The sequence below is a fragment of the Symphalangus syndactylus genome, chromosome 17 (genome assembly GCF_028878055.3).
Source record: "Symphalangus syndactylus isolate Jambi chromosome 17, NHGRI_mSymSyn1-v2.1_pri, whole genome shotgun sequence".
In the NCBI taxonomy this organism is placed as follows: Eukaryota; Metazoa; Chordata; class Mammalia; order Primates; family Hylobatidae; genus Symphalangus; species Symphalangus syndactylus.
The window spans coordinates 85,844,653-86,116,957 of record NC_072439.2 but is presented as its reverse complement, the minus strand read 5'-3'; the positions used below and the strand labels follow the sequence as shown (position 1 = coordinate 86,116,957).

The window sequence follows — 272,305 nt, the reverse complement described above, 5'->3', positions numbered from 1 at the left end:
TTAAAGAAAAATTCCAAAATTAAACACAGAATTACCATATGATCCAGCAATTCCACTTCTAAATATCTATCCAAAGAATTGAAAGCAGGGACTCAAATAGATACTTTTACACTAATGTTCAAAGCAGCATTATTCACAATAGCCAAAAGGCAGAAACAACCCAAATGTTCCTCGACAGATGAATCGAGAAACAAAATGTGGATTATACCGTCAGCCCTCTCTGTATCCACGATTTCCCACCCAGCGATGCAAGCAACCACAAATCAAAAATATTTGAAGACAGCCAGGTGCGGTGGCCCACACCTGTAATCCCAGAACCTTGGGAGGCCATGGTGGGCAGATGAGTTGAAGTCAGGAGTTCAAGACCAGCCTGGCCAACATAGTGAAACCCTGTCTCTACTAAAACTACAAAAATTATCCAGGCGTAGTGGCACATGCCTGTAATCCCAGCTACTCAGGAGGCTGAGACGGGAGAATAGCTTGAACCTGGGAGGCAGAGGCTGCAGTGAGCTGAGATTGCGCCATTGCACTCCAGCCTTGGCGACAGAGTGAGACTCCATCTCAAAAAAAATAAAAATAAAAATAAGTATATATTTTTGAAGACAAAATAAAATGAAAAAGTAACAATATAACAATAAATAAATAATGATACAACATAATAATTTACATAGTTTTACAATATATTAGATATTATAAGTAATCTAGAGAGGATTTAAAGTATATGGAGGATATGTGTAGGTTATATGCAAATACTGCGCCATTTTATATCAGAGACTTGAACATCCTTGGATTTTGACATGTACGGGTATCCTGGAACAAATCCCTCATGGATACTAAGGAATGACTGTACATATAATGGAATATTATTTAGCCTTAAAAAGGAATGAGATTCTGATGCATACTACTACATGAATGAACCTTGAAAATATTATGCTAAGTGAAATGAACTCAACACAAATGACAAATATTGTATGATTCTACTTATATAAGATGTCTAGGATAGAGAATAAGCAAATGTGTAGAGACAGAAAGTAGAATCAAGGTTATAGAGGTTACCAGGGGCTGGAGGAGGTGGGGTGAGAAGTTACTGTTTAATGGGTACAGAGTTTCTGTTCGAATCTCGGCTCACTGCAACCTCTGCCTCCCTGGTTCAAGCAATTCTCTGCCTCAGCCTCCCAAGTAGCTGGGATTACAGGCGCCCGCCACCACACCCAGCTAATTTTCATATTTTTAGTAGAGACGGAGTTTCACCATCTTGGCCATGCTAGTCTTAAACTCCTGACCTCATGATCCACCCGCCTCGGCCTCCCAAAGTGCTGGGATTACAGGCGTGGGCCACCGTGCCCAGCCTTAAAATGTAAATTTTATGTTATATATATTTTACTACGAAAGAGATATTTCACTTAATCTATATCTTGAAAAATATTAAAGGAGACCTATAAACACAGCCCAGAATGTTAGAATCTCTTTGCTCTCATTCCACTCCCCTCACCCACACATGCCTCTGAAGACTTCTCCTCCACACCTACCCACCCCCTCCAGCCCTACAGCCCTCGCCCCTGTACCCCACCTCTCTTCTCTCACTCTTAATCAGGTAAATTGACAGCCTCATTCCCAGCAAGAAAGAATATTTCCTCTTTCGGGTGGGAAAGGAGGGAAGAGCAGAAGATTCCCTTTGACAGGCTGCCAAAGGTAGAAAGGCTGTGGTCATGCCCACAGTAATAGTTATTGTCGCATCACATAATAGAAGCCGGAGCACTGAGTCCCCTCCACCTTTTCAGGGGCATGGGGAGCATTTCACCCCTCCCTAATGGTTCTCACACCTATTGTCAGATTCAATTACAGTGACGGCATTCAGTGCCAACTATACGCCAAGCAGGTACAGACTTTTTCTATGGTCCTTGTGACAATCATGCAGGTAACCATCATTAAGACCATGTTGCAGCAAACTGAGGCTCAGGCATGGCAAATGACTTGCCAAAGTCACACAGCTAACAAGTGTCATTCTCGGTTCATACCACTCTACTAAACTGCTGCCAGTTCAAGGCTTGCCGTATTTCCGGGAAGTCGTCACAAAACTGAGGTGATGGTGGTCAAGAACCAAGTCACTAGCAAAGCACACTTCCCTGCCTCCCTTCTTCTCACAATGTCTACAGAGCCCACATCTACTCAGCTGAGTCTTCTTGGCAACCAAAATGAATACACACATTGCAAACTATTAAGGTAACAACAGGTACGTGGAGAGAGGACGTCCAGCCTTGTAGCAACTTTGAACTGATCCTCAGGGGAGACCCCTCCTCCCTGAGAGTCGCATCTAAGACTCCTTCTGGCTGTTGCCACCTCTTGGAAAATGAACAGGGAGCTGGAGCTGGGAGCTGCTCCCAGCTGCAGTTCATTTGGGGTGTCCAAACTCACTTCTCACCAAGGCGCAGTCGTGAAGTATCTGCTTTGCCATCAGCTGGATGGGGCTCAGGCTGTGGAGTTTTAGTGTCACCCCAGCCACTGGGTCTTCATCCAGATGTGCAAAGAGAACAGCCACCTGGCATCATTTCTCTTTTCTTTTTTTCTTTTTCTCTCTTTTTTTTTTTTTTGAGAAGGAGTCTCGCCCTGTCACCCCAGAGTGCAGTGGTGCCATCTCAGCTCACTGCAACCTCTGCCTCCCGGTTTCAAGCTATTCTCCTGCCTCAACCTCCCAAGTAGCTGGGATTACAGGCACCCTCCACCACACCCCACTAATTTTTGTATTTTCAGTAGAGATGGGGTCTCGCCATGTTGGCCAGGCTGGTCTCGAACTCCTGACCTCAAGTGATCCGCCCACCTCAGCCTCCCGAAGTGCTGGGATTATAGGACTGAGCCACTGTGCCTGGCCTAGCATCGTTTCTCTTAAAATTCTGACAATCTATGGCAAAACTTATATGTGCGGTAATAGAGCCAAGCAAGGAAAAGAGATATAAAACTATAAACACAAGGCAAACTCAACAAAACACACAGAAAGAAGAAAACTCCAAAAAAAACTCTGTATTCTCCACAAAGAATTTTTCCTAGTTTTTTTTTTGATTTTTTTAACCAAATTTTTTTACTTCAAGGAAACATTTTTATAATTAAAAAGTATGATTCACTAAAACTACCACCTGAAATTTTGAAATAAATCATGGCATCATAAGGTTCAGGATAAAAAGGCTAGGGAAAAAATCAAAGGTAAATGAAGCTCATTCTGAATTGCACTTCTCATTTTATTAAATAATTAAATTGTCTTCAGTTTATACTTTTCTATTTTCTGAAACTTTTCCAATGGAGAATTGTTACATCTATAATCAGTCAAAAATAAAGCGCTATAATTTTTTATTTTAGCTACGTCAGGAAGTCTCCTTACCACCTATTTGTGGAGGAGGGGAGGGGAAAAAAAAAAACCTTCTTTTGAAGGTCTTCCCTGGTGCCATTTCCAGTGGTACCTCGGCTGGAACCTATGAGAAAAAAAAGTTCCTTCATAATGATGTCAGCCTTGCTTTAAAAAAAAAAAAAAGTCTCTAAAACTCATGAAAAACACAGTTGATGTGAATCATATGTCTGAGTGGCAGAGTTCCCACTAAGCTGGGTGAGCACACAGATGTGCAGGACAGAAATTCCTCCCCACACAGTGACTCTTCCTCTGTGGAGCTGTTGAAGGTAAACAGCCCAGCCGCTGTAAATGTTCCTGCTGGCTGTGAAGTCCCCATGCCCCTACCTCCTCACCCTTCAGTTATCCATCCCTTTCTCTAACCCTCCCTCTTATCAAAAACCAATGCCCTCCCCCTACCCCCCTGCGCCCCGCCCCGGCACGGTGGCTCATGCCTGTGATCCTAGCACTTTGGGAGGCCAAGGCGGGTGGATTGCCTGAGCTCAGGAGTTTGAGACCAGCCTCGGCAAGACGGTGAAACTTCATCTCTACTAAAATAGAGAAAAGTAGCCAGGCATGACGGCAGGTGCCTGTAGTCCCAGCTACTTGGGAGGCTGAGGCAGAATTGCTTGAACCCCAGAGGCAGAGGTTGCAGTGAGCCAAGATCACACCACTGCACTCCAGCCTGGGTGACGGAGTAAGACTCCGTCTCCAAAAAAAAAAAAAAAGCAATGGGGGCCAGGCACGGTGGCTCACGCCTGTGATCCCAGCACTTTGGGAGGCTAAGGCGGGTGGATCACCTGAGGTCAGGAGTTCGAGACCAGCCTGGCCAACATGGCAAAACCCTGTCTCTGCTTAAAAAATACAAAAATTAGCTGGGCGTGGTGGCACGCACCTGTAATCCCAGCTACTCGGGAGGCAGAGGCAGGAGAATTGCTTGAACCCGGGAGGCCAGGGTAGCAGTGAGCCAAGATCGTGCCACCGCACTCCAGCCTAGGTGACAGAGCCAGACTCTGTCTCAAAAAAAAGAAAAAAAAAGCAATGGGATCTGACAATAATCATTCACATTTGTTGACTGATAGATTATACTTAAACAGATGACCTAATATCTTAACCAGTCATTAGCATTTTAAAACTCTCATCTTCTAGTTTGAGAAGAAAAAACTTCTACTGAAGGAATTTGAGGCATCAGCCAGCAGGTGCAGTGATGTTTTTGCCAAAGGGATGGGTGGTGGGGTCCTGAAAGTATTATAAATCTGGTTTAGACGTCCTCAGACTTGGGTTGGGGGGTGTCAGAAGGAAGGGTGCTGGGCCTCTCCCCAAGTGAGCCCCTACTCCCTTGGGAGGAAAAACGGGCTGGGCTGGTTCCAGCTGCTGGAGCTACTGGGGGAGAATGAGGCATCTTTTGTCCTCCAGTATCTGAAGCCTCCCCTTCCAAGATGGTCCATTGGGTATCTCCCCTCACCACCACTTTTCCTTTGTTCCCCTTCTTCTTTTTTTTTTTTTGAGACGGAGTCTTGCTCTGTTGCCCAGGCTGGAGTGCAGTGGCGTGATCTTGGCTCACTGCAACCTCTGCCTCCCAGGTTCAAGCGATTCTTGTGCCTCAGCCTCCCTAGTAGCTGGGACTACAGGTGCATGCCACCATGCCTGGCTAATTTTTGTATTTTTAGTAGAGACAGGGTTTCACCATATTGGCCAGGTTGGTCTTGAACTCCTGACCTCGTGATCCACCTGCTTCACCCTCCCAAAGTGCTGGGATTACAGGCATGAGCCACCGTGCCCAGCTGTTCCCCTTCTTTCACATTCACCCCTTGTCTCAGAGCTTCCAGGAGCTTCTTTGTGTTTTCTGGCCTAGTGCTTCTTTAGGTGGCATTCAGTGAGATTTTCACATTCCAGCCTCCCTTGTCTGCCAACCTGGAAACCAATTTATGCTTCATGTGGCATTTTGGCCTCTCACATTTCCGACCACAAGATATGTGCTTAAATTGCAACTCTTCTTGAGTGGAGATTTTAGGATAGGGTCCCTTCCTAGCCCTGAGATCCCCCTTCCTTCTTCCCCTTTTCCAGACTGGCAAATGCCTGGGTGGGTTGCATCTTGTAAGCAAACTTGTGCAAGCATAACTGACCCATGAATGGATGTGACCTCATTGTACCAGGTAGTAGCTATTGCTTTAACGCTCACTCTGGTCATATTTCGTCTTCACATAGCATATCATTTAAATGTTAGATGAAACACTATGTCCTTTGAGATTTAAATATAATTGAATCAAGACTTTATCCTCTATTTTTGTAGAGATCCAGTTCTCACCCCAATATCCCAAGGGACTCATTTTCTCAGGGTCCTCTCCTACTGTGATATTTACCGACCTATTGATTTCACATGAATCTCACCATTATGGCAGGTCTCTTCCCTTCATTTCTCCTGACAAGGAACTTAGTCACGTTCATGAATTTTTAAAAAGTATTATATATCCCCATGGCTTTATTTCCATGTCACGTCACTGGGGCAGTCTCTGACTACCCCTTTCAGAATTGCAACCAGAAAAAAACAAAGACAAAAATAAATAAATAAATAATATATATATATATATATTTTTTTTTTTTTTTGAGACGGAGTCTCACTCTGCCACTCAGGCTGGAGTTCAGTGCTGTGATCTCTGCTCACTGCAACCTCCACCTCCCGGGTTCAAGCAGTTCTCCTGCCTCACCCTCTTAAGCAGCTAGGATCACAGGCGTGCACCACCATACCCTGCTAATTTTTGTATTTTTAGTACAGATGGGGTTTCACCATGTTGGCCAGGCTGGTCTCGAACTCCTGACCTCAAGTGATCCGCCTGCCTCGGCCTCCCAAAGTGCTGGGATTACAGGCATGAGCCACCAAGCCCGACTGAAAAGAGAATTTTAAAAAACAAAAATAAAACAAACAAAATACAAACAAAACAAAATTGCAATCAGATCCTCTCCCTCTGGAATTCCCAGTTCTCCTTCTGCTCTATTTTTTCCATAGCACTATCTTCTTCTGGCACACTATATAACTGACTTGTTTATTATATTTATTGACTATCTTCCCCCACTAGACTATAAACTCCACATGGGCGGGGCTTTTTGTTGGTTTAATCCACTGCCAAACCCCCAGCACTTAAGACAGTACCTGACAGGCCGGGCGCAGTGGCTAACGCTTGTAATCCCGACACTTTGGGAGGCCGAGGCGGTTGGATCACCTGAGGTCGGGAGTTCAAGACCAGCCTGACCAACATGGAGAAACCCCATCTCTACTAAAAATACAAAATTAGCCGGGCATGGTGGCGCATTGCCTGTAATCCCAGCTACTTAGGAGGCTGAGGCAGGAGAATCACTTGTACCCGGGAGGCGGAGGTCGCGGTGAGCTGAGATTACGCCACCCCAGCCTGGGAAACGAGCGAAACTCCATCTCAAAAAAAAAAAAAAAGACAGTACCTGACAAAAGAAGATGCTCAATAAATATTAGTTGAGTGAATACACTTACATGAAGCTTTGTAGTATGGCAGATTTTGCTAAAAATGTCAGGTGATGGGCTGTCCACAGCCTTGTTACTCGTAATGTGTTCCTGCACCAACAGCAGCAGCATTAGCTGGCAGCTTGTCGGCAAGGCAGCATCCCAGGCCTCACCCCAGACCTTCTGATCAGCATCTGCATTTCAACAAGACTCCCAGGTGATTCACATGCGCATGAATGCTTGAAAAGCACTGGTCTAGGCCATGTGCAGTGGCTCACGCCTGAAATCCCAGCATTTTTAGGAGGCTGAGGTAGGAGGATCACTTGAGGCTAAGAATTCAAGACCAGCCTGGGCAACATAGTGAGACTCCCCATCTCTATTTCAAAAATAAAAATAATACAAAGAAAAAGAAAAACACTGGTTTATATCACAACAATGCAAACAACTTAAACTTGGATCTTAGACATCCCCGTTCTTAAAAGGTTTTTTTCTTATATGTAAGAAATTGGTAACATTGCACTCCAGCCTGGGCAACAAGAGTGAAACTCTGTCTCAAAAAAAAAAAAAAAAAGAAAGAATATGTCTCCACTGCTACCCCTACAGAAGGCAGAAAAGACCACAAAAGGTTTGAGTTTTAAAGGACAAATTCTTGGTTTTGGTTTTTTTTTTTCCATTCTTTTTTTTCTCCCTAAAGGACAAGTCCTTTCCTTTTTTTATGTTAGTGTTGGGGAGAATGTCCCTGGCTTCCCTCCCTCTTCCCCACCTTCCCTCAGAGTGGGGGCTGGTCACGGACCCAGGCCACCATGTTAAAAGCTGCCGGGCCACCAGGAAGACCGGCAGCACAAGCCAGCCTTGCCTATGATCTCCAGGGTGTTCTTACCGTAAGTGTGGAAGGTCACAGCCATGGCCACCTGCTCCAGTCTCACAGGCCTCTTTGCCAGGCAGGCTCATGAGACCCGCCAGCTGCTGGGCTGGAAGCACATGTACTTGACCGAGTTGTCTTCCCAGGACCTCGACAGCAGCCCTTCTGCCCCTGCATGGAGAAGTATCCAGTTCGATGCCTGTCAGGCAGCAACCCTTGCACTGGCATCGGCTGCCTCTATCTGTGCCCCCTGCTTGTCCCACTGCACAAATGAGAGAGTGAGGAGTCTGTGTCTCCACAGTAGGCCTGGCACCTCAGTGGAGCACGACGAACTTCAAAAACGGAGGCTCCAAAAGAGGCTGAACCAGCCCAGCCAAGGTAGGTGGACAAGAAAAAACTGTGAATGGCCGGGCGCGGTGGCTCACGCTTGTAATCCCAGCACTTTGGGAGGCCGAGGCGGGCGGATCACGAGGTCAGGAGATCGAGACCACGGTGAAACCCCGTCTCTACTAAAAATACAAAAAAAAATTAGCCGGGCGTGGTGGCGGGCGCCTGTAGTCCCAGCTACTCGGAGAGGCTGAGGCAGGAGAATGGTGTGAACCCGGGAGGTGGAGCTTGCAGTGAGCCGAGACTGTGCCACTGCGCTCCAGCCTGGGCGACAGAGCAAGACTCTGTCTCAAAAAAAAAAAAAAAAAAAAAAACTGTGAATGACTCCTCCCGAGAAATGGCTGGGGCCCTGGCCAATCTCTGCTGTTCACGTGAGGAGAGGACACCCTCCAGGCCTGCTCAACACCTATCAGCTGAGAAGCATGGATTCCCCTGGGAGAGCTCTAGCCAATTTGCAGAAAATTTGCCCGATTCTCTAAGCTAGGGAAGATTTTTTTCAAACTTTTTGTTTTTGTACCTCCCTGGCCATTTTCAACGCAAAAGGTCAGATTTCCCTTAAATGCACTCCATAGCTTTCCTTATTTGTGCAGAAAGAAGTGCACTCCTGCTCCTGAAGCTATCGCACAAATACCCTATGCTGGGACATCACAGCCACTTCACAGGTGAGGATCAAGGCGCTGCAGAAGGCACTGTAGGGGTAGAACCTGGCGTGGGAGTGGGAGCAGGGCCAAAGCTGGGTAATGAACTTTTCACTGACTAAAACTTAGAAAAATACTGAGTGATTTTTTTTTTTTTTTTTTTTTTTGAGATGGAGTCTTGCTCTGTCCCCCAGGCTGCAATGGCGCGATCTCGGCTCACTGCAACTTCTGCCTCCAGTGTTCAAATGATTCTCCTATCCCAGCCTCCTAAGTAGCTGGGATTACAGGCGCAAACCACCATGCCCGGCTAATTTTTGTATGTTTAGTAGAGATGGGGTTTCACCATGATGGCCAGGCTGGTGTCAAACTCCTGACCTCAGGTGATCCACCTGCCTCAGCCCTTCAAAGTGCTAGGATTACAGGTGTGAGCCACTGCACCCAGCCATCAGTAATTTTTTTTTAAGAGTGGTTGGCTATCCAGGAGTTGGAATAACAGGTGGATTTTTCTTTCCTTCTCACATATTTGTATATTACCATAATTGTTAACAATGATTTACTTTTATGAAGAGCAAAAATAATTCTGGCAGCTCCCTTTGTACATGAAAACATATCAAAGCCAAACAATGTTGTAAGCTCCATTCTCAGAGCAGCACAGTCATTCCACAATCTCTAATAAGTCCTCCCCTTTTGTCATCCCTAACAATGTATTTCCAGCATTCCATAATACCCTCTATGCAGGCATTCCATACACACAGGCTTTTCTCGTCACACATCATATATGACTACCTAATATTTGACAGGTGAAACTGTGTCTCTTTCAGCATGCCCAGAGAAATCTTTCTTTGCCTTAATTTTATTACATGATGAGACCTCTCCTTTCTGCCACTTTTGTTGTGTCAGAAGTGTTGCCAAAAAAAAGGGTCCTCATCCAGACCGCAAGAGAGGGTTATTGGATCTTGCACACAAAGGAACTCAAGGCAAGTCGCAGAGTGCGGTGAGAAGAGATGGTTTATTGCAAGCTACTGTTTCAGCCTAGAGTGTCTTCAGAAAGCAAGAGGAGGAATGCCTCTTCTAAGGTTTTGTTTTTTTGTTTTTTTTTTTGTTTTTTGTTTTTTGGTTTTTTTTTTGACGAAGTTTTGCTCTTGTCGCCCAGGCTGGAGGGCAATGGCCGCAGTCTCAGCTCACTACAACCTCCGCCTCTTGAGTTCAAGCGATTCTCCTGCCTCAGCCTCCCAAATAGCTGGGATTATAGGCGTGTGCCACCATGCTGGGCTAATTTTTGTATTTTTAGTAGAGACGGGGTTTCACCATGTCGGCCAGGCTGGTCTCAAACTACTTACTTCAAGTGATCCACCCGCTTCGGCCTCCCAAAGTGCTGGGATTACAGGGGTGAGCCACCACACCTGGCCTAAGGTTTTCTTATATAGGTTTCTTATCCATGTAAAAGCTAAGTTATGTCTACATGTGGGGACTGACAGCATGACATTTATTATGTTGCTGATTTAAAGAAAACTATCCTTGGCATTTTAGTGTGTAAGTACATCAAAGCTTGACTATAACCATCATAAAAGCATACGTTGTTATGTGATATGGGGACATCAGGACATTCTGCTGTCATAGGTGTTTGTCTTTGCAGGCATTGTGAAGTTGCTTCCTGAGCTGTAGACATGACCATGGGTCATGACTGGCAAGGAATGTAACTGCTAGTTTTGTTGGTTTTTTGTTTGTTTGTTTGTTTGTTTGTTTGTTTGTTTGTTTTGAGACAGAGTCTTGCTCTTGTTGCCCAGGCTTGAGTGCAATGGCGTGATCTCAGCTCACTGCAACCTCTGCTTCCTGGGTTCAAGTGATTCTCCTGCCTCAGCTTCCCAAGTAGCTGGGATTATAGGCGCCTGCCACCATGCCTGGCTAATTTTTTGTATTTTTAGTAGAGACAGGGTTTCACCATGTTGGCCAGGCTCCAGGCTGGTCTAGAACTCCTGACCTCAGGTGATCCATCTGTCTCTGCCTCCCAAAGTGCTGGGATTACAGGCGTGAGCCACCATGCCCGGCCTACCTGCTAGTTTTAAGATGGAGTTGACTTTTTTTTTATTTTTATTTTTGTTGAGACAGAGTTTTGCTCTTGTTGCCCAGCCTGGAGTGCAATGGAACAATCTTGGCTCACTGCAACCTCTGTCTCCCAGGTTCCAGCGATTCTCCTGCCTCAGCCTCCCGAGTAGCTGGGATTATAGGCACCCGCCATCACACCTGGCTGATTTTTTGTATTTTTAGTAGAGATGGGGTTTCATCATGTTGGCAGGCTGGTCTTGAACTCCTGACCTCAGGTGATCCACCTGCCTCAGCCCTCCCACACCCAGGAGGTCCCTGGAACCCCCATCTGTCCCTCTGCCCTGTGGCAATTTCACACATCCATGGCCAAGATTTTAAAACTATTGTTCTTAAGTCACTGCACAGACCCTGCTCTGGTGACATGGACAAAAGTGAACTGACAGCTGCCAGCAGTACCACCATGCCATAGCTCCAAACTGTTCGCTGTTCATCACCTACCTTAGCACAATCTGGATTTGGTATATTAAAAGTGGGCAGAGTGTCACTAGGGAATGCCTAAGAGGTAGTCACACAAGGAGAAATTGGCAAAGTGGATTACTGCACATGAAGGAGTTTTCTCTTCAAAAAATGTTGTATCAGAACCACCCCATTTCCTCAGCCAAGCAGGTATGTATTTCCTTCTGTCTGTTTCTGCTGGAGAAGCTCGGTGGTCGAGTCAAACCCTCTGCAATGTGAAAGGCCTGACTGACCCCAGGGTGAGAGATCAAATTTTAAATACTACGGGTAACTGATTTGAGACACTGAAATACTAAACCCAGGAAAATGGGCCTCTGCTTGGATTTTGCTGCTGTTGTTGTAGGGTTTTTGGTTTGGTTTGGTTTTTTGGAAAGGGAAAGGCCTCTCTGACTGATGTGCAGTTGCCTGAAGGGGAATGGATGGGGCATTGAATGGGCATTGAATGGATGGGAAAAATGAACGATGTTCTTGAGGTCTCTGAACATCAGGGCTTCCAACAAGTCTGAAATGAAGTTCCTCACACACTGAACAGGGTTGGCCCTTCTGAGTCACCATACCACTTCCCTGGGGCTCATCCAGGGCCTGGAGACTGGCCAGCTTTGGTTGGAACACAGGCTAGGATGGGAAAGGTGTTTCAAGGGTTTTTGCCTAAAGAGGACAGGGCTCTGCCTGGACCCATCACCTGCTCATTGGTTCACTCAGCTGACGTGCACTGAGGTCTGCTCTGAATCCCTCCTGGTGCCTGTGGTTCCAGCTCTGTGGAGCCCACCGAGCCATCCTAGAGTGACCCACCTGCCTTTATCCTTCCCCTAGTCTTGTAAGCATCAGTAACAAACTCGGGTTAAATCCAAGGATCAAAATTTCCCTTTCCAACCCTTCTTCCCACCAAAGTTTCTCACCAAGGAGGACAACACTGTCAGCGCACCATTTCTGGGCCAAACCTCCATCATACCACAACTGGTGCCTCACTCCCACACTCAACCTCGTGCTGAATACTGCTGCTTTTTCATCCCTATCTGGCCCTCACGATCCTCCTATTAACAGCCAGGGCTCTGGCCCAAGTGGTTATCCCCATCCTCATCATCCCTGAATCCTCAGTCCAGCCCCTCCTCTCCCCTAAGCATTCAGCAGGGTATCAGCTGCCAAATGCAACTGAAGCCCATGACCACTCTCCTCCCTGCAGTTCTCCCTGCCTTCATTCCAAACCAGCCCCACAAATCCCACCTCAGGGAGAGTGCCTTTTGCAGCAAATACATGCCAGGCCCTGAGCTGTGTAATGCACGTGTTCTGATTGAATCCTGTGAGGGGGATATCATGTGTTTTTTTTTTTTTTTTTTTTTTTTTTTGAGACGGAGTCTTGCTCTGTCACCCAGGCTGGAGTGCAGGGGCGCTATCTTGGCTCACTGCAAGCTCCGCCTCCCGGGTTCACGCCATTCTCCTGCCTCAGCCTCTCCGAGTAGCTGGGACTACAGGCGCCCGCCACCACGCCCGGCTAATTTTTTGTATTTTTAGTAGAGACGGGGTTTCACCGTGGTCTCGATCTCCTGACCTCGTGATCCGCCCGCCTCGGCCTCCCAAAGTGCTGGGATTACAAGCGTGAGCCACCGCGCCCGGCCTCATGTGTTTTATAAAAGGGAAACAGGGGTTCGTGAAAGTTAAATAACTCAGCTAGTTAACAGCAGAACTGGAACTCGATGCTTCCATGGGCTAAGACAATAACTTCTTAACCACACACAGCATGCCTAACACTCTATAAGGAAGCTATGATTTCCCTTTCCCCTGCCCTACCAGATCACAAAATCCCAGATTCATTTGACTCCACATTGTTTATATGAAAGATGGATCTGCAGCTACATACATTTGTTAGATTTCTGTTCTGATACCCTCATTTCCTAGAGCTTGTCAAAATGCCTGGGTCTTGATGGTAGGAATGAGGGAGGGGAGAGAGAAGAGGGTAACAGGGCAGGAGGGTCTTGTCTTATTCTCTACATGATTTGGTCTCAAGGTAAGCGCAGCCAAAAGCTGGACCAGAGCTGATTCCAATCCACTCTGACCCCAGTTTGCCCCAGAACTGGTCCAGAATACGAGTTTCCAGGAAAAAACCAGGAAAGTGTTTGCCTCGTTTTAGACAAAGAAGGTAGAGGCTGGGCTAGGTGTGGTGGCTCATGCCTGTAATCCCAACACTTTGGGAGGCCAAGGCAGGAGGATCGCTTGAGGCCAGGAGTTCAAGACCAGCCTGGGCAACATAACAAGACCCCATTGCTGTGAAGGAAGGAGAAGGGAAGGGAAGGGAGAGGGAAGGGATAGGGAAGGGAAGGGGAGGGGACGGAAGGGGAGGGGATGGAAGGGGAGGGGAGGGGAGGGGAGGGAAGGGGAGGGAAGGGGAGGGAAGGGGAGGGGAGGGAAGGAGGGAGAGAGGGGCTGGTGACACCTTTGATTCTCTCTCTGGAGCAACTTCAAACATGAAGTCAGCAAACATGCCAGCGATGTGGGAAACTAAACTTGAGTCAAAATCCTGCTTCTACTTCCCTAAATTCTTGAGTCTCTAGACCATCTCAAGGACCATCCCCAGCCCCTCTGCAGAACCCAGGCATGCCCGCCAACTGCCACGCTATCCTCTGCCTCTCCAGAGTCTCTTTCAGCTCCCCAAGGGTCAGAGCTCCTCTCTCTCACCTCCTACTCTCTGCCCCTTCTCCACCAGGCCCCACTCAGGTTCCTGGCCGCAAAGAGCCAACCTCATGCCCAAAGACTGAAAAAGAAATGTTTTAATAAATACAAAACTCTCCAATAATGACTCTGCTCAGCTCAGGGGCAGCAGGAGTGGAGTGTCGGGGGCCCTTGGTGCTGAGTGAGGATAAATTAAAAATCCCAACAAGCCAGTGACATTATGTACAGAAGGAAAGGAGTGGGGCTTCCAGGACAGAGGCCGAGGGTGGCAGGGCAGGATTTGGAGTGGCTGTGACCTCGGTCTGGCCCAGCTGCCTCTCCCCCTTGTGGAGCTGTGGTTCCCAGAGGTAGTGGGGGTGGGAGCAGAGGCAGGACAGAGGAGCAAAGGCACTGGGCTTCCCACAGGAGAATGCGAGAAGGTCCTCGATGCCACCCCTTCCCCAGCACAGGCCCCATCCTCTTGGTCATGTGGCCCTCTGGCTGCTCCCTAAGAGCCTTCGGCTTCTTTCTCCAGCTCTGGATCAGTTCTGGTCTCTGGGGCTGCTGGAGACAGAAGGGAGGGAATGCTGGAGGAGGGGAGAGGGAGTGGAGAGGCACAGAGAGGCATGGAAGGCAGGGCAAAGCATCCCTGCCTTGGTCCCAGAAAGGTCAGCATTTTCTAAACAGGTCAGTGCACACAGCTGGGTGACCTTCATCTCGTTGCTTAATTCCTCTGAGCTTCAGAAATCTCATTTGTAAAGAAAAGGTCATAAATAACAATTCCACCAGGTTGCTGTGAGGGTGGATTGGAATGGCACTTGTGAGGCAGGCTGCACTGTTCCTGTACACAGTGAATGCTCCCTTCCCTGATCAGGAGTCCCACGGGCAGGTCACCCTCCACTCACAGCTGCTCACCCTGGACTCCCTCACTTACGCCGCTGGTGGGCCATGCAGCGGGAACAGCATCGACTCTCCTTCCCCGAGCCGCAGGACAGTGGCAGTGAACAGTCATCCCGCTCACAGTGAGGCACCCCTGCCTGGTACAAGACAGAGCAGACACTGAGTGTCCCCCAGAGGCACTGGGACACAGTGGCCTTCAGCGTCTTCAGGGACCTCCCTGGGAAGGTCTCTCTACTCCAGACCAGGCCCTCAGTACCCACCTCACACAAGCCTCTGCTCCCCACTTACCCCACATCGGCAGGTGATACAGCTCATCTCTCCAAAAGGGGGCACTGAGGGGTGCCAGCTCTGACTCTCTGGGAACCACTGCCCAGCAAAACGGCAGCCCCGGGGCCCATCAGCCTGCATGGGGTCCCCCAGCTGGGGGTGGGCCCCCGACCCCACTGTTGAGAGGGAAAGAGAAAGGGTCAGCCCAGGAAGACCAACGAAGTTTTATGAGTATTCTCTTTGAATACCCAGCACCTAGCAGTTTCTGGCACTTAGTAGGTGATAAATTTGGATGGGTGGGTGGGCAGATGAATGGATGGATGAAGGGATGGATGGATGGATAGATGGATGGATGGATGGATGGATGGATGGATGGATGGATGGATGCATCAAGGGGTGGGTGGATGGATGCATCAATGGGTGGATGGTTGTATGGGTGGATAGATGGATGGATGGATGGATGGATGGATGGATGGATGGATGGATGGATGGATGCATGCGTCAATGGGTGGATGGATGGATGGATGGGTGGATGGATGGATGGATGGATGCATGCGTCAATGGGTGGATGGATGGATGGATGGATGGATGGAGCAGGAACCAGAACCCATCATACCCCACTAGTATATCACATTCTTTCCACTGCATTTAGAGACCTGGCTCTAGGCTAGGCACAGAGCAGTGCTCAGTATAATGCTCAATTAACTTCCCCTCACCCAGGACAAAGCCTGCCTCAACCCAAAGGTGAGGCCTCAGTGCCCAGCCACCTCTCTCACCTGGACACTGTTTGCAGCAGTCAGTGGGGTTGACACGGACAGGCTGGGCACAGGCCAGCCGGGGACACTGTACCTTCTCACAGTGCACCTCTCCAGTGCCCCCCTGTAGGGATCCATTGAGCAAGGAGTGTCAGGCAGGGGGCACATAAGCCTCCTGCCCACTCCCTCTCCTATTCCACACCTCAAATGCAGTCTCTCTGTGGCCTTTTACTCAGAGGCCCAGACTTGCTTTATAGACCTAAACTCAGCTCCTCATCGGAACCCTGCAAGGTAGGTGCCATCATATCTGCTTACAGGAGAGGAAAGTGAGGCTCAGGGACAGAAGGTGCCTAGGGTCATTGGCACCAGTTAGCTGGCAGAGCCAGAATCCACACCCAGGTCAGCCCTGTTCCTTTTCCCACAGGAAGCAGACTCTCAGAGCACAAGGGCCTTTTCTCATATCGTTTTGATCCTTGAGCCCTCCTCACCAAGGACGGGCCTTCCTCACCTGGCAGCCCCTCCCCATCTCTGCAGACCCCGCTGGGTTATGGCACCAGAGAAGATTGGGTGGCCATACCTTGCAGGTGCAGACAGCACACTTAATTAAGCCAAAGGGGGGCACAACGGGGTGCCACCGCGTACCCGCTGCCCGCCAGCTCCGGTCACCATCAAAATAGCAGCCTGGTGGGGAACAGGGCCCAGCAGCCATTAGTATGAGCTCATCAGCTGGGCCCACAACCAAGGCTTGAGCCTCAGGCCACCCCCACACGAGCCTAAGCCAAGGGCCCACTTGGGGGCCAGTAACACTAATGAGTCCTGTCAGGCATCGCTTGGAATCTGTGCCCCTCAGGCCACCCCCTATATATTCTTCCCTTCTTATCCCCCTCCTGCTTCAACCTAATGGCTCCTCTGGGGCCTCCCACCCTGAACACACCCTTCCAGCTCACCCTCTCCTGGGTCCCGGCTCCTCAGCAGCCCTGGCAGGTCTCTGACATCTTGTTTCTCTGTGGAGCCAAAGAAATGGTGAAAGCAAAGGGTGACCGTCCTCCTTCCCTCCCCAGAGGACCTGTCCGCACCGCGCCGACTCCTCCCTCCACTCCCCTGCAGAGAACTCACCAGGGCAAACAGGGCAGCACTGGTCGGGAGCCTGCACCGGGTGTGGGCAGCTGGGCGGTGGGCACACCACCGGGTCACAGATCACCGTTCGTCTCTGCAGAGAGCAGCAGAGGCATTGACGGGAATGGCCAGGCCCCTTGCTCCAGATCCCAGGACCCAGTGTGCCCTTCCAAGACCTCCTACCTGGCAGGTGCAGAGGGAGCAGAGAGGGTCGTAGTTGGGCGCCCAGCGAGCCCCGTGGGGGCGCTGCTGCCCCTCGAAGAAGCATGTATTGGGGTCTCGGGGCCGTCCAGGACCACCAGGTTTGGCGGGTGCTAGGGCCGGGAGACCAGGCACCACAGGCGGCGCAGCAGAGGCTGTATCTGGAGTCCCTGGCGCCCGCACCCCCTCGGCCCCGGCCGCCTCCAGGCGCAGTCCGCCCACCTCACATTGGTTGGCGATGTGCACCTGGGAGGAGAGGCCAATTGAGGCTGCGCTGGGGCTCCCCCTCGCGTCTTTACCAGCAGCAGCTGGCCAGCCAGCAGGAGACACCTGGGCCCCCTGAGCGCTGCAGTGGCCCAGGAGGATGCCATTCACTCCACAATCATCTCAGCTGCCAGGGATAGGGTGCTGGGCTGCCAGCCTCCTCATGTAGCTCATTCTCCCCACCAGCCGGGGGGTGTGATACGACCACCCCCAGGACTTGGAGACAGCAAGTGACTAGTGCAAGGGCACACAGTGCGCCTCCAACTCTGCACCCTCCCCACTGCCCCCACTGCCCAGACTCCCCACCTACCTGCCCTCGGAGCTCCCCTCTGGGGCTACCCTTGGTGGTGATCAGTAGGGAGGCCATGCCTTTTGCCAGGTGCCGCAGCAGCTCCGGCTCCAGGTCCTTCACCACACCCTGGGCCTGCACGTAGACAGCATAATGGATAGGAATACGACACTTTAGGGCTGAGCCTACTGTCCCCACAGTAGGCTTCTTCACAGATGAAGAAACTGAGAGCCAGGGAGGTTAACTAAAGTCTTCATGGTAGCAAAGCCCATTGGCAATAGTGTGGAGCTTGGAAGCCAGGTCTCTCTGATTCCAAGTCCATAAGAACTCACCCCACTTGAAGGGCTTAGTCCATCCCACCTACCCCCCTGAGGTCCAGGATATTACATACTATCCAAGACCCCCCACCAAAAAAAGACATAGAAAGGAGAATGAATAATAAAAAGCCGAGTCAAGCCCATGCCAGCTCTTTTTTTTTTTTTTTTTTTGAGACGGATTTTTGATCTTGTCGCCCAGGCTGGAGTGCAATGGCACGATCTCGGCTCACTGCAACCTCTGCCTCCCGGGTTCAAGGGATTCTCCTGCCTCAGCCTCCAGAGTAGCTGGGATTATAGGCACCTGCCACCACGCCCGGCTAATTTTGTATTTTTAGTAGAGATGGGGTTTCTCCATGTTGGTCAGGCTAGTCTCGAGCTTCCTACCTCAGGTGATCCACCCGCCTGGCCTCCCAAAGTGCTGGGATTACAGGTGTGAGCCACTGCACCTGGCCTACAAATCACTGTTTAATTTATTTTATTTATGCCAGCTCTTCTATACCAGGCTGCCTGCTCTCTGCTTTCCCCACCACAGGCCCACACAGCCCTTCAAGCTAAAAAACAGAAATGTTCCAAGCTGCCGCCTACCATCACATCCTTACCTCTGAGCCATAGAATCCCTTCAGCAGCCGCCGAGGCCCTGGCGTGCCAGGAGGCCCCAGGAGGTGGGCAGTGACAGTGCCTTGTTCTGAGCCACCAAGCCCAGCCAGCAGCACTTCATAGTGCAGGTGACAGTGGGTATCCAGGGACAGCCAGGCGTGCCCTGCTGCTTGGCTCTTCACAGGGGGTAGCACCAAGGCTCCTGCTAGGGGCACGGGCAGTGCTGGGTCCAGACAGAGGAGAGATGACAGGTGAGAAGGTGGCCTAGGGCAAGCCCTCAAACCCCGCATTCCCCAGCTCCCCAGCGCACATTCCAGGAGCTGAAAGGCACTGTCCACAGGTCCAGGGCCTGGAGAGCAGCAAGTTTTAGACCCTTGCACCTCGGCAACGGGAAGAGTCTGCCAACAGGGCCACCCTATATGTCCCCACCTTCAGATGGCAACAGGAGCTTAGGCACAAAGAAAGACACACCAGGCTCTGGCTGTCTGCCACCAGCCCTCAAATGTTCTAGGAAACCAAAGGGCAGACAGACCCCTAAGGACACTCACTGTCATGGCGCGCGCTATGCCCACTGTAGGGCAGGGCAGCCACGTGCCCCCGAAGCTCTCCGTCTGGGAAGTCCTTGGTGCCCACGTTCAGGAAGAGCTCATTCTGCAGCAGCATATGAGCCCCTCGGGCACCCAGCCCAGGGCAGATACCCACGGCCTGGGGGCAGGGGAGGATAGGCCTTCTCAGCTCTCACACGAGCCCAAGGTTCTGAAGCCTTGGGCCATTTTGTGCCCCAACTCCACCCACACACACTTCCACACACCTGAAACACAGGATAAGGACCTGGCAGGCCCAGTTTCAAGGCCCTGCCCTGCCGCTTCCTAGCTATGTAACAACCGTGAAGAGTAACTTAACTTCTCCAAGCCTTCACTTCCTCATCTATAAAATGGATACTGTGAAAGCCAAAAAATATGTAAGGCCACCAGTGCAGCACTTAGCACATGGAAAGGCCCTGTAAGTAGCAACCATTGCCATTACATTTACTACTATGCAGCCTGTGGCACTGTTCTCCAGGTCCAATGCTCCCATTTGACTGTGAGCTTGCTAAGCACAGGGGCCACATCTGATTTGCTTTGTACCCTAGTCCCTAGTCTGGGGCTCACTAAAAATGTCAAATCAGGCCAGGCGTGGTGGCTAACGCCTGTAATCCCAGCACTTTGGGAGGCCGAGGTGGGCGGACCATGAGGTCAAGAGATCGAGACCATCCTGGCCAACATGGTGAAACTCTGTCTCTACTAAAAATACAGAAATTAGCTGGGTGTGGTGGTGTGCCCCTGTGGTCCCACCTACTCAGGAGGCTGAGGCAGGAGAATCGCTTGAACCCAGGAGGCAGAGGCTGCAGTGAGCCGAGATCATACCACTGCACTCCAGCCTGGCGACAGAGCAAGACTCCATTTCAAAAAAAAAAAAAAAAAGAAAGAAAAAAAGTCAAATGAATAAATGAATGAGTGGGAGAACCCATGAGTGAGTGGATGATAATGAACATCCCTGCTCATCCAACCTGGCTTCCCACAGCCCATGCATTGGACCCTGGGATCCAGCTCCACCTGGAGCCCTCACCGTGTGTCCTCCTGGCTGGAGTCCAGCCATGTGGCACAGGACAGTGCGCTGATCCCTCCGCTGAGGCTTGGTCTCCAGTGTCATGGCTACCACCTCACTGCTTGTCCCTACCACTTGCACCTGATGGGCAGGGATGGAGGAGGGCAAAGTGGAGAGGCAGTAAAGGCCTGGGGCCTGCTGCCCACCCCACCCCTCCCCCACCTTCTGCAGCCCCTGGCTCTTACCTGATAGATCAGGGAGCCATTTCCTAGCAGCGTGAGGCTGGCCGAGCCGGCAGCACCCGTCTGGACTGGGATCAGGGCATCAGCCCCACAAAGGACACTTTGCAGGACTACGGGGGGGCAAGACACGTGAGGCTAAGTTTACTCCATGGCTGCTTACACCCCCAGTCCTCAGGATCTCTCCCATACCCACCCTTGCCCCTTCCCTGGCACGTGTCTGTGCCTCTCAGTTGTGCATGCCCAGGGCACCAGCCCCCCCCACCCCGCCTCACCGTCGCAGCTCTTCCTGGCAGCAATGTGTCCACTGATGCGCAGCCCTGGCCTGCCTGCCCTCTCCAGGGCCATCTGCAGCTCCCCCAGCACCAGCCAGTCCATCTCCTGGACTGTCAGGTTGGGCAGCACCTCAGCAAAGCCTGGTTCCTGGGAACAGAGCAGGGTGTGATGGGCAACAGCAAGAGGCCAAGACAGGTGGCAGCAAGAGCCAGATCCCCACTCACCTGGGCTGAGACATTGGCCTGAAGTTCTCGCAGTAGCTGCCCCTGGTGTAGAATCTGGAGCCTCAAGGGAACCTGGGTTAGTCCTGCAAGGCCGCACATGTGGGCCTTTCTGAGACAGGTGCTCTCCCTAACCTTCTCACATGTTTTGCCCCCATCCCACTTACCCCCACTCCTGGGTTCCAGCAGCCCTCGGAAGAGCAGCAAAAAATGCAAGGAGTCCTCTGTGTCACTGAGAGTGAGCAGGGTGATGCCCCCTATGCCCTGCTGTGGGGGGCCTTCTAGAGTCAGGATGGCACTGAAGGTCTCTGGGGAAGGGATGATGATGACAGCCCGTCAGAAACCGCCCCCCTCCCCTTTCCTGGGGGATAGAGAAGACTCAGAACTTCACGCCCCGGGGGCTCTTTGCTGCCTACCTGCAGCCAGGGCCCGGTGCCGGATGAGAGGCCCCCAGACCTCCCCTGAAGGGTGAGTGAGTGTCACAAGTGCCACATGCAGCTGTTCTGCCCTAAGGAGCCGCAGAGACAACCGAGGCACTGCCCGCCACACCCCACAGACCTGGAGCAGAGAGACAAGAAGGCCCTATGCTCAGACACTGTGCAGGCTAGGCCAATTAGGAGGCCCAGGCAGGCCTGATGAAAAAGGAACATGGAAAGGAACCTCCAGGGTGCCCTAGGAAGCTTAAGAAAGAACGCTGGAGCCAGATGCTTGGGTTCCAGTCCTGGCTGCACCACTTACTAGCTGTGTGACCTTGAACAAATCACATTATCCTACTGAGCCTCAGTTCCCCCTTCTGTAAAATGGGCATCATAATGTCAGCGCCTTCCTCCCACTGGGCTGTGGTGAGGACCACAGGAGGCAATGCAGAGCATGCTCTCGGCACAGTGCCCAGACTGAACAAGTGCTCATAAATGGCATCATCTCACCAGGCCATCTTGGGTGGGGGCTGCAGGGTGCTCAAACAGGACACTGCCATTGGAGTCTGAGAAGCGGACCCTGGTAGGGCGGTCCAGCCTGAGAATGAGAGGTCGGGTGAGGCCGGACTGAGCCAAAAGCAGCCCCTCCCAGCTCTCCCAGTTTCCCTCCCGGGCCGGCAGCTGACCCCTCCTTGCTCCTTCCCCTTTCTCACCGCCTGTAGGAGATGGAGAAGCGGAGGCTAGAGCGCAGCAGCGACACTCGGGCTCGTGCCACCGCCTGCGACCTCGGCCCTGTCAGCAGCGCCACGAAGTCTGGGACAGGAGGAAGATGGCCTGAGCACTGTCAAACGCCGCTTTGGTGGCCCAGCCTCAACCACAACCCCGCTGTTCGCCGGCCCCCTACCCGTGTGGCCGTCACCACGGGCCCGCTCCTCAGCGCCTGGCTCCCCGCGGTCGCTATAACTGCGATGCTCCGGGTCCCGCGGATACTCGAAGGACAGGCCGCTCGGCTGCCGCTCCGAACTGCTGCGCTCTGCGGGGAGGTGGGGTAAGAACACAGGTTTCAGCTGGCCATGGGAAGATCCAGTCCGACGCCCCATCCAAGTGGCCCGGGACCTAGTATCGTGGCCCTGCCTCCCTCCCTGCAGGGCGGAGCAAGCCTTACCCTGGGGGCAGGACTGGCAGCAGTGTCCTGGCAGCTGCCGCGGCTGCCCACAGGCCAGGGTTGGGCACTCTGGTTTGATGTTCTTGCAGCTGACCCTGCCAGGGACCCTGGTACGGCGACCCCACTGAGGCTGCTCCCGGAAAAAGCGGGAAACCCAAGTGAGTGCAAGATGCCAACTGATGAGACCCCCCCCAGGCAAGGATGTCCCGCAGAGTCAGCCAGCTCTGCCACTTACAGGCTGCGTGACCCTAGACAAGCTACTTCATCTCTCTGGGCCTCAAGGTCCCTGTCTGGAAAATGGGGATAATAATACTCTCTATCTAGCAAGGCTGCCATGAGAGTTAGATGAGCAAGGAACGAAACGGAGTTGGCACAGAGCCTTACACAGAGTGGGCGATCAGTAACAGCACCTAAGACTTGAAGGGGCTGATTCCCCTTCCTCCACCAGAAAAATATCCCCAACATCTGCCGACTGGGCTCCTTCTCAGCAGCTCCGAGTCCACTCCGATGCCCGCGCGACCCGGCGCTCCCCACCCGCCAGGGCCCGGGCCGGCGGCGGGGTGCACTCACCGCCTCGCAGGCGCACAGCACGCAGCGCATCACCCCGAAGGGCTCCCCCAGGTCCGGGTGCCACGTCTCGTCCAAGGCATAGACCTTCCCGCCGAAGGAGCAGCCTGCGGGAACGGGCTTGGCTGGAGGCCGCTGCCCAGCTCGCGCCGTGTGCCGCCCCGGGGGCTGCCCGCGGGTCCCGGGTCCCGGGCACCGCGCCCTTCAGCCCCCGCCCACCCTCCGGGCCGCCCGCCGCGCCGAGCCACCTGCGCCCCGCGCCCCCTCCGGGCTGGCGCGGACTCGCCCCGAGCCCGACTCCCCGCCCGAGCCTCCCCGGGGCGCCCACCTACCTGCCGCTCCCCGAACGGGCAGCGGCTCCTTCTCGGAACGGATGGGCAGCGCGGGGGGCTCGGGGCCGGCGCCGCGGGCCGGCCAGGAGCCGAGCAGCAGCAGCCCGAGGAGCAGCAGCGGGGCCGGCGGGGCCGGGAGGCTCGGCATGACGCGAACGGGACAGCTGGGGAGGCGGGAGGGAGGAGGGCGCGGGAGCGGGCGGAGGGAGGGAGGCGGGAGTGCGGAGGGCGGAGGGCCGGGCCGGGGGCGGTGCGGCGGGAGGGGGCCGGGGCCGGGGCCGGGGCAGTGCCGCAAGGGGCTCGTCGGGCGGCCGCAGAGTCGGCGCCGGGCCGGGCGGGGCGGGAGGAGCGGCCGGGAGGAGCGCGGGCGGGCGGGCGCTGACCCGGGCCGTACGCGGCTCTACTGCCCCGGGCGCCGGCTCCGGCCCGTTTTATGCCCCGCGCCCGACGCCCCGGCCGGGGGCCTCCTCCTCAGCAAACGGGGCGGCGGCGGCAGCTCGGCGAGGGGCCGGGCTGAGCCCGGGGGGTCCGGCCCAGCAGCAGCGGCCCGGATCGCGGGTGGGGGAGGGGAGGGAGGGGCTGGGACCGGGCAGGGGAGGAGAGAGGGGCGGGAGGGGAAGGGGGAGCGGGGGAGGGGAGGGGGAGGGGAGGGACCAGGGGGCGCGAAGAGGGGGAGGAGAGGCGGGCCCGGAGCCCCCCGCTGCTGGCGGCCACAGGGCGGCTGGACCAGGAGGTCAGTGTCCAGCCCAGGACGGGAGCCACAGGCTAGGGAGGGGCAGAGGCTAGGCCTGAGGCCTGGACCGCTCAGTGAGCGAGGACCCGGTTCCGCTTCAAGGATGAATACTTGTCTTTAAAGATGACAACCTACAGGAAAGGCCCATTAGCCGATCTCCCCCTGCCTGGGCCCACATCGCCCCCCAAACCCTCACCACCCTCTCTCACTGCCTAGCCTGCCTCCCAACCTCCTCTCTGAGGTCGCTCCTCATTCTTGTGTTACCCAGGACAGGGACCTAGCCAGAAACCGGCAGCATTCCCCCTTCTGTGGAGTAACAGTATCTCCCTCTCATTGTAACTTATCCTCAGGTCCATTCGACAGTCCCCTCTTGCTTTCTCACCCCCTTCCTTCACCCAAGGGACCCTCTGCCTCTCCAGCCCACTCCCAGCCTCCTTTCTCTTGGTTCCGTGGTCATGCCTGCCTCCCTGTCTCTGCCTCCCACACACACCCACTATCCTCCCAGCTATCCCAGCACCCTCCTTCCTAATCTTGGGAGACATCTCGTCTGGCTGGACGGGAAAATTCCAGGATCTAGGCCACACTTCTCAGCAGACATGCCCATCCTTGGGGAGGAGGAACAGGAGAGAGCCTGAGGAAGTTCTGGGGGACAGGGGGGATGATGGGATCAAGGTCAGGCCAGGAAGCCCCTGAGGACAGAGACTGTGGGGAGACTGGGACTGGGAAGAAAGCAAAGGAGCTAGAGCCAGGGCCAAAGGAAAAGGGGGGCCAGCAGGGAGGTATTTGCGGGGGAGGTCCAGCAGCTGTCTTTCCTAAGACAGGGACACATGGGCCTGGTTATTCCTCTTGTCACATGTGGAACGGTAGGAGATGGAAGAGGGAGACAGAACAAGCAAAGGAGGGCCCTGGGCACAGAGATCTGTGTGTGTAGCCGTCCAAGCCCCTGGACCCTATTAGACAAGCACCTAAGCTCAGGCTTAACCCAGTGCACGCGTGCGCACATACATGTGCCCCGCACCTGACAGTCCTCTCAACCCATCCAAACCCTTTCCCCATAACACCAACCCATAACAGGAGAGTTCTCTCATGTGGGCAATATCCGTATTCCCACGTGGAAAGGGGGAATGACAAGACAGGACTCTCTAGGGGGTTATAGAAAGAAAAGCAGGAAAGCAAGCGTCCTGTTGGATTTCAGCAGCAGGTGTGATGTCCAGGGAAAAGAAATTTGGATAGCCAGGAGGTGAAAACCCCACCAATCTTAAACAAGACCTCTGTGCTTCTTCCCCAGCGACACAAATGTCCTGCCAGATTCCTCCTGGAAAAAAACTTCTGCTCCTGTCCCCCTCCAGGTCCCAGGTTGCCCATGTCCAGGAAAAGATGGATCCCCCTATCCAAATCTTCTCCGTGGTGTGTGTGGGTGGAGGAGTGGACCCTGGTCCAGGCAGGAGCTCCAGGGAAGAGAAGGCGTCACTTCCGGGGGCCTTCACCAGTGTCTGGTGGCTCCCTTCTCTGATTGGGCAGAAGTGGCCCAGGCAGGCGTATGACCTGCTGCTGTGGAGGGGCTGTGCCCCACTGCCACATGTCTTCCTACCCATCTGCTCCCCAGAGGGCTGCCTGCTGTGCACTTGGGTCCTGGAGCCCTTCTCCACCCGGTGAGTGGCCAGCAGGGTGTGGGGTTATGTGAGGGTAGAAAGGACAGCAAAGAGAAATGGGCTCCCAGCTGGGGGAGGGGCAGGCAAACTGGAACCTACAGGCACTGACCTTTGTCGAGAAGAGTGTAGCCTTCCCAGAATGGGAGGAGCAGGGCAGAGCAGAGGTAGGGGGTGGGGTGCTGGTTTCTGAGGGACTGATCACTTACTTGGTGGAATACAGCACAGCCCTGGCTGGCCCTAAGGAAAGGGGACATGAGCCCAGGGACAAAATAAGAGAGGGAGCTGCACTTAGGGCTTAGCAAACACAGTAGTAAGATGGACACAGCCCCAATCCCCATTCTTAGCTGGTCATTCCTTGTTAGCTTAAGGTTCTGAATCTGGCGCTGGGGAAGCTGGGCCAGGCAAGCCAGGGCGCAAGGAGAGGGTAATGGGAGGAGGGCCCACTCATGTTGACAGACCTACAGGAAATCCCAATATTGAATCAGGTGCAAGCCTCTTTGCACAACTTGTGAAAGGAGGAGGAAGCCATGTGGGGGGTCCTGTGAAGGAACCGGAAGGGGTTCTGCCAAGGGGGCAGGGAGGCAGGAGTGAGCTATGAGACAGATATGTTAGTGGGCGCCTAAGACAAGGTAAGCCCCTAAGGTGGGCATCACCCAGCAGGTGCCCATTCCTGGGCAGCTGGTCTCAGGAAGGAAGTCCCAGGACTGTTAGCCCATCTCTTGGCCTCAGATAATGGAGTATTTCAGAACTTGGAGTCCAAAGAAAAGCTCCAGAGGTTTTATGTGTGGGGGTAAATAGGGAAAGAATAGAGGTTAATTTCTCCCATACCTCCTTTTAATTCTGACCTCCAGTGGTCCCAGTTACAGCTTTGTGCAGTTCCCCTCCCCAGCCCCACTCCCCACCACAGAAGTTACCCATCAACATATTATGCCTGTTTGCCAGTTCCTCACCCAGGCCCTGCATCCCATTTTCTCCAGGCTGAAGCCACAATACTTTCCTTCTCTATCCCCATCCCAGATTTTCTCTGACCTAACAACCAAGGTTGCTCAGAATTTAAGGCTAATTAAGGTATGTGTGTATACATATCATGTCCTGCTGTTCTCTGCAGGGGTAGGTGGCACCAAATCCATGTCAGATTCACTGAGGAGTCTTGACAAAAAGGAGACACCATATGCTTTCTTTTTTTTCTTTCTTTCTTTCTTTTTTTTTTTTTTTTTTTTTTGAGACGGAGTTTCACTCTTATTGCCCAGGCTGGAGTGCAATGGCGCGATCTCAGCTTACCACAACCTCCACCTCCCAGGTACAAGCGATTCTCCTGTCTCAGCCTCCCAAGTAGCTTGGATTAGAGGCATGCACCACCACGCCCTGCTAGTTTTTTTGTATTTAGGAGAGACGGGGTTTCACCATGTTAGTCAGGCTGGTGGCGAACTCCTGACCTCAGGTGATCCACCCACCTTGGACTCCCAAAGTGCTGGGATTACAGGCGTGAGCCACTGCACCCAGCACACCATATGCTTTCATCACAAGAAAATGTGAGAGAAGTCAGGGCTTTGGCAGTTCCAGGCTGGTCAGCATCTCAAGCCTTCCCCAGCATCTGTTCACCCTGCCAGGCAGTCTCTTCCTAGAAACTTGGTTAAATGTTCACTCTTCTTGCTACTTTCAGGATAGATTCCTCATCCTTGGCCCGCCTTTGCCCCACCCTACTCTGCCCAGAAGTGCAAGATCCCAAGCCGCCTCCATGGCCCCAGGAAGGATTCAGGGGAGAGGCCCCAAACAGGGAGCCACGCCAGCCAGACACCCCGGCCAGAATGGAGCTGACTGGTGAGAACACACTTGAGGGGCTAGGGCCATATGGAAACATGACAGAAGGGGAGAGAGAAAGGAGACATGCTGCAGGGGGCAGGAAGCTGGGGGAACCCATTCTCCCAAAAATAAGGGGTCTGAGGGGTGGATTCCCTGGATTTCGGGTCTGGGTCCTGAATGGGAATTCCTGGAATACCAGCTGACAAAGATTTCCTCCTCATCTTTCAACCTCACCTCTCCTCATCTAAGAATTGCTCCTCGTGGTCATGCTTCTCCTAACTGCGAGACTAACTCTGTCCAGCCCGGCTCCTCCTGCTTGTGACCTCCGAGTCCTCAGTAAACTGCTTCGTGACTCCCATGTCCTTCACAGCAGACTGGTGAGAACTCCCAACATTATCCCCTTTATCCGCGTTAACTGGTAAGACACCCATACTCCCAAGAAGACACCATCACTTCCTCTAACTCCTTGACCCAATGACTATTCTTCCCATATTGTCACCACCTACTGATCACACTCCCTGACAAGGATTATTCTTCGCAATACAGCCCTCATTTAAAAGCTCTCGTCTAGAGGTAGTACTCATGGAGGACTAGCATGCTTATTAGGCTACCATAGCCCTCTCTATTTCAGCTCCCTTCTCCCCCCACCAATCTTTTTCAACAGAGCCAGTGCCCAGAGGTTAACCCTTTGCCCACACCTGTCCTGCTGCCTGCTGTGGACTTTAGCTTGGGAGAATGGAAAACCCAGATGGTAAGAAAGCCGTCCCTAACCTTGGCTTCCCTAAGTCCTGTCTTCAGTTTCCCGCTGCTTCCCATGGATTCTCCAACATTCTTGAGCTTTTTAAAAATATCTCACCTTCAGCTTGGCCACCCTAACCCAATCTACGTTCACCTATGATGATAGCCTGTGGATAAGATGATGGCTTGCAGGTCCAATATGTGAATAGATTTGAAGCTGAACACCATGAAAAGCTGGAGAGAAATCGCTCATGGCCATGCCTTTGACCTATTCCTGCTCAATCTTCTTAAATTGGCATGAAGAAGTAAGACTCATATGTCATCCACAGATGACACAAAGCTGGGAAGTACCACTAAAATAACAAAAGACTGAACCAAGATTCAAATCACTGAAAGACTAGGTCAAAAACAAGGTGAAATAACAGAGATATAAATTTCTACATGTGGGCCAGGGGCTCACGCCTGTAATCCCAGCACTTTGGGAGGCCGAAGCAGGCAGATCACCTGAGGGCAGGAGTTTGAGAGCAACCTGGCCAACATGGTGAAACCCTGTCTCTACTAAAAATACAAAATTAGCTGGGCATGGTAGTGCATGCCTGTAATCCCAGCTACTCAGAAGGCTGAGGCAGGAGAATCGCTTGAACCCAGGAGGTGGAGATTGTAGTGAGCCGAGATCATGCCAACACACTCCAGCCTGGGTGACAAGAGCAAAACTCTGTCTCAAAAAGAAAAGAAAAATTCTACATTTGTAAATTAATGAGTAAAGTCCTATTCCAGCTTTCAGGCCACAATGCCCTGCTTCCATCCTTTAAGCCTCTGGCCCTAGCACTTCCTATGAAAAGGATCTGAGAGAATTAAATTGCCCCCAAACTTACCATGTAACATTACTGAAGCAGCTATTCTTAAAGCTAGTAATCCTTGTCTGTTTGATGTTTAGCATCCCCATTGTGGAAATGCTCGTACAGAACTCTATTCCAAGTGGACTACACTTAAATATACTGGCCTGAACACCGGACATTCCCCTGAAGACATATGCTAATTTATTAAGAGGGACCATATTAAACTAACGTGTCTAGAAAGCAGCAGCCTGAACGGAAAGAGACTAGAAGCATGTTTTATGAGCAATAGTTTAAAATCTATCCTCAAGAACCCCAGCATCCCTTCTTCCCTCAGGACTGAGTCAGGGAAGAAGGGCAGTTCCTATGGGTCCCTTCTAGTCCTTTCTTTTCATCCTTATGATCATTATGATAGAGTCTCATATCTACATTTAGTTTATTTATTATTATTTATTATTTGAGACGGAGTCTCACTTTATCCCCCAGACTGGAGTGCAGTGGCATGATCTCAACTCACTGCAACCTCAGCCTCCCAGATTCAAGCAATTCTCCTTCCTCAGTCGCCCAAGTAGCTGGGATTACAGGTGCCCACCACCATGCCCAGCTAATTTTTGTATTTTTGGTAGAGATGGGGTTTCACCATGTTGGCCATGTGCTAGGAACTCCTGACCTCAGGTGATCCAACTGCCTCAGCCTCCCAAAGTGCTGGGATTACAGGCGTGAGCCACTGCACCCAGGCTTCATTCAGTTTAAAAATCAAATGATCCTAAGGTTTTGCAGCAGAAAGAGTAAATTTGCAGCACTCGAACCAAGAGGTAAAAGCTATAACAGGGCAGATTTCAGCAAGGTAAGAAAAAAAGGAGCTCTTCTCACCGAAACCAAGTGTAAGACCAGGCTGGACTAGCGGACACTGGAGTTTTTGAAGCAGAGGCTGATGACCAGCTGTCGGGAGACTGTGAAGGAATTCCTGCCCTGGGTGGGACCTTGGTCCTGTCCAGTTCTCAGCCTGTATGATTCACTCTGCTGGCTACTCCTACAGGCTCCCCACCCGCTATTAGTGTGCCCTTTGAGGCAGTGCGCTTCTCTCTTCCATCTCTTTCTCAGGAGGAGACCAAGGCACAGGACATTCTGGGAGCAGTGACCCTTCTGCTGGAGGGAGTGATGGCAGCACGGGGACAACTGGGACCCACTTGCCTCTCATCCCTCCTGGGGCAGCTTTCTGGACAGGTCCGTCTCCTCCTTGGGGCCCTGCAGAGCCTCCTTGGAACCCAGGTAAGTCCCCAGTCAAGGGATCTGTAGAAACTGTTCTTTTCTGACTCAGTCCCCCTAGAAGACCTGAGGGAAGACGGGGTCTTCCAGGGAGCTCAAGGGCAGGAGAGTTGATCTACTAAGCGTGCTCCCTCCCAGCCACAATGCCTGGGTGCCGGTATCCTGTCTTTCCTACTTAGACAAGGGAGGCCTGAGATCTGGCCCTGGTGTTTGGCCTCAGGACCATCCTCTGCCTTCAGCTTCCTCCACAGGGCAGGACCACAGCTCACAAGGACCCCAATGCCATCTTCCTGAGCTTCCAACACCTGCTCCGAGGAAAGGTGCGTTTCCTGATGCTTGTAGGAGGGTCCACCCTCTGCGTCAGGCGGGCCCCACCCACCACAGCTGTCCCCAGCAGAACCTCTCTAGTCCTCACACTGAACAAGCTCCCAAACAGGACTTCTGGATTGTTGGAGACAAACTTCACTGCCTCAGCCAGAACTACTGGCTCTGGGCTTCTGAAGCGGCAGCAGGGATTCAGAGCCAAGATTCCTGGTCTGCTGAACCAAACCTCCAGGTCCCCGGACCAAATCCCCGGATACCTGAACAGGATACACGAACTCTTGAATGGAACTCGTGGACTCTTTCCTGGACCCTCACACAGGACCTTAGGAGCCCCGGATATTTCCCCAGGAACATCAGACACAGGCTCCCTGCCACCCAACCTCCAGCCTGGATATTCTCCTTCCCCAACCCATCCCCCTACTGGACAGTATACGCTCTTCCCCCTTCCACCCACCTTGCCCACCCCTGTGGTCCAGCTCCACCCCCTGCTTCCTGACCCTTCTGCTCCAACGCCCACCCCTACCAGCCCTCTTCTAAACACATCCTACACCCACTCCCAGAATCTGTCTCAGGAAGGGTAAGGTTCTCAGACACTGCCGACATCAGCATTGTCTCATGTACAGCTCCCTTCCCTGCAGGGAGCCCCTGGGAGACAACTGGACAAGATTTCCTACTTTCTCCTGAAACCCAAAGCCCTGGTAAAAGGGATATGCACGACTGAAAAGGGAATCATTTTTCACTGTACATTATAAACCTTCAGAAGCTATTTTTTTAAGCTATCGGCAATACTCATCAGAGCAGCTAGCTCTTTGGTCTATTTTCTGCAGAAATTTGCAACTCATTGATTCTCTGTATGCTCTTTTTCTATGATAATTCTGCAAAGGCCTGGGCTGGCCTGGCATTTGAACAGAGGGAGAGACTAACCTTGCGTCAGAAAACAGAGAAAGGGTAATTTCCTTTGCTTCAAATTCAAGGCCTTCCAACGCCCCCATCCCCTTTACTATCATTCTCAGTGGGACTCTGATCCCATATTCTTAACAGATCTTTACTCGTGAGAAATGAATAAGCTGTCTCTCAGAAACGCTGTCCCTATACAATAGACAAAACTGAGACTGTATAAGGAATAAATGAGAGCGCCCAAAAGCTCCCTAAAAAGCAAGGGAAAGATGTTCTTCGAGGGTGGCAATAGATCCCCCCACCCTGCCACCTCCAACAAAAAAGCTAACAGGAAGCCTTGGAGAGCCTCACACCCCAGGTAAGGCTGTGTAGACAGTTCAGTAAAGACAGAACCTGGATGTGGCAGCTGAGCAAACAGCTAGAGCTTTGGCAGCTCAGCAGGAGGCTTTGCCAGGCATGGACGCCTGCCTCCCTCCTGTGGAGGTCAGGGGGAAGTGCAGGAAGTGGCATGAGTCAGGCTCCTTGAGCTCACACAGCAGGAGAACAAGTACAAGTCAAGTACAAGTTGAAGGCTCATTTCCCAGTTCCCACAAATGCATCTAAAAAGCAGCTCTGTGTGACCACCATAAACTCTGCTAGAGGATCTCTAAAAAGGTGTCAGGCTTATGGGGCTTTGCAAATAAGTGCTGCCTTGGTGCTCAGGAAAAGGAGGTTTATGTTACACAAAAACACAAATTCCACTGCAAAAGTCAACCTGCTACCTCCAGAGGTTCCTGTAGGAAAACTAGTGGAAGCTTTTTCCTCTCCCCCATCCCTGAGGAAGGAAAGGCTACCACGGAGGTAGAGGAGCCAGGAACCCAGAAACCTAAACACTGCCACAAATACCCCAGGGTCACCAAAGGCATTCCAAAGCAGCAGAATGAAAGGCAATGTGCTAGGAACCTCGTACACTTTACTTTTCGTAACATTCACACAACTCTGTAAGGTAGGTATTATCTTTTCTGTTTTAGAGATGAGGAAACTGAGGCTCAGAGAAGCCAGGTGAGTTATCAGTGGTTACACGCCCTGTGGGCAGGAGAAGAAACACCCTAGTCTGACCTCACTCTAGGGTCCATACTCTCCCCAGTGTAGTACACTGTCCTATATGTCATTTAATGATTCTATTTACTGGGAAAGACATACAAGTCCTTAAGGAGTAACAATTAGAGTTTTGATGCCAGGCACGGTGGCTCACGCCTGTAATCCCAGCACTTTGGGAGGCCAAGGCAGGCGGATCACGAGGTCAGGAGATCAAGACCATCCTGGCTAACACGGTGAAACCCCGCCTCTACTAAAAATATGAAAAATTAGCCAAGTGTGGTGGCACGCGCCTGTAGTCTTGAACCCTAGAGACGGAGGTTGCAGTGAGCCAAGATCGCGCCACTGCACTCCAGCCTGGGCAACAGAGTGAGACTCCATCTCAAAAAAAAAAAAAAAAAAAAAGCTCTGAGTAGAAAACCAAAGTTCTTGGTGGAGGTGACCAATTTAGACATCTCCCCATGTCCCTCTCTCCCTTCACAGACAGAATAGTTTTCCTAGAGAAGGAATCAACAAATGCACAAAGCTCAAAAATGTTGTCCAAATCTCAAATGCTGTCAGTTTCTGCATGGAAGAGAAGTAGTTCATTCATACTACGAATTCCAGCATGCAGTCAAGGGAATGTTAAGTGGAAACTACCTTACTGACATACTGAGCTAGGTTAAATTTAATAATCAAATGAAACACTTTATAGCACATGAAAGTGCCAGCACCTAGGACACGATACACCAATGGGACCAGAGAATGATGGGTTCCCAGCACAGACAGATGAGAGACAAGAATGGCAAAACTGCAGGGCCAAGTATGGTGGCTCACACCTGTAATCCCAGCACTTTGGGAGGAGGCCGAGGCAGGCGGATCACCTGAGGTTGGGAGTTCGAGACCAGCCTGACCAACGTGGAGAAACTCCATCTCTACTAAAAAATACAAAATTAGCTGGGCATGGTGGCGCATCACCTGAGGTTGGGAGTTTCAGACTGGCCTGACCAACATGGAGAAACCTCGTCTCTACTAAAAATACAAAATTAGCTGGGCGTGGTGGCACATGCCTGTAATCCCAGCTACTCAGGAGGCTGGGGCAGGAGAATCGCTTGAACCCGGGAGGCAGAGGTTGTGGTGAGCCAAGATCGCGCCATTGCACTCCAGCCTGGGCAACAAGAGTGAAACTCCATCTCAAAAAAAAAAAAAAAAAAAAAAAAAAATAGAATGGCAAAACTGCAAATGTCACCAGAAACTTCCAGGCATCTGGTATTGGCATGTGACTTACTCCACTTGTGGGCAAATGCAAATAACTCATGGGCTTCTCCAGTGTGACCTGCCCTATTACAAATCTAACCCATTCCCAAATCAGTCTGGTTGGTCCCATCCCTTCTTCCCACTAGCACAAAAAAACAATTACAACCAGAACACTCCTATTCCTATTCAACGCTCTACCAGTTCTCTTTCTTCTGCTACCCCAAGACCGCCAGGACAGTCTATGATAACCTACACACTATTACTTGTAATTCGTTTGTCTCACTCTCATTTGTCATTCTCCAACCCCACAAAAAAACCCACCCCATGGAAAAGTTCTAGGATTTCATAAAAATTCATCCCAACTCCCTCCCCCTACTCTACCCATGGTAAGGTAAAAGAAACACCTCTTCCTCCTCCCTGCTGAGGCCATTCATTTTCAACCCATTTCCCTAAATACTATTTCTAACACCTCACATGAAGACCTGAAAATGATGGGGAAGGAAATACCCCAGGTATCCCAGCAGGGGACCAGCTCCTAGGCAAAACCAGATCAAACAGACAACTGTTTAATGCACAGAGAATCTTTCTGGATTGTTACCCTAAACTTCCTAGGGGAAAACAGAACCCCTATGCTTTCCTACAGACCTCTAATGCGAGGCTGAAAAGCCAGCTCACGTGCTGGAGCCCTTATCATTAGCCATTTCCTTAATGTTTTTTCTTCCCCCACTCGTAAGTTAGTGAGTGCAGTCAGGCCGCTACATTGTCCTGGCACTGGCCCTGGCTCTGGCCTGCCAACTTCATTGGTATTGCTGCCCTGTCCACTTACACTTACCCTCCCTCCCAGGTCACCACTGGAATGTAGAGCAGAGAGCCAGCTCCTCCAGCTGCTTCCAGAACCACCAAGTCCTCTCGTCGTACTCTCTTCATAGTCATCTCCTATGCCTGTAGCTAAAAGCCTCTACCCAAAGCTTCCATAAAAATAATGAACATTTCTAGACTATGCAAGTGACTCTCATTCAAGTCAGCGTGAACTGACTTCCTAAGAGACTGAAAGTGTTGGAAGGACACGAGCAGGGCTCTTTGCCAATTCAAAATTCTGCGCCAAATGGGTGGTATCTTCTGGGCCTGGGGTACCCTCAGGAGCCAAAAGCATAACTCTCTCCCAGACCGAAAACCGCACTGGAGGGTAAATGTTGAGAACAGTCAGCCAGGAGACTGAGGCAACCCTGAACCCAGATACCAAAAGGCTGGGATAGATTCTACAGTGACAAGTGATCAGCTGGCCGTGGGCCAGAAACAATCCACCACAGACAAACTGGAAAAAAAGACTTTACAGTAAGTGGACTTTTCACAAAAAGGGGAGAGGCAGTCTGAAAAAGTAAGGTTTAATTTAAAAATCATATACATAAAGCTTCTGATTCATTTTCAGCTCTCCCACTGTGTCTTTCACAGGCGAGTCAGTTTCCCATTGAGTGCAGGCCAGTTAAAGATGCCGCCACAGTGGACAGTGAGCCAGCCCCTCCTCAACAGGTGAGCAAGAGCGGCTGCCACTCAGGCTTGAACAATGCCCATGACCTGAGTGACTTGGCAGTGAGGCTGGCTTCAGGCGAGGTTCAGAAGGCTAGCTTCTTCATCAGGAGATAAACTCTGGAGTCCACCTCGAATCCATGCAGGTTGTTGGCATCCCCCTGCAGCCTCATGAGCAGGCCCCCATAGGAGACGTAGGCAGAGCTGAAACAGAAGGCCCCATCCAGTGAGTCTGGAGCACTGCCACTCAGCAGCTCTCCATCTCAGCCTAAGAAAGAGAAGAGGCATCTTCCTACTGTTGTGTCACTAGGAACCAAAATTCTGACAAAGATCAACGCACAGATATGTGCAAGGCACTGTTCTTTATATTATCGAGGGTGGAAAACACCTAGATGCCCCAAATCAGGGGAATGTTCAGATAAATCAAGACATATCCACTTACTGAAATGTTACGCAACTATTAAAACATTTAAGAAAAGCTTTACACTGGCCGGGCGTGGTGGCTCACACCTGTAATCCCAGCACTTTAGGAGGCTGAGACGGGCAGATCACGAGGTCATGAGATCAAGACCATCCTGGCTAACACAGTGAAACCCCATCTCTACTAAAAATACAAAAAAAAAAATTAGCCAGACATCGTGGTGGGTGCCTGTAGTCCCAGCTACTCAGGAGGCTGAGGCAGGAGAATGGCGTGAACCTGGGAGGCGGAGCTTGCAGTGAGCCGAGATCGCGCCACTGCACTCCAGGCTGGGCAACACAGCAAGACTCCATCTCAAAAAAAAAAAAAAAAAAGAAAAGAAAAGCTTTACACTAACATGGGAAAACATGTTTTACATAATGTTAAGCAAAAAGAGCAGAAGAAAACATAATAAACACCACAGTCTCGAAGAAAAAAATAGAACACCAGGATATGCAAAAAAAGGTCTATGTAAAAGGTTCTCTCTGTATATGGAATTACAGGTGACGTTTTTTTCATTCTTCACATTACTCTTCTGCATTTCAAATTGCTTACAAAAAGCACATATTGTTTTAATAAGATTTTAAAGAAAAGAAAAAATAGCTAGGCAGGAAAACCAAGGAACTAGGGATTGGGTTACAGAGTAGCAAAACATACACACACACACACACACACAAAGCCTTTTACAGAGTAGCAAAACACACACACACACACACAAAGCCTAACAGTCTAATCACTTAATGCTGCATTTGTTCCTGGGGAAGCAAGTCTCCTTTGCACTTTACACAGTGAGATAACCAGTTTCTCATGTAGACCACTGGGCCAGGAGGGCCTGACAAAGGGCAGTCTACATTTCAGACTGGAAACTGCTCCCAGAACTATTTCTTTCTAGTTCCCACCTCGGTCTGAGGTGCCTGAGGAGAGGGACCCAACAGAGGAAGCAGGAGCATAGCTCAAAGTCTCAGAACATGGAGGGGGAAAAGAATCCTCACAAGATTATGTAACTTACAGGCGTGTTGCTGCTTCAGTAGAAGTTTCGTCTCCCTCAATCCTGTACACTTTTCCATACATTACATACTCAAACTGGTCAGCCCTATGGAGCAATAGCAGCAAAGTTATTCTTAACAGCAATTAACAATATAAAAGATCCCATTTAAAAATGGTTACTGGTCAGCCGGGCGCGGTGGCTCAAGCCTGTAGCCCCAGCACTTTGGGAGGCTGAGGCGGGCGGATCACGAGGTCAGGAGATCGAGACCATCCTGGCTAACATGGTGAAACCCCGTCTCTACTAAAAATACAAAAAAATTAGCCGGGCATGGTAGTGGGCACCTCTAGTTCCAGCTACTCGGGAGGCTGAGGCAGGAGAATGGCGTGAACCCGGGAGGTGGAGCTTGCAGTGAGCCGAGATGGCGCCACTGCACTCCAGCCTGGGCGACAGAGCAAGACTCCGTCTCAAAAAGAAAAAAAAATGGTTACTGGTAACTAAATGCCAGCATTATAACAACAGGCACATTACAAACATGATGTCATTTAGTCCTCACAGCAACCCTGTGAGCTAAGCATGACCATCTCTATTTTATTGATGAGGAAACAGGCTGAAGGAGATTAAGGTTACTCAACAAATAAGTGGTAGAGCTGAGAAATGAACTCAAGTGGGGTGCCAAAGTCTTTCCATCACACCAAGCTCCCTCCCAAGACACAAGACCCACATGGCCTAGGTCACTCAGCAGTTACCTCCTCAGCCTTCAAAAGGCTGCAACTCACAAGCATGTAATCACTGTTATAGATAAATACCTGGTTGTTTGAATTTTTTTCTTCTTTTTGGAGACAGGGTCTTGCTTTGTCACCCAGGCTGGAGTGCAGTGGTGCAATCATGGCTCACTGCAGCCTCAACCTCCCTGGCTCAGGCAATCCTCCCACCTCAGCCTCCCAGATAGCTGGAACTACAGGCGTATGACACCATGCCCAGCCTTTTTTTTTTTTTTTCTCTTCTTTTTTTGTAGCAGTGAGGTTTCGCTATGTTGCTCAGGCTGGTCTTGAACTCCTGGACTCAAGCAATCCTCCTGCCTCGGCCTCCCAAAGTGCTTGGGTTACAGGTGTGAGTCACGGTGCCTGACCTGTTTGAATTCTTAAGTGCAGAAATTTCCTTAAGGTTACTCAGATTCTGCTGATCATCATTTATTCCAAGAATTAAAGAAGAGTCTTTCTATATCACTTATCTACTTAGTCCTCAAGGCATATTTCAGGTATTACCTTCTCCACTCCCTCACCTGGAAGGCCTATCATCAGTGGGGTTGTATTCACCATCATCCAGGGTACCATCTTCATACAAGGTACTAGCTATGACCAACCGGAACTTGTCACCTGAAAATAACAGCAATATCAGAGAGTGAAGAATAGTGGAAGCAGCAAAAAGCCTCTTATTATTGTCTGTATTCAATACTTACCCAAGTCTACAGGGTAAATTTGAATGTTTACATCTAAGATTAGATCCATCTTGAAAGATTCACTCTCACAATGCAGTCGAGACACTGGGGAGAAGCAGGAAAAGAGTGACAGAAGTATTGCCAAGGCAGATCCTACAGTGTGGGATTGTATGCAACAGAATACTCAATCTAACCCAGTCTACATCCACTGGTCTCTCATCTGCTATCATAGAAATTCAGGCTCAATCAGAACCAGATATGCAAGAAGGAAAAGGGGAGAAAAACTGTGGCAAGCGAACGTAATCCCCAGAAAACAACCAAAGATACTCTAGCAGCAAAGCCTGCCTGGATGACTGAGAACCTGACTCTGGGCAAGTTATTCAATCATCCAAAGGTTTTCTCTTTCTATGCTAGCCACTGTGCTGAGGGGAGTTACCAAGATGTATAAGAACTGGTATCCATCTTGAAAAACATCTTAGTCTCCAGGCAAAGAAAGAGACATCAAAGAGAAAATTATTGATAGATGACAAAAAAATGAGGTGTAGGCCGGTGCAGTGGCTCATGCCTGTAATCCCAACATTTTGGGAGGCCGAGGCAGGTGGATCACTTGAGATCACGAGTTTGAAACCAGCCTGGCCAACATGGTGAAACCCCGTCTCTACTAAAAATACAAAATTAGCCAGACATGATGGCGCATGTCTGTAATCCCAGCTACTTGGGAGGCTGAGGTAGAGAATCGCTTGAACCCGGGAGACGGAGGTTGTGGTGAGCTAAGATCGTGCCACTACACTCCAGCCTGGGCGACAGAGCAAGGCTGAGTCTCAAAAAAAAAAAAAAAAAAAAAAAGGTATATACCAAGCAGCTAACTCTAACTCAAAGAAGACTTCACAAAGCGCTAAAGATTCTGAGGACAATACAAGAATATAGGCTCTGAAGTCAGATTACTCGCTGTGAAGCCTTGGGTGGTTTACTCAACCTCTCAGAGAAAAATGGGAAAGGCACCACCCACCTCATGAGGGCTGTCATTTTTTTGAGACGGAGTCTCGCTCTGTCGCCCAGGCTGGAGTGCAGTGGCGCGATCTTGGCTCACTGCAACCTCCGCCTCCCAGGTTCAGGCAATTCTCCTGCCTTAGCCTCCCAAGTAGCTGGGATTACAGGCGCCCGCCACCACGCCCGGCTAATTTTTTTTTTTTTTTTTTTTGAGACAGAGTCTCACTCTGTTGCCCAGGCTGGAGTGCAGTGGCGTGATCTTGGCTCACTGCAACCTACGCCTCCCGGGTTCAAGCAATTCTCCTGCCTCAGCCTCCCGAGTAGCTGGGATTACAGGCATGCGCCAACAGGCCTGGCTAATTTTTGTATTTTTATTAGAGACGGGGTTTCACCATGTTGGTCAGGCTGGTCCTGAACTCCTGACCTCGTGATCCGTCCACCTCGGCTTCCCAAAGTGCTGGATTACAGGCGTGAGCCACCACGCCCGGCTCGCCCGGCTAATTTTTGTATTTTTGGTACAGACTGGGTTTCACCATGTTGGCCAGGCTGGTCTCACAAGACAGTGTCTAGTACAGAGCAGGTAGCGATTATAAAGGTACCCAGGAGTTTGCCAGCACCATGACAAAAGGCCACCCAGGCACCGGGCACGGCATGCGTGAAGCCAGAGAGCGCTCGGGAGTCTCCATTTTCTCATCCATAAAATGTTTACTGAGGGAGGTCCCTACATCAGGACCTGCTGGTAGGGGTAGGCCACAAGAGCTGGGTGGACACGGGGCCCAGGGGCATGTCCGCGAGGTTAGCCTCTTCCTCCAAACCGCCCCTACATACCTTACTTACCTCGGTCAAACTTCTTGCCCTCCGGGTCAATATCCTTCACATCGAAAATATCCTCAAACAGGATGCCCGCCATCGCGAGGGGGCCACGAGAGCAGCAGAAGGGGTTAGCGCGCGACCACAGCTGGGAGTACGCGCACCCCCTAGCGTGGACAAGACCAGAAAACCAAAAGCAGCTCCTGAAAGCGCGGCGGCTAGACAAGAGTGGCGCATGCGCACAAACAAGCGGTAACACGACCACTTCCGCCACAGCCTCCCGCTCGGGGCTACTTAACTTCCGTCCCGAAAGATTGTTTCCGAGAGGTTTCGGCATTGAGGGCGGGTCTCATGTCCAGGTGGCTCTGCCCAGGGCGGGGAAACAATAGGTCCAACCTCCCGCGGCTGTAGAGCGGGTTCTCGCGCTCCGCTGGGGCTCTACTGCGCCCTCTTCACAGGCCGGGTTCCGAAGACTGGAATGCGTGGGGGCCTAACCCAGGCAGGGACCTTGATCCTTGGCCCAGAGAAGCCGGGCCCTAGCCCTACCCCGCCGGTCTGCGTGCCCGCCGAGGGCACAGTCCGCGCCGAGGGCAGGTGGAGCAGAACCCCGCCCCAGAGGTGCCCAGCCCCTCCAGCCGGCACCGAGGACCCCGGGGCCGGCCTGGGCCGGCTCGGCCCTGCTGGACGTAACCCGAGCCGGATCCGTCCAGTTTGGGAATTTGCCATGATGTCGCTATGGAGAAGAGGAAAGCCTGCATTGTCCCCTCCCCTCGTACTGCACCCTCCCACCACTGCCCTCTTCCCCCCAGGCCCTGCCCTCTTCCCCCACACAACCCCCTCAGCCGGGCTCCCGCCACCCCCCTCCCCCTGGGCATTACCCCTCCAGCTCAGTGCTGCGTGTTCCCCCTCCACTGCCTTCTGCTGGACATGGATCCCTTCCGTGCCCCTTAAGCCTGGCACTGCCCTGTCCCTTGGATACCAGCTCTTCCCTCACACTGGCCCTTCCTCCTGGGTGCTGGCTTCTATCACAAGGCCCCCCCTTCCTGGGCACTGCCCCCGCCCCCGAGCCCCGCCTCTGCCTCCCAAATGCCCCTTCCTCCTGGTGCTGGCTGTCCTGCACACTTGTGCGTTTCCTGGGCGCTGCCCTCGCTCCCCTCATACTATCTCTACGCTGCCCATCCACTTTGCGCGCGCTCCGCCCTCTGTTCTATCCTTCCCCAGCCCCTGATAGAGAACCCAGAACACCAGCAGGCCGTTCCCCCAAAGCGGAGGGATGGAAGCAACGACTTGGGTTCCTCTTTGGGCCCAGCCAGGGAGAAGCGACCCACGCCCGCGTCCCAGGAGTGGACTTCCTGGCACCTGGAGCTCCCTTCCCTCCGGCCTATCCCTTCCGGTGCCCTCCCCAACCTCCACTCCCGCACACCCCGCAGGCCCGGTTGCTCCAAGTGCACCTACCCAGGGGAGCCCGGAGAAAAGGAAGGATGAGGAAGACGGCCCCAACCCTCTCTGAATCCTTCCAGCTTTGCTTTTCACCCCTGACGGGGCAGAGGGGCCTTCCCAGGCCTGTCTGGGCCGCTCGTCCCTTCGGAGGGGCAGAGGGGAGGCGGCTCCTAACGGGCTGACCCGGAGGAGTCCGATGTAGACATCTCCGCAGCCCCCCGCCCCAACCCCTACGGAGCTCAGGCGTCTGCAGCCCCTGGGCTGGGGACAGGGCACGGGGAACCTGAGCACGGGGAACCGCGAACCCGGGCCGGCCCCTCCACGTGCCAGTAGACCCGCCCCTCCCGGGCGCCCCTCTCCGACCCGGGCCTCCGCAGGGAGCCGGCGCGGGCTTGCGCCTTCCCAGCGCCGCTTGCCGCCTCTCGGGAGGCCCCGCGCGGACCCCAGCTTGGCTGGGCCGTCCCCTCCGGATGGGCTGGCGGGCGGAGCAGCGCAGAGGGCACCGCCCTCTGCCCGCCCGCCGAGGAGGGGACGCGAGCGGGAGGCTGCGCCAGCGGCGCCCGCCGGGGGCCCGCCGCACTCTGCTCTCGGCCTCCCGGGCTGAGAGGACGGGACGGCTGCCGGCGCGGACTTTGCGGGCCGGGAGCCGAGTTCAGGACAGAGCCGGAACCGCCCAGCGAGGCGAGAGGGCAGTGCGCGGAGATGGCGGCCGCGGCGGCGGAGGAAGGGATGGAACCACGGGCGCTGCAGTACGAGCAGACCCTGGTAAGTGAAGCTGAGCTGAGCCCGAGGAGTGCGCTCCGGGACCGCTGCTCCAGGTTACCCTGGGAAGCGCGAGGACCAGAGGCCTACCCTAATCCTGTTCTAGCCTTTTGAGCTGGGGAAACTGAGGCTTGGAAGTCTGAGGCTGCAGGGCCGAAGGTATGGAAAACTGCATGCTGGTTTCTGGCTGAGGCTGAGGGCCTGCAGAGGACAAGGACACCAGGTACTTGTCTCAGGTGTCCTTCCCCTCACCTCACAACATGCACGTTTTCTTTGCACCTCCCCTTCACCACCTGGGCCCAAGTCTCAGCACCCCACTGCCCCTTCCGCGGCACCATTCACACCATTGAACTTTCTCTACGCCACTATTCTCCACCACCCAAGACATTCTCTGTGTCCCTGCCATGTGCATGGCACCATGCTAAGCATAGAATCGAGTGTGTAGAAAGATGGTCAGCCCCAGACCCTACCTCTGGGGGCTCCACACCCAGCGTTGGCTCCAGGAGCCCCTCAGTTGACTCTGGAAAAAGGTGGCTTGTCACTCTGGGGGACAGGAGCTTTAGGGAGGGTGGATGAAGCAGGAATGGGTGTGGGAATTTGGACCTTTGTCCATGCTGATGCGGGGTATCCAGCCCCCACCCACCCCAGGATGCGTCCCCTGACCTCATTAGAAGCAGGGGTCCTGGGCTCTGAGCTGACTTATCGCCCCCATTGTTACTTGGTGTTTGAGAAGCCACGTGACCCTCTCATGTCACTGGGGTGGAAGACCCAAGCCCTAGGGAAAGGAAGGGGCCCGTGGTTCCTTTTTACCAGCTTGGGCTGGAATTTGCCCAGGAAGGTGGCAGGGAGGGAACGTCTTGGAGAGGAGAGGCTATAACTAAGTCTGGGAGGTGCCCAGTTAGGAGAAAGTAGCTGGATGAATCAGGATGTCAGGGAGAGATGGGAGTAGAGCAAGGGTAAGGGACCAACCCTTGGGATGGGGTAGGAGACACTTGTCAATCTGCCCAGACCAGGATAGGAGCATGGTCAAGGAAGCCAGGCACCTGGCCTCTTAAATGGTGCCTCTTAACACCAGCCACCCCTCCTCTGTCCCTTCCAGCTGTCTCTGGAATGAGCTCTCAGGGTCGAGCTCTGTCCCAGGCACTCTGTGCTCCAGCCTGCTCCCGCCCCGCTTCCCCATCCCATCCCTTTGTCTTTCTCTCCCACTCTCACCTCCCTCCTCCTACACCGTGCTTGCCTCTTAATATTCTCCGTTCCCTTCCTCTCTCATCCCCTTCTTTCTCTTCTCCGTCCCTTCGCCTTGCCTCTCTTTTCTCTTTTCCTTTCTCCTCTCTAGTTCCCTCTCTTCTCTTTGCTTTCCCCTTCCTCACTATCTCTCACCCTCTCTCTGTCTCTATCTTTCTCTCCCTCCCTCCCCCTCATCCCAGCCCCAACAGGAGCCCTTTGTGTCCCGAAGCTCTGCGGGTGGCAGCCGGAATCTACTCCTCCCCGCCCCCCAACACATGCCCAGCTTGGCAGGTCTAGCCATGGTTCAGGCGACTCTCCCCATCACCCCAGCATCCACAGTCACAGCCCAGCCATCCTCGGCCTCCGCTGTCCCCCAACCCACCACTGGGCTCAGTGCAGCTCCAAGCCCTCTCCACCCACCCTAAGTGAGAGGCTTTCCACTCCCAGCTGGGCTGGCAGGCTGGTGGGGGTGGCAGTGGAGAATGGGGACAAGGGGATTAGGGTGGGTGGGAGGGGTGCAGCTGAGTTGGTCACAGGCCAGAGGCCCAGCAGGAACGTGATAAGGATTGGGGCTGCGCCTGCTCCTGGGCCCAACTCAGCTGCCCAGAGCTCCATGAGGCTCTTATTGTTGTCCATGTGCCCTTGATCATCCCTTACTCCCTGGCCTCCCCGCCTCCCACTTTTAGACTGTGCCACAGGTTTTTCCATCTTTTGCTCTTGGGCTTCCCTCTCACTCCTCCTCAGTGCCCCAGCCCCAAGCCTGTGAGAAGAGGACCGATCATTCTGCCACCCCCAGAGCTGTGTCCCTGTACCTTGGCTGTCCCCATCACTCTGGCCAGGACAGCCCCCACAGTCTGCAATGTGCATTGTTCCCACACCTCGGGCCAGAGTGGGAACTGTGCGTTCAAGAGGGATATCCAGTGTGGGGGCTGGGAGAAGGGGAGGGGAGGTTCTAAGAACCCTCCCTGCGTTCCCACTCAGCCCATGACCTCGAATGCCCCCATCCCCTCTGTTGCTCTAGATGTATGGCCGGTACACTCAGGACCTTGGGGCCTTTGCCAAAGAGGAAGCTGCTCGGATTCGCCTGGGAGGGCCTGAACCCTGGAAAGGTCCCCCTTCCCCTCGGGCTGCCCCAGAGCTCTTGGAATATGGACGGAGCCATTGCGCCCGATGCCGCGGTGAGAACTGGGATGGGGGCAGGGGACCTGGCTGTGCTGTGCTGAGGGAAGCAGAGGCCATTAGAGCTGCTGATGGGGGAGAGGGGGCAGTTGAGGGGGCAGTAAAAGGGGTAGGAGCACTTTGGTGCCAGCCTCCCCTTCTTCCCTTCCCTGCACCCAGTCTGTTCTGTCCGCTGCCACAAGTTCCTAGTATCCAGGGTTGGTGAAGATTGGATCTTCCTGGTCCTGCTGGGGCTCCTCATGGCATTGGTCAGCTGGGTCATGGACTATGCCATTGCTGCCTGTCTGCAAGGTGAGGGCGACAGCTGGCAGGGGGAGGACTGGGAATAAACCTCCTGCGTCCATGCCACACTCGTCTAGACATGGAGGAAGGCGTCTTGGCTTCTTGGCCACTGACCACTTTCCCCAGCCAGTCTGACTGCCCAGATTCAGGCATCATCTCGGCCACTCCCATAGGGCACAGCTTCTTGTATCCCCTCTCCAAGTGACCCTCTTGCCTAGATTGCGCTTTGTCCCAGTGAATACCCTCAGGGACCCTTTCCTTCCCCCATGCCCTGACTCTGTGTGGTACTCTCTGGGACAGCCTGTCATATCAGCGTGGTCCACTGGCCAGGCAGGCAGTGGGTGTGTGCACTGGGGGTCCAGCAGGTCCTCTTCCCACAGCCCAGCAGTGGATGTCCCGGGGCTTGAACACCAGCATCTTGCTCCAGTACCTGGCCTGGGTCACCTACCCTGTTGTCCTCATCACTTTCTCAGCCGGATTCACACAGATCCTGGCCCCTCAGGCTGTCGGTATGTTAGAAGAGAAGGGGAGGGCAGAGGCGGGACCCCTGAAATGGGCGCATCAAATGCCTCTCCTGAGACTGTTCCCTCTCCAGGCTCTGGCATCCCTGAGATGAAGACCATCTTGCGGGGAGTGGTGCTGAAAGAATACCTCACCCTCAAGACCTTTATAGCTAAGGTCATTGGGCTGACCTGCGCCCTGGGCAGCGGGATGCCGCTTGGCAAAGAGGTAACTGCAGGTTGGGGAATGAAGGAGTCCCTCCTGGTGGAAGAGGAGGCCAGGCCAAGGTCAGGGCGGGCCCCCTCCCGACTCACCGCCTGCCCCACCCCGCAGGGCCCTTTTGTGCATATCGCAAGCATGTGTGCCGCCCTTCTCAGCAAGTTCCTCTCCCTCTTTGGGGGTATCTATGAGGTAAGGGGAACCTGGGGGAAGGGGGGCAGAGGCTGCTGAGCCCACAGCTGACCCCCTCTTGCCACCACTCTCGCCAGAATGAATCCCGGAACACAGAGATGCTGGCTGCCGCCTGTGCTGTGGGGGTGGGCTGCTGCTTCGCAGCACCTATTGGAGGTAGGCAGGGCTCCTAGGTCAGTTCAGCCCACAACCCTGCCCTTGGCCTCTCCTCCTTGGTCCCTCTTATCTGGGTCTGAGGCCTTAGGCCAGGCCCAGGCCTCAAGTGCTGGTCTCCCTCCCCCTCACAGGCGTCCTCTTCAGCATCGAGGTCACCTCCACCTTCTTTGCAGTACGGAACTACTGGCGGGGCTTCTTCGCTGCCACCTTCAGTGCCTTCATCTTCCGGGTCTTGGCAGTCTGGAACCGGGATGAAGGTGGGAGCACCCAGGGGATGAGGGCAGCCCGAGATGGTGCCAGGTAGGGGGCCCACGAGGCTAGGCCTGCCTCCCTCTGCTGTACTTCCCTTTAGAGACTATTACGGCCCTCTTCAAAACCCGATTCCGGCTCGACTTCCCCTTTGACCTGCAGGAGCTGCCAGCCTTTGCTGTCATTGGGTGAGGAGCTGAGGGGGCTGGGGGCGTTGGAGAGGAGGGGGGTTTCTAGAAGACTCCTTTTCACTCAGGTGCCTCTTCCCTCTCCAGTATTGCTAGTGGCTTCGGTGGAGCCCTCTTTGTCTACCTGAACCGGAAGATTGTCCAGGTGATGCGGAAGCAGAAAACCATCAATCGCTTCCTCATGAGGAAGTGAGTGGCTCTCGGCTCCTCTCCAGGCTGCTTTGAGTTGTATAAGGGCCACAGTAGGTCAGGGGACAGTGATGGGGAGAGAATGGCCCAGTCAAAACAGGCACTCCACTTAGAAATCAGCCAGCGGTGTTTTCCAGGCTGACTGAGCATTTTTATGTTCATGTGAATTACCTGAAAATTGGCAATTTTAAGTTTATAGTCAGTGGCAGAGGACACTTGGGAATCAAAGACTAAGGCCTCCTTAGGTCCTCTGGCCTGGCCCATATAGGAATGCTCCCTGGAGAGTGTTTGAGCCTCAGTTTCCCCCCATGACCCATGGGGATGAATGAGATTTCTTTTTTTTTTTTTTTTTTGGGACGGAGTTTCACTCTTGTTGCCCAGGCTGGAGTGCAATGGTGCGACCTCGGCTCACCGCAACCTCCACCTCCTGGGTTCAAGCGATTCTCCTGCCTCAGCCTCCCAAGTAGCTGGGATTACAGGCATGCGCCACCACGCCCGGCTAATTTTGTATTTTTTAGTAGAGACAGTTTCGCCATGTTGATCAGGCTGGTCTCGAACTCCCGACCTCAGGTCCGCCCACCTCGGCCTCCCAAAGTGCTGGGATTACAGGTGTGAGCCACTGTGCCTGGCCAAGATTTTCTTTTTATCTCCAGAACATAGCTCTCTCAGTGTGATCCTGAGGATTGGGAGTGGGGAGGCCTGAGACATGACTTCCCTTGGGACTGACATCCTTCAGAGAGAGGGCAGCCAGCTGAACCTGCTCCCTACGCACCTCTGGTCAACTTCACAAGTGACCCCAGCTTCCCCCAACATTGACCTTTGCTCTAAGTCACCGCAGAGAGACAAACAGAGGCAGAAACTTCTCCACCCCATCACACAATATGCCCTCCAGATGGGCTTCTGAGGGTGGAGGGTGGAATAACAACTCGGAGAGCCCCAAGGGAGGGCTTGGAGGATGGACTTTCTGCTGCTGCTACCCACCTACACAGTCAGGGGCTGACAGAAAGGTCTTTGGGTCAGACCCCTGCTCTTAGAATAACCCCAGTCCACCATCACTCTTGGGGCTATCGTATCATAAACAGCAAAGGAGACCTTCTGTCAGGACTGAGTGTTTTCATGAAAGAGCCAAGGCTCTGCTCTGACCTCAGCCCTGAGATATGCAAGGGCACCCAGCCCTTGGCCACCCACGACTGATGTGAAACCTACGACTCTAGACGCCTGCTCTTCCCGGCTCTGGTGACCCTGCTCATCTCCACGCTGACCTTCCCCCCTGGCTTTGGACAGTTCATGGCTGGACAGGTAACCACAGGCAGAACAGGAGTTTTGTGCTTTCCCTTGGAAGGCATTCCTCCAAAGCCAACAGCCCCAGCGTGACCGTGGGACCCCTTGTTCCCCATGGGATCCCATGGCCTCTTCCCTTCATCCTGTCGGTTTCCCAGCCTGAGGCACCCTGTTCACTCTAGCTCTCACAGAAAGAGACGCTGGTCACCCTATTTGACAATCGGACGTGGGTCCGCCAGGGCCTGGTGGAGGAGCTAGAACCACACAGCACCTCACAGGCCTGGAACCCACCACGTGCCAACGTCTTCCTCACCCTGGTCATCTTCATTCTCATGAAGGTGGGCTCCTCACGTGTACACTGCTAACCTTTACATAGCTTGCCCTTCTAAGCACCTGCCACGCAGTGCTCACTCATCGAAGCCTCTCCACAGTGCCGTGGGAAAGGCACTATTATCATCCCCGTTTGAAAGATGGGGAGTCAAAACACAACGAGGTGAAGTAGCTGGCCCAAAGTCACACAGCTAGAGGGCAGAGCAATGATCTGAACCCAAGCCATCTGCTTCCAGAGTCCTTCCCCTTGCCGTCACCTGGGAGGCCTGGGGGTTCCAGGGTAGCTGGGAGGGTTACGGGGTAGCTGGGAGGGTTACAGGGTAGCTGGGAGGGTTACACCCACCTGATCAGCGAGGTAGACTTCTCCTGGGTGGCGCTGTGGGCTGCCTGGGGCCAGGTGGAGCCTCTTCGCCTTTGAACCATCCCCTGCCTGCAGTTCTGGATGTCTGCACTGGCCACCACCATCCCAGTTCCCTGTGGGGCCTTCATGCCTGTCTTTGTCATTGGTGAGTTTTCAGCTACCTGCTCTCCCAGCCTGCACCTTCCCCAGCCTCTGGCCGCGCCCCCAGCCAACCCTCTGCCCAAGAGCGGGTTTTTGGTCCAGCCCTAGCCCAAACCCTGACCCCACAGGGCTGTGCCCTGCACTGAATGACCCGTTGGCCCCTCCCTCACCCTCTGACCCTCTCTCTTCCTAGTGCCCCCTGCCCTCCCCCTCCACTGCCTCTTTCTCTTCCCACCCCCCTCCCTGAAGGAGCAGCATTTGGGCGTCTGGTGGGAGAAAGCATGGCCGCCTGGTTCCCAGATGGAATTCATACGGACAGCAGCACCTACCGGATTGTGCCTGGGGGCTATGCTGTGGTCGGTGAGTGCCTCAGGTCCCATCGGCCTTGGAAGACCCCCCCACCCATGCCCCGGCCGCAGGGTCTGAGACTCTGGTGCCCCCTGCTGGCAGAAACCAGTCTTCCCTCAGATGCACAGGTCCAATCCCAGGACTGTATTGGGCAGCCCTGAGGGACCCACTCAGGACCTGCCCTGGTTGCGGAGGGTCTTCTGGGGCCTGGGCACCCTGAGGAGACTGAGTGTGACTGTCCCCAGGGGCAGCTGCGTTGGCAGGAGCGGTGACACACACAGTGTCCACGGCTGTGATCGTGTTCGAGCTCACAGGCCAGATTGCCCACATCCTGCCTGTCATGATCGCCGTCATCCTGGCCAACGCTGTCGCCCAGAGTCTACAGCCCTCCCTCTATGACAGCATCATCCGAATCAAGAAACTGCCCTACCTGCCTGAACTCGGCTGGGGCCGCCACCAGTACGGAGGGCTGGGTGCCAAAGGGGCTGTGGGCGAAGGGCAGAGGGCATCCTAGATCCCCCTACACCCACCTCCAGCAAGGTCGTGGAGCCTATGAAGCTGGGAGATGAGCCACCTTTGTCCACACTCCGGAGGGGCTGTAGCTGGCCCCTGCTGTTCAGAAAGAAGGGTGGGAGCACCCCTTGGTCCTTAGCCCCCGTCCCCATGGATGGGCTCTGGAACCCTCCTTGTGGCCCTGGGATGGCAATGCTCTGGGCATCTCTCCCCATGCTGACCACAAACCAAGCGCCTCTCTCGGCCCCCAGGCAGTACCGGGTGCGTGTGGAGGACATCATGGTGCGGGATGTTCCCCATGTGGCCCTCAGCTGCACCTTCCGGGACCTGCGGTTGGCACTGCACAGGACCAAGGGCCGAATGCTGGCCCTAGTGGAGTCCCCTGGTGAGGCCAGGAGGGGTCCCAGGTGCTAGGGGCATCTCCCAGGGTCGAAGCTTCGGGAAGGGGCAGGGAGCTCAGGACCGGTCTCCTTGGTTCCAAAGGGAAAGGACCAGCACTTGCCATGTGGGGGCTTCCCTCTGGTGTGTGGCCTGCGTGCAAGGCCCCACTCTGAGTGTGAGAGAAGGACGGGGCTGGAGGGCTCGCTGTCAGCTCCTGAGTTCTTCCACCTGTTCTATCCAGAGTCCATGATTCTGCTGGGCTCCATCGAGCGTTCACAGGTGGTGGCATTGCTGGGGGCCCAGCTGAGCCCAGCCCGCCGGCGGCAGCACATGCAGGAGCGCAGAGCCACCCAGACCTCTCCACTCTCTGATCAGGAGGGTCCCCCTAGCCCTGAGGCTTCTGTCTGCTTCCAGGTGAGGGGAAAAGCCACAAACACTTCCTAAATGTCATTGTGTAGACTGATTGGGAGGGTGGTCTGGGGCCGTGGCCTCACCAGCCCCTTCCTGCCTATGCAGGTGAACACAGAAGACTCAGCCTTCCCGGCAGCCCGGGGGGAGACCCACAAGCCCCTAAAGCCTGCACTCAAGAGGGGGCCCAGTGTCACCAGGAACCTCGGAGAGAGTCCCACAGGTAAGCCCATCTCTCCTGTGTCCACAGAGCCTCAGCCAAGCTACTGAGATCCATTAGAGTCCCTGCTCAGCCCTGTTGCTGGGGTACATCCCAGCTGGAAGAGGCTGCCCACGTGGGCCAGGGCTGGAACTAGGATACCTCTCCCCGTGTCTTCCTTACCTTTCCTGGTCCTCTCCCCCAGAGATGACATTGCCCCCTGGGGCCTTATGTTTGGGAACACAGGGAGCGCAGAGTCGGCAGGCATTGCCCTCCGGAGCCTCTTCTGTGGCAGTCCACCCCCTGAGGCTGCTTCGGAGGTGAGTGGCTGGAGCCTGTCCTCCTAGCTTGCTTTTCCCCCAGCTCCCTCTGCAATGCTGAGACCACGTCATTAACCCTGCAGTGCCTGCCTCTATTCTCTTTGCCCTTCGGCCCTCCCTGCTGTCAGCCTGCCTCTATTCTCCCTGCCCTTCGGCCCTCCCTGCTGTCAGCTCGGGTCCTGCGGTGTACCCTTTCCCCTGGGCTCCACCACTTCCCCTCACCTCCCCCTCCCTATAACCTCAACTCCTCATCTTTCTGGTTTGGCTCTAACAAAATTGAAGAAGTTGGAATCCTGTGAGAAGCGCAAGCTGAAGCGGGTCCGAATCTCCCTGGCAGTAAGTATGCCTGCCTGCTCTTCTAGCAGCTCGGGGGCACCGGGCAGGGAGGGCAGGGTCTAGGCTGGATAAACTCCAGAGCCCCTAGCTGCCAGCCTCCCTCCCTCTCTACTAGAGTGACGCCGACCTGGAAGGCGAGATGAGCCCTGAAGAGGTAAGGTGCCACTGGACTCTGGACCTTGTTTCTTCCTGGGTGTGTTCAGTCATCATGTTGGCTGCTGTCCCCATGGGAGGGACCACGGGGTTGGAAAAAGGGCAGGCCAGCTTTCAGGGAGGTGAGGTCAGCTACAGGCACCTTCTCCCTAAACCTCATAGTCTCTTCCCCTCAGATTCTGGAGTGGGAGGAGCAGCAACTAGATGAACCTGTCAACTTCAGTGACTGCAAAATTGATCCTGCTCCCTTCCAGCTGGTGGAGCGGACCTCTTTGCACAAGGTAGGGCCAGCAGCCTGGCCCAGGGCTGGTCTGGGCTCTCAGGACACAATGGGGATCTTGGTTCCCCTACAAGTTTGGACTCGGGCCAGTGGGGAAGGAGGGAGGAGAAGGGAGTTGGGTCAGTGCTGAGATGTTTTTTAGACATATTGCTTGGATGATGGGAGGTGGGAGCAGCCTCCCCCTGCTCTGTGGTGGAGCCAGGCATCGTTTTTCCTCTGCTCAGCCTTGCCCTCGAGGGAACTCTTGACCAACGAAGCAACAAAGACAGGGATTGAGCTGGGTGGAAGCCAGAAGGCCAGGCCAGGGTCAGAGCTAGGCAGGAGGCCACCCAACCCAACAAGGTTGATACGCCCATGTGGAAAAAAATGGGTGAGAAACAGGCAGGATAAGAAAATCCAATAAACAAGCTAACAAACATCCAAGTAGGGGTGGGGAGACTGCAGAGAAGAGATAAACAAAGATGAGAAACACCCAGTGGGGGTCTTGGAATGCCAGACCCCAGAAAGTCTGCCTTAATGTGGGCCGAAGGAAAACTGGTAGGGACGCAGGAAGATGGCTCAGCAGAACTGCAAAGCAGCCTGCAGAAATGGGGCGAGGAACTGAGTAGACTGCCTGGTGGTGGGTGAGGCAGACACCAGAGGAGGCCAGGAGCCCTCTGCTTCCAGGACTCCTAAGGAGGGCAGCCTGCATTGGTAAAATGGCTCCTGGGACCAGCAGAAGCCAAGGGGTGTTTTAGCTAAATTTTTGACAGGCATAATGTACAAGCCTTGAAGCGTTGGGGGGTTTGGGGGAGGGGATAAGCAGCAGGTAGATGTGCCCAAAACCTGCAGCTTAGGCATTTAGCTTACACACAAGCTTTGCCTAAGAGCCAGTATAGCATGGACAAGCGGAGACTGAGGCAGGAAGCGTAGGGGACAAAAGAGAAACAAAAAGGCAAAAGATAATAAAGGAACTTAGAAGTCCTTGGATGAGTGGCAAACTGCAGTGCAGTTCCCAGAAAAAAGGTAATAGGCCTGAGAGGGTTTTTATCTAAAGCCCTTCTTCCCAAAACCTCTGAGGCTTTTCCACAATGATCTTACGCCTCAGACATCCATGATGATGATCATGCTGACATTTTTCGAGTGCTTGCTATGTGCCAGACACTGTGCTAAGCTCTTCAAGTGTTTAATCATCACAAGCACACTATTAGATATTGCGATCTTCCAGTTTTTATAGATGAGAAAACTGAGATTCAGAGAGGTTGAGCAAGTTGCACAAGGACACACAGCTAATTGGTAGCAGAACTGGTGCAGTGGCTTACACCTGTAATCCCAGCACTTTGGGAGGCTGTGGCAGGTGGATCACTTGAGGTCAGCAGTTCGAGACCAGCCTGGCCAACATGGTGAAACTCCATCTTTACTAAAAATACAAAAAATTAGCCAGGCATGGTGGCAGGCACCTGTAATCCCAGCTACTTGGGAGGCTGAGGCAGGAGAATTGCTTGAACATGGGAGGTGGAGGTTGCAGTGAGCTGAGATCACGACACTGCACTCCAGCATGGGTGACAAAAGCGAAACTCCATCTCAAAAAAATAATAATAAGTAGCAGAACTGGGCCTGGAATCTAGGATGGTCTGACTCAAAAGCCTGTGGCCTTAACCATATTAATACACAGGGAAACTGAGGCAGGCAGCAAGGAGGTCACGTGCCTGAGTCAGCACAGCAGAGTCAGGCCCAGAGCCCAGATTTCCTGGCCCTGCTCCCAGGATTCTTTCAGAAGGCCATGTTGTCCCTCTCCGTGTCAGTTCACTGTTCCCAGGCCCAAGAAGTATGGGCCCTCCAATGGGTTCCGTGATGTCTAATTAAATTAAATGAAAAAGAACAAAGTAGATATTTGTTACAAACTTAAAAATCAGAAGAAGAGAAGAAGTCTTTGAGGAACCAACTAACAAAAGTACAAAGAACTGGAAGTGATAAGAACATAAAAGATTAGAATTCAAAATGTCCTTACAGGCCTGAGGAATCAATAGGTAGTCGCCCAATTAAGTTCAGGAGGGGAACATTCAGATAAGAGAGAGAGAACACTGGAGACTACTTAGAAACCCGTGCAACTGGAGATCACTGTGCCAGCTAATAAGTAATGCATTCAGAGGCCACCACGGAGAAGCAATGGTAAAGGCCAGAGTGGCGGCCAAGGCTAGGGCCAGACTAGCTGAACCGAAATCCTTACTCTGCCACATGCTGGCTTGCTGTGTACCTTGGTAAGTTTCTTAGCCTCTCTGTGCTTCACTTTCCCGATCTGTAAAATGGGGATCACACCTCACTGGGTTTTCTAAGAATTAAAGGACTTGAAACATGTGAAGCACTTACAATAGGGCCTAGCACACAGTAAATACTCAATATATGTTAGGAATTACTGTTACTACTCCTACTACTTATACTGAGAGATGAATTTTAAAAGATAGCATATGCTGGGCATGGTGGTGTGCACCTGTAGTCCCAGCTACTCAGGAGGCTGAGGTGGGAGGGCTGACTGCATGAGCCCAGGAGTTCAAGTCCAACCTGGGCAACATAGCGAGACTGTCTTCTAACAAAAAAATTTTATTTATTTATTTATTTTTAGACGGAGTCTCACTCTGTCACCAGGCTGGAGTGCAATGGTGCGATCTTGGCTCACTGCAACCTCCACCTCCCAGGTTCAAGTGATTCTCCTGCCTCAGCCTCCTGAGTAGCCAGGATTACAGGAGCATGCCACCACGTCTAACTAATTTTTTATATTTTTAGTAGAGACAGGGTTTTACCATGTTGGCCAGGCATGAGCCACTGCACCCAGCCCAAAAAAATTTTTTAACTAAAAAAATTGTTTAAAAAAATACTGTAATGAGAGAAGAGCTGAAGTGTAGAAGAAATGAATGTTTTCAGAAAACGAAGAGTGATTATGTGAAGCTGCAGGCTGGAAGCTGGAGTGCACAGTAGAGTGTGAGGCTATAAAGACAGGCTGGGGTTGGCTTGGGAAGGGTCTCATGGGCCTTCTAGGGAGTCTGGGCTGTACTCGAGTTTGACAAAGTGCATAGGTTAAGCAGGGCCAGACTGGAGGGAAAGGAGGCAGAAAGGAGAAGAACCCATCAGGCTGTTGCAGCCCCAGTCTTGGTGAGGATGGTGAGGCTAGAGTCAGTGATGGCCAGGATGTTCAGGAAGTGGATTGGTAAGGCTTGGTGACTGTCAGGGGCAAGTGGTTTGCAAACCTGAAAGGCATATCGCCTGCCAGAAGCTCACCTGATTAGGATTGTGGAGAAAAAGAAAATTCAAGGGAACTATTTAATAGGCTCCTTGGGAGAAGATGAGAGGGGTTATTTGACCATAAGAAGACAAGGCTAAGGGATTATTAACACAGGAAGCCTTATAATAAAAATGTTTCCCTCTGAAGTCAGACAAGGAAATTAAAGCTAACTTGTAGCACGTAGGACTCAAGTTAGATAGGAGGAGGAATCACTAACCACATGACAACTGTGTTATAGGTATTGAAGGAACACAGAAGAATTTTTTTTGTTTTTTTTTTTTTTTTTTTGAGACGGGGTCTCACTCTGTCACCCAGGCTGGAGTGCAGTGGCACGATCATGGCTCACTATAGCCTCTGCCTCCTGGGCTCAGGTGATCCTCACAACTCAGCCCCCCAAGTAGCTGGGACTACAGGCGTGCACCACCATGTCTGGCTTTTTGTAGAGACAGGGTTTCGTATATTGCAGGCTAGTCTCAAACTCCTGGGCTCAAGCATTCTACCCACCTTGGCCTCAGAGTGCTAGGATTATAGGCATGAGCCATCGCGCCCAGAAGAGCTTATTCTAAAATTGAACTTCTTGCCTCTCTAAGTACTGTCATGCCATGGGTGGAGAAATTTAGGAAAGTTCTGGAAATCCCTCCCTAAAGAATTTCAAATGTGTAAGAACATTTAAAAAGTGCTAAGGCAATTTAAGTGAGTTCTGAGTAATTGGTACACAAGAAGCTGCTAATACTGCTCATCTTGATTCAAACATTAAGCCAAGAGGCTTACAAGTAAACTCAGAACAGTGAGATAAATGATAGGCCAAAAATTCCAGGAACTGCTGAGTCAGGAGAGCGTTTTTCAAGACATCTGGCCCCAAGAAAATCTACTTAAAGCATAAGGAGAACTGGCTGACAATTTCTGAACCCCTGGTGATTATATTTGAAAGCTTAGGGGAGAGCTCAAAGCAAGAAAAACATGGGAAGATGGGGGTGACCGTTGTCCTCCTGGACTGCAAGCTGCATCTCAACAGAACTTGGGATGCTGCTTGGACCCTAGAAAAGGCAGACTGTATGAGAGGCATAGCATGCTTCAGGCCAGACTGGAATGCCAGAGCAGGGGAGAGAGACTCCAAACCTGGCCAGCCAGATAGGAGGGCAACTGAGAAGCAGTGGAACGAGAGGCATAGGATTCAGGGCCCAGGTGCCCTTACGGTCGGTGTGGGCTCTCCCTTCTCGGTATATCTGCAACTAAACAGGACTGGGGTTGTGTCCCTCTCTAGTGTGATGAAAAGTGACTGGGGCTGCACAGCCACTCCTGATGACCCGCCTGGAACAAGTCACTTCACTGTTGAGCCCCATGCTGCTTCTCCTAATGCTTAGTTGTCAGGACAGTACTGGAATTAAATGATAATGTAAGACCTAGCACGGAGCCTGGCCAATCACTAGATTTCACGTGTGAACAGTTGTTCTGTCCCGCGTCCCCCTTTCTAACATGGGACTAAGAATTATTCCCCCATCCTATTTCTCCGTCAATGTAAACAATATAAGGATTTTGAGTATCAAGTTCCTGAGGCCTGGACACAGAAACATTCTCATTATTATTACTATTGTTATTATTTTCCCTCCAGCAGTCCTGTCTCCTTCCCTCCCAATCTGTGGCACCCCTTCTATTCCACACCAACCTTGTCCTGGGCCCCTGTGGCCTGTCATTTAGAGCTGCCCCTCGTCCATCAAGTCCAATCTCTTTTCTCCCCACACTGCAGACTCACACTATCTTCTCACTGCTGGGAGTGGACCATGCTTATGTCACCAGTATTGGCCGACTCATTGGAATCGTTACTCTAAAGGAGGTGAGATGATGGTGGCCTCCAAAGCTGCTCCACTTCCAAAAAGTCATGGAAACTTATGTCCAGCTCACCTGGGGAGGAAGGCGGGGAGGAGTCTGACATCTGGGTCCAGACATCTATTCCTCTCACCTTTCCAGCTCCGGAAGGCCATCGAGGGCTCTGTCACAGCACAGGGTGTGAAAGTCCGGCCGCCCCTTGCCAGCTTCCGAGACAGTGCCACCAGCAGCAGTGACACGGAGACCACTGAGGTGCATGCACTCTGGGGGCCCCACTCCCGTCATGGCCTCCCCCGGGAGGGCAGCCCTTCCGACAGCGACGACAAATGCCAATGAGCCCCTCGTGGGTGGCCTAGGATGGTGCTAGCCATGCCCGTCAGCCCAGAATGTGCATCTTTCATTCCTTCTGCCTTGGGAAAGCAGGAGGCAGCTACAGCCAGAGGCTGCACCCCAGCCCCCTCCAGGCCTGGGGTGCCAGCTTCTCCCAGTTCAACCTACCTGGAATCTGACCTACTGCCCACCTGCAGCAAGTTTTCCAGGGGCAGGAAGATCGGCCCTGCCCTGGCAGGATGGGTTGGGGTCACTTGACGCCTGCTCCCCCTTTGAGGGGAAAGGGGTGGAACTAAGATGGGTTTATAACTGGAACCTCCAATGACCAGATGTATATAGAGATTTACAAAGATTTTTATATTAATTTAATAAAACAAATTCTTAAATAGAACAAAATAAACACCTAATGAGCCACTTATATATAGAATGCTTGTGCCCGTTGGCTCTCATTCTTACCTTGGGCCCTCTTACCTGCCAAAGCCTACGAGGCCCTTAATTCTAAAGCCACCCACCCTTCCCACAACCATAAAAACCTAGAGTCCAGTGACCTTGGAATGCAGGATCTGCCAGAGGCCTCCACTGCGTGGTCATTAACACCCTGGCTGGGGCGGGGCCCTGTACTATAGCCTTGGCCTTTCATTCAGACAGAAAGGCTCTACCTTCTTTCCTTCCCAAGGAGAGACACTTCCTCATGACTGTCACTCACTGGCACAATTCCTGCCTCTCAGCAGGCATCAGCTGACAACTCCTGGCCACCCCTGTGGCCCTCTTGTGGCCCTCTCTAGAAGAACATGAAGTCCCAGCTCTGTGGCAACCAGAGCCATCCTTTCTTCCACCTCCCGCTCAGAGAGCTCTGCGTGAATGGGCAGCCCGGCTGGCTGTGAGGCGCCAGCACACTGCCCGCACATCCTAGGAGGGGTTGGGAAAGGGCCCAGGCCCCATTAGGGGGCCAGGAAAAGGGTGGAGGGTACATGCTTTCATCATTCCAAAGCCTCCCAGGGAAGATCCGACTGAAAAAACAGACCAAAAACCTTCTGTCTTTAGGAAAAAAGAGGAAGATTTAGAGACGATGGAGAGGTGAATGAAGCACAGCATGAGCCCAGCTGGGCAGGGGGCCTTGGGGGACGGCTCAACCCATAGGCTCCAGCCCATAGGCTCCGGGAGGGCAGGAGCCAGCCCCTCCAGGTGGGGGTGATTCTATCAAGCACTGCACACGGACTCGGAAGTGAGAAGAAAAGCAGAGAAGAGAGAGGCATGGGGACGGTGGGGGGGTTGCTGGCTTGGCCCCCTCCCACCCCACCCTCACACAGCCCAGTCACAACCCCCTTAGTGGTTCACATCATCCGAGGAGGAAATGTGTGTGTGGCATTTTAAGAACATGAACATCACTGTCTGCCACAGCTGTAGCCATGCCCCAGAGGCCCCGGGCAACCCCCGGCAAGCCCCGGGAGTGGGGGCAGGACATGCGCCCCCAGCCCAGCCCCTGCCTCCTCTCCAAACACTTTCATGCAAAACACACAATGGAGAAGCGAGCGCTCCCAGGAGCCCTCTAGGCTGTGGAGCTCTGCTGGGAGCCTTGAGCCCGCACTTGGGCACAGAGACTCTGCCCCTGGCAGCAGCCAGGGGATGCATGCCAGCACCAGGCATGATGTGGGTCACTGTTCCTCTGGCTCTGCCTCATCCTCCTCTAAGGATACCACCCCAGAAGAGGCCAGGTCAGAGGCTTGCCGCTGCCGTTCCCAGCTGCCCACTAGTGGTGGGCAGAGCGGCTGGCAGTCCTTGCAGGCGGCTGGCTCCTCCTCAGCGGGGGAAAGGCAGGACTCTGTGAGGGGCGAGTTGTAGAGCGAGTCCTGGGCCTCCAGTGGGCCCAGGTTGCGGAAGGCACTTTCCCGGCTGGGGGGCAGTTTGGCGAGAAGCAGCTCATCACCCAGCAGCTGGGAGGCCAGCCGGGCCGGGGAGCCCAACAACCCGTCCTCCAGGCTGCACAGACTAGAGCACAGGGTGTCTGGGGACACGGTCTGCGAGCAGTCGCTCTCAGGCTCCACAGAGCCCTGGCGCACAGGCCGGGAGAACCGGTGGCCGGTGAACAGGTCCTGGAGGTGCGGCCCCAGGGGCAGCTGCCCAGCCATGTCTGTGAGGAGAAGAGAAAAGAAGACAGTCCTGCTGGCTCCATTTCAATTGGCCAACCTGGAAGCCACATTCGCCCCACTCCACCCCTGGCATAGCTCTGGGGGTGGTGGATAGGTGCTGGGTAACCTTGAACCAGTCACAACTTTTTGAGACCTCAGTTTCCTTAATGGTGAGTTGGAGATTCTAACAATACAAGAACAAGAGTCTCGCACACAGTCGGGCACGGTGGCTCACGCCTGTAATCCCAGCACTTTGGGAGGCTGAGGCAGGCGGATCACCTGAGGTCGGGAGTTCGAGACCAGCCTGACCAACATGGAGAAACCCCGTCTCTACTAAAAACACAAAATTAGCTGGGCGTGATGGCACATGCCTATAATCCCAGCTACTCGGGAGGCTGAGGCAGGAGAATCACTTGAACCTGGGAGGAGGAGGTTGTGGTCAGCTGAGATCGTGCCATTGCACTCCAGCCTGGGCAACAAGAGTGAAACTCCGTCTCAAAAAAAAAAAATAAATAAAAAATGTCTGGCACACAGTAAACAAGCAATAAATGCAGGGTCACCGCATAGGGCCATATAGGTTGCTCATCGCACAACAGGGCCTGTCTAAGGCAGTGAGAAATAGCAAAATCTAACCCATACCCTGCTCACCAAGCAGCATGCCCTGGCCTGCCAGAGAAAGGCTGTGCCTGCCAGAGAAAGGGGTGCCTTTTTCTAATTTGCACAAAGATTCCACACAGGCTAGTAGCAGCCTTGGATAAATGTTAGTTATTATCATTACTCCAGGGGTCAAAGTAGGCCTGGAACTCAATCAAATAAAAATGCCTGTGGTTTAAGGTTCCATCTTGGCGTCAGACAACCAAATCAGCCCTCCAGACCACAGCAGCAGTCTCCAACCTGCTCTCATGTATTGCCTGCCTTGGAGAACTTGTTAATTCACTGGAGGGGTAGGGGATGGTAGAGGTAATCTTCAAAGGCAAAGAGGTTGTGGGGAATGGTGGCCTGTGAGACTTGAGCCCAGAAGCTATAGAGAAAGTCAGCCATGTGGTCTAGGGAATGAAAGATGAAAGGAGGGCCGAGCACAGCTGCAGAGCCCTGCAGGGTCCCCTCTGCAAGCACTGGCCCAGAGAAAGGCCCACAGGCTGGAATGCAAGGATGCTGAGTTGGAGCCAGCATGGCCCCGTGGGTGTTCCAGGCCCAGCATGCCTTCCTGTTGACCTGGGCTGCAGCCCTGCGAGGTGCTGGGCTGTGCACTGCAGCTCATCTGCCCTGCCACAGCCAGCCAGAAGGCTGCCTCGGAGAGGAAGAGGCAAAGGCACTGCAGACCCTCCCAGAGATGTGGCTGCACAGAAGGTGTCCTTGAGGTCTTTCGGCCTTTATTTATTTTTTTTTTTTTTTTGAGGACTGCAAGGCACAACTGTGCAGACAGGCAGAGAAGCAGCACCTGTGGGAAAGGAACGACTCCATTTCTGTCTGTTCATTTCCCACCCATGAGTGTGGACAGCCTTCCTGTCCCTGGAGTGTCCAGGCCTGCCTGGACTGAGTCTGTCCCTCTCCCCTCCCCTTCCAAAGGCTGAGAGTGTTCTGGATGTGGCTCTGAAAGAATCCCAAGGTCTATCAGGTGGGTCCACCACAGCACTAGCCCAGTATGTCCCTCACCTGTGTCCATTCCCCCAGCAAAGTCCTCATCATAGGAGTCATCAGTGGAGTCCTCGCCATCCACCGAAGACCATGCTCGGAGCTTGGCTTCCGCGATGGCAAACTGCTCAGCCACTCCTGTCGCAGGGACAGAATGCATAAGCAGAGAAGGTGAGCTAAGTCTAGGGCTCGGCTTGGAGATAGGAGAGAGGAGAAATGGTATGGAAAGACTCCAACCCCCACGTCAGACCCGAGGAGATAAGAAAGCAGCCCTGGCCGGGTGCGGTGGCTGACGCCTGTAATCCCAGCACTTTGGGAGGCCGAGGTGGGTGGATTACTAGGTCGGGAGTTCAAGACCAGCCTGGCCTAGACGGTGAAACCCCATCTCTACTAAAACTACAAAAATTAGCCAGGCACGGTGGCAGGCAACTGTAATCCCAGCTACTCGGGAGGCTGACGCAAGAGAATCGCTTGAACTGGGGTGGCAGAGGTTGCAGTGAGCTGAGATTGCGTCACTGCTCTCCAGCCTCGGCGACAGAGTGAGACTCTGTCTCAAAAAAAATAAAATAAAATAAAGAAAGAAAGCAGCCCTGTGCCAAAAGTGTAGCTTATCCCCTTTCTGCCATCCACCTGCTGCAAAGCGAGCCTCTTGTTCGCCCTCGCTGAGGTCTGAATAGGAGGAAAAGGCTGATTCCAGGGCAGCAGGTGAGTCACTCGGCTTGCTCCAGCCCTTCCACTCAATGAGGTGAGCCACTCGGCCCTGGGCCATGGCAGTAGGCTTGGTCACGTGGTCCTTCACCACCTGGGAAATACCTGGAGATAGGGGAGGGTGGAGAAGCCTGGTAAGGACCAGGCCAGGGAGCACAGGAGCAGGAAGGTGGAAGGGTGGAAGTAGTTAGGATCCATGTGAACCTTTGGGTGGGAGAAGGGGCTGAGATTCACCTGAGCAAGGGAAGAAAAGGGAGACCCCAGCATGTACTCACAGGAAACAGTTCCAAAGGGACTGTGCAAAAGGGAGGAGAAAGGACAAAGTGGCCAGAAACATGGGAGGGGCTGCATACCATGCAGGGAGGACCTGGCCAGCGCAGCAATCTCCTGGATAGTTAGGGCTCGCCGAGACTTGGGCAGCATCGCGACTGTGTCTCCAACATTCACCTTGGGTAACACCATTAGAAAGTCAGTGCCCCTCTGACAGCAATGACCTTCCTTCCCCCTAACATGCCCATACCCCAGCGAAGGCATGAGGAGGAGACAGGAGCTAGGAAGGAACAGCACATATGTCCCCGTGGCTACAGGGAAATGTAAGATGATAAGAAGCTAGGACAGGTGAATTATGTCCTCCCAGAAAGCAATGGAGATTCAGACAGGCCCTAAGAAGCAAAACTTCAGCTAATCCTCCACTTTCCCAGCACCCAGAGGAGATGGAGGCAGGGCAGGACATGAAGAACCACGAGTGGGACCTCTGAGGTCCCACTCCTGTAATCCCAGCACTTTGGGAGGCCAAGGGGCCAAGGTGGGTAGATCACCTGAGGGTCAGGAGTTTGAGACCAGCCAGGCCAACATGGTGAAACCCCATCTCCACTAAAAATAATTTTAAAAATGGGCAGGGCATGGTGGTGGGCGCCTGTAGTCCCAGCTACTCAGGAGGCTGAGGCAGGAGAATTGCTTGAACCCAGGAGGCGGAGATTGCAGTGAGCCAAGATTGTGCCACTGCACTCCAGCCTGGGCGACAGAAAAAGACTCTGTCTCAAAAGAGGAGGAAGGAAGAAGAGTGTGGCATCCAGGACTTCAAAATTCCCTTCCCCTCTGCCCCTTGCTCCTCCTCTTGGTCTTCCCATCCACATTCCGGCAAACTCGGCAAGATGGAAACCAAACCCCCACACCTTCTCCCCACGTCTGGCCCTGCTTCCTGACCTCTTTCCTTTGCATCACCCACCACTGACCCATCTAGCCTGGCTCCAAACCTCAGCATTACCATCAACTCTCCCCTGGCTTTGCTTGCCCATATCTGTTGATAAGACCTAATGATTCCACCTGCAAACTCCCTGCTCCTACCCTGTCCTTTCTACTGCTACTGCCATTGCCCTTTCTCAAGCCCTCAATGCCTCCTGCCCAGGTCGGCAGAAGTGGTGTTTCCCCAGCCTCCTCCAATCCCATGCTATTTTCTCAGGCCAAAGTGTAGTGAGTATAGTGCTCCCCATCTCTTCTGGACTATTCTGATGGCTGGCTGGCTCTTTCTCATTCTTCCAGTTTGGGCTGAAATACCACCTCGTCAGAGGAGCTTTCCTGGCCCCCCTCTTGGTAGTCTGTCCTCCCTCTGTAGTCTCTAACAAATCACTCTCCATCGATGTACCCCATTTGTGGCCCTTAGTTGTAGTGAGTAATAATGGTCTCTTTTGCATTTCCTGTTTCTTGTTGGTCACCCTCACTGGTCTTTGGCTCTTGGGGAATTCAGTCTGTTTTGGTCACTGTAGTGCCCAATGTTTAGCATAGCACCTAATACAGAATAATTTCTTTAAAATGCATAGGCTGGCCGGGCATCGGTGGCTCACGCCTGTAATCCCAGCACTTTGGGAGGCCGAGGTGAGCGGATCACGAGGTCAGGAGTTCAAGACCAGCCTGGCCAACATGGTGAAACCCCGTCTCTACTAAAAATACAAAAATTAGCTGGGCATTGTGGCGCATTCCTGTAATCCCAGCTACTCAGGAGGCTGAGGCAAGAAAATTGCTTGAAGCAGGACCCGGGAGGCGGAGGTTGCAGTGAGCCGAGATCACGCCACTGCACTCCAGCTTGGGCTACAGTGCAAGACTCAAAAAAAAGAAAAAAAGAAGCATAGGCTGGGCCAGGCGTGGTGGCTCACTCCTGTAATCCCAGCACTTTGGGAGGCCAAGGGGCCAAGGTGGGTAGATCACCTGAGGTCAGGAGTTTGAGACCAGCCAGGCCAACATGGTGAAACCCCATCTCCACTAAAAATAATTTTAAAAATGGGCAGGGCATGGTGGCGGGCGCCTGTAGTCCCAGCTACTCAGGAGGCTGAGGCAGGAGAATTGCTTGAACCCAGGAGGCGGAGATTGCAGTGAGCCAAGATTGTGCCACTGCACTCCAGCCTGGGCGGCAGAAAAAGACTCTGTCTCAAAAACAAGCAAACAAAAATGCAAAGGCTGGATGAATGAGGTAAGATATAATGTAAACTGTTTCCCTGGAGTGCAGCCGGTGGCAACACGTCTGTAAAATCTTGTCTAGCCTACACTACTGTCCAGTGAGGTTAGTGCAGGCATCATACCCAGGCCCTGAAGGATCCCACTCTGTGACGCCCCCGCCTCCTTCCAAGCCTCCTTTGAATCCACCGCTGATCTCCTCTGCCCAATAAAACCCCCCTTCTCAGGCCGGGTTCAGTGGCTCACGCCTGTAATCCCAGCACTTTGGGAGGCCGAAGCAGGTGGATCACCTGAGGTCAGGAGTTGGAGACCAGCCTGGCCGACATGGTGAAACCCCGCCTCTACCAAAAATACAAAATCAGCCGGGCGTGGCAGTGCATGCCTGTAATCCCAGCTACTCTGGAGGCTGAGGCAGGATAATCACTTGAACCCGGGAGGCAGAGGCTGCGGTGAGCCGAGATCACACCATTGCATTCCAGCCTGGGCAACAAGAGCAAAACTCCATCTCAAAAAAATAAATAAATAAATAAAAATAAATAACAAAAAACAAAAACCCTTCTCCACCAATCCCTGTCAGCAAGCAGCCCATCTGCCTCCAGGAAAACGAACTCAGCTTTCCTCTGGGCCAAGAATGCCACCCTTACGTGAAAAAATGCTTGCCATCACTTAAGGCCCATCTCCGTGTCACTTGCAAATAATGCTTTCAGCCGACAGCCTCTTCTTTTCTCTGACACACCCCGCCCCCATCATTGCCCTTGTCTGTCTCCTGAGGGAGCTCAGGATGGCAAGGCCTAAGTTTGATGCACCTCAGTTCCTAACTCCACCCTGTACCTGGCTCAGGGCTCCCTGACAAGCCCCAGCAAATGTTTCCCTCACTTAATGAAGTTGGAGGCACGCATCCCTCCCCGGAATTGCCCAGCTCTCTTCGATCACGCTCCCGTCCCTCACAAGGGCGGCCAACACTGCCCCTTGACCTGAGGCCCACCCTCGATCCCTCCCCTTGGCTACCTGGCTGACAGGGCCCCCAGGGTGGCACCGGTAGCCTCCAGCCAGGCCTAGGGCGGGGAGCACCTGCTGGGTGTTTCTTAGCTTGCTCTCCCGCCCTCGCCTCGCTCCCCTCAGCCGCCGCCATCCGTGCCCGGCGCTCCGCGCAGCTGCGGCCCAGGCCCAGGGAAAAGGTGTATGTCTCCCTGGCAACCCATCACCACGCAACAGGGTCTCCCGGGATACGGCCCGGGATGCGCTGACGTCAGCACGGAAGGCGCGAGCTCTCCGCCTGCTGGCACAGCGCCGAGCAGAGCAGACCGGCACGGGGGCGGCCTCCCGGCCCGCCGCCGGATAGCGCCTCCGCTCGCCGGAAAAGGGAGCCAGAAGCTGCCTGGCCAAGCGTGGGTGGGGGCTGCAGATCCCCTTTATATGGATGCCATCCTCCTTCCCCCCACCACCAGGGGCCCAGCACCTCTGGCAAGTCCTGGCTGTCCACCGAGGAAGGGCGGGAGGACCTGCTCCAGCCTCGGAGGGTTCGAGCAGATCCCAAAGAGGATAGAGAGAGACCCCGAGGAAGTTCGATCCACTCCACAGCCCACGCGGGGTCCGAGGACACTGAGAGGAAGGGGAAAGGCTGTTCAGCTGTGCCCCTACTTCTGCAGAGATCCCCATTTTCATCCAGTATTGCCGTATCATTTATCGGCCCCTCCCCCACCTTCCAGAAGACCAGCGCCCACTGAGTGCTCTCCTCAACTCTAAAAGCCCCCATCCCACACATCACTGACCCTCGGGCCCCTGGGGCCATTCTGTGGCAGCCCAATGGCCACCTTCCTGCTCTGGATACATTTTGCCTCAAAATCCTAGGGTGAAACCAAACAATGATAAATTCTGCTCTCCTTCCCGTTTCCCAGCCTACCCATTCCTCTTGAGAAAGCACACTGAGCTCTTCCGCCATCACTGTTCCCCCCACCACTGCCACCCTGGACCCTTTGCAGGAGTGTCGCCTTCCTTCTCTCTTCCCGCTGCCTTCTTTCCTCTCGCCAGCCTCAGCTGGTCCACAGCTCTTTACTCTTCTTTTCTGAAGAACTCATGATATTTTTTCTGATTTTCACCCCTGTCCCCTGAAGCCGTTTCCTGATGCCCTGTCTGGCCCCAGCCTGGTTCTCCCTGTTTCAGCCTGGTTCTTAATATCTAAGTCAGAGTAATTTTCCTTTTCCACCTAAGCACCCTACTGCTCAGCTTCCCGTCATCTCCCAGATCACATCCATGATCCCTGGTCTCACCTCTGCGACTTGTCTGACAAGTCCATCGTCCTCCAGGCCCTTCACGCTGCCACAGAAACATTTTGCCCAGCACAGAAATCATAGGCATGCTGGCTGTGTTGATGCAGAGAACCAAAAGCCCAGAACCGCTCCAGGCTCAGCTCCCAGTTCTATTCCTGTTTTGGCTCCGGATGCTGAGCCAGTCCCCTCCCCATTTGGAACCTGTGCCTAGTCACATAAGGAGAACATTCCTGCCTCATGGCTCTGAGGAGGTGGGAACACCAGGGCTCAGCCAAGCTCTCTGGGGCTCGGGGAGCTGAGGCCCATTCCCTAGACAGTGCCAACAGGCAATGTACATCACAACTGACCTTTAGCTGGAGCAGCCGTCTCTGTCCCTGAGCCTCAGCCAGCTGTTGGTCCCCAGAAATGCTACCAACCAGAAGGAAAACAGGAGGTTACAGGCCATCCCTGGCCCCCAACTGGTACCTAACCAGGGCTCTCGAGGCCAGTCCTGAGGTCAGCCAAATTCACCCCTGACTAGAGGAGGTGATGACTTCCTGAACTCCAAGCCTTGGCAGGGCCAGAGAGATCAGAGCAGTCAGCTGCTCCTCAGCTTCAAAAGCCACGAGGTTAACTTAGGACTACAAATCCCAGAATTCCTCAAGGGAAGTACAAATCTCAGCCAGTCTTAGCTCCAAAGAACATCAAGTACCAACCACACCAAGGCCTGTGTGACTGACCACCTGCCCTGAAGGTCCAGGACCCATCCCAAACCCAGTCCTGCCTCGCCTTATGCATGGAGAAGTCCACCACACTGGAGTAAAGGAAGCTGGCCGACCTCTGATGCACAGGACTACGGCCAGGCCCGGTGTGCATGGCCACCCACGGAAACCGAGGCCCAGGCAGGGGTCAGCATTGTGGGAAGGAAGCCCTGATGGCCTGCCTCTGGGTTCCTCTTTCCCTCCACAGAATAGGGTGATTTGTTTTTGCTGAGTGGGGGCAGGACATTAAAACAACTGTAATAGGTGAGAGATGATTCAGTGTTCACAGGTGCCCCAAACGGGACCTCAGTCCCCCTTCGCCAACTGACTCTGAAGAGGGGAGTCAATGTCCGACAAAAATTCTGTGGTAGGGTGCTTAGCCAGGGCCGAAAGGCTACCTCTTTAAGAAGATGGGGACACGGCTGGGAGAAGCAGGTTCCCAGCACAGGGCCACTCCCAGGACGGTGAAGGCAGAGGTGTAGGCGGAGGGGAGTGAGTGTGTGGGCGCGCAAGGCCAGTCGCCGCGGGCTGGAGTGGTGGGGGCATCGGGCTGCCCAGCCCCTCCCGGGGCTGTGCGTCTCCAGCCACCCTGAGCAGTGGGCACACGGCAGCCGGCGGCGAGACCATGCGTCTGCCCTGCAAAACCCCAAGGCAGGCAGGCCGTGGGAGCGAACCGGAGTCGGTCTGGCCCCTTCCCTGCTCATTCCCGCTCCCTCCTGTTGCCTGGCCCGCCTCCCGGTGCAGGCTCCTCCCTCTCCCGACACCGGCCCCCTCCTCAAGGCCCCCACCCACCCGCCAACCGCGCACCGCGCACCGGCGGCCGCAGCCCGACTCCCCAACCCGTACCCGGCCTCCGCCTCTTACCCTGACCCGCCGGGCTCCGAGAGCCGATATAGCCCATGGCCGGGCACCCAGGCACGCTAGCCTGCGCTCGGGGCGCGGGCCATCGCCTTGCAGAGGGTCGGGTCGCGGCCACACTGGGGAGGGGAGAGCCCGTGAGAGGGGAGGGGGTGGGAGCCGCGCGTCCGCCGCCGCTCCCCGGAGAGGGAACCGGGCCGGTGACGTAAGCGCGGGGGCGTGGCCGCCGCATCACCACCCAAAGTAGGCGGGGCTCAGCGACGTCACGGCCACGCAGAGGCGGCCTGGACCGGGTTCGAAAACGCCGGTCCTCTCCTCCTAGGGCCGACTGCCACCTGAAGGCAGGGGCGGCGAACACTCACTAAGCCAGCCCAGTCACACTACACGGGGCCGCAAAACGTCCCTTCATGCATCCAGCCCCTTCATTTTACAGATCACACCTTGAAGCCATAAAGGGATTCTCCAGCTATAAACAACCCGAAACATAAGAGCCTTCTCCACACACGGGCTTGAATCATTCTGGTAGGAGAGCAGAGTCTAGCAAGAATGTCCTATCACTAATCTCCCTTTTCTCCGGACCAGGAGGGCGCACTCATCAAGTCCATCTGAGGGCCCAACCTTCCAGGAAACCTCCTCAGATCCCTGCAATCATGCACAGGGGAAGAGGCAGGAGTGGTGCCAGGTTACAGAGAACAGCGCCACAGTACCAGCTCTGCGAAGGATCCCCACCTATAAACACCTTCTCTAGAGGGAGCAGGCCATAAAGCAGAAAGGCAGTGAGCTTAATTGAATTCATGTTTAATAATTACAGGCACCGTGCCCCCCCTTCCCCCTGCCCAGGCAGCAGCAGGGGTGGTACAGGGGCTGGGGCATATGCCCCCAGCAGCGAGGACGGCAGTCCCGAGAGTGATTTTCAGAAAATAAAAAAAAGGACCCCAGGGGCAGGCGTTGGTGCCCCTCCCCACCCCAAGACACACCAAATTTCAAGACTTTATATATAATATATCTCTGTGCCCCAGGGGGAGGAGAGGGACACCTGGCGGCATCCTGGAGGGGGGCCCCAGGCAGCCCCAAGCCATCCTGCCTCTTCAGCCACTTTATTAGTTCAGACACATCACACTACAGGCACCCACTGCCACCGCCGCTGCTGCCGCCCCCCTGCAGTCCAGGCGGCTAGCCGGGCCATCTGTGTGTCCATGGGGCTCCAGGTCCCCGGCCCCACCAGCCCTCAGTTGTGGTCAGACTCCTCCTCTGCCTCACGGAGCCACTTGAAGAAGGCTGTGACAGATTTAAGGGCCACACCCTTGCCCTGCTGCTCAGCGGGGTCCTTGCTACTCTCCCAACTGTAGAAGGCATCCTCCTTCACCACATCCTCGTCATACAGCGCATCAAAGAACATCCGCAGCAGGTCTGCAAGCAGGCAGGACAGCAGTTAGAGGTGACTGGCCACCGCCACCCCAGCCCACCCTCAGGGAACCCTCCCAAGCTCCACTGTTCAAACAAGGCCCTGACGCACCAACCTGACATTTGTGGCCATTCCAGAGTGACTAGGCCTCTGACAGGATGCTAATCTCATGATCTGAGACTGCTGCACAGCAATGAGTCACTTGGCCGTCGGAAAAACCTTACAAACTTGCTTGGCCTCACCTTGGCAGCCTGAAACCTCTCTGCCCATGATGTATTTAATGGAGAAAACTATATTCAGAATTGGTACTCCTGAATTCAGGAAATCGCTAAAAGTCCTATATATATCATACATAAAGTCCTATATATATCCTACATGTAACCTGAACATTCACTGCCCCCCAAACAGATCCTGACAACTCTTGATCTCAATTTCCCTTCCTTCCCCACACATTTCCTGTACACACACACCTTCTCTGGCCTTGACACTTTTGTGGATGCTATATCCTTTGCCGGAAACTTCCTCGTGTCTTGTTCCTTCAGGACTCAACTCAAGCATCACCTGTTCGGACCCTCTTTCTCCTCAACCCCTAGCTGCTGGGTGGCCTTCCCAAACACATGTCCTATAACCCCTGAAACACAACCCACCCCAGTGCCCACAAAGCACTACCAGTCTTTCCAAACCAAACCTTACACTTCTAAGCCATCTATGAGATGCTGCCAGCCAGGATGTTCTGCAGGGCATGCCCAGCCTCAAAGTCACAAACTGCCTAGGGGCACAGTCACCTGCTACCCCCACCCCACAGCAATGGGCCACAGCAGGGCAGAACCTTCACTTACCCGTACTTACACTCCAAATCCCACGCATACCCACCCAGGGACCCCATCCAATCAATTATGCACTCTGCCCTGTATTTTCAAGCCCAAGTTTCTCCCACCTAAAAACAAAAAGCCCTGTTTGCAACCACTATCTTACAGCTAATAAAATATTTTGTCTACACTTGATGTTTTCCCTTCTTTCTGTTTCGCTTAAGTATTTCTCAGTCCTTTCTGATCCAGAATCTGTCCCCTACCCCACTAAATACTGTTTTAGCCAGGGTGGCCTCTATGTTTTTATATTCCAGACATCCTGCATTTTCAGGCCTGCTCCTACAAACGCTCACAGCAGCATCTAGCATTATCAACCACATCCCTCTCCTCAAATTTCTTTGCCCTTGGTTCAGAGGGGCCTGTCCTCCTTTGGTCCCTACCAATATGTCCGCTCCACGTCCTTGGGGCTGTATCTCAGGCCCTTATCACTCTCCCTCAGGCAAGCCCGTATCCTCTTACGACTTGCACATGAGTTACCCTGTGCCGGCATTTCACAAAGCTGCCTCCTGCCCTGACCTCTTCTTTTCCAAAAGGACCCAGATACCCCAGCTATCGATCTGACATCTCTTGATTCCCGTACTCAAGGACCACAACTCAAGTTGATCCACCGTTGCCTACCCCAGCAAATGACATCACACTATGGCCTCTAAACCCACTGTGATTTAAAAACCATCCTGGGAGTCATCCATGACTTCTAATCTCTCATGGCCCCTCCCCAGACCAGTGTAACCAAAAGCTGCCAACTCCATTTCCTAAGTATCTCCTGATCTGCCTCCTCCTCTCCACCATCAAGAGCAAGGCTGAGCCACTGGTGCTAACACTGCCACATCCACTCCCACCCCATTCCAAACCACTCTTCCCTCTACTGCCAGGATGATCTAAAAACTAAAATCAAATTCCTTTATTCCTTGCTTAAAATCCCACGAAGGCGTTTTCTTGCGCTCAGGCTAAAGCCCCAGACTCTGGCCATGGCTTACACCCGGCCCTGTGTGGTCAGGCCCATATCCCTCTCTTCAGCCCCATCTTGCCTCACTTAGGACTGGTTGCTGTGCTCTCCCACACTGGCCTTTCTTCAATAGTTCTTTTCCCTGTGTCAAGTTCTTCCTACCATAGGTAGAAAGAACACACATAGTGCCTTCGTTTCAAGCATTCTCCCCCTCCCCCCTTCCCAGTTGTCGTGGAGCGAATTACCACTCATTACTCCTCAGACCAGGTGTCCTCCCTCCGAGAGCACCCCGTCTTCCCAGGCTCATTGCTCACGCCAGTACTAACTCCAGGCCAGCACAGGAAATTGCTTGGCTTCCTCTCTGTGAGCATGCCAGTGCCCTGACACATACTTATGTTCTGAACGCATAACCTGAGACATGTTCAACGAGACCTCAGTCTCCTCATGTGGAAAATAGGGGTAATGCCATCTACCCTAAACAACATTTGTGAGGACTACATGAGGCAAGGTAAGCAAAGCATTTCAGTCCTGTGCCACGCCGTGGGGGCACACGGTACTGGGAAGATCCTATCATTTATCACCTCTGCACTGTTGGCATCAAACACATGGCTAGGCACAAAACAGGCAGTCAATTACCCTTCAAGGCTGTGTCTAACTCCTTCCACTTGTAGGAACAACACAACACAAACCTAAGAGGAAGGAATGAAACCCGGAGGGCATTTTGCTCTCTAATGACTACCTACCTTTCTTGGATTAAGACCCTTCCATGAAGGGTCTCATGCCCTGCTATCTGGCAGTCCCTCCACCCCACCCCTGTCCCCATGGCCTGGCTCTTACTGGGAGGCTGTTCTAAGGTCACTACAAGGGCCTGGAGGGCGTAGAGCGCCTGTAGCTCCTTCTGCTCGTCACACAGGTATTTCTGCAGCAGCTTCGCTCGCGCTTTCAGCACTGCAACGTCCACTCGGAGGGGAGTCTCAACTACAAGAAGACAGGGATGAGTGGAGCAATATACCCTTACCCCGGTTCAGAACTGGGAGGCCAAGGCTGACACCCACCTCCCTCCACTTGTCTGTCAGGCCCACCCTTGCCCCTCCATCTCCCTGGTTCCTCTTACAAATAATTGCAGAATAGCAGACAGCTGTCATGAGGGCTCGAACTAACGTGTTGGATACTATCTGCTGCTCACTCAGGTTGGCCTGTATGGGAGAAACAAATGATCCCCAGATTCTGAATTGGGCCCTTCAGTCTTCATTCTTGCTGCCCCACCCTAAGAACTACCTTTCCTTTATCGATATCCAGGAGAAACCTACCTCTATCCAGTCGAACACCCGCTGGTTACTGCTGCCCTCCTTCAGCAGCTTCTCCAGCTGCCTATTCAGCTCCTCAGACGGGAGTGCCCTCTGGCCAGGGGCTTCCGACTCCTCTCCCAGGGTATACTCCACCTTCTGCAATGGAAAAGGCCCACAGTTAAGAGTTAAGGTTGCCAACGTGAGACAAGAAAGAAGACTGGCCAGCCTAGAAACGCTAGAATTAACCCAACTCCATCCCCAAACCTGTTCAGCGACGAATGCACCAACGTCCTGGCCTTCAGGTAGAAATTCCTTCCAGCTAAGCCCAGCTTCTCGCCACAGCGTCCCCACCTTTTTAGGACCCTGGAAAACACAAGACCAACCCAACTTACCAAAGCTCTCTCTCCAAGGACCCAACAGCTCTACCACATTAATCCAACAAATATTTACTGAAAGCCTACTAGGTACCTGCTAGGCATTAAGGATGCTATAGAAGTACTAATAGGCACAGCCCTTCCATTCCTACAGTCTGGTGCAGGGCACAGATGTCAGTCAAATAACCACCCAAATAAATAAGCCTGTCCCAGGCGCGGTGGCTCACGCCTGTAATCCTAGCACTCTGATAGGTCGAGGTGGGCGGATCACCTGAGGTCAGGAGTTGGAGACCAGCCTGACCAACATGGTGAAACCCCGTCTCTACAGAAAATACAAAAATTAGCTAGGCGTGGTGGTGGGTGCCTGTAATCCCAGCTACTCGGGAGGCTGAGGCAGGAGAATCACTTGAACCCAAGGCGAGGGTTGCAGTGAGCCAAGATCGTGCCACTGCACTCCAGCCTGGGCGACACAGCGAGACTCTGTCTCAAAAAAAATAAAAAAATAAAATAAAAGAGAACTTGTCCACCACAGTGCTATGACACTAGGGTAGGAAAAATGATGTAAGGGCCTCTAGGAAGGGACAACTTCTAACAAGTATGCTTGTTTCCTAAACCCAAAAAATCTTAGACACAAATATACCCCATCCCTAACACGAATAAAAAATCCTCATAAAACCAGCAGTCTGAGCACATTTTCTGTAAGAAGCAATAGACTATGAAGACATCACTCTTTTCTTTATAACAGAATAATGGCACTGGCTCTTAGCAAGATTATTGCAGTTCACAGATTTTAAAACATGCATATTTTGTCACATTTTAACTAAAAGTTGTCTTACAGCCGATATATATCTTTTTTTTATTTTGAGATGGAGTCTTGCTCTGTCGCCCAGGCTGGAGTGCAGTGGCACAATCTTGGCTTACTGCAACCTCCCCCTCCTGGGTTCAAGCAATTCTCCTGCCTCAGCCTCCCAAGTAGCTGGGACTACAGGTGCACACCACCATGTCCAGCTAATTTTTTTGTATTTTTAGTAGATACAGGGTTTCATCATGTTGGCCAGGCTGGTTTCCAACTCCTGACCTCATGTGATCCGCCTTGACCTCCCAAAGTGCTGGGATTACCACGCCCGGTCCAGTCTTTTCTTTCTTAACAGCGCATCAAGAATGTCTTATAATCTATGGCACCTTGGAGTGGATAAAATACACAAATAGTTCAATATGCTTATTTGTTGTTAAAAAACAGCAACAACTAGTCCCGGTACATGTCTGTTTAAAAGAATTAAATGATGTTGACATAACAACTCCTTTAAATCCCAAGTGTGATTCCTCCAGGTTCCAGATGGCTGAACTCTTCAAACTGCACGCACTCACCCCAACTTCTCACTTCCACAAAGTACCACACTCAACTTACCTTTCCCCATCTTTTTGCCTTTATATTCGCTAGTTACCAATTAACTTTCACAAAGCGGCTTCAGCACCCTGAAAGCCTCCTGTCACAAATATTGTCAAATATTCCTTTGCAACCCCACAGTACTTAAGATACTCCACTCTATTTCAACTGTATTATGTCATGCTTTACTGTTGTTTGTATCAAGCTGTCATTTCTTTTTTCTTTTTTGGAGACAGAGTCTTGCTCTGTTTCCCAGGCTGGAGTGCAGTGGCACAATCTCGGCTCACTGCTACCTCTGCCTCCCGGGTCAAGTGATTCTCCTGCCTCAGCCTCCTGAGTAGCTGGGATTACAGGCGCCTGCCACCACGCCCAGCTAATTTTTGTGTTTTTAGTAGAGATGGGGTTTCACCATATTGGCCACACTGGTCTTGAACTCCTGACTTCATGATCCACCCACGTCGCCCTCCCAAAGTGCTGGGATTACAGGCGTGAGCCACTGCGCCCGGCCCATTTCTTCTTTTTTCCCTACCAACTTGTTTCTTGTGCTTTATTCATTGCTGTATCCCTAGTGCTTAGTATATGACAAATGATCATCAACAAAACCCTAGTTCAATGAATGAATAAATAAATGCATTCGATCACGGGCCTAGGGTCTTAGACTGCCATTCTCCTCCAGTCTTGGCCAGAACTCATGATAGGAACTGGTGTGCGGGAGATGGCCCACCTCAGTATTTCCTCTCCCAGGTACCAACACAATCCTGCCATCACCATCACTCCACTCCACCAATGGACCATGAAGCTTCAGGGCCACAGCAAACAGCCAAAACCACACCATGGGAGGCATCTCTGGACTCCTGGCCCTCACTCACCATGCTTTTGCACAGGAGGCCCAGGATCTCCAGCAACAAGGAAGCAGCTTTGCCCAGCGGTCTCAGAGGCTTTGTAATCTCCCTACAAGAAGAGAAAAACCTAATGCTGACAGCCTCCACAGTTCTCTCGCCACTACTCCATCTCCCTCCAAACCAGGGTATCCAACCCAGCCATTTCCCTACCACCTTTCCTCTGGTCTTTACCTCCCCTGAATTCCACCCAGGGGAACTTACCTGAACAGCTCCCCCATGGGCACCCCACCTTCCTGCAGAATGGGTGTTACCAGTTCCGCTAGGTAGAGCCACACGTGGGGGATGTCAATTTCCATGTCCTCAGCCAATTCCAAGATTTCATACAGCCTGCAAAGGGAATTCAAAGACAAGACATTCTAGGCCAGGTCCCCACTCTCCTTCTGTGGCAACATGGCATGGCTAAGGGATCAACTATGGAACCCCCGGGAACATTTTCTAGACATGGGGACAATTATCTCAAGCTAAGGCCACCTCTGTGTCCTTAGATTGTTTTCACCCCCCTTAACCCCCCAAAGTTATGTTGACCAGGATGGTCAAGGAACCTATACTGCTGTATTTTTTTGTCTTTTTTTTTGTTTTTTTGTTTTTTTGAGACACAGTTTTGCTTTTGTCACCCAGGCTGGAGTGCAATGGCACGATCTCGGCTCACTGCAACCTCCACCTCCCGGGTTCCAGCAATTCTCCTGCCTCAGCCCCCCAAGTACCTGGGATTACTGTGCCATCACACCTGGCTAATTTTTGTATTATTAGTAGACACAGGGTTTCACCATGTTGGCCAGGCTGGTCTAGAACTCCCAACCTCACGTGATCCTCTAGGAATCCAACCCACCTTGGCCTCCCAAAGTGCTGGGATTACAGGTGTGAGCCACTGCACCCAGCCAAGGAACCTATACTCTTATGCAAGGTTTCAAGGGTCCCAAAAAGGAGGTAGAAAATTGTGGGTCTGTATAAGTGGGACGCCCAGAGAAGCCAGTCATACCCTTGGTAGTACTGAGCAGTAGACAGGTGTCCAGCACAGAGCAGCTGGTGCAACAGCTGCCCCATATGCTCACGAGCAATGGCACTGCGCTCCAGCGTAGACTCAACACCATGCCGTACAAAGATGAAGAGCAAGGAGGGTGAGGCCAGCTCCTGCACACACTGGACTGCCTCCTGAGGGGTGCCGGGCACAGCAGGAAGAGACCAGTCACTGTCTGACCCAGACCCCGCACCCCTATGCCTGCCAGCATGATCCCTCCCTGCCCACTTCTCAATCACATGCCGCTCCCACTGCCTACTTTCATGTCATTGAGATGGAGGTATTCCTCAATGATAGCCTTGGATTTCTTCTCTAACTCCTCCTCAGAGAGAGCCTCCTTTGGGGGGCTCACTGGCGGTAGGGCAGCTTCTCGCTTCACTGTGGGAAGAGAACACAGATTAGAGGGACTTTTCAGTCTTCCCAGAAACAAGATTCGGAGCTTTCAAAAAGCTGGGGACCAGCTAGTCCCAAGGCAGCCAACGCCTTTCCCTCCATTCCTCTCCCAGACTCTCACCGGCATCCCGCCCACGGTCCCGATCCTCCGTGAGGCTAGCTGCCTTGCGCAGCCCCTCGGGCTGGGAGGGCCGTTCTCTACTCCGCTCCTCCACTTCCTTGCTGAAGCTCCGCTTGGTAGCAGGTGTCCGCGCACGATCAAGCCGGTCCCCACGGTCCCCTCCTCGTTCACTCCGCTCTAGGCGGTCTCCTCGGTCTCCAGCTTTCTCGCCTCGTTCTCGGCTCAAGCTACTCCTGAAAGACAGACAGACACATTTTCACACACTTGCACTGCCCAGGCACTCATGTAATTACACAACATGCTGAGCAACTGTTGGGCCTTGTTCTTGGCATAACGAATATGCCCCAATCTAACCCAAGGGCTCCAACCGGGACAGGTATGAAGAATTTCCATCCTATGGCAACAACCAGAACCCAATTATGGTACCCCCAGTGTGAATAACAAAGATGTCCAGGAAACCTCACCTCTGCACCACACGTCTATTATCTGTGCTTTCTGTGGGTACCGCTTGTTGAAGGGCTGAGAAGCGATTCAAAGTACTAGTAGCTGGGCGAGCAGCTTCTGATGCTAAGGATGCAGAAAATCCGTATTAAAATATTTTTCTCCTTTCCTGCATTTTATCCCCTACTTGCCAGTTTAGGACACTTGGTCCCAGTCCCAAAAGTAAAGCAGTTCAATCCCTGGAACCACAATACAAGCCTCCTCTATTGCCTGCATTGCCTAACCACCTTGTACCGAGGGCCTCCCTAACAGAAAAGGCTCTGTCCTCAAGGGAGCTCTGACGGATGACCACCCAGCTCCTGACACTGCCTCCATACCTGCGTCTGAGGGCTTGGCTCCTGAGCCTCCGCTGCTGCCCTTGCCCCAGCTCAGTCGCCCTCCAGGTGCAAAGAGCTGGTTGTTAGAATCGATGGAGCCAGGCTGAAGAAGAAAAGGGAAGTAGAATCATAAGTCTAACTCGGCTGAGTCCCTTGGCCAGCACCACCATATGCAGCCAAACAGGTAGTGAATGGCCCAGTCCAGGGGTCAGAAAATCTTTTTTAATAAAGGGCCAGTCTCTATTGCAACTACTCAATTCTGCCACAGTAGCATGAAACCAGCTGTGGATGATAAAGGCATGGCTGTGACTATGTTCCAATAAAACTTCATGGACACTGACATTTACATTTAATTTCCACAGCATAAATTACCATTCACTTTTTGATTTTTCACAACTTTAAAATGTAAAAACCACTACTGGGTCCTGGGATGTATGAATGAGCTGGATCTGGCACGTGTGTGTGTGTGTTTGCCAAACACTGGTCCAGACTAATGGAAGTACCACCCTCCCTCTACAGCTGGCAGGCCTGTCTCTAGCAATCCAACCAGTTAGTCTAAGAGGAAACATTCAGCTGTCACCTTCTCAACCTTAGAAAAGTGAGGGGACTAAGATCTAAACCTGAGCTAAATCACCCACTCTCACACACACCCCTACCTTGGTGATCTTGGTGAGTCGTGAGGTGTCAATGGGGCGGCTACCTTTGCTGATGGGAACTGTGTTCCAGCCACCATCATCCACAAGTGGAAGTCCACGGCCTGACACAAAAAGAGGGGCATACTGGAATAATGAATAAATCCTAGCAGCCCCTTCCCCCTGGGCCACCCCCAGCCTCCCTTCCTCAGATCCTCAGCTCCATCATAGGGTCTCAGTGGCCCAGACACGTGGCACTAACAGGAAGTCATCAGAGGAAGTATAACCTCCCGGTCCCTTCACTGCTCCCTTCTCAATCCCAGCCTGGAACTCACTGATGGGCGGGCCTGGAGGACCACCCCGACGCTTGTCACTGCCCTTGGCCATGAGCTGCTGCACTTTGATGTGCTCTCGATGTTCCTCCATCTCAGCCTCCTTATGGATCTGGTCAATGGTCTTGGGACCCTGATCCCCTCGGCGTGGCACCCAATTGCTCTGTGGAGACAGAGGGCCAGTCACGATGATGTCAGAGAAGGCTAGACAAGGCAGTGTCAGAAACTGGAGGCAGCAGGCTGGCAGTGGGGAGGAGGGGGACACACACCCCTCGCAGATCCAGCACGTCCTGCAGCATAAAGCGGATGCGGGATGACGTCTTCTTTTCTTTAATGATTTTTTCCATCTGGTTGAAATACTGATCCATTCGGGGCTGGGGAGGAGAAAGGCATCAGACCAGGAACTTCTCATGTCTCACCTATAACTGCAGACCCCACCCCTCCTCAGGCCTTCCGCCCCATCACTGTGGGCTCAGTGAGCCCCACATGTTTCAGCCCATCCCCCTCCAGATGCAAGGACCTCTACCTTGGCTTTTTCAAAGTCCAGGTCTTTGCCAATGGTGGTGAGCAGACGACAAAGGCACTCAAGGGACTCTTCATCATGGTTCTTAAGCAGTTTGACCACACAGTCATGCATTATTGCCTCTGTTAACATCTTCAGCTTGAACAACTCTCCAATAAACTTGATATTCCCTAAAGAGCGCCGCCGGGCTATGTCCCGAGCCTCTTCCAGCTCTTCCTTCAGGCGTCCTCGTTCCTCTGCCTGCCATTCACGGGATAGGGATTGTGTCAAAAAGATAACCAGCCACTCGGCTAAAACCCTTTTCTACCTGGATATCCAAACCTAGCAATAAGCACTCAGTCCTGAGGCAGGCTGGCTGGGCATAGTAGCTCATGCCTGTAATCCCATCAATTTAGGAGGCTGAGGCAGGCGGATCACTTGAGGTCAGGAGTTTGAGACCAGCTTGGCCAACATGGTAAAACCCCGTCTCTACTAAAAATACAAAAAAATTAGCCAGGTATGGTGGCACATGCCTGTAATCCCAGCTACTTGGGAGGCTGAGGGAGGAGAATCGCTTGAACTCGGGAGGTGGAGGCTAGCCAAGATCACACCACGGCACTCCAGCCTGGGTGACAGGGCAAGACTGTCTCAAAAAGGAAAAAAAAAGTCCCGAGCCAGAGAAATCCCCAAGACACCACTATCTCCATTCCAAATTCTACAGCTGAGTAGCATCTGGGTAAGGGAAGGAGGTAATTGGGGTGTGGAATTGATAGTGGGTTTTCTCTCACCGTAGCAGCTTCATCCATCTCTTTTTGCTTCTTCTCAAAAACCTCATCATCATCTTTGTCTTTCTCAAACTCCTTCTGACATCGATTCAACAACAGCTTTCGGAAGTTCACAGTCACTGTTGGCTTTTCCGTAGTGGGCACTTTCAGCTGTAGGGCAGAGAGAATGTCACACTCAGACCAGTCCTGGGCAGGGAAGGCCCTCCAAGAGCCTTTAACTACCTGACCCAGGAAGATCTCTGGCCCCAGCTCTGCCTCCTTCCAGCTGGAAGAGGCACAAGTTGGAGGGGAACCAAGAAACTGGACTCAAGGAGTCTTGGGAATAGAAATGGGCAACTAGACCATAAGATTTAGAACCCAGTGGAAACTAACCGCCATGAGGCAGCGGCACATGTTGGCATAGGCCACAGAGAAGTTGGGCTCTGAAATGGCCTTCTCAAAAATGAGGTCAATGACCCCTTTGAGGCGTTCCTCGGTGTCGATGGCCAGCTGCGTCACTTGCTTCATCAGCTGCTGGAACATCTGGGGTGTCAGTTTATTCAGGATGGAGCGCACCCTGCGGAACAGGTCCTGGAGGGAGAAGAGACAAGAGTTCCAGTGAGGGTCTCAGAACAGGCTGTTGCGAGGGACAGGACGGGGTGGTGGGGACTTATGCATGATAGATGCTAGTGATAAGGACAAAAAGAAGCAAAGAGGGCACCGATGGCAGACCTGGAGAAGAAATGGAGAGAGACCAAAAGCAGGACTTGTCAGTACCTGGGTTTTGCTGCCATCAGCATCCTCTTCCCCTCGATCCTTATCAGCCGCCGTCCGCTTGCTGCTGGGTTTCCAGGCTTTCTCTGCTTTGTTCAGTTTTATATCTTCGGTCATTAACACTGTGGCAATGATCTTGCGTGGTTCTTTTCGGGCGCCCTGCTGAGAGCGCCGGGGCCCCAGGCCAGCCTGCTAAGCAAGGGATGAAGACAAGAGGGGACATGAAACTAGTCAGCGCAATATGTGACACCACTACTACACGCCTCCAGGGCAAACCCCTCCCCGCCAGCACTGAGACACAAGGGAATCATCCACTCCCACTCCTTGCCCACCTGCCCCTTTACCCAGCCCCACTCACCGGCCCTCGGGGCAGCTCCCCACCTGGCCCACCCCTTGGGGGCCCACGGGTGCTACTAAGGGTTGTCCGGCCAAGGTTGGCAAAGGATGGAGTGAAGTCTGGGCCACAATTTATGCCTTGTAGTCTAGTGGGATCCAGTGGCCGCAGTGGTGTTTTATTGGCCTGCAAAGAAGACAGAAAAAGGTCTCAGAAGCAGGCTAGAGCGGTTGACTACTCTTTCAGGACCTCAGGCCCCTCCCCAGTCCATCCAGCACAAACTTATTGTCCCCTCCCCAACTCAAGCCACTAACCTTGTCCAGCACCACATCACTGATATGGGGCAATCCCTCTGGCTTCTGCATACTGGCAAAGATGAACTGAAAACCAAGCAGGAACTCACGGTCGTAACGTTTTTTCTCCTCTAGGTTTAGAGGCTTCCACTGATCTACAAGGAAAACAGAATGAAGCAATCATACTGCCTCCTCTGGCCCTAATAAGAAAACTCAAGCCATTCTCAACCCCTTTCTTCAGCATACCTGACTTATATTCATACTTCTGTTCCCCGGGCTGGATGTTCTCAGCATTGTGAATTTTGTCTTCCTTTGAGTCCCAGGTCTCATCTGCTTCCTCAGGACGTGGGGGCACACTGCTGCCCTCAGACTCTGGGCCTGGATTGCTGCCTGCAGGAGGCTGATTTTCCACCTCTGGTACTGCTGGGTTCACCTAGAACAACAGAACATCCAGTTTTGGTTGCAGAATGACCACTGTTCCATACCTCAACTTGGCCCTCTCCCCTCCCGTTTTCTGCTCCCTTACCTCCTTGAAGGCATCCAGAAGGTCTCCAACAGCCTCCTTCTTATTTAGCTCCTTAATTTTCCGTCTCCTCTTTGGCACAGATACTGCCACTAATTAAAAATAAATAAATAAAAGCATGGATCTTTGCCTATAATTTAAGGAGTACCCTTAATCCCTGGGAAATAAAATGCAGGCAAAGTACAATATTTCCCCTTTGCATCACCCTCTTTACGCTTAAAAGTCCTTAATCTAGTTCTTAGATTCCATTGCAGGGACCCAGAAACATGGCAAAAATGGGAGGTCATCAAGGAGGGCAAGGAACCATATCCCCTAGCCCGCCCTACCTCTACCGTCCAACCACACCTTACCTTGAGTGGCTGCTGCTGCCTCCAAATTCTGAGACAAGTTGGCTGGAACAGGGGTACTCTCTGGGGGGAGTAGTTCCTCTCCTCCTTTCTCACTCTCAGCTTCTCCTGCTTCTTCTTCCTCTTCTTCTTCTTCTTCCATTTCCTCCTCCTGAGCTGGGGAAGTAGCTGAAGGAGCCATAGCTGGAGTAGCAGAGGGGATGGTGGGGGGCGCCACTGATGCTGTCACCTCCTTGGTCTGCTCCTCTGGCTCACTGACTGGGCTTAAGTCCACAGCTGGTGGCGAGGGGGCTCCGTTGAGCAGTTCCTCAGGTTGGGCAGTTGGTGCAATGGGCACAGGGGACTCGGAGGGGCAAGCTGGGGGAGGAGCAAGCTCTGGGCTTGACTCCACCTCTGGTTCCATATCTTCAGATGGGACCATGCCATTAGGCTCATGAATTTCCACTGTGTGAGATGCCAAAGTGGTGGGAGCCTGGAGAGGACTGGAAGAGAACTCAGATTCTGGAACCGGTTTGCTAAGTGTCACTTCTACTTCTAGTATGGGTTCAGCAAGAGGAGTGGGTTCTGGAGAGAGGCGATATGGCTCCCCAGTTTCACGGGAGATGGGAGTTGACTCTTCTACAGACATTTGTATAGTTGTCATAGTGTCCCCAGGAATAGAGAGGACTGCGAGATTAGGCTCAGACCCCGGTTCCAAGACTGGAGATGGTGATGGGGTCGGAGAAGGTGACGAAGGCTGGGATTCTGAAGGGCTATGCTCTGGGCCAGGCAGCCCTGGCCGGTCCGCAATGATTGCTCCCTGTGACCGGTCATCTGCACCATAGGAAGGAAGAATGAGCGACTAAAGGCAAGTGCTTCACTGCTGTTGTTCCTCCCCATCCTCCAGCCAAGGCATTCCCAACTTAATACCCCCTCATCATCTTCTCCCACCTAAGCTATACTTCCACTTTCATCCAAAACCCAATTCACCCTCAAAATCCCACAACCTGAAATCTAAGTCATCACTCTCTGGTACCCAGTTCAAGTCACTCCACCACCTCAGCATTTAAACTGTTAACATTTCCTTTCCCCATAAAAGCTCCGTCCCACCCGCTTACTTACCTGGCCGGACAATGACAGCAACCTGGGGCGTCTCCCCATTAGCTTGAGGCTCCAGACCGCCTCCCGTCTGCAGGACACAAAGCGTTACCAAGTTTGCACTGAAGAGTCCCACAACCCTTCTTTACTAGAGCCATTTCTACTTTAGCTCTGCCTAGAAATCCAGGAAAGCAGGGAAATAAATCCCTTAGTTGAAAGAAAAGATCCACGGACTTGGGAGTCCAGGGCAGAACAGACATCCCAGCCAGGGTGCCACTCGAAAAGCAGACGGTACCTGGGGAGGGGTGGGTGTGGAGGCAGTGCGGGCCCCAGACATGATCTCCTCCGTGATATCCTTTCCTCCTTGGTTTGGGTCTCGAATTCGGATCTGAGGAAAGAAAGCCATAGGATGAGTGGGAAGCAGGAAAAGCCCACCTCTCCGCCCTGCCCCAATCTTAAGACTCTGGGCCAACTCCCCACCCCCCACTGGGAAGCAGGTAGGTAAGTGCCAGAAACTCCTTGAGTTCCATTTTCAGCCCATCTGGCTGCTCTCGTAGTCCGTGCCCCAGCTCCCACCCTTAAGAGACCCTTGACCTCACAGAGCAGCCCTGTACATCACAATGCCCCTCCCTCCCTCATCCCTACCCCACCAGCAGTCCCCAAGTCAGTGGCTGCACACCCTGGGGCCCAGGACCCCCATCTAGCACCCAATCGGCTCACTTGTGGCTAGTGTGCCTGATCTCTGGGGGCAGGGCCCAGATCCAGTAGGTGGAGCCAGGGTGACTCAGCGGCTTCCCCAGCTCTGGCACCCTATTCTGGGCACCACGCCCAGGGCTTGAGGACTGAGCAGAGGCGGAGGCCTTGAGAGCTTCCAGGACTGGGGGGGCAGGGGGGAATGGGGGCTGGGGCCACAGAAAACAAACCATTTCCAAGGCAAGCCACCAGAAACCCAAAACCAAGCATAGTTCTTCCGACCCCCCAGCACCCAGGTCTTGCAGGAACTTCCTCGCTAGCCACTTCAGTCTTCCCATGACCTGCTTCTATGCTGAAATCATAGTATCTTACAAAGAACTTGAGCACTCCACAGACCCCATTCTCTGCCCACTCTCAGCTCCTTCCTCCTCAAGTCACTGCTCTTTCCAGCACAATGTCCCAGCAGCACCTGACCTTGATTCTCCCCTTCCCAGATGTCCCGGAGCCCCTCACTGCTACTCACCGTCTTACGCTCCCTCTTGGGAGCAATCTGGGGTGGCTGGTTCATCAAAACTGGGGCGGGGGCCACGCCAGTGGGAAACTGCTGCACCCCTTGGGCTGGATAGTAGGCGCCAGCTTGGGGGAGGGGGGACGGAGAAGAATGGTGGTAGCGTCAGGGCCCAACCATATACTAATGCCTGCCTGACACCTCCCACCCCAAAACCTCTCACCACCCACAGCCGGCCCCTTGCCCTGCCCTGCCCTCCTCCCCCAGGGAATTAGGTGTCTGTCAAAGCTGGGGAACCAGTCTGAACTGCGTTTACAAGAATTCCTAACACTGACACACACACACACACACACACACACACACACCCCTCGTAGGCAGGCACTCTTTCCCCACCACACACCAGCGACCAGGAGGACTTATGTCTGTCCTTCCACCGTACAAGTTACTCTCGTGTGTGTACCCCACCCGCTATCAACATGTACACACATACTCTGAACCTGAAACAGAACCAGGTCTTTGGCTGGTAATGAGAGAAAGAGATTTGCCAACCCTGTTCCATTTAACTTGAGTCTAGTTCCTGTCTTCAGCCCTTTACAAAGGGGCAAAGAAACAAAGTAATATTATGAACTAGGCTCAAGATGAAGAAAAATTAATTCCTTAAAGCAAACTATCTCCAAAGTTGGGTGAGTTCTTTTTTTCCCCTTAATTTTTTTTTTTTTTGAGACGGAGTCTCACTCTATTGCCCAGGCTGGAATATGGTGGCACAATCTTGGTTCACTGCAATCTCCACATTCCGGGTTCAAGCGATCCTCCTGCCTCAGCCTCCCGAATAGCTGGGATGACAAGAGTGCATCACCAAGCCCGACTAATTTTTGTATTTTTAGTTGAGATGGGGCCAGGCGTGGTGGCTCATGCCTATAATCTCAGCACTTTGGGAAGCTGAGATAGGTATCACTTGAGGCCAGGAGTTAGAGACCAGCCTGGTCAACATGTTGAAACACCATCTCTACTAAAAATACAAAAATTAGCTGGGTGTGGTGGCGCACACCTGTAATCCCAACTACTCAGAAGGCTGAGGCAGGAAAATCACTTGAACATGGGAGGCGGAGGCTGCAGAGAGCCAAGACTGTGCCACTACATTCCAGCCTGGGTGACAGAGCGAGACTGTCTCAAAAAGAAAAGTAAAATAATAATAAAATTTAGTAGAGACGGAGCTTCACTATGTTGGCCAGGCTGGTCTCGAACTCCTGACCTCAAGTGATCCGCCTGTCTCGGCCTCCCAAAGTGCTGGGACTACAGGCGTGAGCCACTGTGCTCAGCCCCCCTTAAATTTTAAAATAGAGACGGGGTCTCACTATGTTTCCCAGGCTGGTCTCAAACTCCTGGCCTTAAGCAGTCCTCCTGATTCCCAAAGTGCTGGAATTACAAGCAAGATCCCTCGCCCGGCCAGGGCACATTCTTTAATTTCATCCCTAAATTCCACTTGTTTGTTTTTGACAAGCACAAGTGTATTTGTTTAAATTTTGCATCATATAAACAAAAACATACATGTATGAGAGATTCATACTCAAAACTTTTCCTGATAGGTGATCAAAAAACTTGGAAGCCACTGCCATAAAGAACAGACTAATCCTTCCATAGAATATAAATAAAAAATAACTACAAAAACCTCCCAAATTTGCATTACATGGGCTCCCAACCATGGAAGAAGTGTCACACGGAAAGCCTACTAATCGGCTCTCAGGCTGGTGCCTGATCCTAACATTCCCTGATGTGGGGAAGACTCTAACTCTCCTGGCAATAAAATCAAATTTTCTCCCCACAATCAACACCAGTTAAATACTAAGCACCAATCCCTACCGCCTATTACCCTTATCATTTTTAGACCAGAAGCCAAGCCTGGGAAGGGTCTTCTGCTTTAGAAATCAGCAGATGAATTTAGATGCTCCCTTGGGCTTGTTCTCACCTCTGACTCCCTCCCCTGCTTACCGTAGGTCCCAAATTCTGTAGGGCTTGCACCTGGATAGAAGCCTGGGGCTCCTGGCTGCACGGGGTACTGCTGTGTCGGGACAACATATGTGGAACGCCCCTGGGGGGGAGGGGGAGAGAAGGAGTTGAGGGAGCTATGAGTTCCATATCAGACTCCAAAAAGAACGTAGGTCAAGACAAGCCAGGCCAACTCTGGACAATGACCAGAAGGAAGTCCCACCTCTGGAAAAGCAATGGAACTGGAGGGTCAGAGGGAGGGAAGTGAGAGGTATATGGGTCTGTGGCTTCTAGGCTCCAAGCCCCCAGCCTCACCTGTCCAGGGATGTAGTAGGCCCCCTGGGAGGCTGGGTAGGAGATCTGGGAAGGGATCATCATTACTTGGGATCCAGCAGGGTAGACATGGGCAGCTGGGCCAGGGCGGGCAGGGGCTGCACTCTGCACTCGGGAGGCTGCACTGCTCGGGGGCTGGGCCCGGCTAGGGTAGAAGTGCTGTCAGGAGGGAGGAAAGCAGTTGGCATTGTAAAGAGGAGGAAGTGGACAAAAAATAGCCACTCCACAATGTCTCTATAGCCTGGAAAGAAGTACTGTGGGCTTCAGAACATGGAGACCAATCCTTACAAGACCACTTGACCAAATGGCTAAGCGGCTTCTTGTACACACACACGCCCTCCAAATTCAGATGTACACTTTGCATCCTGTAGAGATTTACTCTCTCACTGCCATGCATACGCACGTCACCTCTACCAAATAACCCCTCTGCAGAGGCTTCCTAACACCGAGATGCACCATGCCTAAGTAAGGCCCTTTCAGGCAACATACCCCCAGCATGCACTGCTCCACCAGCATGTAATGAGGAGCTAACCATAACATGCAACAGCATCCCGGTCCCCAGATGCGCGTTCTTCAAGATGTAGCCCCTAACATGCATCACTCGACCTCCAACTGAGAACCTGGACACCAAACAAGTCACCACCCTGAAGATCCCCATTCCCTATGTCTAGCCCCTGACTAGGGCCGGGGGTAAGGATGAGACCAGAAGACTGTCCAGGGTTAGGAAACGGGTATTACCTGCAGAGACCTGAATCCTCCCTGAGAGCACATGGGGACAGGAAAGAAGAGAATTACCCCCAAGGTGATGGCGGGGGAAGGGAATGAAGGCAATAGGACAGGACAAGAATCCTCCCACTTAGTAAGGAAGAAATTGGGGAACAGAGAAAGGCAAGGACCAGCTGGAGTGTTTACCTCACCATAGTCCAAACAGAAAGCAGAGAAAGCAATAGAGCAATGGCAGCCTCCGGTAAAAGGAGCAAATAGGAAAGCAAGAGTTGGCAGCAGGGCCCAAAGCACTGCCCCCAATTCTCAGAGGCACTAGGATCCCGGTAATGCCACCCTCATTGACAACATACTATCCATGGGACCAGCCACCGTAAGTAATCAACAGGGCAAGGCGCAGAGCCGAATGAAAGAACACAGAGGATTAACGCCAGGTACGGGGCCTCCAGTTTCCATCCTAGACCTAAACTGGCCAAAGCTTTCCACTGCTCCCACCCAGGTTCCCTACTCCCCTCCCCACAGCCCCTCACCTGGCGGGGCTGAGAAGGCGTGTTCATTTGTGTCGCTTGTGGCGTACTGAACACCACCGGCGCTGTCTGCCCCGGGGGAAACGCTGGCTGAAGAGGGGAGACCAGAGTTCAGCAAGAGGGGAAGCCCAGGTGGGGCAGAAACCCAAGCTGGTGAAATAAGGGGAGCAGATCTGCGGCAAGAGCCTTAACAATCCACATACCCCCTCCCCGTGACAGCCCCCGGGGACAGCCCAGGGGCCCTGTCTCAATTTGGCAGCAGGCGGCTGCACTTTGCCCTGACACAGATGGGGGTAGGAAAATCCAGAGGCTGGAACCTGTTCCTGCCCGACTGCCTGGTCTCCCCCACCCCCACCCCTGCTAATTCCTCCCTAATTACCTGTGGGAGTCCGGGGGATGGGGCGGGTGGGGGGCCTGTGGACTGTGGAGCTTTGTTCATTTCATTTGGTGCCACATCAGGGTCCCCCCAGCACCTGTTGGGAAAGAGTGGCGCTCAGGAAGAGGAAGGGACCCAAGCTTAAGGCAAATGGGGCGGTGAAAGGGTTGATGCAAGGGCTAGGTCCCATACGGAGTCCCAGAGATGCCAAGAGGGTGAAGCAGAAAAGATACAGCCTGTCCCCACCAACATGCTGTCAAACCCGCATCACTTCCAACCAACCCCTGACCTACTGAAACAGTCCCCTCACTCACCCCCACGATTAAGAATAAGTCCACGGTGCGGCCTACAGGTTCTGGGCATCCGAGGGCCTGGGGTTGGGAGGTGAGGGTATCAACCTGGCTCCGCGGGGCCCAAGACCAACCAGACCGGAAATTCCAGGTCTCGCTGGCACCAGGCTCCCGGATCACTAAAGGAGCTAGCTGCTTCGGCCGTGGTGTCCCCACCCCCCACCCGGGGACACCGGGTTTGGGCCTGGCCCAGGGGCACACAAGGTACGCCTGCCGCCGGGGAACCCGCACTGGGCCAGAAGCTAGGCCTGCCGCCGCCCAGGAGTGTAGGCCAGGAAGGGCAGGAGTCAGGCCCTAAAAAGCCAGGCGGGCGGCGGCCGTCGAGGAGCCGGTTTCAGGCAAGTGAGGGTCGGCCCGGAGGGCGGGCGGGGCCGGGGGCTCCTCCCTGCCCGCCGCCACCGCCTCCCTCCCCTGCGCCCTCCCTGCGCAGCGCGGGCCAGTGCCAAAGAACAACGTGTCACTTCCCGGCGGCCCGGCCGCGAAGGGGGGAGGGGGCGGCGGGCCGGGAGCCGTGGTGCCTGCGCCCGTGGGCTGTCGGGCCTCCTCGGGTCAGGCCGAGGTGGCATTTCGGAGCGACGAACCCGGCGCCCTACCAGCCCGCGGGGCCCGCATAGTCCGGCCCTGCGCTCCCCACCCCCACCCAGCAGCCAGGCCGGGCCGGGCCAGGCACACGTGGGCCGGGGATCGGGACCCTGGCGGGCCGGGGCCCGCGCTCGGGCCGCGGGGCCAGGGCGCCAGGGCGGCGGCGCAGGGTGGCCGGTCCCGGCCCGGATGGCGGCGGATGCGGGGGGAGGGGGTGGGGGGGCCGGGTCGGGCCCGGACATGGCGGCTTTACCTTCAGTCTCCTTCAGTCCGCGCGGCCGAGCCCCACGCAGCCGCACAGACGTAGTCCACAACCATTTCCGGCTCCCCGCACAGATCCCGCTCGGCGGCCACCGCTTCTCCGCAGGCGCAGCCGGCGCCCCCACGTGACCGGCGCAGGAGGCGGAGCCGCGCCGGGCGATCTGCGCCGCCGAGCACATGGGATTTGCCCCGCCCCGTCACATGACAGCCACAGCCCGCCCCCGTGTCCCTTCCCGAACTTTGAAACTCCCAGACCGATTCCCCTCTGTGTTTCTCTCTGTTCCGCGATTCTTTAGTTCATTCATACTTTAAGCAACCATTTATTGAGTGCATGCTAAGTACAAGGCGAAGTGCTGGTTGGGGGCTGAGAAACTGAAATCAAAGACTCGGCAAAAAAAAAAAAAAAAAATCCGGGCGCGGTGGCTCACGCCTTAATCCCAGTACTTTGGGAGGCCGAGGTGGGCGGATCACGAGGTCAAGAGATCGAGACCATCCTGGCCAACATGGTGAAACCCTGTCTTTACTAAAAATACAAAAATTAGCGGGGCGTGGTGGCGCACCTGTAGTCCCAGCTACTTGGGAGGCTGAGGCAGGAGAATTGCTTGAGTCCGGGAGGCAGAGGTTGCAGTGGGCGGAGATTGTGCCACTGCACTCTAGCCTAGCCTGGCGACAGGGTGAGACTCCATCTCAAAAAAAAAAAAAAAAAGAAAGAAAGAAATTAAAGACTCGGTCCTGCCTAAGTAAGTCGTGATACAATACGAATTATGCAGGCTTTGAAAATAATTTAGATTAGGTCATTGAAAGGCCAATAACAAAGGAAATTAAAAGGATAGAAACATTCTAACTAGGCTAGGCAAGTAGTATGAGATTTGTAGTTTAAAAAGATCATGGGCCGGGCGTGGTGGCTCACGCCTGTAATCCCAACACTTTGGGAGGCCGAGGCGGGCGGATCACGGGGTCAGGAGATCTAGACCATCCTGGCTAACATGGTGAAACCCCCATCTCTACTAAAATACAAAAAATTAGACGGGTCTGGTGGCGCGTGCCTGTAGTCCCAGCCACTCAGGAGGCAGAGGAAGAAAACTGCTTGAACCCGGGAGGCAGAGGTTGCAGTGAGCCGAGATTGCGCCACTGCACTCCAGCCTGGATGACAATGAGACTCTGTCTCAAAAAATAAAAAATAAAAATAAAGGCAGGCACGGTGGCTCACGCTTGTAATTCCAGCACTTTGGGAGGCCAAGGCGGGCAGATCACCTGAAGTCAGGAGTTCGAGACCACCCTGGCCAACATGGTGAAACCTCATCTCTACTATAAATAGAAAAACCAGCCAGATGTGGTGGCAAGCACCTGTAGTCCCGGCTAGTGGAGAGGCTAAGGCAGGAGAATCGCTTGAACCTGTGAGTTGGAGGCTGCAGTGACCTGAGATCACAACTGCACTCCAGCCTGGGCAACAGAGTGAGACTCTTTCAAATAAAGAAATAAATGAAATAAAATATAAAAAGAGCAGACACTCCCACGGAGGGACAAAAGCGTAAGGATGGAAGAATAAGGACAGAAGAGAAGTAATCTTAAAACTGACAGCCGGTCGGGGGCAGTGGCTCACACCTGTAATCCCAGCATTTTGGGAGGCTGAGGCAGGCGGATCACCTGAGATTGGGAGTTTGAGACCAGCCTGACCAACATTGAGAAACCCCACCTCTACTAAAAATATACAAAAATTAGCCAGGCATGGTTGCGCATGCCTATAATCCCAGCTACTCAGGAGGCTGAGGCAGGAGAATTGCTTGAACCCGGGAGGCGGAGGTTGCGGTGAGCTGAGATCCTGCCATTGCACACCAGCCTGGGCAACATGAGTGAAACTCCATCTCAAAAAAAAAAAAAAAAAAAGAAAAAGCTGACAGAGGCCAGAAGGGACCATCATCTAGAGCCAAATCCACAGGTCAGATAGCTTGGGTTTTCATCCAGACTCTGATACTTATTACCTGGCCAGAATTTGTTAACTTTCCCTACTCAATCAAGCCCCCCAAATATATTGTTGCTTACGTAATGGATAGTGCCTAACCTGAAAATCTGGGATTCATCCTATATTCCTTCTCCATCCACACACTACATCTAATCAGACACCAGGTCCTACTGGTATTTGGATCAAAATCAAGTCCTATTGATCTTATCTTTTAAAAAATAACTATTCTACCCTTCCCTATGTCCCCATTTCAACTGCCTTAGTTCAAGCATTCATTTTCTTGCCTGCTCTCCTGTCCTCCAGGGTTAGCTTTCTCACCCAGAGAGCTGATCATGTCACTTTTCTGCTCTCATTCAATGGGCCCCGTTGAAAGACACTGTCAAATTCTTAGCACAACAAAGCTCTTGTAAACCTGGTCTGAGCCTGAATTTTCCAGCTGTATCTCCTACCACCCTTTTCCCTGGCCCCTATACATTTAGCCAAACCAAATTATCGGTAAGTTTCTGAAAACAGCTTTTCCTCCTTCTTGCCTTTGCTACTCCCTTAGCTATATTCTGCCCTCTTCCTCTGTGCAAACTTATCTTCCTCTAAGCATATAAGCTTCCTCGAAGTCCCCCCTGATTGCCCCAGGCACTTAGGCCCCATCTCAGTGATACCAGGGTACCTTATTCACACCCTGGTAAGAATCAATCACAATTGTTTTCATCATTTCATTAAACTTTTTGAGCACAGGATTTTTTTTCTGTATTTGCATCCCGATAAATTAGACTAATGTCTGATGCAGAGTAAGGCTCCATTGCTATTCACTGATGAATGAAGAACTAAAGGTGAAAGGTTAAAAGCCACTATGAAACTGTCTTATTCTAAAGCACAATCACCTAAATCACAATTTGGGAGAGAATTATTCTTTTTAGTTTACAAATCACCTTTTATTTTAACATCACCACCACTGGAAATCAGGTAAGGCAACTACTATATCCACATTATATAACAGAAGCTCATCACATCACACATGCTAACTTGAAGATTATGGCAGGAACCATAAAGGGGTTCAACAGGGCTTCTTTAGTCCTGTTTCAACCTTTTTATACAGGCTGCCAAGATGACTCAATCCAAAATTGCTGATGTCTCATGCCTGTAATCCCAGCTACCTGAGAGGCTGATGTGGGAGGATCACTTAAGCCTAGAAGTTCAAAGCTACAGTGAGCCAGGATCATGCCACTGCACTCCAGCCTGGGCCACAAAGTGAGACTTCGTCTCTAAAAAAATTTAGTAATAAAATAACTGGGCCACGTGTGGTGGCTCACACCTGTAATCCCAGCACTTTGGGGAGGCCGAGGCAGGTGGATCACAAGGTCAGATCGAGACCATCCTGGCCAACATGGTGAAACCCCGTCTCTACTAAAAATACAAAAATTAGCAGGGCATGGTAGTGCATGCCTGTGCTCCCAGCTACTCAGGAGGCTGAGGCAGGAGTCTCTTGAACCCCCGACGCCAAGGCTGCAGTGAGCAAGACTCTGTCTCAAAATAAATAAATGAATAGCCAGGCACACTGGCTCATGCCTGTTATCCCAACACTTTGGGAGGCTGAGGCGGAAGGATCCCTTGAGGCCAAGAGATTGAGACCAGCATGGGCAACACAGCAAAACCCCCAACTCTACAAAAATAAAAGTAGGCCAGCTGTGGTGGCTCATGCCTATAGTCCTAGTTACTACTTGGGAGGCTAAGTCAGGAGGATCACTTGAGTCGAGGAGTTTGAGGCTACAGTGAGCTATGACTGTGCCACTGCACTCCAGACTGAGTGATGAGACCATTTCTAAAAAAAAAAAAAAAACCAGAAGTGGTGGTACACACCTGTAGCCCTACCTTACCTACTTGGGAGGCTGAGGGTCCAGACTTCTTGAATCCACTTTCTACAGGACATCCTAGAAGTAGATGTTAACATGATCAAATTCCTCATAGCACCTCCCAACAGAGACAGAGGGTTGCGGGAGGTAAAGATGTCCCTTTCATTCAGTAACACAGAAGTCAAGTTAGAAAAGTATGAGGCTGCCCACTCTTGGGCATCCTTAGCCCAAGGTCAGGAGACGATAGGCTTGAAGAGGGTGTATTGGTGGTGGAGGGCGAGTGTGGGGGGTTATTTACAGGATCCACAAGCCCCCTGAAGTTATTTGGAAGAGTTTGTGTAAAAATTTGTATATTTGCATCTCCTAGGAAGAAGATCCACTGGCTGGGCATGGTGGCTCACACCTGTAATCCCAGCACTTTGGGAAGCCGAGGCAGGTGGATCATCTGAGGTCAGGAGTTTGAGACCATCCTGGCCAACATGGTGAAACCCCGTCTATTAAAAATACAAAAATTGGCCAGGTGCAGTGACTCACGCCTATAATCCCAGCACTTTGGGAAGCTGAGGCGGGTGGATCACGAGGTCAGGAAATCAGGACCATCCTGGCTAACATGGTGAAACCCCATCTCTAATAAAAACAGGAAAAATTAGCCGGGCGTGGTGGCGGGTGCCTGTAATCCCAGCTACTTGGGAGGCTGAGGCAGGAGAATGGTGTGAACCCGGGAGGTGGAGCTTGCAGTGAGCTGAGATCACACCACTGCACTCCAGCCTGGATGACAGAGCAAAACTCCATTTAAAAAAAAAAAAAAACCACAAAAACAAAAATTAGCCAGGCGTGGTGGCGGGCACCTGCAGTCCCAGCTACTTGGGAGGCTGAGGCAGGCATTGCAGTGAGCCGAGACTGCCTCACTGCACTCCAGCCTGGGGGACATAGCGAGATTCTGTCTCAAAAAAAACAAAACAAAAAGAAGATCCATTACATTTATTGGCTTCTCAAGGGTCCTAAGAAAATGCAAACAGATGATTAGAAAGGAGGGGCTTAGTTTTTTCCACCCAGGGGAGGGAAGGGACTCAGTTCTTTCCATCCACGGCAGTGCTGCTAACCTAGACTCAGAGTTGCTCCAAACAATGCCCTCTCACTTCCACTCCTTACCCTAGTTTAGACTCCAGCCATGACACCCCAGAAAACGGACACAGAGAGACCTTGGGGATAAAGGTCTTTATTGAACAACCTTATCTCACTCAGTAACAAAAGAGCAGGAGGCAACAATTCTCCCAGAAGTCTGCAGCCGTGTCCACCCTTGGCAGCAGGATGCATGGCCCGCTGATACATCGGCTGCAGTTCAGAGCCCCTGGTGGTCACTTAGAGATCATAATTGGGGTTCTTCCGAAGGATAACAAAACCTTCCAGAATGGGGGTAACAGGAAGAAACTCCTCAGTGGCCAATTCTGCCCGTTCCCCATGGGCCAACAACACTGGGGTTGTATGTGTCTGGAACCCTGTGATAGTCTTTGGCTTGCCAGCCTGGCCCACCACATCCACTGCCTGTAGGGTAAGAAAATTGAAAAGAAAGATGGAAAAGTAGCAACAACCCACCGCCCACGCCAGTTTCAGCAAAGCAAGTATATGTACATTCTCCAGTTTGGGAATACAGCCTGAGCCCTCCCCTCTACTCAACCTCTCACCTGGCCCACACGGACAGACACTGGCAATGGCCGCAGCTCCTCATCAAACGTAACCAGCATTCGGGGCTGCATGGCAGCCACCAGCCCATACAATACATAGTGTGATTTGCCTAGAATAACTGAGGGAAGCAGACAGGACAAAAAGTTAAGAGACAAAAGGGCAGGCCTGGCCAGAAACATTGAGAGCCCACCTCAGCGGTGACCCTTTAACCCGTCAGTCATACGACTGAATCCACACTCCTCCCCTCATATACCCTGCTACTAACCAGAGATGCCTCCACCTCACTTTGCTTACAGCCCTTAGACTTGAAAATCGCATTTCCCCAGTGACTTAGGAGCAGATGCTGGGCACATCACCCTCAAATCTCTTTGGGCCAGATCAAAAGTGTGGGTGATGAAAGTCTCATGTCACAGGCCCAAAGAACCTCAGGAACCTGGAGTGATACAGAGCTAAATTGGGATCTTTTTTTTTTTTTTTTTTTTTGAGACGGAGTCTCACTCTGTCGCCCAGGCTGGAGTGCAGTGGCGCAATCTCAGCTCACTGCAAGCTCCACCTCCCGGGTTCACGTCATTCTCCTGCCTCAGCCTCTCCGAGTAGCTGGGACTACAGGCGCCCGCCACCACGCCCGGCTAATTTTTTGTATTTTTAGTAGAGACGGGGTTTCACCGTGGTCTCGATCTCCTGACATCGTGATCCGCCCGCCTCAGCCTCCCAAAGTGCTGGGATTACAAGTGTGAGCCACTGCGCCCGGCCTAAACTGGGGTCTTGAACCTAAATTATCAAAGTGGCCCTGGAAAGGGTGGAGTCAGAGCACTACATGCTATGATATAAAATTTCTGACAGGAACTCACTGTTTCGAACATCCAGGAAAGAGACAAGCACAGTGAGCAGTCCAGCCACAGCCACTTGACTCATAAGCTGCCGGTCACTGTGGTAGGGGCAGAGGGTAAGGGTACCCTTCCCTAAATGTGTCAGGCCCTGAAAAAAACAGAGGGAAGTAGAGGTGAGGAGTTACCACTGAGGAGACATCGCCTAACCCAGCCAAACAGAAATCTCCCACTTGGTCACATCTTTCCTCCTGGGCCAACACTCCATGTTCCTCCTTCCATCACCACAGATACTTCCCCGGCACGCTCTGTGGAGAAGAGTTCTATTCTTTACCTGTGCCAAGCGCACCATGAAGAGGTTGTTTGGGTCCTTGGCATGATATTGAGCTAACTGGCGCAGCATTGCAGCCAGACGGGCATTATTGGTACCTGGAAATGTTAAGCATTACAGAAGTGAAAAAAGGGGCTTCAAATCTTCCCCCAATCTGTTTATGATCTTCTTCTGCCTGATACTCACCACTGCCCACCATGCCCATGGCAAAAATGGAGTTATAGGAAACTTCTGGATCAGCATCATGAGAGAATTTGCTTAGGGTATCCAGGATGTTGAGTCGTGGATTTGAAACAGAGATGAGGGCCAGTGCTAAAGGTACAGCCCTCCGGAGTGTAGGCTCCCCATATCTCAGCTGATGATCCAAGAAAATACAACAGTAAGAGGGAATGCAGTAAAAACAAGTTCCATTACAGGAGTGGACTGATGGGTAAAAGGGGGCCTTAACCTCTGTAGAAAAGGCACATAAAGGCCAAGCGCGGTGACTCACGCCTGTAATCCCAGCACTTTGGGAGGCCGAGGCAGGTGGATCATGAGGTCAGGAGATCGAGACCATCCTGGCTAACACAGTGAAACCCCGTCTCTACTAAAAATACAAAAAATTAGCCGGGCGAGGTGGCGGGCGCCTGTAGTCCCAGCTACTTGGGACGCTGAGGCAGGAGAATGGTGTGAACCCCGGGGGGCAGAGCCTGCAGTGAGCTGAAATCGCGCCACTGCACTCCAGCCTGGGCGACAGCGAGACTCCATCTCAAAAAAAAAAAAAAAAAAAAAAAAGAAGAAGAAAAGGCACAGCAGGCTGGGCACGGTGGCTCACGCCTGTAATCCCAGAACTCTGAGAGGCCGAGGTGGGTGGATCATGAGGTCAAGAGATCGAGACCATCCTGGCCAACATGGTAAAACCCTGTCTCTACTAAAAATACAAAAATTAGCTGGGCATGGTGGCACACGCCTGTAGTCCCAGCTACTTGTGAGGCTGAGGCAGGAGAATCACCTGAACCCGGGAGGCGGAGGTTGCAGTGGGCCGAGACCGTGCCGTTGCACTCTAGAGAAAAACTCTATTTCAAAAAAAAAAAAAAAGAAAGAAAGAAAAGGCACAGCAAAAAGACCACCTCTCCACCAAAAAAACCCATCAGAAAAATCTTCCCTGGTGAACCCCAGGCCATCAAAACCAGTATATTCCAATTTTCTTCGTGCTATACTCACCAAGTGGCCAAAGGTTCGTAATGCCATCTCTGCACCAATCTCCTCCCCCATAGCAATAAGGGCAATCCCCAGAACAGCCACTCCCTGCGATTCAAGAGACAGCAGAACCCACTAAGCTCAAGGAATAAAGAACAGTCACCCTTGACTCAAGTCCATCTGAGAATAAAAAGCCATCCTGTGGGGAACACCTTTACCCCTTACATACAGAACCCAGTCTCACGCTATTTCAATACATGGCAATACCCAGAGGGGCTCTAAAGCAAAAACCAAACCCAGCTCCCCTATATGCTTATCTCTTCTCACAGCCTCTCTGAAAGTGCCCAGCTGCCCATATAACCTGATGTGCTCCCATGTCAGCAGGGGCTTCCTTCTTGTCCTTGTCCTTCTTTTCCTTCTTGTCTTTGTCTTCCTCCTTCTCTTTGGAGTCAAAGTGTTCGCTACAAATGTGGAGCAGCTGCTGCACCTTCAGCACATTCCCAGAGCCTGCGTCAGGGTGGTGAGGGAGAATGGATAGAAATGACAAGTTACCAAGGAAAAGCTTTGGAAAACAGGAGAAGTCTAAAGAATCTAGAACAGATCAGAATGAAGGAGAAAGGAGAAACAACCTGAAAATAAGGATCAAGAAAGAAGCGAGGAGTCACTGGGGAAGCACAAAACAGACTCATAAAGACACAGACCTGCATATGCACACACATCCACCAGTGTGTTGGCAAAACTGCGGAATGGCTCTGACACAACCTCCAGTGCAGCCAGGATTGCCTCGATGGCCTCACCCTTCCCTACAGGACAGATTCAAGGGGTCAGAGGATACTTGCCTCCATCCAGCACAGCCTGACACATAAACCCTCCCTGTTGTATCCAGTTACAGTCAGCTCTTTGCCCAAATAGAAACATCCCCTCACCCAGGTGGTTGAGACCCAGTCCAAGAGGAAGCCAACGAGCATAAGTATCCTTGAGCTCAGTCTCTGACTTCTCCATGATGGTCTGAAGGATAGTGGAAGTTACATCTCCATTGCAGGACCCCACTGCTATCATTCCACAAGCTAGAGCTGTCACACCTGCCACCTAGAGGTAAGAAAATCAGTATTACACAGAGTAAGTTATTAAAATACTTATTTATATCTTGATTCAAGATAGCCTATTCCTACAGTCCACTGCAAGATATTCTCCATAATAACATTAGTTCATAATATCAAAATAACAATAGTAGCCATTATTCATTGAGTATATACTATACGCCAGCCACTAGGCTAACTGTTTTACATACTATTGACATTTAACCCTCATGACAGCCCCAGGGTCACAGATCCTGAGGTTATCCCCTGCATTGCTTTCTTTTTTTTTGAGACGGAGTCTCGCTCTACCGCCAGGCTGGAGTGCGGTGGCACGATCTCGGCTCACTGCAACCTCCACCTCCTGGGTTCGAGCGATACTCCTGCCTCAGCCTCCCGAGTAGCTGGGACTACAGGTGCGCGCCACCACGCCCAGCTAATTTTTGTATTTTTAGTAGAGATGGGGTTTCACCATGTTGGCCAGGATGGTCTTGATCTCTTGACCTCATGATCCACCCACCTCGGCCTCCCAAAGTGCTGGGATTACAGGCGTGAGTGCCTGGCTGTTATCCCCTTTTATGGATGAGAAACACATGGCCTAAAGAGATTGAATTACTTGTTCAGGATCACACTGCTTATAAGCAGAGGTGGCAAGATTTGAACTCAAGTCTTTCTGACTCTAAAACCTATGCCACTAGCCACCATGCTGTATTTATCCATTACTGACTCTGCACAAGTAGGAACATTTAAGGCTGAACAATGACTACAATACTAAGGAGAATCATCAACCCCAGCCTGTGTTAAGTTACACTTCGCTCTAGTCCAAGTAGTTTCTCAGAGATTCCAAGGGACAGAACTCAACACTAAAATGTTAACTTTTTTTTTTTTTTAATTAAAAGACAGGGTCTCACTCTTATCACCCAGGCTGGAGTGCAGTGGCGCGATCTCAGCTCAGTGCAACCTCCACCTCTGGGTTCAAGCAATTCTCCCACCTGAGCTTCCCTAGTAGCTGGGAGTACAGGCGAGCACCACCACACCCGGATAATTTTTCTGTTTACTTTTGGTAGAGATGGGGTTTCATAATCTTGCCCAGGTTGGTCTCGAACTCCTGGGCTCAAGTGATCCGCCCACTGCAGCCTCCCAAAGTGCTGGGATTACAGGCACGAGCCACCGTGCCAGGCCTAAAATGTTAACTCTTTAGCCTTAAAACCACCACAGGCTTAGAATCCCAGATCAAGGGGTTTCACTGAGGTGACGCCCCTCAATACACACAAACAGGCACATACATGTATGCACACATGCACACTTACTTCTTTTTCATTATTTATCACAGAAAGTAGGACTCAAAGCACCTTCCCTACTTACTCTATATGCTCAATAGCCTCTACTCACCTCCATGCTGGACTTTGAATCTCCCATCACAGGCAGCAGTAGTGTTAGGACATCTTCACGATTTGAGCCAGCATAGGCCAAGCCTAGCCTGCAAAAGCCACGGAGAGGCGGTCCCCAACACATACCCAAGGATGCAGCAAGAAAAGAACAAAAGGAGGATCGGTCATTCATTCACCATCTCAACAAACATTCACTAAGAGCCAGATACCCAATAGGCACAGTGGTAGCCCTTGGCAATATGGGTGAAAAGGGCCCAGTTCCTGTTCTCCAGAGTATACAGGCTGAGCACTACCAGAAAGACAAGCGAGGAACCTTACCCAAAGATGGAACCAAGTCTCATGGTGTTGCTGTTGTGGAGAACATAGTCTGAGAGCAGTGCCAGAGCAGGGTCACACTCATTCCGGACCCCAGAGTTCACTATGCCACAGGCAAGAAGAGCTCCTGACTACAAAGAGCAAACAGATTCTTCACTCAGGATATTCTACCTTCCTCACCACAAAGGATGCAACATGGGCCTCACTGCAGCACCCTCATTAACTGGAGTTAAAAACTGAGCAGACCTCATCAGTGAAAGACAGGCACTGCTAGGCACTAGAATATGGAAGGGGGAAGTCCCCATGAGCAGGCTGTATGCAGACCAACCTTAATGTAGTCCTCAGAGGAGTACAGGTACTTGTCAATCTGGGTGAGGCCACCATCCACATCCCACAGCAGAATCATCCCAAGAGATGCAGCTGCACTCAACATTCCTATACCAGGGAAGAATCTATTAGTCTTAAAATGGCCCTATCCTGAGGATCCTGTTATTATAAAGAGTTCTCCAAAGAACTGCACGGTGGATCCCTTGTCAGATAACGTATGACTCCAAGAGGACAAAAGAAGTGAGCAAAGCAAAACAAAAGACAAAGCAGGAACAGAATTATACCGTGGTCCTTGTTCTTGTAAAGCCATTTGTTGCCATCATCTGTTAGCAGCTTGTCTTGGCCAAAAGCTGCATTCACAAAGCCATTCACAAAAGAGGAGGCCAGGTTCATGCGGGCAGAGTCCACCTGAGAGCCACTGCCCCCAAACCCTGCAACAGGAGGGAGAGGAAAAGTAAGGAAAGAAGGTTTCGGGTAGGACAGGAAAGAAACACAGCATGACAACTGGTCTCTGGTTCTGAGCTAGTCCCTTAGTACCCTCTACCTATATCCCCAAGCAGTGACCTGAAAAAAGGTTCATGGGGATTCTGAGCTCGATAGGATAAGCATGTTGGCCAAGCCATCACTCCCAATACAAGGGTCATAACTACAATCCCCCAAATCCCATACAGAGAGAGGGCTACTCACTGTTGTTCTCTAGGTGGGTTTTGTAGATGTCATCAGGCACCTTGGGCTCCATGATGTCCAGCTGAAGAGAAGTCAGAGGGTCACAACTGCTTCCCTATAACTCCCCCAGCTGTCCCTTCTGCTATCCCACTGAATGGCAATTCTAATCAAGGAGAGTCTAGTCAGAGGTATAGTGAGGGAGGTGAAATGGCAGGTAGAATTATGACGAAAAGGCCTTGATAAAAAAAGGGCAGTCTCACCTCCCGAGCTAAGGCCAAGAAGTTGCTGTTGAGCTGTACATTGGACATGATCTCTGTCAGGTCCTCATACTCCTCGACATCTTCACTCAGCTCCAGGAACACCCCATGCCGGCCTAGCATGAATGCCATCTGTTTCTGTACTACCCTGTGGAGAGAACCCGTACATCTGCTCACCACTGCCCACTAAGGGCACAGGAAAACCCCTCAAGCCCTAATCAGAAACTACAAGTCCCAGCTCTTTATGCAAATGTCCTATTCATGAGCTTATCTGTTTGCCAGCTTCTTCCCTACATACACATCCTTGCAGGAGGTGAAGATGTCTTCTACCAACTCCATGTCATTGAGCATCAATGCCAATCTCAGAGCTTCAGGGAAGCGGCTAAACTTCCGGAACACACCCAGGGCACAACGCAGTAGGGCTGAGTTCTCAGGCTCAGGCACATAATTCACACAACTACAAAAGTAAAAGTAACAAAGAATTCAAAAAGTCCCAGGCACTCATTTTCCCCATTGAATTCACTTACCCAAAATAAATAATAAATACCTACTATATACACCAGGCACTGTGCTAGATGTTAGAACTACTAAGACACAAAGTCTCTGTCCTCAAGAAACTCACAGACATCAACAGATTAACCACAGTGTGATGCTATGCTTGAGCAAATGCTTTGGGGAAATAGAGGAGGCGCAATGGAGAGAGAGGTGCTGAGGAGGGCATGCCTGCCACCCTTCCCTACCATGTTCACTCACCTGGTGAGATAAAGGCAGACCTTTGCGTATGCATTTTCATCAATGTCCTTCTCCAGCATGTCCACCTGCTCAATTTCCATAAGCAGGTCGCAAGCCTCATGCTCTGCATTATGGGCCATGTTATAGGGGACGATTTCCTTCACCAGAGTGAGCAGAGGTTCCCGCTGGACCTTCTCTGCGTCATCCAGCTCCTGCCACTCCTTAGCCACTTCTCCTGCCAGATGCCTACAGATAGGCCCAGACGATTAAGAGAGCACAGCTTCAGGGGAAGCACTTCTCTGTGGGTCAAGGAATCCAGTGTCTGGGAAATTCAATACACTGATGCTCCAAGACAGATTGTACTCCACAAGAGAATTCTGAATTATCTCAGAGCCTCAGAGCCCCCTTCAGATTCCCAAGAAGAAAGATCTTACCTGACATACTCATGACCCCATGATGCCAATTCCTCCTGGGAGCCCACTAGCCGATACTTGAGGCACTCGCGCTCCCCACTCATGGTCATGGCCAAAACGGAGATGATGTCAGCAGCAAAACGCTACAAAGAAAAGAGTCCTTTGAAGTCAAACCCAACAGTCCAGCATAAAGGGAGCGTGCATTGTGGAATCAAGATCATTGTCTCTGAAATTGAACTAACTATATACCAATCTCTGTACTAGAAATTTAACATGTTATCTAAGCTAAACCTCACAAAAACCAAGGTTGGTGTTATTGCTATCTCTTTTTTGAGACACAGTTTCGCTCTTGCCGCCCAGGCTGGAGTGCGATGGTGCACTCTCGGCTCACTGCAACCTCTGCCTCCGGGGTTCAAGCGATTCTCCTGCCTCAGCTTCCTAAGTAGCTGGGATTACAGGCGCCCACCATCACACCCAGTTAATTTTTTTTTTTTTTTTTTTTTGTATTTTTAGTAGAGACGGGGTTTCACCATGTTGGCCAGGCTGGTCTCAAACCCCTGACCTCAGGTGATCCACCCCTCAGCCTCTCAAAGTGCTAGGGTTACAGGCGTAACAGCCACCACATCCAGCCACTATCTTCCTTTTAAAATAACACAGCTGAAGGGTGACAAACAAGGGATAAAGTGGAGAAAAATGGAGGCCCACAATTTTACTTTAATTGCAATTATAAACTATTAAAAGGTTTTTAAGCAGAAAAGACCCATAACCAAGAAAGATCACGATAGCTGCTACATGAGAGACAGACTGTGTAGGAACAAAAGACAAAAGCAACAACATCATTTAAGAAGTGCTGCAATAGCCCATGCAAAAACTGAACATTTCCAGGATTAGGGTTGTACCAGCAGGCAGAGAAGTGACTGAATGTGGAACATATTTTAGAGATAAATGAATGTATATGGGATAGAAGAAAAGAGAAAAATCAAGGTTAAACATAAGTTAAAAGTAGACCATGCTAATGAAACCCCAAAGTCCAATACACATGACAGAAACAGTGTCTTCTGAGAAGTTGACCTTCCTTTCAGCTCTTTTGTGGATATTTTGACTGTGATGAACTCTCCTCAAATAGATCAGGGCTTAGGTCTATCAGGCTTCCTGTGACTCACAATGAGCACCCTCCATGGTCTGGGTAAAAAGGAATTCCTAAACTAGGCCTCCACCAGATTTGAAACAGTTTTACCTTATTCTCCCCAGGGGCCATGTTCTCATAGATTTCCTTCAGTTTGCCATAGTGTGGACGCAGAAATTTGAGAGGCTTGGGCACTGAAGTCATGGAAGTTGTAGAAGAACGAATCTGCCTTCGCAATTCCTCCAGCGCTGGTCGATACAGGGATGTGTCCTTCTCCTGATCAAGAGAAGACAGGGCTCAGACAAAAAGGAGTCACACCCCTTCAAGTCATAATACAGAGATATTTAACTTAACAACTCCTCCAAGGAAATGCTGTGTCTTATTCATTCATCTGTGATTCCTCAACTCCCTGCACCCTGCCTGGCACAAAAACAAATGATCCAAGTTAAGAGGTAAGAACTCTGCTTCTCCCACAAGAGAAAGCTGCAAAACTGTACAAATACCCTTTGTAACTCTCCTGCCTCCCAACATCATCATAACACTGACCCTAAAATACAGTCCACCGCACATAGCAGTTGCCTCAAAAAAGAATAAAACAACTGGGAAAGATCCAAACATGCACCGAATCATGTTAACATCGTAACTCACCCCTAGTCGTTCCACGAGCATCTCCAGTTCATCTTGAAGCTGTTTATCCTCTTCAGACTGGAGGGTTGGGAGAAGCAGCTCATGAAGAGAAGGAATCCCAAAGACGTCCTCCTCCCACTTACCCGGGGCAGGTGAAGAATAAGCCTGCCTCCTTAGGAGGGACCAGGTGGATAAGGAAACCGAGTGGGAATGGGAAGCCCTGGTGGGAAATCAGCCTGGGTTCTGAACCAGGCTCTACTTGAATGCCACTCTAGGAAACGGAGGTGACAATGACCCGCCCGAGTCCACCTCACGCGGCGGTGGTGAGGGATGATGGGGACGGCGGAGGTGACAGCGCGGAACGGAGAATGAGGAGCAGAGAGGCAATGTGCCGGGAGTCCCGAGGGTCGCCCCAGTAGCCCTCTCCCTGGCGCGGTGGGGTCGTTGGGTGTCAGGCCTGAGGCCTGCGGAGCCGCCGTGACTCAGCCCCGCGGCCTCCTCCGCCGACTCTCGGGGTCGCGCCTCACCAGTTCCTGTTCTTTGTCCTTGTCCCCGGCATCCCGCCGCTCCTTGCTGCTCGGCTTCTCGTCCGTGCCGCCGGGGGCCGCCGCTAGAGACTGCTGGGGCTGCACTGGCGCCTTGTCTCGGCCTCCCTCCTCCATCTCCGCCGCCACTGCCGGCCCGCTGCGCGCGCACCCGCTCGCACCGCCCTTTTTCCCAGACCGCCTCGCGCGCGTCGGCCGCGGCGCCCCTCCTCCTCCAGAGCCCGCCTGCGACCGGAAACGCCTGGACTAGCCGGGGCGCTCGGCGACCCACCCACCCCCGATGGCCCGAGAGCCCCGCCTTCGGACCCCGCCCCCGGAGGCAGGCGGAGACTACAATTCCCAGCCTCCCCGGCGCCATAGGCACCCCTGGCCACCGACCTCTTCGGAGTTTCCTGCAACCCGCGGGACTTGGCCGTGTGGAGTTTGGTTACGCTCACTGCTGCAGATGGGCGGTCTGCGACCGGAGATACCGAGTTTTCCTCGGCCACAGGTTTTTCTCATAACGATGTAAATAGAACCCACAGTGACACTCCAGTTGACAAATCTAGTTTGTCTGTCGCGCTTCAGCCTGGGCAACAAAGCAAGACTCAGTCTCAAAAAAAAAAAAAAAAAAAGAAAGAAAAATAAATGAGCCAAGGTATTTAAAGTGCCCAGGTAGGTGCCTGACAACTAGAAAGCAGGCAGTTGTCATTTTACTTTCCAGTTACCTCAAATCTGCAGGGTGACTTAAATATTCTTGTCCGCTACTCCCCACCTCCAACCCCTCAAGCTTCCAAGTTTCTCTTGCCAAATGCAAATGTCTGGCCGTTCTTTTCTTTTTTCTTTCTTTCTGTTTTTTTTTTTTTTTTTTTTTTTTTGACGGAGTCTCGCTCTGTCGCCCAGGCTGGAGTGCAGTGGCACGATCTCAGTTCACTGCAACCTCCATCTGCTGGGTTCAAGCGATTCTCCTGCCTTAGCCTCCTGAGTAGCAGGGATTACAGGTGCCCGCCACCATGCTGGCTAATTTTTTGTTTTCTGTTTTTTGTTTTTTGAGACGGAGTCTCGCTCTGTCGCCCAGGCTGGAGTGCAGTGGCGCGATCTCGGCTCACTGCAAGCTCCGCCTCCCGGGTTCATGCCATTCACCTGCCTCAGCCTCTCCGAGTAGCTGGGACTACAGGCGCCCGCCACCACGCGTGGCTAATTTTTTTGTATTTTTAGTAGAGACGGGGTTTCACCGTGGTCTCGATCTCCTGACCTCGTGATCTGCCCGCCTCGGCCTCCCAAAGTGCTGGGATTACAAGCGCTAGCCACCGCGCCCGGCCATGCTGGCTAATTTTTGTATTTTTAGTAGAGATGGGGTTTTGCCACGTTGGCCAGGCCGGTCTCAAACTGACCTCAAGTGATCTGCCACCTTGGCTTCTCAGAGTGCTGGGATTACAGGTGTGAGTGACTGTGCCCAGCTGTGGCCATTTTTTCAAGGCCCCTTGATAACACTGATGTCCTGCTTCATGCTTCATTTCAGCCAGACTGTTTTTCTAGGAGCACTCCTTCCTACCATATCACCAAACTCCCAGCCTTGTGGCAAACTGCTCTCCAATCCGGGCCAACCCATTACCTGACCCTTCCTTCCTCCTTCCCTACATTACATCTGTAAGCCTGCCATGCTGCCCCCCAAACATGGCCTAAGCTGTAGAGCTACATTATCTTATGGATAGCTCACACATCAGAGAACAGTTCAACCCAAAGCCATCACTTACATAACACCAGGCGTGCTCCCGGCAGCACTCAGCATTGCACTGTCTCCACTGCCTTGCTTATTTCTTTGTGAGATATTCTTCAAACAGCCAGATTGTGCTGTGGCCCTTCTTACTCTTAATTCCTAGGACTGACAGCAAATTTTATTCTTTAATTTTTTTTTCCTTTTTTATTTTTTGAGACGGAGTTTCCCTCTTGTTGCCCAGGCTGGAGTGCAATGGCACAATCTCGGCTCACTGCAACCTCTGTCTGCCTCCAGGGTTCAAGTGATTCTCCTACCTCAGCCTCCCAAGTAGCTGGGATTACAGGCATGCGCCACTACGCCTGGCTAATTTTTTGTATTTTTAGTAGAAATGGGGTTTTACCATGTTAGCCAGGCTGGTCTCGAACTCCTGACCTCAAGTGATCTGCCCACCTCGGCCTCCCAAAGTGTTGGGATTACAGGCGTGAGACACCGCGCCCGACCTTTTTTCCCTTTCATACCTAGTCCCACAGAAGATTTTACAATTCTCTCTTTTCATACCTACTATTACTACCACCCTTCTACACACTCATAATCCCTTATTATGTCCCTTTCACTTATCCCCTTTTGATCATTCTAAACACTTCACCATTTCTGAGTAGGCCTTGCCCCTTCAGGTGACTGGCCATTTCACATTGTTGTTCCTTCTGTATGAAACGCCTTTCACTGTTTTTCAGCTAGTAAATTCTCCCATCCTCTGAGCTCCAGCTCAATGTCACCAGTCCAGGAAGCTTTTCCTACCCTACCTTTAGGTTACTCATTTCTTCCCTTGTGCTCTCATCATGCTTGGCACATGCCTCTCCCTCCCTAGACCGTGAGCCCTTGGAGAACAGGAACTGTGCTCTGTCGCCCAAGCTGGAGTGCAGCGGCACGATCTCAGCTTGCTGCAACCTCTGCCTCCTGGGTTCAGGTGATTTTCCTGCTTCAGCCTCCCAAGTAACTGGGACTACAGGCATGCACCACCATACCCCACTAATGTTTGTATTTTTAGTAGAGACGGGGATTCACCATGTTGGCCAGGCTGGTCTTGAACTCTTGACCTCAAGTTATCCACCTGCCTTGGCCTCCCAAAGTGCTGGAATTACAGGCATGAGCCACTGTGCCCGGCCTGGAACTGTGTCTTATTCATCTTTATGCTCCTAGCCTCCAGCCTAGCGCCTGGCTTGTGGTAAGCCTTGATAAATATTTGCAGAATGCATGCGTGTGTGAATGAATGAATGAATGGCTTTGCAAATTCATCTTCAGGCCATCTTTGTGTATAATAATGACCCACTGGGGGCTATCTTTGGATGCCAGAACTAGGCATTGGAAAATCATCAGGTTTCTCCATTTGTAAATCATGATAGACCCACTCAAACTGCACTTTTTTTTTTTTGAGATGGAGTCTCCCTCTGTCGCCCAGCCTGGAGTGCAGTGGTGCGATCTCGGCTCACTGCAACCTCCACCTCCAGGGTTCAGGCAATTCTCCTGCTGGTCTTGAACTCCTGACATGGTGATCCACCCACCTCAGCCTCCCAAAGTGCCAGGATTACAGGCATGAGCCACTGCGCCAAGCCTGCTTTTTTTATTTAAAAAAAAAAATAGGACCTCCAATCCTGCAGAAAACTGTGCTTATTTTTATGAGGGACTTTATTCCACCCTAATATTTCCAAAGTGCTATCAAGGGTGTGAAATCATACTTCTTGGCATATGTTAGCTTATTGTGGATGGGAATTAGTTAGACTTACCAATGGCACTGCATAAGGGATGGCCTAGCACTTTACCAATAATTGCTTTCCTGTGTCCACCGAGGAGCACCATCCTTTATTTCCCCTTCTGCCTTGACACACCAGAGCATATCACATACGCATACTCAGCCTGACAGGGCTACTAAGGGTAAAGGTTACATCTCTCACCTGATGTTCACCTTGGTTTGCCTCTGGAACCAAGCACCTGCAGAGTGTTCAACAAACAGGTGTTCCCTGGCTTGATTTCAGCTCAATATGTGCTTCGGTTTCCTGAAGCTGTCTGGTTGTCGCATGTGCCTTGCCCAGGGAATCTGGGTTGCATGGAAATGCACCTGCTGGTGATGGTCCCACTCAGAAGCATGATGAAATTGCCCAGAAGACAGATGTGTGTGTTTGAGTCTAAATTCTGTCGTGTTGGAAGACTAACTGATGGTGATTAAGGGCATCTGAGTTCCAAATCTAACTTTAATGCAATCTGTCTTGTCTGACATTGGAAGTTACGTGATCTTTTCCCTTAGTTTCTCCATTTGTAAAATAGAAACAATGATAGAACCTCCTTGCAAATCATTGTGTGCACTTAATGAGAAAGTATGTTTAAAGTGTTTAGCACAAGCTTAAGCAAAATAGGGACCCAGTAAATTAAGGCTAGCCATCATCCTCATCATTTGACACTTTGATCTTTTTGCAGTATGAGGTTTTAATACCCCACTGGCCAGCCTGTCAGAATCCTAAACTGGCCTCTGAAATTAGGTGTCAGGGAAAGGGTAAGGCTTTATCTGCCAAGCCTGTCTCCTCAGTCGTTATGCTGTCTGACATTATAAATCTCATCTGAATGTCGCAAGTCACTTATTACTATCTCTTTGGGTTCTGGAATTTGCTAAGCCCATGGATTCACTTTTTAGAGCATTAAAGCAGAAATGCCCCTCAGAGATCATCTCATCCAATTCACTTGTTTTACAGACTGCAGAAGATACTGAGACCTGAAGGCCTAATGTCACACAGCTCAAGGGTGGTAGAGCTGGAGCTAGACCAGGCCTGCAGATATGATGGCCTCCTCTTTCTAATACACGCAGCCATTTACCCTGGAGTCATGCTCTTAGAGACTCAGGCTGTGCTTTCCCTGGGTCACGGAGTTCCTCAGGACACTTTCCTCCTTTCTGAGCAGTCAGCTACTTTCTTCCTTTCGTGGCCAGCCAGCGCTTTGAGGTCACATGACAGAGATCCACATACAGCTCTTTATGGAGAGATTGTGGGACCCATACTATTGCCATTCCCCAAGGGGCCAAGGACCAGCAGCAATCATAACCGGAGCTTCACTCCTGCCCTTCCACACTGAACAAACTCATCCCTACTTGCACCTTGGAGAGCACTAAGGTTTTTTGTTTGTTTGTTTGTTTTTGAGACAGAGTCTCGATCTGTAGTCCAGGCTGGAGTGCAGTGGCGCAATCTCAGCTTACTACAACCTCCACCTCCCAGGTCCCGGTTCAAGTAATTCTCCTGCCTCAGACTCCCAAGTAGCTGGGATTACAGGCATGCACCACCACGCCCAGCTAATTTTTGTATTTTTAGTAGAGATGGGGTTTCACCATGTTGGCCAGGCTGGTCTCAAACTCTGGACCTTGTGATCAGCCCGCCTCGGCCTCCCAAAGTGCTGGGATTATAGGTGTGAGCCACCGCGCCCGGCCTAGAGCACTGAGTTTTAAAGAGAATTGAGATTGAGGCTGGGTGCTGTGGCTCATGCCTGTAATCCCAGCACTTTGGGAGGCTGAGGCAGGTGGATCACTTGAGGTCGGGAGTTTGAGACCAGCCTGGCCAACATGGTGAAAGCCCATCTCTACAAAAAATGCAAAAATTAGCTGGGCGTGGTGGCACGCGCCTGTAATCTCAGCTACTCTGGAGGCTGAGGCAGGAGAATCACTTGAACCTGGGAGGTGGAGGTTGCACCACTGCACTCCAGCCTGGGCGACAGAGCAAGACTCCATCTCAAGAATAAAAAATAAAGAGAATTGAGATTGGACTCTTTCTACTATTTTTCTGTAGTTCTCATTTCATAGATGAAGAAACTGAGGCTCATGGAGGTTAGGGAACAGGCTGAAGCTCACAAAACTATCAGAGCTTCCATTTCAGTCCAGCTCTCTTTGACTGCAGTGAAGTAGTTAGGGTTAGATCTGTAAAATGGAGACTAGAGTATTTGCAAAGGGCGGTTGCTGCAAGGATTAGGTGAGCTCATGAAGGTGAAAGTGCCAACAGAAGAAGAGTCACCTAAGGGAAGAAGAAACTTCTCATTCATCAGTTTTTTTTTTTTTCCTAAGAGATGAGGTCTTGCTATGTTGCCCATGCTGGATTTGAACTCCTGAGCTTAAGCGATCCTCCCACCTCAGCATCCCGAGTAGTTGGGACTACAGGCGCACCACCTCACCTATCTTATTCATTTTTGTATCACCAGTTTGTTGATAAATCAATATATTTTTTGAAAATAAGCCTATGAATATATAAATTAATAAATGGATGAATGAATAAAGAAATGAGCCACCTAGCACAGGTGCCTGGAACACAGGAGGTATTCAATCAATGTTCCTTTTCCCTCCCTCATTCTGGAGGGTAGAGGCCATATGTGCAGTCTCTGTGCCTGGCACTTGGTAGGCCTGATGAGTGTGTGTAAGTGGAATGGCTGACTCTCGGGAGCTCTGAGCCTTTGAGGCTAGAAGGAAATGTTTGTCTTTTCAGCTACAAGCAGAGGCCAGGGCTTTGAGCTCTGGGAGCTCAGGGAGTGATATGCCCAGGACTTCCCACCACTGCAGGGCAAGGGCCGCCCATCTTCCAAGTTGACCCTGGCCCAGTAGTTACCCAGACTCAGTGTCAGGCCCGGCTGCACGCACCAGTGGAGGGAAGCAGCAAATCCTTCCAGCTGTAGAACAGCTGAGGATGGGGCTATGGCCACCAGTTAGCAGATAACGTATTCTGCCCAGCTAGACTCAAACTTCCTTCCATTCCTCCATCTTTCTCTGTCTTCTCTTTCTCTGTCTTCTCTGGGCTTCAAATCTCAGTCCCCTGTATCTACTGAGTGAGTAAATGAGCACTGAGGAGAGTGGCTGGCATACAGTAGTTGCTCTGTAGTCACTGGTGGAATGAGTGAATGGATACATGAAAACAGGACTGAAGGAAGAGACAGGCTGACGGATGCATGTCTATTTATTGGCACAGGGTCCTATAAGGGCCAAGACCACACCCTCCCACCCTCTTTTCTGTAAAAATAAACTCTGTTCTTCCTTTTCCCTGCTCTATCTGCTTTCCTGCTTGGTCCAGGGAGAATCAATCACTTGCTAAGGCTTGTGCCCTAAGACACAGGAACCAGTACCCGCTACACATATGCACTTCCCCTCTCAGCCCAGGGAAACGGTGGGCAGCAGGAGGCTTTCAGAGGCCCTTGGGCTTCTACTAGGAGCTGTCAGTGAAGGTCAGCGGCAGCACTGGGAGCAGTGGCACAAGGAGCACAGGGTGAGGTGGGGGTAGCCCCTGAGGGTGAGCCAGACAGAGCTGAGTCCACCCCTAAGTGCGCACTGAGTGAGCCTGGGGAGAAGCCCAGGAGGTACACCACCCAGGCCTGCGGGTCACAGTAGGGCCGGCACGGCAGGCCCATGGCCGCCAGGCTAAGTGAGCTTGGGGCCAGAAGAGGCAGACTCCTTCCTATGGGAACTGGCCTCCCCGCCCAGACCCCTTCCAGGCAGGGTGACATGGAAAGATGTCACAGTGAATGGTGGGGGCTCTGCTGGAGGCAGGGGCACCCCCAAAGCAGAGGCACAATGTGGTGATTGGGGAGGGTCTGTACTCGTGTCACCTGTGGTGGGGAGGACCTAGACCCAGCCCAGCTTGCATTTGCCTCCTCCCAACCCAAGAGCAAACAGCTTTGTCAGGAGAGCTGCCCCAGGTCTGGTGACAGCCGGCCATTTCTCCCCTGATCCTGGTCTACCACACCTCACACAGCTGCCCCGGGTTCATGGGGGAGCCGACAGGGCAGCCGAAGTGCCGCAGGAAGTCACGGGAGTTGGAGAGAGTGCCCAGCACGCGGAAGCGGGCAGGGCTGTGGGGGTCGGTCACCAGCCCCTCGTGAGAGCTCTCTGGTGTGCGGACTGAGCACCACACCTGCGGGCCAGGACAGACATGGGGGCATATGGTGTCTAGTCTGGAGCCGGGCCTTGGAGTCAGCTACAGCCATCCCAGGGGCACAAACCACCACCGCTGCAGCCCCTCCCAAGTTCCTTCCAAACCTGCCCTGGACATCGGGTTGCCCAGCATGGACATGACGAGGGGAAAAAGCGGAGCCCCTGAAGCTGCCTGCTGTGGCTGCCCAGCAGAGACTTTGCCTGAGTCCTTGCTCTGTCACTTACTCTATTCCTGGGCAGCCCCGGACAGGCCACTGTGCGTCCTGAGCTTTAGTTTCCTGCATGTCTCCCTCACAGGAACAGTGTGAGGATCAACGTTTGCCTCCTTCGCTACCCTTTGCCCCACCCTGTGCCCCTCAAGCACGACAACCCTGCCCTTGGCGCTATGCGAAAGCCTACCAAGGCGTGCTCCCGCTCAGGCCTCTTCAGGCTGCCTCTGTGGGCCCTGGCTGGCCGGAGGCTCTGGGCACAGGCCTTCCCAGCCCACCTTTCACGCCCCAGCCTCAGCCCCATTCCCCAGCCCCTTTGACGTGTGCCCCACACTTCTCCTAATGACATACTCAGGAGGGACCAGGACAAAGGGGCAGACCCCAGGCCTTCTGAGAGGTTGATACCTGGGCAAATCCCACAAAGAAGAGCTGGTGGTTGGTGAGCCCCACGGCTGGCAGTTGCTGCTCCTCCCCATGCTTTCTCAGCCATGCTTTGTAAGCCTGGGGACAGAACAGTGGGCAGCAAGCCCATCCAGGCCTGCCCCCATCCACCCAGCACCTTTCACCCCAGGCCAGCGGGCCTCAGCCACTGGAGGGCTGGTCAGGCCACTCACATTGTAGGCAGCCTTCAGCCCCCCGTTGTCGGCAATGTTCTCCCCCAGCGTCTGGCGGCCATTGAGCCTCTCCCCGTTGACCTGGTATTGATTGTACTGTTCCTCCATGCAGGCCGTGTGGTTCCGGAAGGCTGCCAGGGACTCATTCTGCCACCAGGGCCGCAGGTTCCCTTCTTTGTCATACTCGCGCCCTGAGGAGAACTCACCTTTGCACCCCACCAAAACCAGAGCTCATCCCTTGGGGGCAGCAGTGCCCCCACCAGCCCTGGTCCACAGACTCCAGGGCCCTTGGGGCTACATCAATGTCCCAAGGCCTTGCAGGAGCCACTGGGAATTCTAAGCTAGAGGGGATGACTCCATGGGCCCCTACCTTGGTCATCAAAGGCATGTGTCAACTCGTGGCCCATGACCACACCGATGCCACCAAAGTTCAGGGCCCTGGTGGGTGAGGAATGGCAAGTGAGGACATGGTGGGGGTACTTCTGAATCCCACCACCAGCCCTGCTCCCAGCTCAGCCACAGGCCCAGGCCCCAGCACCCAGCCCTCCTGCTTCAGACACACTTGGGGTGGTTGCGGGCATAGAAGGGGGCCTGCAGGATGCCAGCGGGGAAGACGATCTCATTCTTAGTTGGAAGGTAGTAGGCATTCACTGTCTGGGGGGTCATGCTCCACCTGGCGGAGGAAGAGGGAGAGGCTGAGGCTCCTGACTCTCCTGACACTGCTCCCCTCCCAGCAGCCCTGCCCTACCTCCTGCAAGGGCATGGGGCCGCCGGTCTGGGACCAGTCTTGCCACCCTTTTCCCCCATCCCAGGAAAACTTCCCCCACCTCTGCTGCCGCCCCTAGTGTCTATGTCCGCCCCCTCATTCTCACTGGTCTCGGCTGGGAGGCTTGCGGAGCTGGTCAGCCATAACCTTGGCAGAGAAGTTGTACAAATTCAACATGTTTTGGAAGAAAGAATCTTCAGAAATTTCGTACTATGGGAAAGGTGGAAGTAGAAAGAAAGCAAGAGAATCCATTGGAGAAGATAATAGCCCCAGTTTGGCTACTCATTAATATCTCTCCAAACCTCAGTTTCCTCAACTGTAAAGTAGCTAGTAAACCATGATTGGCAATATTTAAAGGCCATTTATGTTACGGGTGCTGTTTTTTTACATACTGTATTCATTTATCTCACAACCCTATGAGGTAGGCACTAGTAGGACCCCTATTTTACAGAAAATGAAACCGAGACCTAGAGAGGTTTTGTTAAGGTTAAAAAGTTAAGGGTAGAAACAGAATTTGATTACGCTTGACTCCAAATCTTGGCTCGTTAACAGTATATTTCCCTGCTGTTTGGCCTGCAGCTGTCACAGAGCCAACATTTTAACAATGCTGGTTACCTCCATCTGCCTCTAAAAGAAACCGACAAGCACCTCTTTCCCAGTGCTTGAGCCCCAATTACTAAGGCCAGGGAACAGTGCCTCTACAGGGCTGAAGTTCAGTACCGATGAGCGTAGGTACTCACCCCATCATAAACATCATCCAGCTCTTTGGGCTCCAGAATAAAGTCTGGGAAACCAATCATATCATAGATGGCGTCTGCCTGAAGAGACCAAGTTAAGGGTTTGTTTCCTTCCCCAGGTTCCTAGCAAAACTGTATCCTTGAACCCCACCTCAAGATGGCGCCCCAACCCCAGCCACCGCTCACTTTCTCCTTGGCTGCCTGGCGGGTCTTCTCATCCATCCAAACCAGCTGTCCCAGGGCCTCCTCAAATGCAGTCCGGATTTCACTGATCATCCCCTCTGCCTGGGAGGGAGGAGGCAAAGTCAGCCTTCCCCTGCACTGAATGCATCCCTGCCCCTGCCCATACAACCTGGTGCCCCACCCCCGTCCCCCCAGGGGAAATGGGAACGTCTAGACTAATGAAATACAGCTGAGCACCTGGAGAGGATGAGAAGGAAACACCAGTTGTAAAGGTACTGGGATTGTGGCTGGCTTTTTTCTTAATTAAATAAACATTTTAATTGACAATAAGTTCATCAAATTATATTATAATTTAATATATTACAATGATTTTTTTTTTGAGACAGAGTCTGGCTGTGTCACCTAGGATGGAGTGCAGTGGCGCCATCTCGGCTCACTGCAACCTCCGCCTCCCAAGTTCAAGTGATTCTTCTGCCTCAGCCTCCCAAGTAGCTAGGATTACAGGCTCCCGCCACCACGCCCGGGGAATTTTTGTATTTTTAGTAGAGCCGGAGATTCCCCATCTTGGCCAGGTTGGTCTTGAACTCCTGACCACATGATCCACCCGCCTCAGCCTCCCAAAGTGCTGGGATTACAGGCGTGAGCCACCACGCCCAGCCTAGTGCAATGATTTTTATCTGATTATGAAAAAAGGGCATTCACAGAAAATTTGGAAAATTGAGAACTGAAGAACAGACCAGTTACAAATCACTCATTCATAGATAAGTTCTTTTAACATTTTGATTACCCACTTCTAGAGTTTTTCCCTCCGCTGATATGCATATAAAATATGGAATTATGTTGTATAAGGTATATATTTTTTGTAACCTACTTTTTTCACTGAAACATATATCAGCCGTTTAAGGATCCTCACAACCCATCCTAACCACAATTTATTTTTCCTTTACCCTATAGTTGGACATTTAACCTGTCCTCATTTTCTGCTATTATAAACAACATTGCCATAAAAACCATAAACATCCTTACAGGTAATACTTTAAGCACATCAATTATCATATCCTAATAAATAAATATTTCTTCTAGTTATATAGTTAAACATAAACACATAGACAACTTTAAAGGACTCTTATAATCCCACTGCCCAAAGCAGCACTACTTCATTTGTTCATGAATTTATATCCAGTTGTTTTTCTTTTCTTTTTTCTTTTTTTTGAGACAGAGTTAAGCTCTGTCGCCCGGGCTGGAATGCACTGGCGCCATCTCGGCTCACTGCAACCTCCGCCTCCCAGGTTCAAGTTGATTCTCCTGCCTCAGCCTCCCAAGTAGCTGGGATTACAGACACCCGCCACCATGCCCGGCTAATTTTTTGTATTTTTAGTAGAGACCGGGTTTCACCATGTTGGCCAGGCTAGTCTCGAACTCCTGACCCCGTGATTCACCCACCTTGGTCTCCCAAAGTGCTGGGATTACAGGCGTGAGCCACTGCGCCTGGCCCCCGTTGTTTTTCTATATGTCTGCACATACATGAACAGTCAATTTTGAGGGCATAATGTTGAAAGAATCTTGTAGACTCACAATTTCTTTGCTTTGCCGGTCAAACGTGGCCTTCACGAAGAGGGAGCCCAAAGCGAAGCCAAGGGCGTCATCCGTGTTGGAGATGCAGGTCTGCCACCTCGGCACACAAGACTGTTAAGGGACAGAGCCAGGACCACAGAGATGGCTGTGTCCTCCAGTCAGAGGGCCTTTCTCTGTCACTGGGGCTAGCAGCCCTTCTCAGCTCTGGACAAGAGTCCTGGGTTTGCTCAGCACCACATCTGTCTTTTTTTGAGACAGGGTCTCGCTCTGTCACCCAGGCTGGAGTATAGTGGTGCAATCACTGCTCACTGCAACCTCTGTCCCCTGGGCTCAAGCGATCCTCCCACCTCAGCCTCCCGAATAGCTGGGACCCCAGGCACGTGCCACCACACCCAGCTATTTTATTTTGTATTTTTAGTAGAGAAGGGGTCTCACCATGTTTCCCAGGCTGGTTTTGAACTCGTGAGCTCAAGCGATCTGCCCGCTTTGGCCTCCCAAAGTGCTGGGATTAAAGGCATGAGCCACCGTGCCTGGCCCACAACTAATTTTATATCCAGTCAGTCCCCCATGCAAGAAACCTGGGAGTCACTCCAGCTTCCTCCATCTCCCTAACCCCCACATTCAGTCTATCAGCAGCAGTTTCTACTACTTTGACTTCTTTTTTTTTTTTTGAGATGGAGTCTCACTCTGTCACCCAGAATGGAGTGCACTGGTGCGATCTCAGCTCACTGCAAGCTCCACCTCCCGGGTTCATACCATTCTCCTGCCTCAGCCTCCCGAGTAGCTGGAACTAAAGGCGCCCGCCACCATGCCTGGCTAAATTTTTTGTATTTTTAGTAGAGACAGGTTTCACCGTGTTAGCTAGGATGGTCTTGAACTCCTGACTTCAAGTGATCCGCCCACCTTGGCCTCCCAAAGTGCTGGGATTACAGGCATGAGCTACGGTGCCCTGCCTGCTTTGATTTCTTTCTTTCTTTCTTTCTTTTTTTTTTTTTTTGAGACGGAGTCTTGCTCTGTCGCCCAGGCTAGAGTGCAGTGGTGCAATCTCGGCTCACCGCAAGCTCTGCCTCCCGGGTTCACGCCATTCTCCTGCCTCAGCCTCTCCGAGTAGCTGGGACTACAGGCGCCCGCCACCACGCCCGGCTAATTTTTTGTATTTTTTAGTAGAGACGGGGTTTCACCGTGGTTTCGATCTCCTGACCTCGTGATCCGCCCGCCTCAGCCTCCCAAAGTGCTGGGATTACAAGCGTGAGCCACCGCGCCCGGCCCTGCTTTGATTTCTTAATGTGCACTCAGGCGGATGGGAAAAATGATTACCACTTCCCTGCCCTATAACGCTGTGATCTTGAACCCCTGAGCTCAAGCAGTCCATCTACCTCAGCCTCCCAAAATGCTGTGATTACAGGCACAAGCCACCACACCCAGTCTGCAATTGCCTTTTTTTTTTTAAACAGAGTTTTGCTCTTGTAGCCCAGGCTGGAGTGCAATGATGCAGTCTCAGGTCACTGCAACCTCCAGGTTTAAGTGATTCTCCTGCCTCAGCCTCCCGAGTAGCTAGGATTACAGTTGCCTGCCACCATGCCCAGCTAATTTTTTGTATTTTTAGTAGAGATGGGGTTCCACCATGTTGGCAATGCTGGTCTTGAACTCCTGACCTCAGGTGATTCACCTGCCTTGGCTTCCCAAAGTGCTGGGATTACAGGCATGAGCCACCGCGCCCAGCCTACAATTGCCCCTTAACTGGACACCCTGACTCCATTCTCATCCCCACTTCCCTGCTGCTCCCTCCATCTTCCATTTAGCCACCAGAAACATCATTTCCTACATAACCCAACTATGTTTCTCCTCTCCATGGCTACTCCCATGGAGCCCCATCTGTGAAAGAATCAAGGCCGGACTTCTCGACACAATATTCAGGTCCCTTCCCGAGTGCCCCATGCCCACCTTACCAAACCCCGTCTCTCAGTTGCCCTTTCCTCAAGCTCATGCCAGAACATGTGTAAAGCCACCATGCTCCTTTTGGCCTCTAGGAATTTGCACATGCCGTTCCTTGTCCCTGGAATGCCCTTCTCCCCGGCTTTCTTGGTGAACTTTTCCATCACATAGCACCTCTAGAGAAGGCTTCTCTGATGCCCTTCCCCACCATCCCCCCAGGTGAAATGTGCTGTCCCACCTCTGTCCTATAGCACAAAAGTCTTTCACTCAGTGTGAGCAGTTATCACCACAAAATATAATGTATTTGTTTACATGTCCACTCCCCCCACTTAATGGGGTATCTTGAAACTAAATACTCATTTATTTATTGTATCCTCTCCATCCTCCTCATCAAAGCCGAGTGCCTATACATATCATGTACTGTGCAGGTGCTTCACTTATATTAACTCAGCTAATACTCTTCCTGACAACCCTCCAAGTTATTCCTGCTTTACAGAGCAGGAAATGGAGAGTCAGAAAGGCTAGGTGATATGCCCAAGGTCCTACAGGCTAGAAAATGAATTAGTTGGGATTGGAACCCAAGTCGGCTTGCTTCCAAATTGTGCTTCATACTATGCACCTGTGCACCATGAGGCACATGGTGCCTGACACACTGAAGGCGTGCAGCATCGGCTTGACTGGATCAGAACGTGGAGGCAAAATCAGAGAGCCCACCTTCTTAGTGCCATAGAGGGTCTCCAGCAGCTTCTCTTGTGCAGACTCAAAGCGTCGGTCCAGGCTTGAGGTTGTCTTTTGCACCAGGTTCCAGATCAGGTAATTGTTCAGGATGCTGACAACCAGACCAGAAAATAAGAAAAGGGCAGGTGGGATGCCCTTCCCGCCCCCCAAACCAGCCCCCAGGAACATGCAGGCTGCAGGAGTCCCAAGAGGCATATGTGGAAGCTGTCCCAGGGTTCCTCTTTGGTCCCTGGGCCACACACCTGCCTGTAGAGGTCAGGTTGGAGAGAGGTGCGGGAACAGAGATTACAGGGAGCATCCTGCAACCCTAGCGCAGAGGAAAAGCCCATAGACATTCTGATTGGATGTTTGGAAGGCCCATAGCATTATCAAATGTTGTTCTATGTGGCTGGGCCAGTCCACTACGCCCAGCATTGCTGGAGACGTCCACGGAACCCACCCTCACCTTGGGCTCCCCCCACACCTTGGTTCCGTTCGGTTGATGAGCTCTGACACCTGCTGCAAATAATCCATCCCATACACCACCACAGGCTCAGAGTCACTCAACTCCAATGGTGACAGCAAGAAAGACAGGAACTCAAGCCAGTCCATGGAGGGCGCCAGAGCCTGAGAGAAAAAAATCTCAGGCCTTGCCTGCCCCACTCGCTTCCAGCAGAACCCTCCCCCACTGTATGCTGTAGCCTGGGAGCCCTTCCCATTGCCATAGCAACAACTACTGGCTTCATGGTGTATCCTTCCTGTAATATACCCTTTTCCAGGCCTGGGCACCTCCAATCTGGGAGCCCAACCACTTATTATACAAGGATAACCACTACGTGTGACATTCAGCTGGGGCCTAGATATTCAAATATTTTCCTAACAATTGATAAAATACCACTCACCTGACACCCTGCACATACTGGCTTCTCCTCCAGAACCACATCCCACCCCAACTTTTCCATAATCCAACATCTAAAGTGTTAATGGCCTGGCACAGTACGGGTCCCCCAGTAGAAACTTCCACTTCTATGTTTTTTTTTTTTTTGAGATGAAATTTCGCTCTTGTTAACCCAAGCTGGAGTGCAATGGCACGATCTCAGCTCACTGCAACCTCCGCCCCCCAGGTTCAAGCGATTCTTCTGCCTCAGCCTCCCAAATAGCTGGGATTACAGGCATGTGCCACCACACCCGGCTAATTTTTTATTTTTAGTAGAGATGGGGTTTCACCATGTTGGCTAGACTGGTCTTGAACTCCAGATCTCAGGTGATCCACCCACCTTCACCTTCCAAAGTGCTGGGATTACAGATGTCAGCCACCATGCCCAGCCTATTCTGATTGTTTTGTGGACATCTCATACAAACTGTTATACATTTTTAACACAATCCCTCCATGCATCCCCAGGCAACAAGAAAGGGACCAAAGGATGACCCAGTGAGAGGTGGCCTAAATGGACACCATTTTTTTTCCCAGGACAGCAGCAGTGCAGTGGAGCACAGAAAAGCAAGGGAATGAGGAAAGGACTGGCTGCCTTGGGGAGACAGCATGGAGGGAAGCTGGGGGGTCTATGCCAGGGCTGGCCCCTCTCAGTTGTCTCCAGTCCCCTGCCTGCCCCACCTGCAGCTCCGAAATGCTCATCTTGTGATAGATCTTCTCCTCGTCGCGCCGCTGGTCCTGGGGCACTGTGATGTTGGCCAGCTGTATCTCCAACTCCAGCACCTGCTGCATCTGCTCCCTCGTGGAGGTGGGCCGCCCACCCAGCAGCATCCCCAGCTCCTCCATGTAGTCCAGATAGGCAGTGAGCACCTGTCAAGGCCCGGGTGATCCTCAGAGCCCAGCAACAATTCCTGCCCAAGGCTGAGATCTCTTCTTACCACCACCTCTGCTCACTATCTCTTCTGCTTGAAGCCTTCCTGGATGACCTGTTTCATTTCTGACACACTGCTTACCGCCACTGGTTAAGTATTGTTTACTTACTTACTTCTTCTTCTTTTTTTTTTTGTCTCACTCTGTTGCCCAGGCTGGAGTGCAGTGGCGCGATCTTGGCTCACTGCAACCTCCACCTCCTGGGTTCAAGCGATTCTCCTGCTGCAGCCTCCTGAGTAGCTGGGACTACAGGCGTGTGCCACAACACCTGGCTAATTTTTTGTATTTTTAGTAGAGATGGGGTTTCACCATGTTAGCCAGGCTGGTCTCGAACTCCTGACCTCAGGTGATCCGCCCGCCTCGGCCTCTCAAAGTGCTGGGATTACAGGCATGAGCCACTGCACCGGGTCATGTTTACTTACTTCTGTACTTGTTTATCATCTATTTCCCCAAGGAGAAGGTGAGTTCCAGCAGAGCACTGTTCCAAGTTACAGCAGCTTACTCACTGCTGTCTCTAGGGACTAGAACACAGAGTAAGTGCTCTGCAAATGTCTGTCCAGTGGATGGGCCTGCTTCCCATACTGCTTTGCCTTCTCATTTCCTAGATCCCTGCTGGTTGTCCCAGCCCATCAGTGACCATGTGCCTTCACTGAACAGCTGACTGGACCTCACAGGGGATCGGGGCCATGGTGTCCTCAGGCCTCTATTACCTCCCATCCTGCCAGGCCTCAAGCTTGCTGCTTTCTCCACTACCTGCTAGTCTCCAAGGGAGAGAAAAGCATGGAGAAGAAATATTTAGTGACCACTTCTGTAGACATGCATCAGACTCTCTATTAGAGGCTTTCCATACAGTGTATCTTTTCCTCCCCGCACAGCAACTTCATGAAGTGAAGATGAGTCCCATTTCACACCCCAGGGCAGAAGCTTGGGAAGATGACACAGCTTGACTTCCATCACAAACTAGCAGATGGCAGAGTGAGAATGTGGCCCAGGTCCGATGACCCCAGGGCCATGGCGGCCCTGGCCCTGCTCGGGTCCAGTACAAACTCATGCGGCCTCACCCCTGCTGGCCCTGAGGCTCCATGAAGGCAGGGCTGTGTTTGCTTTGTTCACCACTGTAATTTCAGGCCCAAGCACAGCTGTCTGCCACATAGTAGGTGCTCAATAAATATCTGTTGAATAACAGGATGAAAACCTGCAAACAGACACTCAACACTGCTCTGTGCCAATTTCCTTAACCCTCTTCCCAGAAACCACTTCCCACTCAACCTGAAGGCCCACCTGGGCTCCCCTAATCGCCAAAGGCCATCTCCTCTTCTACTTACCAAGAAGTTTTAGATCCCTTAATCTCCATTCTGTGTATTTCAAATTCCTCCTGTCTCTCACCTCTCCTCTTACTTGCTGCTGGCATCAGAGGAAGAGGTTTGAGTACCAATCCCAGTCATCCCAGCTCCTGAGGAGGTTGGTTAGTTAAACCAGTGATCTCACCTTACCCCTTCTCTCCCCACCTCCTCACCTTCAGCTTAGTGCTTACTTTTGAGACTCTCCTGAACCCTGCTTTACTCTTAGTTTTTTTTGTTGTTGTTGTTTGTTTGAGATGGCGTCTCCCTTTGTCACCCAGGCTGAAGTGCAGGTGTGTGATCTTGGCTCACTGCAACCTGCGCCTCCCGGCTTCAAGCGATTCTCCTGCCTCAGCCTCCCCAGTGGCTGGGATTACAGGCGAGGGCCACCAGGCCTGGATAATTTTTGTATTTTTAGTAGAGACAGTGTTTCGCCATGTTGGCCAAACTGGTCTCGAACTCCTGACCTCAGGTAATCTGCCTCGGCCTCCCAAAGTGCTGGGGCCACAGGTGTGAGCCACTGCACCCAACCTACTCGTAGTTTTCATCCTATCTTAACCTTTTGTGTTACATCTTTCTCTAGATCCCAGCACAGGAGGCTTCCTGAAGGCAACCAGTGACATGCTGACAGCCAAACCCAAGTCTTTCCTCTTGCCCCTTCCAAAGGGTTGAAGGATGTTGTTCTCTCCCAAATTGTAAAAATTATCTCCTCCCCTGACTCAGATGATGTCAAAATCACACATCTGTCCACATCACTTTTGAGTTTCCCTTTCCATTTCTTTTGGGATGAATCCTAAATTTGGCCCACAATGCTCCTGCATAGTTGAGCCTATGGACCTGTCCTTGGCCCACATGCCCCTCCTGCTCCCTCTCCCATTGAGAATGGCCAGTGGGCTGGCCATATGCCTTCCCACTTTGGAACCTTTGCATAACCTATTGCCTTTGCAGAGACCTCTCCCTTCATTGCAGCCTATCCGCACCCTGGAACTAGGCAGGTTCCTGGTCACACTTGCTCTCAGAACCCTATGCTTCAACAAATGGTTGTCCTACTCCACAGCAATCTCTTTTGCTGACTCTCCCACTGCCCTTAAAATACAAGGATCTCCTTCTGTCCTTTCTCCGTCCTCCTCCTGTCTTACCTCTTCAAAGCCTTTGTTTAGGTTTCTTTTTTCTTTTCTCTCTTTTTTTTTTTTTTGAGACAGAGTCTTGCTCTGTTGCCCAGGCTGGAGTGCAGTGGTGCCATCTCGGCTCACTGCAAGTTCCACCTCCCGGGTTCAAGTGATTCTCCTGCCTCAGCCTTCCAAGTAGCTGGGATTACAGGCAGCCGCCACCACGTTGGGCTAATTTTTGTATTTTTAGTAGAGATGGGGTTTCACCATGTTGGTTGGGCTGGTTTCAAACTCCTGACCTCAAGTGATCCACCTGCCTTGGCCTCCCAAAGTGCTGGGATTACAGGCGAGAGCCACCATGCCTGGCCCAATTTTTGTATTTTTAGTAGAGATGGGGTTTCACCATGTTGGCCAGCTGGTCTCAAACTCGTGACTTCAAGTAATCAGGCCGCTTTGGCCTCCCAAAGTGTTTGGATTACAGCCACCCTGCCTGGCCTGGTTAGGTTTCTAAGGAGATGCCCCTCAAGCCTCTGGGTCCTTTCAGGCTTATTCTCTCTTCAGGACTCCACACAGCTTTCCCAGCTGCCTGCTGACCTCTCAGTATGTAAGGTGCCCAGGTCCCATCAAACTCACATGTCTAAAAGGAGCAGCTCCCACACCCTGAGCATCTGCCACATGCAGGAGCATAAGTTTGTACCCCTAACCTACTCCAAACACTGTATGAGGTTGATGCTATGATCCCCTGTTTACGGATGAGGGAACAGCCTCAGAGAGATTAATCAACTTGCACAAAGCAGCAGAGCTGAGACTGAAATCCAGGTCTGACTCCAAAGTCTCTCCTATTCCTGTGACATTGCACTGTCTCCTCTTTCTCAATGTACCCTAAGCTGGTTCTTCCTACGGACACCCCTAATTCCCAAGGGACCCCTCCATTCCACCATCACGGAAGTGAACAGTTTCAGCCATCTTCACCTCTTCCCTCCTCTAACATCCAGGCACCAAGAACTCATGATTCTGACTTGATGATATCTCTGACATCCTCCCCTTCCTACCATTCCTTCTGCCACCTCTTTCATTTGGGACCTTCCTGACTCAGAGCACGGAGTACCACGGATACTCTTAATTCATCTCCAGGCTTTCTTTCTCACATCTACTTTCCACACCCCAAACAAACTGACTTCCCAAAGCACTGCGCTCCCTCCCTACTTTGGAGCATGCAGTGGCTCTCCGGGAGCTACAGAATCAACTCCGTAGTGTGCTATTCAAGGTCCTCTCCATAACCCGTTCCTGCCCACCTCTCCAGCCTCTCATCTGCCTTGAGTTCTATATTTTACCACAGTGGACCCCTTGCCATTGTCCAGACACACCTAGCCTTTCCCTCGTCAACACTTTTTTTTTTTTTTTTTGAGATGAAGTCTCATTCTGTTCCCCAGGCTGGAATGCAGTGGTGCCATCTCGGCTCACTGCAACCTCTGCCTCCTGGATTCAAGCGATTCTCTTTGCCTCAGCCTCCCAAGTAGCTGAGATTACAGTTGCACACCACGTTGACTGGCTAATTTTTATATTTTTAGTAGAGGCGGGTTTTCACCATGTAGACCAGCCTGGTCTCAAACTCCTAACCTCAAGTGATTCACCGGCCTCAGCCTCCCAAAGTGCGGGGATTACAGGTGTGAGCCACTGTGCTCAGCCTCATCAACACTTTTGTTTAAACTGTTCTTTCTTTTTCTTTTTCTTTGTTTTTTTGAGTCAGAGTCTTGCTCCGTCACCCAGGCTGGAGTGCAGTGGCATGATCTTGGCTCACTGCAACCTCTGCCTCCCAGGTTCAGGCAATTCTCCTGTCTCAGCCTCCCGAGTAGCTGGGACTACAGGCGCCTGCCACCACGACTGGCTAATTTTTGTATATTTAGTAGAGATGGGGTTTCACCTTGTTGGTCAGGCTGGTCTCGAACTCCTGACCTCAGGTGATCCACCCCCCTCGGCCTCCCAAAGTGCTGGGACTACAGGCGTAAGCCACCACACCTGGCCTAAACTTCTTTCTACCCAGCATGCCCTCATCCACTCCTACATATTCTACAGGGCCTGGCTCAAATGCGATCTCTTCAGGAAGACTTTGCTGGCTCCCTAAGTCTCTCCTGAATCCTGAGGACCCTCTTGTGAGCTTTGTTCTCAGCTATCTAGGTCCATGAACCCTTCGACACTGAACGCTTCCTGTGGCAATGGCTCGGAAACTTATATCTCAGAATTCCCCCACTGGACCTGGCATACAGTAGGTGTCTATGAAACCTACTAGAAGAATAAGAGGAAGGAAGGAAGGAAAAGGGGAAGAAAGGGAGGGAGGGAGGAAGGAAGAAAGGAGGGGCAGTTACTTCACTAGGCGACAGGATAGGCTCACCTTCCCTGCTCTGACCCTTGGCAAAGGGAAAAGTCAACAGGGATCAGCCCAGCTCAGCAAGGGGTAGGGATGGGGGTTTGGAAGATGTTCCTTACTTTCTCATTGGCAGTTCTGTTTAAGTAGTAATCCCGAGAGGGCAGAAAGAGCCCAGACTGGTCCACCTGCAATGTCAAGGAAAGGAGGTGAGCTCCTCGCTTTCCCCACCATGGGAACCTGAATTCCTGAGCAGGGGTTGGGGTGGGGGCAGGGGGTCAGCCCAGCCTGCCTGTCACAGGAGAGGGAAGTCTGGGCTCAGCGAAGGGTCCCTAAGTCTCTCCCCACCCTTTCCCAGCTCATCACCTGGATAACATTGCTGTTGGAACTCTTAGAGTCGGCACTGATGTAGACGGTGAAGAATGGGGTGGCCCTGTAGGTCCCTGCTACTGCCTTCAACACCTCCATAAAGTTGTCCTGGTCCCAGGGCCCCGTAATGTTCCAACCACCAATCTATGTAGAGACCATAAGTGGAATTATTAGCACAGAAGCTCCCAAAGCGTTCCTGGCCATCTCCTCTCTCAAGGCCCCTCCTGCTCCCCTGCCCTCAGCTGGCTCAGTGGCTCTACCTTGTCAATGAGGTCTCTCAGTGGCTGGGCTCCCAGCTCCTCAATGCGCTCCACCTGTAGGCAAGATAGGTAGAAGCGCTGTGTCTTCCGCTCAGCTTCACTGCTGGAGTTGAAGGTGGTGTTTTCTGTGGGGCAGAACACAGGATCCAGGTGGCAATTACGTTAACTGCTGAGAGGGAGTCCCTGGCCCTCGCTCGGTTTCTCTCCTTGCCTTGTCAATGAGCAGTCCTCCTAACGCAGACCCAGGAAGAGTGTCTGAAACAGCAAGCCGTGGCTTCCTCTCCCTGTCCACGGAGACCCAAGGATATCTAAGCAGTACAGGCTCCCTGGTGTCTACCACACCACGACAGTGCTCCAGAGTACAGAGAAGCGGCCCTCCATTATACCCAGAGTTCTGCCCCCGTCAAACCCATCTGCACTTCTCAAGAGTCCCCTGCTCTCTGCCTCCCCACTCTCTGGAGTGTTCACAGAGCCATCCACTTCCTCATTCATGGACATTGACTATCTGCTAAGTGCCAGGCCCTGTGCTGGGCACAAGGCACATGGGTGGCCCAAGGCCTCCCTAACAGCCCCACTCACCAAGCAGGTGCTTCAGTATGGCCTGGTTTTGGTCCCAGAGGCTGTTGAAGGTGTTCCAGCGAGAACGCCCATCGGGCAGGGGGTTCCTCCGAATCCAGCCCCCACAGGAGAATTGGTAAAAGTCCTCACAGGGGCTCACCCCTCGGTCCAGGGACTCCAGGATTTTTCCAGCCACTCGAATGCAAGCCTCTGTAAGGCAGGTGCTGTGGGATGGGTCTGTGGTAGGGAACATGGCCGGAGGGTAGGGGACTGTCAGTCTGTCTGTCTGGAAGGGGCAAACTCTTTGCAAGGGCCATAACAGCAGGAAGGTTGGGAAGAGAAAGCAAAGTGGGGGGCTTTTCTGCAGGGAAGGCTTGGTCCCCACAAGTGAAAATCTTAGAGGCCCTTAGGCCTCCAGAACCCCTAGTTATGAATACTGATGAAGAGTGTGGACCCACCTACCTCTGTGGTGCTGGACCCCGAGGGCCACAAGGCAGCCCAGAAGCAGTGCAGCCAGCAGTAGAGAGACACCCGCTAAGACCAGCTCCAGCTGCGTGCGTGAGCCTAACAGCTGTCTTGTCCCCTTCTGGAATCCCACCTGGGGAACACAGGGGGACAGAGAGGGACTGAGCTGCAGGGCAGGGGTCCAAGATCACCAGAGGGTGAAGCCACAGGCAGTTTTCAGAGCCACAGGGTTAACTTTGGGCCCGGGGGCAATGAGGCCAGCCGGTGAGTTGAGCCCTGAGTCTGTTTTGTGCAACATCATGGCTTAGCATCGCCTCACCATAGTCCTAGAGCAGAGGCCAGAGATGGAGCGGAGGTGGGGGCAGGTGACCCTCCAGAACAGCCCAGAGCTCCTGGGTGTGCCAGGCGTCATGCCAGGGCTGGGGCCTGGTGAGAAAGGGGAAGCCCCCTTGCCCACCTCCATGGCGTCCGGGGAGGCCCCGCCCTCTACGGGGGTCTCGGGTGCGTCTTCATCCCGAAGCGTGGCCCGTTTGTACTCCACCATCTGCCAGACAGTCGGGGTTGCCAACCGAGGTCAGGCAGAGAGGGCTATTTGCCCACGACCCTGCCCCAGTGCTCCCTGCCTCGCGGACCCCTCCCCCCTGCGAAGAGGGCCCTTCCCTTCCCACCTGCCCTGCTCTCGGGCCTGGGGTCTCTCTATCACCGCTCCACCAGGCCTGGGACGCAGCCCTACCTCCGCGAGCCGGGCACCGCTTGCCCCTCCGCGGCCGACCCCTCTGCCTCGTCCCCCTCCACCCGGTCCCCTCCCGTGGAGGCCAGGGCCCCCACTCACGTTGCTGCCAGCTCCCAGCTCCTGCAGCGCGACGTTCATGGTGGAGTCGGGCCAGGCGGTGATTCAGGGCTCCGGGCAGCTGGCCCTCTCCGGGGCCGCGGCCCCGGTCCCCTGCCCGGCCCCGCCGCCACCAGCCATCACGGCCGCCGCGCAGCACCCCCGCTCGGCCGCGGCCTCCGCTCGACCGCGGCCGCCCCCGCCCGCCCGAGTCCCCCGCCCCACGCGGCGCCCCGCCCGGGGTGGAGAGAGCGTGGGGGAGAGGGAGGAGCGCGCCGAGGCTCTCCGCAGGCTCCAGCTGCCCTCCAGCAACACCGGAGACCCCTCCACGCTTCATGGTCCGCCCCCCATCTCAGCAGCACCCTCCTTCAAGCCACCCATAATTTACTTTCCTATGAAAAGTAATGAAATTCAACCAGGCCCAGATGTTGCTAATACTCCTTGGCCTACTTCCTCCAAATTTCAGGCTCTCTCCATCCCCTTTAAGCACTTTAGAGAAATTATGCCCTCCTGAGGAACGTCTTCCCCCAGTAGTCCACATAGCCCCTCTTCAGCCGGCAAATACAGAGCACACAGTCAGTTCACTCACATTCAGGGTGTGCACGTGGTACCTACCTATGGTACCTACCTATGTGCAGAGAGCACATAGACGCCAAGGGCACGGGCAGGCACGACGCCCAGCATACAGTCCACACACGCACATGAGATGCCCACAGAATGTACACACACTGCATACTCACACACAGTGTACACACGCACAACACACCCAGAGCCAACACACACGCACACTGTGTTTCTGTATGTACACACACCAAGTGCAGGGGGAGCATACACTCCACACACACACAGCCTACACTGACTCTACTCTTCCATGGCGCTTCAAGACCACACTTCTACTCTCCAAGATAACTGCTGTCATCAGATCGTCTCATAAAGGGAGGGTTACAGATGGTGACAAATTGGCAGGGAAAAAAACAGCCATGCACAGATATTTAAAGAAAAGACGTGCTAACACTTCTAACTTGGGGAAAGCAAACCGTTTTATCTGGGAGATTTACAAGGAGAAAAAAAACTAACACCAAGCAATATTTAACTGAAAAGCAATAGTGTGGCACCCATGCATCTGCCATCTGCCTTCCATATTGTCATTCCTTAATCAGGCCTGGTGTTATTGCAGGCTGCTGCACTGAAAAGTGCCTAGTGTTTTACAATTCAAAAAAAAAAAAAGGAAAAGAGAGTGCGCTTCATCTTCCTCTCCCCATCCTCCACCCCCACTGAGAGAGTACAAGAATTTGACCTGAGAAGGCTTGAATGGGTAGCAAACACATAATCCATTTCTTTCTCTTTCTCTCTCTCTCTTTCTTTTCTTTCTTTCTTCTTTCTTTCTTTCTTTCTTTCTTTCTTTCTTTCTTTTCTTTCTTTTTTCATCTTTCTCTCAAGAAGAGTGTCAGCCAGGCGCAGTGGCTCACGCCTGTAATTCCAGCACTTTGGGAGGCCGAGGCGGGTGGATCACGAGGTCAGGAGTTTGAGACCAGCCTGGCCAACATGCTGAAACCCCGTCTCTACTCAAAATACAGAAATTAGCCAGGCATGGTGGCGGGCACCTGTAATCCCAGCTACTTGGGAGGCTGAGACGAGAATCGCTTGAACCCAGGTGGGTGGAGGTTGCAGTGAGCTGAGATCATGCCACTGCACTCCAGCCTGGGAAACAAAGACCGAAACTTGGTCTCAAAAATAAATAAATACATAAAATAAGAGAAGGGTGTCTCACTTTGTTGCTCAGGCTAGAGTGCAGTGGCATGGTCATAACTCACTGCAGCCTCAAATTCCTAGGTCCAAGCAATCCTCTGACCTGAGCCTCCCTAGTAGCTGGGACTACAGACACGTGCTGCTGTGCCTGGCTAATTTTTTAAAATTTTTTATAGAAACGGGGTCTCACCATCTTGCCCAGGCTGGTCTTCAACTCCAGGCCTTAAGCAATCCTCCCACCTCAGCATCCCAATATGCTGGGATTACAGGCATGAGTCACCATGCCTGGCCCATAGTCCATTTATTGACGCTCACCTCAGTTCTCAGACAACTTGCTGCAGTGGATCTAACGCAGAATGTTCTTGTGGCTGAGAAAGAGTAGATGATGAATGAAGCAGGCTGAGAAGTGTTGCATTGCTTTTGTTGGCATTTTTCACCCCAGAATTGCATGGTTTTCAAACAGGAGACAGTACAGTACAGTAAGGATAAAAGATTCTGGATCCAGATTCAGTTTCCTCATTTGTAAAATGGAAATGAGAATACCTACTTCAGGCCACACACCGTGGCTCACACCTGTAATCCCAGCACTTTGGGAGGCCGAGACGGATGGATCACCTGAGGTCAGGAGGTCAAGACCAGCCGGGCCAACATGATGAAACCCTGTCTCTACTAAAAATACAAAAAATTAGCTGAGTGTGGTGGCACACTCCTGTAATCCCAGCTACTCGGGAAGCCGAGACAGGAGAATCGCTTGAACCCAAGAGGTGGAGGTTACAGTGAGCCGAGATCGTGCCACTGCACTCCAGCCTGGTAACAAGAGCAAAACTCTGTCTCAAAAAAAAAAAAAAAAAAAAAAAAGACTAATACCGACTTCAAAGGCTAGTTGTGAGAATTAAATGAAATAATACTTGTAAAGTATATGGGACAGTGCATGACACACAATGGGCAATGTGTTTTTTTTTTGTTTTTGAGACGGAGTCTCCCTCTGTCGCCAAGCTGGAGTGCAGTGACACGATCTCAGCTCACTGCAACCTCCGCCTCCTGGGTTCAAGCGATTCTCCTGCCTCAGCCTCCCGAGTAGCTGGGACTGCAGGCACACACCACCACACCCAGCTAATTTCTGTATTTTTAGTAGAGACGGGATTTCACCATGTTCGCCAGGCTGGTCTTGAATGCTTGACCTCAAGTGATCCACTTGCTTTGGCCTCCCAAAGTGCTGGGATTACAGATGTGAGCCACTGCGCCTGGCTTACAGTATTATAATCTTATGAAACAACTGTTATTATACATGCAGTCCATCATTGACATAAAGGTTGTTATGTAGTGCATGATTGCATAATGAAAGCTACTACGTATGGGCCACCTGGCAACAGGATCATTAGAAATATTCCCAGGGTCACTGCAACCGCATACTACAAATAGCAAGTTTAGACAGCACTTTACTATGTGGCAGCCACTGCTCTAAGTAGTTTACATCTTATGCACTCATGACACTTACGAAGCCATTCTACAAATGAGGAAACTGAGACATAGAAACACTAAGAGTTATACAGCTTGTAAGTAGCAGAGCTGGGATTTAAACCCAGGGAGTATGGTTCCTTTCTGGAGAGCAGTTTAGCAATATGAATCAAAAGGTGGCTACACTTCCTCCCCGCATTAGTTGCTAGTGTTTTGCTACATCCCTTCTAGGAAGAATAAGTGGAAATACATAAATTTCCAAGACAGGCAGACTTGGGCTCAAATCTGGGCTCAATTCTTTATCAGCTGTATCATCTTTATCAAGTTACTTGAAATCTCTGACTGTTAATTTTTCTCATCTACAAAATGGGAATAATCACCCCTGTCTCAGAGAGTTACTGTGAGAATTAAATGCAACCACATATGATAGAGCCTGTTACCTATTTTTACAGTGCTCTCAGATGCACTAGGCTTGGCCTAAATGGACACTTTCTTTTCAAGTCTCTTTCATGACCCAAATTATTTTTAGACCCATAACTATCCCCCCTCCCCTCCCCTCCCCTCCTCTTTCCTTCCTTCCTTACTTCCTTCCTTCCTTCCTTCCTTCCTTCCTTCCTTCCTTCCTTCCAATTTTTAGAGACAGGGTCTGCTCTATCACCCAGGCTGGCATTATGAGCTCCCTGCAGCCTCAACCTCCTATGCTCAAGCGATCCTCCCACCTCAGCCTCCCAAGTAGCTGGGACTACAGGTGCATTCCATCACACCTGGCCTTTTTCTCTTTTTTTTTTTCATACAAATGAGGTCTCACTATGTTGCCCAGGTTGGTCTCAAACTCCTGAGCTCAAGTAATCCTCCTGCGTTGGCCTCCCAAAGTGCTGTAGGCCTGAGCCACCACTTCCAGCCCCCCATAACTATTTCTGACTACATGTTAAATACCCTATGTATAAGAGTCTTGGAGTTTGCTCTATTTTATATCTCTATTTTCTTTCTCTGTATTTTTCATCTTTGACTCTGTTTCTCTCTTATTCTCCTATTTTCTCTCTCTCTTTTCTACTCTTCCTTCCCTACATGGATAATCTTTTTTTGATCTTTTTTCCTACAGAGATAATCTTTTTTTGGTCTTTTTTCCTACATGGATAATCTTTTTTTTTTTTTTTTTTTTGGTCTACATTGATTGTGAATTGAGAGGGAATGGACAATGGCTTGTGTGTTAAATTTACAAACACAATGTAGTTATGAAGATAACAAGAAACATCAATGAGGCCCAGTGTGGTGGCTCATGCCTGTAATCCCAGCACTTTGGGAGGCTAAGGTGAGTGGATCACCTGAGGTCAGGAGTTCGAGATGAGCCTGGCCAACATGGTGAAACCCAGTCTCTACTAAAAATACAAAAATTAGCCGGGCGTGGTGACGGGTGCCTGTAATCCCAGCTATGGCAGAGGCTAAGGCAGGAGAATTGCTTGAATCTGGGAGATGGAGGTTGCAGTGAGATAAGATGGCACCACTGCACTGCAGCCTGGGCGATAGAGCAAGACTCCATCTCAAATACAAAAGAAACATCAAAGCTCAGTATAGATAAAGATGGAAGGTATGAACACTCATACATTGCTGGTAGCTTCCAAGTTGATACAACCTTTTTGGCAATATGAATCAAAAGGTATAAAACTGTGCACACTCTTTGACCCAGAAAATTTACTTCTAGGAAATTGTTCCAGGAAATAATCATTATCCATGGGATATTTTTATCAATTAGCTTTTGTTGTGTAACAAATCATCTCAAACTGGATTAAAATAACAAACACTGATTATTTCTCATGTTCTGTGATTCTTTGGGATTGGCCAGCTCAGCAGGAGCTGGATGGTTTAGCATGGTCTAGAATGGCTTCATTTACATTTTTGGGCTTCAGCTGGGATGCCTGAACAGTGTCTCTGTGTATTATCTCCTCTTCCAGTAGGCTTGCCCAGGCTTCTTCATATGGTGGCCTTAGGATTCTCAGCAACAAAGAAGGGGCAAGGCCCAGTACATAAACACTTTTTTTTCTTTTTCTTTTTTTTTGAGATGGAGTCTCCCTCTGTCACCCAGGCTGGAGTGCAGTGGCGCGATCTTGGCTCACTGCAAGCTCCGCCTCCTGGGTTCACGCCATTCTCCTGCCTCAGCCTCCCGAGTAGCTAGGACTACAGGCACCCGCCACCACGCCGGGCTAATTTTTTGTATTTTTAGTAGAGATGGGGTTTCACCATGTTAGCCAGGATGGTCTTGATCTCCTGACCTCGTGATCCGCCTGCCTCGGCCTCCCAAAGTGCTGGGATTACAGGAGTGAGCCACTGCGCCCGGCCATAAACATTTTTTTTTTTTTTTTGACACAGAGTTTCGCTCTTGTTGCCCAGGCTGGAGTGCAATGTTGCGATCTCGGCTCACCGCAACCTCTGCCTCCCGGGTTCAAGTGATTGTCCTGTGTCAGCCTCCCGAGTAGCTGGGATTACAGGCATGTGCTACCATGCCTAATTTTGTATTTTTAGTAGAGACGGGGTTTGTCCATGTTGGCCAGGCTGGTCTCGAACTCCTGACCTCAGGTGATCTACCCGCCTTGGCCTCCTAAAGTGCTGGGATTACAGGGGTGAGCCAACGTGCCTGGCCATAAACACTTTTTTCAAGCCTCTGCTTGCAACACGTTTACCAACGTCCAAATTGGGCAAAGCAAGTCACATGATCAAGCCCATTCAGGGTTGTAGAAATAAATGCTACTTCTTGATTGGAGGAGGTACAAAATAATGTGGCCATATTTTTCCTACAACATTTGTTCATCACAGGACTATTTATAATAATAAACAAAAAATTAGGAGGGAATTCAATGTTCAAGAGTAGAGGGCTTGTTGAATCAAACATCCATACAATGAGATGCTATGCAACATTTACAAATGATAGACAAGAAGAGTTTATGCTGTGGGAAAATGTCCCCCACATACAGTTAAGTGGAGGAGAAAAAGGCTTACAAAATCTCATTTTTGTTAAGCAGAAGGTATAAGAGCATAGGTTAAAAAAAAAATTGGAATTGCCAGGCACAGTAGCTCATGCCTGTAATATCAGCACTTTGGGAGGCCAAGGCGGGAGGATTGCTTGAGCTCAGGAGCTCGAGACCTGGGCAACATAGTGAGACCTCATCTCTATTAAAAATAAAAAAAAATTAGCCGGGCGTGAGTGGCATGCACCTGTAGTCCCAGCTACTCAGGGGGCTGAGGAGGGAGGATCGCTTTAGCCTGGAAAACTGAGGGTGCAGTGAGCTATGATTGTGCCACTGCACTCCAGAAGGGATGACAGAGTGAGACCCTATCTCAAAAATCGAACAAGGCCGGGCGTGGTGGCTCATGCCTGTAATCTCAGCATTTGGGAAGCCAAGGCGGGTGGATCACGAGGTCAGGAGCTCGAGACCAGCCTCGCCCACATAGTGAAACCTCGTCTCTACTAAAAATACAAAAAATTCGCCAGGCGTGGTGGCAGGCACCTGTAATCCTAGCTACTCGGGAGGTTGAGGCAGGAGAATGGCGTGAACCCGGGAGGCAGAGGTTGCAGTGAGCCGAGATCACGTCACTGTACTTCAGCCTGGGCGACAGAGCGAGACTCCGTCTCAAAAAAGAAAACAAGAAAAACAAACAAAAAACAAACCAATCCAAACAAAAAAAGTAACAAAGATTAGGAGTACATACAACAAAATATTAATAATAAATATATCTAGTGATGGTATTTTTTTCTTAATGTTTTTCTGTATAATAATAACATTTCTGGCCAGGCGCGGTGGCTCACGCTTGTAATCCCAGCACTTTGGGAGGCCGAGGCGGGCGGATCACGAGGTCAGGAGATCAAGACCACGGTGAAACCCCGTCTCTACTAAAAAATACAAAAAAAAATTAGCCGGGCGTGGTGGCGGGCGCCTGTAGTCCCAGCTACTCGGAGAGGCTGAGGCAGGAGAATGGCGTGAACCCAGGAGGCGGAGCTTGCAGTGAGCCGAGATTGCGCCACTGCAATCCAGCCTGGGCGACAGAGCGAGACTCCGTCTCAAAAAAAAAAAAAAAAAAAAAAAAAAAAAAAAAAAACAACAAACAAATAATAACATTTCTATAGTCCAACATTTACCTAAGCAGTTTATATATATGTTAACTTATTTAATCCTTGTGATAGCCTATAAGATAGGTTCTACCAATATCATTGTCCATATTTTAGAGACAAGGAACCTAAGACACAGAGAAGCTTAATAACTTGTCCAAAGTTAGCCGGGCACGGTGGCTCACGCTTGTAATCCCAGCACTTTGGGAGGCTGAGGCGGGCGGATCACGAGGTCAGGAGATCGAGACCACGGTGAAACCCCGTCTCTACTAAAAATACAAAAAAAATTAGCCGGGCGTGGTGGCGGGCGCCTGTAGTCCCAGCTACTCGGAGAGGCTGAGGCAGGAGAATGGCGTGAACCCGGGAGGCGGAACTTGTAGTGAGCCGAGATTGCGCCACTGCACTCCAGCCTGGGCGACAGAGCGAGACTCCGTCTCAAAAAAAAAAAAAAAACTTGTCCAAAGTTACAAGCAGGTAGAGGGCCGAGCCTGGATTTGAATCTAAGCTTCATGTTCTTAACTGCTACACTATTTTCCTTTTTTGTGTGTGAGACGGAGTTTCACTCTTTTCACCCAGGCTGGAGTGCAATGGCACAATCTTGGCTCACTACAACATCCGCCTCCTGGGCTCAAGTGATTCTTCTGCCTCAGCCTCTAGAGTAGCTGAGATTACAAGTGCCTGCCACCACACCTGGCTAATTTTTGTATTTTTAGTAGATATGGGGTTTCGCCATGTTGGCCAGGCTGGTCTTGAACTCCTGACCTCAGGTGATCCACCAGCCTCGGCCTCCCAAAGTGCTGGGATTACAGGTGTGATCCACTGCACCTGGCCCACTATTTTCCTTTCAAAGGCAACTAATTTGTCTGGGGCTAGAGTATAATGTTTGATAAATGTACTATATCACTGGTTTTAAGCCTTTAAAAAAATATATCAAGGCTGGGCTCAGTGGCTCATGCCTGTAATCCTAGCATTTTGGGAGGCCAAGACTGGAGGTTTGCTTGAGCCCAGGAGTTTAGGACCAGCCTGGGCAACATGGTGAAACCCTGTCTCTACTAAAAATACACAGAGATTAGCCAGGTGTGGTGGAGGATCACCTAAGCCATGGAAGTTGAGGCTGCGGTGAACCAAGATCGTGCTACTGCACTCCAACTTGGGTGATGGAACGGAGACCCTGTCTCAAAAATAATAATAATAATAAAGAAAATTAAATAATAAAATGTAAAATATTTAAACCTTTTTATTGCAAATGTAATATACTCTAGAATTATATTGAATGAAAGATGAAATTCATTCTGTTGGGATCCTGGTACCATCCTCAGAGATAACCATCATTTGCAGTTTGGTATGTATCTTTCCAAATCTTTCTTTCTTTTTTTTTTTTTTTTTTTGAGACATGTTCTCACTCTGTCACCCATGCTAGAGTGCAGTGGTGCAATCTCAGCTCACTGCAACGTCTTCTACTTCCTGGGCTTAAGCAATCTTCCCGCCTCCTGAGTATCTGAAAATATATGTGCTCACCACCATGCTGGCTAATTTTTGTATTTTTAATAAAGATGGGGTTTTTCCATGTTTCCCAGGCTGGTCTCAAACTCCTGAGCCCAAGCAATCTACCTGCCTCAGCCTCCCAAAGTGCTGGGATTAAAGGTGTGAGCTACTGAGCCTGCCCAGATCTTTCTTTTATGTGCATTTATGTTCCTACATATACTGTATGTATATATGTGAATGTAGGTGTGTATACATATGTGTGTGTATGTGTACTTTTCCTACATATGTAAAATTCTACTCTAAACTTGTTATTTGGTGACATTTTGGCAGGCCTTGAGGATTTTACCATGTCTGTTCACATAGATCTTTCTCATTCTTTTTTTGGTAATTGATATAGTTTGGCTGTGTCCCCACCCAAATCTCATCTTGAATTCCCATGTGTTGTGGGAGGGACCTGGTGGGAGGTGATTGAATCATGGGGGCAGGTCTTTCCTGTGCTGTTCTTGTGATAGTGGGTGGGTCTCATGAGATCTGATGGTTCTATAAGAGAAAGTTTTCCTGCACAAGCTCTCTCGCTTTGCCTGCTGCCATCCGTGTAAGATATGACTTGCTCCTCCTTGCCCTCTGCCATAATTGTGAGGCCTCCCCAGTCACGTGGAACTGTAAGTCCATTAAACTCTTTTTCCTGTATAAATTACCCAGTCTCAGGTATGTATTTATCAGCGGTGTGAAAACAGACTGATATAGTAATTTATCAGTTTCTTTTAAATAGAATGGGCCCAGGAAATAACCCTCATGATGTGGGCTTCCATCAGGTGGATAGGGTAGGACCAAAGGGCCCAGAGAGAGTCTAAGGAAGGAGAAACGTGATCATGAGAAATGATAGTAAAAATACTACGCCCCCAAAAAAATATATACATACGTATTTTTTTTTGAGATGGAGTCTCACTCTGTCACCCAGGCTGGAGTGCAGTGGCGCAATCTCGGCTCACTGCAAGCTCTGCCTCCCAAGTCTACGCCATTCTCCTGCCTCAGGCTCCTGAGTAGCTGGGACTACAGGAGCCTGCCACCATGCCCGGCTAAATTTTTGTATTTTTAGTAGAGACGGGATTTCACCATGTTAGCCAGGATGGTCTCGATCTCCTGACCTCATGATCTGCTCACCTCGGCCTCCCAAAGTGCTGGGATTACAGGTGTAAGCCACCACACCTGGCCTACATTTTATTTTATTTTATTTTTTGAGACAGGATCTCACTCTGTCACAGAGGCTGGAGTGCAGTGGCACAATCTGGGCTATTTTTAGGAGAGATGCGGGTTTCTTCATCTTGGCCAGGCTGGTCTTGAACTCCTGACCCCAGGTGATCCACCCACCTGGGCCTCCCAAAGTGCTGGGATTACAGGCATGAGCCATCTAGCTTGACTGTACCTTATCTTAACTAATTGTATCTGCAAAAGCCCTATTTCCAAATAAGGTCACACTTTTTTTTTTTTAGACAGGGTCTTGCTCTGTCACCCAGGCTAGAGTGCAGCATGGTACAATCATAGCTCACTGCCAACTAGCTCCTGTGCTCCAGTTATCCTCCTACCTCAGCCTCCCAAGTAGCTGGGACTACAGGCATGCACCACCATGCGTAACTACTTTTTTTTTTTAATAGAGATGGCGTCTCACTATATTGCCCAGGCTGGTTTTGAACTCCTAGGCTCAAGTCATTCTCCCACCTTGGCCTCCCAAAGTGCTGGGATTACAGGCATGAGCCACTGCACCTGGCCCTGAGTCACACTTTGAGGTTACAGGTGAACATTGAATTGTTGTGGGAGTCCCTATTCAATCCACTACAGGGGTCTACAGTTTCCACTTGACTAAAAGTGTCACTAATACTCAATTGTCAAAAAGCATGTTATCTGTGTAGAGCACGTGGAGTAAGTATACTAGGTTTGAGGGACTTCCAATTGAGAGACTCAACGCACTGTCACGCACTCTATACAAGCTTTATTTCATTTTAGTGTGAAAATGTATTTTCCTCTCATGGGAAGGACGCAGAATACGAGAATTTTAAAGAGAGGGGCAGAATTTAAAGAAATCCCCACATTTTTACAACATAGCTGAAGCTTATATATTGTAATAGTCCACAGGTTTGTACTTGGGACTTTTGCTTTAACCATGATCCAGCAGGCACAGCAGGGATGGAATATAATTATTTAAGAAGGAGGTAACCAAGTGAATTCTGGATTAAACTGTCATTTCTCCAATCTCCCTCATTGTGCAGAGAGAAAGGAGAATTGTTTCAATTCCTCACACAATGCTCTTATCTCATCCTTGGCAAGAACCCTCATGCCTCTTCCTTGGCACTTTAGGTGAGGGGCAGCTCACTACCTCCTCAGACAACCCACTTTACCCCCGGGACAGTTTCAGCTACAAAACTGTCCTTTTCTTTTTTGAGTCAGGGTCTTGCTCTGTCACCCAGGCCAGAGTGCAGCGGCACCATTATGGCTCACTGCAGCCTCAAACTCCTGTGCTCAAGTGATCCTTCTACCACAACCTTGTAAGTAGCTGGGACCACAGGTGTGTACCACCATACCCAGCTTGCTTATTTATTTACTTATATATTTAGAGATGGGGCCTAGTTATGTTGTCCAGCCTGGTCTGCAACTCCTGGCTTCAAGCGATCCTTCTGCTTCAGCCTTCTGAGTCGCGGAATTCACAGGTGTGAGCCATGAATGGTGCCCAGCAAAACTTTCCTTAATAAGTAGGTTTTATCATCCCCATGCTTCAGACTAGAACATGGGGCTTAGAGAGGTGTCATATCATGCAGAAAGATGGTAAAAAGACTAGAAGGATAAATATATATATATATATATATATTTATAAGGCCGGGTATGGTGGCTCACGCCTATAATCCCAGCACTTTGGGAGGCCGAGGCGGGCAGATCACGAAGTCAGGAGTTTGAGACCAGCCTGGCCAACATAGTGAAACCCCATCTCTACTAAAAATACAAAGATTGGCAGGGCGCAGTGGCTCACTCCTGTAATCCCAACACTTTGGGAGGCCGAGCGGGCGGATCACGAGGTCAAGAGATCGAGACCATCCTGGCCAACAAGGTGAAACCCTGTCTCTACTAAAAATACAAAAATTACCTGGGAGTGGTGGCAAGCACCTGTAGTCCCAGCTACCCGGGAGGCTGAGGCAGGAGAATCGCTTGAACCCAGGGGGAGGAGGTTGCAGTGAGCTGAGGTGGTGCCACTGCACTCCAGCCTGGCGACAGAGTGAGACTCCGTCTCAAAAAAAAAAAAAAAAAAACCTAAGCATGGTGGCATGTGCCTGTAGTCCCAGCTACTTGGGAGGCTGAGGCAGGAGAATCGCTTGAACCTGGGAGGTGGAGGTTATGGTAAGCCGAGATCGCGCCATTGCACTCCAGCCTGGGCAACAGAGCGAGACTCTATGTCAAAAAAAAAAAAAAAGATGTTATGTGATTTTCTTAATTTTCCTAAAATTTTTTTCCTTCCTTCCTTTCTCTCTCTCTCTTTCTCTCTTTTTCTTTCTTTCTTTTATTGAGACGGAGTCTCACCTCGCTCTGTCGCCCAGGCTGGAGTGCAACGGCCCAGTGTCTGCCAACTGCCACTTTTGCCACCCTAGGTCAAGCGGTTCTTGTGCCTCAGCCTCCCAAGTAGCTGGGACTGCAGGTATGTGCCACACCTGGCTAATTTTTTTTGTATTTTTAGTAGAGACGGGATTTCGCCTTGTTGATCAGGCTGGTTTTGAACTCCTGACCTCAGGTGATCCACCCACCTCGGCCTCCCAAAATGCTGGGATTGCAGGCATGAGCCACTGCGCCCAGCCTCCTAAAATGTTTTAAGTACAAACGAATTAATTTTTTAAAACCATGATTATGGGTCCTTCAGTTCAAGGTCACTGAGAAAGTGGGAGTCAGGATTGGAACCCATTACTGGACAACCTCCAGTGGATATGGAATTTTCTGGACTCTCTTCCAGTGACCCCAGTCTTCTGCCTTTATTGTCCTTCCAGTTTCAGGGCTCCTCTCACTCCAGGCTGGGGCTCCACCTCCAGCTGTGGCCCTCTGACTAGGACAGAGCAGAGGAGGGCTTCACAGTGATGGGCCCCCAGGCCTGGGCCCTTGAGTGAGGCTGGCATCAAGGCATCCTGTGGCATACCGCCCCGCCCCCCATCCAGTTCCCTGGGCAGCCACCACTGCGTTTGTCCCTGTGTCTCCGGTATTAACACCTGGCGAGGAAGTGTTGCAAGGAGACCCACTACAAGGCAGCCTCACCAGCTGTGTGATTTGGTGATTTGGCCAGATTAAGGAAGGAAAGCGCGTCCGCCTGGAGTGTGGAATGAACGTGCAGAGTGATCATTACCCTTATCAGCGCTGCCGTCACTGTCGCCGCATGTGAGACACCCCCTCCTCCCCAAGGCCAGTGATTGCGCCAGAGCTCCTGCGCGCTGGCAAACAGGTGACGCCGCGGGTGACGGCCAGCCAGGGCGGGGGTTGTGGGGGCAGGAGGCAAGGGGAGAAGAGGGCATGTTCCCGTCGGTGAGGCGAGAACTCACCCGTGGTCCAAAGCAACGAGGGCAGGGGGCACCCTCCATCTCTACCGCACTCCCTCAGGGCACATACTGGCGCGTTCCGCGTCCTCAGGTGCTCCGAGCTTCCCCGCGTCACCCGCAGCCAGGGCGCCCCCCGCGACGCCGCCATTCATTCCTCCTACATTGCGAGAGCACCACTCCAGAGCTGGGGGAGCCGCAGGGAGCGACGGGCTCTTCCAGTCCGCATTTCGGCTCCAGCCACCGGACTAGGGCTGGGGGTGTCTGCCCTGGTGCGCGCGCGTCGGCCCAGTTACTATAGACCCCTCCCAGGAGAGACTGAAATACCCAGATTCAGGAGACGGAGACACTGTGGCACATAGATACAGGAGTCAAGAATGGAGATAGATAGAGAAAGGCAAAGACACTTAAGGGACAGGCATAGACAAAGGCCATAACACAGCGAAAGAGATACGGGGCACGGAGACAGAGAGATACAGACACTTAGAGATGGACTGACACATACAAAGGCGGAGACAGAGACACAGACGGGCAGTCAGAGACGCACGGACCCTGATGATCTACTTAAGACCAGCAGAGCAACTAGTACAAGAGCGCGTCAGCGGCGAGGGCACCATCCCACTGGCCCGAGCTCTTCCCGCGCTGTGGGTTCGTGCCTTCCCCAGTTACCCTGTACCCGAGTCTGCTCCCCGCGCATTTCCCGCTCCCCGCTTTCCATTGCCAGCCCTGCGGCCGCCTTCCCACCCCAATGCGCCCGACCAGCTTTTGCCCCCCTGCTTCCAGTCCCCCTTTCACGCCTCTCCCAGCCTAGGGGTCAGACCCTCCCCCAGGCTCCTCCAGTACCAGGCTCGATCCCACCCCCCTTCGGTCCCGCCCCTCCCCGCGAGGTCCCGGCCGGGTTGGCTGGTACTATTCTCCAAGACCCATGTGCCGGCCATTCCCCGCCACAGTGCAGGAACCTCCCACTCCAGCTGCCTCGGTTCCCGGGGTAGCTGGGCGCGCTCCTGCCCCCGGCCCCGCCTCTTTCCCCTGGCCAGTACCCGCCCCGCCTCCACCGCGCCCCGCCCGCCGTGCTCTGCCGCAGTCGGGCGCTCATCGTCATTCCGCTCTTGCCGCCGCCGCCGCCACCCCCGCCCCCCGCCCCCGCCCCCGCCCCCGCCCGGTCCCCGCCACCGCCGCCGCCGCCGCCTGCCCAGCGGCCCGGGAGGCGGAGGCGCGGGGGAGGAGGCCCCGCTTGGCTCCTCAGCCCCGGATGCTGCATGACTTCATCCTTCCGCCGGCTCCCCTGCTGAGGTAGGGCCGGTCAGGCAGCAAGCCCGCCGCCCGCGCCCCGCCGCAGTCCCGCTCCCGCCCCGCGCCCACCCCGCGCCCACCCCGCGCCCGCCATGTCCGAGATCCTGCCCTACAGCGAAGACAAGATGGGCCGCTTCGGCGCAGACCCCGAGGGCTCCGACCTCTCCTTCAGCTGCCGCCTGCAGGACACCAACTCCTTCTTCGCGGGCAACCAGGCCAAGCGACCCCCCAAGCTGGGCCAGATCGGCCGAGCCAAGCGAGGTACGCGGCCCGGGCCCGGAGTCGCCGCCTGACCCAGAAACCCTCCGCCGGGCGCCCCCAGGCTGCCGTTCCCCGCCGAGTGCCCGCAGCTCTTGCCGCAGACCAGCACACCAGCCGCTCTCCGGCCCGGGCTGGAGGGGGGGGTCCCCGCTGCAGTGTGTGTCCCCCTCTTCCCTTCTCCGGGGAACACGGTGCCCCGGATTCGATGCTCGCCACCTCTGGAAGCAGAGCCCTGGCACCCGGGCGAGGGGGAGGGGCCGGTCGGGGCATTTGGGGCTGCACGGAAGTGGGAACACGGGTTAACGGGCTGATTCTTTGGGATCAAATACTGAGTCGGTGGACAATACGAAGAACCTTCGGATCGAGAGGGGCGTCTAACAAGAGAGGGCAGGATGCCGGGGGTCCGCTTGTCTTGGTTGTTTGCATGGGGAGGGGAGCTCTGTTGGTGCCAGGATCGGAAGAGGGGTTCCAGCGGCGAGAGGGCTCAGGTGGAGGAGAGGGCTGGACCAGCTGGATACTCGGTTTGAGCCCCATTTGAGGAGGGGGATCTGTTGAAGTGCGGGTTGAAGAGGGGGATTCCGTGAGCAAAAGGTTTCTGATCAACTCGGAGGAAGGCTCAGGTGGCAGGAGGGCTCGCACTGGGAGGGAGAATAGCTGGAGCCTTTGAAGAGGGGCGTTCCGCCATCGGGAGGGGAGGGGGTCTGTGGGACCTAGGCTTGGCGGCGGATTGGGTCTCCAGAAGAGTTCGGACGGGGAGGACACCGCGGCACAGGGTTCCGAGGGGCGTCGCTGGGCCACGGGCAATAGCTGCGCGGGACGCTAGGACGCGGGGCTCATTCTCATCGCCGCCGCCCCCCGAGGCCGCGCAGCTGACGCGCTTTCTCCCTGCGCAGTGGTGATCGAGGATGACCGGATAGACGACGTGCTGAAGGGGATGGGGGAGAAGCCGCCGTCCGGAGTGTAGACGCGCCGGCTCGGGCGGCGGGCTCCGGGCCCAGCCTCGCAGCGGCCAGGAGCGCGGGCCGGAGATGCGGCTGCCGGCGCCCCCCGGCCCCGGCCCAGGCGCCCGCGGGCGGGGGCTGCAGGGCCGTGCCGCCGCCGCCGCCAGGCACTCCGGAGCTGTCCGCTTCAGCACCACGGCGGCCGCGGTAGCGGCGGCGCGGACCCGCCCGGAACCCGCCGCCGCGCTCATGCACTTTAAAACCTCGGGCCGCAGCCCCACCCCGCACACCGGAACGGACACGGAGACCCGCGGCCCCCAGCCCCCGGCCCGCCCCCTCCCGCACGGCTCCCCTGCCCCGCCCCCCTCCGGCCAGTCTGGTCTGCAGACCGGGCGGCCGCCGGTGTCGGACCGCGCGCGGCCAGGGATGTTTGGCTGCGTACTTGCATGAGCTTTCCACCCGAGCCCAGTCCTCCGGGCCGTTCCTCACCCCCACCCCTGTCTGGCGTAACCCTAGCCTCAGCCTCTTTCTAAGGGACTTCCTCAGCACATTTGTATTTTTATATCCGACTCTTTGTTTACTGGCTCTGCTCATGGTTCCTGCCCTCCCCTCAGTCTCGGCCACGCTCTTCTGCGCCTGGCAGATAGGATGGGTGTTGAGGCTGGGGTGAGACAAGCCCCCGACACGGTTACCAACCACATGGCCAGTCTGCCCAGGCCTGACCCCAGGAGGCATTCTGGCAGACCCCTTCTCCCCAAGGTATCATCACCTTCCAAGGGCCCAGATCCGATTTTACCTTGGACCCCTGCGTCTTACCCCTGGGAACCCAAATGGGGACTGCTCTGCACGTTTGGATGACATCTGTGGCCCCGGAGATGTTCTCAACCCAGGGGTGCCCTTTGTAAATGTTCCTCCATCCTCACTGTACCAGGAGTGTGTGAATAAACACAGACCTCCCTGTGTGTGTGTGGCCGCTGCTTAGGTCTCAGGAGCCAGGCCAAAATGGGAGTGGGGGCAGGTACTTGGGAATCTCAGGTGCATGTTGCTGGTGAGGGATGGTTGCCAAGTAAGACAGACAGGCCAGCCTGGCCTGGGAACATCATTATGATGTGGCCTCCTCGGGTAGAGATACAACCCAGGCGTGACTGGTCACCAGTGTTGGGGATGGAGCTAGGGTGAGAAACATAAAGTGGTCTAGGTTCAAAGCCTGCAGTCTCCTGTGGATAAATCAAGGCTAGATGAGGATCAGTAACAGGCCCCAGGGACAACGGTCTCCAGGCTGGCTGGTGTGCAGAGGGGTTGTGCTGAGCTTTGCCCCAGGGGATGCATCACTGGTGGTTTGGTGTGGTGGCAGAGGTTGGGGAATCCAGGAGAGAACTGAGGAACCCAAGAAAGAAGCAAGAAACCTGGAATCTGGATCTAGTTGGAGCTGGGCTGTATTGGTTCATGTGGGTTCGCTCCCACCCTCTATCTTAGGCATGAGGCCCCTGGGATGTAAGCACCTTGGACCCAACCCCAAGTCCTGAGTCAGGAATTCCAACTACCTGAGGAGCCCAGGGCAGAATGGCAGGAAGGGTGGAGGACCATGCTCTGGCCTCAGAGCTGAATGGCACTAAGGAAGTCCTCATGATCTGAGTCCTGAAGGAAGCAAGGTGAGGTGGGAGGTCTGGGGGGTGAGAGGATTTGGGCCCCCAGAGCCAGCTGGGCCACACTGAGCTCCCCGCCCTTGTGCATGAGGTACAGATGGAAGTGGAAACCGCTGCCATAGGTAGCATGCCTCAGGGACCAGCCATAAGAGGCTTGGGCATAGTGTCTGGTCCGAAAGTGGGGGGCAGCAGAAGTCATTGAGATGAACCGGCCTCCAGGGACCAGCACGCGGCTCACCTGCAAGGCAGACAGAGAAGCCATTGGTGAGAAGTGGATCTTCAGGTTCTCAAAGGTCAGTACTGTTCTAGATGCCCTCCCAGTCAAACCTCAGGAACCATCCCATATCCGTAGCTCAGGCTTTCCATGGCAAAGAGTGAGCCACTTTCTCTGCCTCTGGCCATTCCTTGGGATTAGGGCTATATTCTATTCAGGGAGGGGTATAGAAGTGATATCAGGTATAGGGGCACCACTTTCCTATAACTGCTCACCTTGGCAGTCTCTGTCACCTGTCAGGAACCTGGCTGCTACCTCATCCCTATGGCAACCCAGTAACCACACATCAGCCTTTGTGAGCCTGACTATTCCAGCCGCCTCTAAATCTCGACCCCGCTTAACCCTTCCCTTCCTTCAGAGAGCCACACTCCTGAGGGCGACCCACTACTTGCTCCAAAACATGCTTCTGGCTTCTGATTTCTTCCAGTCCCCTGAAACCTCAACCCTGCAGCCCCACCTATTGATCTGCCTTCCTCTCTTGTTGCTCTCTTACCTCACTCAACACTTGGTCCACAGTGTGGACACCTTCAGAGGACACGGTCCAGGGATCTCGTTCCCCAGCCAGCAGGGCATCCAGCGTGCCTTTCTCGAGCACCACATCAAAAGAAGCACTGGGGAAGTCCAGCTTCCGCACATCCATGGTCTCCCAGCGCAGCTGCGGCACATGGGCATAGCGAGCCTGCATGGCAGCCACCACGACTGACGAGTAGTCCACACTGGTCACATCAGGGAAGCCTCCGAGGAACAGCTCGTAGCTCAGGGCACTGTTCCCACAACCTGGGGTGGGAGGGGATGGGTGGCAAAAGAGCTACGTTAGCTTTGGTTCTCACCTCCCCCTGAATATCCATCCACTCTTGGCCCCGTTTTCTCTCAATCCAAACCCTCCAGTACTGAGAGGAGGTGGCAGAGTGCAGAAAAAGCACAAGCCTTGGAATCGCACAGGGCTGGGTGCAAACCCTGGCTCTATCACTCCTAGCTGTGTGGGCTGGGACAAGTTGTTTAAATACTAGAAACATAGAATTTTTTTTTTTTTTTTTAGATGAAGTCTCACTCGGTCGCCCAGGCTGGAGTACAGTGGTGCAATCTCCGCTCACTGCAACCTCCGCCTCCCGGGTTCAAGCGATTCTCCTGCCTCAGCCTTCTGAGGAGCTGGGATTACAGGCACATGCCACCACGCCTGGCTAAAACTTGGATTTCCTATTCAGAAAAATGAAGATAATAATACGTAGGCCATATACAGGATGTGATGCATTAAACTTAAGAACTAAGAGCTAGGGGCCGGGCGCGATGGTTCAAGCCTGTAATCCCAGCACTTTGGAAGGCCGAGGAGGGTGGGTCACCTGAGGTCAGAAGTTCAAGACCAGCCTGACCAACATGGAGAAACCCCATCTCTACTAAAAATACAAAATTAGCCAGGCGTGGTGGCACATGCCTGTAATCCCAGCTACTGGGGAGGCTGAGGCAGGAGAATTGCTTGAACCCAGGAGGCGGAGGTTGCGGTGAGCCGAGATAGTGCCATTGCACTCTAGCCTGGGTGACAAGAGCGAAACTCCGTTTCAAAAAAAGAAAAGAAAAGGAACTAAGAACTGTAGAGTAGCTGAAGGAGCTCTAAAGTTAGGAGTTCAGAGATTTGGATTCTGATATTCCTAGTCACACAGCCACGGCAAATCATTCAACTCTTTGAGCCTCAGTTTCCTCAAATTCAAAATGGGGATAATACTGGTATCATTAGGACCATAATATTATTAGTAGCATAATAATGATAAAAATTAGTATTATCCTAATCCCCAACCTCTTAGAAAACCTTAGAAGATATCAACCCTGGGAAGACCTCATGTTAGGGGTTATTCTACTTTGTTTTCCAAAACAGAATTAACAAGTGAAGGGGAAACTCGGTGGGGACACACAGTGGAGCTGACTAATTCCTTGCAATTCTTTTTTTCTTTTCTTTCTTTTTCTTTTTTTTTTTGAGATGGAGTTTCACTCCCGTTGCCCAGGCTGGAGTGCAGAGGCACGATCTTGGCTCACTGCAACCTCCGCCTCCCGGGTTCAAGTAATTCTCCTGCCTCAACCTCCTGAGTAGCTGGGACTACAGGCATGCACCACCACGCCCAGCTAATTTTGTATTTTAGTAGAGACGGGGTTTCACCATGTTGGTCAGGCTGGTCCTGACCTCAGGTGATCCACCTGCCTTGGCCTCCCGAAGTGCTAGAATTATAGGCATGAGCCACCACACCTGGCCGCAATTCTTAATATATGTATTGAGCACTACATATTAGGCTCTGCCCATGAATAAAAGTCCCTGCCCTCAAGGAGCTCATGCTCCAGTAGGAGGAAAAAATGTGTAATCAGACAGTTGCCGCAAAACATGATGAGTGTTGCGATAGAGACAGGCTGTGAGACCACACAGGAAGGTCTGGACCTCACCTCAGGTGAGTCAGCCAAGAGTTTCCGGAGAGCTGACAACCAAGCAAAGTCTTGAAAAACAGAGTCTTGACAACTTCCCAACACTCTGGTAGGAAGTGCCTGGAAAGAAGTCCCAAAGGGGGTAGGGTCAGGATGGAGAAGAGAGAGGAGTGGATGTGGATCTATAGTCCAATGGGCATGACTTCCTTAGAAGATCCAGTGGCCTCTTCCAGGCCCTCCTATGGCCAGTCCCAGCTTGAGAATGGGGCTGGGTGACAGCTCTTGACAGCCCCACTGGGGATCTTCAGCTCTTGGGATTAGATTTCCTTTAATCCCCACTTGCCTCCCTAAGAGGATCACAGGATCTGGGATAGCCCTAATCTATCAGGGTTTGGCACCTGGACAATGTACCCAGAGGCAGCTGGCTGCTTGCTCCCCAGCTGCCCCTTCCCATGTTTCTCTTCAAGCCCTAGGGCTCAAGGAAAACTATCTTGCCTAGGAAAACCCAACACGTGCTTCCCAAAGTTGAAGCCACAAAAAGCCACAATAGATACAGCACATGGGATGGGGGTAAGGATGGCAGAACCTGACTTAGTTCCAGGTTGAAATCCCACTGGGTTTGCTGACCCACAATCCCTTCATTACCCCCACACCTGACCTCATATACCTGTAGAGCTCTGCCAAACTGTGGACAAATCCAGATTTCCTTCCTTTGTTCTCCTTAGTACAAGATGGCATCTTCCAAGAGAACTTTACCAAAGGTGAAGGGGAAACAAAAGCTGGCCACTGGGGCAGTCATGCTTACAAGCAGTGACTTTTGATTCTGTTGACTCGGAGATTTGGGGCCAGCAACTAAGAAGGGGCTTGGGAAAGCCACTGCCTTCCAAAGTGGGGCCTGAGGGAAGTAGAGCCTTGGAGAATTGATCCATGTCCAAGAATACATCACATGAGGGCCTAGAGCTGAGTGGATCCTAACTCAACACCAAGATTGAAATATAAGCCAGAATGCTAATTTACTAATTTTTAACAAGAAAAATAGCCATCATGGGAACAGGAGTTGAATCCTCTGGTCAGTCCCTTTTCCCTTTATAGGAAATCTAAATTGGAAGTCAAATTGATTCCAAATTAATTTTTTTTTTTTTTGAGACGGAGTCTTGATCTTGGCTCACTGCAAGCTCCGCCTCCCAGGTCCACGCCATACTCCTGCCTCAGCCTCCCAAGTAGCTGGGACTACAGGCGCCCATCACCACGCCCGGCTAATTTCTTTTGTATTTTTTTTTTAGTAGAGACGGGGTTTCACCGTGTTAGCCAGGATGGTCTCAATCTCCTGACCTTGTGATCCGCCTGCCTCAGCCTCTCGAAGTGCTGGGATTACAGGCATGAGCCACCGCGCCCGGCCACTTCCAGATTAATTTTTGATTATGATCAAAAGATTCCAAAGGATCGCTTAAGCATAGGAGTTCAAGAGGCTGCAGTGGGCCAAGATCACACCACTGCACTCCAGCCTGGGGAAAGAGCAATACCCTGTCTCTAAAAAAAACAAGAAGATTCCTACAGAGCATGAAGTCAAGCAAGCATAGCAAATTGGAGAAGCTCAATAACAGCAAAGTGGGGCCAGCCATCCATATACATTCACTTGCTTTGAGGATGTTTCAGCCATAGGGACCAGACACACGAGTCTTCCAACAGGGTACTCTGTTCTCTGAACAGTCCTGGATAAACTGCCTTTCTGATTCCCATTTTCAATAAAAATAATAATAGCTAATAGTTACTGAACACCAGGTACTATGTTACGCATTTATAAGAATTATTTCAGTTTACTTTCACAGTAGAGCCATATAAAGGATACTATTGGCTGGGCATGGTGGCTCATGCCTGTAATCCCAGCACTTCGGGAGGCCGAGATGGGCAGATCACTTGAGGTCAGAAGTTGGAAATCAGCCTGGCCAACATGGTGAAACCCCGTTTCTACTAAAAATACAAAAATTAGCCAGGCGTGGTGGTGGGCGCCTGTAATCCCAGCTACTCGGGAGGCTGAGACAGGAGAATCGCTTGAACCCAGGAGGTGGAGTTTGCAGTGAGCTGAGATTGCACCACTGCACTCCAGCCTGGGCAACAGAACGAGACTCCATCTAAAAAAAAAAAAAAAAAGATACTATTATTACCATTCCCATTTTCTATATGGGAAAATTGAGGAAAGTGGTAAGAAACTTTCTCAAGGTCACATAGTCAGTGGAAGAGCCAGAATTTGGACCCAGGCCTCTATCGCTCCAGAGCCAGAGCTCTTAAACCACTGTATTCAACTGCCTCCCAGTTTTCAAGAGGCCCACTCACCTTCAGTGGTGACATTCCATTGTTAGCTATATCAATATGGCCATTAGGCTATAATTCACAATGTAATCATTTTACCAGTTTTAAGAGTTCCAGATGCCTCCCTACTCCCATCTGTGTGGTGTCACAAAGCACCCTTACTTCACCACTTCCTTGCTGCATGACAGTAGTGGACACTGTCAGTGTTCTGACCAGATGCCCTGGGAGTCTTTTTACCGATTTTTAGTTTTATATCCCTGGGTTTTGGTGTGTGTTTGCTTCTAATGGTGTACATCTGTGACTCTTCAGGCTGAAACTACCTTCAGGGAAACTTTGCTTCTTCCCTTTCTCTGTTCCCTCTAGCTCTTACCAATTCTCCTGGGAGCACATTCCTAACAAATAACTTGGACATGAATCCTCATCTCAGGATTTGCTTCTGGGGAACTCAATCTAAGACAATGAGTGGCAGGGGTTGCCAAATGCAGCTTGCCACCTGTTTTGGTAGATAAAGTTATATTGAAACATGGCTATTCTCATTCACTTTTTTTTTTTTTTTGAGATGGGCGTTTCACCCTGTCACCCAGGCTGGAGTGCAGTGGCGCAATCTCGGCTCACTGCAACCTCCGCCTCCCTGGTTCAAGCAATTAATTCTCTTGCCTCAGCCTCTGCAGTAGCTGGGATTACAGGTGCCTGTCACCATACCCGGCTGATTTTTATATTTTTAGTAGAGATGGGGTTTCACCATGCTGGCCAGGCTGCTCTCGAACTCCTGACCCCAGGTGACCTGCCCGTCTCGGCCTCCCAAAGTGGTGGGATTACAGGCATGAGCCACCCCGCCCAGCCTTCATTCACTTTTGTGTTGTCTGTAGCTGCTTTTCCACTACAATAGCAGAAGCGAGTCATTGTAAAAGCGACTATGTAGCCTGCAAAGCCTAAAATATTTACTTGTTTGGCCATTTTCAAAAAAAGTTTACAGACCCCTAACCTGGAGTAAGTCTCTTAATACTTTTGACTTACCTTTAGGGGTTGTCATAAAGATTAAGTAAGTTAGAAAGGGCCCAGGACATTCTCTGGCTCTTATCAGGCACTCAAGTCTGTTGAGGTGGAATGTAACATAGAGTATTCCCCAAGTTGTGGGTCTTGGTCTTACATCTTGGGGATTCTAGAAATTCCCCTTTTGATTTTTAGACTTCTTGCCCCTCCTATCCAGAAAAGGATAGTTCCCAGTCAAGCAGATTTTTTTTAAAGCATCAGTTTGGTGAAAAAACAGTCAAATAGATTTTAAGGCAGTGTTACTCTGCCAATCACCAGCATAAGAATCTGCTGTGAAGCTTGTTGAACATACAGATTCCTGAGACCCACATTAGACCATCCCTGGAATTAGAATCTCACAGTGCAGTCTAGCTCTCCAGGTAATTTTGATACACACTAAAGCTTGAGAAAACATAGATCTAAGGTAAATCTATAAATAAGTGCAATGGTTTAAAATCACAGATTCAAGAAAGTGTTTACTTGTGGGAAGAAGGGGTTTTAGGAGGACCACACAGAGAACCTTGAATATACTTTTCATTTTGCCAGGCATTGTTCTAGGTATCTTTCATGCTCATTTAATCATCTTAAAGCCCAATTAATAAATCTGCTTATGTTTTTAAGGTTGAGAAAATGGAAGCACAGAAATTCAAGTATTTTGTCCAAGATTACACAGCCAGTATAAGCCGAGCCAAGATTCCAACATAATTCACTGCCTCTAGAGTCCAAGGTGTTTTTTTGTTTGTTTTTTGTTTTGCTTTGTTTCGAGACAGGGTCTCATTCTGTCGCCTAGGCTGGAGCCCAGTGGAGCCATCATAGCTCACTGCAGCCTGGATCTCCTGGCTCAAATGATCCTCCTGCCTCAGCCTCTTGAGTAGGTTGGACTATGGGCACAGGCCACCATGCCCAGCTAAGTTTTAATTTTTTTTTTTTTTTTTCTGAGACAGGGTCTCACTCTGTCACCCAGGCTGGAGTGGAATGGTACAATCTCAGCTCACCGCACCCTCCACCTCCCGGGCTCAAGTGATTCTCCTGCCTCAGCCTCCCAAGTACCTGGGATTACAGGCACGTGCCACCACACCTGGATGGTTTTTGTATTTTTAGTAGAGACAGGGTTTCACCATGTTGGCCAGGCTTGTCTTGAACTCCTGACCTCAAATGCTCCACCTGCCTTGGTCTCCCGAAGTGTTGTGATTACAAGCATAAGCCACTGCTCTGGCCCAAATTTTTTGTAGAGATGGGATCTCACTATATTGCCCAGGCTGGTCTTGAGCTCCTGCGATCAAGTGATCCTTCCACCTTGACCTCCCAAAATGCTGGGATTATGAGTGTGAATCATGAGCCCAGCCCAGAGTCCAAGTTCTTTCTTTTTTTTTTTTTTTTTTGAGACAGAGTTTTGCTCTTCTTGCACAGGCTGGAGTGCAATGGCATGATCTTGGCTCACCGAAACTTCCGCCTCCCGGGTTCAAGTGATTTTCCTGCCTCAGCCTCCCAAGTAGTTGGGATTATAGGCATGCGCCACCACACCCGACTAATTTTTTGTATTTTTAGTAGAGATGGGGTTTCTCCATGTTGGTCAGGCTGATCTCGAACTCCCGACCTCAGGTGATCCGCCCGCCTTGGCCTCCCAAAGTGCTGGGATTAATGGCGTGAGCCACCGCGCCCAGCCAAGTTATTAACCACTAAATTATACTTTTTTTTCTATCCCTAGTAATGTTCTATTTCTCAAACTGAGGGGAATAGACACACACATTAGATTTGTCATTTATACCTTACATATATGTTACATATACCTTTTTTATTTATTAAAGACCACTTAAACATACAAAGGCTTTTACAAAGAGCAAAGTAAAAAAGACAATTGGAAGAAAACCTGTTGCTCATTCAAACTTTACTAGCGCCTCCAAGGTTGACAGTAGGAGAGAACCTCAAGAGGTCAGCCGAACACCCCAGAGACCTACCTTTCCTCCAGCACGTCTTCCCTTTGGGGAATCTCATCACCCTGGGCGGCAATCTCCCCTCCACCCTTAGAGGGTGCTGTTCTCACTCTCTAAGGCATAGGACCAAGTTTCAGATAGGACTCTCTCTAGGTGACTCTGGCTCCCAGTGCCCAGGGGCAAAAAGAAAAGCGCTGGGCATTATTCTCGAGGTGCCTGCGCGTGCCGCCTCCGATGTGAACTCGCAGTCCCATTTCTAGAACTGAATCTAAAGCTCAGAACGGGTTCATGACTTGTCCTAAGTTATACAAGTCAATTAGCGCTAGAACTTGAACTAGGTCCTCCGAGCAATCCGGTCCCCAAGGCTGCCTGCCTCCCGAGGGTCCGGACAGGGTCTTGGGTACTCCCCACGCTCAAACCCTGAGGGACTGTCTTTCTCCAGAGGGCCCCGGGACCTACAATCTCTTACTCCTGTTTGCCTTGACTAAATACAGCCGGGACTCTGAAGGAGCTGGATCTCGCGTCCCAACTCGGGCGTCCTCCAAGACGGGTAGACAGGCGGGAGGAAAGCGGACCGGGCCAAGCCCACGCGGCGCCGGTCCTGCCAGCTCTACCTGGCGGGGCCGCGCGGGGATTACCCACCTAGCACAAGGATACGGTCCTCGGGCCGCAGCTCCGGCTCTAGGAGGGCATGGAAGGAGGAGAAGTCCCCGAACCAATCGTAGGGGGCAGAATCGGCTGCGCCTTGGTAGCGCTGATCCCAGTACTCGACTTCGCGGTACCCGCAGTTCCGCTCCGGTAACTCCGGCGGCGCCCTACCGGCCCCTGGAGAGGCCATGCTCTCAACCGCGGGGCCGCCAGGGCCGCCGGCCCTTCAGCCAATACGGAACGCAGGATGCAGAAGGCGGGGTCCTGGTCTCTCCGCCCACCATCTGCAGTTGCTCAACACAAACACGTGGAACTTCCGTCCTTTACTAAGCGCTCTTCGAAGAATCCTCCGGCTGGGAAAACCATCGCCCAGACCCTGAATCCTCCGGCTGTACTGCCAGCTCATTTCCTAGGGCCGCACTCATGGTGTCAGACTCACGTGGGCTCATCACTGCGTCCTCTCATATTTTCAATGTGAATGACTTTTATTAGGAAATCTGAAAATTAGTGAAAGGTTCATTTTTCTCAGCATCTGGAAGGCTCTAAGGGCAGGCAGGAGGGGCGCGAACAAGGGCTTTGCCCTCCTGGAGAGACAGCATGAACACAGATGTTCCCAGCGCAGGCGAAGTAGAATGCTGGCTTCAGGGGTTGTGGGGAGGTAGGCAGGAATGTTGCTTTTCTGGACATTCGTTCTGAATTAGCGCCTGTGTACCCAGGGCTGGGTATAAACTGAGGAATAAGACATTGTCCCTGCTCCTATGGAGCGTGGAGTGCATCAGAGGAGACAAATGTAGAAAAATTACATTTTAGTGGAATAAATGAAGACTGGCTACTCGGATCGGCGCTTAGCCTGGTGGGACGCCAGGCGCGGGAAGCGGAACCTAAGTGTCGAAGGTTCGGGTTTCCGGGGGTGGTGGGCCCTCACAAGCGGCGCACCGTTAAGATGGCGGCTGGGCTGCGGAAACGCGGCCGGTCCGGTTCCGTGGCCCAGGCAGCGGGACTCTGCAAGCAATGGCTGCAGCGCGCCTGGCAAGAGCGGCGCCTGCTGCTGCGGGAGCCGCGCTACACGCTGCTGGTGGCCGCCTGCCTCTGCCTGGCGGAGGTGGGCATCACCTTCTGGGTCATTCACAGGGTGGCATGTGAGTGCGCCGAGGGGGAGGGGAGGGGAGGGGAGGGAGGGAGACCTGAACCCGCGACCCAAACTGGATCTCAGACCTGGAACTCCAAACCAGACTGTGTATCCACTCACTCATCAATTGCGAACCCATCCATATCCCTTATCTGAGCGCCAAGCCTGCTCTACAGAAAACCGTATCTTAATCTGCCCGCATGGCAGAGGTGGATACCCTAGAGATTGGCCTTCTGCACTGAACTTACAGCCTGCAAACCAGCTTAGAAGTCAGATTTGAGCCAAAATTGTTGTACTGCTGCTGCTGCTGCTTTTCTCTGTGGCTTTGGATACCTCAGGTCTCTTTCTGGGTCTCAGCTTTTTCCATGTGTTCAGTTCTGTGATCTTTGAACGTCCCTTCTCAATGATGGCATTTTGTGACCACTTGATTCCATTAGGCATTATTGGCTACTCCTTTCCAGGCTGAAACTATACTCTGGGCTTAAGGCACTTGGCTTTTTTGCTAAAGACTCTTAATTCAACAAATATTTATTTAGTGCTTATTATATGCCTAGCATTATGCTGGTTACCAGAAAGAGGTACAGTGGTGAATAAGAGATGCATTTCTGCCGAGCGCGGTGGCTCACGCCTGTAATCCCAGCACTTTGGGAGGCCGAGGCGGGCGGATCACGAGGTCAGGAGATCGAGAACATTCTGGCTAAAACGGTGAAACCCCGTCTCTACTAAAAAAAAATACAAAAGAAATTAGCCAGGCGTGGTGGCGGGCACCTGCAGTCCCAGCTACTCGGGAGGCTGAGGCAGGAGAATGGCGTGAACCCGGGAGGCAGAGCTTGCAGTGAGCCGAGATCGCGCCACTGCACTCTAGCCTGGGCGACAGAGCGAGACTACATCTCAAAAAAAAAAAAAAAAAGGGGGGGGGATGCATTTCTAACTCGGGCCTGGACAGTAAGTTAGCAGGCAATTATAATGCATCATAATCATGGTAGTAGTAAGACAGGATGCCATAAAGGGCATAGGAAGTCACTTAAACCAAGTTGGAGGAGTCAGCAAAGGCTTCATAGAGCCACCCTCGGAAGGTAGGAACTAGCTACTTAAGGAAAGAAGAAAAAGGTGAGGGGATGGAGTGCTCTGGACAGAGGATCCTCTATTAAAAATCTCCAGCTAGGCCGGGCGCGGCGGCACACACCTGTCATCCCAGCACTTTGGTAGGCCTAGGCGGGTGGATCTCTTGAGGTCAGGAGTTTGAGACTAGCCTGGCCAACATGGTGAAACTCCATCTGTACTAAAAATACAAAAATTAGCCTGGTGTGGTGGCACGTGCCTGTAATCCCAGCTACTCGGGAGGCTGAGACAGGAGAATTGCTTGAACCCGGGAGGTGGAGGTTGCAGTGAGCCGAGATTGCGCCACTGTACTCCAGCCTGGGTGACAGAGCAAGACTCCATGTAAAAAAGAAAAAAAAAAAATCTTCAGTTAGACTGGGCACAGTGGCTCATGCCTGTAATCCCAGCACTTTGGGAGGCTGAGGTGGGTGGATCACTTGGGGCCAGGAGTTAAAGACCAGCCTGGCTGGGCACGGTGGCTTACACCTGTAATCCTAGCACTTTGGGAGCCTGAGGCGGGCGGATCACCTGAGGTCAGGAGTTCAAGACCAGCCTGGCCAACATGTTGACACCCTGTCTCTACTAAAATAGAAAAATTAGCTGGGCATGATAGCAAGTGCCTCTAATCCCAGCTACTTGGGAAGCTGAGACAGGAGAATCGCTTGAACTGGGGAGACGGTGGTTGCAGTGAGCTGAGATCGCACCACTGCACTCCAGCCTGGGTGGCTGAGCAAGACCCTGTCTCAAAAGAAAAACAAACCCAGCCTGGCCAACATGGTGAAACCCCATCTCTACTAAAAATACAAAACTTAAAAATTAGCCAAGCATGGTGGCACACACAGTCCCAGCTACTCAGGAGACTGAGGCAGGAGAATCACTTGAACCCGGGAGGCGGAGGTTGCAGTGAGCTGAGATCGTGCCACTGCACTCCAGTCTGGGTGACAGAGTGAGACTCTGTCTCAAAAAAAAAAAAAAAAAAAAGCCTGGTTCCTTTGAGGAACTGAAATAATTTTTTTAGAGCTACAGTGTAGAAATCAAGTGAAGGGAGTAGTAAGAGATGGGAATGCAGAAATTGAGGCCAGATCATGAAGGAATTTGAAAGTTTTGTTAAGAAGATAGCATGATAATTAACTTGGGACCCTGCAAGCTTCAATCCCAACTCTACCATCCTAGCTCAATTATTTTAAGCCAGTCACTTAACCTAATTAATTCTTAGGCTCCCCTTCTAAAAATGGGAATAATACAGAGTTTTCTTTATCTTAAGGGTCTTGGGGAATCATTGAGAGGTTTTAAGCAGAGGCCTGTTACGATTTGTATTTTAGGAAGAGCTCTTTGGTGTATGAGGTGGAAAATATATTGTAGTAGGGTGAAAGTAGAAGTCAAGAGCCTAGGCTAACACAGTGAAACCCCGTCTCTACTAAAAAATACAAAAAATTAGCCGGGCGAGATGGCGGGCGCCTGTAGTCCCAGCTACTCGGGAGGCTGAGGCAGGAGAATGGCGTGAACCCGGGGGGCGGAGCCTGCAGTGAGCCGAGATCGCGCCACTGCACTGCAGCCTGGGCGACAGCGAGACTCTGTCTCAAAAAAAAAAAAAAAAAAAGAAGTCAGGAGCCTAATTAGCAGGCTATTGTATAATCATTGGGGCTAGAGATTACTTTAGGCTCAAATTTGAGTATGTAGTAGCAGAGAAGGATAAGATAGAAATATTTACGGTGAGGAACAGGCAGAACTTGTTGACGAAGGGTTGCAAATGAGAGAGGAGGGAGTATCAAAGATGTTACTCAGGTTCGTGACCTGGTAGCTAAGAGGTCAGTGGTGCCATTTGCGGAACCCAGGAAAGGGAGTAGATTGGAATGGGAAGAAAGATCACAAGTTCACTTATAGAAATGTTGAGTTTGAGATGCCTGGGCTCACCCAGAGAATGTCAGATAAAGAGTTAGACTAAGAGGTAGTGAAGCCCTGGGAATTGGCTGAAGGTCTGTGTTTTGATGGTCTGGAGGCATGGGGAGGGTGGCAGACAAGTTCTAGACTCAGAAGTAACCAGATCATCTTGTCTTCTTCCAGACACAGAGATTGACTGGAAGGCCTACATGGCCCAGGTAGAAGGCGTCATCAATGGTACCTATGACTATACCCAACTGCGGGGTGACACCGGACCACTTGTGTGAGTGGGGACAGGAAGTTCAGGGAGGATGTGAGGGGCTGGTTAGGTACTAGTCTGTGTGACCTGACCCAGGCTTACATTTTCTCTCATCTTCCAGGTACCCAGCTGGTTTCGTGTACATCTTTATGGGGTTGTACTATGCCACCAGCCGAGGCACTGACATCCGCATGGCCCAGAACATCTTTGCTGTGCTCTACCTGGCTACCTTGCTGCTTGTCTTCTTGATCTATCACCAGACCTGCAAGGTGAATGCAGAGAGGGCCCCAGCCTGGGAGGGCTGGGTGGTGGGGATGGCTCAGGCTTGCTGAGCTGACCTTGTACCTTACTGTGTTCTCCCTTTAGGTACCTCCCTTCGTCTTTTTCTTCATGTGCTGCGCCTCTTACCGTGTCCACTCCATCTTTGTGCTGCGGCTCTTCAATGACCCAGTGGCTATGGTGCTGCTCTTCCTCAGTATTAACCTCCTGCTGGCCCAGCGCTGGGGCTGGGGCTGCTGCTTTTTCAGGTCAACACCTCTTCTTTCTGGCCCCTTCTCGTTTTCTGCATTTCCATCTCTTCCCAATTTCCTGCAGCAGAGGGAGTAAAGGAGTAGCCAAGACAGCATGGGTCACTCAGGGCTCCACAAAGGGAGTCCAGGATCTATAGAAAGTTTCTGCCCTGCCATCCCCCAACATACACACATGCCCTCTTTCCACCCTGTCTTCCTCCCAGACAGTATTCATTGTTGGGATTAGTCCTTCACATTCTAAATACTCAGTATATGCTCATTCGAATATAGTAGGCATAGAGACTATGTATCTGCCTCCTGCCTACTCCAGGCTCTTCCCTCCAATAGTTGTGAGTGTAGGTCCCATCCTGGAGTTTGCTGGCATGGCGGCAGGGGGAGGTTGCTGTGGTGATGGTGGGAGGTATGTCTTTGGGTGTTGTGTGCACGGCCCTGGAGCTGATCTCCACCCTTCCTCTCCCCTGCTCACCCCAGCCTGGCAGTCTCTGTGAAGATGAATGTGCTGCTCTTCGCCCCTGGGTTACTGTTTCTTCTCCTCACACAGTTTGGCTTCCGTGGGGCCCTCCCCAAGCTGGGCATCTGTGCTGGCCTTCAGGTACCCCCACCTCACCCTTCCTTTTTCTAATCAAGGAGAAGCCACTTGTCTTGATTGAGGGGCTGTATCCCTGAGACTCCCTCAAAGCCAAGAGACAGGGTTTTGGAGTTGATTCTGAGCTAGGAAGCCGCTATCTCTAGGCTGTAGTTTCCATAGCTGTAAAATAGGGTATTAAATTTGATGGTCTCTGAGAGGCTTTTTTTTTTTTTTTAATTTTAAGTTTTGAGATGGGCTTTTGCTGGGTTGCCCAGGCTGGTCTCAAACTCCTGGGCTCAAGCAATCCTCCTGCCTTGGCCTCCCAAAGTGCTAGGATTTCGGGCATGAGCCACCCTGCCTGGCTTCTGAGAACCTTCCTTGCTCTGCCCATTTATGACTTGGTGAATCCACACCTTAAAGCATTGTTGTGACCTGCCTCCTGAGCTTCTTTGGCTCCAGGCACTGGCCTGGGGTGGGGGTGGGGGCGTGGTTTTCCTGCTATTTCTAGTGGGAATTGGGGAACCTCTGAGGCCTACATCCCAGTCCCACACCCCTCAATGAGTAGCATGAAGGCTGGTCATTGGAAACGAGCCTTGGCAGCTCTGCTGACATCACACCAATCCTCAGGTGGTGCTGGGGCTGCCCTTCCTGCTGGAGAACCCCATCGGCTACCTGTCCCGCTCCTTTGACCTTGGCCGCCAGTTTCTATTCCGCTGGACAGTGAACTGGCGCTTCCTCCCAGAGGCTCTCTTCCTGCATCGAGCCTTCCACCTGGCCCTGTTGACTGCCCACCTCACCCTGCTCCTGCTGTTTGCCCTCTGCAGGTGGCACAGGTGAGAAAAGGTGGTAGTGCTATGGGCAGAGTTGGGGGAAGGAGTGAAGGGCCTAAGCCTTAGGGGCTGCTTGGGGGAAGTGTCAGTTAAGCTTATGGGGTGGTTCTAGAGTTTGACTCACAAAAGGGGCTTGATAACTGAATGGCTTTTCCCCAGGACAGGGGAAAGTATCTTGTCGCTGCTGAGGGATCCCTCCAAAAGGAAGGTTCCACCCCAGCCCCTTACACCCAACCATATCCTTTAAATTGTGGGAAGGTAAGTCTTGCCCTCTCTAGGTGCTGACAGAGTCCTGGTCAGGTATCCCCTGACAGCTGGTGACCTGGGCGAGGAAAGGGGACCCCAATCATACAAGTCCTATTCTGCACCACTGTGCTGAGCACTTCACATATTGAAGTTTATTTGATTCTTAATTCTAAATACGAGCTACTCTTATGAGTACCTCTCCCTGGTACTATCATAAGAGATTTACATATGTTCTAATATTGAAAGCTCACAAGAAACCCCGAGACAGGTAGGTACACTTACATTTACTATTCTCATTTTACAGATGGAAAAATTAAAACTTCATGAGGTTAAGTAACTTACCAAGGTCACACAGCCAGTAAGTTAGGGGTTCAAACCCACAAGGCCTTATGGCCCTAGGTATTACTCTTTCCATATTCCATATTCGGTTGAGGAGCAGGTCCAGAGAGGTTAATAAACTTGCCCAAAGGCATGCATCAAGGAATGGCCGAGCCAGGGGGTTATGTGACCTAAAAACTATTGCCCCTCTGTTTTGGGATAGCCCCCCCACACACACTCCTGCCCTTGGCCTTGACCACCACATACAGATCGTTTCTACCCTCTTCACCTCCAACTTCATTGGCATCTGCTTCAGCCGCTCCCTCCACTACCAGTTCTACGTGTGGTATTTCCACACACTGCCCTACCTCCTGTGGGCCACACCTGCACGCTGGCTCACACACCTGCTCAGGTACCAGCCGGGACAACCTGGGGGAGTGGGAAGGGATAGGGAGTTCCTGTTGGGGGCTTATGTCTAGGGCATGAGGAGCTGCAGGTCTGCAGGCCTTGAAACTGGATGAAACGTGGAACCTGTTTCTCATCTCCAGGTTGTTGGTGCTGGGGCTCATCGAGCTCTCCTGGAACACATACCCTTCCACATCCTGCAGCTCTGCTGCCCTGCACATATGCCATGCCGTCATCCTGCTGCAGCTCTGGCTGGGCCCGCAGCTTTTCCCCAAGAGCACCCAACACAGCAAGAAAGCCCACTGAAGTCCCTTTCCCTCCAGTCCACCCTCAGGACCTGGGGTGGGATGGACTCTGTGCCCTTCCAAATAAACCTTGCTAAGTCCACCTCTGTGCAACCTACATGCAGGTGGGGGCAGCCGATGCCTGGTCCAGGCTGTGAGGGACACGTATGGAGCAGATAAAGAATCCACTCAAGCAGTCCTAAGAGGCACTTTATTGCATAGGATTTGGGGACTGTGGCTCTCTACCCTTCCACTGTGCTGCAGGGAGCTCAGAGGATGGAGGGGAGTGTGAGTGGGGTGGGAGGAGCGGGAGAGAGCACAGGCAGGCACTTTTTGTGGGGGCAAGAGGGCTCTAGGGAGGGAGTAAGAAGCAGTGGGGGACAGGCTGGCACCAGCCTACACTTTCCCAGCACCAAGAGGCCAGCCTTGGGCGGCAGTGATGAGTGTGTTGGGTGGGGCGCCGGCCCAAGCAGCAGCGGGCAGCCTTCACACGTTCGCTGGGCTGTAGCACAGCAGGTGTAGCTGCAGGTTTTGGTCCCAGTGGCGCAGTAGCAGGAAGAGCCCCCGAGCTGCCGCCTTGAGGGCGGCCAGGTCAAGGCCGTCAGGCAAGTGCTGGGCCCGCAGCCAGCAATCAGCCTTGGCCGCTGTCAGTTCCCACTCGCCGAAGGCAGCGGCGCATCGGTGCTCCAGCCAGGCGAGTGCCACGGCAGTGGCCCAGGTCCGGCCCCGCAGGTCGGTGCCGCCCAGCCCTTCCGCCCCCTCGGAGGCCTCGGTGTCTGAGCCCCGCCCACTGTCCACCTGGCCTGGCCCCTCGGAGCCCGAGCTGGGGGATGGGCTGCAGGAGGCCGTAGCACTGTCACCCTGGCCAACACCAGGGCCCAGAAGTGCCCAGGGCAATGAGGCCGAGGTGGGGCTGAGGCTGGCACGGTGCACGGCAAAGGGCGAGGCGCGGCAGAGGCGCTCCTGCGAGATGCGCACAGCGGCACAGAAGGGCGCGTCCAGGCGGAAGGAGCCTGGTGCCTCCTGCAGCCGCACCTGAGGAGAGAGGAGGTGGGGGGAGAAGCGAGCTGAGACAGCGCCCGCCCCGGCGGCGCCACCCTCCACCTCCCGAGTCCTCACCAAGGGCAGGTAGTCATGGTCGCTGCCTTCACTGTTGTTGGCCTGGCCCGGGTCAGGGCTACAGAGTTTGTGACGGCGGCCCATGCTGAGCCGACCGGGAGGACGGGGAGGTGAGCGGCGAGGACCTTCCGTGGGAGTGGCAGGGTCCCCCAAAGCACACTTGGAGTTGTCATTTTGGTCCGAGTCCCAGGCGCCTGCTGGAGAGCCTCTCTGAAGTCCTGCAGTGGGGATCATCAGTGCCAGGGGGCGGTCTCTAAGCCCAGGTGCCCCTACCCTTTCCCTACCTTTGGGTGTTACCTTTAGAGTAGACAACAGTGGGCAGAGGAGCTGCAGCTAGATAGCTGTGAGAGGCAGGAGGGGTTCCTGGGGGTTCAGCGGGCTCTGCAGGAGCACAGGGGACAGGAGTCAGGTTTGTCCAGGAGAGTGGCCAGTGAGGTGAGAGCTGCACCTGAGAGGTCACCAGAAGAGGCCCCTACCTGAGCTGCACACCTGCAGGGCCCCAGGCAGGACCTCCCTAGTAGTAGCATCCACAGCTACAGGGCAAGTGAAGCAGGAGGGGGCAGAGCTGACCTTACTTGTCTGAAGGGCTCGAAGCCAGCACCTCCGGGCATGGCCTGTGGAACCAAGGAGCGGTCTGTGGAGGCCCCGCCACCCACACTCTACAGAGGGCTCATAGAAAAAATTGCAGTATTCTCCCCAGCTTCTCCCTCTATCGACTTTAACAGAGTAGATTGCCTTGCTAGGCCCAGAGCCAGCTCAGACTCCCCAGCTTTGACAAGAAGTGATCAGGCTGAATCTTCAACCCATAGCAGAGCAAGGGCCCCCTGGCTGCCCAGAAATTCAGCACTCTGGACACCACCCAGAGGAAGCATTAACTGTCACATTTTCCTCCACCTATTTCTGCACTAATAAAACTTGGAAATGTTCTCGCTCTTCATGATCCAATGTGGTAGCCACATGTGACTACTGAGTACTTCAGCTGTGGCTAGTGCAACTGAGGAAATGAACTTTAAGTATTTTCCTAAATGACAAAGATTTGTTTTTATGTTGTGGGTGCTGTGAATCATTACAGGATCACATTGCCCTCTGTGCTGGCTGCTAGGAAGCTTGTCAGTTCTGGATCTGATCCTTGCAAGAGTATATAACCTCACAGCATGCACCTTTAATATAACCTCATTCTCAGTTTCCTTTTATTTTTACTTTTTCCCATTGTCCCGCTTAATTTTTTATCTTGTCTGTGATGAGCCTCAAATCCTTTGTTATCAAAGCGAGGTATAGAGAGTGATCAAACACACAGACCTCTACCTTTGCTGATTTTAAGCCCATGCCTTTGGGCCCTGACTGGACCCATGAGCAACTCACCCCGGTCAGCTGTGGTCTCTGCCCCTCCTCGGAGGGCCAGCTGCTCATTGTCCCGGACCACAGAGGCTGCTGTCAATCGATGGAGTGCTTGGTCCCAAGCAGCTTCTCTTACAGGAGGTGAGGGAGGCTGTGAGCCATCTCCAGGTCCCCACAGTGTCTCCAGCCCAACACCCACCTCCCAGCACATAGGCTGCTCCCCACACAGGCCCCGGATCACCACATGGCAGCGTGGAGCCTGGGGAAGCACTGCCGGAGGGGCCGACTCCCCACTAGGAGGCACAGCCATGAATAAGAAGGGTGGTTCCATCAGCATGTCCCAGTCCATGGGGGCTGGGGAGAGCAGGTTTCCTGGGGAGGCAAGACAGCAGGTGCATGGGCAGAGTGGTCCTCTGGGCTTTACCTTCCCAAGGCCGCCTTGGTGTCAGGGAAACCAGCTCCCCATCCAACACTTACCTGAGTCGTCCAGGCCTTGTCCCAATTGTTGGCCTGGCTCAGGACTTGGGCCATCTAGTATTGCACCCAGAGAGGGTTTCCGGGGTCGGCCGGGCACTTGGTTTGCCCGGCCTGGAGGGGATGAGAGGCTTCGGCCAGCCAGAGCAGCTCTGTGCTGACGACCCAGCACCTCAGTACTCAAGGCCCCCACCTGCATGTGAGATATGGGGGCCACTGGTCAAGGAATGCAGAACCCCTGACCATCATACATGGGTGCACAGCTGGCCCATGCCCCTTGTCTGAAACCCTGGGTGGCAGCTCACCAGCTTGAGGAGGAAGGCCAAGTTCCTTTTGGCCTAGGCCCCTTCCCAGCATCATCCCACTCCACTCCCTATTTCCCACTTGTGGTTGTTGCTTGTCTCTGTGTTTTCGTTTATGTCTTTTCCCTCTCTGCATGGCTAACTCGTGTTTATTCTTCCAGATATGGCTCTGACTTTCCTGACTCCCTCAGGCAGAATTAGTCACCCTGACTTTAAGCCCCCATAATACATGTCCTTGTGCTCATCACTGGTTGTTACATGGTATTATCGTTGGGGATTTCCTCACCTTTCTCTCTAGCTAGACTTAATAGTAAACTCTACATAATGTCTGGCACACAGCAGGTGGTAAATAAATATTTGCTGGATACAAGGCGAATGAATGTGGGTTGGATCTCACCTTGAATGGAGCTGGTGTGGGTGCAGGCAGGGGACAGGAGCGGGAGCCTGCAGGTTCTCCCCAGGCCAGACTGCGGCAGCCCTGCTGAGAAGGGGGCTCCAGGGGAGCACTACCTTCGGGGGAGCCAGGGCCCTGGGAGCCTGGGGACTCACTGCTGCCTGTGGAGCCTGGGCCTGGCTCGGGGCTGGCAGAGCAGTGGGTGAGCACATACTGCTCCCGAATGTACGAGGACTGGAAGATGCGGCGCCATATGGCTGTGTCAGAGGGGTTGGGTCCAGGATCTGTGACTGGGTCTGTCAGAGCATCAGTACCTGCTGGGAGGCAGTAGAATGGACCCCAGCCCTGACCCCTCCCAGTGCCCACTCCAGTACAGCCACACACATACACCTGGGCACTCACTCCGCTCCGAGTCCCTGGCAGCCCATGGGCTGGACAGTTCTGCTGATACAGTGCCTGTTCCCAGTGGCTCTGAGGTGCCAGTGGGCTCAGTGCCAGGGCTGGCAGCAGATTGGGCCTCTTCTGGGGATGGAAACACGGACCCACCCAAGCTCTGCCAGCCAGGCTCTTGGCCCTAGATAGAATATTATTGGGAAAAAAATTAACTGCAGTTATGTGCTACCTCTTTCCAAACATTTTTAGATGGCTCACAGCAAGAGACAACAAAGCCAATAAACCAGAAACAAAAGACAAGTACTAAAGAAGGAGGAAGCAAACATGTTCACCGTAAGGGTTAATAGAGCTGCTGGGAAGCTGAGCTTTAAGTTTGGCCCTGAGCTCCCTGGCAGCCAGGCAAAAAAAAAAGTCTGTTATACAGCTCTCATGATCAAAAGGGAGGAAGCATGCGTAGTTCTTCTAAAGAGATAAGGCTTTTCATTAAAGAATAACTACCATGTCCCCAGCTCCTACTGTGTCAAGTGTTCTGCCAAGAGTACTCACTTTATGACCCCTGATGACAACCACCTGTGAAAAACATCATTTCCATGTGAGGAAATGGGTCAGTGAGGTGAAGTGACTTGCTCAAATCAAATGGCTAGTAAGTGACAGAGCTGAGATTAGAGATTGTGCCTAGATTATGCTCATCCATCACTGCGCATCGCAGAAAATATGTTGGCTGGTGCTTTCTATAGGGAACTATGTGAAGCCATGAGCAAGCCTTGACAGAAACCTCATAGCAAATGCGGGTGCTGTTTTCTGTGGCTGTGTGCTTTAGTGACCTTGGGTAAAAACTCAGGGGTAACACTTTGCAGGACAACTCAGTGGAAGACTCCATGAAGGGGGCAGTGTGTGGTCACCTTGGGGGGCCCAGTGTGATCTCTGTGGAGCCCTGGGGGATAGTAGAGGAGCTTGGTAGAGAGAGGCACAGAGAATGGAGAAAGGGTTTGGAAGAGATGCAGGGACTTCAGCCATCCCAGGCCCCCCTGCCTCACCCTAGCCCCCCTACCACACCCCAGCCCAGGCCTACCCCTGGTGGGCGGGGCCGGAAGCCATCCACCCTGAAGAGTGAGCAGTAACCAAGCAGCTGGTCCCCAGGGTAGAGTGCTGGGATCTCCCGGGGGGTCAGCAGTGCCTCCACGGTGTCGGGCACAAACCAGTCCACAGAGATGTCACTTAAAGCAGGCTCCAGTGCCTTCCGCAGAGCCTGCACCAGCTGTGGGGAGTGGCCACAGGAAAGACATGGGAGGGAAAGAGGTGTCATACTGCCAGACAGAGCAGGAAGGCTGCCCTTCCCCTGATGCCATCTGCCTAGCCCCTGAGCTGATGGGGCACAGGGCCAGGCTGGGGTCAGGAGAAGGAATGAGCATAGGAGCAAGCAGGGGGCTGAGTGCTCAGCCCTCAGGATTTGGTCTGTCTCCTGGCCTGAGCTTTGCCACATGGATGGGGCAAGACTGTGAGGATGAGGCTCCCTTCCAGGACTAAATGAGATTCAGAGGGTGGTCAGAGACAGTGTCCCGACACCTTTGGCCTTCACAGCACCAACAGCTCTTGCCCTGGTTGGAGTGGGGGGAAGGCCTGGTAAGGGCGCCAGGAGCCCCCATGGCCTGCCTGAGTTCTGTTTCAGACTTGATGTGTAACTTGGGAGAAAAACTTCCAGGTGTAGGGAACAGGGCCTAGGCTCAAGCTCACCATGGGCTGCAGCCTCTGCCCAGGCCTCAGGAAGTAGGCCTGGCCTCTGCTGAGGGCAGATAAACCCTGGAGCAGCTGGTGGCAGGTGGGCCCCAGCCCAAAGGAGAAGCATCTGATGAAGGAAAGGAAGCAGCTGTGATCATCAGGAGCCCCTTGTGGGGGCTCAATCTTAGGCATCTGGCTCTGCCCATCCCATACCTTGCTGTCCCCCTGTGCCACCTCATGAGCTCCAGGGTTCGGTGGGTAGTGGCGGCCATGGGTGAGGCAGCAGTGAGCAGGAACAGCTGCCGAGGGTAGGCCCTGTGCTGGGGCTGCCCCATGGCCCAGTCCAGAGCAGCCAGCACGTCTGGGGGCCCACTCGGAACCTGCAGGGTCTCAATGCTCTCGCAGATCAGCTGCACAGCATCCTGGAGCGAGAAGGCACAGGCTGGGATGCACTGGGCTGAAACCTCTCTGTAAGGCCCCCAAATCCCTGGACCACACTCACATCACTGCAAGGCCGGCTCTCTGGGAAGAGTGGCTGCACCAATGTCCCAAACACGGCCAGGTTGATAAGCGTCTGGGGTGGGAGGGACTTCACAGCCAAAACAATGGCATCCTGTGGAGGGCCAGGGAGGGTGGTGTGAGGCCGGCCCCATGGGCCCTGATAGAGAGCAAGGGAAGCCAGATCGCTGCCTTATCCAGGCTGTGATTCAAGTGAGAGGCTGTGGTAACCTGGGAGAGGCCTTGGGTGTGAGGGAAAGACTGTGCCAGTGAGCCCCCAAGTGTGTGTGAGAGACTGTGTGGGACTCTGGAGGTATACGTGACTGTGTGGGACTCTGGAGGTACACGTGACTGTGTGTGGGACTCTGGAGGTATATGTGACTGTGTGGGACTCTGGAGGTATACGTGACTGTGTGTGGGACTCTGGAGGTATACGTGACTGTGTGTGGGACTCTGGAGGTATACGTGACTGTGTGGGACTCTGGAGGTATACGTGACTGTGTGGGACTCTGGAGGTATACGTGACTGTGTGGGACTCTGGAGGTATACGTGACTGTGTGGGACTCTGGAGGTATACGTGACTGTGTGGGACTCTGGAGGTATACGTGACTGTGTGGGACTCTGGAGGTATACGTGACTGTGTGGGACTCTGGAGGTATACGTGACTGTGTGTGGGACTCTGGACGTATACGTGACTGTGTGTGGGACTCTGGAGGTATACGTGACTGTGTGGGACTCTGGACGTATACATGAAACTTGAGTCTCCCTGTGATTGGAGTGACTCCCTGTGACTGAGTGCGAGTCTATGTGTGAGAGGCTCTTGGAATCCTGGAGAGGCATGTGTGTGCGTGAATATGAGCAGGAGAGCATGACAGTGTGTGTTTGGCGGTTGGAGCAGGGCTGCTGTCTAAGGGAATCCCTTGAGGAGTTGCCATCTGCTTCCTCTTTGGAAGATGGTGTTTGAAGCAACAAGGTAACTCTTGGCTTCAAGAGGCTGCCCCCAGCCCACCTCAGATCCACTGCCCCACCCAACCCCCAGGCCTGCCCACACCACACCCCCACGGGCCTTGTGTGCCACGCTGCTGCCATCCAAAAGGAAGAGTAGCTCCCGTGTAGCTGTCCCCAGGTGTCCGGGCTTGGAGCTCAGGTCCGGGCAGAAGCTCAGCACCAGCACGGGGTTCAGCAGTATGTCCTTGTGGAAGCGTCGCTGCAGGAACCACACCTGAGCAGGGGAGTCCCAAGTCAGCCTGGGCAAGGCTTACTGCTACTTTGTTGAGGGTGGGCAGTGGGACTGGCTCTGGGGCCTTTTTCTATCTGATCCACCCAGAGCGGACATCTTTTTGTAGTAATTCGAATAAAGGCAGGGGCAAAGGCAGGTGGCTGTCTTCTGTTTATATCAGACCTAGCCTCCATCCTCTGAGACACACCCCAGAGAGATTCACATCGGCCCTCCAATGACAATACTCATCTGTCCTCTGTGATGGTTGGTGGCAGCTGTGGAAAGATCTTGCTGAGAAAAGAGGCCTCCCCGCTCCCATCCCGATGTAAGCCTGCTTGCCTGCTCCTTGTGCACAAATGCAGCCAAGGCCGGGGGCCAGGCCAGGCTCCTATGGCGGTACCTGCCGGTCCCCATCACTGTCCCTTCGCTGTAGCCTCTGGAAATCTCGGCGGGCCCTTACCCGGGCCTCATATTCTGCTGAGCTCAGGCTGCCGCCCTCCAGCATCAGGTGTGGCTGATGGGGCTCTGAGAGGAGAGGACACAATTCTGTCAAGGAAGTCCCTGCGTCTGGACCCCAAGTGCCCAGTTTCACTGTCCAGGAGGAGCCTGCAGGTCCAGCCTTCCTGAACCACAGGCTCCGCCCTCACAGATGACTCAGTCCATCTGGCTGAGGCCCAGAAACCTGCACTTAAGAAATGCTTCCCCCATTCATACAGAAGCAGGTCAGAGCCGGCCCACGGTGTGTCCCAGTCTCTCACCACTGGGGTGCAGCAGGATCTCCAAGGCCCGGTCACAGTGGTGGCCCTCTGCCAGTGTGACACAGATGGTGGCTGCAGAGCTGGCATGAGGGGGGGCATCTGCCCGCAGAGCATGAGAGGGGCTCTCCAGGCCTGAGGGACACAGAGACAGGAAGGGGAGATGCAGCCATCACACCTTCCCAGGGACAGCAACTGTTGGCAGGGGTCATGGCTGATTCAGTCAGCTCTCAGAGTCTGATCTATAGGGGGTCAGATGGAAGAGGAAGGATGTGCCTGCTTTCATGGAGTGGGAAGTAGATTCCAGTGGGGTTTCTGGCTGGTCGAAGAGTCTTGCATCAGCCAGGTGCTGATTTAGCATCCACCCCCAACCTTCTGCGTAAGGAAAACCTACTTCATCACAGGTACTGGTCCCATTGTAAGTATCTCTCTTCCCACTGGTGGGTGGGATGAGATGTAAATAAATTACCTTGATAAAATTAGGGGTGTGTGTGTTGGGTAGAGGTGACCAGGGGATGCTCCCACCGCTAACCCGGATGTTCCAGAGGCTTGGGTCCCTGTCTTTTTGTCCTGTGTCCCTCCTATGCCCGAGCCTTATTTCCCTTCCAGTCACTACACTGGAAGGAGTGGGCATCTGAAAAGAGGACAGGCCAGCCAGATGCACCCACCTGCAAGCAGGCATGGCCCAGTCACCAGCATCTCGAAGGAGAAGGTATATGGGGCAGGGCAGCGGGCAGGGCCTGAGAACACGTCCCGAGGGGCAGCCGGCTCCTCCCAGGCCAGCCCTTCCTCCTGAGGGCTGCCCACCCCGAAGCAGCTGGTGGGGCTGGAAGGGAGCATGAGGAGGGTCACTGGGCCACTGTGAAGGCCCCTAACCCCTCCGGCTGACTGGCCCCAGCCCTTCCTCACCCTTCCTCTGGGTACCCTGCCAGTGCCCCCTCACCCGCACTAGACCCAGAGAAGCCGAGGGAGGGACGAAGAGAATCACCATAGGCCCAACCTGTCGTCACAGAGCCCCGGAGGCCTAGGGGGCCCCGGCGGGCCTGGCGGCGCCAGCGGGGTGAGCACAGTGGGCAGGGCCACATGCAGCACCCCGTCAGGCCTTGAGGGCAGCTCCCGGCTGCTGTGCAGGGTCACCGTCATGGTGCCAGCCGCGGCGATAAGGCCTGTGGGCAGCACCAACGTGGACCGGGCCTGGGCCAGATCCAAGACAAGATGACCTACGATGGGTGAGAAATGGAGTCAGAGCACGCTGGAAGCAGAGGAGAGGGAGGAAGCTAGAGGTGGAAGCAGGCATTGGGTCAGGGAGCCTGGGCAAGGGGGACTTTGCATGTTGGCACTAGGCTAATGCATTGGTGACACAGGATGGAGGCATGAGATGAATGATGGCAGGAGAGGCAGACTAACTGTGAACAGATCGGGCTGTCATCAGGCAAGAGCGCAGTGACATCCTTGCTAATGGAAGGCTGAGGAGAAGGGGCCATGTCCACTCTCAAGGCCCTGGGAATACCCACACCCTCCGCCCATCTCCCCCTGCCTGCCTCTTTCCATTCAACCCTTGGCCACCATCCCTTGTGGATAGACATCTCCCTGTGGCCTGGGACCCCACTCTGCTCATAAATTTCCTGCTCCTGAACCATCAGGAGCTCCCCCATTGCCCACTAAGGTGGCTCCAGAATTCTCTACTCCTCTTGGGCAGGAGGAATAGAGAAGCAGGAAGCAGGCTAGAGGACATAAAGCTTCATTTGCACACTGCACACACTGTTTTATTTAGCTCCTAGGTTTGTCTGGGGACTGGTGGGGCTGCTAAAGGAATAATGACCAGCCATGTACAGTGGCAGCTGTGTACACCACCGACGTGGTCTGGCCCCAGCCCACCTTCACAGCCCTACCGTACCTCACTTCCTCACAATGACCAATTGTTCATCCTTTCGATAAATACTTGCTGAATAACTGAAGGGAAGAAAAAGATGGAAGGAAAGAAAGAAAGGGGCTTCCATCCCAGCCAACTGACACAGTGGAGACAGCACAGCATCAAGTTTTAAATATCAGCTCTGTGACCTCTAATTGAGTCCTTTGGCAGCTCTCTTGTTCTGAGGAGCCTGTTTCCTCATCCATAAAGTGGAGATCATAGTAACTCTGTGATTGTGGTGAGGAACAAACGAGGCAATGTATGCAATGCACCCAACATATAAGTCAGTGACCCCTGCTATGACTTTCATCCCCCATAACAGGAGGAAGGGGGATTATCCCCCTTCTATCCCCCCTAACAGGAAGAAGCCTGCATTACCCACTACTTGGGATTCAAATGAGGTGATACTAGCGATTGTAAACTGTAAATCACTATAAACACGAGGCATTTTATTGTCATTACCCACTATAACCTACTTATAAGCATTTGCTTATACTGTTGCCCCTACCTTCCACTTAACTGAGTCCTACCCTTTCTTGCAGTCAAATGCTGGCTCTACCTCCTTCTGGAACATTCCTGGGGCCTCAGCCCAGAGCTCACTCTAGCCTCTAACCATAAGCCTCTAACCTGCTGGGCTTATGCCAGCTCTCAACACCACTGGCTTCTGTTCGTCTTCTTCTTACCTGGATTGTAAATCCCCTGGGCAGGAATCAAAGGCATGTATGAATGAATCAATGAAAGAACCAGGTGCAAGCACAGCACACAGCACAGGGCTGGGCTTCTGTCCCTTCCCCAGGCACTTGCTGGACCTCATAGTGCCAGGTTCTGTGTGAGGTGCTGGGATTTGGAGATGCTCCAGCGGGGAGACAGACAGGCAGATCTGTGACAATGACTCCCCCTGTAAGTGCCATAACGAGGGGGCATAAAAGGCTGGGGAGCCGGGAAACAGTGCAGCTATTTGTGGGGGAGTCAGGGAGGGTTTCCCTAGGAGTGACGTTTAGTAGATCTTAAAGGACAAGTATGAATTTGCTCAATAGAAGATGGGAAGACAGAGCAGAGAGGTGGGAAGGGACCTGTCAGTCAGTGTGGCCAGTGGCAATGGTACCTGGTGTGTGGGGTCGCGGGGAGAGGGATGGAATGGGGTGAGAGCGAGGGCCTTGGCTGCTAGGCACAGGAGTCTACACTTGATTCACTGGCCCACGCGGGGCCGGGCTGAGGTGTGCAGCCTAAAAAAGTAAGGGGCCAGAGGGGACCACCTGGGGAGAAGGCTGCCTTTGCAGCCCCTTAGACAGGTCTCCTGGGCTGTAAGGGCTGCTGGCGCCCCCGCAAGCCCTGTGCTGCCTGCTGTGTCTGTCTCCTAGGCTGTGAACCTCCGGGCCATGTTCTCCCAGCACCTGGCGCAGGTCAGGTGCCCAGCCCACGACTGTTGAATACCAGGATGAGCCAATGAATGCACAAGGCAGTGCCCGGAGGAAGGCGGGGGACGGGCGGAGGCCGAGCGGGTGCGGGAGCCTGAGCTGCGCCCGGCCTTCAGGAGCGCGGGTGCGGGCGCGCTGGACTCACCCTGCGCGCAGCGGCGGGGCGTCGGGGTCCCCAACCCGGGGCCCAGAGCGCGGCAGCAGGCGGCCTGCGAGCGGCGCCGGCTCTGCAGCTGGAAGGAGACGCGCCGTCCGGCGGCCTCGGCCTCGAAGCCGGACACCACCTCGGCCTCGGCCAGAGGGTACACGAACACGCCTGGGGAGGGCGGCGGGAGGCGGCGTCGGACCCTGCCCGGCTCACCCCTCGCCCCGCCCCGCCCGCGCCCCACCCGGGCCTCACCGTCCACCGGCTGCGGCTGCGGGTTGCGGTAGGTAAGCCGGGCCCGCACGCTGAGGCAGGGGCCGTTGGCGCAGGCCCGGACCCAGGAGTCCGTGAGCGGCAGCGGCGTCCAGCTGGAGGGGCAGTACAGGCCGGGCATGGCGCCCGGAGGCCGGCCCTGCGGGTACCGGCCGGGGAAGCTGGGTGCAGGGTGACGGGGCGCCCACCCCGCGCTCCAGAGGCCAGCGCGAGAGTCTCACTCCAGCACCCGGACGGGGCCTGCCGGGGCGCGAGGCCGAGCGGGAGCTCCTGAGGGTGACAGGTGGCGGGGGAGATAAGGGGGCGGCAGGCGTGGTGGCGAGGAGGGCATCCTCACGCGTTACCTGGGCAGCCGGGCCGCGGAGGGTTAATGATTAACGCGCACTTCGGCGCCCAGCAGTCCCGCCGCGGCTCCCCCGGGACTCGGGGCGGTCACAGCTGTTCCACCGCCCACTCCCAACCTCGCAGCCACCCCCGTACCTGTCGGCCCCCCGGGGCTCCCCGCGGCCGCCAGCTGTCGGAAGCGGCGCGGATGGAGATGGAAGATGCTTTGGGAAGGCGGAGGTTTAAAGGGCCCGAATCCCCCCGGAGGCCCCCGGTCCGGCGAGGGATCGCGGGGGCAGGGTGGAGGGGGCGCCGAAAAGGCCTTGGTCTTTCTCTCCCTGGTGCCTCATCCGACGGGGGTGCTGGCCGGAGTGGAGGGGTTAAGGGTGGGAAGAATGAGCTGGGAAAGCGAAAAGAGGGGGTCTTTGGGAGGAAAGCCCGGGAGAGGTGTCGGGCCAGAGAGAGTCCGTGGGAGCCGCCAGGGCACCGCTCCCCACCCCGGCAGAGCTGATGTGGGAGGAGGGGGCACCTGCAGTCGCCGCGGCCCGCGCAAGGGATGCCGCGGGCTGGCTCTGGGGATCGCCCCCCTCCCTGTGGCAGTCTCAGCCTCACCGTCGCGTCCTCCGCGGAGTTCTAGGTGCCCACGGGATCCGTGTGGGTGGTGCCGCCTCTGCGCCCCAGGTGGCCCTCGGTACCGGCACCTGCCGGCCGCCAGCTCGCGACTGTGGCTGCAGCGGCTCTGAGTCCCCGCAGGGGCGCGGGCCCTGCCGGCGGTGGTCCCGCCCCCGTTCCGAGAGGCCGCCCCTCCAGCCTGCCGTGGCCCCGCCTGCTGCTGCTGCGGCGGGGCTGGCGCTCCCCCCTCCTTCGGGCGCGGTATCGCCTCCGCGCCAGCCACGGCAGCCCGAGCCAGACTGGGCACCGCAGTGCAGGGACCGCGTCCCCGCCGCCGCACGGATCCCCGTCACTGCAGGACCGAGGCCTCAGAGACCCCACCCTTTCCATTCTTCAGGAATCAGGCGTCCTGCAAGTGCCACCGACACTGCCGCGACCCCAGCTATCCCACTACCACGACGGCATCTCATTCCCCAGCCCACCCCACCCCCTGCCCTGGGTGGCTGCCCATCGCTGCAGAGACCCTCCCTCCTGACTGCAGCGAACCCCAGCCCCCATCACCGTCACCGCAGGACTCTTCCCCTAAGAGGCTGACCCCTTTCCTTTGCAAAGTGCTCTTCATCACCGCAGAAAACCTCCCCCCATCCCTGCAGGTACTTTAGTTCATGCAGCCACTTCAGTGACCACTCACTCCAAGCAGGGATTCCTCGTCACTGCAGTGACCTCCTCCCACCCCCAAGCAGCCGGCCTTGGCATCGCTGCACTGCCAACCCCCCACTTCTGCTGGGGTGGGAGGGTGGGCACGATAGCTCCCTCAGCCTATAACCCTTTGGTCTCTTCAGCTGTGCGGGCCTTGGGAGTGAAGCCTTCCAGCCTGAAGAGCCTTCTCATGGCTGCAGACTGCCCCCTCATAGCAGTGACCCCCACCCATCACCGCAGCCCTGAAGAGAAAACATCTCTGCTTGTCAGGAGGGCCCCTTGTTATTGGCAGACTTTGCATGTGCTTGACAGTGTTATGCTGTCAAAAAGTAGGAGGGTCTGGAAAACCTCTCCCAGGACCCTCAAGGAAGAGTCTGAAAGCCCTGAGGAAGTGAGAGGAGATGACCATGTTTGGGGATCATCCATATAAGCTTTTTGGCAGACGCCATACTGAGATTCTGCAGAGAGAGCTTGAGGAGAGCTGGGGATGGAGGACAGCCAGTAGGAAGTGAGCTTTCGAGTCGGGCCCATGGTTCTCACTCCTCCGCATTAACTCTCTCCTTCTGATTTCAATCACTATCACCAGTGATCGTCCCCCTGGGGGATCCCTGCCTCCTTGAGCATCTGAGCCCTCAACCCCAACCATCTCCTTTGCTCACCCCACTTAGCATGGTGGAGAGAGCTTGATCTTTTCCCAGGGAATTTCATGGGTGGAAATGCACAGGAATGATACGGGGAGCACAGACACAGTCACACGTACCCAACACATAGGGAGCTCCAGCTGGGTCCTAGCCCTCTTTCCATACTGCCTGGGTCATGGTTCCATTCACCTCTCTCCCCCTTTCTCTACTGAGTCTGTTCTCAGCTTCATCCTGAACAAGGGTCCCTCTTTCAGGCCTAGGGAGAAACAGTGGATGGGCTGATGGTCCCTCCAGGTGATCCAGGGCCTCAGGTAGGACCAACCCTGGTTCTGAGGGCCTCAAAAATGTCCAGGCAGTGGCCACCTTTCCACAAGCACCTTGTGCTCTGCCCCCTCTACAAATGAACCAAAAGCTACATGTAGCCCTTGGACAAACATGAGGTTGCAAATGGCAGTCATTAGGGAGGTCTCTGACACATGGAAATGGAAAAAGAGGTCCTTCTGTTTGGTCCTGAGGAGAGCTTGGATGTAAGACAGCCTCCCAGGAAGATAGTATCCCTATCAGAGACCAGACACACACATTGGCAGAAGCCAAATTTTGCTGCAAAGCTGGACCAGCCCTGAGATCTTGCTAGGAAGGCCGCCTTAGCTGAGGCAAATGGAGGGTGAGACAGGTGAATGGCTCCACAAAAAGCATAGGGCACCCTGCAGGATGAGGGGCAGGGGGTGGGGAGCCAGTGCTGGCTGCCTGGCACCTTGGGTGGGGTAGTAAGAAGGGTCTCTGAGGTCCAGCTGGAAGGCCCTCTGGTGGTGAGGCAGCAGCATGACAGCCAAGGGCAGAAGGGGACAGCACAGGAACCAGGTTCCAGGAGGAGATCCCAGGCCGGGCTGAGGGATAGCATGGGGTGGGCTACGTGGTAGTCATAGGAGAATAGATGATATAGATGATATACATATAGATATAGATATATAGATGTATTTTTTGAGACAGAGTTTCGCCCTGTCGTCCAGGCTGGAGTGTAGTGGAGCGATCTCGGCTCACTGCATGCAACCTCTGCCTCCCAGGTTCAAGTGATTCTCCTGCCTCAGCCTCTTGAGAAGCTGGGATTACAGGTGAGCACCACCATGCCCGGGTAACTTTTTGGATTTTTAGTAGAGACAGGGTTTCACCATTTTGTCCAGGCTGGTCTTGAACTCCGAGCTCAGGCAATCTGCCTGCTTAGCCTCCCAAAGTGCTAGGATTATAGGCGTGAGCCACCGCGCCTGGCCCATAGGAGGATATTGAGCTGAAAAGACTTAGCCTCTGCCTAGGAGAGTCTCACACTTTAGTGAAAAGGGCAGACAAATATACAGTTACAGTGGCTTGAGATAAGTGCTGCATTACAAGAGTAATGGATGTTATAAAAGCTTTAACTGGCTGGCAGTGGCTCACACCTGTAATGCCAGCACTTCGGGAGCCTAAGGCAGGAGAATCCCTTGAGGCCAGGAGTTCAAGACCAGCCCAGGCAACATAGTGAGACCCCCATCTCTAAAATAATAAATAAATAAATAAAAAGGAAATAAAAAAAATTAGCCAGATGTGGTGGTGTGTGCCTGTAGTCCTAGCTACTTCGGAGGCTGGGACAAGAGGATCCCTTGAGTTTAGGAGTTCAAGGTTACAATGACCTATGATTGTACTTCATCGCACTCCAGCCTGGGCAACAAAGCCAGACTCTGTCGCTAAAAAAATTAATTAAGGCTTGGCATAGTGGCTCATGCCTATAATCCCAACAACTTGGGAGGCTGAGGCAAGAGGATCACTTGAGCCCAGGAGTTCAAGACCAGCCTGGGAAACATGGCAAAATCCCATCTCTACAAAAAATTTAAAACTTAGCCGGGTGTGGTGGCACATGCCTGTAGCCCCAGCTACTTGGAAGGCTGAGGTGGGACGATTGATTGAGCCCAGGAGGTTGAGGCTGCAGTGAGCTGTGATTGAGCCACTGCACTCCAGCCTGAGTGACAGAGCAAGACCCTGTCTCAAAAACAAAAAAAAAAGTGTTAAAATTTTTTTTAAATTTATGATTATTATTTTTTTGAGACAGAGTCTCGCTCTTGTTGCCCAAGCTGGAGTGCAATGGTGCGATCTTGGCTCACTGCAACCTCCACCTCCCAGGTTTAAGCGATTCTCCTGCCTCAGCCTCCCAAGTAGCTGGGATTACAGGCATCTGCCACCACGCCCGGATAATTTTGTATTTTTAGTAGATACGGGGTTTCACCATGTTGGTCAGGCTAGTCTCAAACTCCTGACCTCATGTGATCTGCCCACCTCGGCCTCCTAAAGTGTTGGGATTACATGTGTAAGCCACCATGCCCGGCATTTTAATTTTTAAATAGACAAATATTGTATATATTTATAACGTATTGTGGCCACCAGGGTCCCTGTCCAGACATCTGCTCACCTCAGCCACCACCATGCTGGCCTGCAGAGTGCTGCTTTTCCTCTGATCTGGCCCAAGAGGGAAGATTCAGACTCGGCCCCCAGGATGCCACTGCCCAGACTGGGGATAGAACATATCAGTAAATCTTTTTTTTTTTTTTTTTGAGACGGAGTCTCGCTCTGTCGCCCAGGCTGGAGTGCAGTGGCGCAATCTCGGCTCCCTGCAAGCTCCGCCTCCCGGGTTCACGCCATTCTCCTGCCTCAGCCTCTCCGAGTAGCTGGGACTACAGGCGCCCGCCACCACGCCCGGCTAATTTTTCGTATTTTTTAGTAGGGATAGGGTTTCACCGTGGTCTTGATCTCCTGACCTCGTGATCTGCCCGCCTCGGCCTCCCAAAGTGCTGGGATTACAAGCGTGAGCCACGGCGCCCGGCCTGTTTGTTTGTTTTGAAACACAGTCTCACTGTTTCGCCCAGGCTGGAGTGCAGTGGCTCAATCTCAGCTCACTGCAACCTCTGCCTCCCGGGTTCAAGTGATTCTCATGCCTCAACCTCCAGAGTAGCTGGGACTACATGTGCACGCCAGAATGCCTGGCTAATATTTGTGTTTTTGTTTTTATTTTTATTTTTTGAGATGGAATCTCACTCCATCGTCCAGGCTGGAGTGCAGTGGTGTGTGCGCAATCTCAGCTCACTGCGACCTCCACCTCTCAGTTCAAGTGATTCTCCTGCCTCAGCCTCCCGAGTAGCTGAGAATACAGACGCCCACCACCACGCCCAGCTAATTTTTGTATTTTTAGTAGAGACGGGATTTCACCAAGTTGGTCAGGCTGGTCTCAAACTCCTGACCTCAAGTGATCCACCCGCCTCAGCCTCCCAAAGTGTTGGGATTATAGGCGTGAGCTACCGCTCCCAGCCTTTAAGGGTCTTCTACTGGGAGTAGTTTCTCCTTTTTGTCTGTTGTGATACTGACACATTTGAAGAGTACTGGCCAGTTGTCTTGTAGAATGTCCCTCAGTTTGAGTTTGTCTGTTGTTTCCTCATAATTAGATTCAGGATATGCACTTTCCATAGGAACACCACATAAGTGATGTTGTATCCTTTTCACTATGTCTCATTGGGAGGATGTACATGTCAGTTACTGGCGATTTTAACTTTGATCCTTTCAATAAGTGGTGTGTTAGTGTGCTCCAGAGAAAACAGAACCAACAGAGAGAGAGAGAGAGACAGAGAGAGAAAGAGAGAGAACACGTATATATAAAATAAGGAATTGGCTCATGTGCTTGTACAGGCAAGTCCAGTGCGGGCTGGCAGGCTAAAGACCCAGGAGACCAGATGGTGCAGATGAAATTTGGAGGCAGCCTGCTGGAGAATTTCCTCTTTCTCATGGAGGTCCATCTTTTTGTTCTGTTCAGGCCCTCAAGTGATTAGATGAGGAAGATTATGAAGGTTAACTCTGGGTCTTAGCTTGACTAAATTAAGGAAGACCTATTCAGAAGCCGGGGCCGGGCACGGTGGCTCACACCTGTAATCCCAGCACTTTGGGAGGCCGAGGTAGGCAGATCACCTGAGGTCAGGAGTTTGAGACCAGCCTGGCAAACATGGCAAAACCCTTTCTCTATTAAAAATGCAAAAATTAGCTGGGTGTGGTGGTGGATAACTGTAATCCCCGCTGAGGTGGGAGAATTGCTTGAGTCTGGGAGGCGGAGGTTGCCGTGAGCTGAGATCACGCCGCTGCACTCCAGCCTGGGTGACAGAATGAAACTCCATTTCAAAAAAAAAAAAAGAAGCCTGACTGTAGTCTGGAAAAAAAAAGAAGACTAGAGAAGTGGTAAAGCATTCCTTCTGGGTGCATCTGTGAGGGTGTTTCTAGAAGAGATTGGCATGTGAGTAAGTGGACTGAGTAGGGAAGATCTGCCCTCAATGTGGGAGGGCACCATCCAATCTGCTGGTGGCCCAGAGAGAAGAAAAAAGGAGAGAAAAGAATTTCCTCTGTCTTCTTCTCCTGGAGCTGGGACACTCCTTTTCCTGCCCTTGGACATCAGAACTCTAGGCTCTCTGGCCTTGGGACTTACACCAGAGGCCTCCCAGGTTCTCAGGTTGTCGATGGCCTCAAACTGAGAGTTATGCCATTGGCTTCCCTGGCTCTAGGTCTTCGGACTTGGACTTGGACTTGGACTTGGACTGCTACATCCCAGGGTCTCTAGCTTGCAGAGAGCTGGTTGTGGGATTTCTCAGCCTCCATAGTCATGTGAGCTAATTCGCCTAATAAATCCCCTCTCATCCATTTATCTGTTTATCTGTCCATCCATCCATCCATCCATCATCTATCTCCTATTGGTTCTGTCTCTCTGGAGAATTGTGACTCATACACCCACCCACATTCTGGAGGGCAATGTGCTTACTCAAAATTCACCAATTTCAGTGTTAATCTCATTCAAAAACACTCCAAGTTGACACATAAAATTAACCATCACGGATGTTGCTTGCCAGATTTCTCCACTATAATGCTACTATTTTTCTTTTTATAATTAAATAAGTACATTTGTAGGGAGACAATTTGATTGTATGTAACTATTCTAATCGTCATCAAAATTTCACCCACCAGTTTTAGCATCTATTAATTACCTAAATATTTTACATCAGTTTTATTGAGGTATAATTTACATGTAGTAAAATGCACTATTTTTTATTGTGGTAAAATATACATAACATAAAATTTGCCATTAGTGATATTTAGCACATTTGCAATAGTGATTGATTGATTTTTTTTTTTTTTTTTGAAATGGAGTCTCACTCTGTCGCCCAGGCTGGAGTGCAATGGAGCCATCTGGGCTCACTGCAACCTCTGCCTCCCAGGTTCAAGCGATTCTCCAGCCTCAGCCTCCCAAGTAGCTAGGATTATAGGCATCCACCACCACACCTGGCCAATTTTGTATTTTTATTAGAAATGGGGTTTCACCAGCTGGGCGCGGTGGCTCACGCTTGTAATCCCAGCACTTTGGGAGGCCGAGGCAAGCGGATCACGAGGTCAGGAGATCGAGACCACGGTGAAACCCCGTCTCCACTAAAAAATACAAAAAATTAGCCGGGCGCGGTGGCGGGCGCCTGTAGTCCCAGCTACTCGGAGAGGCTGAGGCAGGAGAATGGCGTGAACCCAGGAGGCGGAGCTTGCAGTGAGCCGAGATTGCGCCACTGCACTCCAGCCTGGGCGACAGAGCGAGACTCCGTATCAAAAAAAAGAAAAAAAAAAAAGAAATGGGGTTTCACCATGTTAGCCAGGCTTGTCTTGAACTCCTGAGCTCAGGCGACCTGCCCGCTTCGGCCTCCCAAAGTGCTGAGATTACAGGCATGAGCCACCACTCCTGGCCCCATTCACAATATTGTGCACTCATTCACCACTATCTAGCTCCAGAACATTTTCCTCACCCCAAAAGGAAGCCTTGTATCCATTAAGCAGTCACTCTCTATTTCCCCTCTTCCCAGTCCCTAAAATCCACCAATATGGCTGTCTCTGTAGCTTTGCCTATTCTGTATATTTCATATTAATGGAATCCTATATGACTTTTTGTGTCTGGTTTCCTTCATTTAGTGTAGTGTTTTCAACATTCATCCATGCTGTAGTATGAATCAGTTTATTCCTTTTTTTTTTTTTTTTTTGAGATGGAGTTTCATTCTTGTTGCCCAGGTTGGAATGCAGTGGCACAATCTTGGCTCACCGCAACCTCTTCCTCCCGGGTTCAAGCAATTCGCCTACCTCAGCCTCCCGAGTAGCTGAGATTACAGGCATGTGCCACCACACCCGGCTGATTTTTTTGTATTTTTAGTAGAGACGGGGTTTCTCCATGTTGGTCAGGCTGGTCTCAAACTCCCCACCTCAGGTGATCCGCCCACTTTGGCCTCCCAAATTGCTGGAATGACAGACGTGAGTCATCACACCTGGCCATTTCATTCCTTTTTATGGCTAAATAATATTCCATGTATGGATAGCCCACATTTTATTTATCCATCTATCTGTAAATAGAAGTTTGGGTTGTTTCCACCTTTTGGCTATTGTGAATAATGCTGCTATGAACACTGGTGTGTAAGTTTTTGTTTGAACAACTGTTTTCAATTATTTTGGGTGTACACCCAGGAACAGAATTGCTAGGTCAGAGAATAATTTTGTGTTTAACTTGTTGAAGTTTTCCACACCAGTTGGACAATTTTACATTTCCATCAGCAATGTGTAAGGGTTTCTATTTCCCCACAGCCTCACCAACACAAATCCAAACCTCAGTTTATTTATTTATTTATTTTTTGAGATGGAGTTTCATTCTTTTTGCCGAGGCTGGAGTACAATGGCGTGATCTCGGCTCACTGCAGCCTCCGCCTCCCAGGTTCAAGTGATTATCTCCCACCTCAGCCTCCCGAGGAGCTGGGATTACAGGTGCCTGTCACCATGCCTGGCTACTTTTGTATTTTTAGTAGAGACAGAGTTTCACCATGTTGGCCAGGCTGGTCTCGAACTCCCAACCTCAGGTGATCCGCCTGCCTCAGCCTTTCCAAATGCTGGGATTACAGGTGTGAGCCACCACACCCGGCCCAAACCTTGGTTTATTGTTTTGTTCTTTTATAGATCATACTTTTGGTATCATGTCTAATAGCTTTTCACTAAGCCCTACATCCCAGATATTTTCTTTTCTTTTTTTTTTTTTTTTTTTGAGACGGAGTCTCGCTCTTTCACCCAGGCTGGAGTGCGGTGGCGCGATCTCCGCTCACTGCAAGCTCCGCCTCCCGGGTTCACGCCATTCTCCTGCCTCAGCCTCTCCGAGTAGCTGGGACTACAGGCGCCCGCCACCACGCCCGGCTAATTTTTTGTATTTTTAGTAGAGACGGGGTTTCACCATGGTCTCGATCTCCTGACCTCGTGATCCGCTCGCCTCGGCCTCCCAAAGTGCTGGGATTACAAGTGTGAGCCACCGTGCCCGGCCCAGATATTTTCTTCTAGTTAGCTTATAAAAGTTTTATAGTTTTACATTTAAATCTTCGACCCATTTGAAATAACTTTTGTATAAGGTATGAGGTTTAGGTCAAGTTTTTGTTTGTTAGTTTTGTCTATGGATATCCAATAGCTCCAGCACCACTTGTTGAAAAGACAAGGGCACGGTGGCTCACTCCTGTAATCCCAGCACTTTGGGAGGCCGAGGAGGGCGGACCACCTGAGGTCAGGAGTTCGAGACCAGCCTGACCAATATGGAGAAACCCCATCTCTACTAAAAATACAAAATTATCTGGGCGTGGTGGTGCATGCCTGTAATCCCAGCTACTCGGGAGGCTGAGGCAGGAGAATCGCTTGAACCCAAGAGGCAGAGGTTGCGGTGAGCTGAGATCGCGCCATTGGACTCCAGTCTGGACAACAAGAGCGGAATTCTGTCTCAAAAAAAAGAAAAGAAAAGGCCAGGCACGGTGGCTCACACCTGTAATTTCAGCACTTTGAGAGGCCGTGGCAGGAGGAATGCTCGAGACCAGAAGTTTGAGACCAGCCTGGGCAACATGGTATATAAAAACATCTCATGTGCCCCATAAATATATACACCTACTATTTACCCACAATAATTAAAAAAGGAAAATTAGTGAGCTGGCCAGGTGTGGCGGCTCATGCCTGTAATCCCAGCGCTTTGGGAGGCTGAGGTGGGCAGATTACTTGAGGCCAGGAGTTTGAGGCCAGCCTGGGCAACATGGTGAAACCCCATCTCTACAAAAAATACAAAAATCAGCTGGATGTGGTGGTGCACACTGAAGTGGGAGGATTGCTTGAGACTGGGAAGTTGAGGCTGCAGTGAGCCATGATCATGCCACTGCACTCCAGCTTGGGCAACAGAGTGAGATCCCGTCTCAAAAAAAAAAAAAAAATGGCCGGGTGCGGTGGCTCACGCCTGTAATCCCAGCACTTTGGGAGGCTGAGGCGGGCGGATCACGAGGTCAGGCGGTCGAGACCATCCTGGCTAACACGGTGAAACCCCGTCTCTGCTAAAAGTACAAAAAATTAGCCCGGCGTGGTGGCGGGTGCCTGTAGTCCCAGCTACTCGGGAGGCTGAGGCAGGAGAATGGCGTGAATCCAGGAGGCGGAGCTTGCAGTGAGCCGAGATCGCGCCACTGCACTCCAGCCTGGGCGACAGAGCGAGACTCCGTCTCAAAAAAAAAAAAAAAAAAATTAGTAAAGCAAATAAGATGAAGGATAAGTTTTCAGGCAAAGGATCTGTGTGTGCAGAAGCCATGAGTTGAGAGAAAGCTTGGAGCCTGACAGGGGATGAAGGGAAGCTTGTGTGAAAGCAAGCGGAGGGTGAGGCCAGACAATCTGGGAAGTCAGGAGGTGCTGGATTACTCAGGGCCTTAGAACCTTGATAAGGATTTTCACATTTGTCTGAAAACTAGTGGAGGGTTATTTTTGTTTTGTTTTGTTTTTTTAGACAGACCCTCACTCTGTCACCCAACCTGGCACAATCACAGCACACTGCAACCTCGAACTCCTGGGTTCAAGTGATCCTCCTGCCTCAGTCTCCTGAGTAGCTGGGAACTACAGGTGTGCACCTGTGTGTGTATATATATGTGTGTGTGTTTGTGTGTATATATATACATATATATTTTTTTTTGAGACAGAGTCTTGCTCTGTTGCCCAGGCTAGAGTGCAGTGGTATGATCTCTGTTTGCTGTAGCCTCAACCTCCAGGACTCAAGATATCTTCCTGCCTCAGCCTCCTGAGTAACTGGGACTACAGGTGTGCGCCACTATGCCCAGCTACTTTCTTGTATTTCTTTTTTTTTTTTTTTTTTTGGTTTTGCCATGTTGTCTAGGCTGGTCTCGAACTCCTGTGTTCAAGTGATCCACCCACCTCAGCCTCCCAAAGTGCTGGGACTACAGGCATGAGCCACTGCACCTGGCCATATTTATATTTTTAAGTGGTAAAATATACATAATATAAAATTTACTGTTCTCACCATTTTTAAGTACACACCTCTGTGGCACTAATTACATTCACATTGTTGTGCTTTAATTATTTTTAATATTGTAAAATTAGTTCACATTCCAGATATAAAGTCTTAATGGGTATTCAGTGGAAAGTAAAAAGTACCCCCCTTTCCCTTCTCTGTCCCACTCCTAGAAGTAATTAGTGTTATCGGTATCTCTTACGTATCCTTCCATAATATACTGGGAAGCTGTCTTACAGAAATGAGCGCGCTATTGTGTAAGGGAATATAGTCACGGATACAAACCTGTCTGAAGGGGCAAAAAAAGAGGGCAACAACTTGAATGTTCACCAGAGAGAGAACCATTGAATAAATGATGGTGCATCCATACCAGAAAATACTGTGCAGTTTTGTGCTGCTGTTAAAAAGAATGGGTTCTGGCCGGGTGTGATTGTCCACGCCTGTAATCCCAGCACTTTGGAAGGCCGAGGCGGGCGGATCACCAGGTCAGGAGTTCGAGACCAGCCTAGCAAACATAATTAAACCCCATCTCTACTAAAAATACAAAAAATTAGCCGGGTGTAGTGGTGGGCACCTGTAATCCCAGCTACTCAGGAGGCTGAAGCAGGAGAATTGCTTGAACCCGGGAGGCAGAGGTTGCAGTGAGCCAAGATCATGCCATTGCACTCCAGCCTGGGCAACAAACAGTGGGAGACTCCGTCTCAAAAAAAAAAAAAAAAAAAAAAAAAAAAAAAAAAAAAAAAAGAATGGGTTCTATTTATGTATATCGATAAAATAAAAAAAAAGCTGAGTGCAGAATGATTTTATAGTCTGATTCCATTTTTATAAAAACAAATAATTGTCAATGTCTTCTAGATCACTTTTATCACTTTTATGACCTGTTTTATAAAAAAATAATTACCACTATCTCTAATATCAGGAGAGTGCAGAAGTCCTGCCAGGAGAGGATCTGATGAGAACAGAAGGGGACTGAATCACCTTGGCACCACTCTGCCATTTCCTCTTTCCAAAACCCCAGGCTGGGAGATTACCTCCTCCCCACCTGCTTCTCCCTGTGAGTTTAAAGGGCTTAAATGTCTTGGTGGGTGGCAGCAAATGGGAGTGATTAGTCGTGTAGTGTGCTGCTCTCTGCCGTAGGGTTCTTTCCTGGAACTCACCAGGACTACCATAGACTGGGTGACACAGCCTTCAGAGCTTTCCCAACACTCTCTACCAGATGGAATGGCTGAGACCCCCCAGCGGAATATAAGCTCCCAGGCCAAAATCATCAGGCACCTAGGGAGTCCAGGTGAAGGACAACAAACTGAACAACATGTACATTCTAAAGTGAAGTATTATTAGCCGGGCATGGTGGCTCATGCCTGTAATCCCAGAATTTAGGGAGGCCGAGGTGGGCAGATCACTTGAGGACAGGAATTTGAGACCAGCCTGGACAACGTGGTGAAACCCTGTCTCCACTAAAAATGCAAAAATTAGCCGGATGTGGTGGCTCACACCTGTAATCCCAGCTACTCGGGAGGCTGAAGCAGGAGAATTGCTCGAACCTGGCAGGCAGAGGTTGCAGTGAGCCGAGATCACACCATTGCACTCCAGCCTGGGCAACAGAGTAAGACTCCGTCTCAAAATAATAATAACAATAATAATTTTGAGGACAATACTCATTGGGTAGCAAAATCTGAACCAACAAGGGGCTGTTTATATAATAATAGTAGTTATCCCATTCAGGGTGAATATTCATATGTTTTGCTTCAGAAGTACTAATGTGTCGGATTACAGAGTACTGTTCCAGACCCCACTGAGGATGTTACCTAACAGGCAGTATTGCATTAGACGGTGGTCCCCAACCTATTTGGCACCAGGGACCAGTTTCGCTGAAGACAGTTTTTCCATGGATGCAAGGGACTGTTTCCTGTTGAAACTGCTCCGCCTCAGATCATTAGGCATTAGTTAGATTCTCATGAGGAGCAGGCAACCTAGATCCCTCACACACAAAATTTACAATAGGGTTTACGCTCCTATGAGAATCTCATGCGGCGCTGACCTGAGCTCAGGTGATAATGCTCCCTGGCCCATGGCTTACCTCCTGCTGTTCGGCAGGTTCCTAATAGGCCACCCTAATAGGGTACTGATGTGCAGCCCAGGGGTTGTGGACTCCTGTGTTAAAGGATTATTGTATTAACTTTCTAAAATTTGAAATATTCTGAATTCTGAAAAATATGTGTTCCTATGGATTTTCTTTCCTTTTTTTTTTAGACAGAGTCTCGCTCTGTTGCTCAGGCTGGAGTGCAATAGCACAATCTCAGCTCACTGCAACCTTCACCTCCCGAGCTGGAGCAATTCTCCTGCCTCAGCCTCCCGAGTAGCTGGGATTACAAGCGCATGCCACCACGCCCAGCTAATTTTTGTATTTTTTTTTTTTAGTAGAGACGGGGTTGCACCATATTGACCAGGCTGGTCTCAAACTCCTGACCTCAGGTGATCCACCCGCCTTGGCCTCCCAAGGTGCTGGGATTATAAGCATGAGCCACTGGGCCTGGACCCACGGATTTTCAGTAAATGATTGTGGACCTCTTAGATATGAAAACTACAATTAAGGCCAGGCATGTTTGCCCATGCCTGTAAACCCAGAACTTTGGGAGGCCAAGGTGGGCGGATCACTTGAGGTCAGGAGTTCAAGCCCAGCCTGGCCAACATGGTGAAACCCCGTCTCTACTAAAAATACAAAAATTAGCCAGGCATGGTGGTGCACGCCTGTAATCCCAGCTACTGGGGAGGTTGAGGCAAGAGAATTGCTTGAACCTGGGAGGCAGAGGTTGCAGTGAGCTGAGATTGTGCCATTGCACTCCAGCCTGAGTGACAAGATCGAAGCTCTGTCTCAAAAAAAAAAAAAAAAAAAAAAAAAGGAAAAATGAAAAACATAGGCCAGGTGAAGTGGCTCACACCTGTAATTCAAGCACATTGGGAGGCTGAGACAGGAGGATCACTTGAGGCCAAGAGGTTGAGACTAGCTTAGGGAACATAGCAAGACCCCTGTCTGTAAGAAATAAAATAAATAAATAAAAATTTGCTGGATGTGATGGTGCACACCTGTAGTCTTAGCTACTCAGGAGGCTGAGACGGGAGGATGACTTGGGCCCAGGAGTTCGAGGCTGCAGTGAGCTATGATCGTGCCACTAAACTCAAGCCTGGGTGACAGAGTGAGACCCTCTCCCTAAAAAAATAAAAAGAGGCTGGGTACGGTGGCTCACACCTGTAATCCCAGCACTTTGGGAGGCCAAGGCGGGCAGATCACTTGAGGTCAGGAGTTTGAGACCAGCTGGCCAACATGGTGAAACCCTGACTTCTACTAAAAATACAAAAATTAGCTGGGCATGGTGGCACGTGCCTGTAATCCCAGCTACTCGGGAGGCTGAGGCAAAAGAATCGCTTGAACCTGGGAGTCGGAAGTTGCCGTGAGCTGAGATCGCACCACTGCACTCCAGCCTGGGTGACAGAGCGAGACTCTGTCTCAAAAAATAAAAATAAATAAAAAATAAAATAAAAAATAAATAGAAAGAAAATAGTAAAAGACTTAAAATATACAATAAGTTTAGATACATTACTTTATTTTACAATATGCTTACTACAGTGCCAGGCACAGTTCTAGGTACTTTACAAATAGTAGCTGTTTTAATCCTTACGATAACTCTAAAAGGTAGATACTATTGTTATTATTTCCATTTATTGAAGGATCTGAGGCATAGGGAATAAAGCTTGCCTGAGCTCATATTGCTACTGACCGTAGAGCAGGATGGGAAACTATGCAGGCTGACTCCAGAGCTTATGCTCTGAACTCCTGTGTTCTGCTGGATTGCACAAACAGGAAATACTCTTTTCATGTACACTCAGAAGATTTACAAAAATAAGCCATGCGTTGGGTCACAAAGAAAGACCAAAATTCATTCCACCGTTAGATCCACATCAATATCACATAGACTTATTTCCCTAACCATTATGCAGTACAACTAAAAATAAATAACGAAAAGAACACTTTGAAAGTACCACAAATAACCACTACACACCTTTTAGAACGACAAAAATCCAGAAAACTGACAATACCAATTGCTGACAAGGAGGTGAAGACACAGGAATGCTCATTCATTGCTGGCAGGAATGTAAAATGATACAGCCACTTCGGTTTTTGCTGTTGTTGTTGTTTTTGAGACAGTCTCTCTCTGTCGCCCAGGCTGGAGTGCAATGGCGCTAGCTATCTTGGCTCACTGCAACCTCCGCCTCCCAGGTTCAAGCAATTCTCCTGCCTCAGCCTCCTGAGTAGTTGGAATTACAGGCGCCCACCACCACACCCAGCTAATTTTTGTATTTTTAGTAGAGGCAGGGTTTTGCTATGTTGGTCAGGCTGGTGGTCTTGAACTCCTGACCTCAGGTGATCCGCATGCCTCGGCCCCCCAAAGTACTGGGATTATAGGCGTCAGCCTGATACAGCCACTTTGGAAGATAGTTTGGCAGTTTCTTACAAAGCCGAACATAGTTTTACCCACAATGCAGCAATCACACTCTTAGGTATTTACCCAGCTGATGAGAAAACTTGTGTTCACACAAAAACTAGCAAACTAGCACATAAATGTTTATGGCACTTTTGTTCAAAATTGCTGAAAAGTAGAAGCAACCAAAATATCCTTCAATAGGTGAATGGGTAAACAAACTGTGATACATCTCCAATGAAATACTATTCAGCAATAAAATGCAATGAACTATCAAACCACACAAATACATAGATGAATTTTCAATGCACGGTGCTAAGTGAAAGAAGTCAGTCTGAAAAGGCTACCGAGTGTATAATTTCACTTATATGACATTCTGGAATAGGAAAAACTATAGAAATAATAAACAAATTAGTGGTTGCCAGGGTTTGGGAGGGAGGGGGCAGTGAGGGTTAAATGAAGAAACACAGGAAATTTCAGAGGGGGGAATTGGAGCTTTTATGTATGATACTGTAATTGTAGATACATGACACTATGTGTTTGTCAAAACCCATAGATCTTTACAGCTCAAAGAGTAAAACATCATGTATGCAAATTTTAAAAAATCATTTAGGAGATTGAGAGATCCCAGGATGGAGTGAAGAATGGAATAAAAGAATCTACCTGTATTACAAACATATGAAATAACTTCACTGAGGAAGAGTAGTGGGGAGAATGGTGCTGACCTAAGTCGATTGGAAATGTGTAGAGTCTGTAAGACTAAAGGTAAAAGGAACTGTACACAAGTACTGTACTCTTGTGGATACAGCTGTTTCCTTGAGGAAAACAATGTTGAGATCACTCCACGTGTATCCTGGATTTGAACAATTAAGTTCCAATGGTGCATGGTGGGAGGTAGTTTTTTTTTTTTTTTTTTTTGAGACGGAGTCTCGCTCTGTCACCCAGGCTGGAGTGCAGTGACAAGGTCTCAGCTCATTGCAACCTCCACCTCCCGGTTTCAAGTGATTCTCCTGCCTCAGCCTCCCGAGTAGCTGGGACTACAAGCGCCTGCCACCATGCCTGGCTAATTTTTTGTATTTTTAGTAGAGTAGTGATCTGCTCGCCTTGGCCTCTCAAAGTGCTGGGATTACAGGCGTGAGACACCGTGCCCAGCCAGGAGGCAGGTCTTTGCTGTTAGAATGAGAGCATATGCCAGGCTCAGTGGCTCACGCCTGTAATCCCAGCACTTTGGGAGGCCAAGGTGGGCAGATCACGAGATCAGGAGATCGAGACCATCCTGGCTAACACGGTGAAACCCCATCTCTACTAAAAATACAAAAAATTAGCCAGGCGTGGTGGTGGGCGCCTATAGTCCCAGCTACTCAGGAGGCTGAGGCAGGAGAATGGCGTGAACCCAGGAGGCGGAGCTTGCAGTGAGCCAAGATCAGACCACTGCACTCCAGCCTGGGCGACAGAGCAAGACTCCATCTCAAAAAAAAAAAAAGAATGAGAACATATAGGTGAGCAAGGGGGAAAGGCCAGAATGATCCATGCAGTAATGGATTGGAGTTGGAGCCATCAGTATGAATCCATGTGTAGCTTACTGTAGATATAGATAGCCACATGTAAAAATATTTATAGGTATGTATTCATATACATAACACCATAATTATTTATAAGTGATATACTTCAAAATACCAGTAGAGTCAAGAAGCTGTTGTAATTAGTAAGAGAATTCACCAAGGTAGCCAGATAGAAGGTTTACAAAAATCAATAGTGTACCTTATTTTTTTTTTTTTGAGATGGAGTCTTGCTCTCTTGCCCAGGCTGGAGTGCAGTGGTCTGATCTTGGCTTACTGCAACCTCCGCCTCCTTGGTTCAAGCAATTCGTCTGTCTCAGTCTCCCAAGTAGCTGGGATTATAGGCGCCCACCATCACACCTTGCTAATTTTTGTATTTTTAGTAGAGATGGGGTTTCACCATGTTAGTCAGGCTGGTTTTGGACTCCTGGCCTCAAGTAATCCACCCGCCTTGGCCTTCCAACGTGCTGGGATTACAGGTGTGAGCCATTGCACCCGGCCTCAATAGCCTATCTCTATACCAGGTGTAACCAACTAGAAAATGACAATCAAAGAAGCCATTCACAATAATGACAAAAACTATAAAGTATCTAGGAACTTAATTAATATAAGACCTCTATAGCCAGGCATGGTGGCTCACGTCTGTAATCCCAGCATTTCGGGAGGCCAAGACGGGTGGATCACCTGAGGTTAGGAGTTCAAAACCAGCCTGACCAATATGGTGAAACCCCATCTCTACTAAAAACTACAAAAACTAGCCAGGTGTGGTGGTGGTGCCTGTAATCCCAGCTGCTTGGGAGGCTGAGACAGGAGAATTGCTTGAACCTGGGAGGCGGAGGCTGCAGTGAGCCAAGATCACACCACTGCACTCCAGCCTGGGCAACAGAGCGAGACTCCATCTCAAACAAAACAAAACACAACAAACTCTGAAGAAAATATTAAAACTCAAAGTCCAATAGAAGTGTTATGGGGGAAAAAACTCAAAGGGCACAGAAGATGATCCAAATGAAATAGAGAGATATTTCATCATCTTGGACAGAATGGCTTAATAACAAATGATATTAGTGTTCTCACCAGCTAATGTGTATATTCAATGCAATTCCAACTAAAATCCATGGGAATTTTCTGAAAAACTTAAACTTTAGTATTTATTTGCGGAAGCACATTTTCAAAATTAGCAAAGTCAATATATAAAAAGAAGAATAAAGAGTGGGGCTTGGGCAGGGTGTGGTGGCTCACACCTGTAATCCCAGCACTTTGGGAGGCTGAGGTGGGTGGATCACCTGAGGTCAGGAGTTCAAGACCAGCCTGGCCAACATGGTGAAACCCCATCTATACTAAAAATACAAAAAATTAGCCGAGCGTGGTGGCACAGGTGGCATGTGCCTGTAGTCCCAGCTACTCAGAATGCTGAGGCAGGAGGATCACTTGAATATGGGAGGCAGAGGTTGCAGTGAGCCGAGATTGTGCCACTGCACTGCAGCCTGGGCAACAGAGTAAGACTCCAACTCCAAAAAAAAAAAAAAAGAATGAGGCTTGCTCTACCAGATATCAAGACATACTACAAGACTAAAGACTACAGTAATCAGTCCATGCACAGTGACTCAGACCTGTAATCCCAGCACTTTGGGACGCCGAGGTGGGTGGATTGCTTGAGGTCAGGAGTTCAAGACCAGCCTAGCTAACATAGTGAAACCCCATCTCTACTAAAAATGCAAAAAAATTTAGCCGAGTGTGGCAGTGCTCACCTGTATCCCAGCTACTCAGGAGGCTGAGGCAGAATTGCTTGAACCTGGGAGGCAGAAGTTGCCATGAGCTGAGATCGTGTAACTGCACTCCAGCCTGGGAGATGAGTGAAACTCTGTCCTAAAAAAAAAAAAAAAAAAAAAAAAAAGATTCTAATCTACAGTAATCAAAACAGTATGGTACGGGTGTAAGAACAAAGAGACCAAAAGAGAACCTGACCCACAATGTAATATAAATGAGAACATCGTGTGCGTAAATGTGGCATCACCATCACTGAAGAGAGGACAGACTGTCTCATAGGTAATGTTGGAAAAATTGGCTCATTCTATGGAGAGAAATGAAAACCATGTTCCTATACAACAGTATGTACAGGGTGAATTCTGGATGGATTAAAGACCTAAATAAAAATAAAATGATACTATCGATAGAAAACAATGGTGTAGAAAATCTCAAGGACTCAAAGCTTCAAAAGAACAAATTATTCTTGCAAAACATCGATAATTTGTATTAGATAAAAATTACGTATTTATTCTCTACAGGAAACTTGTTAATTACAAAGGGAAAAATAGTAATTTACAGCGTAGAAACCTGGCAGACACCACCTTAACCAAGTAATCGAAGTTAACATCAGCAGTAATGGGACAAATTGGCATCACATGCCTCCTGATAAGATGCACTGAGAAGGAACAGCATCATTTCCGTGGTGTTCCTGCCAAAAATGCATAGCCCCAATCTAATCATGAGAAAACACCAGACTAGCCCAAATTAATAAATGCCCTGCACTCTTCCAAAATGTCAAGGTCATGAAAGATAAAGAAAGACTAAAGAATTGTTCCAAATAAAAGGACGCCTAAATAGATGTAACGACTAAATGCAATATGGGATCCTGAATTGGATCCTGAATCAAAAAAACATTGTTTTTTGTTTTTTTTGTTTTGTTTGTTTGTTTGTTTTGAGATAAGAGTCTCATTCTACCCCCTAGGCCCCAGTGCAGTGGCGGGATCTGGGCTCACTGCAATCTCCATCTCCCCAGTTCAAGTGATTCTCCTGCTTCTGCCTCCTGAGCAGCTAGGATTACAGGCGTGTGCCACTACGCCCAGCTAATTTTTCTATTTTTAGTAGAGACTGGGTTTCACTCTGTTGGCCAGGCTGGTCTCAAACTCCTGATCTCAGGTGATCCGCCTGCCTTGGCCTCCTGAAGTGTTGGGATTACAGGTGTGAGCCACCACGCCCAGCTGTTTGTATTTTTCTATAAAGAAAATTGGGCTGGATACAGTGGCTCATGCCTATAATCCCAGCACTTTGAAAGGCTGAGATGGGAGGATTGCTTGAGTCCAGAAGTTCAAGGCTGCAATGAGCTATAATCAATCTTGAGCATACAGAAAAATGGAAGTACAGAACAAATAGCTTTTTTTTTCTTTTTTTTTCTTTTTGAGACGGAGCCTCACTTTGTTGCCCAGGCTGGAGTGCAGTGGCATGATCTCGGCTCACTGCAAGTTCTGCCTCCCGGGTTCATGCCATTCTCCTGCCTCAGTAGTAGCCGGGCGTGGTGGCAGGCGCCTGTAGTCCCAGAACAAATAGCGTTTTTACCCCATGAACCATTTACAAGTAAGTAGCCAATCTGACGCCCTGTCACTCTTGAATACTTCAGTATATTTCCTGCAAACATTCTCCTACATAACCACAGCACAACCATCAAAATCAAGAAATTAACCTAGATATATCTCTACCATCTAATCCTCAAATTTCACTCCAGTTTTGTTTAGTGTCTCAATAAATTAAGTTAAATTTAAAAAAATTGGCTGGGCGCAGTGGCTCATGCCTATAATTCCAGCACTTTGGGAGGCCGAGGCGGGCAGATCACGAGGTCAAGAGATTGAGACTATCCTGGCCAACATGATGAAACCCCGTCTCTATTAAAAATACAAAAATTAGCTGGGCATGGTGGCAGGCGCCTGTAGTCCCAGCTGCTTGGGAGGCTGAGGCAGGAGAATCGCTTGAACCTGGGAGTCGGAGGTTGCAGTGAGCTGAGATCCCACCACTCCACTTCAGCCTGGCGACAGAGTGAGACTAAAAACAACAAACAAAAAACAAAAAAATCAGCTGGGCCTGGGATTACACTTCTGTAATCCCAACACTTTACACTTTGAGAGGCCGAGGCTGGCGGATCACCTGAGGTCAGGAGTTCAAGACCAGCCTGGCCAACATGGTGAAACCCTGTCTCTGCTAAAAATGCAAAAATTAGCTGAGCGTGGTGGTGCTTGAACCTGGGAGGTGCAGGTTGCAGTGAGCCGAGATCTCACCATTGCACTCCAGCCTGGGTGTCAGAGTGAGACTCTGCCTCAAAAAACAAAAATTCCTGGCTGGCCATTGTATCTCTCGCCTGTAATCCTGGCACTTTGAGAGGCCAAAGTGGGAGGATCACTTGAAGCCAGAAGTTCACGACCAGACTGCACAGCAAACCAAGACCCCCACCATGTCTACAAAAATAAAATTAGCCCAGCACTGTGGTGAGTGCCAGTAGCCCTAGCTATATGGGAGGCTGAGCCGGGAGGATTGCTTCAGCCCAAAATTTGAGGCTGCAGTGAGCTATAATTTCATGACTGAACTCCAGCCAGGGCAACAGAGTGAGACCCTGTCTCTTAAAAAACAAAAAAAAAGCCAGTGTAGATTACATGCTACATTTTGTTATATTTCTTTAATCTCTTCTTCACTCCGGAACACTTTATCTGTCTTTTCTTGACCTTGACATTTTGAAAGAGTACAGGATATTTATTTTGTAGACTGTCCCTCCGTTTGGGCTTAGATTCAGGTTATGCAACTTTGGCAGGAATATCACAGAAGCGATGCTGTGTTCTGACTGCCTCCTATCAGGTGGCACAAGATGCTGATTTATCCCGTTATTCATGATGTTCACTCTGATTACTTGATTAAAGCGGTGTCTGCCAGGCTCCTTCATTGCAAAGTGACTCCTTCCCTGCCCCCATAGTGAATTAATGTTTGGGCTGGAGATATGTTCAACATATGTATCTCATTTCTCATTAAATTTTTACTGTATTAATGTATTTTTATATATCAGTATGAACCTGTGGTTTTCTATTTTATTCAGGGGTTATAATTCATTGCTATCATATATACATACATACATATATATATATATATATATTTTTTTTTTTTTTTTTTTGAGACAGAGCTTCACTCTGTTGCCTGGGCTGGAGTGCAGTGGCCCCATCTTGGCTCACTGCAAACTCCGCCTCCCAGGTTCAAATAGTTCTCCTGCCTTAGCCACTCAAGTAGCTGGGACTACAGGTGCACACCACCACGCCTGGCTAATTTTTGTATTTTTAGTAGAGATGGGGTTTCACCATGTTGGCCAGGCTGGTCTCAAACTCCTGACCTCAAGTGATCTGCCCACCTCGTCCTCCCAAAGTGCGGGGATTATAGGCATGAGACACCACCCTCAGACTTATCATTATTTATACTGATGCTCAAACAGTCCCTAATTTGAAGTGGGAGCACCTCAAGTTGACTTTTTTGTCTTTTTTTTTTTTTTTTTTTTTTTTGAGACAGGGAGTGCAGTGGCCCAATCACAGCTCATTGCTGCCTCGAGCTCCCAGGCTCAGTTGATCCTCCTATCTCAGTCTCCTGAGTAGCCAGGACTATAGGTGCATGCCATCACAGCAGCTAAATTTTTTTTTTTTTTTTTTTTTTTGTAACAGAGTTTCACTCTTGTTCCCCAGGCTGGAGTGCAATGGTGCAATCTCGGCTCACTGCAACCTCCGCCTCCCAGGTTCAAGCGATTCTCCTGCCTCAGCCTCCTGAGTAGCTGGGATTATAGGCACGCACCACCATGCCTGGCTAATTTTGTGTTTTTAGTAGAGATGGGGTTTCTTCCTGTTGGTCAGGCTGGTCTCGAACTCCAGACCTCAGGTGATTCACCTGCCTCAGCCTCCCAAAGTGCTGGGATTACAGGCATGAGCCACTGCACCCGGCCCACCAGCTAATTTTTGTATTTTTTGCAGAGACAGGGGTCTCGAACTCTTGGGCTCAAGAGATCTGCCCACCTTAGCCTCCCAAGGTGCTGGGATTATAGACAAGAGCCACTGCGCCAGCCCTGTATCCTTTTTAGCTGTCTCCATCATTGTTTCAGTGCTTCTTTGCTTTCTAGTATAAGAGTCCTAGGCTCATCCTATAATTTCTGTCTCAGGCTTTTCACCAGGGAGCCCTGGTACCTTATAATAGAGAATGGTATTTAGAAGCCAAGATCTGGGGCCGGGTGTGGTGGCTCACGCCTGTAATCCCAGCACTTTGGGAGGCCGAGGCAGGCAGATCACAAGGTCAGGAGTTTGAGACCAGCCCAGACAAATGGTGAAACCCTGTCTCTACTAAAAATACAAAAAATTAGCTGGGCATGTTGGCGGGCGCCTGTAATCTCAGCTACTCAGGAGGCTGAAGCAGGCGAATCGCTTAAACCCAGGAGACAGATGTTGATGTTGCAGTGAGCTGACACAGTGCCGCTGCATTCCAGCCTGGGTGACAGAGTGAAACTTCGTCTCAAAAAAAAAAAAAAAAAAAAAGGAACCCAAGATCTGGATGCTGGGTGTGCTCATTGAGAGGGGCGTGGGTGTCACTCTCCAAGACCCTGTCAATGGACAGAGCTGGGACAGAGCTTACATACACACTTAAAGCTATATTTATTTCTATATCTACCTCTTTGTATTGAAAATCGTGAGTTCACACCAGTATCTCCATTTTTGATCCAGCACCACAGAGTTCATTCTAGTTTTCTTCTTTCTATGTTTGTAATTTTTTCTCCACCCGTGAGAATCTTGGCTCTCATTTTCCTTCATACGTTTATCTCTAGATCAGTCTCCTGTCACTGCTCACGCTTCCACACTCAGTGCCCTTCTCACTCTGTTCAGTCTTGGGTTGCACTGGGTTGCTTTCCCCATCACCTACGATAAATGATGAGTGCCCTCTGCACCCCAGCCTTGCCACACCCCGCCCAGGCCCTTCCTTCCTCAGCAATGCCCTCTTTGGGCTTCACTCCCACCCCATTGCTGCAGGTTCACGCTGTTGAGTCTCACGCTGCCTGGATGTCCTCACCTTGCTCAGGCTCTGACACTCACACTGGGCAACCTTCCTACACAGATGCCCTCCTCGGGGTCAGACATCCTGCTCGGAAATACCGAGGGAGCCCCCAACCCTAGTGCAGATACCTAACCCCATTCTTCTCCACCTAATGGCGTCAGGGCTGGATTACTCAGGAAGGGAAGGGAAAGAATGAAGAAGAAGAAGCGGGACTTTTTTAATTTTCAAAAATCCAACCAGTGTGCTAATTGCTTTTATAAAAAACAAAACAAAAACAAAATCAGGAGAAAGCCTTACCTGAAATTAGGCAGTAGCAGAAATGCACAACTAGTATCTTCAGTGGCAACCTGGGTGAGAGCAATCTGAGAGATTGAGACAGAGAGAGAGAGAGACAGAAAAGGAGGGAAGGAGGGAGGGAGGAAGGGAGGATGCTAAATAAGTGCTTGCCACAGTCTTTCTTTCAAAGGAGCTGCACCACCTGTTCCAACGCAAAGAACTACACACAGCACCGTTAATTGTACAAATACTTCCATGGACTTGCTGGGATATAGACCCATAAGGCCAGAGAATTGCAGCTGTGGAGACCTAAGAATATTCCTGGCTCAATGCTGGCCCCACGAGGGATTCAAAGATGAATCAGACAGGGCCTCTTGTCTTGCAACTTGTATGCAGAGGATGCTCCTTTAAGGCTGCAAGTAACCAGTTCACCAAGAGGGGTGGAACCAAAGTGCCATGGGAAGCTAGAGGAGGAGGGGGAGAGACTACTCAGGAGGAAGGGGTTTCTTTTTTTGCGGGTTTTGATTTTTTTAGAAATGGGGTTTTTCTGTGTTGCCCAGTCTGGTCTCAAATTCCTGGCCTCAAGCAATTCTCCCACCTTGGCCTCCCAAACTGCTGGGATTACAAGTGTGAGCTACCACGCCAACCCTAATTTTGCCTTTTCTATGGGGCTGAATGTATTTTGCTGCACAAAACTTGTTTATATGTTCACTGTCTCAGAAACATAGGATCTCTGGTGCCTAACAAGCTTCAGGGAAAACAACGCCATGAGAGAAAGAGAGAAAGAGAGAGATAGAGACAGAGATAAAAATGGACTAGGGGGAAGGGGAAGAAAGAGAGATGATTTCACAATTCCTAGCATGATAATTTCCCTAAACAAGATCTCTAAGATACTGCAGAAAAATAAAGCTACTGTATACAATGAGCAAAAAAGTTCAAGAAGGTTTTTATTTGTTTTCTTTTTTGAGACACGCTCCCACTTTGTGGCCCAGGCTGGAGTGCAGTGGCAGGATCTTGGCTCACTGCAACCTCCGTCTCCCAAGTTCAAGCAATTCTCCTGCCTCAGCCTTCCCAGTAGCTGGGATTACAGGTGTGAGCCACCACGCCCAGCTAATTTTTGTATTTTTACTTTTCCTTTTCTTTTCTCTTTTCTTTTCTTTCTCTCTCTTTTTTTTTTTTTTTTTTTAACAGAGTCTTGTTCTATCGCCCAGGCTGTAGTGCAGTGGCACAATCTTGGCTCACTGCAACCTCCACCCCCCAGGTTCAAGTGATCCTCCTGCCTCAGCCTCCCAAGTAGCTGGGGTTACAGGTGTGTACCACTATGCCCAGCTAATTTTTGTATTTTTAGTAGAGATAGGGTTTCACCATGTTGGCCAGGCTGGTCTCAAACTCCTGACCTCAGGTGATCCACCCGCCTTGGCCTCCCAAAGTGATGGAACTACAGGCATGAGCCACTGCACCCAGCCCACATTTATTTTCTTAAAGCTGATATTAGATAACTTGAGTTGACAACTGTGATTATTTAAGGCTGATCAGAAACCATGATTAGTATTAGTTGAAATTTTTGTGGAAAATAATTGTTATTTAACAAATTAGGTTTGTTTCATAGATAAAGTCTTTTGAAACGTGGTATGCCCCAGGAAGGCTGTTCAGATGTGACCTTCAGAGGTCACCACAGCACAGAGCACCAGGTCCCTCTACCTCATGTCCCCAGTGTCCGTGGTTGGGGTGTCTCGCTGTGCTAAGTCGGCATGCTTAAGCTTTGGGCCCAAGGTGACCTTAGTTCAAGGCCCAACCCAGAGTCTTACTAGCTGGGCAGACCTGAGCAAACATTCATTTATGTAACTTTTCTGGGTCTCCATTTTCTCATTTATAAAATGGGGATAAGGCCAGGTGTGGTGGCTCACGCCTGTAATCCCAGCACTTTGGGAGGCCGAGGCAGGAGGATCGCTAGAGATCAGGAGTTTGAAACCAACCTAGGCAACATGGCAAAACCCCGTCTCTTCAAAAAATACAAAAGTTAGCCGGGCGTGGTGGTGTGTGCCTGTGGTCCCAGCTCCTCGGCAGGCTGAGGTGGGAGGATTGTTTGAATCAGAGAGGTTAAGGCTATTCAGTGAGCCAAGGTTGCGCCACTGCCCTCCAGCCTGGTAGAGAAAGTGAGACTTTGTCTCAAAACAGAAGGGCGGGGTATAAATCATACCTCATTGGCTCGTTGTAAGGATTAAATGAGTAAATTCACGTTAAATGCTTAGAACAATGCTTTGTACAGAGTGCTCGTGTTATTATTGGATCAAGCTAAGGGGTTCTATCTTATACTGGTGAAACTTAGAGACTGATGTGTAAGCTAGATGCCAGTTTATTAATTCATCATTAGAAATGCAGCTGACAGGTGGCCTGAAAGTCCGTCTTCCTAAGTCAGCACATCCTCTGTGCGTGAGAAGTTACACCAGAAGCCGAGTCATACACCAAAGGAGCTACGCGAGAGTGGAATGCAGTTAGGGAAGGAGAAGGAGCTCAGGAGCCAGCGGTGTCAAGCTCTGATGGACTGAGACACCCAGGGCCTTGCCCAGTCCTGCTTGCAGGACAAGTCACTAGATAGGGTCTGCCTCCTTCAAGGCAGGGCTGGGGATCCTGTGACCAAAGCTCGCTCCGTCACACCCTTCCCCATTGCGGGATCCGATCACACCTCATGTGTTCTTCCAATCGCTGTGTTCTTTGGCTTATTGTGCCCTAGTCAACCTGATGGTTCTTTTTTTTTTTCTTTTTGAAATGGAGTCTCGCTCTGTTGCCCAGGCTGGAGTGCAGTGGTGCAATCTTGGCTCACTGCAAGCTCTGACTTCCAGGTTCACACCATTCTCCTGCCTCAGCCTCCTGAGTAGCTGGGACTACAGGTGCCCGCCACCACACCCGGCTAATGTTTTGTATTGTTTAGTAAAGACAGAGTTTCACCATATTAGCCAGGATGGTCTTGATCTCCTGACCTCGTGATCCACCTGCCTCGGCCTCCCAAAGTGCTGGGATTACAGGTGTGAGCCACCACGCCCGGCCAATCTGATGGTTCTTAAATGTGCCCCCAAGCTGACACCACCAAACCACTATTTACAGTATCTTGAATGACTTCTACATCTCAACCACTCTCTGTAGGTTCTCACTAGTGTTACTCTAATAAACTCTACTCTCAAGTTCTGGGTATGCCATACCTGTGTTCTCACTGCAGAGTTCATAGTGGAGGAAGAGTACAGGATCTTTGGTGGGAAGGAGGTTCAGAATGACCACACTTGGGCTGGGCGCGGTGGCTCATGCCTGTAATCCCAGCACTTTGGGAGGCCAAGACGGGTGGATCACCCGAGGTCAGGAGTTTGAGATCATCCTGGCCAACATGGTGAAACCCATCTCTACTAAAAGCACAAAAATTAGCCGGTCACGGTGGTGCACACCTATAATCCCAGCTATTTGGGAGGCTGAGGCAGGAGAATTGCTTGAACCTGGGAGGTGGAGGTTGCAGTGAGCTGAGATCGCACCACTGCACTCCGGCCTTGGCAAGAGAATGAGACTCTGTCTGAAAAAAATAAAAATAAAAGAATGACCACACTCAAGGGTCCTTAACAGTCAAGAAACACCTGGACCCTACACTGATGGAAAGTCACCAAACTGGAACAAAGTAGAAAGAACCAGAAGTACGTGTAAGTGTGTGTGTGCATGTGTGTGCAGTGGGGGCAACCAAGGAGGGGTTTCTTCTGGGCCCAAGGAAACAAAGTTGGAGGCGAGGATACCTGTTCATTTTGGCTGAGGCACTATGACTAAATATGGCCATGCCTCAGTAACCATGGGGGATTGGTTCCAGGACCTCTTGCAGGTATCAAAATTTGTGGATGCTCAAGTCCCTGATATAAAATGGCATAGCATTTGCATATAGCCTACGCACTTCCTCCTCCCATATACTTTAAATCATTTCTAGATTATTTATAATACCTAAGTAATACCTAGATTATTCAAATTGTAAATGTTAGTAAATAGTTGTTATACTGTATCATTTAAAGAATAATAAGAAAAAAAGCCTGTACATGTTCAGCACGGATGCCTCTTTTTTTGGAATATATATATATGTGTATATATATATATATATATATATATATATATATATACACATACATATATCTATATTCTTTTTTTTTTTTTTGAGACGGAGTCTCACACTGTCACCCCGGCTGAGCGCAATGGCGTGATCATGGCTCACTGCAACCTCCACCTCCTGGGTTCAAGCGATTCTCCTGTCTCAGCCTCCCAAGTTGCTGGAATTACAGGTGCACACTACCATGCCCAGTTAATTTTTGTATTTTTAGTAGAGACAGTGTTTCCCCATGTTGGCCAGGCTGGTCTCAAACTCCCAACCTTGTGATCTGCCTGCCTTGGCCTCCCAAAGTGCTGGGATTACAGGTGTGAGCCACCTCGCCCAGCCTTTTTCTGGAATGTTTTCTATCCATGGTTGGTTGAATCCATGGATGCGAAATTTATGGATGTGGAGGTCTGACCCTACAGTGGTTCTCAGCCACAGAGCATTATAATCAATATCTCACTAAAAATCAACAAAGTAGTGAGGGGCTCAACAAATACTAATAGTCATCATAATGGCTAATACTTATTGAACCGCTAGAAACCATAATAAGAGTTTTGCTTGCATTATCTCTTTTTAAAAAAATTATTTTTCTTTCTTTCAAATAGAGACAACAGGGTCTCGCCATGTTGCCCAGGCTTGTCCTGAACTCCTGGGCTCAAGCAATCTGCCTGCCTCGGCCTCCGGAAGTGCTGGGATTATAGGTGTGAGCCACTGTGCCTGGCCTGCTTGTATTGTCTTATTTAATATTCACCATAATTCTTCAATGCAGGGACTATTATCATTCCCATTTTATAGAACAGGAAACTGAAGTGCAGAGAGGCTTAATTTGCCAAGGTCACACAACTAATACGTAATAGAATCCAGACTCAAATGCAGTTCTTTTTACTCCAGAGTGGGCTCCCTAATTTACAAGTTAAAATCAAATTAAATCAGATTCACTATCCCTCATTCTGGGTTCAAAATACTTCCTTAAAAGGACAGAAGGGGCCAGGCGCGGTGGCTCACGCCTGTAATCCCAGCACTTTGGGAGGCCGAGGCGGGCGGATCACGAGGTCAGGAGATCGAGACCATCCTGGCTAACAAGGTGAAACCCCGTCTCTACTAAAAATACAAAAAAATTAGCTGGGCGCGGTGGCGGGCACCTGTAGTCCCAGCTACTCAGGAGGCTGAGGCAAGAGAATGGCGTGAACCCAGGAGGCGGAGCTTGCAGTGAGCCAAGATCGTGCCACTGCACTCCAGCCTGGGCGACACAGCGAGACTCCGTCTCAAAAAAAATAAAAATAAATAAATAAATAAATAAATAAAAGGACAGAAGGGCAGGCCCCTGGGTGTGCTCGAAGGCATGAGAGACAGGAGAATGTCACCCATTGCATGAATAGCCCCACAGGGGGCTCAAAACAAATTTGAGACCAGTTGACCTCGATGTAAAAAGGCTGGGACCCAGATACTTGGGTTCTTGCCCCATCTCTGCGCACACAGAGGTATTTAAACCAAGGAAAACAACATCTTTCTGCCCCAAACTCCTCTTGTTGTTGTATTTTGAGATGGAGTCTCACTCTGTCACCAAGGCTGGAGTGCAGTGGTGCGATCTTGGCTCACTGAAACCTCTGCCTCCCGGGTTCAGGCGATTCTCGTGCCTCAGCCTCCCAAGTAGCTGAGATTACAGGCGCCCACCGCCACGCCTGGCTTTTGAGAGGACCAAAAGAAAAGATTCCAAGGCCAGGTGCGGTGGCTCACGCCTGTAATCCCAGCACTTTGGGAAGCTGAGGCAGGTGGATCACTTGAGCAAAGGAGTTTGAGACCAGCCTAGCCAACATGGCGAAACTCCGTCTCCACTAAAAATTAAAAAAAGTTAGCTGGGTGTGGTGGTGCACACCTATAATCCCAGCTACCTGGCAGGCTGAGGCATGAGAATCTCTTGAATCCAGGAGACGGAGGTTGCAGTGAGCTAAGATAGAGCCACTATACTCCAGCCAGACTGGGCAACAGAATGAGACTGTCTAAAAAAAAAAAAAAAAAAAAAAACTTGGGAAAGCATTCCCCAGTGTTAAAAATGCTGTAGTATGGGCTGACGAATATTTATTCTAATTTAGGGTTTCACAGGTTTCTCTATATACAGTAAAACAGAAATCACTTCCAAACTATCTATTTATTTAACATACAGAAAAAAGAAACCTAGAATTACTGACAGGGCATGATCTATACATATTATTAGAACGGGCTTCAATTGCATGGTGATTTCTGCCTCATGCCATGGGAATCAGTGGGTGCCAGGCAGAGCCTCATGTGGCACTCCTATGTGCACGCTTTTTTTTTTCCCTCACATCTGAGCAGCCAGAGTACATGCTTACTTATTTTTTATTTTTTGAGACGGAGTCTCGCTCTGTCACCCAGGCTGGAGTGCAGTGGCACAATCTTGGCTCACTGCAACCTTGGCCTCCTGGGTTCAAGCGATTCTCCTGCCTCAGCCTCCTGAGTAGCTGGGATTACAGGTGCCCACCACCACGCCCAGTTAATTTTTTATATTTTTAATAGAGACGTAGTTTCACGACGTTGGCCAGGCTGGTCTCGAACTCCCAAACTCAAGTGATCTGCCCGCCTCGGCCTCCCAAAGTGCTGAGATTAGAGGCATGAGCCTGGCCTTATTTTTTAGAGACAGAGACTTGCTCTGTTGCCCAGGCTGGATGAGGTGGTGAGATCATAGCTCACCGCAGCCTTGGGCTCAAGTGGCCCCCCTGCCCCTGCCTCCTTGAATAGCTGGGACTAGAGTTCTGCACCACCACATCCAGCTACACGCATGCTTTCTGATGCCTGGTTCAGTAGACATGGAGGCTATGGGGGCTGTCTTGGGGTGATCATCCTGAGGATGGCCTGGAATATTTATGTGCACGTGTGTAAGCATGTGTCTCAAGGAGGCTCTAGGCTGCTGACCCCCGAGCCAGCTCTCTCCTTATGAAATAACACCTCTTAGATCCATTAAGACTTTACAAAAATTTTTATTCTGTTTACACAGGACCTTGTCTCATTCAATCCTTCCAATTACCGCAAGAAGCAGGCAAGACAAACTATTATGTCCATTTTATGGGTTAGAATGATTTACTCCAAGAGAGGTGCACTTGCCTAAGACCATCAGCTGTAGAGCTGGGCTAATCCCAGTGCATGACTCTTCCATGAATTGTGTGTTAATTACTTACTTATTGAGACAGGGTCTTGCTCTGTCCCCCAGGCTATAGTACAGTGGCATGATCACAGCTCACTGCAGCCTCAACCTCCTGGGCTGAAGTGATCCTCCCACCTCAGCCCCACAAGTAACTGGGACTACATGCACACACCACCACATCTGGCTAATTTTTGTATTTTTTTTAGAGACGAGGTTTTGCCATGTTGCCCAGGCTGGTCTTGAACTCCTGGGCTCAAGTGATCTGCTCACCTTGGCCTTCCAAAGTGCTGAGATTACAGGTGTGAGCTACCGTGCCCAGCCCCATTTATTTCACGAACAACTAACTACTCACTGAGCCCTTAGCATGTGTCAGCCACTGTCCCAGGAACTCCTACTCACTGGCTTGCTCTCCTGAGAGAATTGTGTTCAAGCCCCCTGCCCCTGCCACTAAGGACGAGTTTTAAGTGATGGAATTAACAAGCCATGACTCTTCTGCACATTAAGAGGCAGGTGGCAGCACAGTGTGGCAGTTAAGAGCTGTGCTCCTCAGCTGGGCGTGGTGGCTCACACCTGTAATCCCAGCACTTTGGGAAACCAAGGCGAGCGGATCACCTGAGGTCAGGAGTTTGAGATTAGCCTGGCCAATATGGTGAATCTCTGTCTCTACTAAAAATACAAAAATTAGCTGGGCATGGTGGCGCACGCCTGTAGTCCCAGCTACTTGGGGTGCTAAGGAAGGAGAATCGCTTGAACCCGGGAGGTGGAGGTTGCAGTGAGCCAAGATCTCGCCATTGCACTCCAGCGTGGCGACAGAGTGAGACTCTGTCTTGAAAAAAAAAAAAAAAAAGTCAGCTGGGGTGGTGGCACACGCCTGTAATCCCAACTACTGGGGAGGGTGAGGCAGGAGAATCCCTTGAAGCTGGGAGGTGGAGGTTGCAGTGAGCCAAGATTGAGCTACTGCACCTCCAGCCTAGGCATCAGCAAGACTGTCTCTCTCTCTCATAAACACACACACACACACACACACACACACACACACACGAAAAAAGAAAAAAAGAAAAAAAAAGAGCTGTGCTCCAGAGTCAGACTGGCCTTGAGTCCCAGCCCTGCCATCCAGTATGTCAATTCCCTGTATTTCCTCATGTACAAAACAAGGGTATAATTATGCCAGTCATATAGGGCTGTTGTAAGGATTGACTGAGTTAATATAGGTAACGCAATTACAACCCTGCCATTACACAGTAAGAGCCCAGTAAATATGAACTGTTACGATTTTAAAGTTCCTTAGCATTGTCTTGAAACAAGAGGAAGTTAAAACAAAACAAAACAAAGGCCCTGGCCGAGCATGGTGGCTCACACTGGTAATTCCAGCACCATGGGAGGCCAAGACAAGTGGATCACTCGAGGCTAGGATTTCAAGACCAGCCTAGGCAACATAGTGAGACCCTGTCTCTACAAAAAAATTTAAAAATTAGCAGGGCATGATGGTGCATGCCTGTGGTCCCAGCTACTGGAGTCTCAGGCTGCAGTGAGCTATAATTTTGCCATCACACTCTAGCCAGAGCCACAGAGTCAGATCCTGTCTCAAAAAAAAAAAAAAAAAGGCTCTTTTAAGGTTGGGCGTGGTGGCTGACACCTGTAATCCCAGCACTTTGGGAGGCCGAGGTGGGCAGATCACCTGAGGTCAGGAGTTTGAGACCAGCCTGGCCAACATGGTGAAACTCTGTCTCTACTAAAAATACAAAAATTAGCCAGGTGTGGTGGCAGGCGCCTGTAATCCCAGCTACTCAGGAGGTTGAGGCAGGAGAATCTCTTGAACCTGGGAGACAGAGGTTGCAGTGAGCTGAGATCGCGCCACTGCACTCCAGCCTGGGTGACAGAGTGAGACTCCATCTCAAAAAACAAAGTCCTCTCCCAAGGCCATGCTCCTGGTGGCAGCTGGCACCCAAATGCTGAGCACTTGAGCAGAATGGAAGCCTGACCACCTGCCCTGACTTAGAATAACTCTGCAGGGCTAAGCCGGCGGAGGTGCACACCGGGCTTGCATTGCTGCTCAACCTCTCCCTCTGCTCCAGTCTGTCTCCTGGGCCTGCTTTCCTGGATGCTGATCCCAGGAGCAACCACAATAAATGCGCTGCATGTTGGCCTCTCCAAGCCGCTTCCCAGGGAACCCAACCTGTGACAGGCACAGCAAGATGCAGAGATGAGTAAGCCACGGTCTGGCCTTCAAGAATGTCAAGGCCAAGTGGGAACTGCAATCTCATGCAGCTCGCTGGGGTGAGCACGAAGTACAATGAAGCCCAGCTGGAGGGGCTGGAATTGAGGGAGTCCAGGCCCTACTGGGTACCAGCCAGGTTGCCTGCGAAGGTGTTGGTGAGTGTAGTCTGGCCAGGAGAAACAGGGAGCCCAGGATTTCAGTGAAGATTCTGTGGACTGAGGCCTAATGTCAGCAGAGCAGCTCCAGAGTCAGCAGCTGTGGAAAGACAGCCCCCCAGCTAAGTGGGGTTTGCGAGTGAAGAGGGGGCTGCCGTGATGCGCAGTCCAGAGCAAGCAGGAGTGATCTCCCACTCTTCCACGCCAGGTTCCTCTCTCTCCCTTCTCTGTCCTGTGCTTTCCAAGATGGAGCTGGCTGACACCTTGTTTTCCATCCTTCAAACCAACTATCTTCTGCTGACTCCCCTCTCACCTCCAAAAGCTAGGCCTTTCTCAGCTGCTCCAGTTCCTTGATCCCGCCTCTCTGAAGTCCTGCAGCACAGGCTCGTATTGCCATACATGCAGGATGCTCACACGACTTTCACGGAATCATAAAATTGGAAGCCACCCCGGAGGCCCACTGCCTCCTACCTCAGGGAGGGCCCTTCTCTACAGCCTGGCAGGGCCAAACAGTCCCACTGACTGGGAACTCTCAGAAGACAGCCTGAGCTAGTCAAGCTTTCCTTCCTTTGAGCCCAAACTGATCTATCTCTGGAGTCACTGACTGAAATATCACTTCTTTTCCCATATGATAGTCCTTCAAATCAGATGGTCACACAAGAGTCAGTTTTTTGAGTGCTGATGTATTGTTCTTGTCAGCAAATCCTCACAACAATCCTATAAAGAAACCAAGAAGGTGCTCAGAAATGTTGAGGAATTTGCTGTGGTTACCTTCTGCTACCAGCTGTGGTTATTTCTGTTACCAGCAATAGAGCTGAGATCTGGTATTTGCCTCCAACTCCAGTGCTCTTGAAGCACAAAAGCAGATTTGGCATCACAGAACCCTCCAGATGCATTCCCAAGGACTCTAAGGAGTTGAGAGAACTTCTATAGGGTTCCCCACTGGTGAGGGGCTCAGAGGCTGAAAGCCTGGCAAGCAGGCAGGCACGACCCTATAATGGATGGCTCCCTGACGCACCCACCTGCAGGTATGAAGTTGGAAGAGAATTATGAGGGCTGTGAGCAAGCTCTCTGGAGTGCTGAGCTAAAGGTGCCCATGGCCACAGACATGGGAGAAAGGATGCCAAGGAGGCAGGCACATCAGTGGTCCTTCTGCCAGCTTCACCAGTCCACACAGCCTTGCTGCCTTTATCTTGCTTTAACCCCCGAAACAGGGCTCTCTCCCCGGCGACCCGTACCATGCTACCCTCAGCAGCTCAGAGTTAAGATTTTTTGGTCAATCTTTTTTTTTTTTTTTTTTCTTGAGACGGAGTCTCGCTCTGTCATCCAGGCTGGAGTGCAATGGCATGATTTCAGCTTACTGCAACCTCCGCCTCCCAGGTTCAAGCTATTCTCCTGCCTCAGCCTCTCAAGTAGCTGGGACTACAGGCATGTGCCACCACACCTGGCTAATTTTTGTATTTTTAGTAGAGACGGGGCCTCCCTATGTTGGCCTGGCTGGTTTTGAACTCCTGACCTCAGGTGACCTGCCCACCTCGGCCTCCCAAAGTGCTGGGATTACAGGCGTGAGCCACTGCTCCTGGCCTGGTTGAGCTTTTTGACTACAATCTGCATGAAGGCAGCAAGTCCTTTCTGCTGACTGGTTCCTTTGTTGTCACTGAGAGCAAAGCAATATGTCTGTTTTATTTTTTTTTTTGAGAGAAGTGGTTTTGCTGTTTCCCAGGCTGGCCTCAAACTCCTGGGCTCAAGCAATCCTCCCACCTTGGCCTCCCCAATAGCTGGGACTACAGGTGTGCACCACTGTGCTCAGCTCAAATGTCTCTATTTTAATGTCCTCTGCATAACAATTACATAAAACAGCTAACTCCTCAAGAAATAATATTTATAAATGATACTACCTGTTCAACATCTCTCCCCTCTTAAAGATTGCTTAATTTGAAAACAAAGTGTTCTACGTCTTCCTGTTAGACCCTGTCCTAAATTCCCTGTTTCCCAGGCCCCTCCTGTATGGTTAGAGGAAATATAAAGAGCATGCAATCACCCAAGCAAAGTGAGAACAAAGACAGTTTCTCTTCAGCGCTGAGTCTAGGGAGCAGAGAAGCAGGGCAAGCCGGAGCCAGATACCACTGGAGAAAGCAGCTGGCCACGTGTGAGGCCAGGTTACAGAATCAGTTCAACTGCCCATCAGTGGGGGCTGCGATGGCAGAACCCAAGACCCCTTCAGCTGAGGCTGAGCCCAGGCTAGGGCTAACAGCACCGCAATGATGCCAATACACTGCCCTTCATTCCACTGGCTCAGCCCACCCCAAGGTCAGGCAGGCAGATGACCTCCATGCCCCAGCAGCTTGACAATGTCTCTTCTAGATGCAAGGCTGGTGCTGCCATTGCTTCCTCCACGTGACGGATACAAGTGCCATAGGAAAACGCCAATCCGAGAGTCCACAGCCCTCAATAGGAGGCAACCACTGCCCAGGGAGCAGCAGACATGAGGCAAAGGAGACGCGGGGAGAGATTTAATTTACATAGCAGCCACTTGGGGTCCAGTCAGAGCTGGGGAAGTAGGGGAATCTATAACCCCAGAGGGTACCCCCAAGATCCCCACCCCCCGGGAGACCAGTCCTCACCAACCCTTGGATGGGGCTCCCAAGGTTGTGCAGAAGATGCTCCAGTCAAAAGGAGAGAGACATTTGGGAATAAGGCTGTCCCCAAGTCGGGGTAAGTCCACGGCCTGGAGCGGTGGCCTGCGTGGTGGCCCAGGGGTCTGAGAGCCCAGTCCATGTCCTGGGCGAGTCCTCAGCCTGGTGGCCCTAGAGGAAGCCTTCGCGGCGGAACTGCTCCTGGAGGAGGGCGCGGTACTGGTCAAACCCTCCTTCCACCCGGGTAACGCCGCCTCCTTCGCACACCCACAACTCCCGGCACACCAGCCTGATAAAGCGCTCATCGTGGGACACCAGAATCACACCACCCTGAAAGACAGGAGAGCAGGAGGTGCTCAGGGGGACACAAGAGGCACCGAGGCCTGGGAGGAGTGGTCAGGGTGGAGGCACACTCACCCGGAAATTGGTGAGGGCACGGCCCAGGGCCTCGATGGTCTCCATGTCCAGGTGGTTTGTGGGTTCATCCAGAATGTAGAAGTTGGGGCTGGAAGGCAGAACCCAGGAAAGTGGGCAGTGAAGGGGTGTGGTGAGAGAAAATAAAGCCTTCTGATACAGTGTTCTACTGGGCAAGGAGGGGAAATGGGAGGAGAAGAGCTCTGGAAAATGAGGCCTCACCAGGGCATAGTCATCTGAGCAAAGGCCACTCGGCTCTTCTGGCCCCCAGATAAGCTGGCAACAGGGCGCATGGCCAGTTCTCCCGAGATGCCATAGCGACCCAGCTGGTGACGGTACTCCTCCTCAGGCCGCCCTGGAAAAAGACTCCCCAGATCAGGTGGCTTCTTGGCCCAACACCCTCCCTGTGCCCTCCAGCCACGCCTCCAAGTCCCCATGTCCCCATGTCCTTCCATCTAGGCTTGGGAGGGCTACTCTGCACTCACCCCAAGGTAGGCCTAGCTGCCGGGGTCAGTCTCAGCCCTCTTTCCCCCACTCAAACTCTTCCCCACTCAAATCCCTAACTCACCAGGAAACTTGCGCGCCAGCAGTTCCACAGCACTGACGTTTAGGTCCAGCTGCTCCACATGGTGCTGGCTGAAATAGCCAATCTTCAGATTCCTGCAGGCAGAAACCGAGGTGGAAAAGCAAAGGCAATGGCCATGAAGGAGCACAGGCAGCATGGGTGCCTGCAAATGTTCTCATGGGGGCAGGGGTGGGGGTGGGCCTGACCTGTGAGCGTGTCTGATGCCCCGAACAGGTGCCAGGTCCCCCAAAAGCAGCTTCAGCATGGTAGACTTCCCGGCCCCATTCTCTCCAACCTTAAGAAACGTGAAAATGTCATACAGTGTGTGCCAGAAAAATAAATACTGTATGTTCTCACTCATATGTGGGCACTAAAAAATGTCGAGCACATAGAAGTAGAGGGCAGAGTTGTGGTTACTAGAGGCTGGGAAGGATAAGGGGGGAGGAGGGGAACTGAGAGAGGGGTTTGGGAGAGGTTGGTTAACTGAAACAAATGCAGCTAGATAGGAGGAATGGAGGAGTAAGTTCTAGGGTTCTACAGCACTGCAGGGATGCTACAGTTCACAATGATTGACGGTACATTTTCAAAAAGCTAGAAGATTTTGAATGTTCCCAACATAAAGTGATAAATGTTTATGGTGAATATGCTAATTACCCTGATTTGATCATTACGCATTGTATACATGTATGGAAATATCACTCTGTACCCCATAAATATGTGCAATTATGTATCAATAAAAAGAGCACTGCTGTGTGTAACACAGAAGAGAAGGAAATTAGAAGGGGTCCCAGGCAGTCCCCAGTCCCAATGACTCCTTCAACAACCAAAAAAATATTTTTAAGGACTCTAGCTGGGCACGGTGGCTCACGCCTGTAATCCCAGCACTTTGGGAGGCTGAGGCAGGCAGATCATTTGAAGTCAGGAGTTTGAGACCAGCCTGGCCAATATGGTGAAACCCCGTCTCTACTAAAAATACAAAAATTAGACAGGCAGATCACTTGAGGTCAGTAGTTTGAGACCAGCCTGGCCAACATGGTGAAACCCCGTCTCTGCTAAAAATACAAAAAATTAGCTGGGCATGGTGGCAGGTACCTGTAATCTCAGCTACTTGTGAGGCTGAGGGAGAACTGTTTGAACCCGGGAGGCAAAAGTTGCAGTGAGCCAAGGTCGTGCCATTGCACTCCAGCCTGGGCAACAGGGCGGGACTGTCTCCAAAAAAAAAAAAAAAAGAACTCTACAGAAAAATACATATACTAGTGGGAGCAATACTTAAGTATTTGCTAAGTGCTGGGGACTTACTTCTCCCAAGAACCAAGTGAGGTAGACGTCAGTGCCATCCTAAGGATTAGGAAGCTGCTTGGTAACCAAGCTAGGAAATGCCATAGTCAAGATCTGAAGTCTGACCCTGAAGCCCATGCTCTCTCCTCAATGTCTCAAGGTTTAGAAAACTCAGAACCGGGACCAATAAGGTAAAGCACTGCTTTAAGTATTTTTAAAACACTCTACACCAGGCTCTTCCTCCCTGAAGAACAGCGCCGTGCGGCCACAGGACAGGGCTAGTGTAAGTCCTGCAAAGTCCTTAGCCCGGGCCCTCACTCCTGTTCCATGGACCTCGTCCCTTTACAGCCTGAGGATCTGAGCCAATCTACACCACACACTGAGACAGGAGCGTCCCAGCTCACAGCACAGAGAAACAGCAGCCATACCACACAGATTCGAGACTCGAGATCAGCAGACACGGAGAGGCGACTGAAGATGACGTGCTTCGGATCGTAGTAGAAATCCACCTCATCTAGCTGCAGAATTGGCGGCGAGAACTTCTCAAACCCATCAGGAAACCTGCAGGAGGTACGGGTGAGGATGTGGGAGCAGCTGGAAGCAAGCAATTCCCCACCAGCCCCACTGGCCCAGCACTTACTTCATTACGACCTCTGATTCCTTGTCCACAGGCTTCAGCTCAGGCCTGGGGGAAGAGATGAGGTAGACTAGATTTATGACTTAAAAACATAACTTCCTGCACAAGTAATATATGTTCAGAGAAAACTTAGAAAGGGCTTGTACTCCTACCACTCAGGTATCATTACTTTAGAGTACACTCTTCTCGTTTACTGTATGCTAAAAAATAGAATTAGGCTTTTTGTGACTTTTTACCCCCAGTTACTATATGGTGATATGTTTCCATGTCGCAAACATCTAAGCCTTATGATTTTAAGCTTCCTGCCAGCACTTATAGAAAGGGCACTTCAAGATTAAACTCCCAATGCACATTATCATTAGTTATTAAGGAAATGCAAATCAAAACCACAATGAGCTATCACTTCACAGCCACTGGGATGGCTAAAACTAAAAAAAAAAAACACAGCCAATAACAGTGTTGCCAAATACATGGAGAAACTGGAACTCTCATTCCTTGTTGGTAGGAATGTAAAATGATGTTGTTGCTTTAAAAAACAGGTTGACCGTTCCTCAAAACATTAATTTGGAATAACCAGGTAACCCAGCAATTCTAGGTACGCATCCAAGCAAGCTGAAAACATTATGTCCACACAAAAATTTGTACACCAATGTTCACAGCAATATTATTCATAATAACCCAAATGGAAACAACCCAAATGTCCCCTAATGACTCAATAAACAAAATGCTGTATATCCACACAATAGAATATTATCCAGCCACGAAAAGAAATGAAGCTCTGACGTGCGCTACAACATGGATGAGCCTCACACATGATGCCAGGTGAAAGACGCCAGGCACAAAGGTCACATATTGTATGATTCCATTTATATGAATCGCCCAGAATAAGCAGATACATAGAAGCAGAAACAAAGTAAATTAGTGGTTGCCAGGTGCTAGTCAAGATTAGCCCTCCAAGAACAGCGTGGAATACTCTGGCTCCCAGCAGAGGAGGAAGTCACCGTTGGCTTCTAGTGAAGGGGAGACCTAGAATGGTAGGGCAAGGGTGGCCTGCAAATGAGGAAGGAGACGAAGAGAACAGGGGTCAGGGCCTGGCCGGGGATGCTGTACTCACAGCTTCTCCAGCATCTTGAGTTTACTCTGCACTTGAGAGGCCCTGTTGGCATTGTAGCGAAACCGGTCAATGAAAACCTGCAGGTGGAGGAGTGCAGGCATTGGTCAAACTCCCCCACTATCCCCCACTCTGGATCCCCTGGGATGGGACCCCCAGCCCTGCCTGGCCCCACACCTGGATGTGCTGGCGATACTGCTGCTGCGCCTCGTATTCACGCTGCTGGTTGAGCAGCCGCTCCTGCTTACTCTTGATGAAGGTCTCAAAGTCTCCCCGGTAACCATCTAGCCGCTGGCTGTGCAGGTGGATGATGTCTGTGGCGATGGCATTCAAGAAGTTGCGGTCGTGGGAGACGACTAGGATTGTGGAGGGCCACGTCTGAGGGGGTCACAGGACAGCAGGCCCAGTTTGGGAGGGCAGTCAGTTCTCAGGCCCCCAGGTATCTTGGAGGCCGACTTTCCCCAACCCACTCCAGCACCCACAGGCACTCACCTGCAGGTAATTCTCCAGCCACAGGATGGCCCTGACATCCAGCATGTTTGTAGGTTCTGGAGAAGCAGGGGAGCACACACTTGGGATTGAAGGGCTGGAGAACTAGGAACTTGGATGCTACCACCCCTGCCCGTCCTAATGTCAGGGTGCCCCATTTCAAACTCACCATCTAACAGCAGAAGATCTGGCCTATGAAAAAGAATACATGGCCTGAGGTTTTGGGTCAGCAACTCATGCCACCTCCCAAGAGCTAAGATCAATCTTCCATAGGGCTTCATACACTGGCCCAGAAGACTCACCTAGCAAAGAGGGCCCGGGCCAGGGCCAGCCTCATCCTCCAGCCACCTGAGAACTCCCTAAAGAATGATGGAGCCACATTGGGGTGGGTGTTCATCAGGGCAGGAAGGGGCTCAGACAATAGGGTTCAAAGCCAAGAATGGCAAGGGTCACTCACCGGGTGGGCTGCTGCTGCATTTTAGGGGTAAAGCCAAGCCCAGCGAGAATGACTGATGCCCTAGCAGAGAAGAAATTGAAGAACTCAGTTGGAACAGTCCACAGAAGGGAAAGGAAATCTGTAGTGAGGGGGAGCTTTAAATACCTGGCAGGTGCCTTGTCAGCCTCAATCTCCTCCAGTTTGGCATAGATTTCTGCCAGCTCTGCAGCTTCAGAGCCCTCCGCCCTGGAGGGAGGAGAAACAGTAATTGGCCTAAGTGGGGGCAGTCTAGGAGGATGTCCTGCACCCTATACCGCTGGAAAGGCCATTGGCTACCTTGTGGCTGGAAGAGGAAGAGAATACAGGAAGGGTTTGCACGGTGCTCATTACCTTGGGCACTATGGAAATGGGCACTGTGGAAAGAACAAGGGCTTCTCAGTCCCAGAGTGCCAAGTTCTAAGCTCTGCTGATTACTAGGATGGACATGCAAATTATGGATTGTTCCAGGATGGCAGGCACTCTGTAAGCGACAGCGGCTGCTAGTCACTCCCTAGCCGGGAGCCCTCACCTGCCAGCAGCAATCTGGGCACTGAGCTCCCGCTCCCGCCGTAGCAAATCCTCTCGCACACTGTCACTCTCCAGCACACTCTGCAGGGCAGGAGTGTCATCTCCAGCAACCTCTTGCTCAACGTGCAGCAGGGAAATGTGGGCTGGAACCCGCAGACTCCGGGTGGCCAGCATCTTCAGTAACGTTGTCTTCCCCAACCCATTCCGCCCCACCAGCCCATAACGGCGGCCCCATGCCAGGTTCACATCCGCTCCAGCCAGCAGTACTCTGCGGGAGTGGAGAAAGGAGACCAAAGATGCTCTAGAAATAGGTGCACAGCAAGTTTAACGACAAACCTAACATTGTCTGTAGCCCCGTTTCACCTCTCCAAATTGTCCTCTAATTAGAAAAAGAAAGCCAACCCCTGCCACCACTATTCCCTCACCTATCGCCAAAAGACACATCAAAGTTCTCAATTCGCACATCATAGGATTTGTTCTTGCCAGATGATTCCAACCGACTCTCCTTTCTGCTGCCTGCCTGGCTGGCTGATGCCTCTTCTAAGACTCTTTAAAGGGAGAAATGGACAGCTCTTAGTGCTCCCCACCACCTTCTGTCCAGGCAAAAACTGCTCTGCTCTCTTCTGAGCCATGCTTCCCCCACTCACAGAGGGTTGCTGGTCTTGAGCGTGTCCTTCTCTGAGCGCTTCTCCTGCTTTGCCTTAAGTCGAGCCTCGGCCTTCTCTAACTTCTTTGCATTCACTGTCTAAGGGTCCAAACACATCCACTTCACTCTAGGGTGTAGGCTCAGAAAGGAACCCCAAGAGAGAACATCTCGAGTAAACCCTCTTAACTTACCCATGATGAACAGACTCAAAGGCTCAGGAAAAGACATAGTCAGAAATCCCCCAGAAAGATACTCCAATTAGACAGTCAACTCCCAACCCCATCACAGACAGTCCCCTCCCTTGCTTCCTCCTCCTCACCGAGGACTGTTCCCTCTTTAGCAGTCCTGGAAGTTTGGTTCCACAGTCTGTAAGCGATAAGAAAAGCAGTCACCTTCTCCCTGAGGGAAGGGAAACTAACACTTTGAGTGACTAATATGAACCAGGCACAGACACAGACGTTTTCTACAAAGCCTTATAATACTGCAGATAGATGGCTATTATCTTCCCTGCATTAAAAAAAAAAAAAACTCACGTAAAGGATACACAGGCATGGACGAGGCTGGGGACAGATAACCAACTCTTATAAGATCATGCAGCTGGTTAGTAAGTTGCAAAATTAGGGGTGAAAGCAAGTCTGTCCAGCTCCAGGCTCTTATGCTTCCTACTATACCCAAGAGTTGGGAGGGAGAACCCTCCAACCTCCTCCCCACCCCCATTATGGGCTCTTCTGCCCTTGGTAAAGACATCAACTAGCTCCTACAAACCTTGTCCTGTGGAAAAGACGTAGGAGCCCTAAGCTGCAGGGAGCAGATGGTTGGGGGTGGAGAAAAGCACAGGAGGAGCAGTTAGTTCAACCTCCCCTCACTCTCACCGTAGTTCTCTGTTATCTTTGACAACTGGATAGGGGCGTCCAGTAGCACCTGGCTATTTCCCTGGCTTTGTGGCTCAGCCCTATGTGGGTAGGGATAGAAAGCGCAGAGTTAGGAGTTGAGGGAAAAGCTCTATGGCCATCAGATCTTCTTCCCCCACCTCTTGTCTCCAGACCGTTCGCCGTCCCTTCGCCCCCATCAACCCCTACTCCCTGGCACATACAGACGCAGAGTGTTGTACATGCGCTGGCACACGGCCCTGATGCCCGCGTCATCCTTGCTGTCCCCGGACACCTCTTGCAATAGTTCCCCTACAGCTTCCACCAGGTCATCCACAGACTCGAAGTCCGCGCTGCCGCTGTGCAAGACGCCTGGGCAGGGCGTGGTAGAACGAGGAAGGTATCGGGTAGGGTGGCCACACAAGCAGAAGCAGTTTCAGTCTCCAGACAGAGGCCCCAGTCCAGGCTCCAGACCCAACCAGCCCCCGGGACAAGAGGTCATGCAGAGGAGAGGCCTGGCAACAGTCCCGGGCACGACGCTCGCTTAGACTTTCCCCCGGCCTCCACTTCGGTCTCCCCAGCCGGCCGATTCAGTTCTGCTTACCCGTCACGTAGTCGAAGACTTGTCCGTCAATTTCGGGGAACTCGCTCCGCAGGATTTCAGCGCAAGTCGCCATGTTCCACTCAGGAACCCGCCCGCGCAGTCGCTGTGAGACCCCGGCCTAGGCCCGCCCCCGGCCCTGCCCCCGAAATCTCGCCCTTCCTTGCAAGGCGCATGTGTAGCGGTGACGCAAGAAAGGAGCGGAGTGCGCGGACACCGGTGGGCGGGGCGAGCGGGGTCTTGCGGAGAGGCGCCGAGCCTGCGCCGGAGCCGCGCTCTCTGCGCGTGCGCGACGCCTTGTCTGCTGAAAGATTAGCCACATGTGGGGTTCTCGCTGCCTTCTGGGAGGTGGAGTTCCGGGAGCGAGGGGGTGGGACGAGGGCTGGGAGCTGAAGGTTTATCAGGGCCGCGAGGCACCGGTGGTCTGGCGAGTGGGAGCCTCCCAAGAGGCAGGCGGCTGATAAAGTACTTTGGCTTTGCCAGGTTTTATACGCTCCCTCGAAGCGCGTCGGTTGCTGCTGCGTACCCAGCCAGGCCCATTTTGGAGCCCGCCCAGAGCTTTGCTGACTCACGCCGGTCCCTGACTCTCAGAAGCCCACTGCTCAGTGCTTTGCTTTCGCGGGTCCCCAGACCCTACGGGCTCCTGAGCCTGATGGCCAGCGCCACCCGCCTCCCCGCCGCGACCGCCTTTTCACTGTATAATTCAGCCGACCTTTGTGAATTAAGCCCATTCAGTTCTTCCACCACCCCAGGGCACGACCAAATCCACCGCCAAAGGGCAAGAAAGCCGGGACAACGTGGCCTGTATAAATTATTCCCTGCCTACACCCAGAGCAGACTTCCCTGCACTCAGCAAATGCCAATAAAAGGCTATTTCCTTTCACCGATTCCCTCAGGAAGTTAGGAATTTCCTCCAAAATGATGCTACTGCTTTATATTTAACGTGAATATTCCTCCAATTGGTCTCTAAAAGTGGCACCGAAAATTACATTATTACCCATTCATCCCTTTGGATTAAACATTGCTATCATGAGGAATCAATCCCGATATTGAACCATTTTACAGGAAATACAGGTAAAGAGGAATATGTTAAGTGACTTCATGGGGACAACAGGCAAATTCTGATGGGGGAAACTACAGAACTCTGGTTTCTTCGACAAAATTGCAAGACCTGAAGGGAAACATCGATTTTTAAAATGTGAGAAGCATTAACCAACCACAGTGGACCTTATCTGGAAAAGTCTGATTAAGACACCTGGATGTGATATTAAGGAACTGGCCACGCAGTGATCATAGTTGAAGTTGGGTGATGAGACATGGAGATTCATTATGTTCTTTTTTTTTTTTAATTTGAGAAGGAGTTTCGCTCTTGTTGCCCAGGCTGGAGTGCAATGGTGCGATCTTGGCTAACCACAGCCTCCACCTCCTGGGTTCAAGCGATTCTCCTGCCTCAGCCCCGGAATAGCTGGGATTACCGGCGTGCACCACCACACCTGGCTAATTTTGTAATTTTAGTAGAGACGGGGTTTCTCCATGTTGGTCAGGCTGGTCTCGAACTCCGGACCTCAGGTGATCCACCCACCTCGGCTTCCCAAAGTGCTGGGATTATAGGTGTGAGCCACCGCGCCCGGTCCATTATATTATTCTACTTGCAAATCTTTCCTCCTACCACCCACTCAGCAAGATTTGGGAAGCCTGGGTAAATGATGGAATTAAAAGGTCAATTTCTTAGGATGACTACAAGACCAAATGTAAACTTCACTTAATCTATGCTTAATCTAATTAGAAAACATCTGCCTAAGAATTAGAGAAAGAGCTGGGTGCTGTGGTGGTGCGTGCTTGTAATCCCAGCTACTCCAGAGGCTGAGGCAGGTAAGATCTCTTGAGCCTAGGAGTCCGAGGACCAGGGGGAATAAAAAGGAGCTAGAGAAAGAATCTACCCCCAGGGGCTGGGGCTGCTTGCCCTTGAGGCTTTCTTAGAGGAGCCAGGAAACCTGGGCCCAAAACCCACAAGGATAAGGGCTTGGATGGCCCAGGAGGGGTCTAATGGGGACAAGGCAAGGAAAGAGCCTTTAGAGTATTCAGAACAGAAAACTGCGGGGAGAGCAACACCAGTTCCCTCCCCATGTAGCTCCCACATCAACACTAAGCCAGCAACTCCACTCTACAGAGTTTATTGGGTTTGTAACTGGACGAAGTCACACGTGTACAAAATGAAGCTCACACTATCCCAAAGCAGAGTAGGGACTGAGGCCGGGGATCCGTTACTGGCCTTTGGGGGAGCTCTGAGGTGAGGGGCAACCAACCCTCCCACACCAGAGCTGTGGCCACAGGGGTGGGAAGGAAAGGGAACCCACCTGGCTTTGGTCACAGAACTCAGAGCCTGGTACTAGGCCAGGACAGACAGGTGGATGGGAGAGCAGGAGCCTCAGAACTCCCCCGCCCAGGGAGCCCAGGGGCTGCTCCACTGGTCCCACTTGCAATGTGCTTGGCCCAGACCTAGACTCAGGGGCTGGTGCAAAGGGAAGGCAGCAAAGCAGGAGGGAGGGGACACTGATGTGTGGTGGGGGAGGGAGCGGCACCTGGACCTGTGGAGGAGGGTGGCTGGGGAGGTGGGCTAGCTGCCTAGAAGCAGCTAGCAGCGAGTTTCATAAATGCCACTGCGGCCAATGTAGCGCACCCATTTGATGACATCATGGTCGCTGTAGTTCAGCTTCGGTTCAAACACCTTCAAGTAGCGCACCTTGAGGCCAGAGGGCGCGAATGGCACCTGGGCAAGGACAGCTCATTAGAAATGTGGCCTTCCTTTTACAGCCGCTCTCCTCTGGGAACTCCTGTTGCCCTGCCCTACTTCATCTCTACTACAGGTGTTTGAATGGCTGGGGTCCTGAAAGAAGCGGGGGTGGTGTGGGATCCTCTAAGAAGTGACTAAAGAAGAAAGCCCTACCTGTGACACCTTGAATCAGTTCCTTTAATCAGCAGGGACAGCAACCAAAGAACTGCTTTAGAACATACTTATCCTGCTCAATATTATGAACTTAAAAATAAGGTGAAGAAAATTATGTCTAACATGCGCAAGGCAAAGTCAGCCCATTATCCTGTCTGTAAGTAAACTTTGTCTTACCTGGCATTTAAACAATCTAAGTTTTTTGAAAGAACTGTGTTAGGACAAGCCGAGAGAAGTAAAAGATTTGCCTCATTACGAATAGTAATTTCTACTAAGAGGCTTGAAAGGGGAAGAATGGATCTATGAGTTAAAGCCAGTTCTTTCTAGGCCTCAGTTTCCTCACCTCTAAGGTGCAGCGGTTTATCGGAATGATCTCTAAGGGCTTTTCCAGCATACCCTGGCATGACCCTAGGCCCCTCCTCTGCCATACCTCAAAGTTCATGGAAATGGGGGGTCGAGCCCATTTCTTCTTGTCGTTGGTAGGCAGAAGCTCAATCTCTGCGCTGATCTGCGATTCCTTCATGCCTGCCATGCGCTTGATCCTGGGAACACAGGGACAATGGGCAGCCCATTGTGGCTTGGAGGAGTTTCAAGGGCAATTTCAAGCAAGGAGAGAGCCCAGGAGCTTGCAGGAGGTGGCAGAACAAGAAGTGGTCAGGACCCTACTAACCACTTGCTATGGAACCTTGGGTCTACTTCTTTAGAACAGGACTCAGTTTCTGCCTAGACACTTGGGCATGCTATCGTTTGCTTTGTCTGCTTCACAGATACATTACAAGGGCAAGCAGGGAAATGCCAAAGCATCTTAAAAAATAAGCACGTGCATGAACCCAAATGCAGGCGTGTACATACTCACACGGAGGTATAAAGACTGACAGTACAAGCAGAGGCTCCTAGAAAAGCAAACAGGCACGCTCCCCCACCCCTCATTCAGAAGGATCAAAGCAGAAAACAAGAGGGTATACTGGGATCTTGAGCCCTAATGTGGCCTAATGAAGGAAAGGACTCACTTCCACACGATGGCATTCTCGCTGGCCTTGTACTTGGCCTTCCCCTTCATGCAGATCACCTGCACTCCGCTTGTGTTCAGCGGGGTTGGGATCCTCACCTAGAAGTGACACACCTGTCAGGGAACTCTGTCAAGCTGTGACATGAGCTGCCTTTATTCCTAGGGACAAGTTCTTCCTCCTCCCTGAGCCCCTTGTCCTCACCTCAATCTTCTGAGCCAGCAGTGAGGGTTTAAAGTTGGACTTGATGACCACCTTGACCTCCAGTTTGGTGCGTCCCACTTCTCGCACTAGCGGGATCACCCGGAAGGGAAGGATGATGTCCTTGGTTGTGCGATACCTTAAGGGATGGGAAGCAAGGTTACCAAAGAGCTGACCCACTTCCTCTCCCCAATCTCTGCTAGCAGCACTGGCTGCCTCCTCACACCCCAATGGCACCTCATAAGCTCAAACTCTCCATCTGGCGGGATAAAGCTGATGCTGCGTTCAGAGTCAAACTTGCTGAGTCGCACACACTGGTGGAAGGTGCAGTCATCAATGGCAATTGATTGCTTCCCGCTGCAAGCAGGGGCAGAAGAGGAGGTCTCATTGGTACAGGAGAATGACAGGTGTCACGCTGGGAGACCACTCCACCCCAGGCTAGCACCAGAGACTATGAAAAGCTGCTAGAATGCAGCTTTGTGACTCAGAGATCTGCCCCAGAGCTTGGGATGAGAGGGAAGCCTTGCAAGCTCATCTCTTGGGGCTCCTTCTGCTCGGGACCTGGGGGTTTCAGGCACACTGGGCAGAGGCTGTCAGTATGTACAGAAAAGGCCTTGGTCCTAGGGACCAAACAAAGGAGCTTGCTCTCTGAGGACGATCCCCTCATCTCGCTTAGCACTAATGTCAAGAGCGAACAGCCAGGCTTACCGTCAGGAACAGAGTTTGCAATTACAGTGGGAATGAAATCCAGAAGAAACTTGTGGTTCACTAGACCCCACTGAGCCCTCCAAGGGACACCCTTTCCCACCAGCTCTCCTGCCTCAGGCACCTCTTGCTTGTTTCATCAGCTGTGCCTTTGCCCTGCTTTTCAATAACAATCTTGTCATTCATCCCAAACTTGCATTCAGGCATGCCACTCAGGTAGCTCTTCATCACCACCCGGCCCGACACATGGGCACTCAGCACCTGCCCTGGTGATGGAACAGATAAATGGGGAGCAGTGGAGTCAGGCAGGCAGGCCCAGGATCCTGCCCTGGGCCCCCTCCAACTTTGTCGTGAGAGGGACCTCACCTTGTGGGGACATGAGCAGGTTCACACTCTCCAGCACATCCAGGAAGAGCTCATTCCGGCGATACTTGATACCCTCTCGCCGCCAGCCAATCTGCCCAGTCACCTGGCTGGTGATCTGTGACTGCTCTTCTTTTGTCTACATGGGGCCAGAAACAAACAGCAATGGCCTCACTCCTCTCTCCCTTTAATCATCCTGTCTCTATCCCCACTCCACTCGCATTCCCCCTCCCTTCTAGTCCCCACCTGTAATCCATTTTCCCCTATAAGCCCCAAAGGGCAGGGCCTGGAGAAACAAAGCAAAGCTGCAAGGGTAGAAGCTAAGGGAAGAGCTTACCTGATGCTGGAGGCCGCAGGGCCAACGAGGTGCCCACATGAAGCAGCAACGGAGACAGAAAAGGAGGAGAAAGCTATGAGGCTTGGATCCTAGAGGAGAGGGCCCAAGCTCTCCTCCTGAGGAACACCAGGCCTCAAGACCAGGCCTCCTCCCCCACCCCTCAGTGCAAAAGGAAACTGCTTGAGCTGTATTCCTGGTAATAGAGATGCTGAATTGGCTGCTTCTGCAGTGGGAGGACCACACGGAGCAAAATAGGCCTGCAATCATGGCAGGAGGCTCAGGCCAGCACTTCCTGTCATGGGAGGGCTCATGAGTCAGCTCAGACAAGGCTCAAGGGCCAGCTGAGATGAAGGGAGATTGGACTCCACCCTGACTATAGTCTGCACAATTCAAGTACCTGACTCTTGATGCCCTGCTGCGTGATGAAGGTTTTCAGCGCGCCTGTCTCGGAATTCTGTGGGTAGCCAAAGTCTAGAATCTCTGCAAAAAGAAGGGAACCATCAGCCCCCGGACAGAGCTTCTTCATTCCAGTCCCTACTTGGGCCTACACATCTGACCGGCACAGCTCCCAAAAACCATGTGGGATCATCCGCAACAAAGTCTTCTAGCTTTGTAGCATTTATTCTGTGATTTGCGCTTTACAGGAAAACAATTCAAATGTTTGATTTTTTTCAAATAGATAAATCAAGGCCAGGTGCAGTGGCTCATGCCTGTAATCCCAACACTTCGGGAGGCCAAGGTGGGAGAATCACTTGAGCCCAGGAGTTCAAGACCAGCCTAGGCAACATAGCGAGACCCAGCTCTACAAAAAATAGTCAAAATGAGCCAAGCATGGTGGCATGTGCCTATGGTCCCAGCTACTCAGGAGGCTAAGGCTGGAGGATTGCTTGAGCCTAGGAGGTCGAGGCTTCAGTAAGCTGTGATTGCACCACTGCACTCAGCATAGGTGACAAGAGCAAGACCCTGTCTCAAAAAAAAAAAAAAAATCAATAGAAGATTCACACGGCTAACTTGGCGAAACATGAAGAATACAACAGACAAACCAACCAACCAACTCAGTGACAACAAAACAGGTCTACCCTGGAGTCATACTCTAATTTTTTCTATTTTCCTCCCTTTCTGATCCTTTATCCCACTTTCTTTTTCTTCCTCTTCCTTCTCCCTCTTCTTTGTCAAATAGAGGATTGAGTTATTATCACTGATCCATATAAAGTCCCTCTCTCATTTATTTTAACTCCCACCCCCCATTTCTATTCCCCGACTTCCCATGTGCAACCTTCCTAATATGTTTGATACGCATCTTTTTGTTTGTATGTATTTTTAGAAAATGTTTATTGTTTTTGTATGCAAAAAAATTAACAAAAAAAAAAAGTAAAAAAAAAAAAAAAAAGAAGATTCACACGGCCAGTGGGTGGCAAGTCAAGAAGGTTTGAGCCGTTTTCTCTAGAAAATAGACATTGGGAAGGTGGAAGTATTCACCTTCTCCTAGATCACACTCTACAGAGAAACAGATAACAGTGCACCCCAAGAGGCTTGTAATATCTCATTCTCCCCTAGGCTCTGAAGCAGCTGCTGAGATGGAAAACTGGGTAGATAGTTAGTGAACTAAGGTCCAAGCCACAGAAGAAAGAGGATGAATACAGGAGGCTCAGCCACCAAACCTGAGTCAGGTTCCTAGCCCCTTGGAAGACCAAAACTTCCCCTCTCCACCTGCTGGCCTATTTCTGTGTTCTACTTCAGACCAGCCTTTAGGTCTGGATGTGAACTGGCCTTCTGAGGGGCATAGAGATCCTAGCCCAAGAGACCAGATACTCAGGAAAGAAAGTTCAGAGTACCAGAGCCTCGGACCTACACCCACCTTCAGGCTAGGCCCAGCCTGGTTCTTTCCCACCCTAGGCCTGCTGCCATGCCAGCCCGCCAGCCTCACCATCCAGCAGCTCATATATGAGCACAAAATTGTTCTTGATATTTTCCTCGCTGATCTTGCCAAAGTAGGCAGCCATCACGTCACACATCTTATAGAGGAATTCGAAGACCATGGCAGCGTTGACATTCTGCTTGGTGACTGCTGCCAGCCAAATGTTGGACCGCTTAACGTGGAAGAAGCTGGTGCGAGCAATGTTGGTGACGGGGCTGCGCACCTGCTGCCGGGCATGGATAACATTGACCCGAAAGGCATCCACTGCATTCCTCCTGAGGGAAAAGAGTGCATAGGGCCTGCTCAGCACCCAGGTCAACCTTACCCCACGAGGATCAACCACAGCTGCTAACAGCCCCACCCTCCTTTCTGCAGAAGTCGGACACACACACTCTAAAGAAAGCCAATGCCTAAACCACTGGGGTGGTTCCCTTCTTATGACTCCCTGTGGAGGCATGGGAAGAGTGCCTGAGCTGGGCTAGTGTCTAAAGGCCACAAGAAATAGGGAAGTCAACTATTAAGGCTGATGTAACCTTAATAAAGTGAGGTTCATCAGGTTTAGAGACAGATATTCTTGACTCCCAGGGCTGGCCCTAATTTCTGAGCTTCATCTAGCTTCCCCCGTAAGCTCTGAGGTCCAGGACAGAAAGAGACAGTGCTTCTCCAGTCCTCCCGCTAGTGATCCCACCAGTGGGGAGGGCCGACTCCTCCAGATGTTAGACAAAGCCAGCATGGCTTCAGAAGTCACAAAGGAGGGAGAAATACCAAGGGGCCATCGAACTGTGCTACCCATTCTTGCCCAGGATCCAACTCCAGAGCAAGTTGAGGGAATGAAAAAGGATGCAGGAAAACGATGGGGGCAGGCCCCCACCCACCTGTACCTGGGCAGCAGCTTGAGAGGCCGCTTACCTATTGCTACGGCAGCCAATGAGATGGGATGAGAGAAATGACGCCAGCAAGAAGAGGAGAGTGACAGCAACGAGAGAGAGGGTTAGACACACAACACACCGGGAGGGCAGCACACACTGTGAGGCGGAAGCAGACAAGACAGGCAAGGCGGCGTGTGACCTGGCCTTGGCTTGCCCGGTCCATCCAAGGCAGGAAGGGGCCGGGGGTGGGGGGTGTAGCCAGCCAGGTTCAGACAGGCCAGGCCTTGCCACAGCTGCAGCTCTAGCTCATGCCACACCACCAGCCAATGGACAAACACCCACAAGGGCCAAGCCAGCCCATCAGCCAGGGAGCCAAATGAGGAGCACTGCCACATGCCCATTCTGTGACTTTATCTCAAGCTCTCTGAGAAAGAAAAACAGGCAGCAGGAACCAGAGGAGCCTAATCTCATTAGCGCCTCGGAGGCTAGGATAGGTCCCCTCAGTCTGGAAGAACAAGGGCGTGCAAGGGAGCGCAGAATGAGAAGGCAGGCTGTGGCCCTGTGTGAAGGCCCAGGATATGGAGCCGCTCTGGGTCTACTCTGATAAACCAGAGAGGGTAGCATGGCTTCCCTGTCCTCCCACAGTGACCCAGAGAGTGCCTCACGCTTCCTCCCAGCCTCTCCCCAAGGAATGGCCCAGAGGAACTGAAGACAGCTGAGTCAGCAGCCTGACAACTCCTGAGAATGGGAGCAGGAGAGGATTGGGCAGCCTGGAGAGGCTTTCAATAGAATCCAGTGAAGGCGTTTGATATGAGAAGGGCTTCTGAGAGCAAGGCTTAGGTGGATTAGTGCCTCCAGCCTGGCCACTAACCCCACCCACTGGAGACATTTCTCCTCCTCCTCCTCAAAGAAGGAATTCACCAGCCTGGGCAAAGGCACTCTAACTAGAGAAACAGGATGCAGGAAGGGAAGGAGTTCCTAAAGCTGTGGGACCATGCCATTCCACAGGTCCCACCTAGGGGCCGGCAGGCTGGCTGCCGGGCCAATACCACCAGACCTAATGGGAGCCAGGCTACACTAGCTGAGCTTCCAGGGTGCAGCCAGGGGTCAGGGTGGCCCAAGTCAAGCCAATGGCGGGAAAAGACCTAATCCTGCATGCTGGGACTGGGGGGCTGGAGTGGTGGGGCACAGCTCGCTCCGCCAGGGGACTCACCCGATGTCATCTCGGTAGACTCGGGAGATGAGCACCTCCCCCTTGTGATTATAGATGAATAAGCCTCCAATCATGGCGGCAGATCAGTCTCCGCAGCCCATCGCTCTGAGAACAGACCTAGGACAGGCGGAGGCGGGGTAAAAGAAGACCTCAGAATCCTTGCCAACATCCCCTGTGGAGCTGTGCAGGTCACTGGAGCTTTTTTCCTGACTCAACCCTTTAGCAAGTGACCCTGCAGCCCTCCCAGACACGCCCCTCCCCTCAGCCAGGCTCCAGTTCCTGTTTATTCCACACTAGATGGGAGAAAGAAACGGAGAGAGATTAGGCCCAGGATTCTAAGGCCATTTTGACCCTCCCTTTCCTGGGGCTGAGCATCAGTAACCCCCGCCCCCTCTCCCCAGCACTGAGCTCAGGAATGATCCTTTTCAGCCCCCTCTTGTGCAGACTCTCAGGCTCCCGCCAGTGAGTCACTAAGGCCTGCCTGCCTGCTTGCCTGCGGCTGCAGGAATGGCGGTAGGAATTATTCCAGTTGGTTCAGGCCTGGGGCCCCCAGGCATAACCTTTAGAGCATCCAGTCTCTTGGGCTCCACTACCCTTCAGAGAAGGTTGCAGGGCCTGAACTTCCGGCACTCTGCACTCTAATTCAGAGAATTCAAACATTCCAGGAAAGGGTGTAAGGAGAAGAGAAGGGAGCCCTTAGGCCCTAATGTGGACCCGGGAGTGTGGCTTAACCTCTTCCAGGCAGTGGAATAAGCAGGCAAAGGGCAAAGGAGGAAGGTCCTACTGCTGGCAGACTACACTTCCATCACTCGAGCTGCTTATTACAGTTATTTCTGATTACCACCCCCCTTTCAAAACGCTCTGGAATGCAATAAAAATAAGGACTGGGGGGTGGGGGTGGCGCAGGCTCATAAAATTAAGAAATCCTTCCATCTGAAATCGTGATTCCAGGCCCATGAAGTAACTCATTTCTGGCCTGGGTGCCTATAAGCAAGAGGCAGAGATGTCAGGATGCCTGAATTATCCAAATTATTTGGGTCAAATTAATTTAGACTGAGAAAAGGCATTAATTTGGTTTTAGATTTCCTGGATTAGCCCTGGTATTAATTTCACAGGGAGTACTTTAGAAGACTTTTCTAAACTGGGAAATAAAGCCTTTTCCTGTGGCTGTCAAGGTCTTCCAGAGGGGTGAGCGGTCTCTCAAGGTGGTGGACTCATCCCATCCCTCAGTCCCAAACAGGCTGGGAGACGAGATGCAAAATGGAGGTAGAGCCTGGGGCAAAGAACCAAGTCCACAGGTATCGACTGGTAGGTAGCGAAGGGCACCCGAGAACCAGAGGTGGGGCCTTGGGCAGGAATGGAACATTCAGTTAAGGGGAAAGGCCCGCACTGAAAGCCAGGCAGCGTCCTCAGGTGAGCCCACAGCAGCAAACTGGGCTGGCGGAGTGCACCTAAAGGCAAGAGTTTCCAGTATGGAAAAGGTCAAGGCTTTAAGAAGGAAAAACCGGCCGGGGGAATTGACAGTGGTGAATAAGGGAAAGCTGGGGAGACAGAGCCTGCTTGGGGTTCAGGTGCAGAGTAATGAGGGGGTGGTGGGCTTTTCGCCTTGGGGAGGACATTGTGGGAAAAGATGGTGCCATGGGGTGCGGGGGCTGTCACAGGTCTAAGGAAGAAGAGCCGCGGGGTGTCACTGAACTAAGAGGAGGGGGCGCCGCATGGTGTGAGACCTGTCACGGTGCAAGGCGGCGGCACAAGGGGGTGTCACTGTCCTACGAGACTGGGAAATTGTCCTTGCGCGGGGAGGTAGGGGGTTGGCACGATCCTAGGGAGGGGGCGCTGCGCAGCGTTCCTGTTCTGGGAGGATTCCAGGCGGTATCCCTCTCATGGGAGTCGCCAGGCGGGTCAGGTGGAGGGCACCGCTCCCCGCCAGCCCTGCAACCGCGCCCCAGGCGCCCCCGCCCCACCGTCAGCTAGCTCCCGGGTCTGAAGGCTGAAGCTACTCCCGGGTGTGGGCAGCTTTCCGCCAGCTCACTGCAGGGCAGCACAAAGCTGCGCGGCGAGGCAGACGACCCGCAGCGTCCTCCCCCACGCCATAAGGCCAGATCCCCGGCTCACCTGGTGTCCGCGGCCCCTGCTCTGCTGGCCTGGCCACTCTCTGGATCCCAAGATGTCCGCCCGCCCCCTGTTCGTCTGCCCGCTGCCTCGGCTTTCACCGCAGTGGCGGCGCCCCGCCCCGGCCCCGGCTGCGCGTGCGCGCCCACGTCTCGCGCCGACTACAAATCCCGTCAGGCCTCGCGGCCTCCTTGCTTGCAATTTGAAGCTCTCTAGGTTTAGCAAAACTACAACTACCGACTGCCTTCGAGAAACCGTCCCCGCCTTAGGAAGGGGTAGGCGTGGCCTTAGTCGGCCCTACCAGAAATACACATTCCAGCATACACCGCTCCACCCGCCTCATTTTTTTTTTTTTTTTTTTTTTTTTTTTTTCACTGAGCGCTCTGGGAATTGTAGTCCTTGCGCTTCCTCCTGTTCCTATTCGTGTTTTGGAGAGCTTTGGGATATTAATGCCATTTGTAGAAGCACATCTGTTAAGCCTTGGATTGCTGTAGGCCTTTTCTGTCTCCAGAGTCCCAGGACTGGCTGTCCTCACTTTACACACAAATAAATACAACTTGGCAGTATAAGTGTTTGTGCTGAATTTACTGTTTTCTAACACTGCCTCTGATTCTCCCAAGCTTTTCCCATATATTTGTTCTGGACATGAGCTTTTTCCAAGGGATCAAGACCCAAGGAGAGGAGCGGGGAGGAAGAAGGCGACTACTTGGAAGAAACTAAACCTTTTCACAAGTAAGTCCATGACTGTACACTGTTCCTGGAGGTCAGCTACAGCTTTTCATGAACGAGCCGATGTTGCCTTAGCTATACCTATGCGACTGTGTATGCCTCCTAGTGACAGGCATATATGTTGCTTAGAAGACGTTCGAAGAGTTGAATTTAGTTTGACATGGGATTTGAAATCCCCTCTTTGATAAACAGAATCTTTACATCCAAGCTGAGGAGACAGACCCAACCCTCAAACATGAAAGGCCTGCTTGGTTCTTACAGAGTCTGAAGAAAATCTGTTGGCTCTTCTCTTTCTGTAGGCAGAGATAAACTGCTGCCTTCCTTGGGCAGGACTACGCCTGTCATGGGAGGAAGGAAGGGCAAGAAAGGACAGATCTGGTTGCAAATGTTACAGTCCTTCCCAGCCTCCAGCCAGAAGCCACGATGTGGCAGGATGAAGATCTGACCTCTCTCAAATCACAGTAACGGCCTGAAGTCATTAAGTGACTGAATACAGGCACTTGTAATTTTTGAACCAGCACTCAAGGCTTCACTCCTACCTTTGCAAAAGCTTTATCTTCCAAAAATACCCTAAACTGCTACCAATTTAGAGTAAATAATAATAATGATAAAATAATAATAATAATAGCTACCATTTATTGAGCACCTACTCTACTGTGTGCCAGGCACTGTGCTAGGCACTTTTCGTACAATATCTAATTTAAATCCTCACAACAACCCTGTGAGGTAGGTATTATTATCATCATTTTACATACGAGGGAACTGAGGCTCAGAGAGGTTAAATAACTCTCCTATCACACAACCAAAAATAGTAGAGCTGGAATTCAAACCCAAAACCACCTGACTCCAAATCCCATGCTCCAATGAATTAAAGTAGAGAGAGAGGGGAGAGGGAGGGCCAAATTCAAGACAGAGTGTTGGAGTGAAATGGATATGATATGCTGATGAGTTAAGATATGGGAAGAAGGAATGTAAGCTCATAAATGTTTCTAGCTGGTGAGCCTATGTAGATTGTGATGAAGGTAACCAGGATAGGAATTCAGGAGGAACATACTTGGTTGGGCAGATGAGTTGAGTCTATATGGACTGTCCATAGAGATGTCCAGTAGGTAATACCAATACAGATCTAAAGTCTGGGGGAAGTTGGGGTTGGAGCTATGTATTTGGGAATTACCAGCATATCAGCAGCAATTGAGGACATCAGGATGAATGACTCCATCTTGGGAGTAAATAGAAAGGAACGAGAAGTGAATCAAAGATGGAACAATGGAAGCACTGGTACTGACAGGCATGAGCAATCGTGGAGAAATTCTCAAGAGAGTTGGACAAGACAGAGTCAGAGGGAGAAGTACATGAAACAGCCCTGTAGTGGTGGCTAGAAGCCATGGACTGGGTTGGGAACAATTCTAGAGCTCCCAGAAGGCAGGCAAGACTGAGTCGCACTTCCAACAAAGCCCTCTGCACACCAAAACCCCAGGAAGTATTGTTTTTCTTTGTTTGCTTTTGAGACAGAATCTCACTCTGTCACCCAGGCTGGAGTGCGACCTCAACTCACTGCAACCTCCGCTTGCTTCCTGGATTCAAGCAATTCTCGTGCCTCAGCCTCCTGAGTAGCTGAGATTACAGGCAGGTGCCAAAACACCCATCTAATTTTTGTATTTTTAGTAGAGACGGAGTTTTGCTATGTTGGCCAGGCTGGTCTCGAACTCCTGACCTCAAGTGATCCACCTGCCTCAGCCTCCCAAAGTGCTGGGATTACAGAAGTGAGCCACCGCACCCGTCCAAGGAAGTATTGTTAATTGAAATAAATGCCAAAATGTCCCTACTTTGGTTTACCCCAAAACCCGGAGCTAAGGACTTCATCTCACTTTTGACACCCCAGCCCCCAAAATATGGAAGCCCAGGAGAGCCAGGAGAATTTATAGCAGAGGCTTAAAGAGAAAGTCATGATTTGTTTAAAGTGGAGAATGAGGTGAAAAATAAAACCTGGTACTCTGTTTGGAAGTCCTGGAAGTCTCCTTGCCCAACCTCAACTGGCCTGTGGGCTCTTGTGTCCTTGCTCTGGGGTGCTATGGTGAATGTGAAAACAGGGGAGGTTGTGTGTGGGGGGTGGGAATGGCCTGTCAGTCGCAGGGTGAGTCCTTTGCTGAGGCCAGCCTGAGACCCAGCTTACGGGCTTTTTCCAGGTGAGAAAATGCTGGGGATGTGTGCGAGGTTTAAGGGCCACCAGGAAGGGGAGAAGGGTGTCAGGGGACCAGCCCCACAATCTAGGAGAGGATTAGGAGGGTCCAGCCCTTTGGGCAGGGACCAGCCCTGAGGCTTAAGTGAACTTGAATAGGCACCTGTGCGTGCATCTCTGTGCATGTATGCATACATGAGTGAGAGAGAAAGATAAAGAGAGCTAAAGAGGCCCCCCTCCCCCCACCGCAGGCTGCCACATGTGGTGCGATCCGATTCTCTCTGGAAAGGAGGAGAGTCTCTCATGCATGGGTGAAGTTGGGCCCTCTCCAGAAGCCTAGTGACTCATTATGTTAACGTGTGGGTGTGGGGGCTGGACATCCTTGGGAAGCCCTGAGGGGCTGCTGAAGCAGGGTTCCTGGTCTCCTCGGAGGCTGGGCCTCCCCTCGCTGGGGGCTCACAGAAAGTCAAACAGCCCGAAATTCTTGGCTGCTCCAGGCCCAGGGAAAATTGGGGGAGGAAAAAAGAAAGAAAAGAAATGTTTCAGGCCTGGAGGTGAGATGAGCCTGCTGGTTAGTAGGGTTAGGGGTCTGAAGGAACCAGCACGCAGGGCAGGCATGGGGCAGGGGTAGAGCACAGATGCTCCCTGGAAGCCACCAGCTGCTCAGGCAACTGAGGGGGCCCTCTGGGCCTCTATCTAGGCACAGGCAGGGATGGCATGGATGGCTATTGGAGGCGACTACAGCTTTAGGTTGCAGGACTGAGGCAGCAGGCAGGGGGATGGTTAGTAGGGGCAGATGAAGCAAATATATTTTGGTTTCAGTAATGTGGGGTAAAGTCAAGAGGTTTGCACACATGCCTGATGGGGTGGGGTTAATACAGGGATGACGTAGCTGAATAAATGGTGAAAGGGAGCTAAAGGGGAAACGAGAGAATGAGGGAGTGAGCATGCCACCAAGGTCATTGCTGGGGTCAACTCCCAAAAGGGGGGTTGCAGAGGGGAGTAAGGGGTAGCACCAACAAGTCTGGTCCCAGAGACAAAAGGGGTCCTGGGAAGTCCTGCGCAGGGGTTAGTGGGCAGAGGAAATGAACTGGGGCCAGAGGCAGGTTAGGGGGCTGCAGAGCCAATCGGTAGGTGCATCCCACCCTCGCAGCACCCTGCGAGCAGTTAGCGCACCTGGATTTAGTTCCGTTTATTTCCCTTTCAGGTACCAGACAAAGTAAAAAAGACGGACGGAGAGAGGAACGCAGCCGGCTGGGGTGGGAGCGGAATGGAGGTGGGGGAGGGGCCCTGCTCACATCACATCCACAAAGAACTCACTGGGGTTTCCCATGGCCATGCGGAAGGATTGTCTGCTGGCTGTCAGTTCCGGGGGCACTGAGGCCAGGTCGCGGCCCGGAGGGGCTCCTGGGGGCCCCATGGCCGCGGGCGGCGGGGGCATCATCAGCATGGGGGGGCCGTAGAGAGGGGGCACTCCGGGAGGGCCGTAGCTTGGGTGTGTGTGGTGGCTGCGAAGGCTGCTGGCCAGGGAATGGTGGCTGCGGTGGCTGTGCTCGCTGGCCGCTGGCCCTGAGCGCTCGCTGGGCGCCCGCTCCCGCGGCCCCCGCAGGCTGCTGCGTGTGGTGTGGTCCGATTCGCTGCCGCTGCCCCCAGACTTGGAGTCCCCGGCCTTCGGGTCCTTCTCCTTCCTCCGATCGCTGCCGCTACGGTTGGAGCCACTGCTCCGACTGCCTGTAGGAGGCAAACAGGGCCGGCATGGGGCAGGCTGAGCGGGCGGGGGAAGCCTGGGGCCCACCTATAGCCTTCCTCCACGGCCCCCTCTACCTTACCTTCGCTGTGCTGACTGCTGGCGCTGCCCCCGCCGTAGCTGTAGCCCAGCTCCGGGAAGCCCGGGTGGGGGTTGTAGGGGTGCGGGGGTGGCGGGTACTGGTACGGGAAAGCCATGGGCCAAGGGGCGGCCCCCGGGTGCGGCAAAGGGGCCAGTGTGTCCTGGTCAGAAGCGCCACTGGAGCCATCGTGATCGTGGAGAGACAGGTTGGCCATGTCTGTGAAGGGGAGGGCCGGATGGAGCTAGGTCTTTCCGGAGAAAGGTCCCTAGCCTAGGTCAGGTGGGCTCTGGATGACAGAGACTGTGGTAGTTTCTGGCTAGAATGAGAGGAGGCACAGCCCAGAGAGCTCCCCCCTTCTGCAGACCCCCTTTGCCACCACCAGAGCCAGCCCCGGGGAGACCCTCCTCAGGAAAGCCCTGAGTCATCATTCTAGGTTCTCAGCCAAAGTTGTACCTCCCAATCCCTTGAAGGCCCTTGCCAAGCTTTTGCACTTTGTCTGCTGGCCTCAGTGGGCTAGAAGCGGCAAAACTCTTTGAGACAGAGTCTCACTCTATGGCCAAGGCTGGAGTGCAGTGGTGCAGTTTCAGGTCCCTGCAACCTCCTCCTCCCTGGTTCAAGCGATTCTCCTGCCTCAGCCTCCTGACAGGGTTGCACCACCACGCCTGGCTAATTTTTTTTTTTGTATGTTTAGTAGAGACAGGGTTTTGCCACGTTGGCCAGGCTGGTCTCCAACTCCTAACCTCAGGTGATCTGCCCGCCTCAGCCTCCTAAAAGGCTGGGATTACAGGCGTGAGCCACTGCGCCCGGCCTGCAAAACTCATGTGGCCATTTTCTCTTCTGTTCACTCAGCTGGTGCAAGGTTGGAGAATTTGGAAGGCTGAAATACCAGACAGCCACCAGGTATGTCGCACCTGAAGTTCATGAGGCACAATAGCGAACACTACCTTCAGCTCAGCCTAAACTAATCAGGACAGAAGCTAAGAGTAGCTTACTTTCTCCTTACCTTCTCAGATGAGGTCATTAATTAGGAGCAAGGAGCAGTTTGGGAAATTTAGGTAAAGTTTTACCCACCCCTTCACCTGGAACTAAATACCCACTAAAAGCCTAGAATGAGTGCAGGGCCTTCCAGAGATTCCCTATATAGAAGGTACTTGGCCCTGGTTACACTTTCCTGGTGCTGCTGGGGAGGGTGAGTAGGGTGGGAAGGGGCCAGAAGGAAAGAACAACTTAGGTGCCTCCCCAACTGCTCTCCACCCTGTTCCCGGCCAGGCCGAGCTCTTCATAGCACTGTCTCATCTCACGATCCTGGTGCCCCCGGGGGAAATTATACATTCCTTAAGGGCAAGGCTGCTCCCACCAATGTTGGAACTACCTTGAAGAGAATATAAGGGGCCACCAGGACTGAATACCTGCCTGGGACACCGTCTGCTCACACACTGTCGGTACCAGGTCCCAGAGCTCCAAGAGAGCTACAACTGCCCTTGAGGCCACCGGCCCTATTAAGATGAGACATTCCTCCCAGCCCTAAGGAGAGCCAGCCCAGCCTTCCAGGAAAGAAGTCAGGAGACAGGGCTCTGAGGCTGCCTGTGGAGCCTGCAGCCAAGCCATCAACCTGTTAAGAGGCCAGCAGCCAGCATGAGGAGTGGCGGTGGAGGAAAGCAGTGGTCTGTCAGCTGTTGCCCAGAGCTGGTGGTGACGTGACCCTCCAGGCTGTTGTTCTGAGGGAATGACTGTGTGCTCCTCCTGTCTACCTAGGCCTCCAGTTCTTCCCTTTAAGCCTGCAACACCCATAGCTGAGACCTTGACCAGTGAGAAGGAAAAGGCCTGTTCTGGCAGTATCCTCCTGAGCTGGGCCTCTGGGAGGTTGTGAATATTGAGTAAGATGATGCTTTAGGAACAACCAACATGGTACCAGGCAGAGCAGGCACTTAGAAAATGCCAGGCCCAAGAGGGAGATGTGGGCCAGGTGAAGAGGCTAAACTGGACTCTTCTTCCACCATAGAACTCTCAGGCCTTGAGTTGGGCCCCTGGCTCTGCTGTCCCCCAATTTGGGTTCCCCAGAGTCTGCTGCCACTTCCCTGGCTACCTCCCCACTCCCAGCCAGGAGACAGGGCAAGAAGATGAGGGAGGCACATACTGCCGCAGAGGTCGCCGAAGATGTAGTAGCACTGCTCGGAGAAGGTGATCTTGTTGACGGTATGGCGGATGAAGCCAGCTTTCAGCAGGTTGCTGGCGTACTTGCGGGCCTCCCTCCGGTCCGTGAAGCCTTCCACATTGTGGTACAGCCAGTCCACCACATCTGAGCCTGGGGACAAGGCTGCCAGTTGATGGGGAGGCCCATCTGACTTGGACTCATCTGGCCTCACAGAAGCTATGAGGCTGGGGCTGGCTCCAGATAAAAGGAAGGGTCCAAGGGAAGTCCTGGGCCCTCCAGCCTGCACTGCCCCATCACTCCCCACCCACCCTGCATCCCACCATGGGGCTCTCTCACCGATGAAAGCATTAGGGATGGTAATCTTGAGCCACATGCGGTCACGGACCTCCAACCCTGATTCAGGGGAGGCCATGGCTTTTACGATGGCAGCCATGTCACTGTGGATGGACAAGTGGAAGTCGTCTAGGCCTGGGGGCAGGAGGCAGAATGGTGAGGCAGAAAGGGGCTTTGGAGTTAGGTAAACAAGAGTTTGCATTCTAGCTCTACCATCTAGTAATTATGGGACCAATGCTGGGAAAATTACTGATTTCTTGGACACTCAGTTTCCCCTTCTGTAAAAAATGGGGATTTTAATATTTACTTTACAAGGCTATTTGAATAAAGGATTAAATAATGTAAATGCAGGTGCTTCGCACAGCGTACGACGTGCGTGTGATGATAATCGAAATGGCTGCCGTTTACTGAATGCTTACTTTACACCACACATCGCAATGGTGCTTCACTTATATCCTCTCATTAAACCCACAGGAACCTGGTAAAGTTTATATCGTGAGTCCCATTTTGTAAGAGGAAACTGAGGCGCCCTGGGTGCTCATACAAGTTCAGAAGCAAACACTGTTTAGTGAGGGTTGGAGTGCCCGCTGTGGGGGAGCTGCAGTGTGGGGTTGCTGGAATGAGCCGAGCCCCATCTCCGGCCCTCTCTGATGCTCAAGCAAGAGTCTCCACATGGACCCTCATCAGTCCCCCCACCTGGCCCTGTCTGCTGGGCCTAGGAGACAGGGTTGGACACTCACGCTCTGTGTCAGGGATGGAACTGGTGATGGAGGAGCTGGTGGAGGTGATGGTGCTCAGGGAGGGGCTCATGCCGTATGCAGGGAAGGTGCCGGTCATGGCTGCAGTGTGGGAGACCCAGGCCGCAGGGTCAATGGGCCGGATGGGCTCGCCTGCAGGGAGGATGAGGAGTCATGGGCTACCCACCCCGCCCACTGCTGGGCCCAACAGGATAGGTGTGGGGGTTCTGGGTGAGAGAAGGAGAGACAGTGCTCATGTACGTAAGCACCAGCTTTAGGACTGAGTCTCCCATCCACTTACTCCTGGGCAATGTGAAGCAACCACGTGGACTTGGGTCCCAGCACTTGGCTACAGTCAGGGTGATGGGCCTGAAAACAAGGGTGTCCTAGTGAAGGCAGGATGTGTACAGGCCAGACCAAGCCCCTTGCCCAGTGCCCCATTCCATCCATACCCCGGTTTGTGCACAATCTCCCGCAGTACCCGGACTGCATCGTCATTACTCATGTTCTCAAAGTTGATCTCGTTTACCTGGGAAAGGACCAGGAGTGGGATAAACAGCTGCGTTGGGGAGGATGAAAAGGGAACTCAACTTAGTAGGTCAGGGAGTCATCCCCCAACCAAGAAGGGGCCTCTGAATGAGCAGAGTGCATATGGTAGGACACCTCCCTGCTCTCTATCTACACCACCGCCTACGATGGGCACTGATACCTGTAACAGCATATCTCCTGGCTCGATGCGTCCATCAGCAGCCACGGCTCCACCCTTCATGATAGAGCCAATGTAGATGCCGCCGTCACCACGCTCGTTGCTTTGGCCCACAATGGAGATGCCCAAGAAGTTATATTTTTCTATAGAGAGTAATTTAAGACCTTAAGGGGGAGCAAGGTTCCTACCCGTATTCCCAGCCCATTAGAAAATGGAAAGGGACAGGAACTGAACTGACATTTACTGATCCTCAATCAGGCTCTGCACTCAGCATGCTCCAACAAGCTTCCATGGAATCCTTGCTGGCTATAAGGTAGGGACTCAGTCCCATTTTACAGAGCAGGCAACTGAGGTTCAATGAACTTAGAAGATGACTTTTCTAAGCCAGTAAGTGGCAGAGCCAGGAATCAAACTCAGATTTAAATCCCATAGTTGGGCTCCTTTAACTATATCCAACTGTCTCGTAAAGAGAGTACCTAGGGCAGAAATCAGAGAGCAAGGATGCAATGGCTGAGAGATGTGAAGGAGTGGACACTCAGAAATCACTTCCTCCAGGAAGCCTTCCCTGATGCCATTTTCTGCTTCCACAGCTCTCTGTGCTTATCTTTGTCATAGCCCTGATGGTGATATACTAAAATGATCAGTTTATATATCAGCTGATGTTTACAAAGGAGAGCTCCTTGAGGGCAGGGAACATATCCTGTGCCTCTCTGAACTCCTCAAGTCTGCCCAGTGTCTGGCACATAGCAGGTGCTTGAGAGTGCTGTTTCCTCAGACTCACCCATGTTGAGAGTGACCGTGATGATGTTGAGTGACATGGTGGAGTCCGTGATGCTGCTGAAGGACGAAGACTGGAATAGACAGAGGCCCTGAGCAGCAGGTGGAGGTGGCAGGAATTCACTCCCACCTGACTCCTCCTCAAGGTGAGTCCCCGGTGCTGCCCCCAGCCCCAAGGTTCTAAACACTGCACTAAGGGGATGGGATCTAAGGAAGAACAAGCCTTGGCCCTGCCTAGGAAGGGCTCACAATGTGCCTTCCCCCATCCCTAGCCTCCCAGACCCCATACCCGCTCAATCCGAGAAACCTTCTGCTTCCGCCGCCGCCGCTTGTGTCTTCTCATCAGGCGTGAGGCGCTGCTCTGTTCTGTGGAGCTGCTGAACCTGTGGGGCCCACAGTCGTTCCCCACCAGGCTGGCCCAGCCCCGCCCCCATGAGAGGCACTGCAGGGCCTGGGTCCCCAACACAAAGCCCATAAGCCTCCCAGAGGCCCCACATCCTCAGGGTTTAGGGCTCCTCCAGGGTCACCTGCCCCACAATACCCATGAAACTCAAGCCCCACCTGCTGGTGGAGTCATCCTCATCTGAGTCAAAGAAGCTGGTGGTCTCCAGCTCGCTGCTCATAAGGGTGGATGAGCTATCATAACCCCCTGGTTCTCGCCGCCGCTCCCCCTTCGCAGTTCCATTTAGCCGGGTTGCTGCAGGGGATGGAAGCAGTTGGGTTTACACAGTGCCCAGTTCAGGGGTGAAGGAGGGAGAGAGGCAAGCCAGGGGCTGCACTGGGGCCAGGCATATCCTGAGCTCGGGAAGTAGGGCAAGGAGGTGGGTAGCTGGGTGGAAACTGTGGGGAGGGTGTGAGGTGCAGACGGTGTCTGTGTTCAGGAAGATATACCATGCTCTGGGCCATCCCTCCGGCGTGGCCGCTCTCGCTGGGCAGACACCAAAGAGTCCGTCTCTGTGTCATTGTCCAGGTTCTCCTGGCTGCCCCCACCAGCATGAGGGCTGCAGGGAAGAGACTTGATGGGGGAGGGGGCAGGCTGGGGGCTCCCTCCCCCAGCCCTGGGCTGAACTGATGCGGCCCTCCCCACCCTCAGGTCACACTCACTGGAAGGATGGGGGTCGGGAGTCCCCGATGCCTCCCGTGCGCTCCATAGGTGGTGGCAGCTCCGATGGGTTGTCAGCACAGAAGGGGGCTGGGTCTGGGTGTGAGCCCTCAGCTGACACCAGCTGAAAGGGAGAAACTGAGTGAGTAGTACGTTACAGGAGCATCAAGGAGAAGGGGATAGTTGGCTTCCGGCAAGGCATGAAGGCCTAAGAGGAAGGAAGCAGGAAATATCGGGGAAGAAAAGACAGGGCTGTGCAAGGGTGGCTGAGATGAACAGTGGCCCCTCTGCCACTTCCTGCTATTGATGGGGTTGCTGGAAGGCATGGGGTGGTGAAGTGGAGTGCGGACAAAGAACAAGGCTCAGTGGTCTAAGGCAGAGATGAGCAGGTGGCAGAAGGAAACCTGAGACAAGTGTCTGAAAGGCATAGGAAATGTTACTGTCTCCACTGTGTGTTTCTGTCTCTCCCTCTTCCCCCTTCCCACCAATTTCTCACTTTTCATCAAGGTTACAGAATCTGGGGTGAGAAGCAGTTCATTTGCAAAACTAAAGAAAGATTCAGATACTGAAGCTTAAAACCACCAGCTACAATCTCAGTGATGGCTTTCCCTCGTCCAGCCCAGCACAGGGATGCAGGTGGATGGAAGGCTGAGGGCTCCTTACCCAGGACACCACCCGGCCATTGAAGCACGGTAGCTTGGCATTGTCATCCGAGATCTCCTCCTTCACCACTCTGCAGAGAAAGGGGGATGTCACAGAGAACCTTCTAGGGTGCAAATGGAGGATCCTCAAATCCCAACTCTCAGGGGCTCCTCCAGCCTAAACTGGGAATCAAACCACCAGCACAAGACTGTTCAAATGAAAGCAGAGGTTGGGGAGACCCAGAGACAGCTCTTTAGCACCACCAGCAAAACACCAGCCCTGCCTAGGCCAGATACCTTCCTGGGGCATCCTCTCAGTCATCAGGTGATAGCAAATTACAACTGACACATCACTGTCCCCCATGCCACTCCCTAAAACCTCTAGAGTGCTCTACCCATCCCCAACATGACTCTCCTGGGCTAGACTTTCTCTTTTCCTCTGATCCCTAATTAGAAAAAAGCATACAATTATAACTGTCCTTCCTTTCTTAAGTGGGAATCCTAACATTGTTTTGGGAGGTATGGACAAAGAATTTAAGAAAATTAGAAAAGAGAAGGGGAAGCCAGGCGCAATAGCTCACACCTGTAATCCCTCTCAAAGTGAGAGGCTGAGGCAGGCAGATTGCCCTGAGGTCAGGAGTTCGAGACCAGCCTTGCTAACATGGCAAAACCCTGTCTCTATTAAAAATACAAAAATTAGCCAGGCGTGGTGGTGTGCACCTGTAATCCCAGCTACTTGGGAGGCTAAGGCAGGCGAATCGCTTGAACCCGGCAGGTAGAGGTTGCAGTGAGCTGAGATCATGCCACTGTGCTCCAGCCTGGGCAACAGAGTGAGACTCCGTGTCAAAAAAAAAGAAAAAAGAAAAAGAAAAGAGAAGGGGAGAAGGCATTTACTGAACATTTTCCACATGCCATTATAATAATTAACAGTAACAATTGCTCTTTCTCACACTGGTAATCTCAGCACTTTGGGAGGCCGAGGCAGGAGGATCGCTTGAGGCCAGGAGTTTTGAGACCTGCCTGGTCAACATAGCGAGGCACCAGCTCTACAAAACAAAACAAATACAAAAATTAGCCGAGCATGGTAGCGTGTGCCTGTGGTCCCAGCTACTTGGAAGGCTGAGGTGGGATGATCGCTTGAGCCTAGGAGTTCAAGGCTGCAGTGAGCTATGATTGTGTCACTGCACTCCAGCCTGGGCGACAGAGCAAGACCCTGTCTCAAAAAAAAAAAAAAATTGCTCTCATTTATTGAGCATAAATGAGTATTATGGGCTAAGCACTATGCTAAACACTTTACTTATATAATTTCATTTAATACAACAGTGCTATAAGGCAGCAGGTACAATGGGGAAACTAGGCTCAATAGGTTCAGTAATTCTCCGAAACTCCTGCTGGAATTTGAATCCTGGTCAGCCTGACTCTAACATCTGCATTCTTACCATTACACCCCCTTATCTTCCTATAGTTAGAACCTATAATCTTCACATCAGCTTCAGTGGGCAGACTATGATCTTCATTTCATGAATAAGGAAACTGAGATGTATTCAGTAACTTGTCCAAGGTCACAGGACTAGTAGATGTCAGAGCTGGAATTTCACCCCAGGCTTGTCTGATTCCAAAATCCATACTCTTTCCACTGTATTTCACATTCTTTCCTATATAATAACAGAGGTAACATGGGTCTATGTGGAGAGTGGGTGCTGGAGGACAATGATGTGAGGCATGAAGGGTGTGGAATGTGGTCATGGGGCATGTAGTTTGGCCTGGGGAATGTGGTGAGACAAGAAGTCAGGCAGTAACTACAGTTTGGGGCTGCGAAGGGGAGTGGAAAAGTTTGAGAACCCTCAGACTGTCAAATATGCCAGGAGTACAGAGATGGGAAGATGTGACCAAGGGTAAGATGATGCATGCCGGGAGCTCTGAGCAGAGAGGGAAGACAGCAACGAGGAGGTTGGGAAGTTCAGTCCCCACTTGTTCTTCGGTTTTTTTTTCTTTTTTTGAGACAGAGTCTTGCTCTGTCACCCAGGCTGGAGTCCAGTGGTGCAATCTCAGCCCACTGCAACCTCCACCTCCCGGGTTCAAGTGATTCTCCTGCCTCAGCCTCCCAAGTAGCTGGGATTACAGGCGCCCGCCACCATGCCCGACTAATTTTTATATTTTTAGTAGAGACATGGTTTCACCATATTGGCCAGGGTGGTCTTGAACTCCTGATCTTAGGTGATCTGCCAGCCTCAGCCTCCCCTTGGGTGCTGGGATTACAGGCATGAGCTGCCGCGCCCGGCCCCCCTTGTTCTTAGAGCAGCTTCTGCCCAGAGCTGGGAATGTGCTTGGCTCCCTTGTGATGCTCACATTTTTGGACTCACAGCCAAGTTCACAAGCCGAGCCTGCCCTGCCCACTCCCATCCAGCTCTGGCTCCTCCATCATTCCCAATACCACAGCCACCCTCGAAAAGCAGCCCAAATAATCCTACCGTGGCCCACCATGGCAGAAAGTGTAGAAAGGATAGGCTAGAAAGAAGGGACAGAGAGGTAGCTCAGACCCACCAGCCATCTGGCCACAGGGTACTCCAAGTTGGCAGCCCCACAGGGCTCAAAGGAAAAGGGAATATGTGGGCCACATGGCACAGCCTGCTTTGGATAGGGTCTGCCTGTCGGGGGGGAAATTGCTGTCCCTACCTCCCTGCTTCCCTGGCAGGCTCCACCACACTGCTCCACACTACGTGTTTCCTCTCTTTTTGGGGATCATCGACTGGCCACCAAGGCTCTGCTGACTCAAAACAATCAGCTGATCTTCAGCAGCTTTGGGGAACCTCAGACAGGCCTTACTCTCCCACCATGGAGCTGAATGGCTGGGGGTTACATAGCACTTACACACACACACACACACACACACACACTCACACTTCAAGTGGAGTCAAACAAATATGGGCTCAAATTCCAATTCTCCCACTTACTGGCCGTCTTATCTTAGAGAAGTTTCTTAATTTCTCCAAGCCTTTGTCTTGTCCTGGTAAATGGGATCCTTCAATGCCCGGCATGATCCAGGCACACAATAAAAGCTAATTATATTGTCAATTTTTAGCAAGATCCACACACTATTTCTAACTACGTATAGATTTTTAAGGGCAGAGCAAATAAATCTGTTCATCATTCATTGTTCATCCAATTAAAATGCTTTGGCTGGCCGGACGCGGTGGCTCAGGCCTGTAATCCCAGCACTTTGGGAGGCCAAGGAGAGCAGATCACGAGTCAGGAGATCGAGACCATCCTGGCTAACACAGTGAAACCCCATCTCTACTAAAAATACAAAAAAAAAAAAATAATAATAATTAGCCGGTCGTGGTGGCGGGCGCCTGTAGTCCCAGCTACTCAGGAGGCTGAGGGAAGAGAATGGCGTGAACCCAGGAGGCGGAGCTTGCAGTGAACCGAGGTCATGCCACTGCACTCCAGCCTGGGCGACAAAAGCGAGACTCCCTCTCAAAAAAAAAAAAATAAAATAAAAATAAAATAAAATAAAATGCTTTGGCTGAGGGCCCAGTGGGTTTCAGGTCCTGAGCTTGCTATTGTAGGGATCTCATGAAACATCAGACCCAGAGCCTGTCTTGTTCTCAGAGAGACTATGGTCCAGTGGATAGTTCACAGAAATATACTGCAATCCAGGAAGTGGTTGGAGCCGTAGGAGCAGCACATGTGTTCACTGGATAGACATCTGAGTGTTACACAGGTGTCAGGATATAAAGATAAAATAAACCAGGCACGGTGGCTCACACCTGTAATCCCAGCACTTTGGGAGGCCAAGGTGGGCGGATCACTTGAGGTCAAGAGTTTGTGACTAGCCTGGCTAACGTAGCAAAACCCCATCTCTATTTAAAATACAAAGATTAGCCAGGTGTGGTGGCACACACCAGTAGTCCCAGCTATTTGTGAGGCTGAAGCAGGAGAATCGTTTGAACCCGGGAGGCAGAGGTTGCAGTGAGCCAAGGTTGCACCACTGTACCCCAGCCTGGGTGACAAAGCCAGGCTCCATCTCAAAAAAAAAAAGGATAAAATAAGAGATAGAGTGCCATGACAGTTCTCATGGAAAAGCTCAACCCAGAGGACAGGAGAATTTGAACCTGGAGGAGACAGGGGAAGAAGAGTCTGCAGGTGGAAAGCCCAGAGGGAGGACAGTGGAGCAGGGAGCCACACAGTTAATGACCTGATCGCCATGCTGCCCTCTCTCACAGCTCAAGGCCAGACTAGCAGTAGGTACCTTACTTCTATGAACCATCCACCATGCCCTCAATGCTGAAAATGTTTATCCTTCCTCCATTTCTCAAACAAGATGGCAGGCCAGGCGCGGTGGCTCATCACCTGGAATCCCAGCACTTTGGGAGGCCGAGGTGGGTGGATTGCTTGAGGTCAGGAGTTCCAGACCAGCCTGGCCAACATGGCAAACCCCATCTCTACTAAAAATACAAAAATTAGCCGGGCATGGTGGCTCATGCCTGTAATCCCAGCTACTTGGGAGGCTGAGGAGAATCACCTCAACCCAGGAGGCGAAGGTTGCAGTGAGCCGAGATTGCGCCACTGCACTCCAGCCTGGGTGACGAGAGTGAAACTCCTCAAAAAAGAAAAAAAATTTAAAAAGATGGCTGGGCCTACCCTGAGCTTGACAAATATTTTTGGAGACCAGGTGGGACTTGAGGAGCCTCACAACCAGCACCTCAAAGGCTGAGCCAGGAGTGTAGAAACTGGAGGGATAGCAGCCTTCCTCCTCTGACCCACTTTCCCTTCTGTCAGCTAGGGTCACTGGCCTCCGCCTGACCTTCCTCTTGTGGGGCTTGGAGAAATGGTGGCCTTGTCACCTCTACAGTTTGCCAAGGCTTACCACCTCCCTCAGAGAGGATTCATCAGTAAAATGGTGATAATAATGACACCTAAAATTGTGCGATTAAGGATTTAGATTTTTGGATCCAGATTCCTGATGTCAAAGCAAGCTCTGCTCTGTCTCTTATTAGCTGTGTGACCTTGGGCAAGTTACTTAAGCTTTCTGTGCTCTAGTTTCCTTTTTTTTTTTTTTCTGAAACAGGGTCCCACTCTATTGTCCAGGCTGGAGTACAGTGGCACCATCACAGCTCACTGCAGCCCCAAACTCCTATGCTCAAGTGATCCTCCTGTCTCAGCCTCCCAAGTTGGGACTACAGGCACAAAGCATCACGCCTGGCTAATTAAAAAATTTTTTTGTAGAGATGGGGTCTTGCTATGTTGCCAAGGCTGGTCTCAGATTCCCAGCCTCAAGCAATCCTCCCACCTCAGCCTCCCAAATTGCTGAGATTACAGGTGTGAGCCACCATGCCTGGCAGAGTTTCATTTGTAAACCAGAGATACTATTATGCTATTTCATAAGGCTGTTTTGAAGATTAAATGAGTGAAGATTTGAAAAGCATTTAGATTAGTCCCTGGCACGCTAAGCATAAAAGGCGTGTGTTAAATAAATGAAACATATATATATGTTCTTCGGCTATCAGTCCTCTGTGACAAGACAGCCCTATCAGGTCCCCTGCTCATTTATCCTTCTGGGGATACAAACAGAATCCATCTCCTCCACTTCATTTTTAATACTGTTTTCAACCCTGCTAAAATGGTCCAACTCTGATTTTGGTTCAAGTTACCACTGATGTTGGTACACAGGTGGCACACAGATTAACGTTGCTTAGTTCAATCATTAAATATTTATGTTAAACATATTTTAGAAAGACATATAAACAGAAAAGTCAGACCTATGGTTTCATATTATTGCTTGGTTCAAGCTAAGAAAAAGAATGAGTGGACTGACAATGGATTTAAAGAAAAATATTAAGTAACAGTGATTTGATGTAATGGGGGCCCTCTTAAAGCTGCAGTTAGGCCTTGGGATTGGGAGAGCAGCCCAGAGTTGTCCAGGCTTAGGAGGCAGGGGCCAGGCGCAGTGGGTCTAGAGATAAGTGCGGGGTGGAGAGACAGCCTATCCTAGTCCCTCAAGGCGTCTGGATCTGAGGTGGCCCCAGGGCACTGGACTCTGGCTGATCTTCTCCCATTCCTTATGTGGAGGCAGTAGCTTGATCCCTTCTAACCCTATTCTTCTCTTGCCAGGCCAAAGTATCCACCCCCTCACCCAGACCCCTTCTAGATCCATCCCTCCTCAGAATCTTCCAATTAGAGGTGTCTGTCTCTGGACTGAAGGCAGACAATCATTATCACACCAGGAGCACCCCACCCCAGAGCAGGAACAACAACAGAAACAAGAATAGTTAGAATCTACCTAGCACTGCCCACTGTACAAAGCACTCTCACACACATGATTTCAGGGGCTCACCCAACCCTGAGTTCCAGGGCGAAGGTGACAGCAAAACACGCCAGGCATTAGACAGAAGGTGCTCGCTTCCTAGTGCTAGGTGGGCCAGGGGCTTGGGAGAGAAGCCAGACAGATGAACACTGGGGAGAAGAACGTCTCCTCTTGGCTGTGGGGCCTCAGCTCCAAAGAGCAGTGCAGGCCTCAGGCTAGGGCTGGAGAGGCAGCCTTCAGGCCTGGAGGGGCCTTCCCCACCGACTCTAGGCCCAGCGCCCAGTTAGTGAGGCGGCAGGCAAGTGTGGGCGCCTCCCCCTCCCCCAGTCTCCTGGGAGTTGGGGGGGTTCGAGGGGATCAGCCAGGCCCCCCCGCTTCCCAGGCCAGCTGCTTCAGAACCTTCCGGCTCCAACATTCCATCCCCTCTTAAAGGGAAAGTGACTGCTTCCAAACTCTGCCTGTCCAGATCTCTGCAGCTGGGTGGAAGGGAAGACCCCACCAGGGAGGGGAAGATAGAGAACATCAAGAAACTCTTCCTGGCTATCCCACCCAGGCCCCAGGCCCTTCCCAACATCTCCCCACTGGCCACCAACTGGAGGAAAAAGGCCCGAATTGGAGGAAAGATCAGCACCTGGGTCAGTGAGGACTACTCCGCAGGCGTCAGGCTCTCTGTTCCGGTGACAACACCCACAACAGCCCACAAAGGAGAGGGCAGGCAGCTAGATAAACATCAGATCTGCAGACCCCGCTCGCGGCCAGGCGCCCGAGCACCCCCGACACCCCTCCCCCAGCTCAAAGTCCCAGCAGAGCCCTCAGATGCAGCATACTCCAAATATGGCTGGGAGCTGTGCTGCTGAAAAGATGAAGGGGGCGAAGAACGAGGGCCACACGACCTAAGTCTGTGCGGAAAAAGGTGGCTCTGGCTCCTCGGCAGGAGGAGGATGGGGGACTCGGGCTCTGAAACTAGGTGGAGGGGAGGTGTGTCTGTCTCTGTGGGCCACCGGTCTCTGAGGAGGTAAGGGGACCGCACCGGCAGGAACTCTGATTGCTAGTGGGGAGTTGGACGTCCCCTTAAACAAGGGAGGCCAAGGTCCCCCCTTCAGAGGTAAACGGGAGTTGCTAGTGGAGCTGGAACCAAAGGGGCCCAAATGGGCCGAGTCGCCCCTAGAAGTCAGAGCGGGGCTAGGAGCCGGTGTAGCGAGGGAAGTCGAAACGGACCGCATCGTCCCTTAGAAGCCAGAGCGGCCGGGGCTCCCGGAGTCGGGGCGGGGGCCATCCTCACCCGAAATCGTCGTCCATAGACTTGAAGAAGAACTTATAGCTGGGTCGCTGCAAAACGCCCTTAAAGTCCGCCAAGGTGACGCGCTCGGCGGGCAGGGGCAGCTTCACAAGGTACGGCGTCTCCTGCCCATCCAAGTGGTAGATGATCTTGGTCTCGCCCATGGCTCCGGCCTCGGGCCCGGCGGCCCGCGCGCGGCCTGCTCGGGCGGCCGGGCCGAGCCTCCCAGACGGCGGCGGCGCGCGGCGCGGCCCAGCGGCTCAACCCAGCTCGGCGGCTGCCGGCGGCGCCAGCTCCCTTGTTCTCCGGCCGCTCCCGGGTCCCAGCGCCGCCCGCCGCTGCCGCGGCCGCCGCTTCCGCTCCCCACTCTCCCGACTGGACTGGCGACCGCGACTCTTCCGGTGGCCGCGGCCCTCCCGGCCCAGGGCTTCGTCCCGGCCCGCTCCCCTCCTCCGGCCCGGCGCTGCCCCGCCCCGGCGCGCCCCGCCCCCGGGCGCCGCGGAGAGGCGCCGGCCTCGCGGCAGATGGCTGGGTTTCCACCCGGCCCCACTGACGTCCCGCCCACTGGCCGGGCCGCGGCGCTCGGGTCCCGGGTCCCTAGAAACGGAAGGGGAGATTCACCGGGATGGCTGCGTTCCCGGACCCCGGAAAGCCCTGACTCCGGACCCAAGTGGGATCGGCGACTCCTCTGCAGTCCAGGAGGAGTGGAATGCAGGGATTGCTTTGGTCCCCAGAAATGGTCTGGGGAAAGAGGGTGGGTCTGACTCTGGATCCCTGGAGGAGAGTGACCTCAACATGGCCCTTCAGGGTTTCTTGAGAAGCACAGCTGCAGTCACTGAGTCTACTAAACTGATCTCGAGAGCAGGACAGCATCCAGTTCTGATTCCTCCCTATAACCTTAGCTTCCAGTTGCAAGGTAGTGGTTTAATAAATGGGTTGAATGAAGAATAAGTGGGCCCTGGGCGCGGTGGCTCACGCTTCTAATCCCAGCACTTTGGGAGGCCAAGGAGGGCGGATCGCCCGAGGTCGAGAGTTCGAGACCAGCCTGACCAACATGGAGAAACCCTGTCTCTATTAAAAATACAAAAAAATTAGCCGGGCGTGATGGCGCATGCCTGTAATCTCAACTACTCGGGAGCCTGAGGCAGAAGAATCGCTTGAACTCGGGCGGCGGAGGTTGCGGTGAGCCGAGATCGGTGAGCTGAGATCGTGCCATTGCACTCCAGCCTGGGCAACAAAAGTGAAACTCCATCTCCCCTCCCCGCCACACACACACACACACAAGGATAAGTGGATGCATGCACGCGTAAGACAGTAAGTCTCAAACCAGAACTAGGTATAGCCGGTTCCTCACAAATCTCCTCACCCCTTAACTTTTAATTCATTTAATAAATACTGAAGGCCTACTGTGTATAAGGCATATCGCATGAGATATAGCGGTAGCGAGACAGACAAGGCTGCTCTCAGGACCTTCCCTCAGCTGGAGGGAAGCACATAGGCTTGTAAATACATAACTTCAGAGTGACCACTGCTATGAAGAAGATACAACAAAGTGATGGGATAGTGACGGGGGAAGCCAGGCGCAATGGCCCATGCCTGTAATTCCAGCATTTTGGGAGGCTGAGGCAGGTGGATCACCTGAGGTTAGGAGTTCAAGACCAGCCTGGCCAAAATGGTGAAACCCCGTCTCTAGTAAAAATACAAAAATTAGCTGGGCATGGTGGCTCATGCCTGTAGTCCCAGCTACGCGGGAGGCTGAGGCAGGAGAATCGCTTGAACCTGGAAGGTGGAGGTTGCAGTGAGCCGAGATCCCACCACTGCAATCCAGCCTGGGCGACACAGTGAGACTCTGCCTCAAACAAAAACAAAAACAAAACAACCAAAATAAAATGAGAAAGAGGTTTCTGATCGGTTAGAGAAATCCTCTTCCAGAAAAAAAGACCTAGAAATAGCAAGGATGAAGTGGCTATGAGAAGATCTGGGGTGAGAGCCTTCTAGGCAGAGGGCACAGCCAATATACAGGCTCAAGGCAGGAATAAACGTGTTACATTTGAGGAATAAGAAGGCCATTATGACTAAAGGAACAGTCCTGGCCGGGCGCGGTGGCTCACGCTTGTAATCCCAGCACTTTGGGAGGCCGAGGCGGGCAGATCACGAGGTCAGGAGATTGAGACCACGGTGAAACCCCGTCTCTACTAAAAATACAAAAAATTAGCTGGGTGTGGTGGTGGGCGCCTGTAGTCCCAGCTACTCGGAGAGGCTGAGGCAGGAGAATGGCGTGAACCCGGGAGGCGGAGCTTGCGGTGAGCCGAGATCGCGCCACTGCACTCCAGCCTGGGTGACAGAGCGAGACTCCGTCTCAAAAAAAAAAAAAAAAAAAGGAACAGTCCTAGGTGAGGCTGGGAACATAGACCAGCCAGATCACACAAGGGCCTTGTATGCTGTGGTCTTAAGTATGGGCTCCTTCTACTGCATTTTGTACACTGTTGCCAAATTAACACTAGAATAACAACATCTTTCAGATACCTCTTCTACTCAGAAACCTTTCCACATTCCCCAAAGCCCCCAAATATCCCTATTCAAGGCCTCCCATAATCTAACCTCTACCTACTTTTACAGCCTTTTGTCTCATATCCTGGCCAAATTTTTGACTCCAGGAAAATGAACCCACTTGCTAGCCCCTGCACACACCTTATGTATATCGTCACTTCATACCCTTTCCTTCACCTTCTTTACATTTTTTATCAAAGTAATATGTTTGCAAAGTCAAATAGTATTTAAACAGTTTTTTTTTTTTTTTTTGAGATGGAGTCTCACTATGTTGCCCAGGGTGGAGTGCAGTGGCACAATCTCGGCTCACTGCAAGCTCCGCCTCTTGGGTTCATGCCATTCTCCTGCCTCAGCCTCCTGAGCAGGTGGGACCACAGGCGCCCGCCAAATTTTTTGTATTTTTTTTAGTAGAGACAGGGTGTCATTGTATTAGCCACGATGGTCTCGATCTCCTGACCTCGCGATCCGCCTGCCTTGGCCTCCCAAAGTGCTGGGAATACAGGTGGGAGCCACCGCGCCCGGCGTTTTTTTTTTTTTTTTTTTTGAGATGGAGTCTCGCTCTGTCACCCAGGCTGGAGTACAGTGGCACGATCTTGGCTTACTGTGAACTCCGCCTCCCGGGTTCATGCCATTCTCCTGCCTCAGCCTCCCGAGTAGCTGGGAACTACAGGCACCCGCCACCACGCCTGGCTAATTTTTTACATTTGTAGTAGAGACGGGGTTTCACCATGTTAGCCAGGACGGTCTGGATCTCCTGACCTCGTGATCTGCCTGCCTCAGCCTCCCAAAGTGCTGGGATTACAGGTGTGAGCCACCGTGCCTGGCCCTTAAAAAGCTTTTTAACAAAACAGAATCCTCCTCATTGGTATAGTGGTGAGAAAAACAAAACAAAAAACCCCAGCAATTCTTTGTCCTATTTCCCTTCCACTCTTAGTACTTTTTTTAGCTCATAATACTTGTTCTTGATTTATACATTTTAGACATTGCTTATTGATTTCCAAATTTGATTGATGATTATCTCTCTTCCACCTTACCCTTCCCTCTTAAAATAGTGAAAGCACACTTTTTGGCTAAGTCAATATAGTACTTAGTAGTGACCTTATTTTGACTATGAGCAAATGTTCACCGCTAAGTCATGTGGGGTTTTTTTTGTTTTGTTTTTGTTTTCGTTTTTGATGGAGTCTCACTCTGTCACCAGGCTGGAGTGCAGTGACGTGATCTCAGCTGACTGCAACCTCCACCTCCCGGGTTCAAGCGATTCTTCTGCCTCAGCCTCCGAGTAGCTGGGATTACAGGCACATGCCACCATGCCTGCCCAACTAATTTTTTATTTTTAGTAGAGACAGGGTTTTACCATGTTGGCCAGGATGGTCTCAATCTCTTGACCTTGTGATCCACCTGCCTTGGCCTCCCAAAGTGCTGGGATTACAGGCATGAGCCACCGCGCCGGCCTCGTGTGTGTTTTATAATCGTTTCCTTTACAACTTTTTTGTTTCCTCTGACTTTAATCATTGCCTTGTGTTTTCATTTGTTTTAATATATTATACCTATCATTAATTTTTCCCATGTAATCTAATAGTTTCTCAATACACATTTTGTTCACTCAGTCAAAGCTATTAGATAATCCATGAGTTCCATTTTTCCCTGGAGCCTTCCATTCTTTCTTTTTTTTTTTTTTTTTTTTTTTTAGATGGAGTCTCACTCTGTCTCCCAGGCTGGAGTGCAGTGGCAAGATCCTGGCTCACTGCAACCTCTGCCTCCCAGGTTCAAGTGATTCTTCTGCCTCAGCCTCCCAAGTAGTTGAGATTACAGGCGCCCATCACCACGCCCAGCTAATATTGTATTTTTAGTAGAGATAGGGTCTCACCATGTTAGCCAGGGTGATCTGGAACTCCTGACCTCAGGTGATCGCCCGCCTTAGCCTCTCAAAGTGCTGGGATTACAGGCGTGAACCACCGCGCTTGGTGGAACCTTCCATTCTTTTGCTCTGGTCTGCACCGCTGGCTATCTCAGCCTGTGCACAGCTGTCATCCTGGGACTTCTCTGCATCCTCAAAATTCCCTTTACCTGTCTCTGTGTTGAATCCGTTTCCTGGATACTTTACTCCTTTGTTTTATTTATTTGTTTATTGAGACAAGGCCTTGCTCTGTTGCTCAGGTTGGAGTATAGTGGGGTAATCATGGCTCACTGCAGCCTCAAACTCCTTGGCTCAAGCAATCCTATCGAAGTGCTGGGATTATAGGTGTGAACCACTGTACCCAGCCAACAATAAATTCTTGAATTAAGACCAGGCCCATGCCTGTAATCCCAACGCCACTGCACTCCAGCCTGCGTGACAGAGCGAGACTCTTTCTCAAAAAAACAAACAAACAAAAAATTAGCCATGTGTGGTGGTGAGCACCTGTAATCCCAGCTACTCAGGAGACTGAGGCACGAGAATCGCGTGAACCCGGGAGGTGGAGATTGCAGTGAGCTGAGACCACATTACTACACTCCAGCCTGGGCAACAGAGCAAAACTCAGTCTAAAAGAAAAAAAAAATGGAAAAATGGTAATTAAAATGTGTGTTTTTTTTTTGAGACAGTCTCACTCTGTCACTCAGGCTGGAGTGCAGTGGTGTGGTCTCAGCTCACTGCAATCTCCACCTCCCAGGTTCAAGCGATTCTCATGCCTCAGCCTCCTGAGTAGCTGGGATTACAGGTGCACACCACCACATGCGGCTTTTTTTTTTTTTTTTTTTGAGAAGGAGTCTCAGTCTATCACCCAGGCTGGAGTGCAGTGGAGCTATCTCAGCTCACTGCAACCTCTGCCTCCTGGGCTCAGGTGATTCTCCTGCCTCAGCCTCCTGAGTAGCTGAGATTACAGGCGTGCGCCACCATGCCCAGCTAATATTTTGTATTTTTAGTAGAGACAGGGTTCCACCATGTTGACCAGGATTGTCTCAAACTCCTGACCTCAAGTGATCTGCCCGCCTCAGCCTCCCAAAGTGCTGGGATTACAGGTGTGAGCCACTGCGCCCAGCCCTAATTTTGTATTTTTTTTTTGTCTTTGTACAAGATTTTATTAAAGGTCTTTACAGAGCAACATCCAGACTCCAGAATACAGCTGCTAAGGAGACCCTGTTATGCTGTGGAGACTGGCAGGGGCATGGCAGACGGCTCTGGCTTCCCACCCTTCTGTTCTGAGATAGGGGTTGTGGGCAGTATCTCATCTTTGGGTTCCATGATGCTCACGTGGTCAGGCAGGGGCTTCTTAGGGCCAGTCTTACCAGTTGGGTTCCAGGGCAACATGATCTTCACCTTGATGCCCAGCACACCAACATGTGGCTCACAGCAGTGTCAACACAGTAGTTAACAGGGGATCATCAGGCCATCCACAAACTTCATGGATTTAGCCCTCTGTCCTCGGAGTTTCCCAGACACCACGACCTTGCAGCCTTTGGCCCCACTCTCCATGATGAACCGCAGCACACCATAGCAGGCCCTCTACACAGCAAGCCCGCCTAGGAGTTTGTAACGCAGAGACTCTGCCTGGGCAATGGCACACAGACCTCTAGTGGCAACCTTTTCAGCATAAAGCTCTACACTGCCCTCTGGAAAGCCAAACCTCTTCTGAACTATAGCAGTCAGTTCCCGAATCCGCCGGCCCTTCTCACCAAGAACAGTCTGTGTTCTGGTGGCTAAGATAATGATTTCTGTCCTGGTTGGTGTAACTCGCACCTCAACTCCAGAGTAGCCATCTTCAGCCAGCTCCGAGTAAGAAACTCATTCAGTTCAGCTTTGAAGATGCCATAGCGACAAACTTCCTCTACTTGGAAATTTGCGTGGCCATCTTGCCGCCGCGCTCCACTGAAAGGAAAGGCCTAATTTTGTATTTTTAATAGACACAGGGTTTCACCACATTGGCCAGTCTGGTATCGAACTCCTGGGCTTAAGCTATCCTCTGCCAGCCTTGGCCTCCCAAAGTGCTGGGATTACAGGTTTGAGTCACATCATGCCAAGCCAGCACATGCCTTTTTAAAATAATTCCTTTACTGGTATTTCAATAGAATTTTTGGAGGGGGCATAAAAGCTCATGTGTTTAATTTTCTGTATTTAACTGGAAAGTTTTTGTTTTGCTTTTAATGCATCCTTCCAGCCTCTTCTATTTTTTAGGCCACTCCAGCATCAAATTTCTGTAAAGCCTTCCCTAATCACCCTAACTGGAAGTAATCTCTCTTTCTGAAAAAGCTCTGTAGACTACTTCTGATTTCTGCTATACATTCGGTACAGATCAGGGATGCCTTGTAAGTTACTTGTGTCTCACTGCGCTAGGTCCATGCTGTAATGCCAGAATCTTCACACTAGACACTAGATCCTATACCTAACAAGACAGAACCTGAGATTTACTAGAAAATTAAGCCAAACCCTGGCCAGCCTGTCTTTTCCTTTTCCAGTGATGCCTTCATACCCCCAAGCTGACTTCAGTCACCCCATCCTCAGTTTCTATCTTTTTTTTTTTGAGACAGTTTCACTTGTCGCCCAGGCTGGAATGCAATAGCACGATCTCAGCTTACTGCAACCTCTGCCTCTTGGGTTCAAGCGATTCTCCTGCCTCAGCCTCCCGAGCAGCTGAGATTACAGGCGCCCACCACCACGCCCGGCTAATTTTTGTATTTTTGGTAGAGACAGGGTTTCGCCATGTTGGCCAGGCTTGTCTCAAACTCCTGACCTCAGCTGATCTGCCTGCCTTAGCCTCCTAAAGTGCTGGGATTACAGGCGTAAGCCACCGCGCCTAGGCCAATTTATGTCTTTCTACCCAACTAAAATGAATAAAGGCAACCATTTGTTCTGTAATGTCTGGGACGGTAGGGATGGGGGGTAGAGCATCACTTGTTACGACAGTCACATTAGCCACAGTTTAAGTACCACTAAAGGAAATTACTATTATTATATTTTTTTGAGGCAGAGTCTCGCTCCATCACCAAGGCTGGAGTGCAGTGGCACAATCTCGGCTCACTGCAACCTTCACCTCCCAGGATCAAGCAATTCTCCCTGCTTCAGCCTCCTGAGTAGCTGGGATTTCAGGCGCCTGCCACAATGCCCAGCTAATTTTTGTATTTTTGTAGAGATGGGGTTTCGCCATGTTGATCTCGACCTCTCGACCTCAGGTGATCCGCCTGCCTCAGCCTCCCAAGGTGCTGGGATTACAGGCGTGAGCCACTGCACACGGCCAAAATTGTTGACTCACTCTATATGAAGACAAGGAACTCAAAAAGAAAAGACAGAATGGCATGTCTCTTTTGGTTGAAGTTAAAGCAATACAGCAAAGTGACAAGCTCCAGGTCAAGACTCCAATATCACACCTGGCTGTCAGTTACTAGTTAGGGAAGCTCTGTGAGCTTCAGGCACCTTATCTGAAAATGGGGATAAGACTTCATAGGGCTCATGTGTGGATTAAATGAAACAGTATGTGAAAACTACTTGCCTGTCACATAGTAAACACTCTCAAGGGAAAGCACCCTTTACAGGGCCTTCCTGTGTTCTTGGGACCTCCATTACTGGCTCCGGGTTATATTTGTCTCTGGGGCCAATTTCGCCTTCACTGAAACACAATATGCTGAAGGACAGAGTTCTGGATTCTGAGGGTCAAGTACTTAGCTTTACCCCTCAAGAGTCATGTGACCTTGAGCTGATTTCCTTATTTCTGATGAAGAGTGGCCCAGCTTCCTCACAGAACGAGTACCAGATCAACTGGAAAAGGCTTGCGAGAGGAACTGGCATGTCTAATGGGCTTTACATATGGTTGGCAACATAACCCTCTGGCAGAAAAGTGTTCAAAATGGGACTCTATGGAAACGGGCTTAGGCACACCACCCCAGGATCACAAGTTGGTCCACAGAGGCTGGAAAAGAACCTCAGCCCTCCACTACCCATGAGCCATGGGAAAGGTTAATTAGCAAGGTACCACAGTACCACCTAGTGGCTAGAACACCCCTGTCCTCCCTCTCCCCCAGGTGTTAAGGAAAGGCTATCATGTGACTCTGGTCACATACTTCACTGGCTGATTAGTCAGGGATGGAGACAAACCAAATACACCACTCTCTCTTTTAATATTAACATATACAAGCAGCAGAGAGAGCCAACTGCTCTCTGCTGTTCCCTGAGGGAAAGCCGGAGCACAAAGCTGTTCCTCTGGCCTTCCTCCAACTGCAGGGCCTGCTTAGCTCCTCCCTAGGCAGAAGCTTTGTTCCAGCCCCACTTCCCACATCCCAACTCCACAGTCAGGATGGGAGGCACGTGGTTGCTAGCAGGGGAAAGAATACTGTAGTTCCAGCCTCTGCTCCTTTCAGTCTCAGCCTGGATGGTCGTCACTCATCCCTCTGCAGCTAGTTCCTCACTTGTCCCAGCCCAGGAGCCAGGAGGGCACTCAATCACACCCAAAGGAGCAGGCAGTGTGACTTCAGTCATCTTCAGATGACTCCTCTTCTGCCTCTTTTAGCCACTGGATGAACCTCTGCAGCTGTAAGGAAGCAGGGGAGAGATCGGCTGGGGGAGGTGCACATAACTCTCCTGCTCCCCTTGGCAGATAAACAGCTCTAACAACCAGAGCCCCTGAAACCAACCACCCTAGAGTCTAGGGGCCAGGACCTGGGAATGAGATAACTGTCTTGGCGAGAGGAGGGCAGCCTGACGCACCTGTTGATTCTTGCGTAACTGCCGGCCCTTGTCAGTTGTATCTCTTTGGCTGAACCAGCTCAGAATTGTTTCCTCAGCCAGGATCTCCAGCTGGTAGAAAGCCATCAGTACCTGCAAAAGGCCAATAAAGGGGACCTCAAGGGCCTTGGAGAGTCCAGCAGGATACTCTACCAGGCCCTCAGATCCCTCTATGCACTGAGTAGCCTCCTCCAAAACGGACAAGAGTGAGCTGTTCGCTCTGCTCCTGAGGCAGGTCTAACTTCTGGAACTATCGCTGGGGAGAGCTTTGCACATTTCCAGACCACCCCCCAGATGGCTACCTTACTAGCCCGGCTCCAAGCTGTACTATCCTAGCAATAAGCATATTGGGAGTGGATGGTCCATACTGGAGTCACATTAGCTTCTATTTTATGTCTCCCAAGGGGGTCACCAACCCTCGTTTGAAAGCAAGTGCAGAAGAATGGGGCTTGAGGTTGTATTCACCTTGGCCATGGAAATACCAAGAGCTTCATGCTCTAGGAAGAAGTCCTCAATGGCTGCTAACGCTTCCAAATGGTCGGCTGCGCGCTTTATGTAGTTCCTAAAAACAGGGCTCCAGGCCTTGAGCAGCTATGGAAGAAAGAAGGGAGCTGCAATAGGCATTCACCTATGCCTGGACATCCAAGCAAATCCATATTGATGACATGGGTGGACAAGAGGGAGATGATACAGGTTCTGTGGAATTATGTCAGAGGGACTTGGGAGTTGTTGACAGGGTTTGGGAAAAAGAGATTCCTTAGGGAAGGTGAAAGGGGATCAGATGCTATAGGCTGCCTCAAAATACCTATTCCCACCCCAGAGGCTGATCTTGTGTTGGGTCAAATTGCTGCCATAGAATCTGAATGTCCAGGTCCATTCTGAGTATACCTTTGTGGGCCTAGGATGGTATGAATCCTGGAGTCTCAAAGGCCAGTCAGTATTGAACTCAACCTGACCCCTCTGAACCAGCCAAGGCTGCTCTAGAGCCCAACTAGCTTCCAGAGGCAAGGAGAAAGGAACCAGAAGTGACATACACCCAATATAACAAGACAGTCTACTCCTGATTTCCTTTGCCTGTACCCAATCCCTTGTACTCAGCTCCAATCTTTGCTCACAGGAAGCAGCAGGGCACAGTAGCGGCTTGAGTCAAGCGAGGAATCCATCTGTTGCAGGGGGAACTCCAGGACCACGTGGCTCAGTACCTGCATCACCTCCTTTAGACTTATGTTATAGGCATACCTGCGGGGAGACTGGGGTGACACCAGGGCCTTCACTGGCCTTTCAGCAGGCTTAGAACTATGACTTTGATAGACACTGGAGAGGAATCTGGATGGAACAATATGGAAGGGGAGGGTTTAGGAAGGAGAAAGTCTATGCTGAGGCTAGAACTTAATAATGCTTTCCTTGCTCCAAATACTACTGGTCTTTCCATTTGGGATGTCGAAGGAATAGGTTCCTATTTGGAGACAAAACATTTACGAGAAAGCCTCTACCTTCCTGGGATCACCCCAAGGAGAACAGGGAGGGGCTGCTCTTACTTGAGAGAGTTGATTTCCAGGACGAGATTGTCACAAGAAATGTTCTCCTCTTTGCCCCGCTGTAGTGTTCCTAAAACTTCATTCTGGAACACTGAAATCAAAGCAAGAATAAGTTCATGGGCCAACATCATTCCAGAATACTCTAAGTCATCTAGTCTTGACTTGATACCAAACCCTTTCTGAGGAACATAAGCCTCTGGCTAGTTGATCCAGGCAGAGAATAAACTGGTCCAGCGCATTTCTCCCCTGTCCACTCACCTTTGATGTCATCCATCTGAGGGGAGCCTCCCCGGCTGTCCGGTTCCTCAGAATCCATACTTTGCTCACTTTCACTTTCACTCTCTTCTTCCATGTTGATCTTGAGTCCTGAGAAGCCATAATGGGTGAGGAAAGAGAAAAAAAGAGTCATTGACAGAGAGCAATATACCTGCCCTGTCTGCATGAATAAAGGAGTGAATAAGTAATGTGACTCTGAAGTATTCATTATCCTTCAAAATATTCCGATTCGGTAGGAGAAGGGCAGGCATCAGGCCTAGCTCACCCCACAGATTCTGCTGCAGTTCCTCCTCTTCCTCCATGTTCATGCCTGCAGCTTTCCAGAGGTAGCCCTTGCCAGCGGCTCCTACTTCTGCTGGATTGTAACCTGGAAAAGGCAATGATCTATAGAGAGGGCCCCGCGGAAGCACCAATCCCTCCAGGAGGAAACACTGGTTCTTCTATGAGGCAGCGAGACACACAGATGCCCCACACCTGTCGAGTCTCACACCTTTCATCTTCACTTTGTCCTTTTCTTGGTCGGCCCCAGAATCATCACTGAACTCGCCATCATCTTCATCTTCCTCTGCATCTGGAGGGTGCAAAGAGATCACCGAGCCCTCAGGCAGCGTGATATTTGGGCCCACGACCACCTAGGGGAAAAAAAAAAACACAGAACCACTAGGTTGTGGAGGAAAAGTGCATCCTGATAATGAGAGCAACTTTTTTTTTTTTTTAAACTAAGGCTAGATGGCAAACGAAACCACTGGATTTGTTCTCTCAACTCAGACAGGATTATGTGTGGAAATAATGCCCCTTCTGGCTCAGTGTGACTGCCACGCAATTCAGGGCCTGTGCACAGTATAGATCAGGTCTCACCTGGGAAGTGAGGACACAGCGTGGTTTCAGTGTCACTCGTTCCTTGACCTCAGCATTGTCACAAAGCAGAGACTGATGGATCTGTGCTCCAGCCTCCACTCGAACACCCTGCCACAGGTAGGTCTGGTCCAGCACCACGTTATCACCTGGCTCAGGATGGGAAGGCCTCTGGGTCACTACGGGTTACAACCGCAGAGCAGAGCCCTTCATAGAGGACAGGGCTGACTGACCCCAGCACAGCTCCCACCTAGCTCTCATTCCCCATCCCGCAAGTCACCAGAAACACCCACTCACCCCCTAAGCCCAGGCCTGAGAAGAGAAGATACTTCACCAAGTTTACAACAATTATAGACTACACACAGGGCTTAAGAACCCGAGAACCTTCAGGATTTCTGGGGACCCTCTGAACTCAAAAACCTTATTAGAATCATATCCACGTCTATAAGCAGAACCAAATAATTCCACCTCTTCTGGTACATTTTAGAAACTAAGTCTTTTTTTTCTTTTGGGACACGGTCTCACTCTGTCACCCAGGCTGGAGTGCAGTAGTATGATCATGACTCACTGCACCCTTGACCTCTGGGCTCAGGTAATCCTCCTGCCTCAGCCTCCCGAATAGCTGAGATTACAGGCACGTGCCATCATGCCCGGCTAATTTTTGTATCATTTGTAGAGAAGGGGTGTCGCCATGTTGCCCAGGCTGGTCTTGAACTCCTGGGCTCAAGTGATTCCCCCACCATGGCTTCCCAATGTGCTGGGATTACAAGCATGAGCCACCACGCTCAGCCCCTAGACTCTGAGCCTTACTGTTGTTCTTGGAAAGGGGCAGTACTATTAGAAGCAACACATTCCTGCAACCAAAATGAGTTACCAAGAGGCCAACCAGGCAGTTATGGTAGACTCAAAAGAACACTGGACTTACAATCAGAATACCCAGATTCAGGTCCCACCATTATTACCAATGACCTCGGGCAAGAAAATCTTGTTGAGCCTGTTTGTTTATTTGTAAATTATGAGGATTAAATGAAACAATGTATATAAAAGCCCTTTGTAAACTGTAATGCGCTAAATAGATGTTGTTACTGCATGTTAATTATCTACTTGCTCCTGAATGTGACTACAGGGTACCCTGGAATGTGAAGTCATCCAATGAGAGGCTCACAGGCCACAAATTAAGGTATCGCTGTTTTCAAATCCCTGTTTCCTCCTTTCCTGAGGTGGCCACTCTAGTTCCTTATTCCCAGGGACTGTCCCTTGTGTAGCCATCCCTTGTGTTTCTGGAGACGTGGCACCCCCAGGTTCCTGTTCCTAGGATAGTTGGCTTGATTCCCCACCTGTGCTCACCAATGTGGCAGCCGGGGCCAATGACACTGTTGGTGATAAAGCAATTGCTGCCAATGACAGTGCCAGAGCCCAGGAGCACATTTTCCTCTAGGACGCTGCCATGGCCCAGGCTGACCTCAGGCCCTCGGTAGATGTTGTGCCGGGAATGAGTGCAGCTCTGGGTGGTGCTGTCAGTGAAGTTCGCCTCTGGGGTGAGAGGGTAGACCCATCGGCGGATGACGTCAGCACAGACTGCTGAGTACATGTGTAGGTTGGAGACACGGGCACCATATTCCTTAGCTGTTACGTGCATGTGGATCTGGTTCCCTAGGATCTGAATGAGAAGGAAAGGGAGGTCACCTAAGCAAGAAAGACAGGAAGAATGCCCCCAAGTACAACTTTTCTAATCCTTGTAAGTTCCCCTCTGCCTCTCACTGCCACAAAGATTCTTCTTTGTGTACTGTTCCTCCTGCCCCCTGCTTTTCCTCCCTCCTAAGCCTCAATAAAATACAAAAAAGGATCAAAAGTTACCAGCATGAGATACAATCATAGCCTTCTCCTCTCTCCTAAAGAGGCATTGGAAGACTTTTCTCACCTCCTCATTCACTAAGAGACCTCGCACAAAGTCATCTCGAGTTTGGTAGTCAAAGTTGTCTGTAAACAGTTGCGCCACCTGTGGAAGGGAAGTGGAGTGGGCTAGAATTAAGTACTATTCTTTTTTTTTTTTTTTTGAGACGAGTCTAACTCTGTTGCCCAGGCTGGAGTGCAGTTGCATGATCTCAGCTCACTGCAACCTCCACCTCCTGGGTTGAAGTGATTCTCGTGCCTCAGCCTCCCAAGTCACTGGGATTACAAGCGTCCGCCACCACGCCCAGCTAATTTTTGTATTTTTTTTTTTTTTTAGTACAGACGGGATTTCACTGTGTTGATCAGGCTGGTCTTGAACTCCTGACCTCATGATCCACTCACCTCGGCCTCCCAAAGTGCTGGGATTACAAGCATGAGCCACCGTGCTTGGCCAGGATTAAATACTATTCTCTAAGAGCACAGATAATCCCCCAGAGACCCAGCAAACCCTATGACAGCTGGACATGGACCAGAATTCCAAAGAGACTCCCAATGAGATACTGGAGACAAGATCTTTGCTTTACAATAGATTCTAAAAAAAAAAAGGCCAGGTGCAGTGGCTCACGCCCGTAATGCCAGCACTTTGGGAGGCCGAGGCAGGTGGATCACCTGAGGTCGGGAGTTCGAGACCAGCCTGACCAACATGGTAAAACGTCGTCTCTACTAAAAATACAAAAATTAGCTGGGCATGGTAGCACATGCCTGTAATCCCAAGCTACTTGGGAGGCTGAGGCAGGAGAATTGCTTGAACCCGGAAGGCAGAGGTTGTGGTGAGCTGAGATCGCACCATTGCATCCAGCCTGGGCAACAAGAGCGAAACTCCGACTCAAAAAAAAAAAAAGGCTGGGTGCGGTGGCTCACGCCTGTAATTGCAGCACTTTGGGAGGCCAAGGCAGGAGGATCACTTGAGGTCAGGAGTTAGAGACCAGCCTGGCCAATATGGTGAAACCCCATCTCTACTGAAAAATACAAAAAAACAGCCGGGTGTGGTGGCGCATACCTGTAGTCCCAGCTACTTGAGAGGCTGAGGCAGGAGAATCACTGGAACCCAGGTGGCGGAGGCTGCAGTGAGCTGAGATCGTGCCACTGCACTCCAGCCTGGGCGACAGAGCGAGGCTCCGTCTCAAAACAACAATAACAACAACAACAACAACAAAAACCCGTGGTGGCTCATGCCTGTAATCCCAGCATTTTGGAAGGCCGAGGTGGTCAGATTGCTTGAGCTCAGGTGTTCGTGACCAGGCTGGACAACATGGCAAAACCCCGTCTCTACAAAAAAATACAAAAATTAGTGGTAGTGCACGCCTGTGGTTCCATCTACTCAGGAGGCTGAGGCAGGAGGTTCACTTGAACCCCGGAGGTTGAGGCTGCAGTGAGCAGTCATGGTGCCACTGTGCTCCAGCCTGGGCCACAGAGCGAGACCCTGTCTCAAAAGATATATATAAATAAAACTGAAAATAAGGCCAGGTGTGGTGGCTCATGCCTGTAATCCCAGCACTTTGGGAGGCTGAGACGGGTAGATCACTTGAGACCAGGAGTTTGAGACCAGCCTGGCCAAAATGGTGAAACCCTATCTCTACTAAAAATACAAAAATTAGCCAGGCATGGTGGTATGTGCCTGTAATCCCAGCTACTCAGGAGGCTGAGGCAGAAGAATCACTTGAACCTAGGAGGCACAGTTTGCAGTGAGCTGGGATCACACCACTGCACTCCAGCCTGGGCAACAGAGCAAGACTCTGTCTCAAAAAATAAAAATAAAAATAATGAAAATAAACAGGGAGAAGAAATATACACTGGCCTTCTAAGGGGGCAATAACAGACCCACAGAGTTCTACTCTTTGGGTGTGCAGCCCCAGCCCTAAAGAGCTCACCTGAGGAGAACAGATGCTGATATGACAATCCAGTAAATCATATCGAACCTCCACTCCATCACTACTGCCCTGAAACAGGCTCTGTGGGGAGAAGTTACAAGGACTTTAATTTGTTTCTCCCACTGAAGCCTGTCACTTCCCCACCTCAAAGGACCCCAGATATCCACACACCAGAGGAAATGAAAAACGCCGGAGACCCTGGGTCTTCTGAAAATGGAGAACCCTGTTTGTGGTACTATCCACAGCCACTACCACATTGTCTTCGTGGCAACGAGTTGGGTGGCTGGGGGATGACTCCTTGAAGATCATCGTCATCACAGAAACATTTTTTTCTAGCTTCCGTCTCAACCTATAAAGGATAGGAGGGAGAGAACTGCAAAAAAGCAGTCTCAGGGCTCTGCTGGTCTTTAACCCTTGTTCCTGTCATTTTCCCATCCTGACCTGTGTTCCTCAAGGGCTCTGGTGATATTGATGTTTGAGATGACATCCCCATACACCAGAAGGAAGTCAGAGCGCACCAAGGCCTTGGCATCAACATCACGGAGGACATCTCCCAGTGATCGATAGAGCTCTGATGTAATTATTCGAACCACATTGAGAGATGTAGGGCGGCACCACTTGGACTTCCTAAAGGAAGGGAGGGTGAGGGGAATGAGTATATCAAGCATAAAGATCATTTGAGCCTTCCCCATTTTTCACCCCCATTCAGCATTCACAGTCTTTCTCCATGGCTTTTTTGGGTTCTTGCCAGCGTCTTCAACTTCAAAGAGAATTATGAACTATAATGAATGCTTTCAGCATCCTGTGTCACCAGTCTTGTTTTATGGGTTAGGAAACATGGTTATTTCCTCTCCATACCTTGACCCCTTGTCCCTAAACATCAATTTGAACTCGAAATCCTGCTGAAGCCTAGGGTACACAAAGTAGCCTGGGAACACACTTCATGTCAGCTTTCCCCTTCCGCAATCCATATAACATTTAGGAACTGTCTGACGGAGACCATGCTAATGTCCTAGTCTTTATATCCTGGACTTCCATAAGCAATGTGATTCCCTAGTTTTCAAGATTTCAACAAACATGTAAGTGCTCACTATATGCTTGGGACTGAGCTAGGCAGTGGGAATACAAAGATGACAAGGAGCTCATTTATATCCTTGAAGGTGAGAACGAACAAGATTTAGAAACTCAGTGGGAAAACAAAGATGTTATCATTGTAACTTCCATACTGAAGCCATTAAATAAAAGCAAACTCCACTGGGACCAAACTTTATAATGAGATTCAGAAAAAATCCATTTATTCTTTAATCTTTGTCACAGAAAACCCAAGACAGACAGATACAAAGTTTCAGCTGCTCACCTCCTGATAAGTGTAGAAAATACCCTTAGAACTTACAATGACATCTAAGTAGACCCATTTTTCCCTTCTCACATTTCCCCTTAGTTACATTCATCCTGAAAAAACTGGAAAAAGATGGCGAAACATGGAAAGAAAAGTTGCAGGGCCTTACAGTAAATGTTCTTTGATTTGAGCAGCTTTCCAGCAACAAAAGACAAATGTTTCCTGTACACCTGTGGCAGTCAGGAATTCCAGAGTGTAGTCAATTAATGCCACATTGGCCAGGGGCAAGAGGACCTGAAGGATACAAGATGAAAAAAACTTGAGGTCTCGAATCCCTTCGGGTACCCCACTGCAACAATTTTCACTCCTCTATTAGTATTTCCAGTGTAATTTTGCTGTATCTTTCCAATTCAAAGATAAACAGGTTCCTGCCTTTGATGTTCATGCCATGCTCTAAGCCTGAGTCTGAGACGTTGCAATTTGGGGATGGTAAGTACAGAATCTATGTGCCTTGTATCAGACACAGAGCTGTGACAGAATGGCAGTTCACTGCTGGCAAAGGATAATACTGGAAATCAATCATATTTCCATAAATTTAAGCATTGCTAAGGCCTTCTTCCCCGTAAGATTTCCTTCCTTGATCCCTTTCTAAGTGTCCGAGGTTAGCCATCTCCCATCAATTTTCAAAAATGAACAGCCATTAGGCTTTTTCGAGGGAATTAGAGAGGATTTTCCTTAAATCCAATGCAGTTCCCTCTCTCTGAACTGACTGCTGAACGACCCAGCTGAGTCCAATACCCCGTTGTCTAGACAACTCGGGGGCTGATGGCAATCGATCACTAAACCCATTTTGTCCTTTCGACAGATAGCACCGGCTATCATTAGAACCTGGAAGGAAAAAAAAACTACACTGCCCGAGATCTAGCCCGTTCTTTTTAAGGCATATTACCGCCCTTTCAGAGGCAAAAGGTCGTTTCTTTTCACCTGAGCAACCGTCATCTGCAAGGCTAAAAGCGGCGCAGCCTCTTCTAGGGGCACTGAATCCCCGCGTGAAGGCTTCTCTCAAGCGCTGTTTCTACATTTAGCTCTCTTCATTCCTTTCAAACCCGAGGTGGACAACATTACGAATACCCAAATCTGCCGGCCACTAAGTTGGTCAGCAGTCATCAGGGTTTAGACAGTCCCTCTGCCTCTGGTTTTAGGATAACAGCATAGACATAGGTCCTTCAAGGGCATGCTGTAGTAGTTAGCCGAAAGGGTAACTTGCTCCAGCCCTGCCACCCTTCCTGCCCTCTGGCTGCTCGCGTGCGCGGCGCTCACCCGAGGCTGGTCCTTGGAGATGGGGAAGAAGCGGCGATCGAAGCTATCGGCCACCAGAACTGCTTGTAGGGGCGGCGGCGGTTCCCCCTCCGCCCCTCTGGCTCCCCCGCCACCGCTGCCTCCCGGCCCCGCGCCGCTGCGCTTGTTGGCCCGACTAACCACCACACCAGGCGGCGCCACTACAGGGGCCGCCATCTTCTTCTCTCACGGTCACCACTTCCGCAAGGAAGCTGACACCGCACGCAGTAGGGGACAAAAAGGATCTAGCACTTGAAATGCGATGGACTAATTAACGAAGGGAAGGAGACGAGGAGGGAGCAGTGCGCATGCGTCTTCCCCGGGAGCCCACAGGGGTCTGAGGTTGACACCGGAGGCGCGAGGAGTGGGGACGGGTCGCGGCTGTCCCAGCTCCTGGAGGCGCAGGGTAGGGGTGGGGTCCCATAGATGTCAGACTCGGTCTGCAAGTATCGTCGGCCTTCATTTGTAGGTGAACAAGCCGAGATTATTGCGGCGTGGTAGGACTTGTGGTCGCCACGAAGGGGCCAGCTCCATCCGGAATCTGTAATCCTCCAGCAGTTTCCCCGCCCCGCGCATGTGAAATATGTAGCCCTCCGTATTCATTCTAGAAACTTCTGGGAACCCAGCGCCTTGGGGAGATAGAACCGAGCCAGATGTTCCCCCGCTGCGAGGAACTCAGAACCTGCATAAATAGAGAAGGTGGCATATAGTAGGGAGACCAGTAATTCCATTGAGCGCTGATTTTGGGCCAGGCACGATACAAGCATTATCTCTGCAAAACATCTTATTCATTCGTTCAGCAAACGTTTCTTGAACTCTCAGAAGGATGAAGGAAGTTTACCCAGCTAGTAAGTGGAAGAACTGGTATTGGAACCCGATCTGTCTGACTGCAGAGTTCCACAATCTTGCTGCCAAATTATGTGGAGATAACAATGACTATTTTATGTCATCTATTCATTCTTCCAGCCTATCAGCCTCCTGTGTCTTAAGCAGAGTGGAGACGGGGGTGGATCCAGGCACACCAGTAAGTTGTACTGGAGTTAAGCAGTAAGCTTTCTGGGCAGAGGAAAGTGCGGGCGTAAAGGTCCAAGGCTTAGAAAAGGCGCAGCAGCACCTTTTTCTCTTTGGGGAAAGAAGCGGTGGCTGCGGGGAATAAACCCACTCTGCAGAGGGGCGGGGCCGCGGGAAAGCGGTGGAACGAGGCAGGAAGGCTGGGCGTCATTTGGGAGGCAAGGAGCTTTTCTGTAAGGCATAGCGCCCTTTCTGCACGGGACCTGTCCAGGTTCCACGCCACAGGCTTCTGCAGTTCCTGCAAACTGTTCCCATCCCGCCCCGCGTTGCACGTCGGGATTTGGAGTTCGCGATGCTGAGCGTTGTTTCCACGTGGCGATTCCGACTTGACCCGTCGTGCTCTGGCGCCCGCCTAGGGGGACCTAGGAGTCTGTCATTTCTTGCCTTGTTAGGGTGCGGAACGAAAACCATTTGATTTATCCTAGAAAAGGAAAGGCTGAAGGCAACTAAGTAAAAGTTTTCCATTAAATGAATGCAAGTTGTAGAAAAGGAATGTTCAGCTGCCCTACAAATCCGGAGGTAGAAATCGGGGAGGGGGGAAGGAATTAAATAGGACATAAACACACACACACACTCTTGCGGGGGTGTTTGGGTATGGAAAGTAGGTCCGATTGCAGAATTTATTTTAAATGATTCCCGCAACCTTGGGAAGTTGGGAAGTGGTGAATCCGCTGCCAAAAGGTATTTGTGCTTATGGTAAATCCAGGTCTTAAAATTCTGTAGACTGGTAGCTATATGGATATGATTTTAATAGACGAGTTTCAGGAAGACTCTCAAACTGTTTATTTTTGTTGTTGTTTAAAAACTTACTTGAAATATATTGGAAACCACATATACATAATATCTCACACACACTACATAAAGAAGTAAAAATTCCTTTCCCCATTTCTTTCATCCTATCCAATTTGTAGAGTCATAACCATTCTTAATAATTTGATGGGTATTCATTTCTTCCCTAAATTTATATATCTAGAACTAGAGCTAGAGTGTATGCCTACACACACACACACACACACACACACACACCCATACATATATATTCAAGCATAATATATGTATATCCACATGTATTCAAACACAGAATTATGTTTAGATAATTACGGTTATATGCTGGTATGCCAGAGCCAGACTGCCTGGCTTCGGTTCCAGGCCCTAGATGGATAGCTTTGGGCTACTCAGCCTCTCTATGCCTGGACTTCTTCATCTTTGAAACGGGATAATAATAATACTTATCCCATAAAGTTCTTGTGAGAATTAAATGAAATAATATATGAAAAGCCCTTAGAACAGGCATTGACACATTGTGAAGGTAATGTATTAGCTATTTTGATGATTATGCATTTTGTCTGCAACTTGATTTTTATTTAACATTTGAGGGAATGTAGACAAACATAGCCATTTTCAATGATTCCGTAATATTCCATAGCATGAGTATACCATTGTTTATCCAACCATTTCTCTCTTGAGAAACATTGCAGATTTTTTTGCAGTTTCTACGATTACAAATAATGCTGCAATAAACATCTTTCTACATATAGTCTTTATAAATTTGCATTTATTTCTTAGAATTTATTATTGAATTAGAGTAACTTGTTCAAATTGGATGCAATTCCCATGGCAGAGGATACGTTGTTGAACTCACTGGCAAGCCTGATTAGACAATGGTGGAACTCATGGAGATATTGCTTAATTGCTCTCCCTGGACAATGTGTCATTTTGCACTTACACCAGCAATGTATGAGAGCGCCTGTTTCCCCATAGCCTCACCAACAGAGTATTTTGTCAATAGTTTGGACTTTCTGCCAATCTATAAAGGAAAATAAGTGTAGTTTTAATTTGCATTTATCTATTTCAGTGAGGTTGAACATTTTTTCATATATTTGGTCAACTGCCAGTTCTGGTTCTTTTTTTTTTTTTTTTTTTTCTTTTTGAGAGAGTGTCACTCTGTCGCCCAGGCTGGAGTGTAGTAGCACGATCTTGGCTCACTGCAACCTCTGCCTCCCAGGTTCCAGTGATTTTCCTACCTAGACCCCCCTGAGTATCTGGGATTACAGGCTGATGCCACCACACCTGGCTGATTTTTGTATTTTTAATAAAGATGGGATTTCGCCATGTTGGCCAGGCTGGTCTCAAACTCCTGACTTCAGATGATCCACCTACCTTGGCCTCTGAAAGTGCTGGGATTACAGGTGTGAGCCACCGCACCCAGCCTCTTTTTCTTTTCTTTTCTTTCTTTCTTTTTGTTTGGAAACAGGGTTGTGCTCTGTTGCCCAGGCTGGAGTACGGTGGCACAACCATAGCTCACTGCAGCCTCAAACTCCTGGGCTCAAGCAGTCCTTCTTCCTCAGCCTCCAGAGTAGCTGGGACAACAGGCACCTGACACCACACCTAAGTTTTGTAGTTTTTGTAGAAATGGGGTCTTTCTGTGTTGCCCAGGCTAGTTCTGGTTCTTTCTCTGATTTTAGATTTCAAAATGAATCTTGAATATGAAATCAGTTTAGAATATAAGCTCTGTGGGCTTTCTGTTTATTTTATTCACTACTATAGCCCAGGTATCTAGAAGAGTAACTGGCACATGGCAGATGCTCACTAAATATTTGTTGAATGAATGACTGGTTGTTGCTAGTCAGTAACTGAGTATGTGATCAACTGTAGACAAACAAAAGTAATTCCTGACTCTCCCAAGGCTGAGGCTGTTTTTAAAAGATTATGATAAAAATACATCAAAACATAATAGTTATCATCTTAACAATTTTTTAACCTTGGCATGGAAAATTGATTGAAGTTAGCCATTTTTAAGTGTACAACTCTGTAGTGTTACTTATGTTCACGTTGTTGTGCTACCATCACCACCATCCACCCACAGAACTCTTTTCATTTTGTAAAACTGATACTCTGGACCCATTAAACACAATCCTCATTTCCCACTCAGCCCAGCTCCTGGCAACTACCACGCCACTTTCTGTCTCTATGAATTTGACTGCTCTAGGTCCCTCATATAAGAGGAATCACATAGTATTTATTTCTTTGTATCTGCCTTATTTCACTTAGCATAATGTCCTCAAGGTTCATCCATATTGTTGCATGTTTCAGAACTTCCTTCCTTTTAAAGGCTAAATGATAATCCATTGGCTGTAGATACCACATTTTATTTATCCATTTATCTGTCAATGGACACTTCGGTTGCTTCCACCTTTTGCTATTGTGGATAATGCCACTACGAACGTGATCGTACAAATATCTGTTCCAGTCCCTGTTTTCACTGAAATAAATGGAACTACTGTATCATATGGTAATTCTACATTTAATTTTTTGAGGAATTGCCATACTTTTTTTCATTTTCCTTTTCTTTTTTTTTGTTTGTTTTTGAGATGGAATCTCATTCTGTCACCCAGGCTGGAGTGCAGTGGCACGATCTCAGCTCACTACAACCTCTGCCTCCCGGGTTCAAGCAATTCTCCTGCCTCAGCTTCCCTAGAAGCTAGGATTACAGGTGCACACCACTGTGCCTGGCTAATTTTTGTATTTTTAGTAGAGACGGGAGTTTCACTGTTTTGGCCACAGTGGTCTCAAACTCCTAACCTCAGGTGATCCACCTACTTTGGCTTCCCAAAGTGCTGGGATTACAGGCATGAGCCATTTTTTGAGACAGGGTCTTGCTCTGTCGCCTAGGCTGGAGTGCAGTGGCGC

At 51.4% G+C, this 272,305-nt stretch overlaps 18 protein-coding genes, 2 long non-coding RNA genes, 1 other non-coding gene and 1 pseudogene across 73 annotated transcripts; 7 read left to right on the top strand and 15 right to left on the bottom strand.

The window, feature by feature from the left end:
* Positions 1-3,154: 3,154 nt before the first annotated feature.
* Positions 3,155-24,004, bottom strand: CHRD (chordin). 10 transcript variants are annotated; one of them, XR_010116674.1, is made up of 24 exons: positions 23,456-23,679; positions 23,127-23,230; positions 22,557-22,686; positions 22,296-22,424; positions 22,105-22,204; positions 21,902-21,989; positions 21,392-21,533; positions 20,979-21,283; positions 20,754-20,901; positions 20,485-20,591; positions 20,261-20,380; positions 19,201-19,357; positions 18,655-18,875; positions 17,760-17,873; positions 17,168-17,431; positions 16,985-17,078; positions 16,816-16,872; positions 16,446-16,549; positions 15,890-15,992; positions 15,135-15,289; positions 14,881-14,983; positions 7,732-7,884; positions 5,185-5,290; positions 3,155-3,457 (listed from the first exon to the last, which is right to left on the bottom strand). XR_010116674.1 is itself a non-coding variant. In XM_063621870.1 (23 exons), the coding sequence occupies exons 1-23, from the start codon at positions 23,601-23,603 to the stop codon at positions 14,455-14,457; spliced, it is 2,868 nt and encodes a 955-aa protein (XP_063477940.1). In that variant the 5' UTR covers positions 23,604-24,004; the 3' UTR covers positions 14,048-14,454. The 10 variants fall into 10 exon arrangements, 4 of the variants coding, with proteins under 4 accessions (XP_063477940.1, XP_063477941.1, XP_063477938.1 ...); XR_010116673.1 differs by lacking the exon at positions 5,185-5,290 and having other exon boundaries at positions 3,156-3,464; XR_010116675.1 differs by lacking the exons at positions 3,155-3,457; positions 5,185-5,290 and adding an exon at positions 5,824-5,899.
* Positions 24,005-25,100: 1,096 nt separating this feature from the next.
* On the top strand, positions 25,101-32,071 carry THPO (thrombopoietin). 4 transcript variants are annotated; one of them, XM_063621889.1, is made up of 8 exons: positions 25,101-25,428; positions 25,538-25,840; positions 27,504-27,661; positions 27,893-28,020; positions 28,308-28,394; positions 30,322-30,489; positions 30,726-30,806; positions 30,923-32,071. In XM_063621889.1, the coding sequence occupies exons 1-8, from the start codon at positions 25,313-25,315 to the stop codon at positions 31,304-31,306; spliced, it is 1,425 nt and encodes a 474-aa protein (XP_063477959.1). In that variant the 5' UTR covers positions 25,101-25,312; the 3' UTR covers positions 31,307-32,071. The 4 variants fall into 4 exon arrangements, with proteins under 4 accessions (XP_063477959.1, XP_063477960.1, XP_063477958.1 ...); XM_063621890.1 differs by having other exon boundaries at positions 30,738-30,806; positions 30,923-31,405; XM_063621888.1 differs by having other exon boundaries at positions 30,738-32,071.
* A 3,262-nt stretch (positions 32,072-35,333) lies between these two features.
* On the bottom strand, positions 35,334-42,094 carry POLR2H (RNA polymerase II, I and III subunit H). 3 transcript variants are annotated; one of them, XM_063621907.1, is made up of 6 exons: positions 41,686-42,094; positions 40,258-40,720; positions 38,452-38,535; positions 38,275-38,368; positions 37,014-37,097; positions 35,334-35,751 (listed from the first exon to the last, which is right to left on the bottom strand). In XM_063621907.1, the coding sequence occupies exons 2-6, from the start codon at positions 40,565-40,567 to the stop codon at positions 35,634-35,636; spliced, it is 690 nt and encodes a 229-aa protein (XP_063477977.1). In that variant the 5' UTR covers positions 40,568-40,720; positions 41,686-42,094; the 3' UTR covers positions 35,334-35,633. The 3 variants fall into 3 exon arrangements, with proteins under 3 accessions (XP_063477977.1, XP_063477978.1, XP_063477979.1); XM_063621908.1 differs by lacking the exon at positions 41,686-42,094 and adding an exon at positions 41,109-41,227; XM_063621909.1 differs by lacking the exons at positions 37,014-37,097; positions 41,686-42,094 and having other exon boundaries at positions 40,258-40,655.
* A 103-nt stretch (positions 42,095-42,197) lies between these two features.
* Positions 42,198-57,699, top strand: CLCN2 (chloride voltage-gated channel 2). 4 transcript variants are annotated; one of them, XM_063621874.1, is made up of 24 exons: positions 42,198-42,435; positions 44,681-44,837; positions 44,998-45,129; positions 45,501-45,629; positions 45,716-45,849; positions 45,955-46,032; positions 46,110-46,188; positions 46,320-46,445; positions 46,541-46,625; positions 46,713-46,814; positions 48,029-48,113; positions 48,278-48,433; positions 48,862-48,931; positions 49,228-49,287; positions 49,521-49,734; positions 50,040-50,173; positions 50,411-50,583; positions 50,686-50,800; positions 51,023-51,096; positions 51,379-51,432; positions 51,548-51,586; positions 51,762-51,866; positions 56,872-56,958; positions 57,093-57,699. In XM_063621874.1, exons 1-24 carry the CDS (start codon positions 42,373-42,375, stop codon positions 57,285-57,287), a joined length of 2,646 nt encoding a protein of 881 aa, XP_063477944.1. In that variant the 5' UTR covers positions 42,198-42,372; the 3' UTR covers positions 57,288-57,699. The 4 variants fall into 4 exon arrangements, with proteins under 4 accessions (XP_063477944.1, XP_063477943.1, XP_063477945.1 ...); XM_063621873.1 differs by having other exon boundaries at positions 49,177-49,287; XM_063621875.1 differs by lacking the exon at positions 56,872-56,958 and having other exon boundaries at positions 49,177-49,287.
* FAM131A (family with sequence similarity 131 member A) lies at positions 57,618-68,284 on the bottom strand. 3 transcript variants are annotated; one of them, XM_063621903.1, is made up of 7 exons: positions 68,079-68,284; positions 66,475-66,882; positions 65,664-65,806; positions 62,107-62,200; positions 61,676-61,858; positions 61,067-61,183; positions 57,618-59,412 (listed from the first exon to the last, which is right to left on the bottom strand). In XM_063621903.1, the coding sequence occupies exons 2-7, from the start codon at positions 66,560-66,562 to the stop codon at positions 58,937-58,939; spliced, it is 1,101 nt and encodes a 366-aa protein (XP_063477973.1). In that variant the 5' UTR covers positions 66,563-66,882; positions 68,079-68,284; the 3' UTR covers positions 57,618-58,936. The 3 variants fall into 3 exon arrangements, with proteins under 3 accessions (XP_063477973.1, XP_063477974.1, XP_063477975.1); XM_063621904.1 differs by having other exon boundaries at positions 66,822-66,882; XM_063621905.1 differs by lacking the exons at positions 65,664-65,806; positions 66,475-66,882; positions 68,079-68,284 and adding an exon at positions 65,213-65,623.
* Positions 68,285-68,854: 570 nt separating this feature from the next.
* On the bottom strand, positions 68,855-89,697 carry EIF4G1 (eukaryotic translation initiation factor 4 gamma 1). Of its 11 annotated transcripts, XM_063621851.1 has the most exons (34): positions 89,504-89,654; positions 88,633-88,689; positions 88,322-88,415; positions 87,946-88,032; positions 87,431-87,451; positions 86,675-86,851; positions 86,363-86,462; positions 84,389-84,501; positions 83,468-83,560; positions 83,197-83,263; positions 82,099-82,908; positions 81,752-81,840; positions 81,472-81,658; positions 81,247-81,380; positions 80,957-81,118; positions 80,602-80,790; positions 80,218-80,415; positions 79,849-79,995; positions 79,085-79,321; positions 78,828-78,932; positions 78,562-78,721; positions 78,251-78,351; positions 77,595-77,697; positions 77,241-77,343; positions 76,777-77,009; positions 76,522-76,640; positions 76,224-76,396; positions 75,446-75,571; positions 75,212-75,293; positions 72,846-72,944; positions 72,603-72,737; positions 72,407-72,488; positions 72,130-72,270; positions 68,855-69,482 (listed from the first exon to the last, which is right to left on the bottom strand). In XM_063621851.1, the coding sequence occupies exons 3-34, from the start codon at positions 88,379-88,381 to the stop codon at positions 69,301-69,303; spliced, it is 4,815 nt and encodes a 1,604-aa protein (XP_063477921.1). In that variant the 5' UTR covers positions 88,382-88,415; positions 88,633-88,689; positions 89,504-89,654; the 3' UTR covers positions 68,855-69,300. The 11 variants fall into 11 exon arrangements, with proteins under 11 accessions (XP_063477921.1, XP_063477922.1, XP_063477923.1 ...); XM_063621852.1 differs by lacking the exon at positions 88,633-88,689 and having other exon boundaries at positions 89,504-89,657; XM_063621853.1 differs by lacking the exon at positions 88,633-88,689 and having other exon boundaries at positions 80,602-80,787; positions 89,504-89,657.
* LOC134733383 (small nucleolar RNA SNORD66) lies at positions 78,431-78,506 on the bottom strand. The gene has a single exon (XR_010116829.1). It is a non-coding gene; the product is annotated as a small nucleolar RNA SNORD66 (small nucleolar RNA).
* A 4,827-nt stretch (positions 89,698-94,524) lies between the features above and the next one.
* Positions 94,525-105,096, bottom strand: PSMD2 (proteasome 26S subunit ubiquitin receptor, non-ATPase 2). The gene is made up of 21 exons (XM_063621872.1): positions 104,802-105,096; positions 104,296-104,352; positions 103,759-103,923; positions 102,543-102,664; positions 102,130-102,354; positions 101,675-101,833; positions 101,380-101,524; positions 101,141-101,201; positions 100,738-100,884; positions 100,455-100,561; positions 100,130-100,257; positions 99,813-99,900; positions 98,271-98,433; positions 98,046-98,147; positions 97,706-97,851; positions 97,369-97,452; positions 96,352-96,520; positions 96,169-96,263; positions 95,859-95,985; positions 95,007-95,125; positions 94,525-94,866 (listed from the first exon to the last, which is right to left on the bottom strand). The coding sequence occupies exons 1-21, from the start codon at positions 104,934-104,936 to the stop codon at positions 94,684-94,686; spliced, it is 2,727 nt and encodes a 908-aa protein (XP_063477942.1). The 5' UTR covers positions 104,937-105,096; the 3' UTR covers positions 94,525-94,683.
* A 1,238-nt stretch (positions 105,097-106,334) lies between these two features.
* Positions 106,335-128,535, bottom strand: ECE2 (endothelin converting enzyme 2). 6 transcript variants are annotated; one of them, XR_010116679.1, is made up of 20 exons: positions 128,364-128,529; positions 127,989-128,075; positions 127,529-127,664; positions 127,088-127,303; positions 126,509-126,633; positions 126,246-126,392; positions 126,002-126,067; positions 120,817-121,005; positions 119,686-119,828; positions 119,199-119,313; positions 116,550-116,660; positions 114,978-115,076; positions 114,795-114,872; positions 114,161-114,264; positions 113,851-113,961; positions 113,659-113,726; positions 113,289-113,479; positions 113,080-113,175; positions 108,471-108,637; positions 106,335-106,683 (listed from the first exon to the last, which is right to left on the bottom strand). XR_010116679.1 is itself a non-coding variant. In XM_063621877.1 (19 exons), exons 1-19 carry the CDS (start codon positions 128,400-128,402, stop codon positions 112,269-112,271), a joined length of 2,436 nt encoding a protein of 811 aa, XP_063477947.1. In that variant the 5' UTR covers positions 128,403-128,535; the 3' UTR covers positions 111,477-112,268. The 6 variants fall into 6 exon arrangements, 4 of the variants coding, with proteins under 4 accessions (XP_063477947.1, XP_063477948.1, XP_063477949.1 ...); XM_063621877.1 differs by lacking the exons at positions 106,335-106,683; positions 108,471-108,637 and adding an exon at positions 111,477-112,445 and having other exon boundaries at positions 127,851-128,075; positions 128,364-128,535; XM_063621878.1 differs by lacking the exons at positions 106,335-106,683; positions 108,471-108,637 and adding an exon at positions 111,477-112,445 and having other exon boundaries at positions 128,364-128,535.
* Positions 128,536-141,342: 12,807 nt separating this feature from the next.
* On the top strand, positions 141,343-142,979 carry LOC134733152 (uncharacterized). Its single transcript, XM_063621910.1, has 2 exons — positions 141,343-141,625; positions 142,226-142,979. The coding sequence occupies exon 2, from the start codon at positions 142,272-142,274 to the stop codon at positions 142,977-142,979; it is 708 nt and encodes a 235-aa protein (XP_063477980.1). The 5' UTR covers positions 141,343-141,625; positions 142,226-142,271.
* On the top strand, positions 142,891-145,173 carry CAMK2N2 (calcium/calmodulin dependent protein kinase II inhibitor 2). Its single transcript, XM_063621911.1, has 2 exons — positions 142,891-143,270; positions 144,164-145,173. Exons 1-2 carry the CDS (start codon positions 143,102-143,104, stop codon positions 144,232-144,234), a joined length of 240 nt encoding a protein of 79 aa, XP_063477981.1. The 5' UTR covers positions 142,891-143,101; the 3' UTR covers positions 144,235-145,173.
* A 456-nt stretch (positions 145,174-145,629) lies between these two features.
* Positions 145,630-154,763, bottom strand: EEF1AKMT4 (EEF1A lysine methyltransferase 4). Its single transcript, XM_063621906.1, has 3 exons — positions 154,456-154,763; positions 146,625-146,908; positions 145,630-146,095 (listed from the first exon to the last, which is right to left on the bottom strand). The coding sequence occupies exons 1-3, from the start codon at positions 154,649-154,651 to the stop codon at positions 145,808-145,810; spliced, it is 768 nt and encodes a 255-aa protein (XP_063477976.1). The 5' UTR covers positions 154,652-154,763; the 3' UTR covers positions 145,630-145,807.
* A 21-nt stretch (positions 154,764-154,784) lies between these two features.
* On the top strand, positions 154,785-162,210 carry ALG3 (ALG3 alpha-1,3- mannosyltransferase). Of its 7 annotated transcripts, none has more exons than XM_063621893.1 (9): positions 154,785-155,563; positions 158,756-158,855; positions 158,953-159,100; positions 159,198-159,358; positions 159,833-159,953; positions 160,557-160,762; positions 160,924-160,996; positions 161,592-161,735; positions 161,872-162,210. In XM_063621893.1, exons 1-9 carry the CDS (start codon positions 155,473-155,475, stop codon positions 162,190-162,192), a joined length of 1,365 nt encoding a protein of 454 aa, XP_063477963.1. In that variant the 5' UTR covers positions 154,785-155,472; the 3' UTR covers positions 162,193-162,210. The 7 variants fall into 7 exon arrangements, with proteins under 7 accessions (XP_063477963.1, XP_063477966.1, XP_063477964.1 ...); XM_063621896.1 differs by having other exon boundaries at positions 160,919-160,995; positions 161,591-161,735; positions 161,872-162,115; XM_063621894.1 differs by having other exon boundaries at positions 155,265-155,355.
* VWA5B2 (von Willebrand factor A domain containing 5B2) lies at positions 162,205-174,512 on the bottom strand. Of its 5 annotated transcripts, none has more exons than XM_063621862.1 (19): positions 173,954-174,512; positions 173,699-173,869; positions 171,212-171,443; positions 170,892-171,049; positions 170,227-170,358; positions 169,869-169,993; positions 169,316-169,471; positions 168,254-168,364; positions 167,965-168,173; positions 167,767-167,878; positions 167,105-167,290; positions 166,042-166,213; positions 165,643-165,956; positions 164,947-165,136; positions 164,494-164,841; positions 163,608-163,745; positions 163,429-163,512; positions 163,132-163,349; positions 162,205-163,047 (listed from the first exon to the last, which is right to left on the bottom strand). In XM_063621862.1, exons 1-19 carry the CDS (start codon positions 174,090-174,092, stop codon positions 162,499-162,501), a joined length of 3,744 nt encoding a protein of 1,247 aa, XP_063477932.1. In that variant the 5' UTR covers positions 174,093-174,512; the 3' UTR covers positions 162,205-162,498. The 5 variants fall into 5 exon arrangements, with proteins under 5 accessions (XP_063477932.1, XP_063477934.1, XP_063477933.1 ...); XM_063621864.1 differs by having other exon boundaries at positions 165,643-165,953; XM_063621863.1 differs by having other exon boundaries at positions 165,643-165,953; positions 170,892-171,082; positions 171,224-171,443.
* On the bottom strand, positions 174,404-208,836 carry LOC134732853 (uncharacterized). Its single transcript, XM_063619969.1, has 3 exons — positions 208,749-208,836; positions 174,908-175,274; positions 174,404-174,695 (listed from the first exon to the last, which is right to left on the bottom strand). Exons 1-3 carry the CDS (start codon positions 208,834-208,836, stop codon positions 174,404-174,406), a joined length of 747 nt encoding a protein of 248 aa, XP_063476039.1.
* Positions 208,837-210,486: 1,650 nt separating this feature from the next.
* ABCF3 (ATP binding cassette subfamily F member 3) lies at positions 210,487-218,841 on the bottom strand. Of its 4 annotated transcripts, none has more exons than XM_063621882.1 (21): positions 218,688-218,841; positions 218,308-218,455; positions 218,087-218,166; positions 217,534-217,580; positions 217,216-217,313; positions 216,994-217,116; positions 216,570-216,836; positions 216,167-216,247; positions 216,023-216,082; positions 215,868-215,924; positions 215,735-215,757; positions 215,569-215,624; positions 215,254-215,454; positions 215,080-215,156; positions 213,969-214,013; positions 213,757-213,889; positions 212,257-212,345; positions 212,054-212,145; positions 211,708-211,840; positions 211,489-211,576; positions 210,487-211,401 (listed from the first exon to the last, which is right to left on the bottom strand). In XM_063621882.1, exons 1-21 carry the CDS (start codon positions 218,758-218,760, stop codon positions 211,243-211,245), a joined length of 2,130 nt encoding a protein of 709 aa, XP_063477952.1. In that variant the 5' UTR covers positions 218,761-218,841; the 3' UTR covers positions 210,487-211,242. The 4 variants fall into 4 exon arrangements, with proteins under 4 accessions (XP_063477952.1, XP_063477954.1, XP_063477955.1 ...); XM_063621884.1 differs by having other exon boundaries at positions 218,326-218,455; positions 218,688-218,839; XM_063621885.1 differs by having other exon boundaries at positions 218,308-218,360; positions 218,695-218,828.
* Positions 218,842-218,897: 56 nt separating this feature from the next.
* Positions 218,898-219,571, top strand: LOC134733154 (uncharacterized). Its single transcript, XR_010116681.1, has 2 exons — positions 218,898-219,032; positions 219,168-219,571. It is a non-coding gene; the product is annotated as an uncharacterized lncRNA (long non-coding RNA).
* Positions 219,572-220,842: 1,271 nt separating this feature from the next.
* On the bottom strand, positions 220,843-230,519 carry AP2M1 (adaptor related protein complex 2 subunit mu 1). Of its 3 annotated transcripts, XM_063621900.1 has the most exons (12): positions 230,360-230,494; positions 228,245-228,361; positions 226,172-226,437; positions 224,642-224,724; positions 224,245-224,250; positions 223,911-224,046; positions 223,669-223,810; positions 223,077-223,196; positions 222,843-222,978; positions 222,642-222,739; positions 222,062-222,173; positions 220,843-221,454 (listed from the first exon to the last, which is right to left on the bottom strand). In XM_063621900.1, exons 2-12 carry the CDS (start codon positions 228,316-228,318, stop codon positions 221,320-221,322), a joined length of 1,308 nt encoding a protein of 435 aa, XP_063477970.1. In that variant the 5' UTR covers positions 228,319-228,361; positions 230,360-230,494; the 3' UTR covers positions 220,843-221,319. The 3 variants fall into 3 exon arrangements, with proteins under 3 accessions (XP_063477970.1, XP_063477972.1, XP_063477969.1); XM_063621902.1 differs by lacking the exon at positions 224,245-224,250 and having other exon boundaries at positions 230,360-230,519; XM_063621899.1 differs by lacking the exon at positions 224,245-224,250 and having other exon boundaries at positions 223,660-223,810.
* A 1,182-nt stretch (positions 230,520-231,701) lies between these two features.
* On the bottom strand, positions 231,702-249,601 carry DVL3 (dishevelled segment polarity protein 3). Of its 4 annotated transcripts, none has more exons than XM_063620462.1 (15): positions 249,134-249,601; positions 241,567-241,636; positions 240,906-241,027; positions 240,693-240,802; positions 240,363-240,498; positions 240,091-240,184; positions 239,806-239,875; positions 239,028-239,167; positions 238,771-238,847; positions 238,620-238,687; positions 238,394-238,471; positions 237,585-237,716; positions 237,231-237,398; positions 235,094-235,309; positions 231,702-234,995 (listed from the first exon to the last, which is right to left on the bottom strand). In XM_063620462.1, the coding sequence occupies exons 1-15, from the start codon at positions 249,292-249,294 to the stop codon at positions 234,559-234,561; spliced, it is 2,079 nt and encodes a 692-aa protein (XP_063476532.1). In that variant the 5' UTR covers positions 249,295-249,601; the 3' UTR covers positions 231,702-234,558. The 4 variants fall into 4 exon arrangements, with proteins under 4 accessions (XP_063476532.1, XP_063476529.1, XP_063476531.1 ...); XM_063620459.1 differs by having other exon boundaries at positions 238,322-238,471; positions 238,771-238,877; positions 249,134-249,599; XM_063620461.1 differs by having other exon boundaries at positions 238,322-238,471; positions 240,693-240,781; positions 249,134-249,599.
* Positions 249,602-254,706: 5,105 nt separating this feature from the next.
* LOC134733151 (small ribosomal subunit protein uS3-like) lies at positions 254,707-255,510 on the bottom strand (annotated as a pseudogene).
* Positions 255,511-257,751: 2,241 nt separating this feature from the next.
* EIF2B5 (eukaryotic translation initiation factor 2B subunit epsilon) lies at positions 257,752-269,730 on the bottom strand. Its single transcript, XM_063621881.1, has 16 exons — positions 267,527-269,730; positions 266,376-266,500; positions 265,309-265,494; positions 265,039-265,216; positions 264,868-264,948; positions 262,965-263,042; positions 262,391-262,703; positions 261,047-261,192; positions 260,679-260,820; positions 260,454-260,555; positions 260,171-260,278; positions 259,913-260,003; positions 259,490-259,613; positions 258,840-258,965; positions 258,357-258,467; positions 257,752-258,180 (listed from the first exon to the last, which is right to left on the bottom strand). The coding sequence occupies exons 1-16, from the start codon at positions 267,719-267,721 to the stop codon at positions 258,121-258,123; spliced, it is 2,166 nt and encodes a 721-aa protein (XP_063477951.1). The 5' UTR covers positions 267,722-269,730; the 3' UTR covers positions 257,752-258,120.
* Positions 267,846-270,152, top strand: LOC134733155 (uncharacterized). The gene is made up of 2 exons (XR_010116682.1): positions 267,846-268,568; positions 268,827-270,152. It is a non-coding gene; the product is annotated as an uncharacterized lncRNA (long non-coding RNA).
* Positions 270,153-272,305: the final 2,153 nt, after the last annotated feature.

Bases quoted from the DNA above. Each gene is read 5' to 3' on its own strand.
- LOC134733152 (XM_063621910.1), top strand. From the start codon at position 142,272: ATGATCTACTTAAGACCAGCAGAGCAACTAGTACAAGAGCGCGTCAGC.
- FAM131A (XM_063621903.1), bottom strand. From the start codon at position 66,562: ATGCCTATGATTTCTGTGCTGGGCAAAATGTTTCTGTGGCAGCGTGAA. The intron at 61,859-62,106 runs GTATGCAGCCCC...CCCTATCTCCAG, and splicing joins GGCCAGGTCCTCCCTGCATG to GTATTTCCCAGGTGGTGAAG. The intron at 61,184-61,675 runs GTGGATGGCAGA...TCCCTGCGACAG, and splicing joins AGAGGCTCGCTTTGCAGCAG to GAGTGGCTGAGCAGTTTGCC.
- CHRD (XM_063621868.1), bottom strand. From the start codon at position 23,603: ATGCCGAGCCTCCCGGCCCCGCCGGCCCCGCTGCTGCTCCTCGGGCTG. The intron at 23,231-23,455 runs GTAGGTGGGCGC...CCGTTCCCGCAG, and splicing joins GCCCGTTCGGGGAGCGGCAG to GCTGCTCCTTCGGCGGGAAG. The intron at 21,284-21,391 runs GTAGGCAGCAAA...TCCCTTCCCCAG, and splicing joins GCACCGGGCCCTGGCTGCAG to AGACCTTCAGTGCCATCCTG.
- VWA5B2 (XM_063621863.1), bottom strand. From the start codon at position 174,092: ATGCCCGGCCTGTACTGCCCCTCCAGCTGGACGCCGCTGCCGCTCACG. The intron at 171,444-173,698 runs GTGAGTCCAGCG...CACCCATCGTAG, and splicing joins GCCCCGCCGCTGCGCGCAGG to GTCATCTTGTCTTGGATCTG. The intron at 164,842-164,946 runs GTAAGTGTTGGA...TTGCCTCCCCAG, and splicing joins ACAAGGCCTGGACGACTCAG to GAAACCTGCTCTCCCCAGCC.
- AP2M1 (XM_063621899.1), bottom strand. From the start codon at position 228,318: ATGATTGGAGGCTTATTCATCTATAATCACAAGGGGGAGGTGCTCATC. The intron at 222,174-222,641 runs GTGAGTCCTTTC...CTGTGTTCCCAG, and splicing joins GAGAATGCCATCGTGTGGAA to GATCAAGCGCATGGCAGGCA. The intron at 221,455-222,061 runs GTATGGCAGAGG...GTCCTTGCCCAG, and splicing joins CCATTTCCATGAACTTTGAG to GTGCCATTCGCGCCCTCTGG.
- THPO (XM_063621887.1), top strand. From the start codon at position 25,313: ATGACAAGACAGGACTCTCTAGGGGGTTATAGAAAGAAAAGCAGGAAA. The intron at 25,841-27,503 runs GTGAGTGGCCAG...TGCTACTTTCAG, and splicing joins CTGGAGCCCTTCTCCACCCG to GATAGATTCCTCATCCTTGG. The intron at 28,395-30,321 runs GTAAGAAAGCCG...TCTCTTTCTCAG, and splicing joins GAGAATGGAAAACCCAGATG to GAGGAGACCAAGGCACAGGA.
- PSMD2 (XM_063621872.1), bottom strand. From the start codon at position 104,936: ATGGAGGAGGGAGGCCGAGACAAGGCGCCAGTGCAGCCCCAGCAGTCT. The intron at 98,434-99,812 runs GTGAGTAGAGGC...TCTTACCTCTAG, and splicing joins ATTCAAAGTCCAGCATGGAG to GTGGCAGGTGTGACAGCTCT. The intron at 98,148-98,270 runs GTGAGGGGATGT...TCTGTCCTGTAG, and splicing joins ACTGGGTCTCAACCACCTGG to GGAAGGGTGAGGCCATCGAG.
- EEF1AKMT4 (XM_063621906.1), bottom strand. From the start codon at position 154,651: ATGGCCTCTCCAGGGGCCGGTAGGGCGCCGCCGGAGTTACCGGAGCGG. The intron at 146,909-154,455 runs GTGGGTAATCCC...CTCCCACCCCAG, and splicing joins GGACCGTATCCTTGTGCTAG to GTTGTGGGAACAGTGCCCTG. The intron at 146,096-146,624 runs GTAAGAGAGCAA...TCTGCCTTGCAG, and splicing joins TGGACCAAGTGTTGAGTGAG to GTGAGCCGCGTGCTGGTCCC.
- POLR2H (XM_063621907.1), bottom strand. From the start codon at position 40,567: ATGCCGAAACCTCTCGGAAACAATCTTTCGGGACGGAAGTTAAGTAGC. The intron at 38,369-38,451 runs GTAAGTATTGAA...TGTTATTTTCAG, and splicing joins AATTTACCCTGTAGACTTGG to GTGACAAGTTCCGGTTGGTC. The intron at 37,098-38,274 runs GTGAGGGAGTGG...ATTGCTCCATAG, and splicing joins ACTGATGATAGGCCTTCCAG to GGCTGACCAGTTTGAGTATG.
- DVL3 (XM_063620459.1), bottom strand. From the start codon at position 249,294: ATGGGCGAGACCAAGATCATCTACCACTTGGATGGGCAGGAGACGCCG. The intron at 238,688-238,770 runs GTATGGATGGAA...CCTTGTTTTCAG, and splicing joins GAGATTGTGCACAAACCGGG to GCCCATCACCCTGACTGTAG. The intron at 237,399-237,584 runs GTGAGAGAGCCC...CCTTGTCCCCAG, and splicing joins CATCCCTAATGCTTTCATCG to GCTCAGATGTGGTGGACTGG.
- EIF4G1 (XM_063621852.1), bottom strand. From the start codon at position 88,381: ATGAACAAAGCTCCACAGTCCACAGGCCCCCCACCCGCCCCATCCCCC. The intron at 86,463-86,674 runs GTGAGGCTGGGG...CCTCCCCCCCAG, and splicing joins CCTACTACATCCCTGGACAG to GGGCGTTCCACATATGTTGT. The intron at 81,659-81,751 runs GTAAGGGAGCAG...CTGTTGTTCTAG, and splicing joins TTCTGGATGCCTTCAAGGAG to GTGAACCCAGCAGTACCAGA.
- ALG3 (XM_063621891.1), top strand. From the start codon at position 155,405: ATGGCGGCTGGGCTGCGGAAACGCGGCCGGTCCGGTTCCGTGGCCCAG. The intron at 159,359-159,832 runs GTCAACACCTCT...TGCTCACCCCAG, and splicing joins TGGGGCTGCTGCTTTTTCAG to CCTGGCAGTCTCTGTGAAGA. The intron at 160,997-161,591 runs TATCCTTTAAAT...CCACCACATACA, and splicing joins CAGCCCCTTACACCCAACCA to GATCGTTTCTACCCTCTTCA.
- CLCN2 (XM_063621873.1), top strand. From the start codon at position 42,373: ATGGCGGCCGCGGCGGCGGAGGAAGGGATGGAACCACGGGCGCTGCAG. The intron at 42,436-44,680 runs GTAAGTGAAGCT...CTGTTGCTCTAG, and splicing joins TGCAGTACGAGCAGACCCTG to ATGTATGGCCGGTACACTCA. The intron at 56,959-57,092 runs GTGAGATGATGG...TCACCTTTCCAG, and splicing joins GAATCGTTACTCTAAAGGAG to CTCCGGAAGGCCATCGAGGG.
- ECE2 (XM_063621877.1), bottom strand. From the start codon at position 128,402: ATGAACGTCGCGCTGCAGGAGCTGGGAGCTGGCAGCAAC. The intron at 121,006-126,001 runs GTAAGGAACATC...GGGCCTTGACAG, and splicing joins ACAGAACTGCCAATGAGAAA to GTGCTCACTGCCTATCTGGA. The intron at 119,829-120,816 runs GTGGGGCAGGCA...TTTTTCTCTCAG, and splicing joins TGAGCATTTCGGAGCTGCAG to GCTCTGGCGCCCTCCATGGA.
- CAMK2N2 (XM_063621911.1), top strand. From the start codon at position 143,102: ATGTCCGAGATCCTGCCCTACAGCGAAGACAAGATGGGCCGCTTCGGC. The intron at 143,271-144,163 runs GTACGCGGCCCG...CTCCCTGCGCAG, and splicing joins GATCGGCCGAGCCAAGCGAG to TGGTGATCGAGGATGACCGG.
- ABCF3 (XM_063621882.1), bottom strand. From the start codon at position 218,760: ATGGCGACTTGCGCTGAAATCCTGCGGAGCGAGTTCCCCGAAATTGAC. The intron at 215,455-215,568 runs GTGAGTGCCTGT...TGACCCCCTCAG, and splicing joins GGCTGGAGAATTACCTGCAG to ACGTGGCCCTCCACAATCCT. The intron at 212,346-213,756 runs GTATGGCTGCTG...ACGTTTCTTAAG, and splicing joins TCGAGTCTCGAATCTGTGTG to GTTGGAGAGAATGGGGCCGG.
- EIF2B5 (XM_063621881.1), bottom strand. From the start codon at position 267,721: ATGGCGGCCCCTGTAGTGGCGCCGCCTGGTGTGGTGGTTAGTCGGGCC. The intron at 261,193-262,390 runs GTGAGCACAGGT...ATCCTGAGCCAG, and splicing joins TGGCCCCGGCTGCCACATTG to GTGATAACGTGGTGCTGGAC. The intron at 260,556-260,678 runs GTGTGAGACTCG...TGCCTTTTCCAG, and splicing joins GGACAAAGTGAAGATGAAAG to GTTACAATCCAGCAGAAGTA.
- LOC134732853 (XM_063619969.1), bottom strand. From the start codon at position 208,836: ATGTATGGCAATACGAGCCTGTGCTGCAGGACTTCAGAGAGGCGGGAT. The intron at 175,275-208,748 runs GTGAGAGGGGAG...GGGGTCTCTGAG, and splicing joins GAAAGGCCTAGCTTTTGGAG to GCCTCGGTCCTGCAGTGACG. The intron at 174,696-174,907 runs GTGAGGCTGAGA...TCGCTTTCCCAG, and splicing joins ACTCCGCGGAGGACGCGACG to CTCATTCTTCCCACCCTTAA.